At 40.1% G+C, this 241,244-nt stretch overlaps 1 protein-coding gene across 1 annotated transcript; it reads right to left on the bottom strand.

The window, feature by feature from the left end:
* Positions 1-75,815: 75,815 nt before the first annotated feature.
* Positions 75,816-229,147, bottom strand: ROR2 (receptor tyrosine kinase like orphan receptor 2; the record flags this gene model as incomplete). Its single annotated transcript, XM_082012950.1, has 9 exons — positions 228,863-229,147; positions 123,960-124,037; positions 112,079-112,366; positions 111,008-111,038; positions 87,290-87,417; positions 83,552-83,866; positions 81,558-81,803; positions 79,707-79,909; positions 75,816-77,258 (listed from the first exon to the last, which is right to left on the bottom strand). Exons 1-9 carry the CDS (start codon positions 228,951-228,953, stop codon positions 75,816-75,818), a joined length of 2,823 nt encoding a protein of 940 aa, XP_081869076.1. The 5' UTR covers positions 228,954-229,147.
* Between the last annotated feature and the right edge of the window lie 12,097 nt (positions 229,148-241,244).

Here is a 241,244-nt window from a genome sequence, read left to right on the forward strand (position 1 = left end):
TGGGCAAAAAGTCTCCAAGAAGCAGGTTCCTCTTTGTCAAGGACTGGCTCTGTTTTCTAAAATCATATAGGATTCACATTCCAAGCGACTTGCTGGTGTTACAGAGCAGGTATCAGAGCTGCTACCGCACAGAAAAAAACTCAGTGTTCTTCTGGGCACAGTTTTATGGGGATGGCCACGCTGCTTGGCACGTGCAAGGAGAGCTAGACAGAAGCTTTTTATTTTCTGAAGCCTGAGCTTTGTACAGAGCCTGAGTGGTGTGCAGGGCTGGGCCGGGTGGCCTCCTTCCCAGTGCCGTGCTGCGGCTGGGATGTGGCACGACAGGCGCCCAGCGAGATGGGATGCCACCAAGCAGCAGCCTCAGCACAGCTTTGCTTTTTAATAAGGCATGTCCCAGGCGGTATCAAGCACTGCAAAGAGATGCTCAGCCAGGAAAAGCCAGCGCGTGGTCCTTACCACTGGGCTGGAGCTACTGAATCCTGAAGGGTCACTTATGCTGCTGTCTACTTTTTGCTACTTCATCAGCTTGCTCAGCTTCTTCACTCATCCAGTCATCTTTGTTCCTGGCCCTCAGCCAAGTATTTGAAGAATAAGGATCGTTACACTGGTTTCACATTCTAAACTTTACATTGCAATAGTTCTGGGTTTGATAGAAAAATAAAGAGGCTAACTAGATTGGTGAAAAACTGAAGAGCATTGACATGATAAGGGAAAAGGAGGGAAGAAGGTGGAGTCAAAAAACAGCTGGGATGGTGGAAAGAGTTCTCTACATCTGGCTGCACAGGTGACACACCCTGCCCAAAACATGCCTTGCTTAGACCATATATATACTTTTCTACGTGTACAAACTCCGCTGGTTCTATTCACTACTTGGCCTGCAGCAAACTTGCAAAGTAGTGGATATCGCCGCAGAGGAGCTGTGAATGTACACAGCCTGCTTGAGTTGAGTGCATTGCCTGCAAACGTAACCGCCATGCCGGTGAGCAATATTCTGCAGTCAGCTTCAGTGGGAGGAGGCCGATGTAATGGCACGCGTGACTCAGGAACCCCCTGCAGTGATCAGCTGCCATCTTTATACACCCCTGTGGCAACTGTAGTGGGGGGAAGCACCATGAGATGACAGAGGTGAGGCTTGACATTTAAAAAAGGATTGTAGAAAGTCTTGTTTCGTGATAGCACAATATTGCAGCATACCAGACACAGCGTGTTCTCCCGTCTCCACAACAAGGAGCATGTTAGTAATTTTGACCTTCACACCACGAGCTGCTTAATATTTCTAGATGTTTGTGTTTCTTAAACATAGCCATATTGTTGATCGTGAGTTCCTGTGAACCGTGTGTATTGGTGCTGCAGCTAGATTTAGATGCGCAGAACTGTTGAAGCTGTTTACAACAGTGACAGCAAAGCAAGTAACTTGTATTCTCCTCCTTTAGACCAAACAAAAGCTTCAAGCAGTCTTGCAAGTTCTCTGGTTTTAAAGACACACATGAAGTGCAGCCCTTAGAAATATCTTCAAAATAGGGGTAAATTTAAAGAAATATATTGGATTTTCCTTTACCATTTTCTGTGTTCATAAAAATGAAATTGCCATAATATGAACAGCAGGGGGAAAATAAGCAGTGAAAGAAAATCACCATTAAAGCACTAATCGTGAAGCTGACAAATGTATTTTCATAGTATTATTCAAGTTCCAAAGATAGCTCTGAAAAAGGAGGTCAGCCTGGAATTGGGGCATTAAAAAAATGTTGGTTAAAGACAGGAAAGGTCATGACTGTTTGCACAGTGCTCTCCTTTCTCCATTTAAAAAAACACAGTTAAAGAGAGATGATGATTCAGGGCTGCAGGAAAAAAAGCAATGTGTATGATTGGTGAGCACACTCGCCCCATCTATGAAATCATCTACATGCGTGGCTAGAGGAACATCTGCTGCATAAAGTCAGCGCTGGTTTCAGTATGCCACAAAACAATTTGGCTTTTGCTTATTTTCTGAGGAACAGTACAGGAAGAATGTATGCTATACCCGAGTAGCTAATAATGTAGCATTTAATAATGACACCAGTGAGCAAGCAATGCTAATAAAATTCAGTATCTTTGTCTCAAATGTGTTGTTAATCCAACATGATTCAGAAATGGATGAGAGGGGGTGGGAAAGTAATCAAGCATACTTGTTTATGCTATTTCCTCTATTCTTTATCAAGAAAACTAAATGCCAGCATGTGATCAGCTCTGACTCCAGCACACAGTGCATTTGCAATGACTATTTTAATGGACTGCTCGAACTGATGGGAGAATGAGAAAGATCATCCAATAAATTCAGTGTATACATACAATATAAATCTGGCCTGTATTTATCAGTGATTAAGTATGAGAGGGAGTAGTAGCTTTTCCAGGAAATTCCATATGCTACGTGGGCCAGATCCTCAGCTGGTACAAACCAGTTTAACACCAGTGAGGTACTAGCAGTACAGTAGGGACGACTGTAGCTGCCAAGTTTGATGCTGCACCATGTGTGATATTCTATGCCGATTATTTAACAAGCTTATTAGGTATTTGCATATAATTTGCATATAACCAACTTCCTTTTTGAAAGCCCACACTACTGCTGTGGGGGTGGAAAGCAGCCCTGTTGAACAAAACCCTCGGCTTAACTACTGAGCAGTCACCAGTGGAGATTTTCATAGCCACTCACAGTTCTGTAGTCCCTTCCCTGTGACTGACAGACCTAGGGACTAAAATGATGGAAAGGAATTTGTGTCTAGGGGCTGCAACTGAGAGTCCTTGCCTCTTCCATCCTGCTCCCTGTCCGCAGCCCCAAAATCCTGTGCCTTATAGCAGCCACAAAATATCAATTACATGTGAGCAGGTTTAACTCTACAGATCCAGGTGAGATTTATGCTGGTAAATTACAGCCAAAAGATTATAATTAACAATGCTCCCAGGCATTTAGTCTTCTAATAGAGTGCTAGTAACCTTCACAAGAGAGGTATCAGGACTTCTTGGGAAGGTTCCCCTGTACAAGTCATGGCTGAGATTTGGGAGCCACCACTCTGCAGACACCTCCTATTTTGGTTGCCCTACCCTACCCAGTTCCTAAAAAGTCAGCTCTCATCAACCCATATATCAACAGCAGTAGACTGTCTGTGCAAATTCACCTCTCTAACACAATATTTACATCACAGGAGTATATATTAGGATGCTGACATTTACACTTTTTTTTTCTTTGACATGGCTTTGGAATGACCACCTGGGAAGGCATTGCACAGTCCTCCTCTATTCTGCTGGCAGAGGAGGTAGTGGAGAAAGTTATGCTGTTATCTGCTGGAGAGCAGCCTTCTGAGTGCAACACTGCAACACCCTTTGGGAGTGCAAGTGTTGGGTTTCAGGATTTTCTGGGTTCTTTCCTTGTTTCAGGGGTAGATTATAATTTAGCAGCCAGACATTCTTTTGGATTTAGATTGTCTGCAGGAAACTAAATTCAGGAGAATTTTTTTCAATCCATAGATCTTATCATTTGAGGTAAAAGATCCTGCACAGTAAAATGGAGACTTATAAACCACTATGCATTGTCTAACCAGCACAAGGATGAAGACCTATCCTGCATCATGAGCTTGGCTCCTTACTCTGAGATGCAGTAGGCAAAGTAGGGGAGAATGAAGCCTGCAATGCTTGAGAAATAACTCTGTAATTTGACTGTAAAATAGATTAACAGTTGCCGGTTTCCTGATTTGGAGCAGTATCTATTGATTAGCAAGATCATAAAATGGCCAGGAACACAAAAGATTGTCTTTAAAAGCTGTAGTTTCTTGGCTTATGTCTCATTACTCTTTCTCCTTATGTTACAGAAAGTATGGGAAGAACCCTCTGTCAGGAAAAAGTGCACAGCTGAGCACCTTTTGCAGAAGAGCTAAGACACACTAGCAAAATGTGAAGGTCATAGATGGCCCATAACCCCCAACAGGTTTCATTAGAGACCAGGCTTTGATATACTCCTCAGTGAGCAAGGGCATCACAAGCTGAACTACATGGGAAGCTTCTCTTGGAGGGTACCAGAGTGGTGATAACATCCCATTATGAATGGTTACAGCCAGTATGAACTGACTGCCATGCAACTCATTCTCAAGCTGAGCAGTGCAGTTGACACACCTGAGGGATGGGATGCCATCCAGAGGGACCTGGACAAGCTCAAGGAATGGGCCCATGTGAACCTCATGAGGTTCAACAAGGCCAAGTGCAGGGTCATGCAACCCCTAATATCATTACAGGCTGGGGGATGAAGGCATCGAGAGCAGCCCTGCCAAGAAGGACCTGGTGGATGAAAAGCTGGACATGACCTGACAATGTGTGCTCACAGCCCAGAAGACCAAACGTATCCTGGACTGCATCAAAGGAAGAGTGGCCTGCAGTCCAAGAGAGGTGATTCTGCCCATTTACTCCACTCTGGTAAGACCCCACCTGGAGTACTGCGTCCAGCTCTGGAGCCCTCAGAACAGGAAAGACATGGACTTGTTGGAGAGCATCCAGAGGAGGGCCACAAAAATGCTCAGAGGATTGGAACACCTCTCCTATGAGGACAGGCTGGGAGAGTTGGAGTTGTTCAGTGTGCAGAAGAGAAGGCTCTGGGGAGACCTTGTTGCAGCTTTCCAGTACTTAAAGGGGGCTTAGAAGAAAGTTGGGGAGAGACTTGTTAGCAGGGCATGTTGCGATAGGACAAGGGGTAATGGTTTTAAACTAAAAGAGGGCAGATTTTGACTGGATATAAGGGAGAAATTTTTCACAAGGAGGGTGTTGAACCACTGGCAGCAGTTGCCCAGAGGGGTGGTAGATGCCCCATCCCTTGAAGGAATCAAGGTGAGGTTGGATGGGGCTCTGATCAACCTGATGTAGTTGAAGATGTTCCTGCTCATTGGAGGGTGGTTGGACTAGATGACCTCTAAAAGTCCCTTCCACCCAAAAGATTCTATGATCGTATGATTCTATGAATGCAGCAGAGATTTTCTTCATCTGGTGCTGAGACTGTCTGCTGCTTCAGTTTCTCCCTTTGGAGCTCTCTAGAAGTATCCCAACAAAGCCTAGGTCTTGGGCAGTGTTTCTCTTTGTCATCTTGCTTAATCCTTTTCCCTTGGCTGTGTTAATTTTCACTGTGTCCCTTCTTCTGGCTCTTCATTCATTTGAAAGGCCAGTATCAACACATTTTGGCACTTGCTGTGCAAATACATGCCTAAGGTGTGCTCAGCGTGGTACTAGCAATTCCAGCTCCAGTGCTGCCATTAGGTCTCTCAGTGCAGACATCAAATTGCAATACATAATCTTAACGCAAAGCTGTCAGCTGGTTACTTCATTATACCTACTGTATAGTATTCCCAGGCCAAAACTGTATTAACAATAGAGTTAAGACAGAGACCATAGATTAAAACTGTAGACAAAACAAGCATTACAAGAATATTGCAATTATACCCCAAACAAATATTAGAAACCCTTAAGATTCAAAGTTCAATCTATACTAATAGAAATTCACAGTACGGTCATCGAAACAACCTCAACCGCGACAAGTAGTGACAACGCGTAGTAAACAAGCAAGTTAGGCTTATAACACTAACAGTTGCAGTTGTGTGAAATATTTCTACAGGTTTAAAGTAATTTTTTCTTGCTCATATGCTTTCTTTATAGTGAACTTGTATATGAACAGTAAATACATGTAGTTTTGTTTAGCAGTGTATGTGGTATGGCTTCTAAAATAGAGTGGACAATAGGGGAAAAATGTTGTTATGTCGGACATACAAGCAACTTTGAACAACACTCATATGACTTCGTGCTAAGAGACTCCAAAAAGGTTTAGTCTTAGCCATGATATAAATCAAGTCACCTGCTTTTATAACATATATTTTGTCTTGCATTCAGAGTTCATGATCATAAAATAACACACATCCTTAGTATGTAATTACATGTTCAACTGCCTACAGTGTAAATAGTGTGCCCTTTAAAAACAGTTACTGGCATATAACTAATTAATGAAATTATTCAGGGTTATTGCCCACATACCAGCAATATTAGTTACAGAACAGTTTACATTCAGGTTTAACCAGTTTCCAGCCCTGCTGCCTTGCCACATTATTTTTCCATGATAATGCTTTTATCTGGTTTAAGAAAACCGCATTTTAAGGAAAAAAGGCTATGGTACAAAATGAGGCTGGAAATAAACAACACTGAGGGCAAAATCCAGTCTTGGCCTCATGAAGCCGCATGCAGCTACAAGGGAAGAGCCTGTAGCCTGTCAGGCTGCGGGCAGAAAGGGTAGAGCAGCTGCCTGGGGAGGAGGGGGGCACGCATGCTTGGCAACGTGCGTGGAGAAGTTGCGTACGATCTCCCTTCGGGGTCCTGCTGGGAGAGGAAACAGCAGCTGAAAGGAATCAGGAGCTTCCCCCGTAACCTGGCACACAGGGGAGTCCTTGGCTGGAAACGGACCCCATTCTGGTGCATGTTGCTTTGCCCTTTCTCCCTCTTTCCAAGTTCAGACTGGCAATTTTTTATCCCTTGACACCCAAGCCCCAGCAATGTGAGCTGAGGTTATGCCGTTGGCCCTAGAACTGAATTTCCTTTGTTTGCATCGGTTTAAGCAAATTCCTCTTAATCACTTAATGTAATTTAAACATATAGTTGTGGGCCACATGGGTGTAAACAGGTAGGTACAGCACCAGAAGTGTTTGCAGAACTGCCTTTGCTTACACCAAAGGCTGAATTTGGTCCAGTATTTTTGCACAGAAAGGCAATGTGTAATGTTACTGCAACACATTTTCTCTGGCACTGTCTCGCTGCTGTTGGCACAGACACAACTCTTTGATATTGAGTAGGTGAGTGATTTTTCTTGCCAGCTTTCTATCTGTAACTTTGACTCCCAGTAATATTTACTAGCTGCCATCAGTATGGCAGCTTTTAAGTTTCATTTCAGCTGCAGACCAGCCGTTAAAACAAAGCTAGAGGCGGTGCCGGTCCTGACAAGTCATGATATTCTGCGGTGATGCACTTCTGCGTCATCTCACAATGACAGTATGTGCCATGAGGAAGAAAAGGAAGGGGGAGGAGGCTTACGTCTGTATTTAGCAGAAAGCACACACATTTCTGTCTTCATTCCTATGAACAAAATCCATCCACAGCTCTCCAGAAAAGAACAGACTGCAACAGTGAGAAGCAGTCAATAAAATTAGTTGGGGAAGGCTGGTTTTTGGGATGGGAAAGGAAGAAGTTGAACAGTGATGAAATACCGAATTTTACCTCCTACATGTTAAATATTTTAAGATGGTAAAGGAGGATATTTTCATACCGACGACTATCCATAAGCCACAGGAACCAACTTGTACTTTAACTGCAGCCTGTCAACTGCAAGGTATTTTCTATGAAAACATCAACAAATGTGATTCAGCCTGTAGGGCTGACTGTACAAATCCTACGTAATTTATTGCCTCCTTTCTGCTCTATGCTGACGTATTAGTCTACAGATTTACAATAGAGTACTGCAAATACAATGCCTCCCTGGGTGCCTAATAATAGAAATAACATCCTAATAGTATCAGAAACAATATTCTAATGAAAACATGGCAGCTGAATTAGAAAGGTGCAATGTTTCCCACCTATGGGGGAGCGTGTGCCTCACCAACAGGAAAGGGTTGGTGCAGGAGAAACAGGGCGGATATTTGGCTCCCCATGTACACATGCTTTGCTTGATGTTGTGCAGTTTCACACCGCAGCCAGCTGAATGCATCTAGCAGATTTGTTCAAAGGAGCTCCTGCCCCTCGCCCTCCCTCCCCCATTTGCTCGCTTGCTCCTGCTCGTATCCCATCTCACTCCCAGGAGTTGCAGGTCTGGCCAGTGAGCCGTTTGGACAGATGGTGGATTAGCCCCTGCGTTGGTTCAGTGAACTGATCCAATGCACCCTTTGGCAGAAAGATCACTGGATCTGATGTACTTCTCACACCTGCGTGTGTGCCAGAGCGGCAGCCATCTCTGGCTCCACCTCAGGAACCCGACAGATGAAGCGCTTTGCAATCCTGTTCCTCTCCAGGCAGCCGCACGGCTCAGCTGGCTCCTTACAAAGGGCTTTGAAGATACGTGGGGCAACAGAAACACTACTAAGTGTTGTGAGTATGAAATGTAACTTTCACCTTCTCAGAAGAGCACAAAGGGACTTCGGCTCACGCACCAGCCAGACGCTGAAGGAGGACAGTGCCGAGCCTGGGCTGAAAGGCATTGGCAGGGCACGCTGAGGAGCCATGGGACAGCTGCAGTCACCCTGAACCTCACCTAAAGCCAAAGAGCTGACTTGCATCTGTGGGGTTGACAATCAAACAGCTATTCCCAGCCCCTGCTAAATTAAGTTAAACAAAAAGATGGCTAATTTTGTAATTTAAAGTGATGGTGTTGACGTTACACCCAGTGTGGCTTTTCTTTGAATGCTGCCCGTCAGCCTGCCCTACTTTCTGAAGGTTGTGGGGATGCTGTAATGAAAGGGATGCAAATATTTCATAATACTAGCACATCTTCATAAAGGCACTATTTCTTAAAATTGCCAATCATCACTCGGGGCTTGTTATTGTGAGCAGCACTCGGGTCTTGCAGCCTGAGGAATGCCGCTGCTGCTTCTGCTCCTTCGCATGACTTGTTTGTCCTGTATCTTCCACGTCCAGAATGTTCTTCGCAGGTCAGATTGTAATCTCAAGTGAATTGTAAGCAGCACCGTGTACCTGGAAATGTCTGCGGAGATACATGATTATGCATGCTGTGTGCCCAAGATTAGAGCTTGGCCCGGCACCAGGAGTTAGGAAACCAGACCCTACCCAGGAGTTAAGAAACTTGCTTACATTTGTTGTGTACTATTTTAAACATAAGAACAAAGAGGAAAACACTGCACTGATCCTTGCTGATGTGGAAAGTCAGACTAAGACACCTATTTATGTTTCACAACGTTGAGGAATATCTATTACTTCAGGACGACATCACGCTGAGCCTGTTGTGCAATGGGGCTTTACAAGAACTTCTGCAAACTTACCCTCTTAAGTACTAAATGAACTTAAGCCTCCCCGTGTTTACTACACAAAGTTCATTTTAGCACTAAAATAATTTGTGGCACTGTTTGTCCCATACTTGCTTCACACCCTTCAGCAAGCGGCAAGCCACGCCGGGGCTGGAGGCTGATCCCTGTTGACACAAAGGGGACGGTCTTCGAGCCGAGAGCAGGGTCTCTTTCCGCATGATTTTTCCAGAGGGTTGTTTGGGGTTTTTTTTCCCTTCTGTTCCAAAGGGAGCAGAATAAAGCCAATAAAACCTCAGAGTTTCCAGGAATACTGTTTCAATGGGGCAAACACTTTGAAGCGTCCCTTCTCTCATGTCAGAGTCTTAGAGGGGTGGCGGGGGTAGCGTCCCGGAGGTCCCGGGTCTCTCAGAGGCATTTGATGGGATCCAGGGAGGTGGCCTGGGAGCCAGCGGCTCTCAGTGCAGTTGCTGCAGCCCAGCGGAACAACTGCCTCCGAATCACAGAGAGCAGCTGCGGACCCACAGCCCCAGCGCGGGCACATCGGTGGGCCATCTTTAAAAGGTAGATGGGGTGCACCCCCGGCCCACCGGCGGGAGTTTCCCAGGGTGCAAACAGCAGTCAGGGCCGCCGCGCAGGTCGGCAGTGAGCGCAAGCCAGATGCCTGGCTTTGAAAGGTTTCTGGGCAAAGCGACACCAAGCCCTTGTAAAACGAGGTGCCGAAGTTGGGCTCTTACAGCAACAATTAGTTGCTTACATAAGTGACCTGATTTTTCAAACGCGCTGAACATCCGACAGTTCCCATGGACTCCAATTAGGGCTGCTGGCTGCTCAGCAGTTTTCGAAATCAGACCATTTCTTTGGATGCCTAAATATGGGCTTGGGGATGCTGGCTCCAGCCACTCCAACTTACAGATTCTGGTCATGCAGTTTCTGCAGCAGGGACAACCCCAAGTTAAGTGAGAAGAGTTAGAAGTCATTTTAGAAAAAGAACCTGCTGCACTTTGAAAATCTGTCTGGTCTGCTGACATTATTAAGAAATTAAATAGAAATTCATGTATTATTTGTTGTTAATTGTCTAGAAGATAAAACAAGAATGCACACGCACTTCATCCTTTGGTATCTGCCGTCCTGCTTGCACTTGGAGAGAAGCTGCGGAACACCAGAAACTGATTTTGAAAAACCATCCTTTTAGCATACATTCCAGTTGCCGATCACAAAACACAATGTACTTTACCATGGGGAAAGACTTGAACTTCCTTCCATAACAAAGAAAAGAGAACAGTGATAAATAAAAGGACTAGCAGGCAGTGGTCAGTGTTGAAACTTGTTCTCAGATTGTTCTGCAAGACTTCCTTCCCTCTCCCCACTCCTCCTTGCCCTCCACGGGGAGAAATGCTTGGGGTGATGGGGAGCAACAGGCTTCAGAAACATTCTGACAGTTACCAAAAATTTTGCCTTCCCCTTCAAACTTCAGCTGATCCGATGGAAGCTATTGTTTGCCATCAATAACATTTAGTAGTCATCTAATAGTCAGGTTAGCCAGGAGTGAAAGCGTCCAGCACAACCTGAGTTTGCTCAAGGTTCCTTGTAGCACTGGTGTGCGTTAGACAAGGCCTGAGGTTTGTTAGAGATATTCATACATCTGTTCCTTCAGCAAACCTTTTCTAAATACCTCTTGACTTCCCAGCCACTCTGGCAGTTCTCTCACCACTGTCTGTTTAACGTGCCCCCATGCTACGCTGGAGATGTGAAAACAAGGTTGTGAGCCAATGCAAGTTGTCTGAACAGTGACGGAAAAGTGCTCTTGCTAGAGTACTTGGCTTAAACTTCTGTATTTGGGCCCCCAAAATAGGTATGCTTGGCAGGTTCGATGTTAAATGAATTACTAATACTGGCTTTCAGCAAATATCCTGTAAGGCTTTTACACTGATTTATTCTCCTGGCAAGATTTTTCTGAGTTCTGAAAACATATTTAGATATTATCACTAACTTATGTAACACTTACAGAGAGCATGGCAAGTAGCATGGAAAGGGAGCTAATTTTCATTTGTATAGCTGCTGGAATCACGTAACTATATGTTTGCCCATGGCCTGTTTGCATGCTGATTCCTGTCCCCGTAATTTTAATGTAATTATGTAGAATCTTCACCATGACTCACATAGGAACTTCAAAGACAATGAAGTTCATTCATTTGTGTGCTATGTATTTCCCAAATTTAAATAAGAAAGTTATCATCACAGCATCCCCCAAGGGAGCCCAAGTGATAACAGTTGCCTTCCCTTTCCCTGTAAGTACTGCTCAGAGTATTAAGTAACTTTCTCATGGACATTCCAGAGAGGGCAATGTATAACCTACGCCTTCACAGAAGGCAAAGAAATCCCTGCTCACCTCCCATAATGGAACTCTGCTGAATAAAGACAATTCATTCTTAAACATATTTACTTTGAGGTGACAGGGGCATTTCATAGCCTGTAATAGCAGTTTCATATAAATATCCGTTTGCTCAGGAGAGCTTTCCCTGCAGTACTGGAGGTAATACTGCTTGTAATACTATTTCTCTCGCTCTTCTGTTTTTGTTCCCCCTAAATGACTAAACACCAATTCCCCATTTTCTGGCGGGCGTTTCTTCTAAATAAATAGAAGAAGGAATAGTACTCTGGGGTTGGCTGGCATAAAGCTGTGTTCCTTGAGAAAACCCCCATTGTTCACGTTTTTGGTCTTCAGGATGAAGGGGCTTGGGCATACTGCAGAAGAATTAGCCATAAGGGCTGCTCAGGAGCTCCGCTGCAAGAGGTTCAAAGGAAACTCTGGCTGTGTGCTCTGGAAAAAGGAAAGATTTCTGTTGCAGTGCTGAGTGGATCTTACTATTGAGAATAGGAGAATTTTTGTATTTTTTTCTTTTGGCCCCTGTCACGTCAGTTGCACTGGAGAGGTACATTCAGAATTTGATTTATTGGTCTTTACTACTGTTAAGGAAGGGGAATTTTTATTTTTTAATCAGAAAAAAAGAGAGAATGCCCACTTTCACAAGGCATCAAGAAATCGTGTTGCAGATCCAGAAGATCCCAGCGGTGCTGCACGTCTGGCTATAACTCATTGGTGATGTGGTGTTCTCGGACAGGTGGCAAATGTTGGAGACTTCGCTGGTGACACCTGAATTTCAAAGGCACCTTCATTCCCTGAACTACCCTCACCTCTTTCTCACCTGTCCCTGTCTCCACTCTGTACCCCACTGTGGTCTGTTGGTTCAAAGGAGGCCAGAGCTCGTGTAAATTTCCAGCAAGTGAGTAATAGAGAGGCATTGGGGATAAGTATGGGCTGTGCTTGTGTACAAGAAAGATCTTATCTCAGCTTTGATTGAAGGCCTTGAAAATATATTAATGGAAAAATTATTGCTTCTCCAACTCTTGCGCAGATCAATGTACTTTAATAAACATATCAATTAAATATAAATCCTGTTACTGACTGTTTAGAAGTAACAAGGTCGACCAGACTCATCCCAGTAAAATCTTTCTGTCAAACATTTGGCATGTATTTTCTCTGTAGATTATACATGTATTACCCACAGAAAGCCCACCTTAATACTGTTCTTCTAAAAGATGACAAAGTTAAGCATTCAGGATTCAGGAAATCCCAGCATTAAGGCTCCCTGTGCGACCTTAATTCAACCTCTGTCGTACATATGTATTGTGATCATGTATGATGACACAGTCACATGGAGGTTTCTTCTCACAAGACCTCTGCCTCATTCAATTACTTAGGAAGGACAGTGCCCTGTAGGTGTTTAATATTTTATTCTTTCCTTGTTCAATACACTGTTCCTTAATGTGTTATTCATCGAACACCATTCAAGCCTGCTCTGAAAAAAAGAATATAAAATTTCCTCAAGAGCTTTTCTGTGGTGCTTACCATAATAGTTCTGGAGTGATACACAAATGTTAATGAATCACTTCACAGACTGAGAAGAGACGCAGAGATATTCAAAGTTGGTAAGCAATTTCAAATGGCTGCAACCTGTTTCTTATGATTATTTAACATTGTATTTTCAAAGCTCAGCTCTCACTAACTACAGCTGCAGCTGTGAGCATTCAGAATTTCTGCAACATGGTCCTACAACCTCAAGTCAGAAAACCAGGAAATACGGGGAAATCAAATAGTGTCCAGGCCTGGGAAGCCACCTGGAAGTCACCTAGTTAGGGCTCCCTCCTGGAAAAAGCCAGGTTTACAAAACTGGTCTGAACCAGCCTTAAATTGAATCTCTCACCATAAAGATTCTAGTCTGGGCTTGAGAAAAGTTTTCTTAGAACTGGAATGTGTACATGAGTGTCCTGAGTTTGATAGATTGGCATCTTGTGACAAAAACATTGGTAGAAAAATTCCTAAACAGCTTCAGTTGCAGCAAAGACATACCAGGAAACAAAATTAAGGTTGCCCCAGCAACATTCTTTTTTTTTTATTTCTTAGCTTTTTGAGTGCTTTAAAGTGCATCCTTAATAATAATCTTTTACCAGTGTGTGTGTGCAATCTAGTTCCATAATCAGTGAACGCAGACGTGTTCGTATTTACATTTGCGCATAGAAATAGACGTGCTTGGACACGAGGCCACTACATAGACTATCAGTATTCTTACTTTCATTCGTGTACTATGATTAAGCAAGACAGAAATAATACATAAACAAACAGATAATCTGCTACTTCTGACATTATTTTTTTTAAACAATGACATGAAACTGCCTCAAGCTTTAGCTTACACTGGAGGATGTGGCTGATTTTCACAGCTGTAAGAAAGTGTATAAAGACAATAAATAGATTTCCAAAATATTTCTATATTCATTGTTGTTGCTGTATTATTTACATCTCTAGACAGGTTTCTAACTTATTCAGGAAGGATATTTTGTGGGGCGTTAGAAAACGGGGAGGATTTTGTAATGGGAATAGGCTATACTTTTACCATAGTTGTTACTCAGAAAGAATTTTAATAAACCCACCAATTGTGTTACATCAGTGCATCCTCTTAAATCCCATGGAGATTTTCCTAAACAGAGCTAAGCCATTTGCCTAAAACATCTTATCTATTTCTGTCACTACACAAATCCCCTAAATATTTCAGTCACTGCAAGGCCAACTGAAATGGTAAATTACCTCCTATGCTAAAGGGAAAACTGTTGAATAGTGCTAGGTTTGGATCTTGCTGAAAATGAGGCTGCTGGGATTGAAGACAACTGCAGGAAAATCAGAATTATAAGCAGTATCATCCCCATCCAACAATTACACTGCTGCCTATTGGTAACATTCCTTTATGCTTCTCCTTGCTTTTCTTTTGTCTGATGAGACATTCTGCTATTTTCCTAAGCACATGTTGAAAGAAAACTGACAAAGGATGGCCTCACCTATTATTCTTTGTAATGGAAGTGTTTGCAGACAGGTCACCAGAGGCTACTGCAGCTTTTGGAAAAGCTGACGATAATACAATGAAAGCATTTCTGAAAGCTAAGGCTGCCACTACTGTACTTTTACTTCTCCATTTGACAGTGTCAAATGCTTTTCTTAGTGCCCCTTAGCTAATTCTGGAAGCAGGGACTTTTATTAGATGGATGGTTTAACCTGGGAATAAAGCTAGCGGCACCAGGGGACAAACCCAGGTGGCTCAGATAAGGTTCAAATTAACTTACAAACTTATTCATAAAATTCTACAATGAAGGACAAATCCAAAGAACAATTAGCTTCTGCCACTACATGAATTATCTTTATAACAAAACCACCAGAGCGTTAGCCGTGATCCCAGGAACTGACAATTCATAATGATGACATCAGCCTACAAAGGGAAAGCAGAAAGAAATGTATAGAAAGGATTATTATCTTCCCTTATTCTCTAGGATTATTATTTGTGGTCTGCGGTACCATCGTGCTTGTGACACAGACATTCAGCTGTAAGCTTTGCCACTGGCTTGTTTTTAAGATGTCCTTATCAGGGAAAAACATAAGGATTCTGTTTTCAGCAAAAATCATGAGTTTTGTGGCTTTTCCACAACCTTTATAGGAGATTCTGAAGTTTAAGGGTGAAGCAGGAAACAAATGACATCTTTACTAAGGGAGAACAGGCTTCAGAACACGTACCTGTATTTCTCATGTACATTTTAAAGCACTTATGGCTACATGTTATTAAATACAGAAGGGACAATTCAGTCACAAAAGGCTGATTGATCTTTCCAAATTTGCCCTTATTTACAGCAGTAAGCAGCCTGCTAGCAACTCCAGTGTAAAACAGGCTCTGCTTTCAAATCATGTAGGACACCCTCAGGAGAAGGCTAGGCGTACACCTTTCTGTATGCCAGCAGATACACATAGTTAGCACAACCCCATCCCAAGACCTTGGAAGAGGTCCCAATTCTCTGGACCCTTCAGAAATCAAAACCACCTCTATACTACACTAGTTCTGGCCTGGACACCTCTTGCCCCCGACTACCTTCAGGACAACTCCAAGTCACAGCGGCACCTGTATCAAATTAAACACCTCCTGCTCCCCTTCTCATTTCTCTACTCTACCGCTTGCCCGAGCAGGGCTGCGCTGCCCTGCTCCCCAATTACAGAGGGAATTTGGGGTCTTCCCCTCACGTCAGGGCAGCATCTCCTCCCTAACAAACAGCCCTACACCCCGCTTGCTGCAACGCCCCTCCTCGGAACAGATGCGTGCCTCAGGGCTGTTCTGCTTGCTGCTCTTACAACAAAATTGCTCACCGTTTGCCAGGGATTGGCCTCAAGAGCTTGGAGTGTTGCCATCCTGCTGTCAAACACCCCCCACTGCCACCCCATCTTTGTTTTCATTGATGTCTAGCACTTTAAAGCATTAAGTCTGCCCAGATATGGTTGGATGTCAAGTGGGATGGTGGTGTGGCAGTGCTGTCACAGAGGAAAATTAACAGCATATTTCTATTTTGGCAGAACCCTGTTGCTCATCTGGGACTGGAATCTCATTGAATTGAGACTCGTACTGTTTACACCTCAAGAGCAAACAGCATGGACAAGATGCCTGGTTGAACACACGTGTCTGCTTAGCGTCTAGATTTTAAGATACAGCTACAGCTGCACTAGCAGAAATGCATATTTTCCTGTGAACTGGCTGTGGTGCGTGGATTCAGAAAATTCCCTGCTGGGCTTTTTAAAGACGCTGTCATATTTACATGCCTCCAAGAAGGAAGTCCAAAAAATTAAAAATAGTTCTCTCTCATACAATGATGACATGATAATACCAGGTTTTTTCCTGTTTTGGATAGAAACTTGTGCTCGGGAGGAAGGGGAAGGGAGCCTTCATCACTCTTTTTTTGGAACTTTGTTGAAGGCTGACACCAAAATGTAGTTACAGGGGTTGGGCACATTTTTTTCTCAAAGAGGTCAGAGGGGTGGAATCCCAATATCTTTTGCCTTCCCTGTGGAAAGAGGCTGCAGCATATTTCTTCTGAGCAACAATCTGAATGTTTATATTTTTCTTGGGAAATTTCTTTCTTTTTCTTCTTTAAACTATTTATGATATTTTCTGGAAAGCAAGGGCAGCAGCAGTATGTTCAGACCAACTTAAAAAGCCAGAGGTTCACACACACCTCTGGACAAAAGTTTTCCAATCAACAGTTTTGAACCAAAGTCAAAGAGTGAGGTCTAACCCCAACTTTGGTTTTGTTTGGTTTATAATCGTTTGGGAAGCAGTGGCAGCCTCTCCTCAAGTGGAACCTGAGCAAAAGATGAGGATGAGGAAAGGATGCAATTTACATATTATCTGTGTGCACCTGCACGCACGCATGCGCACACCGTGTTTTACAGACGTGTGGCTCCAGGTACAGCACCCAAGGACCGGTCCTGATCTGTGCAGGTCGATAGAAAGAAAAAGGCAGGTTTGGTGTTGCAATGAGCACACGCTCTCCCAGCGGGCGAGTGTTGCCCGGTGATCTCCGTTCTCCTTCTGGCATGACCGAACTCTGCAGCCTTCCTGCCATGGGGCTCTTTCTCAACGCTGTAGCTGAGCCACAAGCCTGGAAAGCAATGCTGGAACTATTAGAAAAGGCAAGAGTGTTGTTGCCAGGTACTTCTCAAAGCCACTTCAATCCACTATAGAAAACGTTGGTGTTTGTTTGAAAGAAAAATCACACGGTACCTGTATATAAAGAGCTAATTGAAGCCAGCAATAAAAGAAGGATTAGCTGATCTGTAAAGTATTTACTGAACTCCCCCACCTACAATATACAGTTTCCTTGAATTTAATATCTTAATTGCATCCACAGTTTCTTTGGGCACAAAATGAGAATGCAAGACTGCCGTATACCCTGGTGTGCAGGCTGCCGTCAGCTCTGAGTCAGTGCCTTCCAACTCTTCACCCAACCCTTGTAGTACAGAACAGTTCTTAGATACAGAAGAAATTAAGACAGACATGATTAATACTTGAAGCTGTTCATTAGTTACCATCCTCTTGGCAGAGGCTGTAGCAGCAATGATCAGATCAGTGCCAGCCTTCCTATATCATGGTTTGCGCAATCTACAAAAATCCTGGAAGGCTGCATTTGGACTATTGATTTCTGATGTTGCCAGTTTCTGATGTTTCCTTTGGCTAATCTGCTTTAAAATTAAAGCATTCAGGTTTGTTTTTATTTTCAATAGGATCATTAGGAGTTAATATAACTGTTCGCACAGTGTGGGCTGTGTAAACACTAGAACCAAAACTCAACCTGAATAGTTTTCATTCTAGTGCCACCTTGTAGTCAAAGATTTCAAACCACTTTGCAAAGCAGTAATGAAATAGCTAAGACTCACAACACTCCTTTGAGCTCAGTAGGATTCACTCTCATTTTTCCTGATGCTTCCTTTCCTCATTAAGAAGATGAGACACCACAGTTATACGTAATTTGCCCAGATCCTGCAGCCCAGGACAGTGGAATGTTGTCTGTGAAAAAAACATTGCCTAAAATGGCAATAGAGCCCTCTGCTCCAGATACCATTACACATGCTCATTTGTCCATGAATTCATTTTAACTGATTCTTGATAAGTATCACTGGCAGACAGGTTCTGTACTACAGACCTATACAACCAGGTGTGACTCCATCTCAGTTTATCCATACTGGGTTCCTCTCTGCTTCAGAATGAAATACATCCTGTTATTTTTAGATGACAAGCAACAACGTACTTCAAGTATTCTATCACCACCAGATGTCATTAAAAATGGCTCCTCAACCATTTGATTAGTAACTGATGAATCTAAAAAGGAAAAAAAAAAGCAGAGCAAAACGTTCAGCAACATCAAAAAATAATGAAAGCAAGTCTCTCATCCAATTCACAGAGAGAGATTTCTCTGGAAAAATAATAAAGCAGACTTGACAGTTTACAAAGAAACAATTGCAGTTAAGAATTCTAAAAGACAACAACAACAACAAAACACAAGAACCAGGTTGGCTAATACTGAGGCCATCAGACTAAACTTACGGATTGCACAAAGACTATATTTTTTCCACTGAGAGAAATACCCCTCTGCATCACTCTTGATGTGGAAAATCCCTCCCAAGTCAGATGCAGCGGCTTAGACAGGAGACAGAAATTCTGCATCAGGAAATTAGCCAGGTAATTAAGTATTTGTCAACAGGAAAAAAAGCTACAGGCACAGATGGATTCCCAACTGAGATTTCTAAGCTTTTGGAAGTAATATCTTCTCCTAAACTGTTTAGAATCTTTAATGATGTTTTTAAGTCAAGGGCAGTTAAAACTGAATGAATCTGATGGAAATACTGTCACCCTTAATGAAGACAAACCAGTAAGTCTGTTGCCATTTGCCATGTCATTTCAATAGCAAAAATACCTTCTAATAATTTGGCAAACAGATTGGAAAACTGCATAAAGCTCCTGATTAGCAGAGATCAGGTTGGTTTCAGTACTGGCAGGTGGATAACATCTGGCAGCTTGTGGATTGAGGCAGTAAAGGAATGAAAGTTACATCATTAAATGCCATAAAGGTTTTTGTTACAGTCAATGGGGATAATTATTATAAGCATGACAGATAATGGAGGAGGAGCAGATCTGAACAGCTAGAGCAGTGAGATCAGGCCAACCGTTTTGCGTGAAGGAAGAATTTGTACACTTTGGAAGGAATGTGTAGGCAACAGTGACCTCTCCCTTCCACCTGTGCTTTTCAACCTATTAGGAAAGGACAAGTATAGCAGATCCAGATAGTGATAAATGAGGAAACAGCAATAATTAGCTAAGCCAGAGGAATGGCTAACTTCACCAATGCAGGCATAAGAGGCATGTTGAATTAAAGTTTGGGAAAATCTACTGACAGATTTCTACTGGTAGGTGACAGGTTAACACTGAGAATAAGCAAGTTACCTTTTTCAGTGTACTAGTAAAGAATATGAATATGTCCATAACCCTAACACCTGACATGGTTAAACTGCTCCAAATTGGTTTAGGCTTATGTTATCTAAGATACAAAACCGCACTGATGATGAACTTACTGTCACATACATCTTGGCTGTTACAGCCAGTATTGTCTCCATGACTTCATTTAAAATTACACTGCATTACATAGAATCATAGAATCAAAGGACAGTTTTGGATGGAAGGCACCTTTAAGGGTCATCTACCGCAACAACCCTCCAATGAGCAGGGACATCTTCAGCTAGACCAGGTTGATCAGAGCCCCATCCAATCTCACCTTGATTCCTTCAAGGGATGGGGCATCTACCATCTCTCTGGGCAGCTGGTGCCAGTGGTTCAGCACCCTCCTTGTGAAAAATTTCTTCTTGAAATCTGCCCTCTTTTAGTGTAAAACCATTACCCCTTGTCCTATCGCAACATGCCCTGCTAACAAGTCTCTCCCCAACTTTCTTCTAAGCCCCCTTTAAGTACTGGAAGGCTGCAACAAGGTCTCCCCAGAGCCTTCTCTTCTGCACACTGAACAACTCCAACTCTCCCAGCCTGTCCTCATAGGAGAGGTGTTCCAATCCTCTGAGCATTTTTGTGGCCCTCCTCTGGATGCTCTCCAACAAATCCATGTCTTTCCTGTTCTGAGGGCTCCAGAGCTTGTCGCAGTACTCCAGGTGGGGTCTTACCAGAGTGGAGTAAATGGGCAGAATCATCTCTCTTGGCCTGTGGGCCACTCTTCCTTTGATGCAGTCCAGGATATGGTTGACCTTCTGCAGTGCGAGCACACATTGCCAGCTCATGTCCAGCTTTTCATCCACTAGTACCCCAAGTCCTTCTTGGCAGGGCTGTTCTTGATTCTTTCATTGCCCAGTCTGTACTGATACTGGGGGTTGCCCCGACCCAGGAGTCTGCACTTGGCCTTGTTGAACCTCATGAGGTTCACATGGGCCCATTCCTTGAGCTTGTCCAGGTCCCTCTGGATGGCACCCTATCCCTCAGGTGTGTCAACTGTAGCACTCAGCTTGGTGTCATCGGTGAACTTGCTGAGGGTGCACTTGGTCCCATTGTCTATGTTGTTGAGGAAGATATTAAAGAGTACTGGTCCCAGTACAGACTGCTGAGGGACACCATTTGTCACCAGTCTCCATCTGGACATTGAGCCATTGAGCACTACCCTCTGGATGTAACCGTGCAACCAATTCCTCATCCACCCAACAGTCCACCCATCAAATCCATATCTCTCCAATTTAGACAGAAGGGTGTTGTGGGGGACTGTGTTAAAGGCCTTACCAAAATCCAGATAGATGACATCAGTAGCTCTTCCCATCCTAGAAGGCCCCTCGGTTTGTCAGGTAGGACTTGCCCTTGGTGAAGCCATGTTGGCTGTCTCGAATCACCTCCCTGCCCTCCATGTGCCTTAGCGTAGCTTCTAGGAGGATCTGTTCCATGATCTTCCCAGGCACAGAGGTGAGGCTGACAGGTTGGTAGTTCCCAGGGTCCTCCTTGCTGCCCTTTTTAAAAATAGTGCAATGTTTCCATTTTTTCAGTCACCAGGGACTTCACCTGACTGCCAGGACTTTTCAAATATCATGGAGAGTGGTTTGGCTACTACAATTTCAAAACCTTCAGTTGAAACTCCCCTCAAAGTTTAAGAACTTTACAGTCATTCTTTCAGCATTTAATTTTCAACAAAATTTAATGTTAAAACACAAACATTGTATTATCTACAGCTCAGTCCTTTCCTAAAGAAAAGTATCGCCACCCATACAATGAGAATATCCAGGAATTTTTATCAAAAACAAGGAAAGAAAAGTCTTAGAGTAAAATATTTTACCCTGGTTTTTTATGTTGTGGTTTGGGGTTTTCTGTTTGTTTGTTTTTTAAATTTTTGTGGATCAAGTTGTCTGAAAGAAACACAGGACTGTAATCCCAACTCTTCCTTTTTACTTTGACCACAGGGTCCAACAACCTCTTCAACAGCTCCCAGTTTCCCAATGATACTAAGCGTTCTTTTTCTCTGTAAGTAAGAAAAAACAAGCCTCCAACGCACAAGAGAATTAACTGAAGGGAGGAAAGTCATTGGACTTTGAGATATTACAAAAGCATTAATATAAATTTAATTTGAAAAACTTGTTATTTCAGACCTCTGAGAAAGGGTAGAATTTGCAGACCGCTTGCAGAGACAAAGAGGTGATAATTAATTCTATGAAAGGTCCAAGGGCATAATTTCAAAACACAGCAGTGAACGTAATAAGCCTGATACAGAAGACAAAAGTTAATTATATGAGTAAGTAAGGGAAAGGCTTCTGATAAGGAAATTCCCATTGTGTTTTGGTCCCCTGAACTGCAGGAGGGTGGCTTTCTCTTCAAGAATATTTCTTAACAGTAAAACAAAATCATTAAATGTTATTATTTCAGAAGTACCACAACACTTTCTTCTTTCAAGATAATTTACAGAGACATATCACTAGCGACTGGAGAAACTGTGGGCTGAAAGGTAACTTCATGGAGATATGGTAGACTCAAGCAGAATATATGGGCATTAATTGGATGTTTAAAATGATGAAATATTGGTTAAAAGGTGAAATTACCGCCTCTTGCATTAGTACTATAACACGACTCATGAATATATGCCATAAAAAGAAATGCCTTTAGCACAAAAATGTGAGTAATAAGCCTAATTTTATTAATCCTGATCAGTTATCGTGCATGTTTAAAACCTGGATACATAGATAGCAGCTTCAAAGTTTTCTATAGAAGAAAAAAGATTAGAGCCATACAGACTTCCTCCAATATTTTGATGAGACAGTATCAAATGGAGTTTTCTTGTGGGCAAATGGAATTAGTTTGCATTAACAGAAAAAATATGTGCAGTATGCCCAGAAGTGACTTACCCTACCACTGGAACAGCAGTGCACAAAAACACATGGAATGCCATGATGACATCCACAGTCACACTACTCAAACCTCTAAGCAAGTATTAAGACATAGATTGAGCTGAGTCAAAAAGAATAGAGCAAAAGTAGTTAACCAGCACTAAGTTTGAGCATCCTAAACTAGATTCAGAATGGTCTGCCAAGATACCAACTACGGAAGCAAAATCCTAGGATTCGACACATGTTGCAAAAAATAAATTTTATTTTAATGGCACAAGCAGTAATATTTTATTCTTTTGCGTCTGTCTTGTGATTTTATTAAAGAAAGTTGAAGATATAGGAAAGATGCAGGAAAAAGAAAAAAGAGGTCAAATATCGAACAGATATCCATTTAAAAAATCCATTGCTCTTGTAAGACAGTTACTGCTTTTTCCTCTGTGATACACAGCTTTGTCTTCCAAATAAGATTATTTGTATTTGTTTCACTTCTGCCTGCCAATTTACAGTGCATTCAAAGAATTCCAGCATATTCATCAGGCATAATGTTTATTTCAGGCATCTCTACAGCTTGTACTTTCTCCACTGAAATATTTTTAAGTGCTCATAACCCTGGTCTTATTCAATGTTTTCACCCTCTTCAGCTCAAAAAATATTTAGAAATGTGGTAGAAGGCAACATGAAAAGCAGAAGCAGATCAGAAGGAATTTTTCTGACAAAGTCATTCTGTCATCCATACAGCCCAGTGTATTACCAGGGGAAGTTCAGAAATGGAGTAAATTGCTAGTAAATGTCCCTGTGATTCACAGACAGAGATTTTCATTTAGCTTTTGGTTAAACCAGGATTCACAAGCCTCCTTTTGCACAGATGACACTTGAGAGTGATCTACAAGATTTTTTACAGCTTTTTCTCATTTGTAGGCTCCATGAGGAAGAGTGGATTGGAAAGACAGTATGACAGGCACAGCTGCACACAGGCAGCAAACACTTCAGCCGTGCCAGTTTGCTGCCTGTGTGCTAGAAATGCTCATGGGCAATCATAAACTTTGTAGACGGCAATACAAACCACACCAGCTACTCCTTAACCATTTTAAATAAACACTGTGCTGCTTTGTCACTGTAGCCCTTGGAGCACAAGGAGAGGCCCTGGAATTATTCACCAAGCACCCTTGTTATCCTAATTCAACCCTCTCCTTAAACTTCCCCCGTTCCATGCTAACAGTGCTCAGCTGGTAACGATAAATACTCTGTCTCATGCTCCTCAGTGCTACCTTGCAACTCCCTGAGCCCTACCCCCAGTCCATTGCACACACCTGCAGGCCCCAGCTGCTTTGGGAGTTTCAGCTTTGGTTTCATAAGGTGATTCCCAGTGGTCAGGACAACTCCTTGGACTTGTGGCTGACTCCACAGACCAAGGCTACTTGGCCCATTTTATCTTCTCTGGCTTGCTACCCGTTTGTCCAAGAAGCTCCAACAAATGTAGGCACATTTGACAGTGGTATTGTTTTATCAAGGAAGCTAGCACACAAAGTCATTTTTCTTCAGCTGATAAATTCTGCCTACAGATAAGCAAATTATTTAGTGAAGCCAGTCTCCTCCCCTCTCCCCTTTCTTTCTGCAGTGGATTCCACCCTGGTGGGCACTGCTTTCTTGCTTTCCATAAGATGTCCAACAGAAACATGTGAAACAGTGTTTTGGTATTCCAAGAGTAAGTTGCTTCTCCTGTCTCTAAGACCACTGCCTGACAAATAAGTCTCTTAATGGCAAAAATCAAGCTGCTGTTCTGTTCAGCAGATCTGTTCTCTAGGCTTCTTGTTGTCTCTTCCCAAGCAGATGAAATCAGTCTTGATAACGGGCACCGGCAACAGGGGATCTGTTTTTTCCAGGCCAGAAACATCCCAAGCAACATCTGATTCATGCAGAGAGGTTTCCAGCAGGTGATTTGAGCTCTGCAGTTTTTCTGCATGATCGTAAGCGTCAGAAGGACCTTGGCTCACATGCTGGAGGTCAACACACCTTTCCTCCCCTTTCCAGCATGTGAAGGACACTGAGGTGTCCACAGCCACAGCGCCCTGCAAAGACTGCCGCCACCCATCCCCAATTCCTGAACTTGAATGGCAGCTGAGCAGGAAGGAGATAGATGTCCAGATGGATGATGAAGTCTCCATAGACTGCAGTCTGCATTTGGGTTCTTTACTAAAAAGAGAGCCTCACATAGAAAAGATGGTGATGAACCCAGAAAAACAATAAAGACTCTAAAAGAAAACCTCACTTCACATGATGGCTATCTTTTTTTCAACTTCTTTTGATTCTTTACAGCCTCTCACACGTAAACACACAGCATCAAGGAGGTGAAAAAGCTTGGACCTAAATTTGAGGTACTTGTATAGTGCCTTCACTATCAAGGCTGTAAAGAAATTCATCGGGGAAACAGACAGTAACTAACCTTGAAGATAAATTCTTCTTAGCCTCTATGCTATTCACCACCTTTCATATTTGCTTGTAGTACCCCAGAATCTATCACTAGTTGTCATAGCTACCAAGAGGGCAGATTTTCAAAGTGCATGCCAACATCCATCTAACAGAAAGATAGAGTAGGTCTTAAATCTGTAGTTCTTTTCACCAGGAGTTAATGATGCAGCCAGTTTGGGCATCACAAGGCACACAAACATTAAAAATATAATGCTTTAAAGAAAATAAGTTATGACAAGGCAATTTAAAAAATGTGCTTACAATCACCAATCCAACCCAAAGCAAACATAACCAATCATTTCACAAAACTGAAGTGTGTGCCACAAGAATGTATTGCTGGCTGGTGTTTCCAAAAGAATTCTATTGTTCAAAGTAGATGACTTTGCCAAAAGATACAATAATTTTATTACGTTGGCTTAATGCACAGTAAACTCTGTGTACCATAAAATGGAGGAAAACCTGCTGGATTTTGAAAAGAAGCAAAATCTGCAAACTGAAACATCTCAGCTGCATGCCTTGGCCATGAATCAGTCCAAAGGAAATATTAAATATAAAATAAATTACCCAAATTTTACCAAAGGCCCAACATCTAGCTCTTTGTTTGTACAATTAATTAGTTATAGGCAGCTATAGCAAGCTATAGCAGCAGAAGCTTGGATGTCTGTGCTAAAGGTAATTGCAAAAGGCATGCAAATTTAGACAGCTAGTCAGTGGAAAAAAGGAAGACATGATTAATCAACAGGATTAGACAGAAAAATTCTTTATATATAATTGTAAGGAGCAACTGTGCTTTAATTGTAGCATTGAGAGAATATGTCTTTCAAATGCTAAATTATTCATCGTGTTAGATACTTGAATGATCTTTTCTTAAATCTTCATGTAGGAGGTAAAAATTCCACAGACAATACTTACGGGAAGATATTGGAGGAAAATTTATATGAAAAATTTAAAAGTCTCTCATCTGCCTAGACTGATAAATAGTAAATATGAAGAGGGGAAAAAATGAAAAGAAGGAGGGGGAAAAAAAACCTTAAGGGAGAGCCATGATTTGAGAAGCCTGTTTCTTAGAACAACAAATAGTGAGTCACCATAATAGAGAAAGAATTAGTCATTCTTTGCAGTGCTATAGTACATCCTCTGCATGAGTTATGCAGCAGATATGCATAATATGGACTAGACTCTAAATCAGGACATAAATGGCTGATTTTTAACAAAGGTTCAGAGAACAATCAACCAAAGTCTGAAATCCCATGCATTTAAGCATTCTGTATACTGCAACATCAAGCCATGAACAGAATACAAACTGGATTCAGGCAGGCAGCTCAGAGACGCAGTTAATCGCTGAGCCTAGTCCTGGCATTTCACACAAGCAAGGTTACCAATATAAGTAATATAAGTAATATTACCAATAATTATACCAATATACTTGGTATAATCTCTTGGATTATACCAAGAGATCTTGCCAGAATGAGGATGATAAGAACAGGATTAGGCATTCCTTGCAGAAACCAGTTGACTAACAGTTGACATCATCTACCAGGATTATACCTGTTATCCAGCTTCCTGACACTATTTTTATAGGCAAATGGGGCAAGGTTGGACCAAATCATCAAATCTTTTTATGTGGGAAGTAGTCCAGACTAAAACATATAAATCAGAACATTTTATTCTACACCACAATATTGTCACATATGAAGTTATGCAAATTTTTTTTATTTTGGGAATAAATACTCCAGATTATGGAAGACCCACCAATGAAAGAAGACTTTTTTTAAATAAACTATTAACAGTGTATTAAATTAAACTTGAATGAGACATTTTTATTATTCTTTTGCATTAATGCTTAGAAGATATTGTATTGAATCTTAAATTCACATTTTACTTGAATCCTAGCTAACATTCAATGTAAATAGAAATGGTGCATTTTTACTTTGTACCTTAACCTGCTTTCAAAGAATACTGAATAAAAAAACCCACAAACCATACTTTTAATGGAGGATAAGTGTGTCTATATAAAGTTATATGGAATAGTTATAAGGCAGTATATCATCACATTAATATATTTCTTAATTTCCACATGAGGACAAGACTTTGGTATCTAGAAACTGGCAATGCTATCTACATTAGTTCTGCAAATAAGGACATTTGTACTCATCTATAATAACAGTTTGCCAACAAAACACAGGATCAAACGAAAACAAAACATATTCAAAAGAAGGAATGAGAGAAGCCATTCCCTGTTCTGTTAGTGAACAAAAACAGGTTTGTCTGGCTGTGAAACACACGTTACATCTTGCATTGCAGGCACGAGGTCAGTAAAATACAGTTAGAGAATTAGAGAACAGCTGTGGATCCATAATGGACAAAGGACACCCCAAGTTGTCTCAGTTGAAGAAAGACGGTTGTCTTGGAGGAAAGTATTGAAAGCCTCTTGCCTTACTGCCCTTTTACTGCCTCTGAAGAAAATACTGATTATTTCTTCTCATCACGCTCTGTTAATGTGCCAGTGTTTTCTGTTTGCTTCCACTAAAACTAACACAGTCAACAAACTAAAATGCAGCTGACTCAGTCTGACCAGGAGTGCTTTTTCTAAATTACGTTTATATTTATAGCATGCTCAGGTTTATGCTGTGCTCAGTATCTGTTCCAAAATATTTCAGTTGTTAAAGAAAAGCCAAGTTAGCCAAAAGAACAGTATATCTACATAAAGAAGTGATACCTAGAAATCCTGCCAAGTGAGAAAAAGGTCAGCTATTTAAGCAAGCAGTGAAGTTAACAGGTAGCCTCTGCTCCCCCAAGCCTGTTCAGATTCGTCATGTGTGAACTCTAAGTCTGAAGAGGGACAAACTAGCATCACCCTTGTCTTGTTTAACCTGACCATTTCACACCTGACTTTTCCTAGTTTTTTAATGAGGGCTCTTTGTATGGTGGGCACATTTTATTCTCATTTCCCGAGGTATTTCATATTCTAACTTAGCTTTTTCTAAGCAAGATGGTTTGAATCTATGGGTGGTGAAGTGCCCTTTCTTTAAAAAATGTGTTTACTTGAATGAATTTATAATCACACAATTTTTAAGAAGAGTAACAACTAGATCTACTGGAAATTCCTACATCAGGATTTAGGCAGAACACCTGAGACACTGCTGTTTAGGGTTGGGGCTTCACCTCTGAACCTCCCAAGCTCAGGCACCAGGAGAGCCTGGAGCTGCCCAGCACCTCATCCAATTCCTACATTCCCAGGTACCTACTGCAGAAATCTGTGGATGGCCAGAACTGCTCATCATTTTGGTGCCAAACTTAGCTGCTAAACGAAGCGACGAGGGTTCAAGGACAAGCTGTGTTTCCACTGGAACCCTCTGGGAGATGCACGTTACAGTAGGCACTCTTAGAGCTCACCTCACCTTTGGCAACAAGTCACATTACAGTATCCTCTTACAGTATTTCTCTTGTTCCTAACGTTTCTTGTATTTCTTGTTCTGCCGGAGAAAAGCTTACACAGGAAGGGTGGGGATTGCTTCCAGCAGGCTTCACAGCTAGCGGGGTGCTGACAGTGCTTTCCTAGGAGAGAGACTAGAGATAAAGGTTTTTGACAGCCTCAGGCTGAGGAGGGCAAGTAACTCCTCTCTCCTGTTTCCTAGGTGAGCACTCCAACCACTCCGCTATTTTTCTTAAGGCAAGCCCAGCTACCATCTTCCTCCTCCTCCAGCACAGTCTTTTCTAAACCGTCACTTGTCTCTTGACTCCAGGGAGAGCCCCGGACAGCGTATCCGAGGGGAACAGAAAAACTAGGTGCTTGAATAGCATACCTTGGCTCCCTGCATGGGCAGGATTTCCAGTATCTCACTTTTTGAGAACTTTCTTCATAGTTCTAGGAAGCAACGTGCTCAGCAGTAAAGGCTGTGATTTTCTCCATGTGGCTCTTCCAGACGCCTGCTTCTCGGCACACACCGTGTGGAGAGCTTATATGCACTATGTAAGGTCATATGGTTTTTTCCCCAGGCCACCAAAGATCCACTGCTAGGTGGATAAGGAGATCAACATCCCATGTCTCTTCCCTCTCCACCCATTTGCCTGGCTGCCACTGTGCATTTTCTAAACTATGCCACGCAATTGCAGTTGTGCATCCTTCTCCATGAGAACTGAGGTTGTCTCAGCCTCTAGGTTGCTCAGCTAAAATGAGAGGTGCTACAGGACCTATCCTCAAGGCATTGAGGTCTTTTTTTATGGTCTTTTTTTGGATCTCATGACTAGGAAAGTTGCGGAGTTCAAAGCCAAAAATGACATTACAGAAAGAATCCTTTACAAGTTAAACTTCTTCTCAGCCTGAATTTGATACTGCATACAACTGAAAACACCACCCCCAAAACAGTTATTAGGCCAAATTGCAGTGATTTGATGGACTTCAGTGGACTTAATACTGGTAAATACTGGTTCAGATTTTCCCCTAGACGGCATGAAAATATTAGTCAGAGCAGTTTGCTGGAAGCCAGCTAAACTTTTTTTGTGTGTGCATGAAATAGGAAACATTAATAAGATTTTGAGATATTGGAGAATTAGATTAAATTAAATCCCTCATATAAATGTTACTGCCTGCTATGGTCAGGGTTGTGTTCCAGATTCAGTATCAAATTCAGTACTATATACTCAATCCCAAAAGAGGGTGGCTGATAACTGAAATCAAAGTAATAATAAAGGAGCTATTCACTTGCTGGCTGATTTGGGCTCCAAATTCTCATCAAATCAGGAGCAAATACAAAAAGTGAATCTGATCACTTCTATTTTAGGGGTATTTTTGATTTGTATTCAGCATGCAGATATGGAAAGATGTTGTTTTCTTTTTCAAAAACATGACTCGATTTTGTTGATTGTTGAAAATTAGCTTCATGAATATTTCAGTAAGGAAAAAGCATTTCATCAAGTATTCACTGACTTCACAGAGCTAATACACAATTGACTTAAAATAACTTATGTTTACAAGGCTGTATTACATTGGAAAAGAGCAACTTGGTTCATCCAAAGCTGGATATTATTCATCCCAGATAACAAAGCAAAAGATCTCCGAGCCTTTTGAAGGCAGTAAGAGCAAAAAATATTGCAAAGGGCATTCCTTACCAGGCTGTATACTAAGAGTAAAGGGTCTGGGTCAGGCCCAGAACTTCTGAACTGTGTGCCTCTACTTTGCCTCCTGAATCCATTTCAGCATTTCAGTGAATAGACTAGACAAATTCAGATAAAATGCTGAGAATTTTTACAGATTTAACAATATTGAAAAGCAAAATCACATTAATATTTCTGATGATGCATAGCTTGTAGCAAGATTTCCTTGGGAAATCACAACTTTGTGACTGAGAACCACAACAAATTTGGCTACCAGCTATGATAAGTGAGTACAAACATTCCTGTTTGACAAACTGGCTGGAAGCCCATTTACTAAAAACTGTCACCATCTTTATGTTGTTTTGCCAAACAAGAGGTTACAAAAATTCTGTTGGGTGAGTTTGAGTTCATAATCAAATCTTGAAGGCATACAGATGTCAAATACAAAGTGCTCCTGTCACGTACTTACTGCTATTTTGAAGACACATTTAATAAAAGTCATCAGTAACATATGTTTGATAGGCTTTTTACAAGAGCAAACCACCATCAGATCTATTGGGGAATTCAGGCTATAATGGGATTGCTTTAAGCCTTGTTATAAAAGGTAAGACTCAAAAAAAGTAACTTAATTCTACATGTGGTTTCTTAATAAAAAATCTAATATTCCTCATTTATAATCTGCATTTTCTGAGTGGTAATAAACAACCCTGTGTCTATGAACATCAATAGTAGTGTTTTTAACTGCTGTGCTTACAAGTTTAACACTTTGGCTTGTTAACTCTTAGATTTCATAGAAGGGAGGATGTCCAACACATTTTGCTTATGTAAAGCACACCATGGAAGGCCAGAGCAAACTCCAGAGATCTGAAGAACTAGTGTAGAGGTAGTATTTAGGCTTGTGTTTTTGGAATTATGCTGCTGAAACTAAATACATAATTACATTTTTATCATATAAATCATATTACCCAAAAGTGTGGCCATCTCATCTCAGGAAACCAGCTGATCTTACAATTTTTGCCATCTTTTAAAAAAAGTCTGTCCAGAAAGATATTCCACTGCCGTAGACAAGCGCAAGTTCTCACCAGAAACTGCGCTAGCTTGAGTGGATAGCAGAAAAAAATCTCCTGTTGGGCATACAACCCAAAGTCTGTGGATAAATGGATTCAACCTAAAGCCAAGAAATATTTTAGTTCTAAGACACTTATTTCTAGGACAATCTTAAGCTACAGATAAATGTTAGTTCTCGAATATAGGATGTTACATTGATATCTATATGATACGTCACATTTGTGTGATACTTTCAAAGAGCACTCACTAAAATGACAGCCAACTGATCAGTTGCTAATGTTTCATATAGTGTATCTGCAGTGCCAGATGCCCAATGGAGTCTGATTCTGCAACTTTTTAAATGGAAAGTATATCCAAAAGACATTTACACACACTTTTAAGCAAACGTTACCCCAGTAGATTTTATCTGATGAAATTTTAAATGCTTTCCATATTATGAAGCCCTGCACAGACCTACTGAGTGATTATCACTGGTGTGGTTGCCAATTAATATATTTAAATATTCATATTGTGTCAAAATTTTTCAATTCTCACCTTTGGCTAAAGCATATGAATTTTTCGTTTTTCTAATTCAGTTTGAGAATGATTTTGGATAAATATCATTATTCCCAGTGCATGTTTGGCAGAATGACAAACATAAACAATGCAGTGCCCAAATATACTTCACAACTGGTATTAAATTATGTAACATGAGCTCAGCTGGACTCAATAGCAGAGATAAATAATTACCTCCCTCCTTCCCCCACTACTTCTCCCAAATGAGGGAAAATTCATGCAGTCAGCAGTGGCAGTATACAGTGGAGTCCCAGGTATATACGCATGCTACCTGAGAAGATCAGACTGCTGCTATGTGTCAGCATATATTTGCAATTAATGCTCACGTGAAGTTTTTTCATACCAAAAGAATGCAATTAAACACTGAAATGGTGCTGATTTGAGATACCATTGACTAGTTTGTGTCACAGAATGCCTGAATGAAAATCAGTTTCTTTCATAGTGAGCCCTAAATGTTATCAATCAAAACCCAATTGTCTATGGATGTGGACACCCTTTGAAATCATATGCTATCAGGATAAATAAGGACACTTCCATTTCTCAGCGTCAATGGAAAAGAGCTCAAAGCTTTTGGCTGCCTATTTATGAATTTTAATGAGGCCTGGATTTGTCTCAGAAGGAGGCAGCCTTAGTTTTCAAAGTGATTCAGACAAGTCAGTACAATATTAGAAAACAGCACAAAAGCACGAGCGATAATATAATAAAGCACTTTGATGAAGCTATGTTGGGGAGGGGAAGCCGGCTTATATAAAATTACCCCCGCTGCTTCTCCTCCTAAACTACAAAATTACCAACTTTGGATTTCAGTTTCCAATGTTATTTTCACCTTTTGTTGCTAAATAGTTTGTGGTATGGAATGAACAGTAAAAATAGAGGCTGATTGTTTTATTTTAGTGTCAGCTGGAGGATGATTTGACACTTTTCAGCCATCAGACAATTACAGGGTGGACTTAAGTTAATTTTGGCTTTAGAAAATGTTTGCTTACTGGAATTACTTTAGCAGGGTATTTAAACCCAGTATATGATTTATCTTTAGCAGAACCTAATCCATTAGTAAGGCCTTCGAGGTTCCCGGTCTAACCTCTACACTTCAGGTCCCCCAGACATGTGCGCACTTCTATGTTCCGCAGTTGCCCTGCCAATGCCTTCGTCCCCACTACGGCCATGAATGGAGGGAAAATCTGCCCTGACTGGGCCCAGGATGCTATTCCAGCCTCTTTCCTTGCTGTATTCCTTACATTTCCTAGCTGTGGGCAGGCCTGTGCATTGTTTTCTTATTGCCCTCTGTTGCAATACTGACATGAGGCTTGTTTCCGCAGCATCCTTGGTTTCTTCCACAAGCCAGACTTCAGGGCTCTGAGAAAACCTGGTCTCTGCTGGCGTGGGCTCAGGAAGAAACAATAGGTGAAAAAAAAGTCAATATTTGCAGAATGGAAAAGGCCAGCTCCCGCATAAGATTTCCATGGCCTGGTGAGTCATGTGGAGTGAGAAAGGTCGTGAACACTGGATTCGTTAAAGTCTGGCTGCTTTAGGCGAACGCCATGGTGGCTACAGGAGACCAATGCTTAGCCCAGAAAGTAGCTCCCAGGTGATCACCCTCTGAGTACTGGATGAACTACCAAAGACCCCGGAGCTGGGAGGAGGCAGGGTATGTCTCCAGACGCTGTAAGAAAAAGCCAGCCCAGGAACCCCACGAGTTGGGAGAACCAACTGATTTCTCCCACCCCCCCAGCTCCATCACTTCATTTCTCAGCATGAGTAGCTCCCCTCCATACTGCCATGTCCCTGCATCTTCTGCTGGAAAAACATGGGATGGGAGGGTGCCTCCCTCATCCTCCCTCTGCAGTTCCTCCTGCTGGAAAGATGGCACTCTTGTAAGATTTAGCAGGTGAGCAGAAATGAAATGTCATGACAATTCCTATCTTGATGATAGAGAGCAGAGTATGAGGTGGTTAAAAATCTCACAGGGAAGACCTTCATTTGCTCCCTCATCTGAGTTACTTAGGGCTTGTTGCACATATCTTCAGGATCTCCACTTTGCTTTCTGAAGACAGACCCTTAAATGCAACAGCAGATGGAAATCCTAGGCTTTTTGGGAGCCTATGTGAATTTTCATGTGTTCAAACAAAACTCTCTCAGTTCCTCCTTTGGCCTTACTGCCAAGAACTTCTAAAAACACTCATCGTTCTGCAGAAATGAGTTAGAATCACATAAACTTGATGTTGCTGTTCTTCCCATCTTCTTTTCATGTAGTTACACTCATTTCCTTCCACCTCCCTGTTTTATTCTCATCTTTACGTGCTGGATTGTTTTCTTCTCCAACCTTATTCCACATTCTCGTATTCCTTGTTCATGCCTCCTTCTTATGCAGCTGTTCAACAACATATCTGTTTTTCTAATTTCTTTTACCTTTCATGTTCATTTTTCTCCCTCTTCCTTCAAACTGCTTACTTATCCTGAGGTCCAGCTTTCAAATTCTTTTTAATTCCCCCCCACTTATTCCTACTGCCACCCCAAGCTGATTTTTTTCACCTTTGTTGCATTTCCCTCATCTCTCCCATACTTCTGCTTGTTATGAAGAAGACCGTATCCTTAGCATAGCAAAGACATAAACAGAACAATTGCGTATGTGAAAAAATCAGTACATTACAGACAGACTCTGAGCCAAGTTAAGTATTGTCATAGCATCCTTCAGAAAAAGTTGGAAATAGGTGGGAAAAATTTGGTTCACTCCTAAACCATCACTGGTTACTACCAGGCGAGGGCACATGATATGTTATATTCATCACACTCAGTTAATGGTATCAGCTGGTAGTATAAAGCACGTTTAGGAAATGGTAAATTCATGCAATATATAAAATGCTTTATTCTGGCATTTAAACACTGCTCACACCCAGAGAAAAATTTTTCTGCCTTGCAATATGTTAACCATTAGCCCAACACCAGAGTAGTTAGCTGACTCTATTTACTGTCTGGGCAAGGTGATAGCCACACCTATGCACGAGAAGAGTCATTAACATTTTCCTGGAAAGGGCATAAAATAGTTTGGAAATCTGAAACTTTTACCTGATTAAGGGCTAGGGCATTGTAACAGGCACATAGCAATCGTTTGGATCATTACCAAAAAAGCGTGATCTCCCAAATCCCTTCTACCATCTACTGTAAACGGAAATTAGATATATAAGGACTGACCCCAGAACCACAGACTAAGTCATGCAGATATGAAGCATCATAACGAGCTATCGGCTGGACAATAGCCAGTAAAAGACACTTTTGGATCTAGTCTAGTACGTAGGTAGATTTTATTTTCTTTTCATTGCTGCTCACTTGCTTCTGTAACCATTGGCATCTCATGACCTATATTTGTATTCTGCCAGAGAAATTACTTATATTCTTTTAACTTAGATTTTCTTAGGGCAGCTATAGGGTAACTGGCAAATGTGAAGGTCTTGGTAGGCTTTGCAACAGTGAGTTTTTAAACACATAGTAGTGTGCCAGTTTTTCACAGTCCACAACGCTAGCACATTGCTTCAAGACATCTGAAGAATAAACCTGAATTTTTTTAAATTGCAGTGTTCAGACTGTAGATAATAGCCACATCTCTTCCACATTCTTAATTCCCATTAGCTTTTGCATTTTCCTGGTGCCTGGGAGTCACAGTCATGGATTTGGCTCCCCTACACGCTGGCTTGGGAAGCACCTTGTAAGATAATCAGAATCGGTGCTTCTGTAAAGCGGGTGCAAGAAAAACTGTCCTGAGCCCAGCCCCTCAGTGACAAGTTTTGTTGTCCAGGAATGTATACTACAAAACCTCATCTGCCAACAAGAATATATATATTAGGTCAGAAGATCCCCTCCATAAATGGGTGAGACTGTGGAACTCATGCAGCTAAGCCACATGAAAAGGCTGCAAGGGGACAATTCAGAGAATTTCTGTTTATATGAGAGCCTTTCGCTCAGGATTACCAATCTCCTGACAAAAGGGCTGCTTAAGAATGCAATAAAGATTATGAAACCAGATAAGAACGTACAAAGACTTTAAACAGGGTTGTAAAGATAGTCTTTTTAAAAAACCACGTCCTCATGCATCTCAGGGTACCCCATCCAAGGAGAGCAATCAAAACATTTAACAAGCGTGTGAATTTGCAGCTCAGGTACTCCCTGAGACTTCTGGTGCTATCTTAACATAAAAGTGACATTTATTAGCCAGTGGATGATTTTATATCCAAAATGGCAAATCGGTCCACTGAAATGCTCATGGGATGCAATGCCTATTTTGCTAGAATGGAAACAGAGGGTGTAGAATTTATGTAATGGTATGACCTTCCATGCTCAAGCCATGGATAGCATTTGTGTCGCACCTGGGATTAAAAGTTAGGCATTCCTGGCTCTCAGTCCCACATGAAGATTTGGAAACTTGTTTCCACTCACTGTGGAGTGAGCAGTGACAATAACGCTTTGCCAGAAAGAAGTGCTTGAATATCAAAACAACTGTCAAGCTTTAACCTCGTCAGGTGGGAATGAACTTCAAAACAGGAAAGCATAAAGCAATACAAGCCCTAAAGCCACATTCAGTGTCTTGAGACGTTATGAACCACAGAAATCTTGTGTCAGCAGATATCAGATCGTGGCAGGCATGCAGGGAATAAAAAGAGTATCAAAACTGGGATGAGCTAAGCCCATGACGTACAACCCTGCAAATGATCTGCTATTCAACAGATGCCAGCACAGAGCTTTCAACACTTGGGACAGATGTTTGTAATACTTAATGGGAGCTAGAAGCCCTGCCTCTGCACGTTGAACCTGCTCCTGGAGCATCTGCAAGCACTTGGCCAGGCAAGTATGGCGGCAGTTTAATTTTCTGCTCCCAGAATTATGACTTCTTTCACAGGCTGTAAGAGACCCTGCTGCTGATCTAGGTGAAATGCTCAGGTTTTATGTTTTGAAATAGGCACGTCTATGGCAACCATATGAGATTTGTTTGTTTTTCATACATACAAACACAGCAATTCTGAACATTGCAGCTGAAAGGGAACATGAATATTTGTTACAGAGGATGTGAATTCCTAGACTACTAGGTACCCATAAATCCAGTCTTATAGTATATTAGAAGAAAATAACGTGTTTAGTCAAGTGATCTATATCACAATAAAACTACAGTTATTCATATTTCCAGCCACTGCAAACAAATAATCTTAAAAACATCCTCTTAGGTATTGGGGAATAGTAGTCTTGTCATCATCCCATTTTACTGATGAGAAAATCAAGACCACAGCTTCTTGCAAGAGGAATTCACCATAATATACATCTGATCTCTGGCACTGAGAGGAACCCTGTGTGACCCCCTTTCCAGCTGTAACTAGAATTAGCTTTACTCCTGCTTTGGGTGTACATGGTTCTTTCAGGACTTTGAACTGGGAGCAGAACCCTTTGAACTAAAGCTCAAATGATCAACTAGTATAAATAAGAATATCTCCCTCTCTTTGACTAGAACACTGAAAATAGAAGCAATTGCATGATCCTGTTTATTTTATGAGAATCTGAAAATATTAAGTACTTCAGGCCCTCCCTTTCTTAATAAATATCATTAGGAGAACTTGTTTAAATGGATAACAACATCAAAACAGTAAACTTTACTGTTTTTTTATATAGCTGTTTTTACTGGCAACTCTTTTGGTTTTCTTTATTATATGCATTGCTGAGACTTTTTTTAAGGATTAATTTTTTCCTTAGATACATATAATTATTCCAGATAAAGTTCTGGGTTGAGGTTTTGTTCTTTGCTTCATAAATTCTGACCACACAGATACATTTTTCTCTTAATTCGGAAGGGCTTACGGCCTAAAATTGGAAATGAAAAGACCATACAAGCATTGCCCTTCTCTCTAGATTAGATATTGAACTCTCTGTTTAGCCACCCTGCGGACACTTTAGTTTACAGTACAGGTGCTTGTAGGAGAACAGAGAAACCAGGAAAAACAGTTCCCTTCTCAGAAGATTTGCACTCTTTACTTATGAAAGTTGAACTCTTCATCAAAGGAATCTTTGGTCACCTCTTTCCCATCATGATGAGTCCCAAATGAAAAGTGCACAGCATGAAAGAAAAATGGACAGATTGATATTCTCCATACCTGTACACTGAACTTCACCTACAGAAAGGCTGCAACAGTGGTTAGGAAAGGAGGACACCATTAGGGTTTTTGGTGGTTTGTCTCTAAAAAAAAGGGCCAGTCAAAAAGCGCTGGACTTTTTCTACAGAACTTTCTGTGGCCTGTCTAGTTTAAAATGTCACTGAAGCTACAAACTACCTTCAATATTCACAAAAAGGTCCAGAAATCCCTCCTCTGGATATTTGAATAGACATGCCTGGGGATCTTGGAATTTATTTAGGAATTATAATATCTGCACAAGGAAAATGTTTTTTCAAGATTTCAAAGGTGTTTTGTAGCTCCCCACATTTCTCCAGACTTGTGATTCCAAACTACAGTTATCATTCTTTCCCCGCCCCTTAAAAATTGATGTATTAGGCTGCTTCATGTTCTTTATTCCCCTTACAGAAAAAATAAATACAATTGTTCCTGCCTGAAACATTCATTTTCTCAGTAAACCACTCCTCCCCCCTTGTCCAACACTGCAATATTTAAATCTGATAAAAACGGTGAAGAAACTTAGATTTTGTGAGATCCCAAGGCATTAGGGAATTAGCAAGTGCTCTTCTTGTATTTGATAGCAGTCTAATAAAATACATAATTGCCAGAAGAGATTTTTTTCTTCTTTCTAATCAAAGGCAATTGAACATTATTTACTGTGTGGTCAGTATGAGCCTGAATAATACAAATTATAATCACAAAAGGGCTTTTAGGTAAGTGGGAAATAACAGCCAGGGGTTTTTTTCCCCTTAAAAAAATAACAACCAAACCCAGGAACACAACAAACATAATGCCATTTTAGTGCATTTCTGGGAATACTTAATTAGAACCACAGAGCACAAGTCAATATTAAAGCTCCATAACAAATGTATACCTTTTAAAAATTCACTGGGATTCAAATCCAAACAAAGGCTGCTAAATGATGGAGGAAAAATAGAATTACTTCTGTATGCTATAATACTGGCTATAACACATAATCACACAATTCTCTGTCATCAGTTCTTCTGAGGTCCCAGTAGAAATGATTCCTCTTGTTCTCCAAAAAATAAAAATAAAAATATTCTCAAACCTATTCCATCTATACAAGTGTTACGTACTTCCTAAATGGAGTGATGGTCAGACAATTAAGAGGAGCACATCCCATACTGCAAAAGATCAGTGCTTAGAACTGATTTCCCAATTTTTTAAACATGAGACTGTCATACGGGATACAAATGGCAAATAACATGCTGAAGTCCACTCTAAAACTGCTAACAAACAAAATTTTTATGAGCTCCATGAGCTTTTCCACCACACAGATTCTTCAGCAGCAATACATGTTCTCCAGACACTTTTCATTTTCTTAATCATTGTTCCATTTCATTTCAGCACAGAAACACACTCAAATTCAGAGAACTTCATGTGGAGACAATCTAACATTTGTATTACAAAGAAAACTGACCTGCAAGAAATTTGGTTCCAATTAACTAGATGTACAGTTTGGCTGCAGGTGTTTTTTCTACATGATAGTATTATTAAGTAGAAGCATTTTTCCCCTTCTGCTTATTCTCACTTTTAAAAATTATGTCCAGACTCAGCCACTGATAGATCTTTCTCTTGGCCCTTGACAAATGTTGCAACACTCATTCCACATTCATTCACAGCCTTTCCTCCTGACCTGCCCATTTTTCTCGTTGACTGCCCTTCACATCTGCTGCAGCTTTCTTTCCTCCCATGCATCAGCCTAAGCTATTCTTGCCTCTTTGGGTCACCCATGATCCATCCTCTCCCCACCCCTTCCTGGTGCTGACTCCTGCCTCCATGCAGCCAGCTACACCACACAGTGCTTTTCCAGCCAGCGCCATCCAGCTTTTCCAGGCACTGCTCTGAGACATGGAAGGAGTACCCGGAGAAGGGGCAGCAGCCACCTCCCTTGTCAGGATGCTTAGTGAAATATTCAGGGTGGTTGTGTCCCTGCCATGCTGGTCAGTATTGTCTCATAGGTACTTTCTTCTCCAGAGACTGCTGACTCTCCAGAAAGACTTAGTGTTTGATGTTTGTGCTGGTTTTGTCTGGGATAGAGTTAATTTTCTTCATGGTAGCTCGTATGGGGCTACATTTTGGGCTTGGGCTGAAAACAGTGTTGATAATACAGGGATGTTTTTGTTGTTGCTGAGCAGTGCTTACACAACACTGAGGCTTTTTCTGCTCCTCACATCGCCCCACCAGTGAGTATGCTGGGGGTGCAGACAAGAAGTTGGGAGGGGGTGCAGCTGGGACATCTGACCCCAACTGACCAAACGGATATTCCATACCACATGATGTCATGCTCAGCATGCTCATGACATCAGCATATAAAGCTGGGGGAAGAAGAAGGAAGAGGGGGACATTCAGAGTGATGGCACTTGCCTTCCAAAGTAACCATTATGTGGTATGGAGCCTATAAACCCTATAACCTGGCCCAAGAGGACAAGGGGTGGACATGGAATGGAAATGTAATGGAAAAATCTTTAAATTGTTGTAGCTCATGATTTGAGTTGCATGTTATAGGAATTACTATAGCAAGAACCACCTGAACCAATGGAGGACAAGCCTTAGAAGAAGTAGTACAAGTGCAGCAGTGACCCCAACGTAAACTGTCTTTGGTGTCCAATAACTCCACCTGTTATGGTGGTCACTCAGGTAGTGTGTTGTGTGGAGTTATTGCAGTACCCTGCAAAATGACCTTTGTGTTGTGTTGATGAAGTGACTTTTGGCTGGTCGCTGTCCCCAGTCCGTTGGGACCTGTGATGTTGGCGTTACTGTATTAACAAAGAACCCAGAGCAGAGGTAGCATCAATCCGCAGAGTTCAGATGTGACATTTTTAAAATTCCAGCTTTTGATTTCCTTTGGTCTTACTAACTGTTTAGCATGAAATAAAGCTATTTTTTAAACCTGACGGCATTACAAGACCATGAGATAGAACTTATGAAAGTCACTATTGGCATGTTACGTGCTGTAGAAAGCACACTAAGGGTGATATTTGCATAGTTTTTCTGCAGTGACTGGATGAGCAAAGACAAGATATAGTCTATAAAATGTCACATAACCAAAAATTTTTTTCAAGGATTTATGTCGTGAAAGCATGAAACAGTTTTAATATAAAACAGAAAACATCACTTTCATTAGCACTTAGAAGTGAAATCTATCCTTAGGGAACTTCTTTGACACGCAGGCATCAGGTGAGCAGACAGCATCTTGTTAGAGGGAGGCCGTTGCCACTAGGCAATGAAGGTGCTAAATGAGAAAAAGCATCTTTACAGACCCTTAGCATCTGGCACTTACTAGAAACCCAGTAAGTGTCTCAACCAGCATACCTCCACAGACAAACAGTATTTCATAGTCCAATGTTAATTATCCCTTCCTTTATATTAAATTCTACCTCAGCGACCTTGCTTCAAAGTAAAGGTGAATAAGAAAAGGGTTTGCATTCCTGTTAGCATTCATATTTCATACACAGACTGAAGTCTGAACACATTTTTAAAAATTCAGGTATAACTAAGATGTGGCAAAGCAGATCATAGATAATAAAGTGCAGTGTGAATTGCATATACTGAAGTACCTGTATCTACCTAGGCATCTAACTAGAAACCAGCAAAGATGCTTTGACTAAGCACATGCATTCTAGGTGTTTTAATATTTTGTGGTGTAGGTTTTCACCCCTTAGGTTTTGGTGTGTAAATTTCATTTTCAAAATATATGTTTGTGGATTAGTTTCAGTCTGCAGACTACAATTTAGCCCATGGATGAAAATGAGACAGACTCAAATCTAATTCACACTATAAAATGCAGCTGGATGTACTGAAGTACAGCTGGGATGCACAGGCATGGAGTTCATTGATGGTTACCAATATTCTGAACTATCTGAGCATTTCAAAAAACACTGAATATAATAGATACTAACTTTTCCTTTATGAAATCACGTTTTATATTTTCAACATTCCATGTTGAAGAATGAAAGCTAGAAAAATCTGTTTTAAAATGCAGTCTGTTTTGCCTTGCCCAGGAAAATATTTCTTCCCGTTTCTAAACAACTCATGTTGAAAAGAAATGATCAGCCTGATTGGATTTAGTTTTTTATATACACCATATATCAAGGCAATCCTGAGTTGAATTTTATGTTCCATAATCCTGTCCAGAAATGTTTTTATCATGAAATAATAATCGCCCCCATGAAATTCAAATCTATAACAGATAATTGACACATTAACTCTAGAATGGTAAGGGGATATGTGGAACTATTTTCAGCTGCTATCAATTGTACATGGCTGTGCTTCTGAAGCACTTAGTGCACATGGATTGCTGATACATTTGCTGAAGAGGATAGGCTTTGTAGAATGATTATTTCTGTAAAGAGATATATTGTAGGTTTTTGCCTTCACTTTCCATAATGCACACAGTAATGTCTGGGGAAGTTAAACACATTGTAAAGAAAGCAGACCATACGAAATAAATTGAAACTGTGTTTTAATCCCATTTTACACCAGCAGTGACATTGCTTTATATATCAAGAATGCAGGATACACAAATATTTTCTCATTTGGCTCCTGAGTTGAAGATGACATGACTGGAAAAAATTGCTTATACAACTAAAATTTCATCTGAACAGTTGTGTGTATGATTCATGCCATTCTATTCGAAGTATAATTTTAGTCTACTTTCACTTGCCCTTGAAAAGATTTTCAAGAGAATCTTGAGAAAGTCTAAAAGGGAAGGAAAAGATAGGAGGTAGAAAAATATGATCATCTCTGTCCTCACAGTATTTAAAGAGGCACCAAAATAGCTTATTGAGGTTACAGGTCATATCTGGTAAGAGATGGGCTACAGTGGAATTTAGTGAGAAATTAGGTACCTAAATTGTGATCTTGAGAGCCTTTGTTGTCCAACTCCATTACGTCTTCCTTAATGACTTTGAGGCTATATCTGCAAAGCACCGAGGTTTTTTGTTACAGTGAGTGACAGTGCCCTGGTGAAGGATGTGACCTGGCCATAGCAGCAGGGACCATGCTTAGGGTGGCACCAGGCTTGGTGGCTCTTCTCACAGCAGTGGACAGCCTTCTGCCACTTGTAGCACCACCAGGCTGCACAGCCCTGATCTGGGCTTCAACTAAGCCTCAAAAGTCCTCCCTGAAAAGGAGATCAAGACTCAATTTTCTCACAGATTGAAATAGTGGATGTACCCCCAGAAGAATATACTAAAACACAGAGAGTCAGCCAGTCCCAGAGCACGGTCACTAAAGGATGAGAGTTTTTATGGTGTGATAAGAGATAGCCCCATCTTTCAGTACAGCTGTGCCATGTCTCCTCTAAGGCACACATGTAACACCACCAGTCAGAAGACCAAGAAGGTGCCTGTCATGTCACTGGCTCATCAAATTCCCTGTACATGTATGCACACCTTTTATCAGTTGAGCCAATGACCATTTCAACATATTTCCTTGTCTTCTTGATTTATTAAGGAAGGAAAAGTTGAGTATTTCCAACTTCCTTTATGTTAAAAACTAAAGCCTAATCCTAGGAAGTGCAAATTTATCACCTGCTTGTCTTTATGCTTAAAGAATCGCTGAGCAGACTATCGTGGTGAGCTGTACCCACACTGTGGGTTAAAGCCTGCCTGCCTTTCACATAACATCAGTCTGCTTTCCAAGGAAAGGTGTCACTGGTGCTTGTACTCATGCTCAGGATGGTGTATCTACATTAAAACAGATCTTTTGCTAGCAAAAGCTGTTTTTAAAGCTATTACTCTGCAAAGTACATATTAGAGATTTCATATACATTCAGCGTATCGTTACAGATCAGTTTTGTGAAATTACATTGTTGAGCAACTGAAATCTGTCTGATGTGGTTTGATGTTTACAAAACACACCTTTGATTTTGTAAAAATACTTATGAAGTCTGTAGCATGTGCACATAGAGCATATGGAACCCAAAACATCCTTGTTATCTTCCCCAAAGCAAGTATTTCTGTTGAGATGCTCCACCAGAACTCCCCTAGAAGCTTTCCTACGTATGTCTTTCTAGCCTTGCCTCCTCCACTGATGCCCCTTAAGCAGAAAGGCAGATATGCTGCTAAAGTTAGTGGCAGATGTGTATGGTGAGCTTTCTTGTGTATAGTAGGGTAGGATTGCCTGCTCTGCTCTAAGCCTGCTCTGTTGATGGCTTTAGCAGAGGATTATCATCTTCGAGCTACCGTTACCTCTTACCTTGTCTCCTTAGCCATGGGATCCCATTCATGAACAGGCTGGAAACAGACTTTTCAAAATATGGCATGTTTTCAGATCCTGGATATTTAAAATATTTACAGCATGGAAAAAAATTATACATCATATATGATGTAAGTCAGCTCTCTCAAAGTCAGTTCTGAATAAACTAAGCTTTACTAGAACATGTGGTCACCAGCCTGTGACCTTGAAATTCCAATTCCTCTCCAGATAGATATAAAGAATGCTCCACAAACCTTAAAAATAAGTATATGAAGTAGAAAGCATCTATTCCAAGCCATTCTATAGATTGAAAGAGGTCCATTTAGAAAGGAAGTATCTTCTCATCCATGCAGAAATTAATGTGCTGTGAATATCCCTATATTAAAAAGACGATAGGCTTGTCATTTTAAGAGATCATTTGAAATCCCACTTCTTAATAGACTCTGAATATTTTTTGCTTTGGTGGTTTGTTTTTTTTTTTTTTACATTTCTCCACATTTCTTCTTCTTTCCATGCCTCACCATGATTTTTAGACCATCAAGCAAGGCCATATGGCCTTTAAGCTCTTGAAGAAGTAGAAGGAATTAAGTCCAGCTTGCTGTGACCAGCTAAACTTTGTACCTGTCACAGACTCTTCTTCCATACAGCTCTCCTGAGTGTCTTCTAACAGGCCAGAGACATATCATTAATGCTTCATCTGGAGCTAAGTGTACACTTATGGTACCAGACAATCTACACATGCATGTTGATTGACTGGATCACTTCTGCCAAACACACTGTAACTTTGCAGAAAAAACTCATCTATTACAGTGACTCGGGTCTCTCTCTCTTCCCACCCTCTTTCTCTCCTGTTTAGACACTGATTTCTACAGGCATTATAAGAAAACATCTTTGAGACTTACTTTCTGCCAAAGCTGGTAAAAATTGGCCAACAGATTCAAAGTTCTTAAGCAAAAAGGAAGACAGACAGACACGTAGAGGTTGCATAATAATAATTTCCTCAGGAAACCATGTTAAAAACAGATTCCTGAGTCCTTAGATGTAATAATTACAGTCATTACCACATAATATACATTTCCATTAGCATTAACTCACTGAATACAGATAACCTTTGGAATTTAAAGTGGAGAACGCCCTTTTTGGTCATTTAAAAAAGAATTAAATCTGAGGCAATTAAGTGTCATTAAAGTAAATGATTCATGGAGACCTAGTTTTCAAATCTGAATGCCTAAGCTAGCAAGATTTCTACATTTAGTTGTTGAACCAATATGCTAAATGATATTTGTCACATACCCAAGTATTCTGCTGGAAATTCCAAATGCCAGATATGGTCTTTTTGTCTCCTTATTTTAAAAAAAAAAAAGTTTGAATGGCAAACTTGTAACATACTTCTATTAGCTTTTCTTACTACTCGAATTCTCAATTTGAGGGCCTTATATTTGTCCAGGTAGGAATAACTATACTGCCTGCTTATGATAAGGCACATAACAGATCAGACAGGGCATATCATAATTTTTATACGATCACAAGCAGTGGACATGTATTGAATAATTACTCCCTGTTCAAAAACTGGTGAACATTGTATGAAGCTAGTATGTGGCCGTTTCAAAGGAAACAGGAGAAGAACTTCTTCGTACAACACGTGTGAGTTCAGCGGTTGAATTTGTTGCCATTTGTTGAAGATGCTATCACACAAACTGACAAAGGGACACAAAACATCAGCGATCTGCAAACCACAAATCACTAAAAGCCAAAGGCGTATTCTGGAAAAGTATCTCTTTATATCTTGGGCAACTGCTGCTGGCCACCGTTTCTTCTGTTTCTTTGTTTTGTGGAGAAACAGGATTTTATTCAGGCAATATCTGTATATATCTGTACAGTATGATATATCTGTCAAGCATCCTAAATCCCAACACACAGCAGCAAAGTCCTCTCTCTGCTCTCATGCCCTATGGTCACAGACCAGGGCATTGCACTCAGGTAGTTGCCTCATTACAGCATGGAAAACATTGAGACCATTGCTGTTGTCCAAATGCCGTATTTTAACAAGCAAGCAGAATGGGGTGGGGGGACACACATGACTTTTAGGCTCAAAACAATTCTTACATTCTTTTAAGCTGAGTTCTCAGCCTGTGAAAGAGAGGCCCCAGTCTTCCTGTCATACTGGGACCTGGTACATAAAATGCTGAGAACAAACCACAGTATATTTCAGCATCCCTTTTAATTAGCTGTTTTATAAGAAAGGAATATTTTATCTTGTTCCTTATTTTCATACTTTTTTTTTTTTATAATTTCTGTTGTTCTTCAGCAGTCTTGCCTCATAAGGTGTTATATATTTCCTTTTAAAAATTAGCATGTTTATAATTGCCAAACAGACAGTGGTCAGAAGGCATCAAAAGCATTTTTTCATCAGAACATATTTTGTTCCTTAAATACGGCTTCACACAGCCCTTTCATACTAATGCTTTATAAATTAATCATTGGGAACGGATGCCAAGTAGGTTATATGTTTTCTTGGTGCAGAGGAAATGCAAAAGGCCAACCTCCTATTTGCTCTAAAACAGAGGCCTCCTTTTTATACCTTGTTGCCTATTTAACAGAAAAAGTTATATTTATGTTTTCAAGAAAGTTCCCATGCTGCTCCTATCTACCTAATACGAGACACTTTCACAAAGACAACACACTTATGCTGTTCTTGTTTTGAAGTATGCTAGTTAAGAGTGCACATTTATAAATGTGAAGAACATCCTATGCGCATTATTTGCACAAAGTAAATTATGTTCAGGGAAATCAAGGTAGCATAATACAGTGCACTTCACAAGAAGAACCAAGGAACTTTTTTTCAGGTGAACTGCACTGAAAAATGCCATTTAAGATTGATGATGAGTGTACAAATAACCTCAAGCATAGGAAATACCAAATACAACAGATTTTGAAAATTTTAAAGTTAATAAAATATTTCACTGTTTTGTCTTGAAACAAAGCTTTTATAGTTTCAATTCATTAAGTTTTAAATGAAATTTCACATCAAAGAGAAGATTTCAGTTGAGTACAAATTAATTTTATTTTATTGTCCAGACACAAAATTGATACATTCATTATCTGCAGAGCTCTGCTTGTAAGTAAAGTCAAAAGGTGACATTTGCATAAAATTACACAGAACTTACCCCATTAAAACCTGAATATTACCAAGATAAACTTCTAAGGCCACACTTACATAAAATTACTTAGATTACTTGCTTAAAAGCCTAAATCTTATCTAATGTTCGCTGATTTACCTAAAAATTGTCCTACGTGATTAAGATGTCGAGGGAAGGTACTTATATTTGTCAAAAAATGTATGCAACTTCATGATTTCCTCAAGTCTCTCTAATTCTGGTGATTCATATATGCATGAAATTCAGAGCATATGAAAAAATTTTTAACTTTATCCAATACAAATGACTCTCAAGTCTACACCAGACCAAACACAATTAATTTCTTGCATCTCTACATTCGGAAAGGCAGCTTTTATATATTGTAAAATCAAAACAGTATCAAGAGAATATCAGAATTGTAAGGAGACTGCACAGAGAATTGCAAATTAAAACACAAAGCCTTTAAGCTTGCTAAATTCCCTTTTTCAAGAAACAAACAATACCTGTTTGCTGACAAAGTTTTAAAAACCAAATTGTAGAACCAGGTAGCTCCCGTATTCAGACTGGGATGGTGAGAAATTCTTCTGCCAACACAGAAAAACCACTTTCTTCAGTTTATTCAACTCATTCATTCCAATGCCTGAAACTACTTATAGCCTGAACAAAATACAAAATAATGCAACACCAAAATCTAGAACTTTTGCTGTTCCTATAAAACTAGACTGAAGAACCTGAGATCTACCAGATGTAGAAAGAGTTGGCATAAGAAGCAATACTTTCATTTCCATTTCTCTAGATAATGTTTTCTTACTTGACTAGATACATTCAGTTAGTGTCTAAAACATACTTTAACTTTAAAAAATGGATAATATATCAAACACATTTATGATAGTACTACTGGTTAATAGAAGTACTTTTAAAATGCAATTTGTGTTCATTTTAATTGAATTCCAGCCCTATTCAAAAGAAATTTGATGTCAACCATAAAGAAGATATTTATCAAGTAAGTTAGAATTGGACCATTGACTATTTTTAACATAATAAGCTCCAAACTGCTTAAATAAACATGCACAGGTATATTACAGGTTTTTTATTAGCCTTACATATAAATGTCAATACTAAGTTTATTAATTTGCTAATCAAAATGTTTTGGTTCTTACCAAACAACAACAATCTAATGTTCTTTAAGAAACTAAAATTACTATTACAAAAAAATAAAACCATTTATATCATTTGCTTCCTTGTTGATGTAAATCAATCTACCTGGGGAAAAAAAAAAAAGCCTTGGACTACCTTAAAGTCTTGTGAGATGATCCTTTTCTTTCTGCAAAGGAAGACACTAATTTTCAGAGAAGCCAGGACCACGCAGATTTGTCATTCTGTAGGTGCAACAAAATTATGCTGCATCTCCTGTGTCAGACTGGTCTAAAATAGTGCTGTTATTTGGTAGGTTTTCCGATAACTGACTCTTTATAGATGAATCATAACATGATGCTGGAAACTTGGCAATTACATCAATGACTCTGCACCATGCATTGTACATGACCTGCATACTAAGGGAGAACAGTACAAGTAGAAAGGAATGACTTTTTGCAGTTACAGAAACTCACCTCTTCTCATTATATCCATTGTGTGCACAGTATGACTCGCTTAGAAGACAGATGTAAAGCCAGCAGCATCCCACAATCCACATATTACTTGGTGTTACTGCTTGAGTTGCCATGAAATGCTAAAATAATGACTAAATATCCTGAGATTTGCAGCTGAAAAAACTTCCAGAAAAAAAATATTCTGAGACAGACTTGGATTTGTAGCAGTGCTCATAAGGTATTTAAAAGATTCAAGCCAAAGTTTCAATTGTGTGAGAAAATGCAAGGGAACCTAAGCAAAATTTCAGAGACAATCAGTAGTTTGAGCTCCCATTAGTTCACCTCTAAGATTACTACAAAACAGTCTGTTTGTACAATCTAGAGCCTTGAAAGAAAGGTCTCCTCTGATCTCTTATGAAAGAGTCTTGGCAGATCAATGTGAGTAACACAAAAGACATTGTCTTTCTCTCCTGAAAGTAAGTGCCATAAGCTCAATAGGTTTTCTGAACACATTGTTGTAAGCACTTTGTTCTAAGAGGATGAAACTATCTACAACAGTTTTAATGTTCTTTTTTCCTTGAAATGTATTTCTATTTGGTGGCTTTCATCCAACTTGTTCCAAATTGCTTTCTGAAGAGGTGAGGAATACTTGATGGAAATAGGAATAGCGAATACTACACAGAAAAGACAACATTGTCTGGGAACAGAAAGAAGAAGTCCAATCTGTTCCAAAATGGAATTTTGTTTTCTGTCTAGCTAAAGAGAGAAATATCCTGTTTCAACATGCCTAAAAAGGACCCAACATTTCCAGGCATGTAATCATCTGCCTGAAACACACACTATAGAAGTAGATATACATATAAACATGCACACACATGTAAGTACATGCAAACACATGCAAGTACATGCAAACAAATGCACACATATATATGTACAGTATATTAGTGTATACATATCTGCTTCTCACTGAATGTAATTTATGGTTTACTGCTGCAAAAATTTTTATTTTCACTCTTACTTCCACATTGTCATTTAAGAAACAGAAGTCACAGTCTTTGCACTGCAGAGTCTATTGCAGACTCTGAAACTCAAGAGTTTGTTTCCTCTTGCCATCAAGAGGATGTCATTAATTAATGGGCTAGGGAATTACGACCATGTCTACTGACTACACAGACCCTAGATACGAGTTCATATTTCCACCTTCAAACAATCTCCTCTTGGACCCTTTCCTCTAAAAGGGAACTGCAGATTGGAAATGGAAGTGGGCAATGTCTCACCAAGGGAGGACTATGTGTAAAAACAAGAGATAGGGCCTGGGAGGGAGAGGCATTACTTTTTGTGCCCCCCTCCTCTGCCATTGCATGATCCCACGGGGCTGGAGGAGCAGAAGAGGAGCTACAGCCCAGACAGCACTCAGGGTGCCAAGGCTGTGGCATGAGTGCCAGAGATTATAGGCTAATGTGCCTATAAAACCTCTTCCCACACAATGCCTGAGGCTATGGGTTTACCTCCATCTTGTGATGTGACATGGAGATTAAAGACAGAGGGTGTTAAAGAGTCATCTGGGCAGAAATCGGGTCAGCCCACAACTTGCCACCACCACAATTAAGTTTCCCTTCTCATAGGGTGGGCCAACACTCAAACCGGAGCTGTTACCAAAGATCTAATCTGCATTTTACCAGCTGATAAAACCAAAAGAGAAGTGTTAAGTGACTTGCCTAACAGATCTTAAATGTGCTTTAACACAAAGAGCCCATGAATATTTAACTACTGATTGGTACCTTTCCTGCAGCAGATGGGAAAAAATTCGGTTCAGAATAGACTTTAGGTTAGAGGTCCCCACTGGTCTGCAGGAGACAGATGTCAATCTCTGGGTCACAACAGCCAGGGGAGGAACTTGATCCTGCGTGGAGCAGGTCTCTGTACTGCTGAGCTTATTAGTGGAAAGTGAAAGAGCACAAGGGAATTTATTTTTGTCGCAACACAGAGGGGAAAGGCCTGTGGAGAGCAAACCCTTGCTTCCCTCCATCCTGCCAAGGACATTCTCATCAGTGCAAGGGCTACCACCCAGTGCTTCCTCTCTGCCAGCTCTGCTCTCAGACCTTGGAACATAATACATGTAACCGATTTCATACTAATCCATATTGGAACACGGTAGAATGTTACAGTCTTACTTACTTTTTATAAACCCTTAATAAGGGCAGATAGAGAGACTGGATGACAGGTTAATGTTCAGAACCGCCTTGAGCCCAGGATATACTGTACCCAGCCAAAACAACACCCAGCTTGCATGATCTACAGCTGTGACATACAGATGGAATCAATACAGCTAGTATGTGCTTATTCATATAGTCACCTCAGAAGAAAACACTTCTAATGGAATGAATCCTGAGTACTAGATAAGACGAATAAGATTTCCCCAATGACTACTTTCAATCTTTGCTTACAACATCAAAAAAAATCTGAGACTCAATTATTTATCTGCCCATTATTTATTCATTCACCTAGTAGTATCTCAGTAAACTAGCATGTGGTTTGGCTGCTCAGTTTTCCCCTAAGGATTCTGGCCAAACGCTCCTGCACAAAGGAAAGCCAGGGAGTATTTTTATTTGAAAACACAAAGAAAGCAGCCATATCTTTTCAAATCTCTTTCATTACAGCTTTAACTGGTGATGGACATATTCCAGACAGTCTGGTTCAAGCTTGGTTAAAGTCTTCAAATGTTTGGAGACTTCTGAAGTACCCTTGCACTTTACTGTGCCCCTGAAAGCGGTTCCCAGAAACCCTCCTTATCTCTGGAATACACTGAGAAGGTGTATTTTATTACACATTCCAAATACAGAGAAGAAACGTGGGCTTACACACACACAACAACCCTGCCTGTAAGCCGAACTAGTTTATTTGAGGATATTGTTATTCTCAGAACATGCAACTCACAACTCCAGCAGGCTTGCTCAGTCTCACTCTGAGTTCCTCTTTCTTGCTTTTTGCTTGAGAGTCACAGCTCCTACCCTAACTATGCAAAACCTGCTGCTTTCACTTCACATCATTTCCCCGAAATTCATTCCTCTCTATCGCTTGTTTCTCTTTAGTGAAGAAAAAAAAAAAAAAAACAGTCAGTTACAACAAAGAAAGTGTCAAGTTTTGTGTCTCATCATTCTCAAAAAAGGCAAAATCTGTGGGGAAGGAAGGATTTGGACAAAATTTGGTCAAGTTCTGGTAAAGAAAAGTATTCAGAATGTGGTAAAATCCTTCCATAAACCCAGGACAATCTTACTCATTAAAGTATCTCACATCTCTAGTCTTAACCACACCAGCTTGTAAACCATTTATAGCTAGAGTTCAGCATGAATGCACCAAAGCTCAGCCACCACAGTGACTACCTATTAAAGTAAACAAAGAGGGGAAAACCAAACAATCCCAAAGTCTTCAAATGAAAAGAGCCAGAAGCCAGTGGCTGGAGGAAACCAGCTCTCAGTGTAATAAATGTACCAGGGAGAGTCTGAGGGGTAGCCACATACCTTCCTTCCTAAAGAAGAGAGATGGTAAGAGGCAAGAAAATCTAAAAGAACCAAGGTAGCATAGCAAAAAACTGTTTGGTGGAAGAATGAGATTTGGGGTGGGACTGAGTTGCACTCAACCACTCAGTATATATTTTAAACACAGTTGCTATATTCTGAGAAGAATGATGGTTCATTAAGACTGTATTATCTGGATATCTAGAAGCTCTGAAGTGCTAGAAAACTACATCAGTTGCTGTAGTCTGTAATAAATTTTATCTATTAAATGGGATACAAAAATCCTGATAAAAAAAGTTATAAATCATGTGTAGAAATGTAAACCTTCACAATACTGAAAAGTAAGACAGCACATTGTATGATAAAGCAGTTTAAGTATGAGTCTGCAGAGTATGGCTTTAAAAAATCGTTTTTTTCAATTCATCACCTTCACAAAAGAAGACAATAAATGTTGTGGGAGGGCACACAGAGGGGGTTGTTTTTATTTATAGGCAGAAGACTTCTCAGTGTGACAAAATGCCTACTGCAGGTAGCAGGTGAGCTTTGAAGAAATTCCAGTTGCTGCTGGAAGAGGCTAAGTTGCATCTTGAAAATATAATAATAAATTATAACCAGTAAGTTTTAATCATGAGCAATTTAAAATAATTTTTTAGCCAAGGTCACATTTGTAATATGTGATGAGAAATGTTAAATGTAGAAGCTCTATACCAACAAGCTTGTACTGTTTCAGAAACGGATATCTTTTCTAAGGCTGGCAAACCTTTCCAAATGGGAAATAATCACCCAGCACTAATTACTACAAAAATTAATCTAATATAAAATCTAAGCTACTAAGACAAATTAATCCACATCCATCTATTGTGGCCACTGTCACTTCACTTCCTGATCCCAAGGATTATTTGTAAAGTTCTTCGGGATCCCAGGAGGCAGGGTAAGGCATCCAAGTCCAAAGTACTACAACACTATAACACTTCATTGATAATTGTATTGGGTTTGCATGGCAAGGTTTTGGAAGTGGGGGGGCTGCAAGAGTGGCTTCTGTGAGAAGCTGCTAGAAGTTTCCCCTGTGTCCTACAGAGCCAATGCCAGCCGGCTCCCAAACAGTCCCATCTGGCCAAGGCTGAGATGATCAGTGACGGTGGTAGCATCTCTGGCATCACATATTTAAGACAGGGGAAAAACAAAAAACAACTGTGCAACTGCAGCCAAAAAGAGGATTGAGAATATGCAAGAGAAATAACTCTGCAGACACCAAGGTTGGTTAGGAAGGAGGGGGAGGATGTGTTCCAGGCACTGGAGCAGAGGCTCCCCTGCAGCCCGTGGTGAAGACCGTGAAGACCATGATGAGGCTGGCTGTCCCCCAGTACCCCATGGAGGTCCACGCTGGAGCAGATATCTACCTGCAGCCCATGGAAGACCCCACACCAGGCTTTGGTGGGCATCTGGCATCTAAGCAAGGGCAATCCAACACAATAATGAAGTGCACTCTGACTATCATTTAAATAAAAATGAAGTACTGAATGCCATTCTTGTGGGAAGAAGTTTTTGCCTTGTTTTTCTGTCCAAGGCTGAAATTTACTTTATTCTGTATTTATCATAACAAAAGGACAATGCTTAAAGAATTCAAATAATTTCAGGTTTTGTAATAAAGGAAAATGAGTCTGTAATTAATGTACTGTAATTCAGGAATCCAAAAGATCTAGAGATTTCAATAAACTTAAACACTTCATTGCATTTGCTTTGGTTCAGGCATGTCCTGCACTTACTTTCTCAGTAATCCCCTTTAACCAGGCAATTTACCTAAAACTAGCATAATTGAGCATATTTGTAATAATGCATGCGGTAATGTGTCTCACTCAAACAGTTGCACATAACCTAAATTTTCTCATGTAAAAAAAAAAATAGGACAATAAATGAATGACAGAATCAGAGAATCATTAAGGTTGGAAAAGACCTTCAAGATCCTCAAGTCCAACCATCAACCCAACACCACCATGGCCACTAAACCATGTCCTGAAGTGCCATGTCCACATGTTTTTTGAACACCTCCAGTGATGGTGACTTTGCCGCCACCCCGGGCAGCCTGTTCCAATGCCTGACCACTCTCTCAGGAAAGAAATTTTTCCTAATATTTAGTCTAAGCCTCCCCTGGCGCAACTTGAGGCCATTTTCTCTTGTTCTATCACTAGTTACTTGGGAGAAGACACCAACACCCACCTCACCACAACCCCCTTTCAGGTAGCGGGGAGCCTGATAAGGTCTCCCCTCAGCCTCCTCTTCTCCAGACTGAGCAACCCCAGTTCCCTCAGCTGCTTCTCATAAGACTTGTGCTCCAGACCCCTCACCAGCTTCGTTGTCCTTCTTTGGACACACTTCAGCAACTTACAATTATGGCACTTCATGACTCTAAGCCTTTATTTCATAATCATCCACCTCACAATATGATATCATAGTGGTCAAACATGAGCCATGACAAAATTAATTTCTAGAGAGACTTCACTGTTGCTGTGGGCTGACTTACTTCTGTAAGAACCTCTATCAGTCCTAGTAGTATCAAGGATGTCAATGACACCTAGACGAGTCAGTATGCAGAACACTTTTAAAACTGGAATACCTGGCTTCTGGAAAAACAAAAAATCTTATTCCTCCACCCCACCTACATTCTTATGCTTGCAGTACACTTAACCCTGCAAAGCAAGCTGAAAAAGGCCTCTGTCGTGCCATTGCCCAGTCTCCCTACAGTTGCTCTTGAGTGAGACAAAACAAACCACCATAAAGCACAAAAACTTTAAACCACAAACCATGAACATCTTAAGGGCTTATGTCCCATTCAGGCTCTGCAATCAGACCAGCAATACCAGCAGGACTGGGAAAGAAGGAAATAACCCACTACTGGGTCTCATCTAGGCATAGGACAAAAGGAATGCTGATTTCCTCCATTGCCAGTGTGGCCATTTTAAATAGGAAGAACAATAGCAATAAAAATATTAATGTTTCAGTGTTTTCTGTAAGAGAAGAAAGTCCTTCTGGAGTCTGGAAAACACAGAGGTCCACACCACCATGCCAGGTACTGATGGCTGGAAATAGCCCAGTGACGATACATCTCTAAAAACAACCTTCAGACTGGCTACTTCACTTCAGAAAGATTGGAGAAAGCTTGATCAAAACCCACTGTTATTTCTCATGGATGCCGCCTAGGCCAGGCTTACATGTTTACCTGCTGTAAACTGTACTCTTATCATATTCACTACTACTTTTTCAGACAATTCCTAATTGACAAAATAGACTGTGACATTTTGTGGTATCTAGTTATGAAGGTATCTTTGAGAGGAACTTGCAAAAAATGTGGATAGACACTGCCACCGCCTATCCTTTTTCTGCTCCCCCTCCCCAAGCTCATTATGCATAATATTTCAGTGGACTCCACCAGGGATTTATTATAAATTTTAGTGTTTTATCCACATGAAGAGGGATTGGGTTGAGAGGGTTTTTTTAGATGTTGTTTTCCAATTGAGCATTAAGTGCCCATTGTAGCACTAAGTCCCTCATGGTGTAACAGATGCCTTTGTAATTTAATTCATGTGAGTTCCATGAATATTTATGTATATTAGTTAAAAACAATTCAGCTACAGTAATACTGTTCTGTGTCCCCTAGTCAACAAATAAGAAGAAGTGCCCCCCTTGCCACATGCTTATCTCTCAGTTATTAATGCACAATAACAAATTCCAAACTCTCAGCTGGGAACATTATATTGTAATTCCTTAGTAGGCTATTAGGGCATACCTGTCTGTCAGAATCAAAATACAGAAAATAACACTGCTGTTATGGGAAGAGAATGATTGATTTCTTATGCCACCTCGTGGAAAAATTTTTAATTGCAAGACCATCTCAAATTATTTCACACGGTTCTGTATAAGCAGAAATGTCAGGAACATGGTTCAAGCCAACTTTGCTTCCTACATGAAAAATCTGTTGCCTATAAAGTAGTAACATGTTTTTTCAACATCTTATAGATCAGTCGACCTAAGCTCGGTGGCTTATCTTTCTGTATGCCTTGTGGATTGTGCAGTCTCTATCATAAAGCTCTGATTCATTTTCCTGGCTACAAATTATTTTTAGATCTTTCTTCATGTTCAGATTTATACAGAAAGCTAATAAGATTCTTTTAAAATTCACTGCACAACAGAGGTATTTATTATCACCTGGACTGCTGGTTGGAACCATTTTTTTTCCCGTACTTTTTTGAAAATCACGAACTAATTGTTCTAACAACAAATATTCACTGATTGCTTAATTAAACTTATTAAAATGCAAATTAAAATCCCAAACCAATGACAATAATTAAAAAAGAACACATTACCAAAATGATGAAAGATCAGATTTAACTTTTTCCATTATCCAATATAATGCCAATTAAGTATAATTGGAAAATGAGCAAGCACAAAAAAAGTCTGAAAACAGATTTTGCCACAGAAATTTGAACAGGATTGTGTTACCTCACACAGTGCTCAGAAGAAGACTACAGAGTACTATTTTGCAAGGAGTTTAGGTCATGTTTGTGTTCTAAGTCTACTTGCAGTCCATCAGAATTTGAAACACAAGCTAAATCTTCTTTTTGTCCTTTCCCCTCCAGCCATATGATATTCCAGCCGTAGGAAACCTAAACACTTACCTAAATCTCATATCTTTAATCTATAGATACTTGTTAAACTACATTTACAGAAGAACATAGATGATAAGCTCTATGAAACCCCAGCGAGAGTGTGGTGGAATAACAGTAATGCTCGAGGATTTAGCCATGCAGCTCTTTTTAGCATTAATGTGAGTCAATAAAGTTAATCTCTATATTCCACTTTGAAACTACGTGTGTGAGGGTTTGAATTATTTCCTTTTATTTATGGTTATACTTTGATAATGCTTCAGCATACGAATACTACGAAACAAGATGACAGCAGAGCTCAGCACCATTTACTCACTGTAAAATTAATTAGAATTGCCTGGGTGCAGCCTAAACCAGCGAACATTTCAGGGACTGCTCCATCCCACTCTCTCCTCTCCATCTCTCACCTTAGGAGTAAAATGCCCTTTTGCCATATTTCTGTTTCTTTCTAGGGCAGATGTTGCTCTCTTACAGTGCTGTGTGACGTATTTCAATTGGTCAAGAATCCTCCACAGACAATGTCAAGACCAACAAAATGAGTGATTATTTAAATAAAGGCCACTTGACATGGCAAACAACTGTGCTAACATATTGCTGCACTGACCTCCTTCAAATTGTACTATTTAAATTCCTCTGACCTATAAAATGTCCTTCCTGCTTCACTGTTGCTGCAATACCTTCCTGCTATAAAGCATGCTGAACCTGTCGGGGGGACATCAGGGCTTCTGGAGGAGAGTGGTTATTCTTTTGTCGTGTCAAGATCTCATGACATGTGGGTCAATCACAACACAAAGAAAAACAGAAGCATCTACTGTTTGTGGAAAAACTATTGCTCCACACAGCTCTTTGCTACAGCTCTGAGCCCTGAATCAGTGGCATTGGGTCCTTGCTTGTCCTTCTTGGCCACTTTTCTTAACCCACCACTGTGAGTGGACTCAGACAAGACACAAGATGCAGCCCCAGCCCTTGTGTTACCCTGGTCTCCAGCACGCGGTACCGTAGGCACAGGCTTTAAGTTCCTGGCCGGCTGCCCTCACCACCTTTGCTGCGTGCCTTTGTTCCCAGAGGCTTTGTGACCTCAATAGCAATGTTGCAAATAGCAAAGTGTTGAATTACCATCTCTGTGTACAGGCCTAGTCCATGTCACGCTGATGCGAGAGCTGCCAGTTCTACTCTGACACAAATATTTTGCTTCTTAATGTGGGACATAGCTTATATAGTGTTCTTCATAACATAAGCCTACGGAAAGATTTGCTCCAGTACCATCTCTCACGTCATTACCAAAACCAGACCTGTTGTAGGTGGTTATTGTTGATGTTTTTTTTAACAGGAGCAGAACTGAAGTCACATTTCAGTCACATACAAATTAACAAGACTATAAAATTAAAGTGCTGACAAAGTACAAACGATTGTGCTCTCTTCCTTTCAGAACGTGTAATGTATGTTCTTTTGTAACAAGAATTCACCTAAGTGCACTTTCCCATTTGTTGTTTGCTGCCACTGTATATCTGCTGCAAATAGCATTGTTTTCTGGTCAAAATCTTCCACTCAGTATTAAATTACAATAGTATAAACTGATGTCAAAATTTTTTCCCTGATACTCCTCAAGTAACTTTCCTGCCTTGCCTCAGGCCCAGTCCCCAGATCTGTACATGCTGAAGATCCCTATGACAGCCCTTCCACTTCAGTATCACTTCTAGATCCCAGATCCATTCTCTTGACCTTGTGGACTTGGACAGCTTATAGATTGGGTACGGCAACTGAATATCTGGAGTTTCTTGTGTTGTCAGCCTTAAGTGTGCAAAAACACTAACCGCTGAAAATTACAAGATTTGAACAATTGAAGCTGAGTCAAAGGAACTTTCATCTTGTTTTTCAGACTTCAAAGTCCTGTTGAATTTTGTTTTCCAGGTTGTCTTTGAAGGATAAAATACTGATACAGTTTCCTGTCTCCAGTTGTGGGGTTTCAGAATTCTGCCAGGTATTATGTATGAGATCTGGTAATGCTGTAGCTCCTGAAATCAATTAAAAATTAAATCTAAGTACACTTGTCATAGAGAAGTCAATAAAGGTTTCTGAGGTCAGCCTGAGTCATAGGACAATTTGGTGGCCATATTGAAGGAAGTGAAGTACATAATCAGCCGTAATAACAATTCTGCAAGACAAATTAGATGGTTAATAACATGTAAGCAGACCCACAGGTTTCAGATTATGTCATTAGTAATATGACATAATCTGGAGTTGTGATGCACAATGGGGTTGTGCAACTCCAATGTCATCAGAGGGAACACACATGCAGACCTAAATGGAAATTGCCAAACTGTCTTGTTGATAGGGATGAATGGGAGCCAAGCTAGGTCATGCCCTCCAAGCTGTGTTGGCTCTGCAAGGTTAACAGGAGTGGAAGGTAGTACGAACTTAATTTTGCCACTGGAAAACTTGCCATTTTTCCATATTCACACTTCACAGTATAGCTAATGCTTAACTTTTCTTCTCTACCCTCTTACTTGCTGTCAAGGCATTTTCTTTTCAATACATTCCCGCACTGCTTCTTGACATGCTTTGTTTCTCCTATTTAATCTCCTTGTACATAAAGCAGCGGTGGTGTGCAAAGTGTCATCGCTCACCTCAGAGAAGACATGGGGGTGACTTTAGTTTCTCTAGTCCTTCTACAATGAACCACAACTCACTTTGGTCCTTTGTATGTAAGCTGTGTGCATAACGCAGAGTGTATGACCATCTAAGACCCCATGGATATAAGATTGGCCACAATGTCCTTATCTGTCGCAGTGGAAATGGTGTCAGCTTCAATGTTAAAGATTCTTGTTATTATAAGTCTATGCAGTGACAGGACAGTAATGCATATTTAAGAAGTGTTTTGGTGATTCTTTCTCAGACAGTTATAAATGATTTCTTAGATGAGAGCTTTTTACACTTGATGAATAGCAGATGATTGTCACTACTGTTTAATTTTTAAATTAATTTGAAGTATAATTCTCCAACTATAAAGTACTCTGAGACTACTAAGAAATGAATCATATCAAATGAACTTCATTATAAATCATCATCTTTACATGACACTCAGAAGTATGCACTGGAAGAAATTAACGCATCAAAGCAGGATTCTCAATGTTTCATTTAAACAGAAAATGCATTTCAGAATTAATTAAAATGAGAAAACACTAGGTGAATATTGAAATTGTTTGTGTGGAACTCCTATACCAGAGTTACATAAATACCAAGTTTATACTTAGTAAGAACATACAAATTTGTACGCCCTGTGAAATTTTACACTTACGCATTAGTTTCAGTTTCATGTTATTAAAAAATGTAAAAGAGGGTTGCAAATCTGAGCAGTGACCTACAATCTTATACCACAGATGAACTTTCACTAATTACACTTAAGAACAAGAAAAGCCAGTAATGCAGGAAGGAGAGCAAACAGCAACTTTGCGTTACACTTTCTACATAAAACCATGACATCTGCATGTTGAAAGGAACAACACCAAACACACAAAACATAAATATTAAACGTACTTCCAAATGGTTATTAAGCTACACTTCTTGGGAAAAAAAAAAAGTGCAAAATTAAAAGAGGCACTGTCAGATAAAATACGAAGTACATGTTGGAAATGGCATTTTGTAACCACACTTTGGTCTCCTGGCAAAATCCAACCCTTTGGAATGGGAAAGGAAAAGAAACAACCTACCTCTGAACTAATATGGAAGCTGCCAATCTTCTATAAACATATGGATATTTGCAAGTCTTTAGTGCAATGACACTAACCAAAGGCAACCAGCTGAATAGCCAAGCTATTCGTCTGAGGCAGCCATGCAGAATATTTCTAGTGAAACAGAAAACTACAAATTAAGAAAATGAAACTTTTTAGGCTGGCATTTAAATTATGTTTTAAGTTATTTCAAAACAAAATACAGAGTTTGAACTCCGGTAGGAAGCTTCTTGTGTCAGTCTTTCTGCTAAATGCTCAGCCATTTAGAGGTACCATCTATTTACCTCAGTGTCCTACATTAAACTGTGGCAACCACTGTTATAATTAGTTTAGGAACTTGTCTCTGCTCTACTCATCCATTTTTCCTAGCACCTGCTACTTTTTTACAGTAGAGAATAAAAGTGGAAAATATAAGTCTGAAAGGTTAAGTTTGTAAACATTTTTCAAAAATTTGTCAAAACTACAAAAAAGTATTGAGAACAAAATGCTAACAGCAAAATATTGGAACCAACACAACTTAAATTTTAGGCATCACTCACCCCTTCAAAATTATTATACGGAAATAGATACACAATATGGAGATTGGAATCTGTAACTGCAAATATAGTATTAGAACATTTTTCACATGGAGCTTCAGTGTTTCATTAATAAAAAGGTTTGCTAAGGTTAGCCATGTGGAAGGGAACGCTACTTTCTGCACAGCTACTGGACAAACAGAAAAGAGAATGCAAAGTAAAAATGACCTAGAGCAATATTAACTAGATTTAAACTTAATACGCCAGTTAATTCTTAGACTTCAGTAAGGTTTTGGCAAAGAGTTTAAAATTTTCATCCAGTTCATTTTTGAAATTTCAGGGAAGTTTTAGCATTATTGACAACGACTTTCTATAACAAAACCAATTAGCTTTCTCGGTTGGAGTGGACTCACCAATGCATCCTCACTGTAAAGAGGTTTAGGGAAGAGGAGAGTTCATTCTTCTATGCACTTATTTTGCTACACATGAGCAGACATTTCATGGTCAACAACTGACAGCACAAAATACCAATGTACAGAGTCCAAATATCACGGTCTTAAATGGTTTGTTTTTCTTAGCTGGTTTACGTTTACTTGATGAGGCAAAGGTCTACAAAATGAGTATTTTACGACCCCAGACCAAAAACGAAAGAAGGCAACATAGCCGCTCCTGACCTGACATACCAGGGGAAAAAAAAAAAGGGGGAAAAAAAAAAAGTGTGGTAGAGGAACTGCCTTTATTTTGCTCCAAAATAAATATTTACTTGCTTTTTCAAAGGAAAGAGGGAGGAGAGAAGGAAAACATTGACTTAATAGAGCCTAAAAGAAAAGCAAGTTTGTTAAGTTCCTACATTTGTCCTTCCCTAGAGAATTATCTCATTTAAATGCAAGACCCAGTCATGGAAAAAGGGAAAAATAAAATCTTTGAGAATGTAGGCATGCAAAATACTTATACTTGCAGTAAACAGTGATGAGTCAATATCTACTTATTTGGAAGATTGGTTTGGTATAATACATAAACACAGGCACTTATTAAAGCCTGAATCAGTGGAAGCTGACAGGTACCACAACTTTACTGTTTCTGTCCATAATGATCCTGAAGGGGAATGTTTCTGTGCAACAGTTAGGTGTCACTAAGGTCATTATATAGTATTTAATTATTATGTACGGAAAAATGGAGCATCACACACTTATCTTTGATGTAAATATAGTTCAATAACGTGAGTTATGAATTACCTTTTCTAAAAATAAAATGGATGTGAATATGTAAGAAGAAGCTGCGTGTTCCATGTATTCCAAGCATTTCAGCAACAAGGCAGATCTAAAGTAAGATGTGCAAGTGAATCTGACAATGCTGTAAGTGCACTACAATTTAGAAATAATAAAAACTACAGATATAAGCTGTGTAGGCATATAGCTATTGTTTTCTCTGTATATTCCTTTGGATTACATTTTCATTGTTTTCTAGTTAAACTTGCCATCTGTACTGAAACTGCATAACAGAATGGTCCTTTGTCATTAAAGAAAAAATGTATCATCAAGACACAGAAACACAAATTCTTCACCTCAGCAAAGTAAATGATAAAAACAATGCCTTATAAGTAAATCTACTGGATATACAAGAAAAACTGCAGAAGAAACATCAAGTGTAATGGATTATATGTAGATTACAAAATACATGCATAGCTAAAAATTAAAATTATGGGAGTAGGAATAAAGGCAAACATATGCCAAAGTTCCATCTGCAATAACAGGAGCACTGTCACTAGCATGAGAGACAAGGTGCAAAGGTGGAAGTGTGGAAGACTGGTGTCTTGGCAAATCAAAGCAACTGCTGAAATAAATGTATTATCCAAGTACAGAGCTTCATTTTACAGAAGATGAACTAGGCGGTAAACAATCAACTCAATTACCTAGTTTTCCATAGGGTTGTCAACACAAGACATTTTGTTGCATAACAAAGGATTCTAAATAAACTCATAGCTACAGTGCCATCACGGGTAACACATCTTAATACTCTGCTATTGGCAATGCTATGCTTGTACAACGCTTTAACCAAATCAATAAAAACCTTTGAGAAAGTGTGAAATGAAGCATATGGGTAAATCTGTCTGACTATCACAAGTCTCTGGGATATTCCAAAAAGCATCTGCCTCATTCAGTCCCCTTCATTTTACTAAACCCTAGAGGTTTTGTGAGGCCTTTTTTTAAGATTGTGAAATTAACTGACAACATATAATTTTTTTTTTTTTTTTAACAATGGTACCTAGTTTCAGGATGACTGGTAGTAGACGTGCTTCTTTGACCTATTAGAAAATTTATTGAGGGTCTAATGGTAAAACAAAGCATACTGATGCACAACTGTATTCGTGGTTTTATCCTCTTATTGAACACAGCACAGCGCAAGTTTATAAGTTCTCAATAACATGAAAGCATATACGCAGACTGAATTTCAGAAGTACAACAATGAAAAACCTCATTATGTATCTCTCCTGTCCCATCTCATATTCGCGAAAAGAGCTGGCATATTTCTTAGAAGTCTTTCTGTGAGTTATTATTTCTATAATCACTTTTTCATTGTTTCTACAGTAACTTAATACTGTCCTATTGCAAGTACATTGCAAAAATCTGCCTACTGCAGACATATAACATTATTCAAAACATCTCTGTATTTCCATGGAAAATAGTTTCAGTGAAACTTTTCCCTTGTTCCCTCAGCTACTTCTCCATGTTTCAGAAGTAATTATTTAAAGACACCCACACACCTGCTTCATTTGATAGGCAAAATGCCTACCCTCTCCACCTAGAAACCTATCCTCTCCACCTAGAAATCACAGGTCAAAGTTACACTTATGGTTGAAGTACATCTTGTTCACATCCTCTAGTGATTCCATCAAAAAAATAAAATGTTAAAGAGGCTGTCGTTGTTAAGACAGCTCTTCTCTGACCTTGGTCTCTTTGTCTTGACTTTCATTTTCTCAGTAAACAAACAAACAAAAATTTTAAAAAAGTATTTGAACAGTAGTACTTCAAAAAACATCTTTTCTAAGGGCCCACAGTTGTTAAGACCTCCTACATTTCAGGCCTACGGATGTCCAGGTTGTATAAAAGTGTTGTCAGGTAACTGCACATCTCTCTTGCCCCCAGTATGCTTATGTGACCAATGGTCCGTGCTGCCACCTCTGGCACGATAAGCAGGGAAATCCAAGAGACCATGGCTGTTACCTTTAATGAGATATAGTTTCTGCACTGGCAGCAATATTCAATAATACATATTCAGTAATACATATTCAATAATACTCCAAGGTAATGGAGAAAATGAAATTTTTAAATACAACTCTCAGGACATCGTACTCTCTCATTACAGCGCTCATTTTTGAGGTCTATGTTCAGCACAAGTCACAATAGCCCCAAGAATTATTTTGGTGCCTTGTGTTAAACATATACTTACAAGTCTTACCAGATCTGGGCTTATGCAGAAAAGAATAGCAAAGAGTAAATGTCAAGCATAAAAAGGAATCTCCTTCTTCTATATCCTTCTTCTTGTAAAGTGAGCCCTACACATGGGTGGTACAGTAAGGTTAACTCATTAAATAGAAAACCACACTCTCTTGAAAGAGTCTTTTATCACATCTTTTAGTGTTATTTTATTTCTGATATGCCAATTTTTTTCCTTAGCATAAACTGAAAATCTCACTTCTGTTACCTAACAAGACTTTTATACAACCTGGACATCCGTAGGCCTGAAATGTAGGAGGTCTTAACAACTGTGGGCCTTCAGAAAAGATGTATTTTAAAGTACTGTTGTTCAAATCCCGCACTTTTTTTTTTTTTTTTTTGGCAATGAGAAGTGGAAGTCAAGACAAAGAGACCAAGGTCAGAGACCAAGAGCAAGCCAGTTTTACACTGGCTTTTTTATTTGATTTTCACTACTAGCTGGAACTTGAATTGCAATAAAGTGAATCAGCCTAGTTTCTCTCTACTATGTTCTGTTCTAAAAAAAAGTCAGTTTTCAAAAGTGGAAAATTTTCAAATCATATCTAGATTGACCAGAAATGCCAAAACTTGTAACAATCAGGATTCGTTCCGAAGAACTGGTGATGCGGCATCTCTCCCTGAGTTCAGCGAAACCAGCACAGGTATGGCACAGCTTATCAGATCACTTCACTGCTGCTTCTCACTTGTGTTTTCAAATGGGGCTGGGATCTCCTTGCAGGGGTGGGATGATGGCATAAGCAAAATAGTGTAATAGAAAATAAAAATATCCTTGAAGTTGGTTCTTAAATAAGCGGGGTAAATTTGTACCTTTTAATGAACATCAGTGCAGAAAACTACACTGGAAAGAGAGGTTATGATATATAAAAGCAAAAGACCAAGTTCATCATTTACAATTTCCTTCATTTATAAAAATATATAATCCCAGGTGAAATGTCAGCCTGCTTCCCAAAACACAAGAAATTATTTTCCAGTAGTTTGCTGGATTCTATCCCTGAAACAGTGGGACTTACTGCTCACTCTCTTTTCCTTGAACCCCTTACTGTGACATCGCTTTATTTTTAAAATAAATTTAAAAGCATTATTTTTAAAACCCATTTTTAAAAGTGCTGAAAGTGCACCCTTTGCCAAAACAGCATTGTATTTGACTGTGTTATGTGAGAAGGAGGTTCAATTTGTTTATACAGCTTCTAAAACACTGGGAAATATTGGACAGTTTTGCAAGTATGCATTCATTCAATTGTACTCTCACAGAGGCTGAGCAGGCTAAGGTCTGCACATGCATATGTGTACAGCAGGAATCTAAACAAATAAGAATTTAAAGTATATGCAATTCACTTCAAGGACAAGTTTAAAATTATTCTGGCTTTAGTGGAAATTCTGTGAAAAACCCTTGAAGAATCAGATCTAGCATTTCCTCAGAACAATGCAAACTAAGGACTTTCTTAGGAAAATATTACACCTTAATTATTTTGACATGACCTTGCAATGTTTAGCAGAAATAGAAAATCTTGACTAGCACGTACACAACAACACACATGGATAACAGTGTCTTGAAAAACTGCAAGTGAAAGCAAAGCAACTAGATAAATGTGGAAGTTACATTATTACCAAATTGCTACATTAAGGACTAGTATAATAAACCTGGTGTATTAAACCCACATAAAGAATATATAAATTGATTTTTATAAAAAATAAATTTTTATTAAAAATCAGTTAATCTAAAACCTGCACTGGACTTGCACAAAATGCCTTCTGGGACTCCAGAAAGATGCTTCTCCCCTCACTGTGGCATGCCTCCCTGTTTTCAGGAGCCAACCAGAAGCAGAAAAGCTGGAGCAGTGGGAGGAGGTCTGTGGGGCTGCGCTTCCGTCCTGGGGAGAGGAAGCACCAAGAGCCCTTCCTGAAAGCCCGTTTTCATTACCTTGCTGACAGAGCAGATCCCTGACAAGATGAAGACGAGTGCCTTCTTTCTGGAGAGGGCCGGGTGAAATCTTGCCGGCCTTCAAGCTGGGGGCTTTACCCGCCATGATGTCTCGCTGTGGTCCTTGGCAGCTTGTTAGCGTCCACCACCACCTTCCCTACAACCACGTGGAGTTGCCGCAGTGGCCTTGATGTGCTCAGTGGCCTGGGACAGACCCCAAGTATCAACCTCTTGGAAGAAGAGAAGAAAGACCCCAGAGCTGGGGGCCATCAGGAAAGGGACCAGGCTGGCCAGGGGGGACTCAACTGGGTTGTGGCCCCAGCCTTGCCCCCAAGCTCCCTGGCCCTCATATCCCACTGAGATGTTGGCTGTTCTCAACAAATGCTGCCATGGGGCAGAGCAAAATCTTGCTCTGACCTCACTCTCTCCCTTGCTCAGGCATACTGTGTCAGATCTGCACCTCGGGCTGGAGGTGGACCTTTCCAAAGCAGCATGCTCCCAGCTCTCCATCCTCCTCCCCTCAAAAGCCCCTCATATGTTAGCACGCTTAAAAATGCATGACCAAAGTAGGTATATTAACTCCCACTTATTAAAAGCAGATTATTGCAAATATGTATGCTGATTTCCAAACAAATCCACAAAGAAAAAAAAAAAAAAAGAGGTTTTCATGCATGTTATTTTGGCAAATATTTTTCCCAAGGGCATAGGCTAGCAAGAAAACTATTACAAGAAATTACAGTATGTACCATGAATACTTTTTGGTATGCACAGAATAATTTAAGGTGTTATAATGTCACACTGCCACATTAAAAAAAAAGAAAAAAACCACAGGCTTTTTAAGTTATTCAGAAAAGAATACAATGTTCGCTTTGTGTTATAGAAGCTATTAAAGAAAAAAAAGATTTTTAAACCATGCTTTAATAACACTGTGATTACAAGTTGGAGAGTGTTTATCTAAAAGAACAAGGTGAACGTTTCTTATGGCCTTAATCCAAACCCCTTTGAAGCTGAAGAGTTTTTCCCAATGACTTCAACAGACTTTGGTTCAGGCCTCAAGACAATTTGTCATTATAAGACGCACCTACTCTTTTCAGACCTATGTCCCCCACAGAAGGACTACATCTGCATGCAGTGTCTACAGCAGATCGCCTGCACCAAGCCCAAGAGCCCCACAGCCAGTTAATACAATAAGAAGATGTCTTCTTGTAATGCCTTCGTGCCATATCTAGCATGAAGCATAATCTACCATCAGGCTGCTAAACGTGTCTGCAGTACGAATTCCCTGGTACCTCATGAGCTTCCCCTCACAACATCTGTACGAAGCACCAGAAATTTTGTTGTTTGCAGGAGAAACAACAACAGAAACGTAAGCAACGTACACAGGGTCCCAGTGACAGAAGTGGGTACTCAGTCCAGAATTAACCCCCCTCCTCAGACAAACACAGTTAGGAAAAACACTCAGCCTAACTAGGCCTGCAGTTTTGAGTCTACTTAGGGCAGTTTAGAAGACTCCCGCTTTCAGCAGTTCAGCACCATCTTCCAGCATGAGGGCCCTGTCTGGTAAGGGATCCCAATCCCCTGGCCTCCTCCAGCGCCAAGCCAGTGGCTGAGCACCTCCAACATGGAGTCAGCCAAAATGACTGCCTTGTGGTTGAGGTGGGTAAGGAAGACTCACGCCGTTCCTGGCTGTGGCTTTTGTTGGGTGCCCCAGAGCTGGGAGGAGGCCCGAGCTTAGAGCAGCCCGCCCGTTTCAGAAGTGGATTCTGAATTTGTTTGGGTGGATTCGCTGCTTTTAATGCGGGGTAGCTTTTTCTGCAAAAGCAGCCCTAACAGACACCGACAGCGGAGGACTGTTAGGAGTTGAACTGCTTACATCAGACACCTGGATAACAGCATGCGTAACGAAATTACAAAAACATTCACTAATTATAAGCAAAGCCATTGCAAAATGTCAATGAAAAGCCAGTGCTTCTGTTTTATAGGATGCAAAAGTGCAGGCCACAGCAAAGTCAGCAGCACGCTTGCGCTCAGAACCAAAGGCCTTGCTCCCACACACCCGTTCGCTTGGCAATGTTTGGGTTTGCAAGTCAGCGAACAACAAAATCCTCACACTTCCACCACGGCATGCTTTTCAACACCTCAAGACTGAGTTAATTTGTAAACATATCTATTTATAAATATATAAACCGTGTCTTTTGGTCTGCCTTTAGAGACCAGTATTTCAAGTAGAGGAAATGCATTAGTGAATGCTGTGGTTGTCCTCTGAGAAATACCTAACGGAGGGTGAGGGCGAGGAGTATATTAAAGGAACAAGGAACAGAGGAAGCAAAGACAGCATGAAACACCCTCTCTTCATAAAGAAACAAATTCTTTATTCCCAGCTCTCTCAGTATTAACAGTGTATAATTTTAAATGTTTCCTCAGTAGTTTGTACCGAAATGGTCACCCAATTGAGGTGGGAACAGCTGGTACACTGGAGAGACGTGTTTGGTGTGGAAACAAGACAGTGGGAAAAACTGGAACACAACATCCCCTCCTCAGTATGAAAAGCACATGGCTATCAGCTCTTTTACAATGTATTTCTCCCAACAGTTCAGGTTACCTCTCAGATAGATATTTAATTTAAATCTGATATGAAAGTCATTAAATTGTAAACCACATCAAGTTATGAAAAAACGTATTCATAGGATTAACAACAGAACAAGACAAAGATCTTTACCATAGCTATAAAACATCAGACTACATTTGGGAATAATCAGCCTCAGCTGAAACCATATTACATCTATATTAAATTAATGCTATGCACCTGAAATGTTTCTGGTTTTAAATGACTTGGAGACAGTCCCTATGTGGTCAATTACTTCTTTAGTTTTCTGCCTGTTTTCTTACCCACCATCCCATCTGTTAATTACAATGTCTTTTGTGGTTCTGAAAGGTGATTCCTTTCATTTGTTAATGGTGGTGTATATCAAATAGTTACCTCTACAGCAGGCTAAGAATTAGGGTTGGATTTCTTTGTAAGATCGTTAAAACTTATTGTTATGAATAAAAATTACAACAGGTCCCAACATCTCCAGTGACTAGTAGTTTGGAAAGAAATTTTCAAGAAGTCCATGTGGAGGGTGACTCCTACAAAAAAAATCTTCTTCAGTAACAAATGTAAAATATGTGGCAACAAAAGCACTTTTTGTAAGCCTCCATAGCTATTATTTATTATTTGGTGTATAGAAACAAACATTCAATTAAATGAATGTGGTAATTTTAATATGATTTTTCCCCTCTGATTCCGCCACTTTTAGAGTTAACAAAAGAACCTACTGAACAGATGGGTTATTTTCAGCTTTAGACACAGGTCTTAAAAAGGACAGTTAAACCATCAGGTACGTTGTAATTGAGATAAAGTAAACTTCCTCTTTCAGATCAATAGAAATGAGAAGTAGCTACATCAGATTCTGCGTTCTCTCAGCATCTTATTATTTTAAATTCCTACTCTCCTGGAGATTTACAGCCCTGTGAACCCCATACTATTTCCAGCTCCTGCCATAACCTCAGTTATAGTACTTCCCCTTGCCTGTGCAATCTTGCAGTATTCAGCTAAGATTTAGAGCCATGTTCTTCCATTTAAAGCAACTGGACAGGGCCTGGGTCGGGGAGAGTGCCGAGACTCTCGGGATGGGTGTCAGAGGGAAAGCGGGAGCATAACTGTGACAGTGACAACCCCTCTGCAAGTCCTACACGGACGCTGCACCCCACGGCTCGCCCTGTCTTCTGGCACAGCCCCACATACTGTGACTGACTGGAAGCAGTGCCAGGGAAGGACTTCACTTCGCGCTGGGAGGAACTGGGTTTGGATTCAGAGCTGCAAAAGACCTCAGGCAGCCCTGGAGCATCTGCACACCACAGAAAGGGCAAAGGGAAAAGCACCCCCTAATGAACTGCAATTCTCTGAATATGCATTGCCCTTTGCTGTTTTGTGACTGTATGCACGTCTGTGTACGTACACGTGCATGTGCACGCACACACGCACACGTTTCATTTGACCCTCAAGACAGAGCTATTGCCTTATATTCCAGGATATTTTTCCTTCCAAAACCAGGCATGCGTGCACACATGCACACAGAGGGCTTGCCTTCTACTTGAGGTCATAAAGCAAGCCAGGGCGCCCAGCCTTCTGCAGTGGGAACCCAGCGTTAGGAGCCACCACCATGTATCTATCAAGGAGAAGCAGTGGCTATAGAGTCCAGACGCTACAACTCTTCAACATCAAACACAGGGCAAGACAGGAATATTAGGTGCACAATGTTTTTATAGCATTTTTCTGGAAAGGAAACCCTGCCATTCCAACTCTCCCACATTTTATCACAGTAGATACAGTACGTTTTGGTCTAGAGAAAGATTTGCCTGACCAGGATATCATGGGCTTGGTTTTTCTTGCCAACTGTGCACATTTAGTATTGCTTGATAGTCCCTAGATTGCTCATACCTCATATGGCTGATTGAAGGAGCCAACAACTTGTCGTACCTGCAAGGTGGGCAGAACTGAAAGATTATACACAAGGTCACTTTTGAAAAAGTGAGAACAAAAATCAGCTTTCCAGTAAGGCAGAACTAAACTTTGCTCACCGAGCCATGTCATTGTTCATCCCGTATACCACTACTCTTCTGATCTTCTAATACCCCTTTCCCAGTGTCTGAGAAAAACCCCAAAACTTGATTCCTGCCATTCCACTAAGATTTCATAGATTTCTTTCTAGAAGAGTAACATACATTGTTCCTTACAATATGAATTTAGTCCCTTTCCTCAAATAGAGGATGGCTTTGCTACTGGATTTTTTCTTCGAATTTTGGGTAACTGAAATGCTGTTTTGGAGAACAGTTTGTGGTACAGTTTGCCTGTCTAGAAACAGAGAGTTACTGTCTATGCAGAGACAAACTATGACTTAAAAACAGTACATCTGGCTTTATTTGAAGATAAAGCTCTGACTGTAGCTGGGTGTTTCATCCTTACATTTGTACTGGCAAACACCTGAATGTCTGACATCTTTTGGGAGTGCTCCAACTCAACAAGTGTCCCTGAGGTCTCCCCCAGAAAGCATCAGACCTCTTCCCTTTATTCCCACACAGCCGAAAGCGAGATGATTTCTCTGAACACAGAAGCAGTGACATCTAATGAACTCCTTAAATAATAAGTGAGAAACAAATTCAAATTCACATCCCTAATAAAAGTTTGAGGTACTGTTACTGTGAAGTAATTTCCCTTTGACTTACTACGATGTTCGTAGCCATGGCAGACACAGGAAGAAAAAGATACATATCTCCACAGGGAACACGTCCTTCTGGATGAGCCTTTAGGGAAATCATTAGATGAAACAGAGAGTAGTGACATTTAGATGAAGGTGAAAGAATGAAGCTGCTTATCAAAGCTTGTAAGACCTATTCGTACTTAGCAGTTTGCACTGTGGGCGAATCCTCTGTTCTTACACAGCTGTTTATACTGCATCGTTTATAGTTTTGTCTTCCCTATAGCCCCAATGGGCAAAACAGATGAAAACACCTTGCAATAACCCCGATCTCAGACAGTTAGCAGAATGGGATTCAGATTGGTGTACTTGCCAGGCTGCACTAGCATGCTGGAGGACATGTGCACATCTACACTTAGTTTCCCCACCCATACTCTGAACCATCACTGATCTTCCCTGTCCTGTGATTGCAAATCCATTCCCCATCTACCCCTGATGCTTTTGCAAACAGGGACCTACACTTATTTTCAGGCACTGGCAGATGCCCAGTTGACCAAGGCACTGTTGGATCCTATAGACCTTTGTCTCTTTATGCTCTGGGACATACAAACCCTAAGAAAGTCCTGTCATGGGTTAAGACTTTGACTTGACACTTGTGACTGTGTTCTATCCAAAACCCTCCTGCCTCATGTTTCAGCTTCTCCCTCCTCATCTCTTCCTCACCAGGACTCATGAGTAGAGGCAGTGCAGACCTTCAGGATTACTGATGGTGGGCTATCTCCAGCCTTGCCAGGGACCTGTTCAGCACAGGGGTGCTTTGCCCTGCCCTGAGGTGAATCCCAGGAGCATTTCTGTGCTCTGCAGGCATAAGCTGCACATAAGAGAAGGGGCTGATGCCACCAGGGCTCCCTCCACCACTTTCTCCAAGGGCTCATCACAACAGTCTGAGCCAAGATCAGACACTTGCACCATATCAGAGAGCTGGGCTTGAGTGAGGACAGCTAAACCAGCTGGGATGGGCAGGGGGAGAACATGCACCACGTGCAGTGTCGTATATCATTGGAGATGGGGAAGAGGCAGTCTCTGTCAGCCACGGCCTCCTGCCTCATCAGTGGGCTGCTGTGGACATTACCAATGCGCTATCCACTTCTCCCAAGATCAGTTCCTGTCTTCTTTGGAAGATCATATTGGCTGAAACAGAGTAGAGAACTAGCAAGAGGTAAGAGAAAACTTTTGAAACGTCCCCCAGTCTTCTCAAAAACACCTTGCCCTCTCCTGGCCATCCAGACATATATTTGTTGCCTAGAAAACTTGTTCTGCCACCAGGACAAACTCCATCTTTGCTAGCCCTGTCAGGAAGAAGTAACTGCATGACCCGGTGACCAGCATTGTGCTGGCTTTGCTGGGCCCCAGCCCCAACCCTTCCCTCCCCTATTCCCACCTTGCCGGTTTGTCCCATCCACTTACCACCACGTACCTTCCCTGCTCTTGCTTGGCCTTGCTTCCAAATCTTGAAGAGGAAAGGCAGACCCTGACTCTGGCTGGGTCTTTGCAGCACAGATCACAGCAAGAGTAGCCTGGGGAGTTGCAAAGCGACAAGTTATGACCACTCCATATGACTTACATCATTCACTAATGTGTTGGTAATGGTAACCACTTGTGCAGAGGTGCTCACCTGAGCCGCAGACAAGGTGTTTGCATGCCGTCATGGCTCTGATCATGGCAGCTCAGGGAAGTGGCTCCACATCAACAGAGGGGAGAAAATCCCTCTGCAGTACTGTCTGTATCACTAAGAATTGTATACTGCTCCTGTACCATCACTTTGAGAGCACATCCACATCAATACAGGATTCTGTCCTATTTTTTCTGACTATAGTGATTTATTAGGTTTAATTTTATGAGGCTTGAAGGAGGGAGTTTAGGAGTTTCCCAAACTGCACCCAAAGCACCCGAAGTTGCTGTTACAACTATTACAACTGGGCTGAACTTCAGCCAGTGCTGTACAGAAGCTTCCATTGACTGCCACTTATTTGTTTATTATATCTCTTCTCTCACTGATGTGGTGTAACTAACTGGACTACTTACTCTCCATTTCTGAGGCAGTAAGTTAGCAAAGGAAGCCAATGTAGTTGATTAAGGAAGTTCATTAATCTGAGAACATGAAACCTAGAAGAAACAAAGAACTTGAAGTAAATAAACATCACAGGGTTTTTATTTATTTATCCTTTATTTAGTAATAGCACCCAAAGCGGCATTATATTAACACAAGTAATAAAGCTTTCATATTTATTCCTACCAGTGCATTTCCAAATCCAGGTGAAATGCTGGAAATATGTAATGCTGCCATACCATGACCACAGGGTGTAGATCACAATGACACATGACTTACAAGTGAATCCCGATGTAATAAAATAAAATATTGTAGTTTAGGTATGAAACCTGTAACCTAAGGAACTGTGGCCATTTCTATTTCCACAAAAAGTACCATAACAAAACAGCAGCTGTAGGAACTATAAAGATAACATACTTAATCATACTTTTTGCATCACTTTATTTAATACTCCATGTTGGATGTACAACTTATAGCTATAGTGTGTGTTGGCTACAATGCTACAATGAGAATGTGTATTGCTTGTATTACAGAAAGGGTCATGAAATGTTTGGACCTGTCTGCATGTTCAACAAAATGAAACAGCAATACAATAAAACTGCACCACGTGAATATTGTAAATGGTTAAGTTATAAAGTCATTCATTCAAAAATCCAAATATTTCAATGAAAAAAGTATATAAAATGTAGTAAAACATAAATTACATTTAAAGGTCTGTACATGATTCATCCTGCAAATAGAAGCACAAAACCAGCACTTTGTACAGTATTGCTTATTTTGGTCTTCTAAAGTTCAAAGATTCATTTTCACTAAAGAAGCAGGAAAAAAACATGGTTTCACATGCAATCCAGCAGTAATTGCGGTAAATCAAGTAAGTCTATAACCCCCCCCACAAAACCCAACACTTTTACAATGTAGGAAGATATATGTGGAGCCCTTTTCTATACTTGATAACCAATATGCAATTAAAGTTGGATTGTTAAGTTAGTGCACACCTACAATATCCCCTACAATATCCCCATTTTTGGTTAACAGTGTATTAAGGCTGCTTGCTGCTGAAAATACACAGCAGAGAAGAAATACTTTCATCCACAAATGCAGTCAGACGATCTCATTTGGAAGCTTCTGTCACAGTCATTCATCGGGAATGATGAGATAAAGCCATCCTCTCTCCTCTCATGTTATTCCACAGGATGTTGTGGATGCTCTAAGTTTATGTGGGCTCAAATCATTTCAACAAATTCATGGTAGAAAATTCCATCGAGGGCTATTAAACAGAAAAAAAATTCCACTTCTGGCTTGGGAAGTCCCTAAGGCACAAATTGCTGGAGGCTGGGGAAATACCCTGGGGAAATTCTACAAGGGAAATTGCCCTTGCAGTCTTCCCTGGCCAGACATTATCAATGGCCTTTCGAGACATGCTACTGGGCTGGACAGACCCACGGTCTGACTCAACACAGCCAATTTCAGTTTCCCTACTTTTCTGGTTATCATAATACAAACACAGATCAGTATTCTCAATTTGTTATTTTTTCAGACTCAAAAAGCAAACAACAATCTCATGTCCATTATGTCAAAGAGATAAATACTATAAACTAAGCTGTCCACCACATCCAGGGCACTTCTTTATACTCAGAACAATTCTGCAACCATAGTTGGATTCCTTTTTGTGTTATTGGTTTAAGCATAATTCACTAACATTACACTCACATATCATGATATACATGATGTGCAATGCTACTCTGCAATACGTTGCACAGCAACAGTACATAACTGAAAAGCAGCTTCCCTCAAGAACTGTAGGACAGTAAAAAAGATTAAACCCAGCAATTCTATACCATCGTATTTGCAAAATCTGATGGTGGCAATGGTCAATAAACCTGGTATATCATTACTGCTGCACTTTACATGGGTGTAGGTTTTTAGTTTTGGTTCTTTTAGTCAGATCAAAATCACTGCTATTAAGTCTAAGGATCTACAGTCTCCATGCATGGAAGTGATGTGAAATTCTTAGTAACGAGGCCAAATTCCTTAGGCTTCTGATTGAATTTCTGCTTCATCCATCTGGAGTGTGTCATTATCGCCCAGCAATTCTGTTTCAGGCACAGAGCCCTCCTCTTCCTCCTCCTCCTGGACAGGATTCTGGGCGATGTCTTCTGTTCCGTTGTGCGTGTCATCCGTGGCCTCTGAAAGCAGAGCAGCCCTATCAGCTACTGATGTGTTGGAAGGCGCTGTTGTTACATAGCCTGTGCTGGTGGATCCACTCCCACTGTGGTGGGAACCTGGCTTGGGTATGATCTGGGGAGGCATCTGCTGAGGAGCCATTTGCATTGGAATTTGGACGGGGTAAAAATTTGGCAAGTAAGCTCCATAGGCAGGCATTGGCTGGTAACCATTGACTGGAATGTAGAGCTGAGGAGCTGGGACCATAGGTCTCATCTGCCCTTTCATTTGTATGAACTGCGGTTGAGGGAAAGCTGGAGTTTTCTGCTTTGGTCCAATGTACCTAGCATTGCTGACGTTGCTAACAGGGCTTGTACTGAGAGAACTTGTTTGCGTGGTGTTGCTTGCCCCAGAGGTTTGTGCTGAGCTGTTGTAATTAGAAAGGTTTCCCCATGTTCTTAGTCTGTTGTGTATATCTTTAAATCTTGGTCTTCTGTTGGGAAATTCATTCCAACACTCCAACATCAAAGTGTATATCCATGTGGGGCAGTCATCAGGACATGGCAACACCTGTCGGTTCCTGATCATCTCAATGACATCCTGGTTAGAATAACCACAGTAAGGCTGCAGGCCATAGCTGAAAACTTCCCACAACACAACTCCATATGACCATATATCCGAATCAATAGAAAACTTGCCATACATAATAGCCTCAGGGGACATCCACCGGATAGGAAGAAGAGAATTTCCCATCAGTTTGTAGTAATCAGCAGCGTAAACTTCCCTGAAAAGGCCTAAATCAGATATTTTCACATTCAGTTTATCGAACACCAGTATATTTCTAGTGGCCAAGTCCTTGTGGACAACATGGTGGCTTGAAAGATATTCCATTCCTGCAGCTATCTGAGTCACAATGTGGAAAAAGTCTGCTGGTTCCAGAGTGGATTTTACTGTCTTGTCATCATCAGTGCTGCCAACATCCGAATGGGGAGATCTCATCACCAAGAACTCATGGAGGTCACTGTGGGAACAATAACTAAAAATCATGCTTATGGGTTGTTCCTTCGTCACTATTCCCAGCAAACAAACAATGTTTGGGTGCTGTAATCGTGATCTCATCATTGCCTCATGTTTGAATTCTTCCCGAAGAGCCAGTTCTGCTTTGTCTTTAAGTGTCTTGATAGCAACAGCTTGTGTTTGTTCACCTGGTGCTGTACCAAAAAGATGCCCCTTGTAGACTTTACCAAATCTCTCCTCTCCTAGTTCCTCCATGAACCGCACAGTGGACAGATTGATTTCTTTAAGTTTAGCCTGAAATGAAGTAAAGTAACTAAGTCAGTAAAAAATCCCAATGTTTTCTAAACAACAGAATCTCTTATTAAAGAAAAGTTCCCAGTGGTTAGGTGCTCCAAATGGAAGATAAATTGAGCCAAAAAGACTTTACAGCTTTTTGTATATTCACATCAGTATATTGATTTTACAGTTAACCTTGAAATGAGTTATACTATTATCAGAAGTGTAAACTGAATTATGCTGCAAGATGATGAGTATAATTATTTTTACAAAGGAGCAACCATATTTCCTGCAAGCTAAATGTGTAATCGGTTCAGAGTAAATCTGGCAAACAATGATGTCTATTAACTGCAGCTGCACTTGACCTATAGATCTGTGCAGCGGTGCCCAGTGGAGATCTGTCCAAAAAGCTGTGGGCACTGGCTGAGGAGGTGGCAGTCTCAGGGTGAACTGAAACATCCCTTCCAGCTGAAGGAGGAACAAAACCTCTGTCTTTTGGTTCTGCAGTAGCAGATATGCCCTTTGTTCCCCATTGCACTACTACTGTGGGTAGCACTACACTCTCAGTTTCCCCTGAGAAACCTCGCGCTAGCTCTGATGAAGAGGGAGGTGCAAGAGGAGCAGAAGGAAGAAGAAATTTCTCTCGGGTACATGAAGGAGAAGGTGGCAAAGCCAAGAGTGAGAAATCTCCAGAGCCTCCCCCCTGCAGCTGGCAGGGAAAGCAAGGGAGTTTGTGATGATGATCTAATGGGTCCATCCTGACCAGCATGGGCTGGAGGAGTCTCCAACCAAGCCAGATGCAGCTGGCACAGCTTCACACACAGAGCATGGCAGCAGGAATGAGCAGGGCAGGCTGGAAAGAGGCTTTAACAGGTAATTTGGGAACAAGCTCTGATTTTAGTGGCCAACAGACTGTGGACTGGACGAGACAGTTTCCAGCAGAGCCCAGACTCAGCTGTTAAACCTCCCCTTTATCACATAAAATCAATACAATTTGTTCACAGAATCACAGAATCACTAAGGTTGGAAAGGACCTTCAAGATCATCAAGTCCAACCATCAACCCAATACCACCATGCCCCCTAAACCATGTCCTGAAGTGCCACATCCACACGTTTTTTGAATATTTCCAGACATGGTGACTCCACCACCTCCCTGGGCAGCCTCTTCCAATGCTCAACCACTCTCTTGGTGAAGAAATTTTTCCTAGTATCCAATCTAAACCTCCCCTGGCACAACTGGAGGCCATTTCCTCTTGTCCTATGACTAGTTACTTGGGAGAAGAGACCAACACCCTCCTCACCACAACCCCCTTTCAGGTAGCTGTAGAGAGTGATAAGGTCTCCCCTCAGCCTCCTCTTCTCCAAACTGAACAACCCCAGTTCCCTCAGATGCTCCTCATAAGACTTGTGCTCCAGACCCCTCACCAGCTTCGTTGCCCTTCTTTGGACACGCTCGAGCGCCTCAGCATCCTTCTTGTAGTGAGGGGCCCAAAAGTGAACACAGGATTCAAGGTGCGGCCTCACCAGTGCTGAGTACAGGGGCACGATCACTTCCCTACTCCTGCTGGCCACACTATTCCTGATACAGGCCAGAACGCTGTTGGCCTTCTTGGCCACCTGGGCACACTGCCGGCTCATTTTCAGCCGGCTGTCAACCAGCATCCCCAGGTCCCTTTCTGGTGGGCAACTCTCCAGCCACTCTGCCCCAAGCCTGTAGCGTTACATGGGGTTGTTGTGACCAAAGTGCAGGACTCAAAGTGCAATTGTTGCAATTGGTGAGATCCCACAAATATTCTACAGTTTCCTGAACAGATGTTGCCAATTGTTCCAAATTGAGCATTGTTTTTTAGAGCTTGCATCTTGTAATTGTTGTGATTAAAAATTCAACATTAGCTCTGAAGAGAATTTTAGCGTGGAGATCAGTTAGTTGACCCAGCAAATCATATGCAGGAGCTGAGGTCTGTAGACAGAAGTTCAAAGCCATTTTCTTATCCTTTGGGATATGCAGCCTTAGAAATACGTTGCACCCCAGCTCAGCTCCCTGCTCAGTGGTGGTGCAGAATACCAGCAGACCGAGCTGACAGATTAGACAAGAAACCCCATTGTGCGTCCTGCTTTAAACAAGCAAACTGGCAGCACCGTTACCAGGAGAGAAAACAAGCTGCAGGCTGAAGACTGGACCAGAAATAACATTTCCAGGCACTGAGACAAGAGGCAGAATGGATACTGACAGGTAAGGGCAAATGTCATAAAATACTTGGTCCTGAAAGCTGTTCCCCGAGGCCAGGATTTCTAGAAACCGCTAGTGAGTGAAAGACCTGGTTTTCACTGAAGTAGATGGCCAGCACAGTATGAAAATTAGGTCCCTTACAACACGGCTCAATTCGAACATTGACAATCTGAGACAGTGAAAAATCATGATACTTTGGAAATAGGTGGCCTAAGCAAATTCTGTAAAAAAATACCTGTTTGTGTTGATTAATGAGTGGCATCTCCATGTCCTGGCTAGGAGATGCCATCAGCTGGCGGCGCTGTGGTGTAGCAGCAGATGCCTTCTGCTTGTTTCTGCACATACAGACCAGGAAGAAAAGGCAGGCAATAACCAGAGGGATGGCTATGCTGGGAACCAGGATGTAGAGGATTCCCATTTTACTGTTGTCACGTGGACCTGTTAGGCACAGAAATGTTCATTGTTTACAATAAGTATTTTTAATGTATTTGATAGTAAAGGGGGAACAAAAAATTACAGTATGATTATTAATACTGTATTTTAAACAAAAAGTAAACTCCTATAGCTTGAAAACAGAAGTCACACTATCCCTCCCCCCCCCCCCCCAATTTTCCATTAAATATTTCAAGGAAGCTTGAATGGACATAGCAACTAGCAGCATGAACATAAACTAGGACTCCCACATTCAATGTGTTGACTGTAACAGCATGTGGTTTATTTCACTTTATTTTTGAGGTATCTGCTTGTGGAAACTGCAGAACATTGAACAGAGAGTACCACTGCATTACCTGGTTCAGGGGATAAAAAATGAGTAGTCTTCATCACAGTATATAAAGCAGTGAACTCAATGTGATAAACCACAGCACAACATTGCAGTCTGGTCTTCTTGCCCAACTTCAGCCATTTCATCAGCACTTTGCCCACTTTTTACCTCCACTAGTACTACTTCTGCCCAGAATAAAATAAATCTCACTTCTCACCAGCAGAGATACGTTCTGTGCGTAATAGAATTAAAGTGCTTTTTGTGAGACAGTCATGAAAAAGCCAGCAATACATTTAGTAAGACTGTTCTGGAACCTTCCTGAAATGCTTTTTTCGTGATACCATGAGACTCTGGAAAGCATAGTGATGTTCAAAACGCTCATCGGAACTGCCTGGGATGTTTTTCTGCAATCTGTGGTTTTGCTATTTCTGGCTACTGCTTTCACCACAACCACATCCCAGTGTTATCTTTTCACCATGTTACATGCAATGTAGAAATTTATTATAAATGTCAAATCATGTTACTGTAAAAAAGTGAACTAACTGAGAAACTTCATATCAATTTTGCATGCTCTTAAAGTACCGAGGAAATCTTTAACAAAACCACTTTTATGGCTTCCACGATACATCGGTTGCCGTAGGAAACATGTTTTTCTTCCTAATGAAGCACAGTATTAAGTTGCTTTGCAGTGTTCACAGACTGTTACCACTGTAACAGCTCTAGAGTGAAGGCTGTACTAATACAGGGAAGTAAGTGGGACAGTATTAAGCTGCGAGAACTGTGCTTTTTATTTTTAGTATCAATTGTGCAGTACAGAGCCACTAGCAGATAGTGTAGGACTCTTCTGATACCATCATCTGTTTTATGACATCTCTGCTTCTGCACTTCACAGGGTTTCCTTCCAACCAAGCATGGTGCTATATCTCCCTCTACAGGATCTGAAAATCCTTGCTGCCTGCAAGATGCCATACAGAGGGAAAGCAATATACCAGAGTAGTGTGAGCAAACCAAAGACGTACAGGTGATAAGTATGTCAAGCCTGGCATTTGACAAGTTAGAATACAAACTGCAGCAGTATCATTAATTATTACCTCAGCTTAAGCACCCAATACGTAATAAAAAAGTGTCACAATATCTCAGTTACAAGCTCTGATCGCCAGAAAATATTAAACACCTCCAACACAAAACAATGGTGCTGCATTACAGCAGTAAAATGCTTGAAAGCATAACCCTTCTAAGTGAATTGCACTTGAATAGGGAGCATTCAAAATTACATAGGATTACAAGGACAGTAGTAGGGGAAAAAAGAAAGAGAATACATACTACAAGAAGGTATGTCACACAGTTCCATGCGTACGTTTTTATTCTTTGTAAAACACCAGGGCCCATCCATCTGACCTCCAGGATTTCGGCAATACGCATGCCCTCCACCTAGCTCTGGAAACTGTGTGCTTGTCAGATCATGGCTATGGGGACTCTGGGAGTCCCAGAGTTGGCAAGTGTGTCCAGACTTGGTAACGCTGACCATCCCTCTGTAGTCTGCTCCAGAACCGTTGTAGCACTGATGATCTGCAACACAGGGTTTGACAAAACGTTGCAAATAAGAAAACAATAAGGAGCCAGCAAGACCAAAAGGGTTGAAGTGCATAGACCATGGATGCAAAAAGGACTTGAATTTATGTACTTCAGGATTTAAATAAAAGCTGTGGGTTTTGAAATTTCAGTTCTATGAGTACCTGTACTCTTACACCCAGTTATTTTGGGATTCTGCCCTGGAGTGTCTCAACTCTATGGCTATACACACCAATATTTGGTAACTCTGAATGCAAGCTGATACTAAGGAGCAAGTATGGACCTTTGGACACAGGACAAGAAAAGTTAAACTAAATTAGAGATACGAGTTTCACTTCAGGAAAAGTGTAAACTTCCTGCCACTTTTATTTCCCATAATCGTCCTGTTTTCCTCACACTGCTCACTTTCTAGAGAAATTAGTGCTGCATTTTCTAATGTCTCTTGCCAATTTTGCCTTCTTTTCTTCTTTGGAAAGGAGGGATTCGGGCTTTTCTTCTCTTTAGATACACCACTTTCATATCTGCTGAACTCCTACCTTTATTCTCTCTCTGTTTTGCTGCTATCCTCTCCTCATACTTTTTGAGTGCTTGTCTCCCATGTGTATCCCCTGAACTGAATCATGCATTTTCTGTATGTTTGCAACATTACTGTCCCCATTTTTCTGAGCCACCCTCTCCAGCCCTCAGCAATCCAGCTCTCTCAAAGCCCTTCCTTCAGACCCCCAGAGTACTGTTCCACCAGAGGGGAGCACCACTGGCTCTGCGGATCACAGATGGCTTTTGCCAGACTTTTTGTTGTTTTTATTCTCATTCCTTTTGCTTGATACCTCTTCCCTGGCTGATTTGTCTCTGTCATCATTTTCTCAGTTATTTCTGCTTCTAAGCTACACTAGATTATTGCCTTACTAGCACACAGCTAGTCTTCCATGCTCACCTTTATGAATCCTGCTCCTAACTGTGAGTTCAGACAATGGATATTCAGAACAACCTTATCACACTTTGAGCTTTAAACATCTTTAGTGTCTTGGAGCTTGTTGAACATTGAAGGGGGTGGCGATTAATCGCTAGGAAACGGAGTAGGCAAAAAAATTGTCAGCAAATAATTACTGACAACAGAACAGCCCTTCTACTCCTGGATGCAAATATAAATTCGCAGAAGCAAGATCAATGTTTTCACCTATCCTGTGTGGGTGAAGAAAGACAATTACACTCCATGCTTGATTTACAGGATTAATATTCTTGTGGATTTCCATATAGCAAAAATGAACATTAAATGTTTGATTTCTCAACAGATTTTTCCAGTGAAGCTTATACAGCCTGTCTGAGGCTTATTGATAGGTAAACAGAACTCATGAATAACTGTATGGGGGGACTCATCCAGAAAGGCAGGAACTCAGCCAGAGATGGGGGCAGGCATGTGGGAAGGGAAGCCTGCAACCTACTGCCTGCTGCCTCTCACAAATCTGAGTCAAATCAGTTGTGTGAACACAGAGCTTCACAGCCCAGGGTGGTTGATACAACCCTTTTCTGTACTAAGCTGCATTCTTTAAACTTCCACACCGCCCTAACTATACCTTACAACACTGCAAGATTATGGTCAGTATCAACATGATAAAAAGTAGTAGCATCCAGTACAGCAGTACGTTCTTTATAAAAAGAATAACTGATAAAATACTGTCTCTCAGACCCAACCTGAGGAAGCAGCAAAACCTGCTTTTTCCCAGTGATGAAACATTCAGACTTACATCGGCTGAGTCTCTCCACGGGGATCCCTATCCTTATGCAGTTGGCAGCTTCCAATGTGTCAGGTCGTGGAAGATCCTCACACTTCGGCAACTGTAGTTGCATCAAGATGAGCGGGTTTGACCTAGCGATGTTGTACTCCTGCCTACAGAGATCATTCTCCAGAACTTCACATTCATCCCGGCACAGCTCCCGTGGCTTAGGGGTCCGAGAGCGCTCGTCACACAGGGGAAAGACAAAGTGGCAGAAGGATGGTATAGCAAACTGTGAGCACTGATCAGACAAATGCGTGGAAGTGCCAATCATGGTAAATGCAGCTGGAAAGGAACAAAAACACTGCTTAAGTATTAATTCACAAAAAGCATGAAAAACAACATAATTTTCATATCATTTGCCTTTTACAACTTTCATCTTTTCTGGAGTGTCTGAAAGCCTACTGAGCAGCAGGGAAATGGGGTAATTTCTTCTGTAAAGGTGAGTTGACAAATGCAGAAAGCAAACCCAGCATCCCAGTGTCCCTCTGACATCTGCACAGAGCTTGTAGGACCTCAGTTCTTAGGAATTTACCCAAGTAAAGAGCACTGAGCAAACTGTTGGCGCTTGACTAATTTTAACTTGAAAGAATAAAAAGTGAAGGCAAGATACACCTGCCAAGATGTTGACATGTATTTCCAAAGTTCCTAATTAGGTAAAAGCTGAACAAGGATCACCTACCTTCTTCCTCCTGTAGACATTTTGATCAATAAACAAGACAAGCGTTTTTCAAGTCTTGACGGGCAAAAGGAAGTGCACCATTGGTATTTGGGGACATATTGTTATTAATAGACATGAACAGGCATCAGTTCTGGGAAAAATGACTGTAATCAATCTCAGCATACTGATCACATTAAGATGAATGTCTTAATGAATTTGGAACTTAATCCTCCCCTTCAGCTCTCAGCATCTACACACTAACATCTATCTGAGAGCTTTCTTGCACACTGCAAAGAAAAGACAAACATGTGTTTGTAACACATATCTGGGGATGAATCAAGCTTTAAATGTAGGATTGCTCATTGTTCCCACACTGGCATCATTTGTGAGTGAGGCTTGCTAGACTGCACATTCCACCAACACACACTGTGCAAAGAGAGGACATGAGCAGTTTAAGTCATTCAGCAGTCTATTTACAACCTACAAATCAACTCTTTCCCTCTTGTCCAGCTCTCTCTCCTTTCAGCCATCTACTTCCTGCTGCCACATGCTATCAGACTGACTCTTCCTGAACACCACATGTACAGCTGGCAGCCCCAACTCCAGCCTTGCACTGTTTACACCTTTGCTTACTTTAATACAGGAATATTAACAATGGAATACAACTGTTTATCAGTCATGTAAGGAACACTGCATGCAAGCATGATATCAGGCCTCAAACAACAGCTGTGACATGTGCTTATACCAAAGACTAACAGAGAAAAAATAAACCTGGAGGAGTGAAGCGCTCACTGTTGGCTATTTGAAACACCACACTGATTTTTGTGAAGGTGTTACAGAATTTAGATTGGCATGTGCAAAGACTGCACAATTCACAATCCTGTCCTTAATTTTATGGGGGGCGCAAAAGCCAGCACGTCTGTATTGTGGCATCTAATGGGTTTATTTTTTTAGTTATTAGAAAGATGTTAAGCAGCACAGCAAAGACATTGCTTAGCCACACATATCCACAAGTCAGGGGTCAGGTCCATGCACTCTTGTTGGCCTTCCAGTCATTCAAATCATGTCTCAAGTTTTTCTCCAGAAACGTCTTTTTTCAACAGAAGGCTGCAATTCTCACCTAACCACATGGCCAGTGCTGAATGGCACCAGGGGCCGTAGAGACAAAGGGAAAGTATTTCACACATCAGCACAGCAGGGAAATGAAAATCCAGAAAGAAAATTCCCCATAGATGTTCCCTGTAACCTTGTTAAATGTTCTGGGTGTCAGGCGGTAGGTGTCACCGTTGCCCACCCACAGTCTCCTCCGAACTCCGAACATCCTATGGCACGGAGCTCAAAAACCTTCTACCAAAAACTGCTCTTAGGAAGCACGGGCAAAAGTACAAGCAAAATCTCAGCAGCAGTTATACAACAGAGACTTTTTCTTTATCTAGCAAGTTACCGCAATTTCAAAAATATGCTGTCATTTGGACAGAGAACACCCAGTCTTGCAATACTGCTTTTATGTATTAAAAGACTGGTAAGAACAAAGTATGCTCTGAAATCCTCAGGGTTATTTTGCATAAAGTATTTGGTATGTCCTTCAGATGTATATAGTTTGAAAATGCCATATTATTAATGGATTATCATTACTGCCTAGCAAGCCACTGGGCAGCTCTACACGGTGGTTCACAGAGATTTCCTAAAAAAGAACAGTTCCATCAGAAATTCTCCTCAACTCCAGGACAGAGAATCCCAGCCTCAGCCTCCAAAATCTAACCAATTAATCAGTGGTATTAGGGATCCAGCAGCCAGGTCATGAATGTCCATGTTGTATATTCCAGAAACAAGTATAACTTGATCAATAAACATTTTCTGAAAGGCATCACGGTTTTTTGGCTGTTTTTTTTTAAAAAGGACATTATGAACCTAATTCATGGAGTTACAAATGTAATAATTTCAGATAGCTGGACATTTCCATATTGCTGAAAAACATCTAAACAGGATAGGGATTATGTATGTCATAGAAAAAAATGGTATCAATAGTGTGTAATAATTAACGACATAATGGCAAAAGAGGCTGGAATTACAACGGAGTACAAGAGAAAGAAGGAAGGGGAATGAGTCGTAACAGCACAAAGAAAGGTCAGCACCTGGATTTTGCCAGTCCCAGAATCTGATTACCGTCTCAAGAACAGAAAAAAACTGACCTGGATTTCTGGCTTGACAATGAGCCTTTAAGGTAGTATCTTTAAGGAGACAGAGCTGACAAATGAAGTCAAACTCTTTTTGGCAACTAGTTACGTCAAAATTGGAGCTTCAATTAGTTAACCATATTTGGCCAGATGCAAAAAACTCCTGCTGGACTGAGTTAATTGACCATATATTATGATAAACAGTTTGATGTATTCCACGGATTCATTGTTTGCTCTATTTGTGTACAGCAGAGTCACAGCTGCTAATGTCAGCTAACTGAGGTCCAGTGAAGAAAACCCGTGTTGATGTACAGCCCATCAGAAATCATTAAGGTTTTGGATGCATGTTTGTGACTCTGTACCAAAATGGTGATCAGAGAAAGAATCAGCAGGGGCAGAGCACAGGAAGGTCAACTCTTGTTTTATATACACCAGTGTGAAATCCAGACTCTGCCAGGATTATGCAATAGGGGAGGAAACCCAAGGGAAAAGCCACCAGACATTTTTCAAGAAAATAGAAAAACAGTGATTTTTTTATTACATCACATACTGTTTTTTTAAAAAAAATTCTATTTGAATCCATCACACAAAAAGCTCCATTACAAACTACAAGCTGTTAAAAAGTCAATGCTCTGACATTTTACTTAAGAACATGGAAAAATTTTCTACACATGACAGCAGATTTTCATCTTTCTTGCTTCAAATTTTGCTAGGTGCACAAGTGGGAAGATGGCTCCCTCCTCTGAACCTTCTTGTAAGGATGTCTTAGTCATTGACTGATAAAACTGAAAAGGATGATAGCACTATTTATACCTGAATTGGATACTTTCACAAATGTTTTTGCCTTGCTACAGAGATGTATAAGCTTACCAGTAATGCGGTTTTCAATTTCCCCTTGCATCTGTAGGGAATCCACATAAATGGTCCTGTTTCCAATGATCCGTGCACACGCAATTCCCCTGTATGGCTGACAGAACCCGTCTTCATGGTAATCTTCTCTGCAAAAGACAGGTTAGGATTTTATAAGCACAAGTGTAGCTGTTCCCCAAGAATTTTTAAAAAATATATTCTTATAAAAGGAGAAAACCCCAAAAGACTAAATCTGGAATTGTTCCATTCCCCAGGTGCGGCTTTCTCCTCCAATTCTCTATACTACCTTGGAAGTATTAATGAGGCACCCTGTAAATAGTTCATTAGAGAAAGAAGTAAACCAAACCCCAAGATTAATTTTTAAATCATACGGTAATAGTAATAGGATTTGACAGATGAATCTATTAAAAAGCTGTTAGACTGAGACAGCAACATAGATCTTGTTATATGTCCCCATGCATTTTTGGCATCTAGCTGCACCCAGTACAATTAGGCAAACAGTTGGTTCTCTTCTCCCACCTCTCTCTCCCTTTCTTCATTTCCCGTAGTGAACAGCAGAAGAGACCTTGCCAAGCTTTAATTAAAACACAGAATAATTTTGAACTCTGGATTAGGTAAACAGAACAAAAAGTAATCAAGGTTTTAACATCTTTTCCTCTTTTCTCTAGTCAGAGTCAATGCCAAATTCCCCTTTCAACATGTATTTTAATACATTTTTCAATTCAATGAGGTTTGAGGCCAAATTTTACTCCCTTAAATTAATATAAATATTTTGGCATAAAAGCACTAGCTTAAAGGCTCAGTGGTTCAACACATCATCCCAAAGCCCCAGTAAATAATACAAAACTGTTCTGTAGAGCGTAACTGTCTGAGCACTGAAAAGGGGCTTCAGAGTGAGAGAGCTCTCAGAGTTATATCCCGTATGCCATGTGTTTCCCCTGGCATGGCACAGCCTCTTTGCTAGGATTCACTAGCCTGATGGATTCACATTATGTCACTCACTGCATTAAAAAAAAGTATAAAACATACTCTAGAAAACCATGACTCTAGAGTAACCCTAGAACACCCAAAAGCTTAATCAGCTTTTGTAACTAAACAGTCAGTTCGAAAGTCTGAAGTACCCCTCCTGTATCAGCTATTTTTGCAGTATTACTTCAATATTCTTCTGCACTTTGTACTTTATTATCATTGGATATCAGTACCTGTTTTGGTCACCCATGTTTCCACTTCCCGTACAAATACCTTCATGCTTCCTTAGCCTGCCCACATGAGCAGGACAAAACCATCAGTGAATACATGTAAAACCACGTAACTTCATCTGGGCCAGATCAGCACCAAAACCTGCTGCCTGACAACAGCTAGCCATGACGAACTCATCAGCCGACACCTACGCAGAGCCAAGCGCAGCCCATTGTTTCCAATATCTTATTCTGCCTTGGGAACCTCTTTTAATTTTCCTCTGCTGTGTCTCCCTGATAAAGCTCATCTCTTCAGGCAAACGTTACCACTATTTCTTAAAGTATAAACTCTTTGGTAGTGAAAGGTTGGGCAGGACTGTCTGTACCGTGTAGCCAAAAGCTGGAACCAACTATCACCACTCGAGCAGCATCTCTCCCTTTCCTCCCAGAAAGACAATGACTTAACAGGACCCAACCCATCACACAGCTGCTAGATAAACCATGGTGACATGAAGCGTCTCACGCAGTTCTTGTCCAGATGTGGCCTTTATTTCCTATCACAGTATCACTGTTAAATATTCATAAAGCAACATTAGACATTCATAAAGAAACAAGTTCTGCTTCCACAAAGATTTGTAAGTTTTTGATTATGGTGGATGAAGTAAAGGAGGAGTCTTTCAGGACCAATTAATTCCTGCAGTGAAATTCTTTCACTCTCCTAACAAAACCACTAATTTTGCAACAATTGCATCATGTCTGAAGGGACAAAAATATCAAAGCATTTTGTCTGTGCCTGTTTTATGATCCTTGACCACCTCAGTAGGAAGTGAGCAATTCCCATAAGGAGCTAAATGAATAAGAAACCCCTATTTGACCTCCTTCTCAAGAGTAAATTCATACCCCTATCCTGCAGAGCAAGTCTGCAATGTATCTAACTGAAACAGTACCTCACACTTCAACTCTCAGTGCAGGGCTCTCTTGCCAGCATGAAAAAAAAAAAAAGATCTATAAAAAACAGCACTCCAAACAACATGGGTTTGGTGACAAAAGCAGTGTGATCTCTTACTTAGCTCGGTTTATTTATTTCTGTCAAGAACTTCTAAATACAGCCTAGATAATATATATACACCCATATGCTCCCCCCTCCCATGTTACAGTCAACTGCTGATTAAACTAAACTGGATATGACCATTACCATGGATGCAAGCAAAAGTAAACAGTAACCTGATGTCAGATACTCTGACAGAGGCTGGGCTGTTATTCTACATGCATCTTTGTCAGGTCAGGCATATACAGTTTGACTAGAACTAGTGATCGAAGGGACAGAATCACCTTAGTCTTCTCAGGAAAATAGTTGATTTCAACAAAGCTGCCGAATTGGCAGCACTTAAGAGTCTCCTTACAGATTAGTCTTTCCCCCAGCTACACGCAGGCTTAGCACATGGCAAAACATCCGCAGCAAAAAGCAAGTTGGGGGGAATCTGATAAACCAGCGCAGGAGCGGCATCACGCTCAGTTCAAACAGAAGTCTTTGGAACCACGTGTGGCTTTGATTCGTGCTCCAAACCATATGCCAGCAATTCATCTGCTGATCAGAGAAAGAGTTAAAAGCTGCTGAAAATAGGCAGAAATACAGACTCTTCAATTTCCTGCTGCTTGAGCTGTAAAGTCTCCTCTGATCAAGAACCCTGGTAAAAGCAGAAATCTGACTCCACAAGAGGAATCCAGAAGAGTTCAATTTGTTCTACTTGCAAAAATCTTCCAAGCTAACCACCATAGGTACTTTTTCTTATTATTTCTTTCTGACTGTTTCAAGATGGCATTACCTTTTCTTACTAGTGATTTTCTTACATTTTTATATAACTTTTTTTTTTCCAAAACAGAGTCAGGAACATCCTAAATGTTGGCCTTCTTTCTTCACCTTGCTGTAGGGCAGTCTCAAAGACAGCGCCCCTGGATCATTAATTTTCTCAGCACTCAATTAGAGTGGTGGTAAGGTATATTCTCCTACCGAGAGAATGCTCCTCCCAACTACTTGTCAGATGGTTGACCAGCGTTTGGATTTAAAAATAAAATTATAAAGACTCTGACTAAACAGACTCTCTATTCCTAAAACTCCAACTTCCATTTCTTAGGATGAATGTCATTAGTTTTCCAGGCCCATAAGGTGATCTTCTGCCAGAACAATAAAGTTAAGAACTAGCCTTTCTAACTTAAAGCTAAAGCAGGAGAACCTTTTATTTTGGGCATGCACAAACAAAACCAAAACATTGATACTACTTTTATGTATAACGTGGGGTATGTCTAAGATTGACCAGGCTTACCAGGTGTGGAAACATCTTGAAGAACCAAGTATTGATAAGACATTTACAAATTCCTTGACATTTACAAATTCCTTATCACACATGCACTGCACCACCTGATTAAACACAGTCGGCCTTCAGGGTTGTGGGCAGAAGAAGTCTGTATGAAATGGGGAATTAACCAAACAAGCAATGTAGAAGAAAGATGCAGGTTCAGTGGTACAGTGCCAGTTGAATCTCCTCCCACTGACAGAAACCATAACTCCCAGGGACATCTGGGTCTATAAAGGAAGCACTGGAAGAATCGGGTGCCTCTGAATAACAATAAAACCCAGCATGCATGAATAGGAATCTCTCTAGATGGAGGTCATGCAAGATTTCCATAAGGTGGCTATCTCCTCTAGTATATGGAGAAATTTCTAGGTGTACTGCATGCGATGCAAAAACGTACTGAACATTGCCACTCCCACCCTCACATTAAGCATTACTTTAATTTCACATGTGACACAGAAAGAACACTGAACAAAAGACTACAAAAGAAAATACCTAGGAAGCAAAGAAGCTTTTCTTAACAGAAAATATGAAATACTGAAAGAACACATCTGGGCACAATACACTATATGATATCTATGTAACACAATCTATTGTATGCAACTGTCACAGCTGAAGAGTCCGGAGGGCACAGGAAACAAAAAAGACCCAGCAGATAAAAGGCAACCGTGGAAACTCTGTTCAATACTAAAATCACCTTGTGAAGCACCTAAGTCTGTGAGTATGTCTCATCTATGAAAGTCTATGAAGAGCTTTCAGTATGTATTTGGTGCCCTTGAAAACACAATGAGTGCAGACTTAGTGGTTTTGCTGAAAAATAGAAAAAACACATGAAGACCCTTTAGGAAGGGTTCATAAAGGGAATTCTGAAACCAGAGTTGAGAGGTACTAGATATTTATCTGCTAGTAAGATACCTTTTTTCTGATTGCATCCCGTAAACTTAACTTACAAAGACAACAGAGACTTGTAAGTTAAATCCATTTTTCTGAAAATAGAAGAGATGCAACACTGTGCATCAGCCGTAAAAAGAAACTCGGAAATCCTCCAGAAAACTCAGAAAGAAAAACTTTTTTGACTGAATACATTAAAAAACCCAATTAATTTAATAATAACCTACCAACCTACCCTTGTAATAAAATGAACAAAAATGTTACTTAAAACTATAATTTGAGAACAATTTATTTTAACATAATCAAATAATAAATTTAGAAGTTATTTGGAGGAATACATCCTCAGCTTATACTTCACCAAAGTAAACAATACTAAGCCAATTCATAGAACATAACAGGATATCCCAGAGGTTAGTTTTTACAAAGATAGTAGAAACTCTGTTACAGCAGTTTCGCACAAGAAAACAGTGTCATTAAAATTTCCTATAATTTTTCCCACAACAATCCTAAAGTTTGACCCTCTTTCATACTGTCCAGGAACTAAACAACTTTTAATTATAAACTGTTAAATACTAAGAGATGCTATTAGGGCTTTCCCTCATATTCCATTACAAGTGGAGTGGCAAAGCAAGAGAAAATGCACAGAAAAATACAGTTAGTTGGTGACAGGCGATGGGAAGGACAAATTATTTATGTCATCCTATTTGCTATGGGTACAGAAATAAACCATTTGGTATATGGTCATTATTTTGTGGGAAAGTCTCAGAGTTTTTCATAGCGACAGCTTGAAAACTGATGGCAGAAGCCATGTAAAAAGGACAATTATAATCAACAGTAAGATCAGAAGGAAAAGGACAGGCATCATATTTCAGATTATGAGTTTACTTAGTCCGTGTATGGCTACTTCATAAACACAAAGCACACAAGCTAAATGACCTGCAAAACAAAGAATTAAAGGAATAAACGATTTCTGTTTAATCAAAAAGAGGCAGATCACTAACTTGTGGGAAGGGCATTATAAAGGGCTGCAGTAAAAAAGTAATTTCTGTTTTTAATATACATATGTATTTATGGTTTGTTTATACTGCATCTCAAAATCAGGACCTCTTATACCCGGCACTACAGCCCTTGTAATTTGTCACCCTTACTCTTGACATGTATCATATCATAGTGCAGAGGAGCAAACTCAGCTCACAAGGGGATCACTTTTCGATGGCTAAAATGAGCCCACATCTCCAAATATCCACTCCCTCCCACCGGAACAGGTCACAGAGAAGATCTGAGAGAAGCATACTGCCCTTTTCGTATGCCTTATCACATCTATAAAATTTGCCTCCTGTCAAAAACATAGTGAATTTATATTGATGTTACTGTAGAAAAATACTTGGTACTTTCCAGTCAGGTTTATATATTTACGTTTCAGGGAAAATACCAAATAAAAGACTCAATTTCTTGTTTTGCCATGAACTAAAATTTTTCAAGAGTGTTGGCTTTTAAATAGTTACAATAGGCTATAAAATTGCTCCTTGTAGGCCTCCTGTTGTGCACAGATCAATGGAAGTTTTACTACTGACATTCAAGACAACAGGACTAGGGTATAAACATTTGATGGAGGAGAAGAATGTGATTTTTCAAAACCAGCATTGCCTGAACTATTATTATTCATCCATTGAGAAGGGCTGGGCTAATGCCAGGTGCTCCTGACATCTCCTGTAACTTCTGCCCATACAGAGCAGAAATTCAGTAACACGCACAAATGGGTTGGAGGTTTTAGCAAAGTTTTGAAAACCCGGGTGTACAGGGAAACCTAAAAAAAAAAACAAACCACCACAAACAAACAAAACCAACACAAACCATAAAACACCAAAAAACCCACACCTGCACATCTGTGTCCTGCCTGCTGAAGCCAAGAAGGATGGCAGGGACAACTTCACTGCTGCATCAGGGCCCTGCCTGGTTGGAGGCACCCTGTGTCCATGTCATGGGAGAAGGGCACGGGTTTCCGGCCCTACCTGTTTCCATGCTCTGAACAAACAGTTTCCTTCTCTGACCAAAGGTTTATGTGTAAATAACCCACCTTTCCGGCACATAAAATCATTTGTTTGCACATCTTCACCTGCGTCTAAAGATCAACACTCCTGGGATATCAGAAAATACCCATCAAAGTAGTTAACACCTCAAAGACATACTTCATTATAATACAAGAGGGATGCAAAAACTTTTCCCATACACTAAAGGAATGTAACAAATAGTATAAAGAAGGGGAGTCTAGTGTTAAAAAGTCAAAAACTAACAGGCAGAGGAATTTGTGTAAATAGTCATAGCTCAGTTGAAGTCAATGGACCTATGACAATTTACACTCACCAGGGATATGGCCCATAAATTTTGCTACCAGATGCTCACTGAGTGTAACAACAGACCCCAAAAGCAAGATTCCCTTACATCTGGCATACAACTTTGATAAACATAAACAAACTGCATTTATTTTTGTGCTTTTTATCTGAAAAGTAGCACAGAACAGAATTCCTAAAAAATGTACTTAAAATCACACGTACTGAACAGAGCAGTTGTACTGTGTTTGATTTGCATGTTTATCTGCTAGTTCCTTAAAAAGTACATTGTGAACTGAAACTCCAGATTCAATGTCCAAGATCAATGAAAAACAACAGTTGATCTTTATTCTACTGATTCTACCAAATGATGAATTTGTTAATGTTAACCATAGGATTTGAGACGCCATTTTAAGGCAGGTAATAGATAAAGCAATTCATCGAAATGTCACTAGTAAAAACACAGCTGCAAATGGTTGTGACAAACTAGAGAAAAGTAAGTTATTTGTCAAACAGCAACTTGTGAACAACCACCTTATTTTTAGCCCACTGCAATTATTTCCACAATGGATTATAAATTCTGTATCTTTAAAGATACAGATACAGAAAACTCAGGCTCCAAAATCTGTCTCTAAAACATAGTCAAAGTTTTAAACATATATTCCAATGTTACCATGAACGGAGGATGTTTTTAATGCAAGGTATTTAAAAAGCATTTAAATGCAGGAAAGAGGGAGGACATAATAGTGTTTAAGCATATGCCTTCATTGAATCATGAACTAAATTGTCCTCCCCAGTAGGCATTGCCTTAAGTCAGTGTCAGGACTCCTAGCTGAGCTATGTCCTTGCTAAAAGATACCACTTTCAATTATTTAGGTGGATAAAATCAATGGAAAATGGTATTGCTTTCCTTGCTTTCACAGAATCATCCTCCATCACTCCTATGACAAGAAAAACACACAGCCCTCACTAGCAAAGACTTAGGAAAGAACTGAACATACAAAACTCTGGCAGGATGCTCATTAGGTAACACTACATGCTGCTGTGGTTTGTCGGTATCACAGGCATTCACATACTTATTATTGCTTTACATATCTAGGGAAGTGTACCAAAAGCTGTTGCTGTTCCCAAGTACAGTAATCACACACAGAAATATAGACATGGGTGGCAGCACAGCTCTTACTACAGTAACCTGGGTCAAGCAGTCAAAGAGACAAAGCTAAACAAGGACATCTACATCGTGAATTTCTGCAAGGAACAGAGGATTGTCTCTGGAGGTATAACCAGCCATAATCCTCCGATTAACACATGTAACTTCAAACAGATGATCTAATATTACTTCAACCTACAAACTCTCTCTTTCAATCTACTCAAACGACATTTTTGTCAATTCTCCCTCTGCTTTCATAGGTGCCAGCATGTTGGGATGAATCTTGAAATCAGAGGAGTCAGCTGGCAATCCCAGGAAGGCTGCAGGTCTGTTTTGCTGAGTGTCAGATACTTTTAACAGAAACATCTCTGTTACAACCAGGCTTACTGAAGAATTGGGAAAAAAAAAAAAAACCCACTTCAGAAAACTGATTTCAACATATGGGAACACAGACCTGGCCACGCAGCATTCCAGCTTCTCGCTCAGCAAAGAAATTATGATCCGTCTCCCTCCCCACCCCTTTTTTTTAAGGCAAGTTCTCCCACTCTGTGTTACAACCATCTGATTAATTGTCTCCCTCTGACATCTCCAAGGAAAAACAGCAGGGCCAACAAGCCCTCTGAAGAGCCTCTAACAAGCAGCTCCCTATTCCCCCCACTGCTGGAGGAAAACAAAATTCTTTTTCGCTTTTATCCTTCCTCCTCCTGCCATGCCAACCTGAGTGAGGACACACAGGTCAGCTCCAAAAAGGTCTTGGAAGAGTCCCCCAGCTGCAAATGTCATTATAATTGCTGCCATATCCAGGTAGCAATAAAATGGGTAGGGGGCATGCCGGGCAACCCAGGGAGGGCTTTCAGCAGTGGGGCTGCCAGTGCCTTGGGGTCAGTGCCGGGCACGGCGGTCTCCACCTGGGCTGCTGTGCTATGACAAGGGAGGGGTGCGACAGAGAAGGCAGAGCTAAGAGGTCATGTTGGCCGTCCAGGGGGATGGAGGGGAGAAAGAAGGAGTGAAGGGCAGCTTTGATGGCTGTGGTGCCATAGGAGGGAGGGAGGGAGGAATACGTGGCCTCACCAAGGGCCAGTTTGGGGATAGGTGTCCCCTCTCACACCTCCCAACTGGGCTGCTCCAGCCTTGCCCAGCACAACCCTCACCCCACTCCATAGAGACACCAGGGATAAGCATGACATAGTATTTATTTTTTTTTTTAAAAAAAGCCTTTACATTTTCAGGTAGATATTCAAGCATTGTGATTTACCTACATAGGCAGATTTTATGCAGAAAGAGAAATTCTCTATTATTGTTCATTTCATTAAAATCTGTTGATGGAATTTTTTATGTGTGCAGGAGGACAGGTAGGAGGTAGAAAGTCTTGAGAGAAAGGAAGACTAAGAAAGTATGCTCAAAAATAGCCAGTTATATAAATCCAAAGAGAAGGGGGTTACAAGAAAGTCAAAGGAATAATTTAAAACAAAAAACAAAATCCCATGGAAGTGCCTTAAGCTTTCCATTTTGGATTTTTTCTTGATGGGATGTCAATGATGGGGAACATAAGTATTCTGCAAAGTGCTTCCTAGCTTTACTACTATAAAGGTTAAAAAGTTAAGACATTTTTGTAAAAAAAAAAGGTTAAAAACCATTATTAATTAAAAATTGTCTCAGAATTAAAAATGTTTTAACTGCCCATGCCACTAAAAATGTGATCATTTATGAAAGTATCTGAGCAAATAAAAAAGTAAAAATAATTGCACTGGTATCATTTTTTAATTCTTTCTTCTTTTTTTTTTTAACATAACAAAGGTAGCTTTTCCATTTCAGCTCACACAGAGATTATACATCTAATAGCAGAGAGCTTTGTAAAACAGCCAGAAATTACCATAGTACTACCTGTAAATTGGTTACACAATTCTATGTCCATGCAAGTGTTTATATTCAAAGTCTTTCCAGAATATTTTTATTAAAACTACAGAAACATCAACAATTTATAACCATATACTACTGAAGTGTCAGTGCCACAGTAATTTTTCCAGTCTTAAGGAAAAATTAGCATATTCCATTTATCAGAAAACCCCTGCATCAACTAAATTACTTCTTTAAAAATATCTAAGCAAAAATATCTAAGCTTTGCTGCTACTTTCTATGGATACAATTTGAACTACTTATTCAAGGCAAGGTTGCAGAAAGTTACAGTTTGTGAATACTTCCCAATGTCATAGGCTGTCTTCATAGCTGCTCTTAACTTTGTAGAGTTTACTTGAGCTGAAATTTTCCACAATCCAAAGCAAATTTTTTTTGTTTGTTTGTTTGTTTTCTTCAGAAGAAATGGTTCAGGTGTTTTAAAAAATTAGGACAGAGAAAATCACCATTTTTCTCTTTAGGGAAAAAAAAAATTAGAACCCAAAACAAAACCACTACCAGGAAAAGGAGCTGCCATTTGATTATGATGCTATCGTGTTCCCTTGCTATTAAGCAGACACCTGAGACTTGCTGGAACATAACTTTTGCTGTTCCCATGAAACAATATCCAAATTTGTACAGCCTTTACGTCATTTCCATCTTCATGTTCTCAGCCCAGCCTGCTAGAATGTAGCTGATACATTCTCCAAATACCCCATCTACAGCAAGCTTTGCAGAAGTGTGCGAGAAAATAAAACTGCCTGGCACCCTTGTCAGGGCTAGTGCCAAAGGTTAATTGAGGCAATGGTATGAGGAGTTTGCTGAGAGCCCAGGAGGACAGGGGCTATCAAAGTGGGACAAAGAGGCAGGTCAGGCATGCATAAAGGGGCTACGACCAGGAGAGCACATGGTCCTCCAAACTCTGGAGAAAAACATAGTATTTTTTGTGTCTCACCATTTCTTTCTGTCAATAGGTAAGTAATGTGTCTCCTCTTCTGGCCTGGTCTGTACTGAAGACAGTCTATAATTAGCCCTATCCACTTGCTGGCTGGCTCGGTCAGCGACCGAGGTCTGGGTGGTATGGCTAAGGAATCCACAACTCATGAAATCATTCTGGTGTGTCATCATAATTCCACATAATAGCATTGTTGATTTTTTCCGAATTAGGAAAATTAGCTTCTTCTGCACAGGAAATTCTATGCCAGTTTCAATCAAAGCCTCTGGAGTTCTCAAGGATTAAAAATAAACAGACACTCTTCTACTTCAGCCACTGGAAGAACCTTTGGCTCTGTAGCTACCCTTTGTTGGGACTGGGGGCACTGCACCTCGAATCACCTAAACCTGCTGGTAGGCCTGGGTATCCATCCAGCCCTCATGTGATCACAGCTGATAATTTCCCCTTACTTTTCTTCCTTTGGACTTAAAACCACTTACTGAATATTTATCAGACCTCATTTCCAAAGGCGCCTCACTTCTTATTTTTCCATATGTATAACCAATTAATGGCTGAACGTCACATTTTTTCATTTAAATCTTCCCACAATATAACAGTGGCCACTGCATTGTACCTCAGGCAAAGCAAAATAGCTCACATTCCAAAGTTGGAGTTATAATTTATTTTCAGGCGCCACACACATGATGCTAGGCAAACGTTATTAGCTTGATAGGCTGTGAGTAGCAATTGTAGCAGCACCAACAGCTCCATAAATTAATTTAATTTGGCTTAACATTCATAAACTCTTCATGAATCAAAACATGTGAAAACACAATTAGGAAATCAAATGCTTCTCAAAGTTTAGCATTTCAGCATTTAGTTTTTAATGCTGCAAAAAAAATTGAAAAATGTTTATACTAAGATCCTGTATATACCGATATATCTGTTAGTCTGAATGATGGAAAATTTAAAAGTACAGTGATCACCCATTGCACATTCTTGCTGGAGTGCCTGAGTCTTGGTACTATTGATTTTGTAATACATTTTTGCTTTTCTCTCTTCCCAATCTAATGCTGAAATTAAAAAATATGCAGCTAAACTTCATTATCCACTGAGGTGGTCTTTTCCACATTAATTACCAAAAACAGTATGAACATGCTACCTTGCAGCTACCATCAATAAATGCAGAATATCACCACAGCAGCTCAGAGTCAAAAAGCAGCTACAGTTTTAGCTTTGTTAACACAGTGCACTCACAAGCATGCCTTTGTTCTAAGTTTCATACTCCTGTGTAATTTAGCAGGTCTTACAGTTAAGAATATGTTTTTGTGTAGCAAGTAACATTTTACAGTTGTACCTGATGATCTTAAGGGTCTTTTTCTACCTAATGATTCTCTGATTTTATGTAATAAACTGTAACATATTACAGAAAAAAGTAGACATTCTGCGCTCCTGTTGAAAGCACAGAAGATTTGTTCCTGTGTGAAACAGTATTTTCTTATACTGCTTACTGCTGAGACAGGCTCTTCCTACTTCGGAGCAAAGGCAGACTTTCTATTTTGGAGATTGAGGTAACATTGCATGTGTTCCTTGGGGAGGTATACAAGGCACTGGCTGCAGAACCGGCGGAACAAGCAGGGTTCAAGGGGATGTAGTCAATGGGGTTACATCTGGCTGGCAGCCAGGCACCAGCATGTTCCTCAGGAGTCAAGTCCAGGGCCAATTCTGTTCAGTATTTTTATCAATGATCTGGAAGCAGGAGTTGAATGCACACTTGGTAAGTTTGCTGATGATACTAAACTGGGAGGTGCTGCTGACTCTGTCGAGAAGAGGCCCTACAGAGGGATGTAGATAGACTGGAGCATTGCACAATCATCGATGGCACAAAATTTAACAAAAACAAATGATAGCTTCTGCACCTGGGATGGAGGAAAGCCAGACACAAGTATAATTTGGGAGAGGAGGGCCTGGAAAGCAGCCCTGCAGAAAGGGATCTGGGGGTGACGGTTGATGCCAAGCACACTGTCATACAGCAGTGTGCCCTGGCAGCCAAGAGGTCAAACTGCATCCTGGGGTGCATCAAACACAGTATCACCAGCCAGTCAAGATTGTCCTGTTGTATTCAGCACTGGTGCAGCCTCACCTTGAGTACTCCTTTCAGTTATGGGCCCCACGATTTAAAAAGGATGTTAAGGTACTTTAATGCATCCAAAGGAGGGCAACAAAGATGGTGGAAGGGCTGGAAGTCAGGTCCTATGAGGAGCGGCTGAGGACTATGTGTTTGTCTAGTTTGGAGAGAAGGAGCCTGAGGGGTGACTGCATTGCTCTCTGCAGCCTCCTGCAGAGGGCAGGCGGGGAGGGAGGTGCTGATCTCTTCTCCCTGGGATACCGTGACAGGATGTATGGAAATGTCTCAAAGCAGTATCAGGGGAGGTTCAGACTATACATTAGGAACCACATCTTTACCAAGAGGGTGCTCAAGCACTGGAACAGGCTCCCTAAGAGAGGTGGTCAATGCCCCATGTCTGTCAGTGCTTAAAATGAGGCATTTGGACAACGCCCTTAATAATGGGCTTTAACCCTTGGTCAACCATAGAATAATCAGGCAGTTGGACTAGATGATCACTGTAGGTCCCTTCCAACTGCAACTATTCTACTCTACCCTAAATAAAACTTTATGAAAGCTCCTGAACCAAATTAAACCAGAAAGGCGAAACCTTGTGGAAGCTTTCCCTTCCAGGCCTTCAGCGAGCACCCCTTCACAGGCTTGCGACAGTTGTGCTCTGGGTGGTGGCTGCTCCGGTCTTGAAGACCTTCAGGCTCAGGGATGCCACCAGCTCTCTGGGCCAACCACTCCAGTGCTTCATGATCCTCACAGGGATTTTGGTTTTTCTTCCTTATGTCCACCCTTATCTAGTTTCAGGAGATGCCACTGTCTCTCACCTTCCCACAGCTGGGAAGAGCCTGTCCCCATCCCCTTGATGCCTTCCCCACAGGCACCTGGGTGTGCTGTGAGGTGCCTCGATGCCTTCTCTGCTCCATGCTGAACCAGCCCCAGCCTCAGCCCCACAGAGCCACCTTGCCTCCCCTGAGCCCCTCTGGTTTGTCAGCCTGTCTCTGGGACCCCACAGAGTATGGTGCCCGGATGAGGTGCTGAGCACAGGAGATCATCCTTGTGCTTTCTGGCTAGGGGAGAAAGATGGGAGAAGATCCGCCAGAGCGAGCCAAGTGCTGCCGCTCATGCCCCATGGGAGGAAACGGGGGAGCCCAGAGGGCTGGCGAGCAGGGCTGGGGTGTGGGGAGAGCCTGTGGGACTTTGTCCTGCAGCCTCCCAGGGAGGCACGAAGTGTTACCGAGTGAACCCTCTCGCTGTATGTGCCTGGAGACACCTGCCCCGGCCAGAGCGACCTGACGGGGCCTGGGGAAGACACGGACAAGGCCTGCGGGACTGGCGTGAAAGAGCGATGCCGAGCACAGGACAAGAGCTGGGGCATGGAGAGGGCAGTCGTGCTGCGGTAACCCCAGGCGCTGTGTGCTGGGGATGTAGCGCTGCCAGGGCAAGTGCCATGGGTGAGGGTGGCCCATAGTAACATCACCAAGCAACGGATTGTGGCATCCCTGAGCGATGGGTTCTGCTGTCACCGAGTCCCCAGGCGATGGGTTCCGTTGTCACCATGGCATGGACTGGGACGTCTCCAAGCGACGGACTGTGATGTCACCTAGCGATGGACTGTGATGTCCCTGAGCGATGGATTGTGACCCGGTGTCCCTCGCTCCTTATAACCGCACCCCTTGTCTCACGCAGCCGGCTCGTGCCCAGACTCCATCCGAGCGAGTTCGTGCGGTTTGGAGTGTTGAGCGAGGCCTTTGGTGCTGGTGTCGTGCTCGCGGAGTTGTGTGTTGCAGCTCTCCGTGCCCGACCCCAGAGCCCTCAGAGGATTTTCCCCGGCCCTGGCAGGTTCAGGCAGCCGGGGCAGCCAGGCGGCACGCTCGCAGCAGCAGAGGTGAGCTGGGAGGGGACGCGTCACCCTGCGGGTGGTGGGCTGGGAGGCTTTCCTTCTTCAGGGCTCCGGCCATGTCTTCAAGCCCTCCCCAGGCAGCCAGCGACTGTGGCCTCTTTTCCTTTTCTAGCGCGACACCCGCTGCTGCAGCGCCGGGGAGAGGGAGCCGCTCGACATCCCCAGCTCCCCGCAGCCCACCGCAGCACCTGCAGAGCATGGCCAGGGAGCTGGAGGACCGCTGCCCCATCTGCCTGGACAGCTGGGAGGAGGCCAGCTTTGTCATGCCGTGCCTGCACCGCTTCTGCTACCCGTGCATCCTGCGGTGGGCTGAGACCAAGGCCGAGTGCCCCCTCTGCAAGAGGGAGATCCTCTCCATCTTGCACTCGGTGCGGGCGGACGACGACTACGTGGAGCATGTCATCTCACCACCCGAGACACCACCAGTCGTCGTCCGCCAGGCAGAAGCAGCTCCCAGACACCCAGCTGCCCACGACCTCCATCGTCCTGGAGCACCCGACCCATGGGATGCTGAAGAGGCTCCCAGCCGTCTTGTGGGCGGTCTCCGGCCCGAGAGCTGGGCGATACTTTTCCAAAACTACCCAACACTCCTCCAGAGCCTGCAGCCCTGGGTCCAACAGAGGCTGAGGCAGATATTTGGCAACGGGGCCTTTCAGGTAACCATGACGGAGGACGCCATCATGGACATCCTGATGAACTATGGGACGGATCCAGAGCTGCTGGTCTTGCTGCTGAGCCCCTACCTCGATAACAGCACGGTGACATTTGTGGAACAGCTTATCCGTGTCGCCGTGCGAAGGTGCAGCAGAGAGGCCCAACGTCTGCTGGGCCGGCAGGATGCCCGTGCTGCGGCGGGGCGGGAGGGCGGCCCTGCTGGTGCCCCTGGCCCTGCTGCCTCCCGAGGAGGGTCTCCCGCCCCCGGCCCAGCCCCCTCCGGCAGCCCTGAGAGACCCAGCGCCGATGAGATCCCCAGCACCTCATCCGCTGCTGTTGGAGCGGGTCCTGGCAGTCACCCCTCTGCGCCCATTGCCGTCCCCATGGAGCAAGAAGAGCCTCAGGCAGAGCCAGGGGAGGCTGTGCCTGGGCCCTCCACTTCCAGCCGGGGCACTGATCGCTCCCCTGGGGGGCCACGGCGACCCCCAAAGAGAAGGACCGGCAGCTCCGAGGACTCGCCAGCCAACAAGAGGCCAGCACCGCAGCGGTGACCCTGCACGGTGCTTCGGGGGATGGCCAAGCCAGGACTGGGCCATCAGCTGGGGGAATCACCGGCCCACCAGGGCTCCCAGCCCTCAACATCCAATTAACCAAATAAAAGAAACACATGAAAACAACGGAACGAGTCTCAGTGTTACTAAGAGTGCAGGTGGCGTTGCTATCCTCGCCCTGTTTTGCTTTCTTGCCGGGAGGGGTGGGATGTTAACACTGAGGGGTCCTGATTGAAACGTTGATTGAAAAAAAAAATAGAAATGGGACACTTATGATTGTCCTTTTTGAGCAGCATGAGAGAGACTGCTGCTGAGACATGCTTCTGCAACTTTTATCTCAAATACTTAAGAATTTAGACTTAACAGAGCTATACCAATTTAAAGGAGCAGATTTGCTTAGTACATTTTTTCTTCTTTTTTTTTTGAAACAATGCCTTCTATGACTTTTAATGTTATTTAATTTTGAATAGAAATGTTCAAATTTTATAGGTTTGTACCATCTGTTTCACCTTTTCTCAAGTACACTAAATTAGTTACATCTATAGTTTGTTCGGTTCTTTCAAAGTGAGATGGAGAACAAAATAATGCAAAAGTAGGGAAAAATTAACCATAAAGCTATAAAAATTGAAAGAAGGATTTATGGTGTGTTGTTACAACATTATCTCATTTTGTTAAATTACCTACTTTTCATTAGAATAGTGTTCCTTTATCTTTGCGTGTAACTACAGCATTCATCCTTTCCTTGTATGCACTTAGAGGCTATTCAGCATCCTAAGGAACTCTAATTAAACTCTATGTGGCATCAAATGCTGACAGGAAGTCTCAGGGACATATAATTGTCTTTTGTAGGACATACAGTAAATACTTTGAAAGCCATTTAAGCTACTGAACGAAGGAGAGAAGGGGAGGAAGGGAGAGAGGGAGGAAGTGAAGTCAAAACAAACTAAAGATCACTGGTTATATCAGGGATGTCCAACAGCTGCAGTAGCTACTTGCCAAAAGCCCAAGGGCCGTTACTACTTTGAATAGCAATTTACATATATCCTTAAATGGATTAACAAATGTCTTATTCTGCTTGCAACTTCTTTGGTAGTTTAATACAAACTGTTTCTCTGCACTGCCCAAACCTAAGCACCTGCTGCTGATTGAAAATTGCTGGAAGAGGGTATATTGGAGTCACGTATTTATGAAGTCAGAGCTATATTTGACTCTTTGCCATACATTACACATCTCAGAGTTGCACCTTACAGCTTGTCTGATATAATAGTCTGCTGGCTATCAAAAACCTAACCAGCACTCTGCAGAGTAAGAAGCAGGCTCTCCCAGCACACAGGCTGTGGGTAAATTCTCCCCTACAGAAACCATCAACTTCCTTTAATTTTCACCTACAAGCTAAATTTCTTGGTTTTGGAAAGCAGAACTCTTAGGAAATAAAGTGTTTGTGTGCTTTGGTGTACTGCATGCTGTAGCCCCAGATATAAATGCAAAGTGGTAAGCATTACATTCTTTATGCTCCTTCATCCATTCCGTTTGCAAGTATCTTGACAGTACTACTAATCACGAGTGTGAAGGTGCTCCCTCACATTTAACCTTAAGTTAGCTTAACTCTAAGAGTAGACAGAAATGTAACTAATTGCTTCTTCTTCCTAAGGTATTTGGAAAGCTTGCCCAAGTCCTATATGGCTGCTTTCTTGTTTTTGCAACCAGGCGCTCTCAGTAAACCAAGTAGCTGCATTACCCCATAAATCTCAGGGGCATTTTATTTAGACCGTAGCACAAAGAAGGTAAAGCTTTCCTTAAGGTCTAGTTTTAATAACCTTTGCATATGCTTGGCTACCCTTTGGGTTTTGGGGTTTTCTGAACAACATGTATTAGTGAGCATAACAGATTGAAACAAACTATTATCTTTTTTCTATACTCCCTGTCAGCTTTTTTCCTGTGTTCCTACCTTCCTTTGAAGGAAAGAAAATAACTACTGCTTGCAAGAGTTTCCCCACATAACAAGCTGCAGGAATACAGACACTTGTGTTTACTCCAAGATGCTATGCACATTAGTTTCAATATACACCTGGCTTTTAAAATTAGTCAATTTTGTAAGCATATATTGAATTTCTAGTTCTATCACTAAATAATATCGAATGCATGAGCTCATTGATCATTTATTTACCAGTGAGTACAAAAGACTGAAGTTGAAGATTAAAGCTTAAGAAATAACAGTGTGTGGGAAGAATCTGGGATCTGTTGTAGTGCAAAGCAACCCAAACCAGTACCTCCACTGCTCTTTCACTCTGCGTTGAATTACACATATTCTGGGGTTCTAATGAAAAAAATTCTATTTCTTGAAACACAAAAGTAAGATTAAGATTAAAAGTTTGCAGTTTCCATGAAAAGACAGAGTCAGCTTCTTCTGAGTGTACTCCACAGCTCTGGACAGATCAGAGCATAATTTTTAGTTATATATTATTTGTGATATGGCATACTTATAAGCCGTACTACGCTGTATCCTACATAGCTATAATAAAAACAATCTAAAACAGGTAAGAGAGAAAAGAGTACGTAAAATGGTTTAGTGCAGCCTTGCCTTCAGTTCCCTCCTTCTTCTACAAACTTCCTGTCTCAGCCTGAGTGGCTGTCAAAGGACATTTAAACTGATGGACCCAGAAGCAGATCTGAGACTGTGGATCAAAATTCCCTGAAAGGAGCCCCAACCCTGCACCAGGGTGAAATACAGCCTCCCCCCCAACCTTGAAAGAAAAAAGGAAACCGACGCACAGGGGCTAGAAGGGAATTGCAGCATGTTCCAGACAGATCCCCAAATTGGATTGTCAGGGAGCCAGGAAATCCGCCAAGGCAAACACATGCTGTTTAATATAGACCAGCCTGAGATAATCTATGCCTCAGTTCCTCATTCGTAAAACAGGAATAGCAGTCCATGCTTTATGGGGAGAGAATGTACCCTAAACCTTTTGAAGCGATCTGATCCCATAATGGAGGAAGGCAAAAAATCCCCAAGATAGGCCATCCCCATTTGATGTGCAAAACTTGGAGAGACAAAGGTTAAACAACTTGCTGCAATCACACATGGAGACAGGAGCACAGCCAGAAATTGAATCCAGACCTCTAAAATTACAATCCAGTTGTTTTAATCACAAAATTCATCCTCTTCCTCAATTAAAATGGGAAACCAGAACACAGAGTATGCGCTTATTCTGTAACTTCAACATGTTACCACAAATACCTTAGAAAAATATATATACTTCAAATACGGTCATCTCAACCAACAAAAGGCATGCACATCACTCTGGAGGAGGCCCATTGATGAACACCTGGTCCCCATGGGCCTGAATAAACACTGTAACATCTGAGTTCAGACAACGTTGTATTGGTTATAGAAACATCTGTTTATGTGAATTTTAAGACAATCTTGTATAATTTACAAGATTAAAACGTTGTTGTCAGTGGCTGAACTGCACTGAGACTAAAGAGTATTTGCCACGCCACCTGAGGAAAGGAGGAAGATACGAGTGGTGTTGCTGTGTGACAGTAACAAAAGTATTCTCCCTTTTTGTTTGCCAGACAGATCCAAAACTATTTGCTCCCACAGCTACTGTCTTTTACCTGGAAGACCCCAGCCATGGACCGGGAGGTGGCCTCGGGGTAAACTGCTCTGATGACCCAGTCCTTTCCACCCTCTTTCCCAAGGCCCCATATTGCCTTTTCCCCCTTATAATTATGTGGAGATTTGTCACATGATGAGAACATACTTGGCCCCATCATAAAGCTGTATGAGTGCCCATGACATCATGCAGAAGGTCTCCTTTGGGATCACAGCAGAGATACGCTTTGGCTATATGATAAAAGCCATGGGATATGCAGACCCACAGAGAATAAATTGCCCACCCCAGACTCAGGGTTCTTCACCAGAGTTTTAACTCAGATGCATTACTAGTTTTTAAAGTCATTCTGTTTTCCATTGTTTGAAAGAACTGTTTTTTTCTCAACTACAACTGCTTCATCACTTTTCTTCAATGGACTGAATCTTAAAATTTTTACTGTTGTCCTAAACTACCTGAAGAAAATAAGGCATGAGAGCATCCAAATTTATTCTGAATTATTAATATCTCAAAAACTCCTCCCCAAAGTAACGATAATTTCTACCTGATGACAGTGTTTCTTCCCACCTATTTCTTCTTTTGAGGGTCTAGCATACAGGCATCAGTGACTGCAAACTCAGAACTGATCTTAGAGTTCAATAAAACAGGGACTTCTCAAGGTTTCTTAGAAAGCCTAGTTCCCCTGCACAGGGCTCTGGAAGGAAACATTCACCTCCTGGCACCCTGAGCAGACTGCAGAAAGGTCATGTGGGGAAATGTGCAGCACTGGCAACAGAGCCAGTTCTGTTCACCTACACTTGGCAAAGCCTGAGTTTATAGCTACTTCTTTCTTCCCGTATTCTGTTATGCCTTCCTCACTTCTGCTAAAGCCTCGTCAGATTTTCCAGAAGCCCTAGAGCCAACAAACTATCAGATATCTTCCATCCCAAGTTTCCTTCAAGGTGGCATCACTAGACTCACAGCCTTAATGAGAAATCTAAACAGCTTCAAAACAGGAATTTGGAATTCAAAACAATCCAACTGTTCAATTCAAGAGAAAAATACATTAGACTAGAAAATACGTAGTCTTTTAGAATGACGTTATCCCTCTAGAAGGGAAGGCAACTGCTTCTGCCCTTCTACTCTTAGACTCTGAGAGGTTAACATCCATTGCTTAATTTTCAATCATGCTATAAAAACATTCTCCACTATTTGCTACCCATTTATTCTATTTCCACATACTCTTACCTTTCTGAGTGGACAGGATGTCTCTCTTTAGAAGGGCAAAAGCCAATAATGTTAATGATACAAAAGGTAATAGCATTATGCATGGAGAGAAAGGATTCAACCTGCTGGCTTGTCCTCTAGAAGAACAATCCTCTAGTAGCACAGCCTTTTGGACAGCAAAGCTTACTTACTGTGTTTTGATTTTTTTCCTTGGGAAGTAATTTGTACTAGCTATTAATACTTTCAATAATTTTAATAGTTTTGACGAATAAGTAGTTTGGATAGATTGTATTTTTCCATTTCTACAGAAAACACCCTAGAAAATTTTATAGATACGAACCTTCACAGAAAATAAAGACTGCTCCACGCTCTCAAAAAAATCCACATGAGGTTAAGACTATGTACTTGGCTGAAAAATTTTTACTTTGAGATTTTCATGGAGATGTCTCAGCCTCAATACTTGATGGTCAGGGCCCTTTTTTGCACTGGCAAGTCTGACTGCATAATGCACATTTGATCTCTGGCAATCTTTAATTGTACATAATTTGTAGAAATCTACAGCAGAACACATGGACTGCATAAAAATACCTTGCTAGATGTTATCTACATAGGTAATGTTTTTTATCCCTTAATAATTCATTAGGTATAGTCTTAAACCAAGTTACAATGGTTTTAGATTTCACTGCTTCCACTGAAGCACTTCTCTTTGGAAGCATTAATGCCAGGAGAAACAGTTCTCAGGTGGCTCAACACGAGACTGTGCTCTGCAGCCAGCAAACAGAAAGAGTCCTTTGTTCCACGCGGGCTCCTTCCAAGCAGTTGGGTATTTCTTTCGCCTTTTTCCCCTTTCCTCTTTTCTGGCTTACAAATTAACCTGCATGATTTTATACAAAATATTCTGTAAAAAAAATCATAATCAGTTCCTGAAAAGAAAAAGATAATACTGCCAAATTATGGCTTTTTACTTGAAGGACTAGGTAGGAAGCATGGAGCAAAGGAACATGGGAAAAATTGTGAGGCATAAGAAGAGAAAAAAAAAAGAAAGACAGCACCAAAAGGAAGGATAGGAACTTTGGAAAGGTAGTCAAAACCTGGTTAAGTAAGAAAGAGGAAAAAAACTGAACAGGAGCAGGCATGCAAGAAGGCAAAGATCTGTAATTCCTAAAAGCTCCTGGACCTCATATGAGAAGTCCCTCACAACTTCTCACTAGGCCTTTGACCTGAGCATTTTTTTCCTCAAGTTTCAGCTTTCTCTTCAATCTACTGAATATTAAAAAAAAAAAAATCCACCAGCAGCATACTCTTCACTTCACCTTTTAATGGCAGGTCCAAAAAAATGATGGCACACTACTGCTTCCAGGTCCACCACCAATACCTTTAGTCCAAGACTGATTTAGAGGCGTCATAATCCAAATGACAGGATTTTTTTGTGTGTCTTATCTCTTTCTTTATTTTAACTTAGAGTTCAAAACCAGCAAAGGTTGAATAGTCAAGCATTCAAACCCTAGGCAAAACAAGAAAGAAAGATGGCTCGGGAACCTTAATTTACTTCTATTTGCAGGGGGGATATGATTAAGAAATATGTGGCACATGGTAATTGTTTTTCACTTTATCAGTTGATTTTTTTTTATTTTTGTTGATACTTATAAAATATTAATAAGTTAATGCTCAGTACAGGAGAAGAGTTTCGGAAATACTAGGGAAATCAAAAGATATAAGATTAATTATTTGCTCAATAACAAAAAGTGAATCAATGTAAAACTTGGTTCCCAGCTTTCCATCTTGTGCTCTGAGATTGCTACTCTTCAGCTGCAGTTGAGAACTGTTCTTTGAACTTCAGTTCAGTGCTTTATTATGCATAGTTCAGTTTGCTGTCTCTTGTACCAGTCTTTGCCTTCTGATCCCATAAAAGATCAGACAGCTTCCTGGTATCTCACTATTTCTCTCCTTCACAGAACAGGTGCACAACAGTTTTCTAAAGTGCTGTAAGATCTCAATTAGGATTTCAGTGGTTATAAAAATGATTACATGTTTTTGCACTCTGTCATCAACAGCTGTTTTTAATCTTCAATAGTTAGCAATCAATTGTAAGAAAAATATGAACATGGATGGGTTAGTGGACAACCCACTATAGTTATCTGAAGTGTTTCCACTCAAGCCATTGGGAGTTCAGAGATCACAAACACTGAACAATAATGTACTTCTGAAAAGCGTCCGTGTGTCTTTACAAATTTGCTTTTACTCTTTATTTTTAATTCATCCATCACCAACACTAATTTTATGCCACTAACACATAAAAAGGCCTCAGATTGCACTCCTCACTCCATTAGTTGATCAACTGCAGTATCTATTTCAAGAAATTATACAATATAGAGTATTAAATTAAAACTAACACATGAAGTAACGATGATGAAACAGAACTGATCTATTTTCGTCCTCATGACTGGCAGCTAACAAAAATCACCAAATCACCACCAAAGTCAAAATGACACTAACAAACACAGGTTTTTTACCTAGCTACCCAAAGACAGGATTCTAGTCTTGTTTTATCTGACTTTTCAAGTTATAATAATATAATGTGGGTAAATTTACAACCGCAGCAACCTAAGCATTTTACCCATTCATTTTTAACCACTCTTCCAGCCCATACTTGCCCTGTAAACAATTACTGTTCAAACGTCATGACTCTGTGGTATTTTGCTTGTCCAAAATATGAAATAAGCAAGCAGACGTTGCTTAAGAAAATTTGATCAAACCAAAACCCACTGTAACACAATGCTGTCCCTGTCTGAAAAAATTTCATCCGTTCTGAGTTTTTGATCAAATTAGGTATTTTTAGCAAGCACACTGTGGTTGCAAGCAGTGCTTACTGTGTTTATGAACTAAATTCTTACAGAACAAAATTGGTCAGACTGCATTAAGTAATTTTCCAAAAAATACTTACTGAAGGTTGTGATTTGGGCTGTTTGTTGGACCTGTAAACATAAAACAAACAAACATTGCTGGCAAGTTTGGCTCAAGGACAACAGCATTAAAAAAGTCAACAGCAATCTAAAGGCAACTCTCTTTATGGAAGGTTTGTCTCAAGACTCAAACAAAACCCTCTGCATTCCTGCACATAATTATGCATTGCTATTTTCAAAGCCACAAATAAAAATCACATGAATTTACTGTCTGCTCAGGCAGCAACTTGAGTGGACTTAATTTTTGTTAGAAAATACCTCCTGCCATAAAAACGCAGGCTGTTAAAAAGACAATGTGTTATCTTGACACAACACTTACCTCTTAATAAGCCCCACTTGAGCCGTACTATCAGAGTTTATGGTATTAGCAGGGCATGCTCTTAACCTTTGTCACAGTGGGAACAAGGTCCAATACCCAACATTTAATGAATCACTACAGCTAAACCGTGGAGTTAGCTATTTTCATTACAAAATCAGAAATTTTAGGAAAATATCTCTGGAGTTTTTTTCCCATTCCTTCAGAAGCAAATTAAATAAAAGCTTGCCTTCCAGGCTGGATGATTAAGTCTCCAAAATGCAGTGTAAGTACCTCTTGAAAGGTGTGGTGTTACCTTCAGCTGTCAGAGGGCAGAATTTGAGGCCAGGCTTCACACAGCAGTACAGATGCGGTATTTCACAAGGATGGGCCCAGCACTTTGAACATCATGTAGAAAACCGATTCTCATTCTTCTCCTCAGTTTTTTTTACAACTCCAGGCAATGAAATGTTACCTTTTTGCACTTCATACTGGCACTTGTTTAAAACTTTTTCTTCACTATGTATTCACAGACCTTTCCATCTGTATTTACTTTCTTTTATTAGCAGTAAACGGGTATCGAGTTCAACCAAGAAGTTCTGCACTGGGGGAGAGGCCCCAGGCAATGGCTTTATTAATTTCCTTTTGTGTTGAGAATTCTTCTTAAAACATCAAATTCATTTCTCATTATGCTATTGTGAAAACTCATACCTAGTCTATAAAGCAGTCTGAGTAATTATAAAAGCCAGAAACTCACCAAGCCTTACAAACAACACTCCTGTTGCAGTTATCGTCTTCATCCCATTCGAAGCCACGCACTGGTAGTATCCCGTGTCCGTAGTATCCAGATCCTGGATTCTCAGACGCGAACCATAATCTGTTTTTCTGATGATGATCCGTCTTGGCTCCTGAACCACTGGAGCATCGTTTTTTAGCCATCTGACATTTGGAGATGGATTTCCTGCTACCTTGCAGTGGAGGATTGCTGTTTGTCCCTGGACTACAGTGATATTGTTTACTGGTTCCAAAAAGGTCAGAAAGTAACCTAAGAGGGTAAAAGGCCAGAAAAGATCAAACTTCACTTGGGTTAAAATAAAAGACTGCCCAAGGGCACATTTTTAAGACATGCTCTTGGAAACAGTCTCAAGTTTTCTTTCAAGCATACACTAAAAAAAAAAATGCAATTCACTGTCCTAGGCACACCATAGTATCACACTCCAATTTGTCTTTCATGATTGACTTCATGTCTGTCTGCAGGTAAGTATGCAGATTAGAAGCATGAATTAATACCATTACAATCCTAACTCCCTCTCTGGTCACCTATTCTGAAGCAATACTGACATTTTGTGGTTAGTTTCTATGTTTCCTGGGAAATGGTTAGTGCTATAACAGAAAAATACACCCTTAATCCATAAGAGAGTAATCACAGTTGTAACCATGTTAGAATATCATTATAATTTTACCACATAATGTTCTTACATGGTCATATGTTTGTCTTAAAAATAACTAAAACTGGAAAAGTTACTTTTAGATATTACTTTGACTTGCCAGATACTCATCTGACAAGAAAATCTTAAGATGTGCCCGATCTTCACAGGCTTATCTTACAATTTAATTTTAAAGATGGTACTTCTCACAGTCAATTTAAAGAAAGGATGTTGTAATTGCAGAAGTTGTGATACAAAGGGCACTTTTAAATTGATTATAGACTGCCATTTTTCACATCAAGTCCTAAAACAGTGCTAAATTGGACAACAAAAGGTCTGTACAGATATTGACTAATTAGGATTCATAGGTTTAGTTTTATAAATGGAAACTAAAAGCACTAATTTGTAGTTTGTTGAAAGCAAAGGGCTCGTCAAGAAGCACGTATGCTGTATTGATGATCTCAAGTGATAAAAAAAAAGAAATAATTGATGGAAGAACACTGTAAAAACTTGACAATCAAAACTTCTGTAGGTTATTATTTTTTTACTTAATTTGGTGTTAGTAGTCCTGCAACTGACACACATCACACTTTGAAAGCTTGTAAGCATGTAATTCCACTGAAATAATAATGATTGTCAAAACAAGTAAGAAAAGTATCTAGCTGTCATGCTCATATGTTTGTTTTGATAAATTTATACCATCTAGACATAGAACATCAGGAACACTTATTATTATATTACATTTTTATGTCAGCTGGATCCAAATATCAAATAACTTTGATGGTTGTCCACATGTGACATTTCTTATCGGTTAAATTATTTTGTAGTTGTTTAATTAGGAAATAGCATATTACTGTGCAGGAATCTAACACCAGTAATGCAGTGGTCAACATTTGCAGTCTAATTGCTAAAATACCTTAAGAAAATTGATGCTCTGCTTTGATTTATGTTTGACATGACCATGAAAATCAGTTCCTCTGTAATGGCTAGGTATAGAAACATCAGAATATAATGAATTTGCAAACCCAGATTTTGCTGGGAAACTTGTTTTTTCCAAGTTTTACGTTATTCCTTACCACCAGCCTTTCAAAAGAAAACCTGCTTTAATGAATAATAAGAAAATACAATGTAGGCAAGTGTGAATTTAGAAAATTAAGTAAACCCAAATATATGTAATTTCCACATGACATTGCAAACTTATAGGAAAATTATTTTGTCATCCCTTTTCCTCATAAAATAATATATTATTCTATGTGCAATTTTATATTCGTTTTCCCTATTGTTAGCCTACAAATCTTTAGTGGACTTTAAAATATTTTAACAGAACACAGAAAAACAGGCGTTCTTTTCAAATGCCTGATAAAGAAGTGAAGAAAAAGTAAATGAATGCTTTCTTCAATGCCATGCCACAACATTATCATCTCTTGTAGTTTCCAGTTACATTTCATAGCTGCAGAACTAGAATTACTAGGATGATGTTCTGGCAGGGAACAGAAAAACAGCAAATTACCTTGTTGACACAGTGAATAGAAGCAATTGATTAAAACTATTACTTAAGCCAATATTTTACATATATACAAGCATCTCTAGCAGGAAGAAAGAAAGCACAATCAATCCTACAACAAGTTAGAAAAGGAATTTCCATGGGTAATTCACTCTTAGCTCATTATTTAGGGAGTACCACAATTTATTTTGCCATTTTTTCATAATCTGTATGTAGTTTATTCTCATCAGCACTGTTGAGGCAGAGGATATAGTCAGAAGGAGAAGTAGCAAGTTTGTGTTTATCTGAAATATGTTCAAAAAAAGTTGTCATACTCAATAGTACCGCTCGATTCAGAAGAATCAATTTATGAAAAGAAGTGAAAAAGTGGAAAAGCTGAAAAATTCTTCCAATCCTAGCAAAACAGCTGGGGCATTTGAGGAAGTGCAAGGACATCCGATCATGGTAATGGTGTTGAGCTGCTGGGTGGAAGAGGAATGGAGCCACAATATGGGGCCATGAAAGCACCAACTGAAAGAAGAGTTCTGGCAAGACACAGATTGGGTGTGCTGTCTGCAAGACAAGTAGGAAATTGTCTCACAGGCCTCACTCAGAGGGTGGCGATCAATGGTTCTTACTCAGGCTGGCAGCCTACCACAAGTAGGGTGCCCCAGGGATTGATACTGGGCCCTGAGCTGTTCAACATCTTCATAAATGATCTGGATCATAAGATTGAAAGCACCCTCACCAAATTTGCTGATGAGACTAAAGTGGGTGGTGATGTGGGCAGAAGGGAGAGTCAACTTAGAGAGAGACCTGGACAGGCTGAAAAAGGAGGCAAGCAAGAGTTTTATGGAGTTTAACGCGAACATGTCCAAAGTCCTACACCTGAGTCAGAATAACCAAAGAGCCCAGTACAAGCTAGGATCTGTGTGGCTGAGGAGCTGAGGCGAAGCCTTGCTGAAAGGGAGCCTGGGGTCCTGGTGAACAACGAGCTCGACATGAGTCAGCAGAGCACCGCTGCAGCAACGAAGGCAAATCAGATCCTGGGCTGTGCCCACAAGGGCTTTACCAGCAAAGATAGAGTCGCGATCATCACAATCTACTCAGTGCTTGTCAGGCCACGCCTGGAATATTGTGTCCAGTTCTGGTCCCCAAAATTCAAAAATGACACAGAAAGACTGGAGAGTGTCCAAAGGAGGGTCATGAAGATGACCAAAAGGCTGGAGAATCTGCCCTGTGAGGAAAGACTTGAAGAAGTTAGGTCTCTTCTACCTGGAGAAGAGAAGGCTCGGGGGGGACATCATCACAGTTTTCCAGGACTTCAAAGGCATCTATGAAGAGCACGGAGACTCGCCCTTCTACAAGGAGCTGCATGGAGAAGACATAGGGCAATGGGTGCAAGTTGCATCAGGAAAGGTGATGCATTCCAACTGATGATTCTCAATAGAATAAATAATTTTTTTGCAGTGAGAACAATCCTTCACTGGAAAAGGACCTCCCCAGAGATATGGTGGAGTCCTCATCACTGGAGGTTTTCCAGATGGATTGGACAGGGTGCTAGATGATCTTGTCTAGGCTCCCTTTCCCAAAAAAGGTTGGAACAGATGATCTTCTGAGGTCTATCCCAACCTGGGCTTTTCTGTGTTTTTATGGGTTTATGTTTCAGCAATTTATGGGGGCAGCTGGAGTATGCTCACACAAGGGAGACAAAGAAGACAGTTTAAGGTCTTTTTTGAGAAGAAGTTGGGCTACTTCCAGCATGGAGCCAGCACAGAGGTACAATCATCTGGCTCAGAGATGCTCCTGATTCCTAAGAAGTGAAAGAGGTGGAGAAGATGCTTTCTATAAAGGTGGGGCCAATGCAAGCACTGTAAGTTGACAGCCAGGGAATGTGGTTCTTATACCTCTTTGATTTACTTTTTGTTCTTAACACAGAAGTATATGAAAGGTCTACATTGTTCTTGTGCCATTGGTTAGCTTATAGCCTGCTCAAACACTCACCACTATTTCACTTTTCCTTATTTAAAATAAGCAAGATTAAGTCTTCACTTCCGGTTAGTCATGGATATTACATTCAAATAAATCTGGATGAAAACAGATACTAAATTTACTTACTGGGACCAACAAATGTTATTAACTCAAGATTAAATCCATGTTAGACCTTTCTGTTTTACCAATTAAACCAGAGTTACTGTAGGAAGTAATTTGGTCCATAGCTTTTAAGCAATCCAAAATATTTCATACGAATTTATGAATCAAATCCTATTAATAACTAGAACAAAACTATTACCACCAAAAGCAATGCCAAAGATTTATGGATTAATTCAGACCCAGTGTGATTAGATACACTTCCCCTGAAGTCAGTGTAACGGAATCCATTTCCTGCAGGCCAGAATTTGGCTTTAGGTCATTATTTCTCCTGCCAATTTTACAGGCATTTTCTGCACTGTTTTATATTACTCTCTATTAGAAACCAAGTAATACATATTTTAACCTACTGAACTTTGAAGCACTTGTGTTTTCTTCAAAGTTCTGCAGAGCAGCTTAGGAGCAGTAGGGCCACTCACTGCCTATCCACTGTCTCTGTACCCTGAAGTGCACACTCTCTATCTGCTAGTTTCATTTCCTCTTTGAGAAATTATGCTGAAGTCTGGTGTTTATATACTTACTGAATCTGAAGAAATTGCATGACAGAGTGGGCAGCCATTTGTTGTGCTGGTCTGTTATTTGGTGTCCACTTTAGATAACCCATAATTGCAAATCTTTCAAACAAAATGGAAAATTTAACCAACCATGTTCTTAAGAATGTTTTCCTTATTTAATTCCTGTGGTGATAATCAGCAGTTACTTTTTGTAACACTGTGTTACAAACAGTGTGTGGATGCCAGTTTGATGCAATGGTCTTGGGAAAAAACAAACTGTTTCTCAAGGCAAATTGGGACCTCAACAATGTGCAAAGCAAATTTTTTCAACTGTAGTTCTCTTTCTCTCTTAATAAATATTCATTTGGACAGGTTTGGAGGAAAATGAAATGTGAAGGCACTAGAACTTGCATTCAACTTTTGTCCTATATTTTGTGTTATGCATCAGTCAAATAGAATTTTTTAAAACTTGACCAGATTTGTTAATCTGCCTTAATACTGACATTCCTTTGAAACAAAGAATAAATACTTTCTAAAAAATATTTTGGGCTTGCTATGTATAAGCAACATTACTAAAGTTGTAAATGTCATATTATAAACAATTATATTTCATTTGGGATACCGATATCATACAGAATTTTTTAAAAATCTGGTCAGCAATTTTCTACATCTAATATAATGGTCAGCAATTTTCTACGTTACACAAATACTATTGTTATATACTATTTTCTACACTCTTGCTTGGTTCCAACAGCCATTGAAGTGAAGGAAAATGCTGCCTTTGCCTTCAGTGGTCTTCAGCTTTGCTTGAAGTACTTCAAAGGGAAAAGCTATCTGGTGTTTGCTGTAGGCAAAGATGCTCTAAATTGAATTTCTCTTTTACTATGGTTTCTAACAGAGTGTACAACCAATACTAATATTTATTTTGCTTGAACAGAGTAAAAACTGTTCTGTCAAGAAGCTATGACAGGACAATGCAACTTAATCTATATAGTATGTTATACTATCATACTCTATGTACCCTATGAATAAAGTAGCTTAGGGAAATGACTGATGTGAACTCTGGCAAAACTCCTTCATATTTTGAAATGCCTTTGCTAGGTTGCCAGTACTTTGTATTTTTAAATGAAATAATTTTATATAAATATATCAAACAGATCAAAATTAAGATGACAGGTCTATTTTGTATGTTTTGGCAAGAATATAAAAATTAACTTTACCCGCATGTGTCAAATCATTGTCAAGATACACACAAGAATAGATACTAAGCTGAAAACATAAAGGGTGCAACTATCACTGAGACCTCACATATTATTTTTCTTAGTTTTATTTATATTATTCTGGCACTTAGATGTCCAAGCTATTGCCTCAAACCATATGTGCTATGCTTGGCATAAACACAATACAAAATGATTGCTCTGCTTCTGTTATTTTAAGGTCTTAGCTGTGATTTTGAAGTTCATTCTAAAAAAAACATTTTAAACCTTGACAGTTACATTAGATCAAGTTAATTTTGGCTTAGCTGTTTTCAATTCAAGTTTTGGTTTCTATTAATTTTTTGTTGTTGTTGCTCCTTTTTCCCTATATGGTTTTAAAAATAATTATGCATTCATAATTTTCATAACAGCTTTGTGATGGCCTCCATGAATAGCAATTATTAATTTTTTTTTGTCTCAGAACTTCTAATTCAGTTATGAATATTAAAGTCTTATGAGATGGGAAGATATCATCAACCTTATTTTTCAAATGCAGAAACTAAAGCACAGGGAGTTTAAGTGACTTCCAAAATTTACACATAGACTAAGTAGTAATATGTATGATACTATATTGTTTCACATCCTTCTATGTTCCTGATATAATAAGGATATGAGATAATGAGCTCATCATCCACTTTTGCAGTACAGTTGATTCCCTTTTCTTTGTGCATTGCACAAGGGAAACAAACACTGAATGTCCAATTTCTGAGAAAAAGAAAGGAAAATTTGAGTCATAAATGGCTAGATACCTGAAGATACAACAAAGTCTTCAGAACAAGTAGTAATAATTACCTACATGTTTTATGAATTTTAGAATACATATTTCTTGGTAAGACATATATATGTATTCAAATAACTTTAGATCCAGCAGTCAAATAGCCCATAAACCCACCTGTTCGGGTTGAACACATCACAATTTACAGCAGTGTTGGTTTTAGATACTCAAAATTTAAAATCAGCTGTTTCAAAAAAAGCAAATACTCTTTCTCTGCATAACTGCATACAATTTAGAGCATTTTCAGATTCATGGCATAAAAGTTCCCAATATTCAAAACCACTAAAAATGCGTATATCATGATTTGTTTAAAAAGCAGTTTGGGATTTTTTCCCCCTCAGCCCCCTGCTTTTTCGTTTTTTCTGCCTCCCCACCCTTTTTCATTGTTGTCTTCACGTAATTCTTTGTTCATTTTGTTAGGTGTAAACAAAAGAACACGGTTTCTCTCACTACAACTATTTCAAATGACAACCTTCTGTGATGGTGTTTAAGACTAATAGAGTCTTTTATCCAATACAAAAGATTTTTTGGGAAAACATTTTGAGTAAGTAATCTGATGATAATGCATAATTTCCTACAATAAGACATAATTTTTCAGCTAGGAAGGATACTTTAGCTTATGGAATAACTGAGTATTAACAACGAATTACTCCAGGAAGACAACACCGTTCCCAGATTTACTGCGTTATGAATACAGTAATAAGTATAAAGTGTTCACAGAATTGATAGGCAATCTATAAAGAATATTAAAGAGTTTCAGAGTTTTCTGGGCTTATAAAAGAACTGAATACTATTGTAAGAGAAAATAAACATGAATGTTGCTGAAATTTAAAGCATTTCTTTCTAGAGGTGAGTATAGCAACACTGCTGTAAGTACAAGAGTTCAGGCATGTGGATCACACCACCACACTTTAATGGGTGGTGGGAGTCCAGTAAAGTGACTCTTCCCACAGGTAAATCAGGACTGGAAATACACTGAGAAACATCCTAATAAGGGGGGGAGAGAGAAGTCTAAGACTCACGATTTCTTGTGCAGACCATTTTCCTAAATACAAAGCAATCTTCCCAATTCTTCACCCCTTTGCTTTATTTAACCACAATATGAAGATGAGCGATCTACAACATACTGGAACCAGACCAGGAAATGGAAAGGTTGTTGGCAGCTTTCCTAAAACCCACATGAGCAATTAAGGATACTACACTGTTATATACTGCCACATAATGTTTCCAGATTAATCAATACCTTTAAAGCCTACTTTAATCCCATTATTTGCACCCCATCTTTCATACTATTTGTGATCTCCAAGTACAAAAATGCAGCCAGAAGCATGTAAAATAAAGTGATTTGGATCACATGCACTTCAAATGTACTTTGGAACAAATTATAGCCAATTCAGGAATGAAGCGGAAGTAGCATTGAAATACTGCCACAATGTACACAGTCACCCACATTGAAATCAGTGGGCTTAAGTTCTCTTATTAGCAGAAGGAAACCTAATTTTGAGCAGTATTTTCTCATACTTTAAGGACTGAAGATCTTACCTAGCCCATGAATCCAATTCTATGGAGTGGAATGGTTTTGTTTTCTCATTTTCTGAACTCCCAGATGAGAATGTGAAGAATGTGAAGACCACCTGTCCTAGGCTACTGCCCATTTAGGAGTAGATCTTTGGGGAGCATAAAGTCCAGTTACGATGTGGACTGTTCTTTGGGTCACCAACCACATAGATAAAAAGCCATCACTTTTAGTATATATATGAATGATTACTGACAGGTTACCTCATGTCAAGTGAAAGCAATCAGGAGAGTCAGATCGTAACTTGGATTTATCATATAGGTACCTCCTGAGCCGGAATAAGTTCCCACACAGACTTATCTAGAAACCACAGCTAAGGTCAGAGGCTTGAGGCTTAAGGCTCCTTGTCTCCTGGAGCAACTCACTCAATGTCTCAGCTACTGCAGGTTGCCCTTATTCATGCATTTCTTTAACTATTAAAGTGTATTCCTCTAACATTTCCACCACCAGACATTATTTCTGATGTAAGATTTTACTGGCACCTCATCTATGTACAAAGAGTTCATACTTTACCCTTTAACACCTTCCTGAGGTTTGCTTTACGAGTATGAGACTGTAAGCAGTGAGCCTCTCTCTGATGATGCACCAACAGTGCTCACCACATAAGAAAAACTTATTTTCAGCTTGTGTCACAACTCTTCCATTTATTTGTGATTAATAGATAACGTTCTTTTCCTCCTCTGGGCTTAAGAAAGGAAAGCTCCCTGTTGGCCTTGTCCTGGCCAACCCTCTGCTGCAGTGAGAGAGAGAGACGATACTTTGGTGCTTCCCCAGCATCATCCCCTTCCCCAGCACCACCAGCAGGAAAAGTTGGCTGAGTGCAGGAAGGTGGGCAGAGGGTAGCACAAGACCCCGCACGCAGTGAGCCTGGGTGTTTCTGGAAAGGAGCATGGATCTGACATGGTTCTGCCTCTTGAGCAGGGGAAAGAGACTTTTTAGGAACCAAGAAGAGTTTTTGAGAGTGTTTGTTGCAAAACAGAAAGCCACCAAGAGATGCTTCATTGAAATAGAGATTGGGGAAAGGATTATCTTTGCAAAGACTCACTGGCCTGGGAAGAGATTTGTGTTCAAATCCTTTTATTTTCATTCCAAAGCTGATCTAAGTTCTTCTGCAGCAAATGTTCACTGTTCTGCTCTGGTTTTCAGTGAAACATTGCTCAGAGGCAGCGCTCTTCTGGTGGTTCAGGTGCTCACTTTAAAGGAAACAGGGGAATATAAATTCTCCTCAAAGCCCTAGCCGAGTCATGGTCCTATCCTATCAACTATCGGAAGGCTAGCTTCACTTGTAAGAAGAGACCTTCAACTTTTTTAAAGTACACATTATTAATAATACCTTGCTTAACCTGGTTACTTCTTTGGAGACAGATACATTTTTCAGGACTTCTGGAGAATTTAGATGAGATGGTGACATATATGCTTAGTATTTATAAAGTGGCTTTAACTTTGGGCATTGTTAAAGCCTATTTACTATTATTTTCATGTCTGTTTTGGGTCTATTCTGCAATCAGAAGAAAATAGAGATCATAAACAAATCAGAATAAATAAACATTTCTCAAGGAAGGGAAGAACATCAATGTGATGGAAGAAGCTGAGTGACTCTTTCTAATGGTATCAATGCTCTGCACAAACTCTGAAGTAAAACTGCCCAATGATTTTTTTAAACAAAAATTGCTACCTCACTATGATATAGAAACACATGGGTTAACACTCCCACCAAAGAAATAAAAAATTTCAAGCAAGAGATTTTTGCTGCTTTGGAGAATTTTGAGGCCACAAAAATAAAAGGGGAACAAAATGAGGCCATTTCCAGACCAGGCATGCTGGTAACTAACAACTGATCCTATACCAATGAGTCATATAAGAACAAGGGTTTCTTTTTTTTCTGAAGGAAGTACAAAATCTTTATGATGTAGAAATGTTTGAGAAGTGATTAATTACTTCCTTAGACAGGTATTGCCTGTGGCCTTGCAAAAAAAGGAAATAACTACAACTCCTTTCTCAGCAAGAATTTAACCAAATAATGTCACATGAAAAAACATTTTCTTTTATGTCTGTACCCGTTAAATGCTCAGACATAACAAAAGAGTAAACTGGGACTACCTTGCCAAGTAAACAAGCCTGTCAGATGCAGTTAAAGGTTAAACATGGACCTTTTCCCATCAAAAGTAGTGGGTATGTGAGTGTGGAGTAGTTAAAACAACTGCACTATACAGTGCTGCTGACAGGAATGACTGTTCCTGAAATTTATTCCAATAATGGAGAACAAAGTTTAATCCTCTAAAATAATTTGGGAGCTTCAGGAAGTGGAAAAGGCTTGAGAAGAGGAGTACACCAAGTCTTCCTCCTAAATGAGAGGGACACAGTCCCACACTGATGATAGGCAGGAACACAGTTACAGATATGCAAATACAGACATGTCTTCTTTTATCCAATTAAGGATAGAAATTAATGGAAGATTCTGAAAAGAAGCTTCTAATAGGCATAGTCAAGGTAAGAAATCTAACTAGGATTCAGGTGAAGTGCAATAAGGGTTACGTGACATTGGATATCTATGAAACAGACACTATATTCCAAGGTACCCTCAAAATTTATCTTCCTCTGAAATTTCGAGAAGATCCAAGAACACCTGCCTACAAAGCTCAGAGCTTTGTAGGCTTCAACATGTGCTCATCTTGCTGAGAATGCTAATGATAAGAAAGCAGCCTGAACTCTTCATGCTAACAAGATTATCTGACACTTTTTCTAAGCATAAGGGTTGACTTTTCTACAGCAGTGCATCCATACAAAGAAATAAATAGTACTATAAGTGAGAAAAAATGTTTCTTTAGGTAGAAGATGTCCTGCTTTAGGAAGCTGCACCAAATTATAAATGGAATCTTAGTCTACAGTAAATATGTGCATTTTCAGAGACAAGAAGAGCATCTGGATCTATAGTTTAGGTGTTTAAGTATCATAAAAAAGTACGTTAACTAACAAGTTACTAGAAATTCTGCTATTACAGGCTGTTTAAAAAAAAAAGTCACTAATGCTCAGAGCTACTGAAAAAGTAAGTATTCTCGTGTTGCCATGGGCTAGATTTAATTATCTGAAACCAAAGACATTTAGAGATACCAATACTTAAGATTTACCTAAAGATGCCAAGTGTGGCACTGTACAAAATTAAATCATTTTCATGGCACCAACATGACAGAAAATATGCTAGGAAGGTAATAATAGACCTCTGTGTTTGGGTCAAACATCTAATCCCTCAGTGGCGGGTGACTTAACATGCTTAAAAATTAATTTTTATAGACTCTTGTAACCTTGCTATCCCTGCTTAGAATCAGAAGTATTAAGTTACACAAGGCTGCCTTTCTTACAGACTTGTATTCACAGGTAAATCAAGTGAACATATAATAACAGGATTTTGCTGGTCCTTTCTAAAGTATGCTTACATTTGGGCAGGGGGAAGAAAAAGTAACTACAATTAATTTTACCTTTAGGTGTTGGAATTGGTCTCTCAAGTCCATCTGCATGACCTAAGGGGTCATTTGAATCTGGAATCTCCATTTCACCTAGGGGGAAAAAAAAAAAAAGATTTTGTTGAATTAGAGGTTCCGAGTTAATCTTTCTCTTAAACAGCATTACAAAGGTGCGTTCAGTAAACTCATTCAGTTCAGATCCTGGTTCCAGAGTAGCATACAGGAAACACCTACTAACAAGGTCAGGATTTATCCATCGCAGATTAGAAAACTTTACCATAATTTACCTTGTGGACTTACCTTGCGTTTGGAAAATATGGGTAGCATTAAAAACTACTTTCCAGTTCTTACCAGAATAAAATTCACACAGTTTCACAAAGAACACAAACATTTCCTGAAAGTACTGCAAATTAAGCAGTACTTGAGCTTTTTTGACAATCATCTCAGTTACAAAATGTCATAAATCTGCTTTTGAAGTTACATCACAGTAATTCAGATTCTATTTCTAGAGGTCAGATTCATGATCTCTGCTGACTTTCTTATCCTATTTTCAGCTATGTCCCTAAAAGATAACTCCCAGAAATGAAAATACAATATCCATTAACTGAGTATTCCAAAGGGTGATGAAATGGGCAGACAACTTTATGTGAGAGCTCCTTGTTTGTATCTAACATATACCAGAACAAGCTAGAAACAACGTTTAGCCAGCAGTTGCTGCAGACAATACTTCCACGTTTCTTTGCTTTTGCAGGTCTTACAAAAACCTAACCATTACAATGCAGGGGTTCACCTGCCTGCCATCCCTTTTGAAAATATGATGCTGTGAGGAACAGAGCTGAACTTACAAACCAAATAAAGCTACAGTACTAAAAAAACTTCTCAAATAACATCCCTTATATTTTTGCATTTGCTAATTTACGTTCAGTCATCCAAATTCCCTATCACCTTGCCATATCACCAAGAGAGCATGCAATTCTACGGTCATCAGAATCTGAAGGGAAAGATCTAGGTTTTGTTGCAGATTTCTTAGGGGTGTAGATGGCGATGTTTTGTGTAAAATGAAACTAGGGAAAAGGCGCTCTCGCTTCCTTTTGTCCCCATTCCCTTTCCTGCAGACTAAACTCTACAACAACACTCAGCCTGCAAGTCACAGTGATGAAACACAAGTAACCCCATCCCTATCTTCCATTACATTATGAAAGAAGAAAATAATTGAGACTGTCAATATTTTTCATCTTTCCTTAACACTTTTACCCATTACTTGAGAACAGAAGATTTAGCTAACTTGCCTTTAAGTTGACCAGGTGAAACACAGAAATCTGAGACCTCAGGCTGGGTCTGAAAGCATTTGTTTTGTCACAGTACTGCCACCTTGTCACTACTTCATCTCTCCCCCCATGTCCTACTGCTTGAGGCTCCTAGCCTGGCAGTACTAGATTCTACTTGAGTTGTGTGTTCATACCGACACGCCCCAATTAGAGTGATGGTGAAGAGAGTGCTGCACCCCTGGCAAAACACCCTCTTCCAAATTGTAACAGCTAAGGCTTGGGCAGACATAGTATTCTGCCACTCCCATCACTGGCCAACAGAAATGATAGACAGTCTTCACCTGCAGACCGGGAGGAGAAATGGAAATGGATGGCCAAGGTGGTGCCATCTTAAATTGCCGTTGTAACCCCTGCTCCAATGTGTCTCCACACCCCTGAGGGCATGGTGCAGACTCAGTGCCTGACTTTTTACTGTACAGAAGTTTTGTTGATTTGCTTGATTCAGCATGAACTGATGAATGCATGATAGGGATATTTCTGTCAAATTTCAACAGAGATACATCAGGTCTCATTTTTACCAAGGGACAACAAGGCAAGTTCACCTCTATTTCCTTGTTTCTGTTTGACCTTCTCTATGTTGCACTAGGAGTTTAGAACAGGAGAGCAACACTTGCTAGCCACAAGGACGGTAAGATGAGACATTTGAGTAAAAAGAAGAGTAGGAAAAGCAACTGTTCTTTTAGTCCACAAGCACCTGCACTTGGTTTGTTCTGATGATCATAATCCATCAGTATTCACAGGATGAAACATTATTTGTAGAAGCCCATTCTAAGGGACACATGGTTGCTTACACTCAGATCACCAGACTCCAAACTGTCCAAGATCTGAGTGTCAATTTTCATTTAATACCACTTGTTCAACTTCAAAATAGTTGTTTCCATTTCTTCAGTCATTTGGAGGGATTCACAACAGGAAAAAACTTTGGGAGCTCAGGTAAATGAGCACAGAAATGTCTTCCTCTCTCTTCCCTCCCTCCCAGACCTGTATCTCTTAATTTTTCAAAGTTTTTCAAACCAAAGATTGAAAGAAACGAAAGCATTTGCTGATTTGAAAATGCTTCAGTAGTTTTGTGTGATTCACTCTTGTGCTTGATATGTTTATGCCCGGAAAAAAAATAAGTCTCCAGATGTGCTTTCTCAGAGAACAATTACAAACCATAGACACCACCTACCAGCAAAGTCTCCATAACTAAGAAAAGTTAAATTTGAAAATGCTTTGTGTACTTTGTAAATTATAAATGCAAAAGAGATCTGTCACTTAAACTTATGTTTATGAAAGATATCTTCTGTAAACTGCAAAATTTCACTTTGACTACATTTATTATGAATTTAAGTTCTAATGCTAAATTTTCTGTACCACAGCTTAAAACACCAAAAAGTTATTATCAATATGAAATATTACATTTTTTACACCATAGATGCTTCTGGATCAGATGACCAACAAGTAAGTACAACCAAATAAAACCTTTTCCTCTTGAGTTAAACAGAACTAAAAAATACTGCAGTAGAGAACTTCAAGGAAAAAGCTGTGTGTTCCTGTTGGATATTATTCTCATTGCTTTCCAGTTCTGCATTAATAACTTAATACATTTCTCCTGCTAGGAGTAAATCCATGGTGTTTTCCTCAACAGGTAATAATTCTTGTTGTAATTTTTTCTTTAATTCCCCTCACTGTAGTGCAGATGCACCCCTGATCATGTGCTATCTCACCAACTCTTGTTTGAAGACTCCTACACTGTGGGGTGTCTCCTGTCCTGTACTCCTGCCCACATCTGATTTTTAACTTATGTCCCTTTTCCCACTTTTTTTATTCAGTATTTCAGTGAGGGTATGCCATTTTGCTTTTCCTCTTCCTATTTTCTGTAACTTTTCCTGGCAGCATTTTTATGTGTTGTTCCACTGCCTGAAGGGGAGAAAAATCCACAAAGTAATTTTAGTTGTCCAACTTTCACTGTTAGTCTTGATCAGTAAGCAGCTACTGCTAGAAAAGATGTAACTATTCATTAAATTGATTTTGGATGCAACAAATATATTAGATAGTCACATCTTTTTTTGTATCTATCTATTACAAATACAGCATCATCATAAAATGCTAACAAAAAAAGGTTAGACTTGCAAAACACAAAACGGGCACAACAACAGTAACCCACAAAACAGTTGCTATTAAAAACTGCTAAGAAGGTAAATGTTCAATATTTGAACCTTACATGTGGTATTATCAACTCTCACTGGCAAGTATGCTAACTAGCATGCTACTACATAAATATGTAGCTATTGAAGACAAATCAATCACCATGGTCTCTGGAAAGTGTCTCAATGAACACATCCACGCTGGCGTATAAGGAACCCCCACAGCAGGCTGGACAACTGTGCAGGTATGTACAGAAAACAGCTGCACAGACTTGTACAGTCCAAGCTTGAAAGAGTTTCTGGCAGAGGGCTTTGGGTGGCCCAGATATTCCTGGAATGGAGAAGACAAAAAAGAAAAGGCTAAATGGTATACAGGCTATTAGACTCTCCTATTTAAGGCTGTTAAAGAAAGTGAAGCAGCCAGGGAATGGGAGTAAAGGCCAACTTGACCAAGAATAATGGAGACACATGGAAAGAGGTGCACATGGGGAAAGCTTATTCTTAATACAAGATTTGTTCAGAACTGACCATGACTACTGAGGACCAAGATCTCGGGCTCAGAATAGTTAGTTCCATCAAAATTGAGCTCAGTTCTCAGAAGCAGTACGAAAAGCAAATCCAGCCAGTGTTGGGTATTCCTATGAAAGGAATAAAGAGTAAAACTGAAAGCACCATTGTGCTACTGTGTAAATCCACAGCTTGCTCTCCTACATTGAACATTGTGTGCTGCTGAGGTCCTCTCATCTCAAAAAGGGCAGAGTTTCAAAGAAGAGCAGTGAGAAGAACCGAACTTATAAAGCAGGTTTTGTACAGCTGCTAGGATTTGTCGCTCTTGGGAAGGAGATGGCTGAGGTCAATGACAGGAAAAGTCTACGGAGTCATGAGAATCTTGGAGAGGATAGACCAATCTCACCAATCTCTCAGTGAAAGAAATAGCAGTATGAGGGAAAACAGCAAAAAGCAATTTCAAAACAAAGCTAAAACAAGGTAAAGTTTTCTCAAACAAGATGCAGTTAGGCTGTGGGTAGAGTTCACATGCGCCACAGGTGAGAGTGGGCAAGTTCAGGGAGAGAAGCCCATTCAGACCTAACTAATTCATAAAAATCCTATGCAGGCAAGGAAGTCCCTGAGCTCAGAATAGTTAAAGGCTAAGTAAATACCCAGCACAACGTCATACTACGTATGCCAGACCTCTTCTTACCCTTTTACTTCATTATCTCCTTTTTGCTGCCATCAGAGCCAAGACACAGGGTTGCATGTTATCTCTCATCTGCTCCAGTATGGTTACTCGCACATTTTTCACTTGCGTATGTTCTCTGCTCAGACGTTAAATGTATCACAGCTTATTTCTGAACACCCACTTCTTCAGTTTACATGTGCAGTGATAGTGTCAGGTAGAAATGATGACCAGTGTCTGTCCTCCTTGCACACTGCATGACCAGACAAGACCAATGTAGCCAGAACTCAGCCTGAATGCCAATTGCTAGTATGAGACAATGAACGTGCCGGAAGTGCCACATGTCAGATCCCCAGGAATACCCCTCTTTTCAGGGATCACACAGTCAAGTAAAATGTAGATGCTGTAAATAGTACCTCTTTTAAACTGCTCACCCACACAAGAAGGATTTTTTAACTTTTCAGGGCAATAAAGGAAGCTATTTCAATTTAAGAAAAATCCCAACTCCAAAAAAGAAACCATATTTGAAGTCAGTGTTCCATATTTCTGAGGTACAAAATATGTTCCATTCCTCTGACTTACTATAGCAAACTGCAGCAAGAAAACAAGCAGTATACAAACTTCTTTTCCAAACCGAATATAAATATTGCTTCTTTTGTCAATTCCCTCCTCCTCAAAATATGAGGAAGATTTGCTTACTGACAAGGTCCAGCACAGGTAGCCTCACTGCTCCGTTTCAGGCACCAATGACTGACAAAATACACAAGCAAACATCCTATATTATTGAGACAGGAATGCCCTTGTATACTTTTAAAAACTAAACTGCCCAACTGACCACAATGACAACTCACAGGGCATACACCATTCATCATAAAGAGCTAAATTTTTCCTTCTGAAATGGTTATGAGTTCACAGATCATTCACTTCCTGAGAGGTAATTGCAATAAAAAGATTTCAGAATGCTCATGGCTATAAGCAGACATCAAAACAATACATTAATCTTCATCAAAAAGCCAGTCACAAGGAGGCAGTTATCATAATTGATACCAGGGACAAACCAAGGCCTCAGCCTCACACAGGAAGAGAATAACGAAGTCAGGTATTTTCAACCAGAGTAGGCCTGATTAATTTATAGCAGTGAGGGGCTGGCTGATGCAATGCCATGCAATGTTAGTAACTGTGCGAGTTCTTGCAGAGCACAGATGAGATCTTAAATGATGGGAAATTGCACAAATAGTTCCTATTATTTATTAAAAAGGGTAAAAAGGAGTGCCAGAGAATTATAGACCCATCAGCTTAGCTTCAATTCCTGGAAAAATAATGGAACAAAGAGGTTATTTTTAAGCATTTACAATGAAGCAAAGAGATGAGTAATAACCAATAGAAGCCAACACTGAATTGGCTTACATGGGTTAGAAATGAACGTAAGTCAACAACCTCAAGCTATTGCAAACAAGGCAAACATCATACTGGGACACATAAACAGTAGTAATCCTTCCAGTCTACTTAAAGTTAGTAGGGCCCTGGCGTGCTTTCTACAGTTTTTTATATTGCATTTCAAGATGCATGTGGGTCAAACTGAAATACTACAACTAGTGCCATGAGGATGGTCCACAAAACATGACCCACAAAAAGGAAAAATTAATGACTACTATGCCTGCTTACTCTGAAGGAGAGTAGGCATGGACTGAGAGCTAGCATTCTTCAAACACGCAGGTCTCAGTGAATGAAATTTTCCAGGGTGGCAGATTAGGCAACCATTGATTGCATATGATACTGCACAGATACAGCTAATGCTTCTTCTCCCAGGGTGAAACAGGACTTCTTAAGATCTTTTTATGTCTCATGATTCTATGAAGAAAAGAACCATCCTTCTACCATTGTATGATAAATCCCAAATCTTACAAATAAATCATTCAACATTAACAATTAGGGGAACTGCAGATTTTGGTTCAGCTATTCCTTCCACTGATCAATAATCCTCTTTCTGGAGCTGCAACTATTTTCAGATTTAAACAGCAATATGCAACCTTTGCTTCCCGTGGCTGTAACCTTTGACTCAGGTTCTAACTTTCTTCCACTAACATAAAACTCCCAAACTCCCTCTCTTCAGCCTAATACCTGGTAATATTCTGTTCTTTTCTTCATAAAACTTTGTTGACCTTCTGTCAATTACTAACCTCTGGAGCTCCCAAACAAAGGGCCCACTGTACCCTTTGATTCAGCTGCCAATCTGATTACTTTGGCTGGGGGAGGCAGGCTGCTTGAGTTGCTGAATCAGGGCCTTTCATTGAAATTTCTCTTTTCCAACATCTGCAGCCCCTGGCAACCAATTGCAGAGTGGGCTTGGCAGACCTGTAAAGGCTGGTGAATAGTCTACAAAAGATGCAGTTTGTAGCATAAAATCAGTGCACCCCTTTCATAGTGATGGCAGATTAGAACCTCCACGCACACGTTGCTTAACTGGTGCAATTTCACACAAAAATAGCTGAAGGTGGGGGAAACAACCTGCACTTGTTGTTGTAGTTGCTCTACTCACACAACTGTGAAGTCTGAAAAACAGGCACTTCTTAGCTTGCTATCAGCTCACAAAGCATACTGTTCACAGGGTAGTATGTTAACTAGTTAATTTAAATTCATTCTTTAGCCATCCAAAATTTTTTAAAATTACTCTCAGCTAAATTCGTAGTAATAAAAAGCTCTCACTATGAGACCATTAGAAAGAGAGTAAGTGTTTCTAAGCCTGCTCTGTTACAACATCAAAATAACATTAAATAAGTACATTTAAAGTAAAACCAACACCAGCCTGCAAGTCACAGAACCTTCAGAAACCTGGTAGAAAACACAGACAAGAAAGCTTTTACAAGAGCCAGGGTTGAGTTGTACAGAATAAATTCCTACAATTTATAAGCATTCTTTATTGAAACAAATCTCTTGTTCCATTAGTGTAAATTTTCATCCCTTTAGATTTTTTTTTTTTCTCCTGATAGCTATATTGAAATGGTTTCACTTCAGTAAGTATCAGGAAAAACACTCTTGCAAAATGTCCCCCCTACACCAGGGGACAAAGACACATCTGAGGTTTATGATCTGTAGCAATGAAAAGGGCTTCATTATTTGTTTTTGACATAAATGTTATCATTTATTTAAAGTAAAATTCCAAACACACACAAATGTTAAACCACCTTCATTCTGCACAGTGAGACCTCATTTCTCAAACACATCTTAACAGAGATGCTAAATCCTACACCTAGGCACCCTTTCGTCAGTTCAATGCATAAAGAGTGAATCTGCATATTGCATTAATCTCTGTTCCTGTGAATGTTTGTGTTCACACACTGATCCAAGATAGACTAGTTGTCTGTTTTGAAAACTGGTAGTCAAGTGCATGATGAAAAAGCTGCTTTACAAATTTCACAAGGTTCCTGTAGGAACTTCCTCAATTAATAAAACAATCCTTATTAACCTACCATCAAACCACTCCAAAACACAGTAAAAGAAATCAGCGGGCCATCAGCAGAAAACTGCAGGGAGGGAATGTTTCTTGATTTCCACACAGAGCTACAATGAACCTCCAAAACAGAAAAAAAGTATACTGAAGATGCAGATTATCTTCTTAGTCATCAGCCAGGCGCCTCACCAAGTACTATGAAGTCAGTGTGAAAAGAACGAAATCAGATAAGTCATTTAAAATATTATTACCAGGGATTCAAACACAGACTTCAATGAATACTTTGATTTATTTTAATGCCTCATACTGTTAATGCATATTTTACATTAACCACACAGCTGCATTTTCAATTGCACTGTCAATCTTTACCCTTTCATTATACAACCCTCATCACTGAGCTTAGCAATAGCTAAATAACTTAGATTCTTCTTCCTGCAACTCATATTTGCCACTTAAAATAAGAGTTCAGAAATGTTGCTAAGGCAAACCAAAGGTACAGGTTTATTCAGATTTCATTCACAGAGGAACCTTCATTAACAGCTGTCGCAACATTACAATAAAACAAATACCACCCATGGAAAAGATGAGATGCATTTCAAGTAGCCATTTTTAGAGCACAACCAAATACTGAAGACGATAAACTTTGGATTACAAATTATTCTATTAATTTACAACCCAAACACACTTTTGATAAAGATACAACAAAGTCCAGCTCCTCTTATTTTACAACACAGAGTGGCAATCATTAAACAGGAACCCAGCCCTGGTTGGGTTGGAATATCCAAATCTTACTTTAAATTCTTAGGACTTCCTGCCAAGTCCTGGACAAGTCACCTTAGGCCAGATTGCTGGAAGCATCTGATGCCAAAAGATGCAGCAGATGTCGACCAGGATTTTCAAAAGCATGTGGGCACACAAATCTCATGTCCGCAGTAAATATCCCTTAATCTCTTGCACTTCAGTTGCTCAGGGGCCGAGAGGGTGAGAGGTTACCTCCCCGACCTCGCTCCCAGCGCAGCTGCACGAGTGTTTCAGTCAGCACAAGGAAGGGACCAGCATGGAAGCAAGAAGCTGGGGCAGAGAGAAGAGGGGTGGAAGGGGGGGCGGGGGGGGGGGGGGGGGGCGCGCGCGCGCACGGAGTTTTTTGATGACTCCGATGATTTATGCCACCTTCAACTGATCACAGAATCCCAGACTCAAATCTTATTCCTGCACACTGCGGCAGAGAAACCTGACGGTCACTGCAGAGCGCTATCTTTGCTCCTAGGAAAGAAAGGCAAAAATTAAAGCACTCTTTGGAAACAAAGAAAGATGTAATTATGCCAATAAAACTGTTCTGAGTGTTTAATAAATAAGAATGAACTCCACAGTATTTACTGCGTACAATTTTTGAGGCTTTTTAAACCACAAATGCATTTCAGTGTAATTTCTAACTTAGCAACAATGGAACTAAGTCTACTAGCTATTGCAAGCATAGCTTTTCTGTACAACTATATGTTGAGCAGTCCCAGTCAATACAGCGAGGAGCATACAAAAGCCTTGAACCATGGAAAAAAACACAAGTCATTCTGGATTTCATTACAAATAGTCTTTGTTGTTAATGCACTACGCTAAAAAAAAAATTAAGGCAATTGTGGGTACATTCCAAAGCTCTTCACCACCTCAGCTGTAAAGTCACAGTTTAAATACAACCAATAGAGGCTCTGAACACACCTGCAGTAGCTCAAAGAACACCAAGCAACATGATAATTATCCACGGCATTATTACATGATTGATTATTTTACTGCTTCTGGCTGTGAAAACAAAATAGTCTCACCCAAAATGTTGAAAATAATAATGATTTATGAGTATAACACTCCATCAACTGGGATAAACAACGATTTTCACAGTGCTCTTCTTTTCTGAAAAATAATTTAGAATCCAAAAATGCCACTCCTGTTTGCACCCTTAGGCTGAAATCTTTAAGGCTCCAATTCAGAAAAACACTCCTAGTCAGACAGACACTGGAAAATGGCCTTATTTCTAAAGAACACTCTTAAATGCTTCTCTATGTTTGAAACAAAAACCAGCATCAATCTCCCTCAGTCTAGGTGCTAATATAAAAACAGCACTGATCACAACTGAGTGTAACAGTATATAGTAGAAGCTGCTATTACTTATCCTAAACGGTTATTCTGACTGGGTTGACTATTACAGGCAGTGAAACTACTGTAAGTGTAAAAAAACATTCTAACAGTTTGTTTAGTTTTCACTCTCTAATTGCATTTCAAAAGCAGGAATTGCAGCACTAGTCTTGGAAAGTAGGGTGGTTATAGCCAGCCATTCTGCTCTCCGGAAAATCGTGAGATCAGATAGCACACATTCGTATTAATCGGAGTATTTTTCAAATGATAAAAGTACTTTATGGCTAAGTATTATAACCATCTTCCTCACAGAAAGGGTACAGTGGAGATCAATGAATAATTAATTCTCAGACCACAGTGCCTGATTTTGAGAAATTTGAGAAACCTGGGCACCCAGGCAGGAGGCCTGGGGTTATCAATGTTCTAAGAAACCAAATGAGCTGGCAAATGAGCCAATGATAAGGCAATATTCATCCTTAAATAAAATTGCTAAATAGATGATCATGTTCTTTCCTATCACCCAGCATCGCAATTTCTTAAAAGACCCAAGCAGATAGAAGAGTATGCTTCTCCTGTCTGGAGCTCTACCTGTGCACTTGGGATTTGTCTCCACTAAGTCATATTAGAACATGATTTTACAAAGTTATGCTGCTAATATGTAACACTGAATACTGTGTTCAAAGAGAAGCAGCTGCTCATTAGTCAAAATTATTTCTTGCTCAAGGTTTTGCTCATGACCAGTTGGCATAAAGTTAAGTACACCAGATTCAATTCTTAGAGAGGGCAAATTTCTTTTTAACACAAAGTACCTTGGTTTCGAGATCAAGAACTTAAAAGTCTTAATTTTCTGCTGAAAGTCCTGTTTAAAATGAGTAGTTAGTTACGGTCTATATACACAAAAAAAGAGTAATTCCTCTCGCCCACTAACAGTTCAGCTTGTACTGATGGCCACGGAGCAAGTATGGAGTCAATGTGCAGCTGGTGTGGCCAGGCTTGCCTCGCGAGGGAGCACTCCCAGCACTTGCGACCAGCTCAAATATTGTTGGTGGCTAAACATCACTGCGTGAGTGTGTCTGTGGGCATCCGCACATGCACATTTGCCTCTGTGTGTAGAAGATGGAGGACAAAGACAAAAAAGGATACCAGGATGTAAAGGAAACTATATTTTAGTTTAATCCAAAAATCTAAAAACTAAAATCTCTATTTTAGCCATTGAAAAATGCAAACCAGATATGTTATCGATTTGTTTTAGTAGTTTTTTCTACATTTGCACAGTTATTTATATGGAGTTATTTATTTAAATAACATTAATAATAAAGTTTAAATAATGTTTAACTTTCCTGATTTGATAGTACGTGTCTAAACCACACAATATTTCTGCTAATGAGCCGCTTGTCCAGCCCAGATAGGAAAGATCTTTTTCTTCCTGCTGCAGAATCTGTCTGACTTCTTGACAACTGAATGCGTACAGTGCAGTCATAATGGTTGTCTGCTCTGAAGGAAACTCCCATTTCTGTTTCTCCTGTTTTTAAACCACCTTTGCTGCTATGGGGGAAAAATTACAGCTCAGATGCCTAAGTGGGCTTTGATACAGTTGCTCTTTCTTGGTGGTCTTTAATTAACAGAGTCAAGCAACGCTCTTCTATGTGAAAAGAGATAGGATATTATTTGCTTATACTCTTCTCAACAACAATAAAAAAAAAAAAGTGTTAGAGCCCTGAGGTGGAAAACAGAGTGAGCAGAGCGCTTCTATACATGCCGTCCCCCATGGGTGGACAGTGAAAGAACGAAACGAAAACCTGGTCGCCATCCCACCGACACCAGCCAACGCGGCCGTTTCAAAAAGCGACGCAAGGATGCACACGACGCCCCTTCCGCCGCGCCTGCCTGCACGCCAGCGAGGAGCGGCTGCCCCAGCCCAGCGGCGCGGGGGGGGCCTGCCATGCCCTCGCCCGCAGGCAGCCTCCGAGCGCTTGCCCGTTTCCACCTACCCGCTCCGCAATTCTCCAAGCCAGGCAGGGATTTCCCGAGCTCCCACTGCCGTTCCTCGTTATCTAGCTTCGTGATTGTAACTGATGCTAATCGGAAGATCAGACTCAACTATTTTATTGCACTTTCATCTCAGCAGCAACATTCAAGGCTGCCACACCGCCGTTTTAAGGAGACCCGGCAGCAACGCTTGTGCACAGTGCAGTGCACTTTCCCCCGTGCCTCTTCCCACTGAAGAACTCTGAATCTTCCATACATAAACTCCTATTTTGCAAACCACAAACTTTCCCACCTTGTTTGTTACTGTGACGGCAGGGCTGACACAGTTTTTTGATCATCACCTGCGTCAGTTTTACTTATGCATCATCAAAAATATCGTGGCTGTACAACAGCCTGTTTTCATGACATGTAAGCAATAAACAACACACACAACCTAATTTTAGATCGCAAGGTTAACTCATGGCACTGAGCCATGACCTCAAATTCTTACTTATACATTGAACAAATCTTGTTTGAATGTCACATACAACCACAGCTGAGATTTCATAGACCTGTTTTCAGAAAAGCACTCACTTGAAGCAATGGTCCCTTTTTTTTTTTTAACAAATGCAACAAAAACCTCACATCTGTGAGTAAACTATTGCAGTCACAATCATAGGTGGGAGTGGAACAAGCTGTGTGGAACCAGCAGCATTTGCTGCTGTAAAATTGGTTGGTTCCACCCTTGAAGTGTGAAGCACACAGAAGCCAACAGCTACATGAAGCAACTGCCAAATACGCTGGTCTTCATCCCTAACACTTCTGAGCCATAATGCAGATCCCTCAGCTTTGGGTAGAAAAAGACTGGTTTTAAAGAAGAAGAGCGTTCTGCACAGTGAGAATTAAAATTGGGACATACTTGTGTTCTGTTTTCACGCGTTTTATTATGTTTCAACATTTCAAAATATACGTAGCAGGTATTCTGCTCAAATCCAAATGTTACTTTTATATTTGATACGATCCCTTGCTACCACTGTTTACTTAATCAAAGTGGACAGCTGTGGTTTCCATTATCCTTAAGCAAATATTTGCACAGGTATTACTTACTGCTGTTGTACATTACCATGAAGTTTTGCAAGCAAAAGCCAACTATGCCAATCTAAATGTCCTCACATATGAACTTTTTGTAACGACTGTGAGCAATTGCCAAATAAATTGTTTCAAGTGTATAAGCAGTTGCCTGCCTTCATGTTAGTTACAGACAGCTTTAAAATGCATTAGCTCCAAAGTATAGAAAAAGACTTAACTCCAGTAAGCAGGAGAGGATGCTAACCAGAATACATCTGTACACACAACAATCAAAGACGCCATTATAGCAGAGAATAACATCAAGAAATTACATTATTTTAGGTACTTGCAGGAGCCGAAGACTTCTGTTGATAATGAAGCTTCAGTGGAAGTGTCCCATGTTGTGTGAGGTGCATGGAAGCAAGGTATGCATACTGGGCACTTACTGTGCAATCAAGAGGCAGTAAACTGATGAGCTTAATGGGCAACTTTTTAACTGCAAAGGCTCTTGTTTTTATTCTCAGTACTGGGTATATTCTAAAATACTAACTGGGTTTCCTCTGCTATTAAAATAGCAGTAGAACCAAATTTGTCCATCCTTGCTTGCACGTGTAGTCAAACCACTTTCCCTGCACCATGTGCATTTCCCAGGTCTGGCTGGTACAGAGCCCCTCAGATAATTGCCAGCTCGTTCTGCACTACGGCACAGGCTGTGATCGGTGGTATTTGGCACAGCGGCTGATTCAGAGAGGGAACTGCCAGAAAAGGAGAAGACAGCAGTTTGAGCTCAGCAGGCACAGAGCAGGGGCTCAATTGAGATCAAAAGGAGCCAAGCTGTAGGAGTGACAGTGGCATGCCCAGTCAAGCAGGGTAGAAGAGGGAAACTCACAACAGTACAAGACAGTTGGCTGGCAAGACGACTTCAAAGCAGAGTGCATTTCTTCTCACTACTCTGACCATTTTGCTGCACGCACCAATCAATACTAATACTAGGCCAACAGTTTGTTTCCCATCAAAAGCATAGATTTCCGGCTATGAAATAAGCCCAGTTGCTTGAGTTTGACCTGATAAACCTCCACTGCAATAGAAATAGTTATCTGATGGTTGCCTGGGGGCTCAGCCTCATTTATAGTAAATAACATTTACGTGACAAAAGACTACCATAAAAATTAGCAACCACTAGCTATCTTTGCTAGCAGTCACAGAGATGCCATCATTAAAGTGGTCAGAGGTGATCTATCGTGGTACTGAAGACGAGGAAAGTTTATTACATCTGCCACCAGTTTAATGAAAACCGAGTTTTTTCTTCTCTAGTGCTACCAGGCATTAATTTCTCAGCATTTACCTTTTTAAAATGTTTGTTATTTACAACATATTTTTTTGTAAGCATCCAGCTGTTTCCTCCTCACTCTTCGGGGGTATGTGAGAATCTACATCTTCCTATAACAAAACTCAGCTACAGCCAAATTTTTAAATCTTAACAGAGTACCTGCATTAGGTAGCAGTTACTGTGTTACTAAATTTAAGGGAGGTTATTTTTCCTGGTATGTATGCGTGTTCCCATGCTTTGGGAAAATACTTACAGAATCCTGTTCAAAGCACCAAGTGAGATGGTGACCACAACCTAACCATTAGCTGTCTGCTGTGCCACTGAAGAAACGCATCTTTGAAAAGATTGGAGTGGTCATTTGCATGTGCTGCGCCTTCTATCACTAGACATGAAATTAAGAATGCACTGGGAAAAAGCATCTCTGGATCTTCCACTATGTCTACTACTTACTGGCTCTTAGGTTTTCTACAAAGCAGACAACATGAAAGAGACTTAGTGATTTACAGTCCAGCTCTATGAGTGTAGATAAGATCTGGTCAAAGATCTAAAACAAAACAAAGAACTCTGTTTAACTCTTGGAATGGCTTCTCAAATATTTAAAACTACTATGACCCAGAAAGCCAACCGATTGATATATTGCCCTTGACCTTGTCATTCTTGGCTAGTTTGTTTTTCTCTGCTCTGTCTCTGTATTTTGTCTTGTATATATTAATCTGAAATACCTCACTCATTTGATAAAGTAAGTGCTGTACAGATAACAGATTATTAAGTGCTGTGCTCAGTTACTTGGCTGCCTGTGAGTATCTCCTAATGACAGAATACAGCAGAAACATCATTTTTGCTAGTATGACTCTTCTTCAGAAAAATATCATTAGAAAAGCCTATTAAGATGGCTCCTTGGATAAAGAAAGTCATACCTGAAACATACTCTAAGAATATTTATTTTCATTTTGTTTATTAATTAAATGAAATTATATATTATTTGCATTTTGTCCTATTTGGAAAAAAATTAACAGTAAATTACCCCTCAAAAAAGCAAATTCTCTGTATATTTATAAACATATATATCTCCAATAAAACTAAAAGCCAGAAAAACTGCTAATGCAGGAAATCATAAGAAAAGATAAATGAACTCCATTTTTTCCTTATACTTGCCTCACTAACACAACATATACCAGTTTTAGTAACCGAGAGAAGCAGTGGTAAACTTGAACAAAACATGACATGTCACTCTAAATATAATAAATTAAGAGGAAAAAGAATTTATTTTGCATATAGAGGAAGCAAAACAGGCTGCACTACATATACATATTTCTCCCTCTCATTTTTCTCCTTCTGCACAGAAGTATACAAAAAATCCAAGCCCTCCCTCCAAAGCCTGTAAAAGAACCTAAATTTTACAGCTCATGCAGAAATTGAAAGGTAAGTCCGAACTGAGTATCTGTCATTGCAATTCTTGCATGCTTACAACTGTTACTAGGAGTTTGAGAAAAGAACACTAACATATGAACTCCTTAACTGGCATAAAGCCTTTTCCAGGAAAAGTTCTACAAAATGGCAAAGGTAAAATCAAACTGTAATGACAAGGAAGGAGATTCATACACTGCAAAAGTCAGAGGAACACATATCCATGCCACAGCACAGCAACTCAACTTTGAGTAGTCACAGAAGGATTGAATTCCCTTTCCATAATCCACTCTTCTACCCATGACTTTCCATGAGACAAAGACTACTGCAAATTTTCAGTCACTTGGTTTGGCAGGAATTTGTCAAACTACTTCATAAACAAAAGAGGCAACATATATACCATATTATGTTACTGTAACAAGGCTCTTAAGGAGATCTGAATTGACCTCACTGGCCTGAGTCATAAAATGGTAATTCTTAGTAGACTTGCAATTTACGGTAAAATTTGACTTGAGCAACACCCTTGCTGCTTTAGTTAGTACAAAAGGCTATATCACATTTTGATTTATTGCATGATTGATATATTTTTAATTTATTTTTTAAAAGAGATTTATAACAATGCTATAAATAGAGCTCCCGTACAATGACAAGAAGTCAGTAACCAAACACTTTCATATACATTTTGCTTTTCAAATGAAGAATCTAACACTCAACACCAACCTCAGAGTGCTAGCATATCAACTACATCTATTATATCAGCTAGGTTAGTACAAGATCTAATTAAGTCAGTTCACTGCAAAAGTGTGCCTAATGAGGTATATCGAGCAAAATCATTTATACAGGACACAAGTATGATTGAATTTCTGTAGTTTTCCCACATTCCAGTGACTCAGCATTCAAAAGAAACTTCTTGGGTGCAGTGGTGCTTAACATAGACTAATAAAGTAAAGTGATGCCTTTACATTAAGTTGACATTTTCCTCCACAGACTTTCTAGCTAAGGTTTGAGAGAGAAAGAGCTCAGAGAGACAGCACAGGCTGGCAAACAGCAGTGGGAACAAAGGCTGTAATGACTACTCATTCCACTTCAGTCAACCCAAATATAAAAAAGGCTGATCAAAATTTAGAGTTGCCTGGAGAACATATGGAGACTAAATTACAATTCAGTACCAACAGGAATGAAATTATTCAATTCATCATTACCTCAGCATTTTTTGTACTATTAGACACTGCAATTTTCTGAGAGTTTTTGATATTTCAGTTGTAGGAAATCTTTTCAAGAGTAAAAGTTATACATAACCTATTTGAAGATGATTACAGGACTCAAGGATAGAAACAAATAGGCTTGTGTCAAAAATTCGTATGTTAATTCTTTGCTATACCCTGTGTAACAGGCCTACAGAAGCATGTCTTTAGGATGGGAGAATAAAGTGTTGCGTTAGTTGTACAAGTGAGAAACGCTTTGAAATTCAAAGTAGTTTGAAAAATTCACATCCACTTAGAAAAAGCTGTATTAGGGAAAAAAAAAAAATCAGATTTCAAAGTTTTCAGAAATAAGACAATTTAAGAAAAGCACTTATATTTATATTCTTTCAAAAACTGTAGGACAGAAGTGATTAAGACATACATGTTTACAAATCCCAAGCGTTTGAAAATGTGTTTTTTGTTAGATTAGCAGAAAGCAATTGCTACACCTGAAAGAGTGTTCAGGTTTTTGTTAGGAAATGTTTTTTTCTTTTCTTCATGGGGAGAATAGGGGCATTAATCAGAGCCCATACATTCACCTCAAGCTGCAGCTTGTCAGAAAACCTGGTGTAGTAATTCTCGTCTCTGCCATTCTTTCACCTTTAAATCTTGATTTTAATCCAGATAAATAGAGACAAAAACGCTTCACCTCTGGTTTGTACCTGTTGGAAATGAAGAATCAAAGGGGGTACCACCATCACAGTGACCACTGCTTCTGCAAACGACCTCTAACGTTGCTACTTACGGTTCAGGAGCACCTTCAAAATCCCCGATACCACTAGATATAATAGACCCATTAATAAAATCACTGTTTTTTTTCCCCACTCGCATTTCCCATTAGCTGTTCCTTTCCTAGAGGGGTGAAGGCTTAGCTGGCAATCCTCACCCCAACCAACAGGGGTGGGCACTCTGTTCAGAAACAGTAGGGTTGCTTGCTGTGAGACATGTTGCTGTTGTATTGCAAGAAATAAAGTGATGGTTCATCAGTCTATCAAAGCAGGTAGTTTAAAAAAAACCAGAACATTTATGGAGGTAAAAAACCCACTTCTGAACTAACAGAGATTCTTACTGTGAGTGTTTCAAAACAGGCAGCTGAGTGCCCTGCTTTAATTCTGTACCTTCACTCAGTAACGTAGCACAGCACCTGGGTAGCTTATGATTACTTGTGTAGTCATATTCTCAGACTAACTGACAGTATGGACTACAGTGTTTCTGTAAATATTTTGGACAAGAGCCGTAAAATATGAACCATTCTCTGTTTATTTAAAAAATTCCCTGGACCAAGGATACATTTCACCTTGGTGGGCTCATGGTCAATCTGCCCTCTCTTTCTTCCCATCCTACTTTCCCTCTCTTCCTCACCCCCCCTCTCTCCCCTTCTCCCCCACACCAAGGAAAGCTCTTAACTTTCCTCATGTTTTCACTTTACCAATTTAAGCCAAAGGACTTGCACTAAGCCCAGTGAAAATATTTAAATTTGCTGGTTTAAAGTTAGGTCTTAAGAAGTTATGTTGTCACCAAAATTGACAAAATTTTTGAGGTGTTGGTTGGTTAAGCCATTTTCCACTGTGGTTCACTGAAGTTACATGTGTGTGGTTACTTTAGGGTAGAGGGGAGAACGGAGCCACTTCCATTTACATCCTTAGAGATGGGGCCTTAAAAGGTCAAATCTGAAGATCTCACATCTCTTCAACTAGCTAAGCATAAGAAAGAACAAAATTATTAGACTACAATCTAATTAGAAGCACAGTTCTGACTCAACTAGCTTTTACTATTAAATTAACTTTAAATCTTAATATGTGAAGACATAAATTTCAATTAATATCTTTTGCTCTCCTGTTCTTCTTCTTTCTTAGTTTTATCCAGGGAAAAGATGTTTATGACCAGACTTCTCTAAAATGTTGACTCATCACTCATCATGCAGTAGAGCACTGTGCTCTGTTTACAGCACTGCAAGGCTTAATGCACTTTGTGGAATTTTTTCTGCCAGATGTTGCCTTATTCAAAATTTGTACACAGCAAAAGAAACATAACAGTGAAGCCCTGCCTTTTGGCAAAATGACAAAATAGACATACATTAAATGTCGGCTTTCCAGAGTTTACATCACTCACACCCCTCAGTCTACAAGGACCTACAAATTACAGCTGTCGAAGTTTTTGCATAACCTAAACTTTCCGCTCTAGAGAACCCTTACTTGTCTACATTTATTTATATTCTTGGTAATGGAGTGGTTCATTATTTATACTAGCTGTTTAAACAGTAACTGGGTTGTTTTAGGAATTGTGCATTTGTGCAGAGATGGGCTGTGCATTTTATGTATCTGAAGAAAATCAAGATTCATCAACCAAAGTAAGTTGACTTAACTTTGTATAATCATAAAATCTGTCCCTAAAATCTTTTGCAGTAGTTTTTGCAAGCAAACAATGGAGATTAAGTTACTTCTCACATCTACTACTCATGTTGCTTGTCTGTTAGGATTTAACATTGTTAAATCTATAAACAGACATTGGTACATTTTCAAGTCTCCTTTCATTTTTAAAAATGTGTAACTTTGCTCATGTGTAAACGACCGCTCTGGAGGCATGTGTTATAAAGGAGTTATTACCTACATACTAAATAATCTCCTAACTGAACTTAAAACTGAGACTGGCCCGCTGCAGACCTTCAAAATAGAAACGGGTGAACGTTTTCAAACGAGGAGCCTTTTGATCTTGGAGATTCACAGCGTCTACAGAAGTAGCAGGAACTCTTGCATCTCTTATCTCCAGCATTTTGAATGCATGTTTCCTTTCAAAATTCACTGCTTCAACAGAACTGAGCATTATTTGCAGGCAACTGGAAACCTGGACTGTGTATGAATGACAGATAGTCTGTATTATACTGCAAAAAGAGTGTTAACATAGGTAGGAGTATGCTGTATGTGCATAAATATGCACACAGTTAATATTAATTTGGATTTTTCCTCTCACCGGTCCAATTCCTCCAGTATCTTTTAAGCATGTACCTTTTAAGATATTCAACAATATAGAAAGTGAAGTAATTTTCTGAAAACTAGTTCAAAAAGTTCATATAAGAGCATTCTGGATGCCACATTTCAGACCTTAAAAGACACTTAAGAAAGAAGTTAGGGGTTGTATGCTAAAACACTGGTAGTGACCATGTACCCAGCACAAAGGTGAGTGTTTATGACCTCAGTGAGATGGGATTTCCATTTCCTTTAATGAGCCAAGACATCAGACCCGCACTCTTAACTAACGCTTACACAGAAGTCACCCCTGGGACAACACGTCTGTTTCTGCGGAAGCAAAGGAAAGTAGGTGTGGAGAAGGGGTGGGGGAGATGAGGATGGAGACTTGGAGAAAGGTCTGCATAAATAGACCAAGACAATGATGGTAGTTGTGGTGTGGCTGATCTTTGGGACAGAAAGGAGAGGAAGAAAGCACAACTGTGAAGTTTTGCACTGGGAGTTGCTGGTGACTCCTGTATTCCCCAGCTCTGGGTAGCAATGCGTGCATTTTTGTTCCAAAGACTGAGCCCGTCAACAGTCCTGGTCACCGCAAAATACTGATTTCCCATTTGCTGTCTCCAGAACAATGGCTCTTGTTCACAGATCACTGTTGTTTTTTCAGAGACGTTTGGATTTTGAGTTTGATGGGATGGCACAAACATGTGTTAACCCCAGCTTCCCTGTCAAAACATTTAATACTGGCAAAGACAGTAAAAGCGAGGTGCCAACTATACCAGAAATCATACGCAGTATTTAAAGGCATCTTGTTTACTACTATCATGCACTGTTCCTTCATTAAGTAAATGGACACACCTCAGACCTACAACACATGTGGGCCACAGAGTTCAAACTTTGCTTTAACACAACTGAGAGTGGGCTGTGGTGTTTAGCCCAAGGCTCTCAAAGCATGCAGGTCTCCTGACTGGAGAGCAGAGATTGGCTGGTGAGTGAGGAAGGGCGTATTTGCCAGCTGTAAGGTCCACATCTGGCTGATCAACCATGCCCCTTGCCAAGCAGCATGTGCTGCAACTTCACTCTGGCAAACCAAACAACAAAGGGGAAAACTTCCACATAGAAATGAATAAAAAGAAAGGCAGAAGGGGAAAGGAGAGGCCGGGGATCTGGGGAAGGCTGGAGAAGTCTTCAGGAGGGAGTGATGACCTTGGATATGGGGGAACTGCGGGACTCTAGGAGAAAAGCTTAGATGTAGTGGTATATGTATATAGGGAAAAGAGGTTCCAGTGGGGAAAAAATTCATTTAGCCAGCCGCTAAATGAACTTCTCAGCAGAACACCTACCCACTTGTCTAGTATAAACATAACCTCCTTGAACCACATTACCTAACCATCCACTGGCCTATCCAGGCCAGTTTTGGCCTGCATAGCCTCAACTACTCTAATCTCACTCTCACAGGTCAGAAAAGAGAAGGTTAAAAGTAAGACAAGTCTTCAGAAGATCTATGAAAAAAGAGTTAAAGAGGAAAATAATCCATGGCATTTGAAATGTAATTTGGTAGTCCCTATTAGAAAGCCCTTGATGGATAAGACATACAACATCAAGTGCACAAGTACTTTGCTCAAGGATATTCATAATTTGAAGTGGTACAATTGTTTTATTTTTAATCCCAGGCGGAAATGATGGAGTCTGCATGAGCACTAGCACTGAGTTTATTTTTAGAAGAATACACTAATAGCCTAATTTACAGGCAAGAATGAGAGATGTTTGGGTAAAATACTTCTTAACTACAAGAATAATTAAATGTTGGATGGCTAATCCTCTTCCTGGTGCTTTTCAATTTCTTAATTAATATCTGGGAAAAGCTATTTAGCTGCAGCTCATTTGTTGCAGATGTAAAGTACTGTAAAGTGCCAGACTAAGTCATTTCATTAGCTACTGATTTTGAAAGAACAGCTTGCTATCTAATTCTATAAAGTCATTCAACCTTCTGGTAGCACATATGAGGAAACATAAGTCAACCCAAAGCTTCCCCAGTCACTGTTTCTGAGACCTGCAACAGAACCAAAAACAGGGACGGGGAAAAGTGCACATGGTTTATATCTGATCCCTTAGCCTTTGTCATACCAAAATATAATCTGCACATACAGCACATTATGCTCTAGTCAAAATGCTTGTGTAGGCATCTGCCTCAATTTCAAGCATGGTTTTAGCCATAATCTACAAATTCATAAGACCTATGCAATGCAGTTGTTTCACAATCAGAATAATGGAGCTTCTGCTGTATGGAAAATGAAAACATAACTGTGGATAAAACAGCCATACAGGTAGCCATAATCCTTTACCGTCTTGCTTATACCATGCAACCGAAGTGCCAGCAGAGAGGAAGGAGAGACAAAACGATTTTAAGGAAGCAGAAATTTTAAATGCCTTTGATTCTTAGCAGCCTATACTTACCACTTTTAACGTGCTTAGGTATCAAGTAGATGGAAGTGTTGTGGCTGATGTAAGAAACAGGATATTAAATGCAGCCATTTACTCTTCTTAAATCAACCAGTCCAGATCTCTAATGCTACACATGCTAGTCTATACGTGAAAAAGTACTACATTCATTTTAATAACGATAGTCGAAACAGTTATTTTCTTTTGAAAAACAGCTTTATAATAATAAGTAAGCAGTACATTTTAACCTCGTAGCAACATGCCTCAAAGCATCTTCTTTCATTAATATGGTTTGTCATTTTACAAAAATATATACTAAGGCTATTTGTATTCTACACAAAGCTAGAATGTAGGACTTGAAACAGAACACTCAACATTTAAGGTAAAATATGTGCATTTCAATTCTGAATGAGGCACTAAATCAGCCAAAACTTGCTTCTGACAGACTAGTGATGAATTATAGGATTTTCAGTAATCCTCCAATAAACAAAGTGAACACTGTTCTTCATGCAGAAACTGCTGGTTAAATCACACGCTACATAGATCTGGTATTCTTGCTGGAAAATATGACATTACCTTGATTGTCAGGCAGCCTTCTAGAAACACTCAATTTTCCAGCTTGCCTCTATGTAAGCACACCGTTTAAAAGAAAAATTATGTGATAGAAGTCATAAACATACAAAAATCCTACCTAGCAATGTAGATCTTGAAAGAGTTTTCTATGCTCTGGATCAAGGGAGTAAAATACTTTCAAAAATATACTGTGAAGGAAGGAAGAAGGATTACATGAAGCTGGGAATTATTTTGCAAAAGAAAATGAAGCCTGTCATCCCTCTCCAACAGGCTGTAAAGATGCCTAACATTAAAGCTGGTCTGTCACCTGTAAGAAGTAGAGTTCTGCATGGTATTTGGAAAAAGACCTGCCTTGCAATGGTGAGCTCCATCTATGTTTGGCAAGGAAACAGTACCATCTGCACTATATGGCAAAAATTATTTATTTGTGTACAAGGCCGAGATCACATACTCCTGGATGAAACACATCAGTTTCAAACAAGCTTACGGGGCAAAAATGCAGTGTATGTACCGCCCTGTGCTCTAAAGTGAAGGTTTGCCACAGCAGAAATCGTTCACAGAATAATTTCAACTAAAACATCTATTCTAACTCTTGGACAAAGCAGTGAACTTGTATAAATGGCAGATTAACAGAATGAAATTACATCACCCCCCATCTGTCTGCTTTTTGAAGTGACGAGCAAAACTATGTTTAGTGAAATGGGAAAACTTATCAACTCTTTCTATCAAATTTCCTTTCTTCAGAGAGCCAGCTTCTCAGATCTCTGTAGGGATCTAGGCAGGGTGGATAAAAATGAAATAATTTTTTTAATAACTGGCTTTCAGATCTTGCTTTATTTAAAGGCATTTTTAGTTTCACATTCCCCATTTATATTTAAATGTGTCTGGGTTTCAGCTGGGGTAAAGTTAATTTTCTTCCATAGCGCTGTGTTTTGGATTTAGGTTGAGAATAATGTTGATAACACACTGATGTTTTAGTTGTTGCTAAGTAGTGCTTAGGTTAGTCAAGGACTTTTTGGCTTCTTATGCCCTGGCAGTGAGAAGCTGGGAGGGGGCACAGCCAGGAGAGCTGACCCAGACTGGCCAAAGGGACATTCCCCACTACAGACATCATGCTCAATATATAAAATGGGGGGAGTTGGCCACAGGCACCACGGCTCGGGAACTGGCTGGGCATCGGTCAGCAGGTGGTGAGCAATTGCATTGTGCATCACTTATTTTGTATTCTATTATTATTATCATCGTTATTATTATATTATTATCATTATTATTAGTGGTGGTGGTGTTGTTCTAAGCAATCATATTGTCCATCACTTATTTTGTATATTCTGTTGTTGTTATTTTCTTTTCCACTGCCGTCCTATTAAACTGTCTGTATCTCAACCCACGAGTTTTACCTTTTTTTCCAGTTTTCCTCCCCATCCCCCTGGAGGGCAGGGGGAGGAGTGAGCGAGGGGCTGCGTGGTGCTTAGCTGCCAGCTGGGTTAAGCCACGACAATATGATATGATTATATCCTGTGCAAAGCAGTAATCTCGTAAACACAATTAATTTAAGCTACAAAAATATTCAGTAGTATTTAAAGTCTTTAAGAAAAATAAAATCCCTGAAGAAACAGAAGACAAAGACAAAGCAACCGAAGCTAGAATTAACTGAAATGTTAAACCAGCTTTTGACAGAAACAGACTATTCTGCAGGTGCACAGTGAATATTTCAACTACTTCATTCAAAGCTGAAAAACCAACTGGGATTTTAAAAGCCAGAAAACCTTATTTTCCTCTTACAATCCATGAATAAAAATGAGGTGAGAGGCTGAGATCCAGTTTTTAAATCTTGAAGCCCATAGTAATGAGAAACAATCAGTTCAATTCACTACTATAGATAAAATAGTATTTACTAAGTCAGTATGTTTCAAATTAAAAACGTATTTTTGGAAAGTTATTTTCTCTTCCATATGCGTATTAAAGAGATTTTATTTTACTATTTTTTTCCAAGGCTTGTTTTATGCACAAACAACACAACCACAGGTAATAAACGCTTACACTAACATTGTTTAAATTTTGTGAAAATGAGAAAACAAAAGTGTATATTAAACTACTCCTGAAGTGCATTGCCCTGTTAGAAAAAAGGCTTACCAGTAACATACTTATGAATTTTTAAACTGTTCTCATTATCAGACAACCAATCTTTCCCTAACAAAAACAAAAAAACAACAAACCTAGAAATTAAAAGAAGATTAAAAGCCACAGTTTTCCTATTTTCCAATTTGAATTATAGCCAGAAGCACTTAAATCACTTTAATTTTTTCTACCCTACTTTTCTTTGCCTAGAACCTGGAGGAAATGGGAGATCAGTTACAGTCCTTGGAAACAACTTAGCCCCTCTGCTAAACACATTTCAGATTTCTTTCATAGCAGCAGAGAAGAGTCATGATGCAGAGCTGAGATTACTTCTGTTGAGAAAACGGAAAATTTTGTTTTCTTTTTTTGATAAAATCAAAGTGGTGAAAATATAAGCTCTAAAAATACGGTGGTACGGACCTAACAGTAGAATTTGCTGGCTGGCACCACCCCTCTCCATTATTTGAACTTTAAAAAAAAATAAAAAGTGCTCATTTCTGTTTTAAGACAAATCTCTTCCCTTTCTTATGGCATAGGAGCAGTATTTTCCCTTCACCTTTAAACAGCAAAGCATGGTTTCTGGGGGAGAGGATAGAAGGAAGTCTCCCAAAATTAAAATACGTCAGTAAAAAGGACAAGGGAGGCACTGGCCTGCCCCATCTGAGGCCACAGAGTGCCACTGCTTTAAAGTCTGGGGGTGGGACCATAACAACTGCTTTGATACAGAACAACACCTCCATAATTACCGAGATCGCACAGTGAAAAGACTTCATCAAGTCGCTTTCAACTAAGTCATTCGATGTTATAAATTCATCCAGTTTCCTGTCAGAGAGGAACGAGCAGGGAGTGGAAAGGACCCGTTCAGGCTACAAGGAGATGTTTTCTGCAGCAGCCAAGTTGCACAGATGACGTCAGACCACGTCAGATCTCTACTGTGGGCTAGACGCCTGGTACGGGCTAGGTGCCTAGTACAGCTGGCACTCAGATTCAAAGAGTTTGACATTAAACAACGTTAATAAACATGCTGAAGACAACTTCGTACCAAATAAAGACAAAAATTAACGTGGTGTTCTGTTCTGGTTTGGTTTTTTGCCATTCAAACACCTAGCAAACTGCTACACTTGCGTTTACCAACAGAAGGAGAACTAGCTTAGCCAGCTTCATAGTTACCTAAAAAATCGTACCAGGGGATCAGTCAAGCTGTTGCATCCCTGATCCCAGTCTGAAGGTCTGTATTTTAACCAGGCAGTTGCATCACTTAAGCAAAATATAAATTGTTTAAGAATGGAAATGGCAGGTTGTGATACAGCATAGGTGTTCTGGAGCAAAACCACAATTGTAAGGCAATACTTTTTTCCCTGTTACTTTGCCAATTTAATCAAGGTTTTCTTCCCCATGACTGATTTCCTTGCTAATATCGCTTGGCATTAAATTCAAACGTACTTTTCTGTTGTACTGTTTATTGGCATATATTTAACAAGTGGTTTTCCTCACACTTTCGATCTCAGCACTGCAACTAACGTGCTACTATAGAGTTTATTTAAAGTCTCACCAGTTCCACAGAACATCTTCAATACCTTCTAAAGGCAAAGTTATTGCTATTCAAATGAAGAAAATCCATTCAGACCACTACCTGGTACTGTAGAAGAATAAACACTAATTTTTTTATTGCACATGTACCATATAGCTATATTGTTGCGCCATGTATATAGATATATACCATATACAATTGCTATGACAATCATGTATGCATAAGTTTTAACAACTCTTTTATATATCAGAGAAAAGCAAACAACTTATCTTATAAAATTTATTTGCTCACAAACCAAAATGAGTTACCTGGAAGGTATGAAGCTGATCCAGTTTAGCTATGCTGAATATAACTCTTAAATTGCCAGAGCTCTGATACCAGTTTAGGCAGTAAAAATGCTACAAAATGAATAAACTGTACTGTTATAAAGATGTTTGTATCCATGACCTCCTCAGGCCCTGGTTGTCAGTGGGCAGTCACACCTGTCCTCCAGCTATTTGTTCACAGGATCAGTAAAAGAGAAAACTGAGGACATAGGAGACCATATTGAAGATCAATGCACTATGACAACAGTAAAAATTCATTATTTAGCGCAGCATTTCAGCTTTCCAAGCCACTTCCTCCCAGCACTACCACAAGGCCCAAGCACATACCCAAAGCATCTCTGACTGCTCCCAGCATCAGGCATTCTGGAGACACTGCATGACATCAGGCATTAACCTCCACTATGGCAGGAGATGGGTCAGTGGTAGAATTTGCACTTGGGACATAGGATGAAGGAACTGAAGAACACAGCAAAGACCTGAGTGATGCTGTCTGTGGACTCTGCCTTCTCACCTGCTCTCCCTGAGCTTGCTTTCCACTCAGAATCATTTTTCCCTTTGTCTTCCTTTACAAGGTGGTCTATGCATTGGCCCTCCACAGGCTCAAGGCTGAGCAGACAGAACATCTAAGTCAGAAAACTCTGGCTTTCTAGAGTTCATACAGCAAGAACTTCAGGCAATGTTAAGAGCCTCACTCTTCCAGAAACCATGCATGGTGGCTACCTGCACCATGGATTTCAGAGGTTGGCAGGAATGTGTTAGAGTGAAATGGAAACCTAGTCAGCTTGCTGAAGAAACAGGTTGTCCAGTCTTTCCTGGGAACACCTCAAAATGAGGAGTCCATGGTAGGTGAAATGACATCTGACCTAAAACCATACAACTGAACATGGCTACACCTGGCTGAAGTACTGGCATGTGCAAGGGAACAAGCAACAGTCTGCTTTCCTGGTACCCAGAGAGAGATTCTTTTTCTCCAGTATCCAGCAGAGAACAATAGAAATAGTTTTCAGTTAGACCATAAAAAGGAGACAAAGGAGCAGAAATACCTGGGAGCATGGATCCTGCAACATCTGAAAGCAGATGGGAAGGGCAAAGTCACCTCCAGCTGGGGACAAGTGAAATGAGCCCTACACACTCAGCTCAGAAATACAGCTAAACATCTGTTAAACCCAGACCAGAAGTAATAGCAATATTGGCTTGATCCCTGAACCTACGTAGCTCATACACAGCAGCTGAAGTCAGCTCATTGTGGTTACATGGCCTGCATCTGAGGCAATAAGCGTTCTTCCACCATCCCCAGATAAAACAAATCAGGCCACTCTTGAGCTGAAATAAAAACATCTGTGACATATTCTACCAATCAATGTGTTTAATCATCTCTTTTTTAAAATGTGTTACTTTCTTGCACAGTCATCACTACCCATGGCTTAAATTGATAGTTGTGGACAGTGTCCACAACTGATGTCACACCAGTGGTAACAGTCAGTGAACCATCACACTTCAATTTTCAGTTTTTTCCCAAGCATGTAAGTACTGAGAATATAAACCCTGCAGCATTGTAATTATGCAGTAGCAACAATATAATTATAATTGTATTGACCAAACAGGGACAGTTCTGAGGAAAAAAAGGAATGTCAAAGAAACATCAGTAAGTAACAAAATAGGAAATACAGGATTCAGCAACTTAAGTGCAACACACAGTAACCTGTCTTCTTCTGTCATTCAAGCAGAACATGCAATAGCAGTCCAGAAGACCTCACTAGAATTGATTTTAAATACCCTCAGTTCAACATCTTTAATATGTATTTAAGAGTATCTGGTTAAGCAGAAATATCTTCTCTTTCACTACATAAAAAAGAACAAACTTAAGAGACAAAAATGAAAACTTGACCCTTGGTAAATACTGCAAAAGCTAAAGGCTAGATTTTCAAAAGAAGTCAGCACCCTTAAACTCTCTTTCACAGAACGTTCCTTTCACAGCTGCCGAGCATTGGGTATATGGGAATCTTACCATAAGGCCTTTATTTCCAACTGTAAAATTATGTGTGTAGGGGGATGTGTGTCTGTGTATAATGGAACAATTATATAAAAGCAAAGCAAAAGCTTTAGGGAATTAGTTCAATCAAACTCTTACAAGAGATTATCTACTAAGGGTACAGTTTAAGTTCATAGTGCCCACATGTAATGAATCGACTGTGAAATAATTAATTTTCTAAAACAAATACAAATTTATACTGCCTATGTCTGAGACCCGCTGGAGAGAAGTAGGTTAGATAGTCCAGGTTAAGAATTCATGCACTGCCTCTGCTTCTACATTCATAGATGAGGGCTGAATGATCTAATGATGCTAATAGGGATTTATTGGTTCAGACTGATGCTAGACCAAGTTTCTTAGAGGTTTTGGAGTCAGCAATGCCGCTGGTCTCTCTCTCTTTTATACTTTCAATTTATGTTTCTACAATTTGAATAAAGCTTTGTCAAATTACTGAACCCTCTCTCTTTAATATAGGTATCCAGTAGTTACAACCTTTGTAACCTTAAACACTTACGACCTCAAGAAATATCCATCAACAGAGAAAAGAATCCTGGTGGTTAAAATGTGTTTTCACTGATATTCAACAATGTTAGAAGATACATTAGAAATCTTTTGAAAAGATCTCATAGTTTAATAGATAAATATATTCTAAAAAGTATCAATCTAGCTAAACAAGAGCATCATTATTAAATGTTTATTCTGTTATTTTATATTTTTAATTAGTTTTCAGCACATTTTTGCTCATCTGTTTTCTAAAGACCTACCAAAACATTATGAATCTTGCACTGCACTACCTCTGTGAGCTGAAGGCAAACAAATCAGCCAGCTCTCATGCTCCTAAGCAAACATTTCCAGAGAACCTCTCTCAAACATATATTAGAACGTTCTTCAGAAGCCAAAGGCAAGTCCCTAGAGCCACATGAGGAAAGACAGACTTGTCATGCTATTAATCCAGCTCTTTCTCCTTACCTCATTAGTTATGTCTCAGAAACAGTAATTTAATTAAATTTGCAGTGCCCATCAACAATAGTTATAGAGTTGGGTGGAAAAGGGAACTTGAGTTAAAGAAAAATTAAAGCATGTATCTTCATACTGAGGACTTTCAGTTCTGTTCCACAACCCTGTTAGCAGAATTACCTGAAACAAACAAAATCTAGGCACTACACAGGCAAGTAGGTGAGGACTTCGGCTCAGTCAAGTGAATAAAGAGAGAGTGCTTTAAGGAAAGTCTTCTGGGAAAGAGAAGTTTTTAGCTCAGCTGGTGACCCAGGCATCCCAGAGACACCTACTGGTCCCCTGCATTCAGGTGGGGGTTATTTGGTCAAAAAGAAATCCTTCTGGATGAACCATGTGAGCCCATGGCCAGCTCAGGCTTCCCTCCTCCTCAGCAGCAGGAGACATAGTATGGCCTCCCGGCAAAAGGTAGCCAGGTCCCAGGCATCAGAAATAAGAGATACCAGACCCAGCTCTTGGACAAAGAACCGTAAAGACCCATTGTGCAACTTGGAAACACTTGTGCAAGGGCTGGGAAGACACTGGGGTTAGGAAAACAGAGGTAGAAATTACAGATCTAGAAGATACGCCTCTTATTTGTGAAAGCCCAGCTGGTAGGTTACCCGGATGCCTCATGCTTATCCACTGGATATGTTTTGCTCTTAAAATATGTCTATACAGAAGGTTGCAGCCTCGTTTTTCAGTCCCCTGTCAAATGTCTCTGCCCTTAAGCAATTACGGAAATCCAGAACCTGTTTGTAACGCAGGCACAAGGCACCTCTTCACAAAAAGTCACTCAGAGATGCAGAAAAGTTCTTTCAGACCTTTATTACACCCAAAATTTAAGATAGTAAGGGAGAGGATAGTTATCTAATGCATCTATTTATGACTAGCTTTATGGTTTGCTCTGTTTTCCCTCAAGCAGTGAAAAACCATGCAATGCATGCTTTTCTTCTCTCATTTCTCTTGTTTCCCTTATTAAATAAAAATAAAAAATAAAGGTGGTGAAAGGCAGAAAAAGGTAAAAGTAGTAGAAGGTACCCAAAACACAGTAGTACCCCAAGAAAACAACCATTTCACAATAAACCTGGACATCCACCAGCTGAAGGGTTAACAAATTTGTTTCTAGCTTTACTTTTCTTGAACAGATGTTCCACACAACATTAAATAGGAGCTAGAAAGATGGGGAGGCAGAGAATGAACTTTGGTGCAATATGGAATTTTTAAAGGCATTTCCTTCTCCCTAAGAACCAAAAGCTGTGATCACTTAAGTCTTTGCTTTTTTAAATACATATTCATTTTGTAGCTTTTGCCAAACTAAATGAATCCAGTCTTTGAAAACCTTTTTTTAAAAAAAAAAAAAGGTAATTTTCCAGTCATACTTGAAGTCTGACTTTTTTCCAAGAATGTCAACAAAAATGTATATGAATTTCTCCCTTTACAATGAATTCTTCTTAACTGTTCAGATGTGTGCAACAACAGTAAGTTAGTGTTACAGGTCTTAAACTTCCACATCTAAATAAATTCATTTTACTCAATCATTAGGAAAACAAGGACTCATTTCTTCTGGAGTGGTGTCTCTGTATTCTTTATTTTGTTGTGTGTTTTGGTTTGCTTTGTTGGGTTTTTTTTTTCATGTGCCAAAGATAATGTCAAGCAATGATAATACAGCTGCTGACCCTGAATACTGCTTAGCAGTGTAGAATAATATTATCAAATTTTATAAAAGACTTTCTAAAACTGCATTTGGGAATGTTTTCTTTAATGAATAGCTAACTTAAAGTCAATCATACTTCCAAAGAATGTTCCACTTTTCTGACTACACAGATGTTTGATATACTTTACTCTTCCTTTATGTGATGTCCTTAATGGAAGCATAAATGATTCAGTAACATGGACTCCCAAATAAAATATTTCTTTCACTCCTCTGAAGAGCTAAAAAATATTTTTAAAAATCAGAATGTGTTAAAAATGTTTTTTAAAGTTTTAAACTATGAAAATATATTAATAAATATATTTAAAATGTTACAAAATCAGAATGTTGCTACTTCCCAAATGACACTGCAGCTCAGAAGGCCTTGCTGTACGAAAGGGAGAAATTTCTCATCCATTGCAATAAAGTTATACATTTGCTGAACTACGTGAACTACAAAAGTTAGAAGGAAAAAGAAAAATTCATTTCAAAAATTTTTGAAAGTTGTTTTTGTTTCTAAAGGTACAGACTAATCTATTTCTGATTTTTCTGTATTCTACATATGTACATTGCACACTGATAGCAAATTTCCCACTCCGCTTTCTCATAGCCAACTTCGTGCCTCCTGCATTTAAGAAAAACAATCTTGAAAAACATTAGCCAGCTTTAGCAGGCATAAAGGAAAGCAGGTGGTAAAAGAGAAGAACAGAAGAATACTGATAAATTATGGATGATGTGGTAAAAAAGACTTGCTGGGTAGGGCCCCATGTTTATGTGCGTGTTGACAGTGTTCACTGTAGAAACGACCTCTAGTAAACCATCAACAGTAGTCAACTGGACCGCAATGTGGAAAAAAACAGCTAAATCAGTTAAATACTCTGAAGAAAAAGACAACCTTAGATGTTCAAAACCACCAAAATTAAAGTAGTTTTAGATGGTTCCCATTCAGTATTGGTGAGGATCCTCACGTAGCTAAAGACTCCCGATGCAGACGCCACTTACGCGAAGAGGAGGAAACCAGTGCATCACTTCGTGGTTCTAACACAGGACAGGTATCCATCCTGGAGGACGAATGGGAATTTCTCTTTTGCAATGTGTAATACAATGCCCAATCTTTTTCAGAGAGTTTTTTTTTCGTTCACTTCAATTCCAAAAGATTAATGGAATGAAAACTATTGTTTATTATTTTCTCTTATTCATCTGCCTAGAAATTATGCTTTCATCTGCTTTAACCAATGTTTGCTGTGTGTTGAGAAATTCATTTGTGTCCCAAGCTCCCGTTCCAACAAATGCAGTATTTTTTCTCTTTTACAAGCTCAAATAGTAAAGATCATTTATTTCTCTTTCTCTGCTGTATGCCTGATTTGTTTAGTCACTGTATAATCAATAGTAAAAGTAAAAATAAACAGAAAGAAAATTTATCAGATTCTCAGTAAATTGAGAGTAAATTGTGTCTTTTTGAAGGCCTAGCACACCAGTAAAAGCTCTGAAGGTTTGTTACGCCAGAACGTTCAGCATTCTTTTAATGCAAACTTTTATCGGAAACAAAGGCATTGAAGTCAGTGAGGAACTTCCTGGTAATAAATAGTAAATAATTATAATAATAAATAATATTAGTAATTAACTAATAATAAATTAACTAAAAAATAAAATAAAATAAAATAAAATAAAATATAAAATAAACCATTACTGACTTAGCAATATATGGGACATTAAAGTTCCTTGGTACTATAGTGCTATTTCAAACACTACAACAAAAATAAGTACCACACACAGATTAGGCATATAGTGAATTAATTAACTACTCAATTGCAAGATATTTATATGCATTAAAAAGATGTACTTTCCAGAGCTTTTGAAATGTAAGCAGTAATTCAGAGCATACTCTGCCAACAGAGGCCATTGGACTACAGTAGAAGTACCAATCCTGAAATAATGACAGAATTCGACCCATACACGCGACAGGGAAACGTTAACGTCCAGCTCTTAGGAAAGCTGGCAGTACGAAGCCAGAACTTCTGGGAGCTGTCAGAAGAGCCACAGAGGCAGTTGTGTCCTCTTCTTTTCAAGATCTTGCGTGCCATTTTTCTTTCCGTACCTCAGACCTGCAGGAAATGTGGCCTCGGCTGCACCATGTGTATCACACACATGATCAAAAATAACAGCGAGAAGAGAAGGAAGAAGCAAAACACAAGCTGATTCATAACCGCTCATGTTTGTGACTGAAAGCATACACTCACATCATCAGCAAAACAGGAGACACACTACTTGCCTTTTAACTGTAATAGTTAATTCAGGAATAGCCCAAATAGTCCAGATTTTTCAGTAGAGATAAAATAAAACGTCCCTCACTGAAACAACAGCTTGAATCTCTCTCTCAAAACCCTTCTTGCTGTTAAGCATGTGAAAGTAACTCTGTACTTTCTGGTGATGACAGAGGTAGCTGAACAAATGCCAAATACCATTAAGAGTTGTTTCAAAATCTCCAGTCCTCCTGAGATTTCAGAAGTAGTTCTGTAGACACCAAATGACTTTATGAAGCTGGAGTGCTGTTCATGACAGCACCTCAAATTCTGGGCACTTGGTTAAAAAAATCCTCATTGCTAATAATCTATTATATTAAAAAAAAAAAAATTAAAATAGTCCTCCGAACATATTGAACATCATTAAAAATGGCAGTTGCGTTCATTTTTCAACAGTGATGTTGCGAAGGAATCGTAATTATACATCTTTATTGTACTCGCCACTTAAAAAAAAAATAAAGAAATATGAAAAAAACCAGCCCTTGCACAGTGAATAAACTATTGTTTACATGAAAACAACTAGAAACTTGACAGTCTTTTTTTATTCTTTGTCTTCTTCTTTCCATGTTCTGTTTATACTAAACATGACCCTTCTGGAGGAGAACGGTTCACAGGGGAAGAGAAAATGAACTGTGTGTTCAATGCTTTAAGGCTATGATGTCAGGGCCCTGCTGTGCAGAGGCCAACATTTATATTACAACCATTACTTGTTCCTGCTAAGTACCAAGTCACACTGGAAAGATAAGAGAAATACAGAAGATTTTCAAATTCTCTTCAAGTTTCCAAATGCAGACAATGAACTGATAGATGATAGAAACTAAAAGTAAACTGTCCTTTTTAATTCTCAGCAAGGTAACTGGTTTTTTTCAAAAGATGTGTCCCTTCGCATAAACTATTTTAATTGAAATATTTTGGGGTGCTCACTGCCTGGTGAGCAGCTGTACTTTGTCACAGTTGGATGAAGCAGACCCGCTTTGACAGGGAACAGGTTTACTAAGGGTTGTCATTCATATATGCTGAACCAGAGCAGGAGATCAGTCACTTTCTGAGCCCATGCCCTGCTCTTTATAAATATTCCCATGTGTTTGCAATTAGTTAGCGGGCTAACTATTCTGGCAGCAAAGGTTATTGAAGGCTGTTTTCCAGATGTGGGTTGTTGTGGGGTTTTTTTTCCCTCTCTGCACAACTAAGACTCGATCTTAGCATGTTTAATAACACCACAGCCAAACAGTAGGCTCCCATAGATACATATCAAAAACCACCTTAAGTAGAAGAGTTTATCTGCCTTAGGTTGAAAAAATTGGATGTGCTTTAGGTCTAGACGGCTGCAGAATGCAATTGTGACAAGCAAGAGAAGCCTTGCAAAGCCGAGATTTCTGAAATTTGGGTTTTAGCTTCTGTAGTGTTTGGAGTACACTGAATATGTGGAAGGATTGGACCCCTGCTGATCTGAAATTTAATTGTGCTAATTCTTTAATTAAGGAATTTAGTTAAGTATTCCCCTCAAAGATGTGTAAGTATTTGCCCAATTTATGCACTATCAGTTGCACCTCAAGCAATACATTCATTTGTGCGTGACAGAGCTGCAACCTACATCTTGCTGGAGTAAATCATCACAGCCTTCAGGAACATATGGCATGACATACCACACATATATCAAAATGCCACATTTCTGTTTGTTCTTTTACATCAGATGGTAACTTAGGTATCAACCTAACTGCCTTTGTCTAATAATTACAAGTAGCTGGTTTTATGAACAATAATGGAATAATCGTACATAGCAAATATCCTCAACCAGGTACAGCATTCAGGACTACTCATAATATACCGCTACATTACTGGAGAATATGCTGGATTCAGGACTAGCACTAAATAAATAAATATAACATGATTAACTAAGTTTGTAAAGAATGCTTACATTTCAGTAGGCTGTCTCTGTTGCTTAGTGAAATTAAAATTGTAGTGCTTACTTTAAAATCCTTGGATACAAAAGGTAAAAATAAACAAAGTGCAGAGTAAAGTGCTAGAGTCTAAGAGAAAGGTCTTCTGGGCTTACAAATTTACTAACCAAACTGCCCTTTATGGTTTATGTATGTGGCTCATGGGCTTAAAGTAAAGTAAGCATTGGAGTTATAGCATAAAATGTGGGTTCTGCCATCTAATCTGACTAGGTGACTGCGATACCCTTGTACTACTGTCCTGCGATGGCCAAGAGCATCCGAAGACAGCAAGAATAAACCTAACTTCTACTGCTTACATAAACCACTACTTCTTGTCCAAGGAATCCTATTGTTACGGTCTGCCTGTTCACTGCATTACAGGGAAAGGCAACTCAGTTAATACTAAGCATCAGATGCACAGTCAATAGTAGCAGCAGTTAACTCATGCAATCTTCTTTGTTACCAGAACAGTTTAAATACACAATAAAACCTGCCATTGTAATTTGTTATGGAAATTGTAAGGAATTTATAATATATCAGCCTAGGAAGCCTGTGCTTGTGGAGCTATCGAAGTCAGAACAAGTCCAACATATTTCACCTTTCATCCTTCCACATATGAGTTAGACCAGCAACATGTAATCACAAAGAGGGTAAAATGGATTGTTCTTGTACAGCACAGAAGAAGATCAGGAGAGAATACATTCAAAAAGATTGACTCTGCAAAGGGCTTTTCACACTGCGTTGGAATCCGTAGGATTAGTCACGTGACTAAATGCAACTTATGTTATGAATTAGGCTTTAAATTAAGAAAATGTCAGGATTAGCTAACACACAAAAAGGATGAGAAAAAGGCTGGATGAATGTGAGGAATCTAAAATTATGCAGTCTTCCAGGAAAGCAGCATACCATGTTGGTACTTTAAAAAGTCTGTTTAAAGGGAAAATTATTAGATGATTCTCAAATTCCATAGCTACACATAAACCATAACCAATTACATTCAAACCATATCTCCATATTATATATTTAATACAGATGGGTTAAAAAGCAAGCCTAACATCTAGTCCTCTTCAGTGCCTGGAAGGAAATAAGAGTTTGATCCAAAAACCAAATGCAATCTAATTTTTCCAGCACTGAGTCAAATACAGACGTAACCTTACAAGGTAATTTGATTTCATGATACTTTTAGCATTTGGGAATGAAACGGTCTGATAGCAGCTTCCAGGAATTCAGCATAATTAAAGCCAGGCACAATCAGAACCGGGATTTGGGCATGAGCCCAAATTATAGGTGAAATTTCATTCTGATTTGCCCTTCAAGTTCATCTCCAATATCTGTGCTATTAAACACACAAGGAGCAGACCTGAATAGAAATATAAGGACATTAAATTAAATTGTATTTTTTAATGAGTATTTACTGTTGCAAATGAAAAACAAAATAAATGGTTTGACTGCATAATGAAGGGAAACAAAAGAGAACCAAAATGAGATCCTCATGCACACTGCTTGAAAAGATCAGTCAGTCTATCAGTTCTTTACAGTCCTAGAGTACCAAGACTGACAAGTATCTATACTCTACTAGAGTACAAATAGTATAGATCTATACTATAGGTAGATAGGATAGATCTAGAGGGGTGAAAATCTGTATTGCTGGTTCAGTACAGGATTATACTTTGCTGTGTCCACTCCTATTATGAACAACAGAAACGCTACAAATCATTTCACCATTGTCCAGGAAACTAGTTGGAAATTCCTGTCTCAACATTTTCTGATCACCAGCATCTCTGTTTACACACGGAGGTTCCCTTTATAAGCAGATGGTGTAGCTTAACATTGTTATAACGCACTGACTCCCATCTCAGTTGCTTTCCAGAGCCTGTAAGCCTCAAGCCTCGCTGGAATCCAGCACAGTATCTCATTCACAGTTGACCGTAGGGAAGGAATGCTTGCAATATGAAGGAACAAAATGTAGTAGGCATGGCAAATAATATGATTGCACAGCATACTCTGCATTTATTTTAAATTTCTCATCCAAAATTCAGTTGTGGTCTTCAACAGTATTTACCACCTACAATTCACAGTTGCTAAGAGATGTAAATATGTAACAGATCAGTCATTCATCTCTCTGGCAATGGAGAATTACTGCATACAGTACGTTTTCTAGTATTTATCCAGCTCGGTTTTATGATTTCCAAGAAATGGAACCTCCCTTGAGAAACTATTCCTAACAGCAACAGAAAACTTCTGATGGTACAATGCGTTACACTGACAGTAAAAAAAAAAAAAAAAAATCTTGCTTAAGTTTACTGTTGTTCTTCATTGTTTTACCATACCCCTTACTTTTGGTGATGCTTGTACCATGTAAGTATTTCTGTGCTTCTGCCTTCCTATGCCATCATCACTTCCTCAAAATGCTCGTACCTAGCCAATCCTCTTTATGCATTTGTACATAGGGTGTGATATGTTTTTGTTGTTTTTCACAGAACTATAGAATGGTTTGGATTGGAAGGGACCTTTAAAGGTCATCTAGTCCAACCGCCCTGCAATGAGCAGGGACATATTCAACTAGATCAGGTTGCTCAGAGCCCCATCCAACCTGACCTTGAAGGTTCCCAGGGATGACGCATCTACCACCTCTCTGAGCAATCTGTGCCAGAGTTTGAAAAATTTCTTCCTTATATCTAGTCAAAATCTAGCCTCTTTTAGTTTAAAACCATTACCCCTTGTCTTACCACAACAGGCCCTGCTAAAAAGTCTGCCCCCACCTTTCTTATAAGACCCTTTAAGTACTGGAAGGCTGCAATAAGGTCCCCCCGGAGCCTCCTCTTCTCCAAGCTGAACAACCTCAACTCTCCCTACCTTTCTTCAAAGGAGAGGTGTTCCAACCCTTTGATCATTTTTGTGGTCGTCCTCCTCTCTGAGCATCTTTCAGTTGATTAGTATCTCTCTAGTAATAGCAAATTCACACCTGCAACATCCTAGCAAAATATTTTCCCACCTCACAGAGAAGATGGTTTTACACAAAACTGTTTCTATGCAGTCTGCTTGCCAGACAAGCATGTTCAGAGACCTTTCCTTCAGAAGTCATGCTGTCTTAACAGTCTTTACCTCCCCTGTCCTGACCCCTTTTTCTCAGTATGTCTATGGCCACAGTGTATGTTTACCCCGCCATGCTGTGATTTGGGTCAAGCAACTAACCAGGCTAAAAATAACCCAGCAAAAGAGAAAAAGAAAAGTTTATTTTTAATCCAAATCAGTTTTCCAATCCAGTTCACTACACAGGTGCACACCCTGTTGTACCAGTTCACTGACGGGATCTCTGGACATTGGAATAAACAGCAGAAAGCAATGGCTGCAGTGCAAAATACCACTGCCAGAAAAGGAGATGGTCGTGGAACTGTACGTCTTCCCATGAAGAACATCTTGCCAGAGAGTGCCTGGAACTGCACTTCATCGCCTGCCCAGTGAGTCGTGCGCCGTGATGAAGTGCAAAGAAACACTCACTGGTGTAAGTGAGATACAGGAGAAATCAGGTGAGAGGGTCTATTTTTAATCTGTATTCCAAATAAAGCAATGTATATCTTTAAAATTAGAACAAAGCAGTATATTTTCTCCACCAGTGAAGTCAGCATAAGGATCTCTACCCTTCCTCTCAACAGAACGTTTTTTGTCACTTCAGCTATGCTTATACAAGCAGGATCACTGATACAACAGCTGAGAAACATTCCAGCCTTTAGAAAAGAGGTTCTTACTTTAAAATCTCATCTTTTAATAGCTATGGACTTCAAAATGTAACAAAAACCTTGGGAAAAAAAAGAAAATATTTCCCATGGATTCACTGAAATAGGTATAAATTTATGTTAATTGGGATCCAGGCGTCTATGGATTGTGTTGGATACACCAAACCTCCAACAGAGATGATCTTTCCCAGTGACAAGACACCAAAACCATAATAAATCACACTATTTTTATTAACTTTTTGTTGATAAAACCGAACCTGGGCTGAGAAAGGCCTGTGAACCTAAAGCTCTTAGCTTTTCTCTCATCACTGTGAGTTTAAAAATGTAACTTGAAGAAACACAAAATGCAAATTTACTGCCAGAACAAAATGTCACTTACATATGTTCTCCTTTGGGACGTGACTGGTTGCCATTACCCTCTCTGCCACACGCTCTCCTCCGATGGGAGGGCAGCTACCCCATCCACACTGCCCGCCCCAGCTTCTCGTTCCTTATGCTGGACTTCTTTCTTCCCTTTCACAGCTCTCTAGCCACTATGTTCTCCCTTTATGCTGCCCTTTTTTGGTCTCTTTCTGCTTTGCTATCACTTTTTGCAGTACATTGTTCTGGATTCTCATAGACCCTCAGCTACAGTCACCTAATGCAAATTCCTTCTCATCATCTGTAGCCCTTTCTCCACATCCTTCCAAAGAAAGGTCGATGCTCAGAGGCTACTTAACCATCCTAATTCACATGGTAATTGAACACAGAACATCCTTCACACTTCTCCCCAGAAAACAGAACCAAAATGTTAAGTATCACCTTTATGTAGAAATCTAAACACTTTTTAACTCCATAATATGCAAGTTAGCCGTTTTATTCGTAAGAGAATTTTATTGGTGAGCATTCTTTCACTTAGCGACAATTTCCTCTCTCCACTTCAGAGCCTCAAAAGGTAGTGACTGATTTTTACTTTTGCTGCAATAAGTATTTATATTAATTCCATTGCTGTGACACCTCATTTCACTTTCTGCAAATGAGAACAGCACCAAACTTCCACTGTGATTCAGGGAACTTTATTACATACTCACACGAGAAGACCTAACCTCCTTTACAGGATCTTTGAAAATATATATTACTCAGGAGAAGAATTTCAACAGCTACAAAGTATAACATTAAAAGTAAATTTGAACAAATACTGATTTTAAATCTTGCAGTGGGATCAAAAGCCTTGCTTTGGTCAAACATCCAGTCCAGTGATATCTAAAGCAGAACATCCAGTGATGTTCAAAGATCAATGACAATTGTCAGACTGTAGGAAAAATAGATGATCAACTTCATGAAATACATTCAAAGTATTGATAAAAACTCCATGAACTAAAGAACTACATTTTGTACCAACTGAAATAATCTTCAGTTTTGATCCAAGCACAGCACATAGCAGTAACTTACCCTCCAGGTAGTGAAGGCATGAAATATATCCTCACCCACCTGAAGACGGAAGAATATTACGAAAAGAGCTTTGTGATTATTCAGTACAAAGTAGACTATATCATAAAAATATGCCTGTGCTTGTTCCAAACCCTCTTCTGTATTGTATGGAAGGCAAACACTATGAACTTAATGCTGTGCAGATGAATCATCCAGTAAAGATCTAGTATATCGTAGCGCTGACAATTTTGGATAAGAAAGGCTGAAAAGGCTTCATTGCTGGTCCTGCAGAATGTGGTCCTTCACCACTTGCTTTTGTGCTCCTTGTTCTATGTTTTGACAATGCTTTTAAGAAAACCTTAAAGAAGCCATTTTATGTGGCTCCTTACCTGTGCATCACAGTTCTGCCTCCTCTAGCATAGTATTTGCCTTAAAACAGCAAGTGAAAATTCACTTTGCCATTTTGGCAGGGTTACCTACACTCCAGGCACCTTCCTTCCTTTCTCTAAAGGACAAGGGGAAAGGAAAAACAGCAATTCAAGAAAGACTGAGTCATTGAAGCACTACCTCAAAAGACAAAACAAAGGCGGTGCCACATAGCAACAAAACCTTTACTACAATCAAATTCATTTTGGCAATCCTTACTGCTCCCCTTCCTTTTCTTCTAGCTTAGCTTAATTAAAGTATTTGATATATGGAAATTTATACACAGTGTCAGATGAATGATTAGGTACTACAAGAGCAAGCCGAAAAAGAGATGGTAATAAGTACTGACAGAATGAGTTTAACACTGGCAGGAGATCATTAGGGAAATCCTACAGAGACTGGTGCTTGAACCAATCTTGCTTAATATTTTTACTGATAATGCTGGGACAAATATCAGAAGTTTGATGCTGAAATCACTCAATCACAATGCACAATGATGGCACTGTCAAATGCCTAAGAAGAATGACCTTGAGGTTTGGGTCAGAAAAGTCGAATGAATCAATATCAAAATCATGAGATCGTAGAGTTAGGGACTAACATAAAATTCCATTCTATCATCTGAGGTGAAGATAGGTCTGAACGCACTAGTAAAACACAGATGTGAAACAGGAAAATAAAATTCTTAAAACATATCAGGTGAGACATTGCAACACTGCAGAACAACTAGTACTGTTTTATGTCTTATATAGAACCTTGAATTAATATCACATACATTAAATAATTAAACAGAAAATAGAATAGATGCAGAACTGGGAATTGAGAGACAGTAGTTAGAGGATACATGGAAACAAAATTTGCTTGTTTCCCATAGCAAACTGAAATCAAAGAGAATTCATGTCTCTTGAATTACCTTCCTTGAATGGGAAGTTCAAGGAAAGTAAGCCCGTGATGAAAAATAACTGCTTGCACAAAAATAGATAGATATAAATGAGCAATGGATAAAATTATGCTCAAAATTGAAGATTTCTACCTGTTAAAGCAATCAAGTCCTGGAACAGCCTTGCCAATGGGAGTAGCAGAGGCAAGAAAACATTAGCTGTTTTTCATACAGACTTTGATAAGTTTAAGAAAGGGTCTCTATGGCACAGTGCCTTCAAGAGCAGTAAACTGCTCAGTGATGCAGGAGGTTTGCTATAGTCCTAGGAAACCTGCTTTTTTCCCCTTGGGTTCAACAGCTCATAAAGAATTTGGACTTCCACTCTTTCAGTTCCAGCTGATCCCTGTTACAACTTATTGGCTGTGAAAAAGGAGTGCCTGAGACAGTACAGAATATGACCACCAAGACCCACAGTGATTAACGCCAGAATGAGGAGGAAATAAGAAGCCAGCAATGTGCTTCGCACTTCATCCTGCAAATGTCAACTGACCCAAGCAGGACATACCCCAGAAGGGTCTTGCCTGATCAAGAAAGTGCCAGGTATGTCACCCCAGCCCCAGCGTTCTGGTTTGACTAAATTTCACATGAGACTCTGGAAAAAATGCTGGTCCAAAAGCAGGACCAGAAGAAAACAGCTGGGGACAGATGGGAATGTGATTGCCCCTTTTAGCACCAGCAACGTTACATCAGCTTAACTGCAACATCAAATCTAAGCATGTGCTGAGCGTGGGCTAGACCAGCTCGGGTGGCTCTGCTCGGTGCTTACAGCACTGGAGCTCTGGGGAGCGGTATCTGGAGACACCCAAACACTGCTCTGAAAAGTCAGTCCAGCTGAGTTTATTCGCTGATCCCAGCACTCCTGGTGCAGATCTAGCTGCAGTGAAGACACACCTGAAAATGAAAATCCTTGGCACAGTGTGACAGCTTTTGGGCATGGGGGTGAAGAGGCTAAAGATGAAGAGCTAGACCCTGTGAATCTCCAACACCACTTTTTTTCTCAGCTAGGCCACAGCAACGTAACACCACTGCTCTAGAGCCCATAGATCATAGCTTTTACTGTTGTAATAAAAGCTGTATAGAGCCCCTTTTCCTTTCAAAAAGCATGCACCTTAACTTTCAGATACATGCATCGTGTAATTCTTAAGACCATCTAAAAAAGCAGCAGTATGCTTCTGAAATGGAATTACTCTTTTCCTACTTGTTTAACACATTGTTTTGACAAGAGGCAATTTCTGAATGATTTCAAAATTAACTAAAACTTTTTCCCCCAGTCTCATGCTTCATAAAGGCAGGAACTTTTACATGCAGCACAAGGGTTTACCTAAAATTTACATTTCTCCTTACTCCCACAAGGTCCAAGATAAACAGCACCCTAATAAAAGTTGATAGCATGGGCTCTGTTCAAGTGAAACCACTTTATAACTTGACCAAGTGTGTTCTCTGCCAGGAAATGATTGCTTTTGCAGTTCAACCCAAGAATGCTGCTCTGCCTTATGTCTGCTGGCAACAACTTCTCTGTTTATGGTTGGGCTAAAAAAGGAGGATGGAAAGGCTAAGTTTAGGCTTCAGATAACGGTGCTAGGATTAAGAGTTGGTCCTAGATTTTACCATACCTGTCATACTGGTTTGAGAGGATGAGCAGACAAACAAGGAAGGTACTGTAACATATTACATAGTTTACTAAGTTTCTGGTTTTTGCCCGTTATACTTATTCACTACATCTCCATTCAAATTTCCCAGGCTTGAGGAATTATGAAGAAAATGTAGTATACGTCAGAGTGGTAAAAGATAAAGAGTTACACTTCACTGCCTGAAACTTTCTGTAATCATAGAATCATAGCATAGTTTGGGTTGGAAGGGACCTTTAAAGGCCATCTAGTCCAAGCCCCTGCCAGGAGCAGGGACATCTTCAACTAGGTCAGGTTGAAGATGTCCCTGCTCTTCACTAGCTCAGAGCCCCGTGCAACCTGACCTGGAATGTTTCTAGCGATGGGGCATCTACCACCTCTCTGAGCAACCTGGGCCAGTGTTTCACCACCCTCATTGTGAAAAATTTCTTCCTTATATCACATCTAAATCTACCCTTCTTTAGTTTAAAACCATTACCCCATTTAGCAGGCCCTGCTAAAAAGTCTGTCCCCATCTTTCTTATAAGCCCCCTTATACTGGAAGTGTAAGTACTGGAAGGCTGCAACATGAATTGTGCTCCACAGTCACACTCCATTTATTGTTCTACCCATACATTAACTTCTTCACTTGGAGAAAAGTAGGGGTTTTTTCAGAATAAAATCCTGTTGCAAGCAAAACCATCTCAAGTTGGGGACTATTACTTCAATTAATTTATTGCCATCAACACAAACCTCTGATCACTGATTTGAGCATTAAGAAAAAGGACACAAACTATTAAGCAAACATTTACATAAAGGAATATCCTCTTCCTTACACAGTCTCAACTTAGCTAATTTTTACCACAGATTAAACTCAATCCATTCACGTGACTCTGGCATTATAGGAGGTTGAAAGGGTGCATGTAATAGATTTTGTCTGCCACCCTGTGCTTAAGATTTCTGCTGACATATACTTAATAGTTGCAGCTTCACATGATGGTTTCTACCCTTCTGTTCCTTGGTGCCCCTGCCCCAGCATGGGCCACCTGTAGGCTGCAGTTCTTCAGGGGTGTTCCTGGCCTGGCCTGTGTTGCCCATGGGCTGGGGTCTTTTGAGGGTGTCCTGCCCCAGTGTGGTCCACCCATGGGCCCCCCAGGAGTGGTTCTGCACCACTGCTGCCTCCTCCTGCTTACAACCTCTAACATGTGTGTGTTCAACCTACTACCCCTGCTTCTGCAAAGCACATCTTTAACACTAGGTTATAGGAGTTAACATCGTAACAGTCTGGACATATTTGCGTTAGAGACCTTTCGGAGCAGAATCATCTTGGGAGGAAATGCCAGAAATGCCAGTTGTAAAAACAGTGATGGATGAATGAACGTCATCAACAATGCAGCTACGGAAAATTTAGATGAATATATCTAAGCAAGAAGGGCAGAGGAGGGGCAAAACAGCTTAAATGAACTTCTACAAAGAAAAGTAAGATGTGAACACCTAAATTGAAATGTCCCTATTACTAGGCTATCAGAAAAACAATTTTATCATGGAGCCTCTTACATACGAGGCTCAGTTGTTAACATAATTCCATGGTAACAAGGCTTACCACCATCACAGCCTGAGCAAAAAAGCCAAGCATAATTACAGACCTTTCAACTGTTTCCAATAGCTTCAGTGGTGAAAGCAGAAGAGAGTGAGCTTTCCATCCCCACAGCTCTTCAGGTCACACTTTTGACTACTCACAGATGAAGCAGATGTGCAAGCCTATCCCTGGAAAGAAACACTTCCTACAATTTGATACAGCTGCAGAAAGACATGTGAAACCATGTCTCATTAACAATTTATCCAGAACTGATAACACTATTAGAAGTAGTCGAGAGCTGTATTAAATCAAAAAGGACTGGAATACCGTTATGCCCAATCTGTATCAAGTTATAGAATTGACCTGGTTTATAACAACTGTGTTTACAATGACATAGCACTAGAACAAAACAACTAGATTCTTGAGGTGGTAACACGAAGAACGTAACAGACACTGAGGAGATGAATGTCTGACACACAACTCAAACACCAGCCTTCTTCAACTGGTACTTGGAGGCCTTCATTTAGCTTAAACAGTTTACTTCAGAGTCCTTCTGCATTACTCAACTTGGTCATGCAGGCTGCCCCTGGCAAGCCACCTCATACAGGTTTAGGAGAGGGACTTTTTTTGAATCAAGCTCTTTTTTGACACACTTCTGCCTGTATGTTGTCTCAGTGGTACTAGAATTTTTTAATTGTTTGCAACATAAAGCTTTTCATTGCAAATGAAGGACAGGGGAAAATTAACTTGGGGTAAAAAGATTATTTGTAGAATGAAGAAGTGTTACAGTCTTAACCTAAGCACCTCAGGGCTTAATACCAGACAATAGGCAGACTACACAAATACCTTCAGAGAAAGGAAGATGTAAAGACCTAAAGGAAGCACAACTGCCAGAGGAATTAATACATTAGTTGTATTTTTTCTAGAGGGCTTTACGTACAGAATAACTGGGAAAAATGAAATGAGAAATGAGACTCTCCTGAGCACAGGGACAAAAATATAGGAAAAAGCATACTTGTGGGGGAGAGAAAAACAGCAGAGTAGTAATATAATCCTGACATTTTAGAGATGTGAAGATAAAGGCAGAAAAAATAATATCTCTGGTGTATAAAGGACTTTTAAGGTAAACAATATTCAATCTAATTTTTTTTTTTAAAAAGCCACTTAATAGACTCAGGAAAAGGTGGAAACTATATAATCTTAAAATTCAACAACTTATAAGAAGAGAATGTAGCAATATCTCTGGAATGTGATGCAGAGGAGGACCAGGAAAGACTTAAAACCAAAACTGAAGACAGGGGGAAGAGAAAGAGGGCTGTGAAGAGAAATTACAAGGATTTAAGAAGGAAAAATAAATCTCATTTAGACAGTTGAAAAAGGCAGCAGGATAGCTGTAAGAGATGTCAGAAACTTTGTTCTGGAAAGAGAAGTGATCTGATCTGATGAACATACTAACAGTACTAGCAAATAGAAATATTTAGAGAACAGGTACATTTCTTAACCATGAAAATAAGTGAAAGTTTTAAGAGTATTTAAACAGAGCCTTGGGAGACATGAGCATTTTTAGTTTAATTTTTCTTTTAAGGCTATTGATATTAATGTGACTAGGTTAGTTGTTAAAAAAGTAGACATTGTTGCTCCAGATCTACTCACACTTGCATCACGGACAACTTTAGTAACTAAAGTCAGAGGCAGTACAAAAACCTGTGGTTACAGACAGCTACATTTTTAATCTCAACTTCTTACTGATACACTGTTAGAGCCTGCTGGTTGTTGCAGTCAAGCACTGCGTGTCCATCCATACTGCTCTGATTCCTGCAGCTAACAACCATGTAAGAATTTTGCTGCCTGTACACCTAAAAGACTTCTCAAAAGTGGATGGAACAACAATTTCTCTAAGAAAACGAATTCCTGTAACAGCACAGATATACCGTATTAACGCCTGTATAGCACATGGGAGTCATCACATTCACGTACTTCTCACAGTTGAAGGATGCTCAGCTTCCTCAGGTTTATCATTTTATGAAAATAGATTATTATTTCCCTGATTAATGGGTATAGAAATATTCCCAAAGTAAGATGATGCTCAGGTTTGTATTTCAGCCACCAACACAGTATCTGCTAAGAACAGTCTATGTCACAAAGGCCATAAATATTGGCCTAAGAGCAGCTACTCAAAGCCTGGGCAGGAAGGCAGAAGAAAACTGCTTGGAAGAAAAAAACATCTGATAAATTTGCCAATGTGACGCCTATCTACAAGGAAGGCCGGAAGGAGGATTCCAGGAACTACAGGCCTGTCAGCCTGACCTCGGTACCAGGGAAGATCATGGAGCGGCTCATCTTGAGAGTACTCATGGGGCATGGGAAGGACAACCAAGGGATCAGGCCCAGCCAGCATGGGTTCATGAAAGGCAGGTCCTGCTTGACCAACCTGATCCCCTTCTATGACCAGGGGACCCGCCTAGTGGATGAGGGAAAGGCTGTGGATATTGTCTACCTGGACTTTAGTAAAGCCTTTGACAGCATCTCCCACAGCATTCTGCTGGAGAAACTGGCAGCTCGTGGCTTGGACGAGTATACTCTTTGCTGGGTAAAGAACTGGCTGGACAGTTGAGCCCAGAGAGTTGTGGTGAATGGCGTTAAATCCAGTTCATGGCTGGTCACAAGTGGTGTTCCCCAGGGCTCGGTTCTGGGGCCGGTCTTGCTCAATATCTTTATCGATGATCTGGAGGAGGGGATGGAGTGCTCCCTCAGTAAGTTTTCAGACAACACCAAGTTGCGTGGGAGTGTTGGTCTGCTGGAGGGTAGGAGGGCTCTGCAGAGGGATGTGGACAGGCTGGATCGATGGACAGAGGTCAACTATACGAGGTTTAATAAGGCCAAGTGCAGGGTCCTGCACTTTGGTCACAACCACCCCATGCAACGCTACAGGCTTGGGGAGGAGTGGCTGGAGAGCTGCCTGGCAGAAAAGGACCTGGGGGTGCTGGTTGACAGCTGCCTGAACATGAGCCAGCAGTGTGCCCAGTGCCCAAGAAGGCCAACAGCATCCTGGCCTGTATGAGAAATAGTGTGGCCAGCAGGAGTAGGGAAGTGATCGTGCCCCTGTACTCGGCACTGGTGAGGCCACACCTTGAACTCTGTGTTCAGTTTTGGGCCCCTCACTACAAGAAGGATGCTGAGGTGCTCGAGCGTGTCCAAAGAAGGGCAATGAAGCTGGTGAGGGGTCTGGAGCACAAGTCTTATGAGGAGCAGCTGAGGGAACTGGGGTTGTTCAGTCTGGAGAAGAGGAGGCTGAGGAGAGACCTTATCACTCTCTACAACTACCTGAAAGGGCGTTGTGGCAACATGGGTGTTGGCCTCTTCTCCCAAGTAACTAGTGATAGGACGAGAGGAAATGGCCTCAAGCTGCACCAGGGGAGGTTTAGATTGGATATTAGGAAAAATTTCTTCACCAAGAGAGTGGGCAAGCATCAGAACAGGCTGCCCAGGGAGGTGGTGCAGTCACCATGTCTGGAAGTATTCAAAAAACATGTGGATGTTGGTCTTCAGGACATGGTTTAGGGGGCATGGTGGCATTGGGTTAACAGTTGGACTTGATGATCTTGAAGGTCTTTTCCAACCTTAATGACTCTGTGATTCTGTGAAATTTGTTACGGTATTGCTTGTGTATTTGAGAGCTGCTGGAACATGTCCAAAGAAGAGCAACAAAGCTGGTGAAGGGTCTAGAGAACAAGTCCTGTGAGAAGCAGCTGAGGGAACTGGCGTTGTTCAGTCTGGAGAAAAGGAGGCTGAGGGGAGACCTTATTGCTCTCTACAACTACCTGAACAGAGGTTGTAGCGAGGTGGGTGTCAGTCTCTTCTCGCAACTAATGAGTGACAGGAAAAGAAGAAATGACCTCAAGTTGTGCCTGGGGAGGTTTAGACTGAGGATTAGCAAAAAATTCTTCACCAGAAGGATTGTCAAGCATTGGAACAGGCTGCCCAGGGAAGTGGTTGAGTCACCATCCCTGGCAGTATTTAAAAGACTTGTGGAGGTGGCACTTAGGGACATAGTTTAGTGGTAGACTGGGCAGTGTTAGGTTTATGGTGGGATTCAATGACCTTAAGGGTCTTTTCTAACCTAAATGATTCTATGATTCTATGACTAAGCTCTTGTTAAGTCTTTCTATACAAGACATACAGATTTCACAGAGGACAAAGGTACATTTTCTATTCCTTTTCTGCTAGAAAATAAAAAATATCCTTTGTTCTAAAATGAGGAAACTGCCCCTGAAATCAAGGTATTTTTCATTTCTAGAATGGATTATTTAATTCTGCTTACCTGAGGATAAATGCCAGTTCCACCAGGGATCTGAAACTCATGAGCCACACTCACAAACCAGCAAAGATGGTTATGAACACGTAAGACTACCATTCCTTGACCTTCATGTGCTGCTTATTCATTTCAGGATGAATTTAAAGTTCTGACTTACACTGCTCTCAATAGCTGAGTGAAAGTTTAACACAAAGAAAAATCATAAATCCATTTATCAAATATTAAATACTACTTCTAAAACTCTATGTCACAGAACATCATGCAGTTATATTGTATTCAGGTCTAAACAAAAGAGCCATCTCTTTGATAAAAACTTCACTTATAATGGCATCTTACCCTAAGCAAGAAAAGTCAACTGAAAACAGTAAGGAGGAAGGAGACAGCAAAGAAGTATGAAGGAAGGACCATACACACCACTTGACATGATTCATAGTAACTTTATCTGTGGGACTACAGTTAGATACAAAGACGTTGGGTACCTTTTGGGCACATAATACATCGACGATACCCATTGACTCTTTTGAGGGTGAAGTGCAATTGTATCAGTGAACTTATTTGGGAGGCATAAAATAGAGAGATGCATCCCATGTTTTCCAGTTAGTGTATACTGACACATGTCTATTGACTTCAGCAAGTCTTTATGCCAAACTCATACAACCTGAGGATCTCTTCAGGATACAGATCCTCCCCACTAATCTCTCCAGTCATAGAGTCCCATTGTTAAGCTGTGACACGGCAAGATGTCCAAGACAAGTTAATAGCAGACAGAATCACAAGTAAAGCTTCTGAACACACACCATAAAGCAGCACTGAAAGAAAAGATGACCTTTGCTTTTCTTATAGAACCAGATTTCTTAAATCCTGGGTAACATAACAGATGAGCAACTTCTTCATGTAAAAGAACGCAGGAAAAAAAACAGACAAGGATTCCCATTCCACCGAGACCTCTGCAGTTTATCTTCCTACACAAGAGTATTGTTTGTATTACAGTAGCTGAATTCTTTCTGCAGAGTTTTGCAGTAATGCTAACTCTTTACATGCTGATGCCTAGAAAAGGAAACGTAAAACTCTCTGTGGGACTAATGTTTGTATGGGATATAATTTCACATTAGTAGTACTACATTAGACAACTTCACACTCACATACTTCTTGTTTTTAAGTGCCTCTTCAGTTCTGCCTCTTCTCACTAACTAAAGCAGGAAAACACAATACCTGAAATAAGATGGAAGTTGCTACCTCTTTTCTGCCATCTTCTTGTCATCAGTCTGTGACTCCCAGGTTTTGCACAGGTTCAGCAACAGACCATGCTTCGTACCCAGCCTACAGTGAGCTAAGGGCTTCTCTCCTTTAAGAGGCACTTATGTGCAAATCACCACAAAAAACTGAAGAAACACTCTAATTCCTCTTTCTCATCTAAAACAGATTGCTGCACTACACAGAACTGGGGGAACGAAGCAACAGTATTCAGGATCTTCAGGATACAAGGACTTATTCTTCTGCGTAGCTTGCAAAGAAGGTAAGAAAAGGTAAGTCTCGCTACTCTTCACTCTTCATTTGTGCCTGTGAAGGAAGCAGGAAACAGTTTTGGACTTGCATTCAAGATATATTTAACTTTTAAATTGCACAGTCCTCTGGAAAAGTAAAATACCTTTTGCACAAGAAAAATTACATTATTTAATTATAACTGTTAAAATTTTTACAGTGGAATCCCTTGGTTGACACAGCTAATTTCACTGTACTCTGTTCTTTTTTCTCAGTGTAAATTGTAAAGCCATTGTCTGAATTTTTCTATATGGTGATGAACAGTCTTGATTATAGTCTGTCATCAGCAAGGATTTAAGCATGGCTCTATTCTAAACCTTAACAGAAAAGTGCTTGTGATTTTCCCCACAGCTCAGGGGACATTTTAATTCAATGGTTTAGTTCTTAGGGTGACCAAAAATACACCTACGGAACAACACAGCACAGTGACCAGTATAAAATCACAGAAGCCAGTATGGCATCGCTCACGCTGGTGGCGGGGGAAAGCAGCTGGAAGACTTCCACTGCCTGCGGCTGTCAGGGCTGTTTCTCTATGGCACCGCGGGAGGTTGTGCTTTGCAGGCGTGTAATCACAGCCTTGTCTCCTCACACTGGTGGAGAACACAAAAACTCTTATTCTGAGCTCAAGCTATCCCCAAAAGCCAAGCCGGAAGATGGATTCTCTTCCTTAGTGTGCACCAAACAGTTATTGACTACCTGGTAATAAGTAAAGGCTGGATCAAACATTAAAGACAGCAGGGTTCTACACATGTAGTTGTAGCACAATGCACCATTCTCAACAGCACATAAAATTTCAAGCCTATGCTTCAATCTAAATCCAGACCTAACTTACAGAGCTGGTAGATGTGCATGTGTCTGTGTACGTGTGCATGGTGGGGTACACACGTGTTTGGGGGGGTGTTTCTGAATGGATGCAGGCGTGCATGTAGAGTGGGTTTGTGTGTAGGAGCGAATGTATAGATGAGTGCGTATTTGCAGATACGCGTGTGCAAGCATATGTGGGTTTGTATAGGGGCAGATGGCTATAGGGGTGTACATGTCTGTAACTGTGTGCAGGTGCATGTGTGTGGAGGGATGTCTGGGTGCATCTCTGTGTAGGTGCCTAAATGTCAAAGCATATGTGGGTTTGTATGAGTGTGTAATGGGCTTTGTGTACAGTTCTGCACATATACGTAGGAGTATGTGTAGGTGCACGTGTATGGGGAGGGGGGGTGTGTGCAGAGGTCTGTGTTTCTGTGCCTGACTAGAGGTGTGTAGTGCAGTACGTAGGAAACATATGGGGGGGGGGGGGGGGGCGTGTCAAAGGGAGGTGTAAAGACATGTGTGCAGGTGGGGAATATAAGGGTGTGTGTTTGAGCAGGGGCGTGTTTGTGCTGATGGGTGTCCATAGGCAAAAGTGCAGGGATGTGTACATGTGTGTGCACGTATGTGCACACAACATAATCCAAGCATATGTGACATAGTATTTAACAGAATATATATTTTCATTACAGAAGTCCATTTTCAAATAAGTACTTTTAAGAGAATTTAATATTGACTTATCCTTAAAGCTAATTTTAGAGTTTGCTGTGACTTCTGTGACATTTACTTTACCATAATCTGAAGAATTAAATATGCATTTGGAGAAGCAATGAGTATACAGGTATTCACAGATTATCCATTGACATTGATTTATTTAATTTCACATGGAAACTGTGAGCAGCCAATTTCTTTGAGAGACTTCATAGCCCTGATGTCTCTAGTTTAGTGTCTTGCATTAGGCTTAGATTTATCCAGAAAGGGTATCCTTTACATTTTCTAGCACCAATATAATTTCATCATTCAGCATTTTATAATACATTACCAGGTTCAAGGAAGAACTGTCGTCCGAAAAGCTATTAATGTTGTGCTTTCTAGTTCAATTTATTAGACTGTCATCTACCATGTAACTGACAACTTACTAGAAAATACAATAAATTAAGCCAAAGTTTTCACAAGTATTCTCTTTGATACATAGTAAAAGAAATATCTGAATTTTAATTCACTTGATATTACAATTAAACCTCATTTTTAGGTTTTAAACATAGCATATTTTAAAAAATCACCCACCCAAAGCCTTCTCTGTCCAGGAAGAAGCTACAGTATTTCAGTACAGAAGGGAAACAAGAGTATGGAAGCAGGATTTTTAGCAAAAGAGGTTATCTGTGTACTAAAGAAAACGAGACAGACAACACTGATGGCACCACTGCTCCCAAGGCAAATATTTTTCAAGGGGAAGAAAATCAGAGCATCTGAAATGGGACACGTGTTTCTAAAAATATGGCTGTAAGTCCCTCAGCATGGTACGAGAGGTGAGCATGGGAACTATGCTGCAGCTCTCAGCAGCTAGTTCTACTTGCATCACATTGAGAGCTCTCAAAACTTAGACGCATCTTAACCAAATAGCGCAAGGAATTATCGACCTGAGTGACAAGGCAGGAAATTTACCCTATCTTGCCTTATCCCCTAAATGTTTTCAGTTGTCAGGCAAGTCCTGTTAAGTAATTAGGACAAGGACAGGATGTTTACCACAGACCAACGGTAGCCACTTCAAGTAGGGCTACTTCATAGCATTACCTCAAGGAGCTCCAGGTGCAGTAAGAGCTACTCTGCCAGAAGTACGATGCTGTGAAACCTCCACACTATACAAACTACAACAGCTCTCTAATAAAGACACAGGAATGTGACACCTTTATAAATGCGTCCCATCCAGGCCCAAGAGTCGGTCTTCTCTTCCTGTGTCGCTGATTTTCTCACTACTGAACAGTGACAAGTATTGCAAAGTAAATACTGCTCACATATTCTATTTTGCCTTATATTGAGGATCCTGGATCTACGTGCAGACGTAGATGTACAACTTTTTCCATTTAACATATTTGAGAGAAAATTGATAACAAAGACGTGAAAATGTACAACTGGCCACATTGCATCACATCAAAGGACCATTTAGCCCAGTGTCCTGCCTCTAAGAATAGCCAAAACCAGATTCATATACGACACTTCCACTCAATAGTCTTCCAGCCTCAAACTGTTTTCAGGCTACGGAGGTTCCTGAGGTGGATGTATACTCAGTAACCCTCTATAGATTTCTCTTCCATGACCTTGACCAAAGCTCCCCTTGAAACTACATTTTGGCAACCAACATCCCCAACATCCTTTGGCAACTGGTTTCACATATCTATTGCCAGATGCATGAAGACTTGGCTCCTGCTCGGTAGGAGCTAGTCCCTAGCAGCTTTATTTGATGCCTCTTAGATATTCTGAGCCTGGAATGAACTATACTACTTCATAGGTTTCTTTAAAAAGTGAAATGTGGACATGAAGAATAACTTTTCAGGCAAAAATATTAAAATTAACAAAGCGGATACATGGCCAATGTCATTTTGATACTATAATTGAAGAAACCATACCTGTAAGTTGTTTTTGCAAATGAAATATTCACAAATATCATGTTCTCAAACAAAAGAGCTGTATAAAAGAACAAGACACGCCACTTTTGCTACATGCTCTACAACAGCACTTCACTAAAAGTAGAGAGAAGGTGAGGTGTCTTTGTGTGCTCTGAATTGAAAACTAGATTAAATTTTGTTTCAGTAGAGAGGAAAACCTAAGAACTAAATCCTGGGCAAAGAGTCAAAAAATACATTAAAATACAGATACAGAAAACACACACTGTACAGAATCTTGATGATATCCATACTTCTCAAGAGCAAGGCATACCTCAAAGCCCATAATGATTCAAATATGGAACAATAGTACTTAAAACTTTAATGTAATAAAATATCACGTAGTTTTTAGGAAAAAAAAAAAGAAACAAAACTCTTTCTCCCCCACCCCCTTTGGACTGATTCCTGGCGCCACTGGTTGAACAAGGAACCACAAGCATAGCATATTTACAGCAAGCTTTCCAGATTGCACTGCAAGAGCCAAGAACCTTTTCTGTAAACTGAGGCCTCAATCCACCCCACACACTTCACATTGCAGCTATGAGCATTTAATAAAGCTTCACATTCACATTTTTGTTTTTCTCGTTACTTTGTTTATACTACTCTGCATTAATTTCCTCTTTGTAAAATCCCCTAAACTGCTCATAAAACTGCCTTAAAAAGAAGTAAAATGATCCAGCTTGGAGATCAAGGAAGAGAAATGGGGCCATTTTTCACTAGACATGTAAAGAACAGGAAAGAAAAATAATGCATCACTGATTGCTGTACAAGGCCTACTGGCAGATACAAATTCTGGACTCTTGCATCCCAGGATTTGTCCAAAAATGGTGCAGGATTGTGTTTGAGAGAAGGCACCTATAGTAATATTTTAAAAGGTATTTCTGAGCATAGAAATACCGGTATGCACGATCCTCATTAAAATTTAGCAGGAACAGGGAAACCATATACAAAAAAATTGTGATAAACCTCACAGGCTTGAAAATGAAGTCAGACATCCAGAGTTGGCTTGGTAGCTATGAAGATGTATCCCTGTGCAACCTAACACAAAGACAGAATCACTCACATGAAAAATTAGGTAAGGTATAAATAAGTAACATGTTGAAAAATAACTGCCACACTCCAAAGTCAAGAGGAAAAATCTTAGAACTTAGATTGTTAGAACATAAAGGAATATACAGGCAACAGAGATGACTTAGTTCAAACAGCTATTCCCTATAGAGATTTATCCTTAAATCCCTATTTTCATAAATCTTCTCCAGTTATAAAAAGAAAAAAAAAGCTTAGGCTGATGACAAGCCCACTTGGCATGAGCTACTATAAATATTGCAAAGTTTCCATTTCTTTCTCTTTAAAAAAAGCACAAATATAGTCCTTTTATGTTCCCATTTAAGTAATCACTTCCAGGTTCCATACAGACCCATCCCCATGAGTAAGACCTGAAGTCTGCTATTACGAGCAGAAAGGATAAAACTGCCCTTTGGCAGAAGAATTATTTTTGTGCAGTTAGACTTCTGGATTTCTACCACTTCCCTTCTTGGCTTCCTTTCTACCACCCATCCCTACTCGCATACATACCGGACCTTTAACTTGTGCTGCCAAACAACCTCCCTGCAAAGAGTACATCAGGCAAGAGAAAAAAAGAGTGGTTAAAAAATTCAGCTTTGCTTTCCAACGTTATGTAACAAACAAGCCACAAAAGGACTTTGAGTCAGCAGAAAACAGTAGGCAAATTACTGTTTATCCCCTAGAAATGTTCTGTCTTCTGCCCAGAAGGGAAGCTAGGATACCCACTGGAGTTCTACCTATGTTGCTCTGGATTTGCTGGTTCTCCTTGGCTGGCAAGTCACCATATGCATTTGATGGGAACATTTTAAAATCATACACCAGAAAGCTGTTAATCAGAATATGGTTATTGAAAACTTGTCATAGAACACAAATCGTTCAATCTGAACCACAGCAGATATTCAAAACCCAACGATCAGCAAAATAAATTACTACTAAAGCTCTAGCTTTTGCCTCCATGCTGACTCACAATAAACTATGCCATTGGATCCTTAAACCATCATTGTTTTTCAGGAAACTATGGTAACATTAAAAAAAAATTGACTGGAGTTCACTCTAGATTTGTAGCTGGTAATTTCAAACCTAATGATGTTACACACCTCCACTTCTGAACAATCAATGGGACACAGTCTAAACAGGCCTGCATTTTGGCAGGGTACTTAGCAACTTCATGAAACTGGGTTCCTTTGAAGTGCCCCTAGCCAAGTCTTGAAAGTAACAAGATTTTTCAGTCAAAAAACTTTCTGAGGGTCACAGGAGAGGCATAGGAGAGACAACAGGGAGAATAATATGGCAACACACCAAACATCTGAGATGTCTACACAGAAATGTCAGAAGTAGGGAAAATAAACAGGAAGAACTTACAAGCCTTTATAATCAACGAAAATTACCACTGAATCCACATCAAAAAGACTGGGGCTGGAAACGCAGGGCTGGAATTGGTGTGGAGGGGTGCAAAGAACTTGCTGATGAAATAGAGCAGGGTGAAAAAAAAGAGAGGTGGTCTTACATTGTAAATCAAGAATGCATTCACTTGCTCTGAAATTCAGGAAGAGTGGAGAAGCAGACTTTTAAATATCTCCGAGCAAAAAATGTGGAAAGAGTGAGGACAACTACGTCTTGTTCCAGACCTACTATAGGTTACTTGATCTATAGATCAAGGCGGGAGAAATTCACAATGTTTTCCCTTAGGTAACTAGTGGAAGCATCCAGAATAAAAGAGCTGATAATAATGGGGACTTCGCTGAGATATCCATGGGCGAGGAGGAGAAAAGACAAAAATGAATATAGACAATCCAACAAAATTTTTGAAAGGATTTCTTAGGTGAGGTTAATTTATCTGTAACTCTAAGTAAAGGAGAGGTAAGTCAAGAAACAGAAGCCAAATTAGTGGTCACAAAATTACAAATCCTTTATTCTGTGGAAAAAAATAAACAAGATTGACAGATCAAAAAGCCCCTGATACAATAAGGAAAGTTGTATTCAGAAAGGGGTACAGTAACATGCAAAGGATACTAGTAAGCAGAGTGCCTGGGGATGAAAATTTTGAGTAAAAAAAGTGAAGAGAGAATTTGTCCCAGCACAGAAGAAATAAACAGCACAGCAAGGGACCAATACAGCTGTCTAAGGGTCTCTTTATAATCGGAAAAGATAAAAGGATTTATTTTTTTTTTAAATCTAGAAATAAGGACCTGTGATGAATGATTAGTCATAGTATAAAGGAATTACAGAAACACATATGGGTAAAATCAGAAAGGCCAAAGTATGCAATGAGTTATAGTCAGCATGGATACAAAAGACAGTAAAAACATGTTCTCTATAAACCACATGTTTAAAGAAAATATCAAAAGTAAGGTCCATACTCAGCTGGGAAAGAAAACACACAAAAGAAGAAAGAGGTGGAAGTTGTTTTCTCAAATTTTTTTTAAAAAACTGATTAATTGTGATGTGTTTTTTAGTAAAGGAATATGATCATAAGCTTGAATAGAGGTAGAACAAGCAAATGCTATATAAATTGGAGTTATTATTCAGGTCATCATCAGCATCTGATCTGTCATCGTCTGGCCCACCAAATTCCTCCCACCAGACTCTTTCTCAAGGGCCCATCAGATGTGGGCAGTGTCCCCAGGTTCCCACCTCAGATGATGGGTATGTCATCTCAAGGCAGGACCACATGTGTACATGCAAGGTTAGATGAGCAGCAGCTGTGTGTCTGCAGGGTTATGCAACTGTCAGGACTGGGAAGACATGTCTGAACAGCAGTCATGCAATATATCTTGACTAGCTACCGCTTCTGACCTTCTGTTCAAAACAGGGAACTGGAACATAGGCAAAAAGATCGGTTAGACAGACTCACAACTCACTGAAAAACTGTCTGCTTGCAAAGTAGTTCTCCACCGTCAAACCAGAAGAGAAGCTCCAGTAGGATTTCACAGGTCTACTGTCTTGGGTTTTATTCTATAAAATATTTTAATTAGTCACCTGAATGGTAGACTGGAGTCTGGGTATCAAACCTCTGAGTAACTCCCATGAAGGAGGTACCGTAAGCATCCCAAGGAATGGGCTCAGAGTCCAAAATGACACTCACAAACAAGAGGAAAGGTCTAACATCAAAAAAGTTTAACTTTAAAAATGTCTTGACATATGCAAAGTTTAGTAACATTTAAAAACTACAACAGTACAAAATGAGGAAAAACCACTCAGGTTACAATACTGCAGAAAAACTTCTGGCTCCTGTAGAAAATAAAAAAGTAGACTGTGGATGCTTAAGACTTAAAACCCAAAGAAATCTTACTGGAGCTATCATACTGAGATACCAAAGAGGATTATTTTGCTCTACTAGATGTTGATAAAGATTGGAAATAACTATTCTGCTGATTAAGTGCCAAGGTCCTTGTCCAACTTTGGGCACCACTGAAAAAACTGTAATCAACCAACAGCTCCAAAACAACAGGAAACAATGAGTCATAAAGAAAAATTACACAACCAGGTTTAAGCGTAAAAAGATGTAGATAAGCATTTGTCCAATGTATAAAAGGTTGTTATAAAAAGGACAGAGGACTTCTGTTTTAATTTCTACTACATGAAGGAGAAGGAGAAATCAGCTTAATTTGCAGATTTGGGTTAGAAACCAGGAGAGCCTATTTTATTTTGAGGATAGGTAAGCAAAGGAACACACAATATATTCACTGGAGATTTTAAGGAGCAGGATAAACGTCTGTCAGGGCTGCTCTGGTGTACACATAGCCTGCTTTACTGCATGAGCTTGGGCAGCATCACCTTTTGTTTGTTTTAAACTTAAATTTTTCCCTAAACCTTTAAATTACTTCATTGTGGTTTTTATGCTACACCTGAAATATCTACAAGGAGCTGACACTTTTTCATTTTAGATGAAGGTGTTTAAGCTCCTAATATTTTAAAAGTTCCTTCCTAGAAAAATCCTAAATAATTATTATACCAACCTCCTCTTCCCAGGTACAAGCTTGACAGAAATGAAATAGTCTTGAAATTAGTGGAAGAGGAAGGACAAAAGATGCAGGTAAAACTTGCTAGTGACAAAGTAGCCACCTCAAGGGCAAAGGAAAAGCAAAACAAAGATAACTGACGGAACGGGGGTGAGCTATGGCCAATTCCAGGGACCCATGGTACTGGCAGGTCTGAGGTACCACTCCCCAGGCCGTGGAGGAAAGCACTCGCATAGATTAAACTTTCATTCAAAGGACACAAGCAAAGCAATGAGCAAAAGCTTCTTTGTGCAGCCTAAGCAGACATGAAGCACTTCAAAACAAACAGAACAAGTAAGAAGAACCTGGAATTCATCCTTTTCATGTTTGATGCCAATAACCTTCTTCTAAATCCCCTCCTGATTTAACATGCTTGAATTTGGCTTTAATAGGTGTTAAAGAGGTAGCGTCAAGAGGTGTCTTTTTCAATAAGCAATACTCTGTTGTCTCTCCCACTCCCTCTCCCTACCTAAAAGAGCAAAACTAATATGCAATTGTCGCCTCTAGACACCCACTGAGCCTAGATTAGGCCTGAAGTCATACTGGCAGGAGATGAAAGTCAATTCTGATCACAGTCCAGAGGCTGATTTAATCTGGGAGAAGGGCGAGGAGGTAAGTGGGCGTGTTAATTCCTGAACTGAGATTTTTCCGTTCATCTTTGCACTGGAGAAGACGTGAAACTGGAAATCTTTTAAAGATGGGTGAATATACTGAAAAACAAGTTTAAGCACATGAGACTACTTTAAGAAAAAACATTCAGTCTTAAACTGCAGGCTTGCATACACTGGAGAAAAGTGAAAACACCACTAAGTCTCTCCTTATCCAAAAATGCAGAGGTGGAATATCAGTGTCTCTAATATTTTCCTGAGAATTTTTCCACGAGCAAATACAAATGATTGACCAAGATCATGCAACTAAGAGTAGTAAAACAGAAATATAATAAGCTTGTTTTTCTCCTGTATAAGTGGTTATAAATTTGCAACTTTAAATTAGTTATATAATTAAATAACGAAATATGAACATCTAAAGATACTAACCTGCATTTACATCAGTTAGATTCATGTTGGTGTTTTGGTTCCCTTCCCAAAAAATGTTAAGTAACTTGGATAAATTAACTTTGACTACAGCAAAAATTCTGTAGTCACTGCACAGCCATTATCCCCCCAAAAAACCTAGACCTGAGTCTGTTTCAATTCTGTCCTACATACCATTAAGAGAAGTACCCTTTCCCCAGTACTATTCTATCAAAACTATCTGTTTTGTAGACCAGATTCCTCCACAATCTAGTATAATACTTTGATATTTTCCATACTAACAACAAAACACATCACCAATTGCCAAAAAACAAACAAAAAAACCCAGAAGGTAAATCAATTCACTTCAGCGTTTCTGCACTGAAACCAGCTTTAGGTGATTTTCAGCTAAAATTATTAATCTCATCTAAACCTCCATTAAATTTGCTATGGTGCTACTTAACCTTAGGAAGCTGCTTCTAACTGATCCAAACATAAAGAAATCCATACTCTCTTTGTGCTCCCACAGCACAAAGATTCTGCAGATCTCATTGATCGTTGGGTGGTCCAGCTACACGATAGCGTATTCCACAGCTGTCTGAAAGGTGAACAGCCAGAACAGGGGGGACATGACCTGACCCCTACCATTCACTATTTTTTATACAATTTATTTCTCTCCGTTGCTGACATACATTTTGTAATGTTTTCCAATAGCTTCCTTTGGAAACAACTGAGATTTCTAAAGAGGGCATAGATCTCAATCTGAAATCACTTCATGGACACGTATCTATTTCTAAGAAATCCATACTGAAACACAAACTTTCCATGAATCTGAGGATAGGAAATTTCCCCCCCTCCAAAACTTTTTATTATTATCATATGATGAGCTACCCACCTTCATTCACTTTAAATTTAATACCAGGAGGAGAATTTCAGTACAGATCTCATTCATCATGAAGAAAAAGTTCAGTAGGAAAATCATACTATTCACCAGAGGGGTGAGGATGGGAGGTGTGTGTGCATGTGTGTGTGCGTGTTATATGGAAATAATCATTATGTTTTTCTTTGTTTCAAGTTTCTGGCTTTTAGCCCAAATTTTCTCCCCACATAATTTGTCAAAGTGGGTAGCTATCTCACTGCCATAAGCACTTAATAAACATTAGAATAATCACTTTCTGCAGTGTGGGTAACCCTGAAATGATGACAAACTCTCTTCCCTCCCTCAACATGAATCCATTACTTATCTGATCATTTTGTCTGCTTACAGCTGATAGCATCATGTAGTTCCAGTTCCAAACCACAGAGTCCCTGCTAGACAGTGTGTAAGTGTAATCCCCTTCTCAATAAAGAAATTAACTCTGCAGACAGAGTTAATGCATTGCAAAAAAAGCAGAACAACTTGGGTATTTTTGAAGTTGTCTCTACATTTACCACCCATACATTTTTAGCTTTCTCATCTTCTATTGGTGTGAAGATAGAAAACGTTACTAAGCATTTCCACGACAGTAGTTATGCTATAAAAGAATGATGCAAATGTAAGAACATAAACACGCAATCCAACCTTGAAAACCCATATTCTTCAGCCAAACTCTACCTAATCCTAAAACCGGGTACAGTCACGTTACCACTGTTGTTAGGCAGCAGTGCTGCAGCCCACTCTCCTCCATGCTGAAGTTGTGCCTCACCTCTACCACTCAGGCTTGGCTTGCCTTGTATTCTTGTAGCCCCTCCAAGACGGCCGGGGGCTGAAGCCACCTATGTCTCACCAGAAGTGATCCTCCTCTCTGCAGCAAGGAGCCGGAAAAGTGAAGACGACACTGGACAGGTTTTCCACTCCTGGCAGTAAGCTGCTGAAACGTGGGTTTATGCTGAACTATGGAATCCCACAGCCCATGGGAGAGAAAGCACATCCCAAAGACCCTAGCAGAACATCTTGGGAAAGAAGACCACTCCTTCCCCTTTGTTCACAGGGGAATCAGCCTACTTGAGAATGGGAGCCAGGGAACCAAGGGAGACGGGAAAAGATATTTTCCTATCAATCTCCTTCCAGAAACTCATTCATCTCTGGGCAAAAGGTTTAATAGGATGGTGACTTTTTTCATGCATATTTTGAAAAGTTCAAATGGTATTTCCAATTACTAATTTTGTCATCATTTCCATATCAGATAATCCTGAACTGGAAGGGAAAGAAGCCAGTTATCTTCCCACACTCCCCAGAACAGAACGAAGCTCCCTCTTTTGTTTGGGTTTTGTTGGTTTTTTTTTTTTAATTAGATTTCTGTGCTTACATAGACAGATGAGCCAAAGATAAGCCAGAAGAAGTTTCTTCTTATTTTGTTGTCTCTGACCATGACAGTGACTGAGAAAACATGTTCAAAAAGAAACCCCAAACCCTTAATTTGAACTGAAAGACAAATATCACCAGCAGGATATTACCTTTCCTTGCTGAGGAACTATATTCCAATATGACCAGAGCAACCCTGTATGGGTCAGAGTTCCTTTCATGTTGATGGAAACGTGCTTTTCAATTAATTCATAAGAAGGGAAGCACACGTATTTCCATTGCAACTCCCAAGCTAAAATCTCACAATAGTATATAAACCCTCTACTAAATGCAGAACAGATGAGCTTTAAAAGAAAATTATTTATATCATGGAATCTTTCCATCAAATTGGTAATTAATGTTGACTTATCACCTACCACTCTCCATTAATGATACTTGAGTATGGATATTAAAATTGTGCATATGCTGGGAGAAAAAAAACAAACCAAATAAAAGAAAGTATTCTTTAATGATAGAACTCCTGTGAAAAACCTAGTGACACTTCTGATCTGTAAATTTTGAAAGAGCAAGTTAACAAGAACAGCAACAAATCGACGGACCAACTTTAAAAAAAAAGTTGGAACTTAAGAACAGGTTTTCTTAAGTCTTCCCATTTTTACAGTATCATGGTTCCACTCTGAGCAGCATCTTAAGAGACATCACTGCATTCCAGGGTTATTTCCACAATGATTTCCAAAGCAATGTGCTCAGTTTACATTCCAGCTCTGCAAATTTGACCTGGAACCCAATCGTCAAGCTGAGATACTTCCACCTCATACGAAAATAAAAAATAAACATGAGCGAAATTCTGCCATTTGTGACACTTCAGAAAATCTATCACCTCCAACAGTATAGCAGAGATTGCATTGCTGCCTTGCCAGTAAACCAGGTGAAAGATGAATCAAAAGGAAGGAAGATAAAATCAGCTCAGATGGATGACAGAATTACAAGTTAAGCAAGTTATTGCTATAATTGTGTGTGTTCTAGTGTGGTAGATATCTTCTAGCTTTAGCTGAAACATCACCATCTCCATCCAACTCTTCACTGAAGCTCACCGGTCTAAGTCTCCTATTTCATAGCTCAACAGGAACCACTGGTATGATTACAGACTGCTTGTAGGACACTGTGCAAAGCCCGACAGGCAGGTTTGCTCAAACTGATTTCACTAGCAATACATGCTCAACTGGCTGACTTCAGGCAAAACAGGTAGGCGATGTTGACGTGTTCAGTTCCCTGAACTTCCCTGGCAGAAGGGTGACTGCAGATACAGTATATGGTGCAAATGTTAATATGGAGGAGATACATAAATATTTCTTAATGTGAAATACATAGCAAACACTGTGCTTAATAAACAAAATTTCCGTCTCCCCTGCTGCCATATACAATTTTGAAAACATAGGTCTTGACATTGGCAAAAAGTCTGCATTTTATACTATCCCAGGTTGATGCTTGGAAACTGATGTGCAACATCTTCAGCATAAATACCGAATAAACTGGGCCCACTGAAAAAAAATGTTGCTCTTTGTCAATTGCCATCTTCCTGTCCTGGTAACATTTCTGTGTTAGTGAGTACAAGAAGAAATACTAAATAAAATAGCCCACTTTTTTTTTTTATTATTAGCCAGCAGATTCTTCCTCATCCAAAAACAGTATGGTAGCACTGGCCAATATTGCACTTTCTTTCCTCTAGCTACCTAGCTAACCAGATGGCTAAACAGAGAGTTCTCTACCTAAGTGGAAACACCGTTAAAGAGCTTTCCTAACACATGAAAGACAAGAAGATGGGACTGTCCCCTCCCATGGTCAGAAGAGATGGTTGTCTCTCCCTCGAGCATATGAGACTTAAGAGAGACGAGATGGCAGCTGAGCAACAGCAGTTAATCCTTGCATGTACAACCAGATCGGTCCATCCTACCTCCAAACAAGACAGCCATATAAGTTCTTAGGAACAATTTGAATTTAAAATAGTAATCACTTGCTACTATCGTTACATGAAGAAAAGACCCAATGTATCAAAAGCCTTTCCTCTGAAGCTTCACCCTTCAGAAATATTGAGAAAATATTATATAATATGTCTCACCTGTGTTTTTTGGACAAATTTTTCTGATCTGGCCATGGATTATGAACTGGAATGTCCCTCTGTTATAGGTGTACCAAACACCTATGACAGAGTACAAAGGGGAACAACCAAGAGAAAAGTTCCAATAGTGTACTACTTGTACTTCAAATGCTTAAAAATGAAAGCCCACATCACAACCCAGACTAGCACACTCAAGAGTACAAACATAGTTTATTATTTCTTAAAGTAATTTTAAAGTAATGCCTACACTACGCTCTCAGACTCAATCTGTAATTTCTGATGATAAATTAGCTTGTATTATGTTGAGAAACATTGTGTAATCGTCATCACGGCATTAGGAGTTGATAAATCCCTGATATAGACTAATAATCCTCTGTGGCCTGGGCCAGAATACTTCTCTAACACTGGATGTAAATATATATAAAGACAGAAAATTTATATCAGATGTATTTATTTGTATTTATATTTCCATGTACTATAAGTACAAATAATGTAGCCAAAGCTGCACACAAAAAGACCGTACAATCTGTAATTTATTCAGATCTTCTCTGATTTGATACTTGGAAACAGTTCTTCTTGAGTAGAATTAGAAACTTATTCCAAACAGCAGGACACAAGATTTTTTTAAGTTACCGTAACAAATTATGATCAACCACAAAAGCTCTATTATAGTTTGTCAGATTAAAAGTGAATATACTCTTTTGCCAGAAAGACTGAATAATCCACCAGTGATTGGCTTGCATTTTCTTTTCACCTTTTAATGTTCTCTTATAAATTTCTATCCGGTGTGTTACTGCCTGAAAGTAACTTCAAATAGGTGAAACATGACAGCAACAGTGGAGTTTTCTCTGCCAGAAGTATACATTTCAAAAAAACTAATTTTGCAAGCACGTTATGCGATTTAAAATGAGACTCTAAGGCACCACAAAAAGAAACCCTTTATAAATCAAGGGCACACTGCATACAGTAATTCACTTACAGTACTGAAGAGAGATGTTGTTAAAATCTACTAATCCATTTTTGGCATGAACTGCAAACAGGCGAGATAGTTTACAAATACCAGTTACAAGCACTGTTGCTAGAGCTGCCATTCCTGTGAACTCAGGCAAACTTTGAAGCACGTTGCTTCCTTTCTGAAAAGCTTAAATATGTGGCCTCCCCACACACACCCTTACTCTGGACAGCTGAATCATTCTCACAGCAGATAAATCTTTCTGACTGCTGATTATTCTGACGGGGGGGAAAAAAGGCACTGTTTGTGACAGGGTCCCTTTTGTTTCATTACAGGCACAACAATCTGTTTTCCATTGAACAGAGTTTTCAGTTCTCCCTCCACAACATTTTTCTTTAATTATGATAAAAGACAGTAACTTAATCAGGCATAAATCCTGTTCAAGTGAACATAAGAAAATAAAGGGGTTAACTCTGGAGGCAGAAAGTTAGACATGGGACCTCTCAATTACAACTCCAGATAATTTACCACTAAAGCACTGGCAAGTGAAAAATTGTTCCTTCCTTAGACTTGCACTAGTATCACTAAAAAAATTAATTAAACAAACCCACAGTCATGTTTACTTTGATTAACATGCTTTGCCTGGAATATAACTATTCAGTTATAAAATAATCTTTACTTTTACTCCAATAGCATAGCCAAATGCACAGCTGCTCCCAGTGAAAAACACTTCCTTTGTAATATGCTATTTATTTCAGAAACTCTGGAGACCAGCACCTTAATCTGCCAAATAAACTGGGAAAAAATTAAGAGATTGGGACTGATACCAGGAGGGAATGATACTGCCTTCATAGTTGGGCTAGGTGACACATGTAATAGAGGCAAGACGTATTATGAAGGCTAGGATCAGCATCCTCAGAGTAACAGTCAGTATTTTCACTCATTGACAAGTCTGAGAACTGGCACAGTAAGTTGCAGTTTTAACTCGGTTTAGTTGTTGGAACTAAAACTCACCTTGACCAGCTGAACTGCAGCAGAACTGGTTGCTATTCACACAGAAACAACCATCAGTTACTTTTTAAGCTCTGAATAGGTTGCCTGTATTTTAACCCACTGCAATGAAGCCCTTTCAAGCAGGACACCACCTCCACGCGTCTTCTCAATGAGCTGAATATGCCAATATCCCAAATGACTCACCTCTTAGAAAACGGGAAGTGGTGGGAGAAGAGGGAGAACACGGTCTCGGCAGAGCAAAGTGAGAGGATGCACCTCTCACTTGTGTGTGAGGGAGCCTCGAAGTAGAGATAGGTGAGCAGGAGTTACGAGAAAGGTGCAGAGAGATCCCAGTATGACAGACTAGAGAGTTAAGGTATCTTTGGGATGGAGGCGTAAGGTGGTGTTAGACATGGTGGGGAGACAGCAAGGGAAAGAAATCTGAGGGTTGAAATTTGGGAGCCACTGGAAACATGGATAGGGCATGCAGAATGTATTCTAACCAAGGAGGCATTGAATCTTACTGGTCAGAAAAGTCCAGAGGCGTTTTGTTGGCCCTGAGGACAAGTGAAACTGCATGGGTCATACCCATGTACCAGCAATCTCTCCTCTCACCCCCAAAAGAGCCTGGCCATACCAAAGCTCACCCTGGGAACATGCCTTGTCACATGCTCCCCCACATTATACTCCTGCACTGCTGCAGTTAGACCTACAGGCTACAACTACGGCAGAAAGCATGCTCCTCAGCAAACTACAGCCAACTGCAGGCTGGTGTCCAAGCTTCAACCTAGATCCTCTTTTGTTTATGGTAAGGCTGTAGCCCAAACTACTGGAGTGAGAAGATGATGGACATTGGGGAAAGACAACAGGGACAAGAGTTCAGGTTTAATGACAACCTAGGGGAGTCATAGGGAGTCCCCTAAATACGGAGGAATGGGAGGATCACACACAAAGACCCTGGTGGGCAGAATAGGTGAGTTGCATAGGTTTATGCATCAAGGACAGTGTGCAGGCCCTGCAAAGTATGCAAGTGCTCCATTCCTCCCCTAAGTAGAAGCAGCTGCCGCTACCAATGACAAGGTCCATCAACCATCACCCTAAGCTTCCCCACTGAGTCTCTCCAGTCATGTCTGGTTTGTAGTTAATACCTTCTTTGCATAACTAGCACCAAGATAGTAATTTTTAAGACGATGATGTGACTATATGAAAAATATAGGTTTGGTTAATTGGTTAAAGACGTTCCTTTGGTTGCTTAAGTTAAAGACATTTCTTAAAGCTGAGTAAAATGTTGAATGTTCAAACTACAGATGTCAAAAGGAAAAGAAATCCCTTAGGGTTTGTTTTTTGGTTTTGTTTTTTTGCCAGTCTGGAGTGCATTATTTCAGGCAGTGTGGAACTGCCTCTGGCTATAGTTACAGAGTAGGCTTTAAATGAAAACTGGTGTTGGTCTGCATAATATTTGGTGCACCTGGGGAAAATATTTATCCAAGCAACAGCCAAATCTGTGGCCACCAAACATGTTGAGGACTCACTTGCATGATGTTCAATGGAATCTTTGAAAGTACCAGCAGACACTTAGTGTATTTAAGCCAACTTCTTCTCTTTAAAATTTATGAACAAAACTTAGCAAAAGAAATATCATATTGAATCAGAAACCAGGATATTCACACAGTATGGTTCAAATTTGCTACACAGATACTCTCACAGTTTTTCAATATGATTTTTACAATGACAATTTACATTTACATGCATCACGCTTGTAATTAGTTTTCCCCATTAGGCATTTAATAACTTTTAAATGTAAACATATAGTTAGGGTTTTAATATCTTTAATATAAATCTACCTTTTCAAAAAGTCATATACAAATTTACTCATGCACACCAGTGTTTTTTCCAGAAGCATTCATGATATGCCATACCAGCTTTGCCGTAATTCAACATCCAAATGCTGGACTTTTAGGGTGTGTGATGCTGTACAGAATCAAGAGTGGAACCAGCAATGCTTCCTTATCAGGAAAGCAGACATTTTAAAGTACCAACATTCTTTGTTTATATGGAAAGTTTAATATATAAACAAACATACATTCCTATGCTGCCATGCAGTCCCAACATCTCCCTGTTCCCATTAGTGTGCTCCTGCATCTAACTACTAGATTATTTGAGACACTGGGGAAGTTTTAGTTAACGCAAACTAAATCTGAACCATTGAAAGTATAGATCACTGTCCATTTTTCTTTCCTGGAATAAAATAAAATCAGACAGCCACTTCAGATACATCCAGAGCTAAATTACAGTTCACACTGTCCCTTCCCCCACATGTTAGAAGAGCTTTCTTTGTAAAAGAACTCTACTATAAAGAAAGTATCTGTTACAGAAGTGTATTTAGGTACCTTCCTAATCCTGAGATAATTAAAATCTGCTAAGGTAGCAAGGTACTAAGTCTGTAAAGAGTTCATTGAAGAAATGCTCTCTGTATTCTGAATGGCATCTACAAAGTTTCCACTGACATTCACAGCCGTTACGCCTAACCATGTAGAAGTATTCCTCCTCAACAAGAGTAAAAGCGGAATTGTTGATGGAACCGCAATTTACACGCTGCAGCACAGCTGCCTCAAGCCATGTCAAAAAGCACCCTCAGCACATCATCAGTGCTGCCCTGCTCTTTAGCCACACGATCCTTGGAGTAATTGCTTTTTGAAAGAGCTCAGACTATAAATTATCTCTGACAAATTGACTTTCATTTTGTCTTCTAATGTAAGAAGACCAGAGATGCCACTTAAAATTACATCAAAGAGATTATTTCTTGTCCCCCAGTGACCACATTGCCCAGACTATGCCAAATCCAGTATACAAGCCATCCTTTACTACTTCTGACCTGCAATTTTTTTTACATCCACAGGTAACCCAAGCTGAGGCAGAGAAAAATTACAATGGCCACCTGGAAAGGTGGGCTAACAATGACTTTGCTGCAAAAACCATCACAGAAGTCCATGAAAAATACGCTAAAGTTGCAGGGGACAAATCTGAAAATAAAAAGCCTAATTATTTCTGAGGAAACTTGTTGCAGATGCAGGTGTATTCTGACATCATCTTAATGGGAGTATAATTTTCCAGAACATGTAATGTTAGGACTGAAAAAAAACTTTATAGCTTTACTACACCTAAAATCTTTTTACAACCTTATACAATGTTAACTGAAACACATCTTTAGACCCAGAAATTACATTGCATAATGAGAATATAAAATTCTAAGCGAGCACATTTCTTGCAAATTTCAGTTCTAACTTAGAAAAATTTGTAAGCGCTATTAAATTTATAAAATCTTTTCAAATCAATGCATCTCAGAGTATTTTATCCATTTATATATTGCCACAGCTGGCTTTAGAAACCCAAACTAAGCGAAGTGAGGAGCACTAAATCTTGGTTTATTTTTTTAAGGTGACTTTGTTTGACAATGCTTCACCAATTAGTATACTTCAAGGTAAGGGAGGTGCAGGGCTAGACATCACAGTTGGAAATAAAATTTTTTTACACCTGCGTTCAGTGAGTTTGCATTACTGAATCACAAGCATAGCAGATGAAGTAAAATCTGATAGACAAAAGAGATATTAGTTGACTCCACACTTGATTTTCCAAATAGTGGGATGAAAATCACATAATTACTTTTACTGGTGATCAGGATTCCTTGGGTCTTTTTTGTAATTTATTATGTGATAGAATACGCTGTATTCAGGACATGCTCTGTCCAAAATAAAAAGCACCAACTCTTAGAGATAACTCCTGCTCTTTAACATCTCTTTAATTTCAGAGTCTGTCAATAGGGAAAAAAAAAAGTTGACTACTTATATAAAAGTGATATTACACAGTCCAAAAGGGCAAAGTTAGAAGTGAGAAGGAGATGCTAGTGAACAATCTTTGATAACTCACTAGGCTAAAAAAGTATTAGCAGACTAACACAGCAGAGTCATGGAAAACTCAGACTCCATCCTCTCCTACCACCACCCATGGAGTAGAAGCTACTGTATTCATATGATTTGATTATGTCTTTTATGGGAATTCTGTAGAAAACATTTACTAGAAACACTGCAGAAAGAGTAAGAATCGCAAAGTGAGAGTGACCAGGATCTTCACTTCTTCACCACCTTAAAGGCGGTGGTGCTTAAAGGCTAGACTCCAGACAGGCAGCTAAGTCAGTGGCATAACAGCCAACAAGTTTATTCAGCCACTTTCTGAGACTTATCAGCAATCAGATTTATCAGATGTTTGTACCTGAAACATCACTACACCAGAGCCAGATGCATAGGAAACATCGTTTACAATAGACAGATGAAATAGTGGATTTAAAGCAAAAAGGAGCAATGGCTAGAACTGGCAAGTCTGAATCCTCAGCAGCTAGGGGTTCGTTCTCAAGAATAGCCAGGAAGAAAATGCTCTTGGACATCCCTAGTGTTTTTAATTATCCCAATCTACTTCATACATATTACTGTAACAGTTTCTGAAAGATCAGCTAAGAACTGTCCAATATTATCAGACTGTTTAGTTATTTCTTAATATAAATTCCTGTCTGCGACCTTTTCAATTCCTTGCTTAATTGGGGAAGAAATAATAAAGATTACAGTAACATTTAAATCTGGTACTACCCTTGCTTGTTGAGAAATTGTTGGATTAGAAGCAAGCAAGGATTGCTTTTTTTTTTTACTGCCTTAATAATCCATTTGGCAGAAGAAAGAAGCCTTGGCTGTTGGCAGTGAGGAACACACTCAGAAATCTGTGGTCGGACCAAAAAAGTTACTTCTAGTGCAATAATGGAAAACATACACCCATCATTCAAAAAAGCAACCGAAAAAGAAAAACGGGCCCCACTTTCTTAAAACAGTGAATCACACATATCTTCTGCCCTGGAAATTCTTTACATCAATTAAAAATCAAAGGCATCCAAGCCTGGAAAATGTGGTGTTTTGTTTAGTTTTTTCTTAAAGTTATATGCCTTAATGTTAAAATGCATTGCCTTTTCCTTCTCCCTCCATTTTGTTCTTGGAAAATTACACCCTTATGGTTGCAAAGGTAAATAAAAAAAAACCCCAAATGCAATGTTTTCATCCCAAATTCATAACTAGCATAATACAGTATTAGGACCCTGAGTAAGTTTACAACTGCTCTCTGCACCCCCATAGGCAAGGTAAAACTACCAAGAACCAAGTCTTACAAAAGCTGCAAAGAAGGGTGAAATTAGGAGCTCAAGTTATTGTCTAAGGAGAAACACCCAAAAGATACGGGCTGGGAGCAGCACGTCCTTTTCTGTGTGATCTCATCAAGATCCTACATGAGCCAGCTACATGTGGGGAGCTGCACAACCTCCTGCTCACCCAGATGGATACACAATTTCTCCCCCATAACCTGCAGCCAGAAGTAGTATTTACAATTTTACTAGGAAGCCAACATCCAAGAGAAGCACCCACAATCATGGAATAGACAGTGATGAGGCTGATGGGAGAAAGGGAAAGGCACCATCCCTTACAACCAGCCTCCAAAAATGTTTTCTATACCTTCAGAAACATAAGGGTAATCCCTGATCAAATGCAACCCATTCAGCTTTTCACAACTGCAATTCATGGTTTCTCTGTAACTCCACATAAATAAAATGGGTTTGAAGTATATGCTGTATGTTCCAGCTCTTCAGAGCCCTTAGCACTTCAAGACTGAGCTAAATATGAACACCACAGAGGTAAAAATGTGTTTATGATCTTCATGTGTTCATGGAATACTGTGGCAGGTACACGTGGTTAGAAGAAAACAGTTTGCTATGTTGAAAACTAGAATATGCAAAATGAAGGAAAATAAAAATATTCTAAAACTGCAAGTACTCTCTCTGCAGAACCTTACTGAAGCTCTTACAATGACCGAATTTCTACTTCCCCCCTCCCCAAAAGTTAGGACTTCATGAAAATAAGCAATTTTTGTCAAGTACTTAAAGCCAACACATCTAGCTAGTCTCACACCACTGCAAATAAAATTCTTGCACAAGCAAAGACTCTGTGAAAAAAACAACACACATTGTTCTCCTAAAATGTGTTCAAAATCAGGTTGGTAGTTTTATTCTAGAAAAGACTTTACTATATCACAATTTTTCCATCACGACTTTTGTCAGTTCATAGGATCTCAGTTTAAAGAAACGTTTATGGCTGTCATAAACAACATAACATAACATAACATGTCATAAACATGTTAAAGAAACGTCCTGGCCTGTATCAGGAAGAGTGTGGCCAGCAGGAGTAGGGAAGTGATTGTCCCCCTGTACTCGGCACTGGTGAGGCCACACCTTGAACACTGTGTTCAGTTTTGGGCCCCTCACTACAAGAAGGATGTTGAGGTGCTGGAGCGTGTCCAGAGAAGGGCAACGAAGATGGTGAGGGGTCTGGAGCACAAGTCTTATGAGGAGCGGCTGAGGGAACTGGGGTTGTTTAGTCTGAAGAAGAGGAGGCTGAGAGGAGACCTTATCGCTCTCTGCAACTACCTGAAAGAAACGTGTGGATGTGGCACTTCAGGACATGGTTTAGGGGACATGGTGGCGCTGGATTAATGGTTGGACTTGATGATCTTGAAGGTCCTTTCCAACCTAGTGATTCTGTGATTCTGTGATTCTGTTTTCAACATCTTTTAAAAATATTTACCCTCCCGGCAAATGAGGACCTCACCCAGTCCTCAGTGGAGGCAACAGGCAGCTCTGCCATTGACCTGAGCAGGAACAGAGCCCTGGGCTGGCCTCCTCCCGGTCCAACACCCAGCACACAGTCACCTTGCAAGCTGTACTTTTTGGCTGGCCCTGGAACCCACTTCCCACGGTGCACGGTAGCAACGGCACTGCAGGTGCGTCAGTCTGCCTCGTGCATCAGTCTGCCTCGCGCGTCAGGTCCGCTAGATGCGCGACTCAAGAAAGCAAATAAAAACTCTGTATTTCAGTGGCATCGCTTGGCAAATAATCTGAATCAGACATCTGAGGAGGCTACCCGGTGTTTGCAAGGGAGAACGTGTTAGCAGTTCCCCTCCAACAGCAGTCGCCATCCTTGGGAACGCCGTGATCGCTCTCCGCGAGGAGAGAAGCAACGCTTTCGGCCACGCAGCACCGGTGAGCAGGAACCACGCGCAGGTCACAGCAGCAGCTGCTGACAGCGACAGCATCTTCTCTCCATGTGCCAACATAGGTGCAGAGGCTCAAAATGATGGACACCGCGATCTTGCGACATGCCAGAGACCCCCTCCCTCATAAAACGAATCAACATGAACATTTATCCAGCTAGTAAAGTAAAATACTGCCTCCACCCTCACTTTACCAACACCATTTCTTTCTGAAACCGGCAAACTTGCAGTGTGAAGCAACGTAAATGGGTTGTATTTGGAAAACTTTCACTTTCAGAGTGGTTGTGAGTGGAAAGTTGCGCTTGGATCATTGATTCACTGAGCAACTTCTGGAAGGAAATGCCAGTATGCAAGGAAGAGTGAGTACAAGAAGCTGTTCTGCTACGTAGGCATGGACACAGAGCAAGCAGTTTTCAAAGTACACAAAAATACAAGGAAAAAATGACACGGGCTGACATCAACATGACTGACTTTTGCAAGCACCAAACTTGACAGAACTGAGTACGTAGGCTATCCTAGCTACCAAGATAATGTCCAAAACGCATTTAAGAGGTACTGATCTCTTTTTTTTCTTCCCTGTTTTGACATTTTCCATAGTATTCTTATTTACTCAGAAATACATGCTTTTCCTAGGCCTTCCAGCTATGCTTCCCTATTTGGCAAAGACGACCTGTAGAGACTTAAAGATCTGATTCTGGACTTAGAGTTTTGCTGCAACCCTTCTGAATGACTGTCACCAAATGTGGGTTTTTTTGTGTTGTGGGTTTGCTGTTTGGTTTGTTGGGTTTAAGTTAGCCATTACCTGTATTTAAGGGACAAATTTTAAAAGGAGGACAAATTCTCTGGGAAAAAAATCTCCAGGATGCTTAAAGAATTGAATGCAGATGTCAAATCAGAGGTAACACCTCTACTCTAATCACAGGTCAGTGCTAGTTCTCCTAATTTTCCTAGGAACAGTATGTTTTGAATAATGCTACTCATGACTCATTTTAAAGAGATACTTATTTCTGACAGCTGCTTTCATTTTACATACAGAAATATTAACGTCTGATTTTTACTAAGAACACATAATTACAAAAAATTTAACACTTACTTTCAGATGGTCCCCAGATTTCCCCCACTCATACCCATCATCTCCACTACCATGCTATTTTCATGTAAGAAGCAAAGAAATACTACACCATATTATTTTAAGGTAGTTTGTGTTTAAATTATACTAGTTTGAAAGCCTATCTCTTTTTTTAAAAAAAATATTTTAATCCCTCTGCAATTCTATTTTTCTTTAGACTTAGAATTGACTAAAACAAAACAATGCTGTCCAAACCTGCATTCTTTTCACAATTTTCCCATCCTTCCATTATCATCCTAATATACTGTACTCTTACAATATGGAATTCTTTAATCAGTCCTGACATGCATCTACTTTATACTCGGCCCAGCGCCAGCAAACACAGTCGTGCTCTATTACACATCATTTCTCTCCATAACCTCTCTTTTCCTTTGGGTAACATACTTCATTTCAAAACATACCTTCCGCTAGAAAGCGAGACTCCAGGCTTCTGTAAGAGTTAAATTAGAGGTTGAATAACTGATGCACAAGCAGAATTCTGGTTTAGTTCACAAATACTGCTCTCATTCAACCTGAATTCTGGCCAAACCAGCTGCAAGCTTTAAGCTTCAGTCTGCCTAATCAATTGCCATAGCCTGTTATTGAAATCTTCATTGTTTTTTAAAAGACCTAAACTTGAAAGTATGTTCCAGAATCAATGATTCTTCAGGTTCATCAACTTCTACGTGGTATTTAATAAAAATTATTTCAAAATAGATAGGTAAAACATCAATTCTAAATATTACTTCTGCTACAACTGTCACCATTCAGGAACTCAGCCCAACACCACTAGTATGATGGTAGAGAACACAGAGATAATTTTCCAGCACCACACCACTGGCAAAGCAAAAGATACACATATGTTTTTCTAATAACGTTAATAATAATGTGCAGAGGCACATCCTTCCAGAAAGCAAACCATCTGCCACCAAAAAAAAGAGTCCCCATTTTAGAGAATACACTTAAAACTATATATAGCTTTCCTAGGCTGATGATCTAAAATCCACTAAAAAGTTACTTTGCCTCTTACTTTAGATGAGGTGCCAGTAGCCTTAGCAACATATCAGATTATGTGCAATTTTGGGGCTCTGTTATTTATCCACCATGGTGAAACCCTAAAGATGAAACTTCATGTTACAGCTCTCTCTTCTTGAGGAGAATATTGACTATACATCTGGTTTGTATAGAGTTCTCATAAGTAACAGAAATGTCTCCTTCAGCCATCTCCTCTTCTCTTTCCTGTCCCACTGCAGGACACAGCATCCACTATTTCTAATTTAATCATATTGTGCCATTTCATACTCAGTTTAGACACAGTCATGTTGGTGAACATACATCATGGTAGCTACACAAATCAGAGGCAGACCTGAAGGAAGAGATTTTGAAAATACCTCATCAAAGTCAGAACAGCTTGAGACAACTGACTTGGTGGCAGGAGCAGCAGGGATAAAAAAAAAAACAACCAAACCCAAACAAAAACAACCAGCCACAATGGGATTAAGCTCATGACTTCTTTATGAACTTGTACAGGAACAGAATACAACATGATCCTCGGCATTATTCCACAAAAGCACTCCAGTTTCGAGCACATAAACAACCGATACCTTCAGCAGGTCACATGCTGGCAGCTCAAGAAGAAAAGAACCAGTTGCAGAGTTGGTTGGGACTGAAGAGTTTTACAAAGCATTGTAAAATGCAATGGTCGCTCTCAGACATGAATACAAAATGTGCTATTAGTCCTTTCATCCTCTACACCAGAATGTCTTTATGGTTATACTGGGCATCAAATTTACACAGGAGGTCTGATTTTTTACAAACAATGCATCCATTATTCTCTTTCTGCATAACAATAATTTATACATATATATATATTTATTTGAAATATTCATAAGGTCTTAATCCACCTGGGATGTGATGCTCATGAAGCAGTTTTGTGTTTACAGAAAAGTGGCATCAAAGAATCTACTCATGTTAACACATATACAACACATTCCTCCAGTGATATAAAGCTGGGGGAAGAAATTTAATAATCCCCTTAAGAATTTGTAGAAATCAATAAATTAGATGTCTTTTATACAACTGTATTTTGAGTTGTGTTTTTCCAACAAAAAACATGTGAATCACAAAAGGAAACTAAATCCTTTTTCCAAGGCTCCAGAGTCTCGAGTCCTTAAAACATGTGGCTAGTATGCTTACGTCTGTATGGTGTTACTGCAAAAGATAACGTGTGTTAGGCACAGGAACGAGCGTGCACATTTTATGAATAATGCAACAAACAGACAGGTAAAACTGACACCACAAGCTGTTGACAGGTGAGGCAGAAACCCCCTGCGGGCAAGAGGGACTGAAATGAGGAACTCCTATTTTTGAGCTGCACGTATCCTTCTCCTCGAGACAGGCTGGCAGCCATACGCATCTTGTAAAGCTGGTGCTTCGTTGCACATCAGGTACAGCAGCTAGCTGGACAAAGCAAGCAATGTTGAGCCAGCACCTCAGACAGCCTGGTCTGACTAGGACACACGCTTTACCTCGGGAATGGGTTTTTTTTAACCAAGTAAGATTTGCACAAGACTAGAAGGCAGGCCTTGCCATTCTTTACAAGGGCAGCATTATGGGAGGGCTCTCCTATGAGGACAGGCTGAGAGAGTTGTGGTTCTTCAACCTGGAGAAGAGAAGGCGCCGGGGAGACCTTACAGCAGCCTTCCAGTACCTGATGGGGGCCTACAAGAAAGCTGGAGAGGGTCTTTTTACAAGGGCATGTAGTGATAGGACAAGCAGTAAGGGCTATAAAATAAAGGAGGGTAAATTTAGACTAGATGTAAGGAAGAAATTCTTCACCATGAGGGTGGTGAGGCACTGGAACAGGTTGCCCAGAGAAGCAGTGGATGCCCCATCCCTGGAAGTGTTCAAGGCCAGGCTGGATGGCACGTTGAGCAACCTGGTCTAGTGGCAGGTGTCCCTGCCCATTGCAGGGGGTTGGAACTAGGTGATCTTTAAGGTCCCTTTGAACCCAAACCATTTTATGACACTACTTGTAACATTTTCCATGATAAAGTAACTTCGGTATTTGTCAAGCCAAACTTTAGTCTGCTGCCTAATAGAAATCTCTTTTGATCACAGCCTTTCCACCAGTAACTGCCACATTATGGGTTTGCATTAAGAAAATTAAAAGAATGGTAAGTGCTTTTTGCCTTGAGAAGTCAATAACAACAATCTTATTGTCAATATTGTTAAAATATTCTTAGGGTCTCTAGGAACCTAAGAAAAAAGGGATCCCTTTTTTTCATTCAATTATATAAACAGATCAAGGCTCACTTCAATTCTTTTGTTTAGGAAAATCTTTAATACTTTGTTTGCTTTGTTGTCAAAGATAACATTTTTTCACTCAAGTTAAAAATAAACCTTATGGTTCTCGTTCAGATAAATTATCAAAATTCCAAGCCTGATGTTTGACCTTAATCAGTAGGACCAGCCAAAGGACCTAGATGCATAATTTTCTTGCGCCAATTTACGATAACGTTTGCTACAGGATTTATATGAAAGCAAATGTCAGTAAAGGCAAGAATAAAAACTCCATTATATTTATTCTGAACTATACAAAATTCACTAAGAAGTCTTATTAAAACACTCTTACATAGAACAAAAAAACTTCTACTGCACCAAAATGTAAAATATAAAAAAAATTTGAGATTACAATATAGTAGATTGTTATTATGGATAAAAACACAGAAAAGCTACCTACATTAAGTAAAAAATTGTTTTGCTGTTCTGTTAAATACCTTTTGCACTACGGTCAGTAATGCAATAAGTAGGTTATGAACCTAAGAAGGTCTTCCCGGTAACATATTTAAATCCCAGGAGGAGACTCAGTGTGAATTGACTCAGTCAATGTGAATCACCAACAATTCCAAACATCTCTGGCAAAAATAAAACTTTGCTTCCATATTTTGACAGCAAGCTTTTTCCTTGTTTTGTAGCCACCACAACTGAAATTAAAAGAAAACTGAAACGAGCTCATACTGTGCTGAAATGAGTATGCACCTGAGAAGTCAATGATGCTAGTTACTCTAGACAGGATGGTGCAATGACTGCCACAAATACTTTGCACAGTTCAAGACTTCCTTTCTTCTTAAGGAAGAAAATGCATTAATATTTGGGTATTATTTTCAAGCACTACCAAGTAACGCTGTGGGGACTGGGGTTTTTTTTTTTAAATTTTGGAATATGAAGTGTCAAATTTATCATTAAAATGTCAGCAAAATGTGTTGGGCTGTGTTTGAAAACGGAAATGGTTAGCAAGCTCACAAACTGTCAGTAGTCCATCACCTACACAAATACACACACGTTTGTCACAACAAAAACATCCACTTTTCTATGTTTTGACCCTAAGCCCATTTATACTTCTATTGCAGAATGGTGAAAGCTGAATATGCCTTTCAGATAGCTCCCATGCGCCACGCGTTATCATCGACTTTAGTGTTACCAAGTAACACAGGAAATCCTCAACATGGCTGTTGCCACACACACTCTTTCGGGCAAGATATTTCCCTCCGAGGTGGTCACAGACACTGCGTCAAGTACTCAGATCTTGCAGTACCTAATGCAGTACACAACTGCATCACAGTACACAACTGCAAGGGCAAACCATGAGGTGCTCAGCTTCAAGTGTGAAGGTTTTGAAAGCAAGGTGATGCTCAAGGTTTAGGCAGATCTTCAGAAGACCCCAGAGGAGCCCCATGACACACCCACGCATTAAGTTCACTTGATAAATGGTCACGTACATTCTCTTTTTCCATTTCCAAGCGATCCTCAGGAAAAAAACAGGCTTCATTTAGACGTGATCTAAGACAAACACTAATACATTTCATTCCCTCATGACCATGTCAGCACATATGCTGCCTCATTAACCTCATCAACAACATTCTAACCAAGAGATGGCGGAATCTCATGCTTCAAAAGCATCTAGCTCAGTATATGTATTACTCAAACCAAAATAACACTTATGGAAACAGTAAAAGAGAAGTCTGATAAACTTCTGATAGCTGAGCTCCCAGAAGGCAAGCCATGCTCAGTGTTTTTCTCTGAGGCTCTCTTTAGAAGATAAGATACTGAGCTGTCACATCTACACCTAAACACTCCCATGTTCCCAAATCTTCAATAGCAAACCTAATAACTGATCAGTAACAATTAAACAAAAAACCAAACAAAAACAAAATAAAACAAAAAAAAAAAAACACCCCAAAAAACCCCCATGAAAGACAATCTCCAGATCACAGGTGAGCTCTCAGCAGAGCAAGCAATACAACTAGTTCAATAAAATGCAGCCTAAGAAACCAGTCAGATGGTGTCACAGTAATCTGAGAATCCCAGGAAATGCCAGAGTTGTCAAGCCGCCACCATCTCAGTAACGTTTCCCCCAAATTAGAAACTGGATACACTAGGTCACACTAGTTGGCAAAACTCCCAGCCTCCAGCGATGGCCTGTCAAACAAGAAAGAAGGGCACTCTTCCATTTCCTGCACTAGTAACAGGAGGGCCTGACAGCGTCTGGAGAGCAGAATTAGTGCTTCACTACAGAAGAATGACAGGGATATACTTTTATTTTCTGTAGAGTGCTGCATTCCCCACCAAACCAGCTTCTTCAGAATTCAGTAAATGAGTCTTTTCTTCAAAACGCTCCACTTTAAGGTGGTTGGTGACTTGATCTATTGCGATGTAATGTATTTCACTGAAATTGTAAATTGCAGCTGGGAGTTCATTAGGAGCGGAGCAACATGATGATCAAGGTGATAAACACCTCACAGTAACTCTGTTACTAAATACCTTTTAAGTGTTGATCCCTTCGTAATAATTATGATGGGGGAAGGTGGCAGAAGATGAAGCATTAATAAATGATCAATAAAGCTTTTTCTAATAGACTTTCATGGAAGAAGAAAAACAGCTGTCCCTAAATCAGGTTACAATGTCAAGAATTCCTTTGCTCACTTACTTCCCTTTCCTTCCCAACCTTGAAGATGGCCCACTGCTACAAGATCTCCATCCACACAATGATGATAAACATAGTGCCACCACCAAACATGATGGACACCCCGTATGCCTTTATTTTAACCAGTCCTTTATTTTAGGCATATCCTAAAATATTCATGTGGCTCCCAGTGGCAATGTAAGAAGCTGATCCAAAGGAGGGAGATCTGATCTCTCCTCTGCGTCATGGGGAATGAACCCTCTGCAGAACAAGTACCTTTTGGCTGTGAGCACTCTCAGCCTCCACAGCACAGGACTTGATGTACGTTTTAATTTCTTCCTTGCCCAAGAGCCTAAGTGTCATTCCAAAGGGAAACAAAGTACGTAGGATCAGTGCATACCCTGAGGTGGGATCAAAACACCCTGGGATGCACGTGGGGAGACCAGAATGAGCAGGCACGTCCTGAAACGCACCTGCGATGTACAACGGGTCATCACTGAAGACATCAATGCAAAAGAAGGCGGCATCCAAGTAATCAACACTGCTGAAAATTCAGATAACCTTAACTAGGCTACAGTCCATTTTTACTTACAGAAACTGGGATGTCAAACTTAACCTAAGGTGAGGCTATAAAGCCTTTTGGAAGGGAGATTCTCCTGAAATTTTTACAGAGGGACAATGTGCCAGTATACTTCAAGTTAAACATTTACTAGACACTTGAGAGAAACAAAACACTAATATAACTAGGGGAAAAGCATCTCTTAAGAGTCTCTACAAAGATCACATATATGGAATAAAAGTCAATCAAACCATTTTCTGAGAAGCAGAACAAAAATCATACGAAGAAAAAAAGAGAGAAAAGAGCAAGATCTTAACTCACTTTTTCCAAAATGAAACAAAACACAAAAAAAAACAAAACCCACCCCATTCCTATTCTTAAAGAAGGACTGCTTGTTGAAATAGATCAGGATGAATCAACTTTAAAACCTCTTTTTTGAAAGATTTACTAGGAATTTTTTTCCCAACCGAGCTGAAATTATCGTCCTCAGTACAGCAGAAAATGGTAGGAAATAACATGTAGTACAAATAACATTTAAAAAATTCCAGTAGCTACGTAGGGGTTGGTTTTGCTTTTGGATAAAAGCATGGTAGCTACTAGAGACTGCACATAAAAGAGAACTCAGAAAATTACAGTATAGATTTATGTGGAAGCATGCATGCTTAATTCTTTTTAATATTACTAACATGCCAAAACCTCATGCCTTACACAAAAGCTAAAATAAAATACTTACTTATTCAAACGGCAAAATAATTTGTACTAAGTCCCAATGAAATTTACCGGAATGGCACACACTGAGGTGTAGTTTTTGGCATTGGTAGTTTTTGTACTTTTTAGATCTGTGTTTTTGGATAAACTAACTTCAGCGAAGCAGAACTGGAAGCCAAGCACAAGCTGATTCAGGAGACAGAAGCACTAGTCTGGCAAACTTGGGAGCTGGCTTTTGATGAGGGAAGCCAGACTGCTGGAGGAGGGAGGGGGCGGAAAAGAGATGGGACTACATCAAAATGTCACCAGACCCACCAATTCTGATAGGCAAAATGGAGACGGTACGTACACAATGAATTTCTGCCTTAAGATCACTTATTTGCCGTCAAAGGGACGGCAGTGGGGCAAGGAAATGCGTTTTCTGATCCAAATTGGAAACAGGTACAGCACCGAGAATTGTTATCAGGGAGGAAAACATTAAGCCACACTTGAGAATTTAGCTCATGAATATCAGCACGTCCGAGGAGGGGGTGAGGGGCGTCTTACTGCAAAACAGCCAGGTCTTCCTCCCAGAAGAGGGGAGCAAGACTTGCCAGTACAAATTCACGGCTTGCGTCACGGTGTTGAAACACAGACCTGAAGATGAGGTAAGGGGGTGCCCAGAAGGCACCCGCTAGGACAACCAGGCCAAGAGGTTGGTGAAACCCTTGAGGCAGCAGGAGCCAGTGCCGCACAGGCCACCCGGACCCAGCACAGCTCACTTCCCCCACAGGGGAATTAGGCGTGGACCAAGCCGGCACGGCCAGCCGCCAGGCTGCGCGTGCCACCCACGCCCCTCAACGCACAGGAGCCAGAGGCCACCATCGCCGTTTCGAGGAAGGGTACAATCTGGACGGGAGGAGTTGAAGCACTGCTGCGAGGACAGCAGGCCTGAACGCAGACAAAGCTGGGCCGGACGCCTTCACCACCCCCTTCCCTTTGCACGGCAGTTCGATGGTGCCGGTGCAGGGCCACCCACTACCAGGCCAGATGTGGCTCACCCGCTGCTTCCCCAGCAGCTACTCCCAGGCAACACCGCAGCGGGGAGCAGAACAAAATCACCTCACCACCTGCCTCTTCAACCTTTTCGCAGACATCAGCACGGCAAAAACCGGGCGCGAATCAGAAATAACCTGAGTGCCAACTAATGCAAAGTATTTAAAACATACAGAAAGATGGAAGGACAGGTGTCCAGGTTATGCAGGCAAACATTCCTCCAAAATTTAAAGCAACATTGTCAAGAATTTGCACCTTCACACAACAGGAACAAACTTTTCACCCAGTATCTCCCAAACATATGACAAACAGAGCTAAACTCAAGCAGCATCGCTCTAGGTCATCAGCACTAAATCAAGTATAAATAAGGCCAGTGAATAGACCACAAGCTTCATGGCAGCACTTAACTTCCATCTCAGTAAAGGCTGAGAAGTTTTGGATTTCTAAAACATCTCTTGCCAACTCTCCAATAATTCAATATGTTGTGGAGGCCAGGAGAGAAACAGAGAGCCATCCAGAAGACCTCAGAGCCATGAAATAATTTTAGTTTTGCAATGTGCTTAAATAATATTTCAGTGTGAAGAAACAGACATCTTTACTGTGCGCTACATTCCTGCCATTCCAACCTGTCCACAGGTTCCTGTTCATGTTCTTTTTCCTCTGTATACAGAAAGCCTTCTTTCTCGAAGGACACATTGCACAAGGAAATTTCAGACCAAGCTACATTTTCACATGCCATGATTGAAAGTTTAAATTATTGAAAAAATACTATCCTTTAAGAAAGGGAAAAAAGAGCAGGAGAGAGACGTAGACCAGATGGTGTGGGAGGCAAATCAAAACAGCACAAGGGTTATTAAATTGCATCCCACTGGAACTCTTAACTGGCCAAGAATCAGCAAGACAGGTTTCCAAGTCAGTCTGAGTACTCAGGGCTAAAATCCTGGGCCTAAAACTATCTGCAAAATCAATATCAAAAAAGTGGCACTGTAAACGTACCAGGAAAAAAAAATAGGTAATTTATTTAGTGTTTAATTTATATGCTTGCCACAGTTACAACAGTATATTGGAACTGATGGGAGAATAGGAATGATGACTTCTCTGCAGAGTAGGCTCCTCTATCAAAAATATTCTTCTTGTACATGTGTCACTATGCAAGAGAAAGTCATAAAGAATACTTAAAAATTTCAAAAGCATATGCGTTTTCCAATGAAAGCTGCAAATTCTCTGTAATTAGGAAAATGGAGCCACTTAAATTTAACAAGTGATTTTAAACATCCAAGTTAGAAAATTTTGGCCAAACTGCACAGCATACAGGCATAAACGTTTCTCAAAGGTGCAAAATGCAACGTGAATTACAACAGCCCATATCTACTGGAATGCAAAGAACCAGTTTTTCCCTTTTGTTTTACACTCTGAATTGCACAACTTTTAAACACTGTCTGCTGATAACAGAAAAAGGGTAGAAAAATTCTCTTGTGAAAGGTTGAGGACTAGACTACGATACCTGAAACCATTATCAAATTTGTCAGCCTTTCAAATAAATAAATGGGCTAGGAGGACATTCGCCTAAATTATACTAGGCAGCTCAGATCCTGCAGGTCTAGGGCAATTAGGAAGACAAGTGTTTACACAGAATAAGAGTTCTTGAGGCTAGACAACTCTTTAACAACTCTTTCTGAAATGTAGTTAAAGTATACAATGCAAATAAAAGAAATCACAAAAGGATACATTGCCTGTTAAAGGGAAAGGGCTTAGGTCAGGTATTATCAGTAATTACAGCTATATAACCGCATCTTCAAAGCATTATTTAATGACAATGCTCAACTCCCCACTGAGTCAGAGTATCATTCCTATTATGCACAGAGAGAAATTAAAGTGTTGATGGCAACCTCAGGCTGTCAAGTCAGTCCACATGAAAACCAGCATTACAGGCAGACGTTTGACTCATACTTTTTTGAATTCAAAATTATGATTCTTGAAAGGTCAGAGAAAAGGAAAGATTAAAGACACTGTAAAGCAGAACTGCCGAAAGAAACGAACAATGATTTAGTGAAATCTGTTTTTAATTTGGGTGTTTAACATAAAAGGCAGAGTGGTCATACGGGAAGATCTCCAAGGCCAAGAGGAAAGCTGTAAATATCCCAGGGCCCTAAAAAGAAAAAAGGGGTGAGAAAAAAATGTGTATTTTCAGTATTTCAGTTATTTTCACATAACAACCCAAGAAGCTGCAGGAAAGGCAAGGTTAAGAGACTGGCTTAGAATTCAGGCTTTCTTTAAGACTCCAGAAATCAAAGTTACTTCTGCAGTCAGTCATAACTGGATGGGTACTTCCTAAGAAAGGGTGTCTAGGAAAGGTGTTGTCCCTAATTACCCCAGATTGCACATATTTCCACTTCAGTTGTCTCTTCTGTGTCTAGCCTAATTTCTGCTCTATTGTTTTAACTTTTAACTAACTTTTTTTGCCATTCCTTTCACTATTAGTGAAAGGTCATCAGTTCATCTCACAATTGAACATCTGCGTCTTCAGGTTGACCACAGCTGTAAATCCAGCCCATCAAGAACCACCCCACCATGTGGCTGTTGGCTGGGCTCCGTATTCGAGTGCTCCAGCACTCTCAGAAAGACTTCCCCCAGTGAAAACGCAGAGATAAACCTGAATATAATCAAACTGCTGTAAATTAAAGCAGACTCAAAACCGAAATTTCCTGTGATACTTGCTCCAGTAAGATAAAAAGCAAAACCAAGATCTACCTTTAAATTCTCTCTCCACAAGCCTCATACTGATGAGTGAACCTGAGAGCAAGAGTTACAGGACAACACACTACTAAACTAAGACGGAAAAATAGCCATTTAGGCTCAGAGCAGCTTGCACTTCATTCTACACATGTGAAAATCTACACATTCATTAGCATATCTACCGGGATAGCACAAATTAGAGGCACAAAGCCAAATTTTAAAATTATCTTTCATTTTAACCAATCTGCCTTTAATGTCAAAAAGAATCTCTATCCTGTTAGCAATCTAAAATACCCCACCTTTCTGATTTACACTTAGGAAAAAAACAAAGCAAATAATGAATGGTTATAAACTGTAATCAAGTAATTCAAACAATAGCATTCAGGCATCTCTTAGCTAAATGTTAATAGAAAGACAAAAAACAGGTATTTTGAAATCCAATAATAAGCAATTGCAAAAACATACAAAAGTCCAAGATTAAATCAGTTCCTGTATCTTGAGATGTAGCCAAAGGAATGTTGTTATTTACAACATCTATATTGCTTCAAGGGGAGGCCAGTTGGCTTGAACATAGCCTTTCTAATCTAAAACATCTTCAGGAACTAGAAACATCATCTGTCAAGTCTAAGAGACCCTGTATATTAATCTTTGTTTGAATGTTTATTAACATCCTCAGTGTGACTTCACTGACTATAACAGAGTCACGCCAACTTACAACAGCTGAAGACAGGCATTACACTTTTTTTAGTAATACCCTCTAGCCAACTTCAGCCTCTACATTCTGCAATCATATAAACAGAATAAAGGATGAGAAGAAAAAAAGAACTGCCGACAAGATGCCCTGGCAGTGTATGGCACTCCTGTAGTCAGCAGTATGCAAAATCCCACTTGGAGAAAAGAAACTCTCCTGCCACTTCCTTTAAAGATGTGCATGTTCCTTGGCATGCACTTCCTCCTGTACATAAAAAAAAAGTACATGCGTTTATTGTGAGCAAGCTCCTTCTTCAAGGCAAGCCAGTATCTTCACAGTTACCCTACACATCTACGAAAGCTACTTCTCTCAACTCCTGGTGCAGTTGCTGCTTCCTTTTGACAGCAGCAGGATGAGTGCCTGGATCACATTTTAGCATTCTAGTCCCAAGAAAGCTCTCCACCACTCAGTCTCCTCTTTCAGACCAAATCCCTGCCACTATGCTCATAAAAATTTCAGCTTCTTCCCAAGCCTGAAAGTCTGTCCTCCACAGAAGAACTTTAAAAGCTTGCTAGTTACTGAGTAAATGATGGCATATGGAAATAATGACCAATGGGAATCAAGTAGGTCAAATACTTTAACTTCATCTTTGTGAGGATGGAAGCTGCAATTGCCTTTAAAAAAAAAAAAAGTAGCCTTGTCAAATTTGCTTTTCATGTTCCCCAAATTATATCAAGCAACTGTCTCAGGAACTTTCTAATCACTAGTTATATCAATTTGAAAAGTACTAATTTTCTCCAAACATATACTACAACTGTAAGTTTCAATGGTTCCGTGATTCGACTGTTCTCCAACTGTACATGTATATTTTCCTATTTCCTAATAAATCTATTTTAACAAGAGAAGAGCTTACACTCAGACATTTTAGAACTACTGTTAAGTTTCCTTCCAGTTATGACATGCCTATTTTTCTCCTATGCTTTCTGTTTTAACCTGAAAACAGACTTTTATACATCTCTCTACAATTCTGGTTGGTATTATCTTTTTCATGACATTGCTCTAGAAATGCTCTAAGTTTTTTCCCGTTTATGCTGTGTTGTCTGTCCCCTTTTTTTCCACCAGCAATCATTAAGAATGAACCACAGCAATATACCAAAGCTGCTTATATGCCAAGATATTTAAGTGCAGTAAGAAGAGCTTAAATTCCGTATTTCCTTGGATAAAAATGTAAGCAAGCCAGTTGCTTTACTTCTACTTGAATCCAAATCAGCAATAGGAATTTCTGATATAAAGTTTTTATCTTAGCATTTTGATGTGCTATTTTTTCTTCTTAGAATTTTACCAAGTTCTCCATTAAACATCACATGTATACGCACAATCATGCCCAGTGCCACATGTTCATGGCCACACCATACAGAAACTCTCACACAAAAACCTCCCTGCTCTCAGTATACATCAGTGACCTTCCTTCTGCTTCAGTTTCCTCATTTATAAGACAAACAAGACCATCTCACTTTCTTGTGCAATTTGAAAAACAATTAGCATTTATAAAGTTCTCTTACTTTGCAATAGAAGTTTCCGGAGTTGTTACTGACTCCACAAAACAAGATACCACGAACACCTACAACCGTGTCAGTGAACTGCAACTCCCTGCTCTGTTTTAGATGTTGAACACTAGTGGTTGCAGAAGTAACACAGAAATTCGTATCTGGCAAGTGAAACTGCCTTATAAAACAGTTCCAGTGTTATAAAGTTATACTATAATCAGGTAGGTGTGACTTTTTTTTTTTTTAAATACATCTTCTATTCAGGTGAAAAAAAAATTGTATGTTCACTGAGAGAATCTGGTTTCTTACAAAGTTAAAAACTCATTATTACCTTCATCAAAGAGGTATAAATGCTAAAACTTTCACTGTCTGTCTTATGCAGGAGGTAGAGACTGCCTCCATAACAGCACTGCTCCTCATGCGGTTCAAAATGCCATTTACATTAGACAGATGAATGTCTGTCCCCACCTATTCCAGTCTTACACAGTATTGCTTTATTAATTGATAGACTCCTATACAAAGGCCTCTAATTTGTCATACAATCTGTATGTGTGCATGAACTCTGCCAGCCACTGGCAAAACGGTTTTATTTGTGGCACTAATTATGAGATACACATTTAGGAGAGTGTTAACCATATAAAATAACTGGTTTACCAGCAAAATACATGCAAAATGTGTTTATGAAACCAGGTCTTTTAAAAATTCATCTCAGCAGATGGCTGCTGGGCGGGGGCGGGCGGGAATGGCAGAATAGTCTACAGATTTTTACAAAAACAGTTTTGTAGGATCTTAGTTCTGAACAACTCATGGTTCATGTACCTCCTTCACTGTCCAGTCCCGTGGAGACACTGGCAAGCGTGGCTTCAGATGGGTTAGGATTCACACATACTGTTTGCCAGATCAATAACTGTACAGCAAACCAGAAACCATCTTAGTGGAACAACACACTACAGTCAGGAAAACAGATCTTCCTGAAGATTCCTTGTCAGCCAGAGCTACAATTCTAACAGTGAAAAGTATAAAATAAGAGTGGTGACTAAAGCAACTATTCTACACTACCCAAAGGTCTGCCTGCCTAGACCAAGACAGAAACAGGGACTCCACAGAAATGGATGTTCAGGTCACTGACGCTCAAGTAAAATGAAGCCTCTGAGAATAAAGTAAAAATTATTTCTGCAAAGCTGAGCTGGCATTCTAGAGCTAATTAAACATGTTCAATGATTTAGTCATGTAGTTCACTAATTACTTACCATGTAATTGCTAGTCTATTTATCGCAACAATTCAGTACGTCACAAATCATGCCTGATAAAGTCTGCTGATACACAACTGGGGAGAGAAAGGGCTCACATACCATTTTTTTAGTACACATGAGAGACACAGAGACAAACCAATACTGGTTCATAGATGCAATGTAAATCCCAAACAATGTTCTTCACAAAACTTTTGATGGTGAAGCAATGGTTCATACAGAATTCCTTTAAAAAAACCTGTATTTGCATTGCACATCTGGGGAACACCTAGAACATGAAGGATTCTATTGCTTGGATCTTAACTACCACAGCTGTAATCACATTAAACACCAATAAAAGCCATGCAAAAATGAGGGAAACATCTGCTGATAACACTGCTGTTATATGACAGACAACACACTCCAAAGCAAGTATCACAAATGTCAGCTTCAAATACTTACAAGGGTTTAGCCCAGTACTTGATAAGTCACTCAAATGAGTCTTGAGTACTGAAAAACATGCACTCAGGGATAGGTTCTTAGTCTTTGGCTATATTTTATAGTTTGCATGTAGAATAAAAGTATGAATTCCAAATGCAAAATTTTCCTCCCTTGCATAGCTACTTGCAATATTAATCTATCTGAAATGCTTTTCCTATAGTAGAGGTCAAATTACATAACTTTTGAGCAGTTCCAGATACTCTGCTTATTTAGGAGGTTATTAAAAGATTAAAATTGTTGCATTTAGCTTCAACATATAATTTGAAGCTGAACTACTTTATTTGCTAGTTAAATAGCATTTTGCCCCACTCTAGAGACTAAATTCACCACCACTTCATAAATATCTTGTTAACAGCTAAACTGTGACCTAGGTAAGACACTTCATCACAAAACAGAACATTAAATCAACTAAACTCATTTTTGTTAAAGCAGCAAAATAAACTGTAGCCTTTTCAGAAGGGAGGGGAACCATGATGGTGGAGAGAATGATGACTAACAGTATAAATGAAAGTATTGGCTTTTTTCTCTTGGGATTCAGGAAGGATCCTTTCCAAATTGTGGTTTTAAAATAAAGACATTTGGAGGTCTCAAGTCTTGGTCCCTTTTGGACATTCATCCAAATCCCTAAACCATCACATATTTTAGAAAAACTTGGCAGTTTCTGTACAGAAAAGCCCAGGACTGACCTTACTGACTCAGAATTACCAAAGAGAGTGGTTTCATCAGTTCCAAGGAGGGAAGGAAAAAAAAGAAAAAAAAAGAACAAAAAAAGGAACCAAAAAACCAAACCACCACACACACACTAGGAAAAACAGCACAGAGAAAAATAAATAAATAAACCCCACAAATGGGTTGCATACATCAGACATGTGCAAAGATAAAGGAGGTCATAGTTTTCAGTATTTCATAACTATGGTTTTGACCTGAAGAAAAAAGCATGTGTATTTTCCTAAATGAGAGGAGTCCACTATTGTTTCTACACTCCTAATGGCTGTCTCAAGTGACAGGACCTGTAGATGGTAAAATTGTCTCTATTTGTGTCTCTATCCACTCTGAGCGCTTCAAACTGGGCAAGGTATTTGAAATATCCAGCCACCACTGCAGACACAACTTCACCTCCCTTCTTCTTCTTAAGTAACACTCGCTATACAACCCGTGGTGAAAGACACAGCCACTGCTTACATTAAATGTCTTGAGGAAAGAAGTAACCACAGCATGAGGCAGGACTTTCCCGAGCACAGCGTGGTGCTGTGTTCCGTGCCTGCACCACCAGCCCTGTGGCGTGGCAGCAGTAGAAGTTTCTAATTCTCTGCCAGTCCGTGCTCATGAGCACGTTAACCTCCCCTATACTTGCTACCATACATTTTCACAACCCTAACCATACTTCCACAGCCTACAGACATTTATTTTCCTCATAAACCGGATCACAGCCCAGCTCCCCTGCTCAGACAAGCCCATCCATCCCAGCCCGCTCCCACCTTATTGGAGCTGTGCTCCCCTTCTCCCCCCTTCCTGGCTTGACTCTTCCAGCCCATGCAAAAAATGTACAGATGCTGATACCAGCAGTTTCTCAAGCAACATCAGGTATGAAGGAGCATACTAATGGCTCAGTCACAGAAAACCATCTGTTTAGAGGTATTTTTCCTACCTGCTGTTCAGGCATTTTTTCTTTCCCAGAGAGCTAGAAACAGCCACTGTAGATCACTTTGAAGTACTTCCAACCATTGGTAGGTAACCACAGCATATTTGTGAATTCCTAAGATATAACATGCTACATAATGGGCAAAGAATTAGTTGAGGAGAGGGGGGAAAAAAAGGGAAAAAAGAAAGTCAGAACAAAAGATGCTGTAGGGTAAAAAATAAAATCATAGGAACAGAAAAGTAAAATGAAGGAAGAAGATGGGGTGATGGGAGTTAAAGGAACGGAGGAAAACCCTGTAGAGACAATGACAAGTGCACATATTTATTCTTATATTATTTCTATAACTCTAAGCCCATAACTTATTTCAGATAAATATTAATGCTTAAATTTGAAATTATATCATATGCTCCCAAATATGTGAAGTATTTTTAGTTAATTGCCTTGGTCTCACAACATGCAACTACTCACACAATATGAGATATTAAAGAGCAAAAGAAGCAGGAAAACATTAACCAGTATGCAATTAAAGGACACAGTTTTAATCCATTAAATTGATGCATATGTGATACTAAGAAAGAAACTCTCATTTGCAAAGTTTTCTGTGAGCTTTGTCTGAACTTCTGAATCTTTGCAAATAGTCAGGTCTGAACTCTGTCTTTCAAACTCATGAATCTCGTTCTCTGGTACAGTTTGACAACACACCTTACCACAGTTACAGAAAGTTGTATTACAGAAAGGCAATTTATTTAAGAAGAAACCACAGAAGCAGAGACTTAGACATGTCACAAGAGTTTCTGCCGAGGGAAGCTTAGCTCCCAAGGACTGTAACATGACAGCTCCTACCCTGCACAAATGATAGCATGAAGATGAGGTGTCAGTGGGAAATGAAGGTCACAATTAGTTTGGGGGGGAACTGTCCCACACGATGTTATCACAGATGAAATATGAAAAAACGATATCGGCGCAAATGCCAACTCCTTGGAAAACCAAAATGAGAGTTAACTGATGCTTAACTGATATGACGGAGTTTCATCAGCGCTATGGATATCTCCCTTACTGAACTCCACAGGCAATAGCGAGGTGTTAGGTGTTGCCAATATTCTGATCTTGGCAAATGAAATGTCAGCAAAAAATGGTATGGAGCGGGTGAGAATAGAGATGCACAACTGAGTGAAGACAAGCAGAAGGTTTTGTGCTTAAACCCATTGCACTGGTACCAAACAGGGACTTGGCAACAATTCTGCATGGAAGATCTGGAGCAGATCAGAACATGAGCAATGCCATCCTGCCACAAAACAGTAAGACATCACTCTGGAAAAGGAAAAACAACGTCATCTGGTAAATATAGGAAATAATCCTCTTCCTTTAGCCAGTGCTGGTGCAGCCTGAGCTGGAATATGCCAGTTTTGGTTAGCACACTTCAAGAAAGATGTTCTGGAGCAAGTCCAGATAGGAGGAACGAGCACAACCATGAGATTCAGAAAACATGATGTAAGAGGAAAGGCTAAGAAAACAGGACAGGCAAGGGAGTGTCCAAGCAGAGTTGTTAGGGGGTGTCCAAGCAGAGTTGTTTCAAAGTTTGAGGAACTGTTTCAGAAGTCACCAAAAAAAAAAAAAAAAAAAATTAACAATTACAAGGGATAGAGGAATAAACTGTAAGAGGAAGTAATGCACTTAAATTACAACCAAGTGTAAGCAAAAAACGTGTAGACGTGGCAGTTCAGGACATGGTTTAGTGGGCATGGTGGCGTTGGGTTAACAGTTGGACTTGATCTTAAAGGTCTTTTCCAACCTTAACGATTCTGTGATTCTGTGTAAGCACAAGGCCTGTGTGCTTGCCTGGGGAAGTCACTGAACCTCTGTTCCTGTCACCTCTTGAGAGCAGGTTATGCCAGCTACAGGTGATTCTGCCTTGACGAACAGAGAACCTGACCTCTCAGGGTCCTTTCTGATCCCTTTTTCCCCAATCATACTGTGGTTACAGAAGATCTTGAGCTTCCTAGAAAACATAACAGACGTAAAGACACTTGAAGAATTTCTACGGAGTCGTAACACCACAGTACTGAGGTTTGATTATCTTCTATTTCCAGAAACAATAAATCACGTGCCAATGGCCAGCACAAAGAAAGATGACATTTCAAGTATTTCACTGATCACTAAAGACTTGTCTGCAGAAGAAGTTACTACATCTAGTTTACTCTGTGGTTTCACACTGAACTAGTACTTTCTAATAACTACCCCTGCGGGCACAGTAAGTGTTCAGTAAATGTGAGGTAACATTTTCCACTTTTTGTAATTTTGAAAATGAGCTGTAAATCAACACCTTTGCTTTTTGCAGCTCTTTCCTGTGTAAACACATCCTTCCCGAGTTCCAGAATCAAAACTGCTCCTAGCTTTAAATTTGGCCTTTGGATTACAACTCAGAATGACTTCTGAAATCTGCCTTTCCAAACTCTACGTGCTCTTGTCCTGGACTGACATGATCCTCTTCAAAGCGTTTTCTACACTTGGTATGTTCACATTTCAGTGTGCACATTGACAAAAGCAAGTGTCTTTTCTCAAGACCAACATTATCCAGAAGTTTGCTAGACATAAACTTTCAAAGAAGCGTGGCTTGTTTCTTGTTTTTTTCTTGTTACTTGGAAAACCACAGTATCATGAACTTTGTAACAGATTCTCTGTTACCTCTGTTAGGGAGCAGATTTCTGAATCCTATTTCTACATTAACACAGAGAGAACAAGATAAATGTGACATTAGCGTTAGAAAAACAGGTTGAATTACCACCTATAATTTCAGATATTAATATCCAAATTCACTGAGTTTGCAAAACCAAGCATAAAGAACAGACTCACCCTCTCAAGATATTTATTAACTCCTGCTTCTGGTCTGGCTGGAAATACTTTTCAAAAAAAAAATCAATTTGTTGCATTAAATTGCTTCCAGGCAGAGCTAGGAAGCACAGTTATTTTTAAAATTAAAACAACAGCAGATATATTTTCCTCATGTAGGTTTAGTTCAGATCCTGTTCAAGCTTGTAATTTTATCTACATAATACCACTTTCCCGTTTGTAAGGGATTCTGGTCTATCATGAAAGAAGTCATCGTTAACCACCACTATAACTACAATTTTAAAAATAATTTTTAATGTTTAAGCTCACCCTTCAGCTACTGAGTTCCTGGGGTACCACAAACGATTCTTATTTCCCATTCCCCAGTAAAGGAATTTCTTATATGAACATTATTCTCTGGTTTCTATATCATAGACTGCTCCCCTTTTTTCTTTTCAACTTTATGAAAAAAATGTTTAATGTCTGTTCTAAAGCATGATTTGTATTTCTCAACAGAAAGCTGTAAGCTTTAAAAGAGTCACTTAGGTGCTACAAGGTCCTTGTTATTTTCAACTTAAAATATTCCAAGAGCACACTGAAAGCTTTGATAGATCTTTAGAACCTTCATAAAACTCTCCTTTTGTCCATTTCCTTGTTTATTGTACCAAAAAATCTCCCTTGCTGTATTAGCACATTTAATTTCAACAGATCATTCATTCTTACCTAGTACAATGCAATACAAAACTCACATAAGATTCAGATTAAGCCACAACTTGCTGGAGATTCAACTGCTCAAACACGAAGGGAAATGACAAAGAGTATCTGTGGTGAGAATAACTACCTGACAACGAATTAAACACTTGTTTGCAGACTAGACTTTCAAGGCAGGTGAGATTTTTCTTATTTAAACCACACAGGTTCGGCTCAGCTCTGCAGAATCCAAATCTCAGTCAGCCATCAGTTGCAACAACATTGTGAAAGTGTCTTCCAAGATTTCTAGCCCACACAATTATGTTAATATTTCTGCGTATCACATTTTCTATCTCCGAGAGTATAGTCCCACGGCCATTTAAACTACTCTGTGCTAGGGCTGCCATGTGCTCCCCCTCCCAGCCCTCCAGCCACCCAGTCTGGCCCCTTCCCCGCGCCAGCGCCGGGGCTCCTGGGGGCAGGGGGTAAGCCAAGGAGGCTGATTTTTGTAAGGTTAGTTTTTGTCCAGCCAGCTCTCTGATACACAGTTTGAGTAGGTTTGCACCACTTGACGATTACACCTCGGGGTAGGCGCACGTCAAGGCAGCTTTTTATGAAGAAAAATGCTTCTCTAATATATCAGCAAAATGTGAAAACCAACACACATTTAGAACCAGAACAGAATTGTTACTGCCTGAACAAAAGAGTATACAATATTATATATGGGTTACCCATCTAAAATCCATTGGCATAGCCTTCATTTGGCTTTTTATGCTTTTGCTGTTTTAAGAAGAGATAAAGCAGAAACACTGCTGCTACATGATTAGTTCTAGTATTTTTTCCTGTAACAAAGTTCTGCAATGTCACTTTTCTAAACTAAAAACAACCACAGTAAAACCATTTGTTAATTTATCTCCCAGAATATGCAATCTCTTATTTTAAACACTACGAAATCTCGGCATTCTCTTTACATTGTGTAACTTTTTGCTAAAACCTTACTATGATCAAGTATGCAGAAAATTTTACGCATTGCTGGGGCCTCTCAAGCTTTCAAGCAGTCGTGTTTATTATTGGTTCATACAAGAGAGTCACAGAACCTATTTTGAAGTCACTCAACTGCTATAGTCCCGAGCTGTCAAGTAATACTGGGGTTTTTTTTTAATCTTTTCTCATTTTCTGATCTTGCTCTATCCAGCAAAACTGTAAATTCTCATGCAAATCCAGACGAATCTTGATGAATGCTTCCAGAACTGTCCTTCTTGGCTTTTTCCTTTCAGAAATGTCTTATTCTCCTCCTATAAGACCTTCGTTTGTTCTACATACAGAAGAACAAGCCAGCAGGGTCCCATAACACATCCACCTGATCTAAGGCGGCACTGCTGAGACTCGGACCTCGCGTGCCTCAGAGTGCAGCCCCTTCAGCACAGACAACGAGCTTTACCGTAGCGCTCTCACATGGACTTACTGTACCAGTAACAGATTATTATTTCTTAATATATCCCTGTACTTTACTGGAAACCCAGGCATTGACCAGGGTTAGTCAATGATGTGTTAAGCTGTATCAAACAGCTTGCAGTACGAGACAAACTTAAGATAGAGAATGCAGAGGAACAGACAGCAGTGACCAGAATGATAGCACACAATTAGCCTAAACTTTAAATGAAGGATTTTTAGAGACATCACAACAAGGGAGGATAATGATTAGTTTTGCAGGTGTTTCTGGGAAGCTCCTATGAAGCATGAAAGAACTAGGGAAGTGTGTGACAGAGACTGATGCTGTGAGCGAAATGGGAGATTCATTAATTCTGCGGTTGGAAGATGCTACTATTGCTACAATTCCCATCCTCCTCCCACCTGCTCAGCAAAACTCCCTTGCCAAAGGCCATCAGCTCTAAGTGAGCTAGTGAAATAGGTGACCTCCCTGCCAAATCCCTGCTTGGTAACAGCACTGCAGAAGTTAGAGCCACCTCTGGCCTAATTGGCAGAGCTGCTCATGTAAGAGACCTCTGATGCATCGAACTCGAAGTCAGCTGGGTTAGCTTAGAGCAAGTGAACTGCAGGACTTTGCTGGTGTTGCCTGAAACGTGTTGCTGAATGTCCACCCACTGCTCTGACAGGAAAGTTGGAAGGTGGTAACATCCCACAGGAAAGAAACATTGAAGAGCTGGGAAGAGGGAGAGAGGTAACATCTTTTAACAGTACTTTCAGATATGGATGATGCCTGGCTATGTGCAAGGAAAAAAGTACAACAGTTACAGCTTGTTAACGGCCTTAGAAGTGAAAGATTAATGTCTTACAAATAGAAATGTACATAAGGAGTAATTTTAAGATCTTGCCGTGAAACACACAGCTTTTCAGATTTTTCTGTGCTAGTTAACTCCGCTGTTGAACTTTGCTCATCAAAAAAAAAAAAAAAATCTTTTGTGCCTCCTCCTCTCCAAGGTAGAGGTATGAGATCTATCTTTTCTGTTGTAGACAAGGAGGAAAGAAAGCTCTTCCACTTGCGCAGGAGCCTGCCAGTCTTATTAGTTTGCATTGGGTAGAGTTCTGTGATTCCTCTTTCAGACTTACACACTACCAAGTTATTTTGTTTACAGTTCATATGACATAGAAGAAGAGCATGTTTCCAACTTGTAGAAATCAAATTTATTATTTACAACCATAGTTTTTATACCCACCCCCAAGGAAACAGGGATAAAATTCTTCCTGTCTTTTGCTGTATATCATCTGTCCTCTATCCAGTCTGCAACTGAGTATGTGACTACATTATTACTTTGATAAGGAATTAGTCCTTTGATAGTCTGATTTATGATTCAACTATATAGTTGTGTATGTTGTTTCGAAAAGTAAGATTTCACAATTTTAGGAGAACTCTAGCAGAATTTACCCTCTCTTTATACAAACACTCAGGTCATTCTACTTACATACACGATATCATGGAAAAAATAATGTTAAGGCACTAAACTACCAAAAGCAAGGGAAATCATTTATAGAAGCCACTTCATCTTGAAATAATACTTACCAGATGAGCTGTTAAATGAACAGCCTAAAGCAGTGTTGATGAGGACAAGGGGCAATAACCTGGAGTTACAGAATTAAATGTTTATGCTGCTTATATAAAAGGAAGTGTCCAAACAGAGCAATTAGAAGACAGAAATCTATGTTCAGCAGAGGTTTCGTAGACATGACAATATACACATGGGGATTTTTCTTTCAAGAAAGAATAACAAACATACGTTTGTTGTTTCTCTTTACAAGTTCACATCACCTGAAGTCGAAGTGTCAAATCTAAAAGGTACTTATATGTATGTCTCCCATGTGACATCGATGGAGAGCTCAGTGACAAAACACCTATGGGGACCCAATCTAATTTCCTGATTGGACTACTCACACTTTAAAACTAGACACTGGCCAAACTGGGGTCTGGAACAGTTCCCCACTGGTCTCACTTTGCTGTTCCTGGAACATACCCTCACAAAACACCTTCCTGTTGCTCCCCCAAAATCCATACAGTGGCAGAAGAAAAGGTCTTTTATGTTTTCATCATGATAATTCTCTGTTCACCTCTGCCCACATAGTCTTTCAGTCCTGCAGAATCCTTTTTCCCTGATGATTACCTTCCAGCAGAGTCAGCTTGCCGATTGAACTAAATAAACAAAGAGCTTCAGGTGCCCTCGCAACCGCACCCTCACAACCACACAACCTTTAGGGGACGCCAGTCGGCTCTGCTCTGGACTCGGGGCAAACAGGTACATAAGACCGTGCTCATTCTTCAAGTACCTTCTACTGAATCAGTAATACCGTGATACCCTTCCTCTTCCATCAGCTACTGTGTACCACGCTGCTTCACCATCACAGACAGGCATGCCTCGGGACAGTTTATATAGCAAAACGAGAAAGCATCAACATAAATTAAGACTAATTCAATCAGCACACAGCAGTATAGCCCCTTGGTTTTATGAAGCAGTGCACGCTCTCGATACAATCCACGTGCACAACAGCTCCTGTAGATACACACAAGGTGATTTTAAAACCAGCTCAGAAACAGGGAACTGTCTATAGGACACCCACATTGCTTCTTCAACGGGCTCTGCAAACTGCTCAAGACCAGTGCTACCACCCTGTGAGCTGGCTGAGCCTAAGGTAAGTGGAATAGATCTCCTTACCCCCTTCACAATAACAGTGTACTTTTAGTGACATGCATTTCTACTGTGATTTCCTGTCTTCACTGAAATCACAACGCAGGTTTGCTTGTGTTCTTAAATGCTTTTGTCCACTGCCAGTTAGAGGACAAAGTCATACTCTATAGCTAAGGGATCACCCTGACTTTTTGAAAAGCATCCTTTACTGCCACCAGAAAAATACAGCTATTTTTAGTTTCAAAAGATCACGGGCCGGCATCACTTGCAAAAGAAAGTGGAAATCCTTTCCCAAACTATCTGAGGACGACAAACAGATGTAAAGGGAAAAAGGCTGGTTGTGAGTCAAGTCTATGGAGAACATCAGAAAAACTATCTAGCAAGATGTTTGCAAATGAGTACTGGTGCATGGCAAAGGCTTGGAAAAAGTAAATGCAAAAAGCTGGTAAGGGACATTTCACTTCAGACTGCTTACACGTTTAGACAAAACCAAGAGGAAAGACAATCATTTACATTAAATTGTTTGTGCCGAATGATTACTAGCACCGCTGCATCAGCCTGCAGTATGAGTAACAATTAAAAGCAGCATTAACAAACAATGCATCCTCTTTAAGAGCAGCAAAATCCTGTCGTTCCTTTTCTTTGAAGGTTTAACTACTTTGTAGTCACTGGATTAGAAGACTTGAGGACTTGCATACTTTCCAGACATGCTGAGCCTAATGACAACTTCCTTTACAAACCAACAGCCTCACAATGAATAAACAAACTTAAATAGCAAGCCATCCTTTGCACAGAGAACATAGTGACAGATGCTATAAATTAGACAGAATACTGTAAGTAGCATTTCTTCCCTCTGAGCAACCACACAACGCAACACAGAACATCTATAGAAAGATTTATGTATAAAAAACAAAGGAAGTTTGCCTAATATTTTTTCTTTGCCTGCAATGTTCAAAATAATACAAAGAGGCTCTTTAGAATACCTTCTCTCCATCAAAAGTATGATTAAAAACTTCAGATGCTGGCTGCCTCTAGCTGACATTTTTATTGAATATAAAATGTGAAATTAAGTCTCTGAAGATAAGCCATGAAGAGGACTCTACAAGCCTTCTATATAGAAGATTCTCGTAGTTATCAAACAAAACTCAGTATTTATTACCCTTCTTTCTTTTTACATTTCATTCTCATTAGCTAGTGGGCTAAGACTGACAGTTTTCCAATTAGGGGTCAAATATATTTCCATGCCAATGACAGTTCTGAAAGCTATTCACACCTTACATAAAGTGCAGTGAGTTTAGAAGAAAGATCAGCTTTCCTGCAAACAACTGGAACAGGATTAATTTGCCCCGTCTGTCAACCGGTCCTTTTCTTCCTGCATCTTGCATTTCTATGCTGTTTACAGCAGAAAAGAGATTAAGGAAAAAACTGCAATTCTATTACAAACGCTTAACATAATCAAGACACTCAAGGGGAAAAAAAACATTCAGCGGCAACCCTTGACCCGAGGATAAACTTCACCACTAAACTACTTAACGATTTAATTAACGCTAGAAAAGGTTTGATTGAGGTTTGACCTAAAAATAATGTACTCAATGTCATTTATTAAAAGCTATGTGAAGACTTCTTGTATTCAAAGCTGTATCGACTTTTACCAGGTGACCTACGTACAATTTCCAGAGCTGAATCTCATTTGTTAAAGTCAGGAGGGAGCTATAGCTAAATCTCATGCAACTTTAAAGATTCAAGCATTTTACAACTTTTTTTAGTTAGGCATTTAAGAGCATTCAGAAGTAATCCGTACTTGTATTCATTTCTCCACTATACTGCATTCTAACTAGCATTTTTTCTTTATAGAATTAGGTAGAAGTTTACAAACTTCAGGGCTTGCAAAATCATAGCAGCGACTTACCATTATGTTTTCATTCCCAGACATTCTGTTGACACAATTTTTTTTTAGACAATGGTCTGCATACTTCGCAAATCATAATAAATCATAACTTCAGGTTGATGAAACGTTCTTTCCTATATCATGGTAAGGAGGCAAAAGGCTATAAACCGAGTACAATATGCCTCACCAGTTTCAACAAACGAACATCCTAGTTTCTATTGCCTCTCACTTGGTCATATGGTAAAGAGAACGCTGAGAAGGCCGAAATTACATTTTCAAAAATAAACGTTTAGATGAAATGTAGATGAACAAAGACTCTGTTTACCATTAAGCAAATCTAATTAAACAGAAGAATGCCGCTTAACAATAGAAGCACACAAGTATTTATTGCTGTGATTATGGGCTCTGAACCACTGTGCTGCACATTCAGTGAAGAAAATGGAGTCTCAAACTTCGTGTCTGTTAAGCACAGCGAATCCACACTTTCCACAGGTGGCCGAGACGATTATCACAAGCCTGTTTATGGGGTTAGCATTAAAAAAAAAAAAAACTAAAAAATCCCCAAATCCGCTTTTAATGGTAGTTCGTGATTTTACACTGCCTCCCAGAAGGCTGAAACGCTCTCACCAAATCCGAAATGTCCCCTGATGACATTATGCAGGCAGAGAGAGCAGAACTACGGCCCACAGAAGACGACGGCCATGCGTCGCCACCCGAGAGCTTTTTTGGCCCATTTTGCCCCGCTCCCGGCTCTGGGAGGACAGAGAGGCTGGCAGTGCCAGATGCACAAGCGTCGGTGCTCACCGGCGGCAGGGAAGGAGCGAGGGAGGGAGGGAGCGAGGGAGGCAAGGAAGGAAAGCAGCTCCCCGGACACCCTGCACACCTCCCTCCCGCTGAGTCAAAAAAAAAACCTACAAAAAAAAAAAAAAAAACCACCACCAACAACAAACCACAACACAAAACCAATCAACCAAACAAACAAAAAGAAACAAAAACCAAAGAAACAGATTCAGTTGCTTGGGGAAGAAAGCGGGGACGGGAACATAAAGCCCAACATCTCCTTTCGCATCCCGCGGAGGAGGCACTGCCGTCGGCCACAGGTCCCCCGGAGCCCGGGACCTCGCAGGAGGGGCAGGCCGCGCAATTTGTTAGCGGGCCCCCCTTCAAAGGGAGCAATAAAGGCGCTAGGAAAAATAAACGCGAGGGGAGCTGACCCCGAACGGGCGGGCTGGAGCACGCACGCCTGCCGCGCTCCCCCCGGAAAACCCACAGACCTCTAGCTTTCTGCCGACCCTCTCCCTTCACCCTAATGCAACAAATGGTAAGACCCCGGAGCTGAATAACAGGAAATATAGGCATCTGTCACCTCCCGGGGAGAGGTAAATGGATTAGCGAGAGCAACAAAGGGAAGAAAAGCCCTTTCAAACGTGCAATTGATTAACAAGTCCCCTCTAATCTGCAGCATCGCTGTTTTTCCTTAAAGACATCATCGATCTCCTCCTGCACTTCGGTGCAATTAAACTCAAAGCCAGGAAAGGCGGAGGGGGAGGCGGGAGGAAGGCTCTGCTGGCCCGGGGCGGGGACGGGGGGGCACAGCACGGGAAGGGTTACAAACCTGGCATGGAAATGGTGACGCCTGTCATCTCCTCCCTCGGTCCCTGGGCAAAGCGCCCCGGGAAGGCGTTTGTGAGCAAGGTTTATCTGGTGCAGAGGGGGAGAAGGCAATTTTCCAGAGAATGGTTTCACGAAAGATCAAAGGGCTGAATCCGACAGCTCCTACCTCCCCGGTGCATTTCACATCCCAGGGGAAACGAAAATGTTACAACCTCCCCTTTTCTGTTCTGAAAGCACCACGTATCTGAGACGCGCGTGAAAGGGGGGAGGGGGGAAAAGACGTTTATGCGGCTTTTTTTACAGGAACTGCAACTCTTACACCATCGCGGCTCCCCAGCCCCACACGCTCCCTAAGGTCCCTATAAATCACGGCGCTCGCTTCGGAGATGCCGGACAAACTGGCAATCGCTCAGCAGCGTCCGATGGAAATACGGGCGGTTTATTCAGCCCTAAAAACAATTCGCGGAGTTCCCTGAACCGAGTCCTAGTGCCCTCCCGAGTCCAAAGGCTGACCTCCTCAGTTCCCGAGGGTCAACCAGGTACACAGAAGAAATGGGACCCTCTAAAGCTCAAAAACACAGAGAAAACAGGCCCCGCCGAGCCTCCATCAGCTGCAAGCGCGGCGGCTGCCCCCTCGCCCGCTCAACTTTAATCCCCCTCCGCCCCCCGGCTTCCTTCTGGTTCCCGCTGAGATTCTGGCAACACTCAACGGCCCAAATAATAACACGTTATTATAACCACTCCGAGGGGAGGGCTGGAGGGCGGGCAGAGTGAAGGAGGAGGCTCCACTCATTGCTATCCACCCTCGGCAGCAACAAAACTCCGAACTTTTCCTTTGTTTTCTCCTCCTTTTTCCTCTGCCCCGACTCGCCGCTAGCCAGCCCCGGTGAGCTGAACCGACCGAGGAGAAGCACGAAGCGCCCGCCGCCCGAGCGGGGCAGCAGCGCCGGGATGCGGTCGGAGGGGATAAAAAAAAAGTTTTGGCGAGCCCTCCTCAGTGCAGCCACCGCTGCCCGCGCCTCCTGCCAACCCCCGCCCCCTCGTAAAAAGAAAAAAAAAAAAAAAAGAAAAAAACTGCAACATCAGGTTTCTATTTTGCCAAGAAGAACCAAAAAAAAAAAAAGAAAGGAGGGAAGAGGGAAGAAGTAGCCACATCAACCACCAACTGGGGATGCTGGCGGCTCCGCCGGTCCCAAATAGATAGGCGCCGCTCCCCTAAAAACACGCACAGCTTCCCCTGCCCCCTCTCTCCCCGCATGCCCCTTCCCGAAAAGCAGTCGCACACCCCCCGCCCCGCCGGAGGTCCCGCTGCCTACCTGCCGCGCGGAGGCGGAGGAGCCAGGCGGCCGCCAGCAAGGCCAGGAGGCGGCCCGCCGCCGCCCGCCGCCCCGCCGCCGCCGGGACCATGCTGCCCGCCCGGCCGCCGCGGCAGAGAGCCCGCGGGCGAGCAGCGCCTGCGGGCGGAGCGGGCTGCCGCTGCCGCTAACTTCTCCTCGGCACCGCCGCCCTGGCCCTGCGCTCCCGCTAGCGGACTGTCCCCGACTGGGGGCGGAGGAAGCCGCGCTCCTTTCCCCTCCTCCTCCTCCTCCTTCATCCCAACGTCACCCGGGACAAATCCGGCACGGCGGGGGGGGGGGGGGGGGGCGGACGGGGCAAGGACCGTCCCTGCGCTTCGGCACCCTCTGCCGGGGGCAGCCCCCGCCTTTCCCTCCGCACAGTGGTGGTGGGGGGTGACGACCTCCAGGACTCAGCAGGGCTTGGGCCCCCTCCGAAGGGCGAGTCCTGCCCCCAAAAGCCTCGGGAGCTTTCAAGCTTCCTCAGAAAAATCCTCAATAAAACACAAATAAGCGGGCGGGGGCACAGCGGGCAAAACCGCTGCTTGCTTCTCTCCTTTGCCTCTTTCCTCCTCGCTGCACAGTCGACGCCTTTCTGCACCCACACAGAACTACGTGATTGAAAACAGTCACTCCTGCCCCCAAAACGTCCAGGGGCCGTCAACCCCGCGGCACGTACTCCAGACGGGTAAGGGCCACCACCACTGGCGTCTTCCTCTATGCGCTCTACCGGTACTCTCTCGTTGGGGCGTCTTTCTGTCTTTAACAGGCAGAAAGTTACTCCCCTCCCAGTAAACCTTCAAAACGTTTTCAAGTTCTTTACTACCAGAAACAACGGCATTCTGAGCACAGCTGAAATATGCTTTTCAAAATCCTTAGTTTTTATTTTTTTGCAGTTCAGAGAAATCAGTACTCTAAGATGATGCAGAACTGTGGGCAGGCATCTGTTAACTATGTCATATAAACTCCAGGCACACGCTAACACCTGAATATTTGCCACATTTTAAAAGTTATACTTTCACAGCAGATTTAATCAGATGTCTTCTATAAATACAACATTCCTATTGTTTTAGACTTCATTTCTAAAGTTTGGATGTCGAGTAGTGCTGAATACATACAAATCCTTTTAAGTTCTTCCCCAAATCAAGCTCAAAATTCACAATTGTTTCAGTGAAATTAATTTTCCATTACATTTACTTCTTACTGCAAACAAAGGCAAACTCTACAACATACTCCACTTTCCTGCTTTTGCACCCGCTTTCTTTCCTCTCAGGTCTCCAGTTCCATCTCAGACATTCTTCTGGCACCTAAGGGTGACAAAGAGAGGTCCTGATCCCTCTTTGGCAGGAATGTAGGACTGGTTGAATTCAGTCCCTTGCCATTACAACAATACATTTTATAATCCCTTTCATAAACATATGAAACCTAATGTAAAAGTAGTGAGGATTTTTTCATAAGCTCCACTCTTTAGATTAAAGGCTGCTCCAGACCTTGCCTCTTTGATGGTTAGAAACCTACCCCTAATTTCCAGCCTATATGTATTCATGACCAGATAAGTGGCCTTATCTCTTGTGCCACTATTATTCTTTCACATAAATAGCTTCCCACTTCCCTTCTCTATGGTATGAAGTGACCAGAATCACACCTCAACCTTTATTTTGTTACACAAAAAAAAAAAAAGCCTAAATTTTTAAATTTCCACTGAAATGATCAGGTCTGCATGCCCTGATCACCCTAATTCTTTTTCCTGCCACCCTGCCTACCACCCATCCCCCTGTATTTTTGTCAGTCTGATTTAATCTTTCTCATGATGGGTAGCTGTAGCTCAGCATAGTATTGGAGATGCTTTCTCTGCCAGAACACTTCTAATTTCCTTTCTGTGCTGAAAAGACTGATACATCCTGATGATTACAGCACTTTTCCAGTGACAGATACTCTATGATGTGTTAGAAAATCTACACCCTCTCTTTCTTTCTTGTTTCCAGTGTATACCTAACAGCAGAGAACTGCATTGAAATTCTATGTGTCTGGCCTCACGAATCCCCACCCACACACCTTTTTTGTATCTCAAGTCATCAAGACCAGTTCTTTCTGTAAGGTACCCTGCTCCATATTTTATCAAGAATACCTCTTGGCTCTGCATCAGCAAAAAATTTTGGCTGCACATTGATAATGTGTTCTTTGGCTTTTGTGAATATGTTAGATCTATATTAAATACCAGAGATCAATAGTGAAGAGCATCCCTCCACTTAACAGTTTGCAATTCAAAATTTCTCATTTTCCTCTCTTCTGCCAGCTAATCATGCACCTTACAGTCTGTTAAGGAATCCCCATAAGCTCCAACTTAACCCATAACTTTCCCTATGGAGGCATATCAAATGTTGAACACAAGTCCAGATGAATGAGATCTAGTATGTCCTTTGTTTTGAAAAATCACTGAAAGAAAGCTATTAAGGTCACCTGACATGATATCGCTTTAGTAAATAAGTTTTATTCTATTAAATTCCATTATGTTATTTTTTCTTCCAAACTCTGTCCCAGAGTTTTGTAAATTCCTGAAGCCAAATCTGGATGACTTTTTCTCACTCTTCATAAATATCATCCACAGAGCTGAACAAAGCCTTGATCTCTGGGGAAATGAGCAAGATCACATAGCCACATAACATGATACAGGAAGCATATGCAGCACATGAGCTGAGGATAAGAAAAAGACTATATACTCTTCTGCTCCTCCCCAACAGCAAGCTGTTACTTGCCACTGGCTATAAGTAGCCAGTGTGTGTGTTACTTCCCAGTTTCATGGTAGTGCACGTCCGTCAGTAAATTACATGGGAGCAGTGGGGAAAGGAAAGAAAAAAAAATTCTACTAGGCCTGCAGTTGGGTGTATTTGTTCTCCTTTCCTCCATTTTTATTTTATTCCACAATTCTGGCAATATCTGCTGTTTGGTTGTGATGATAAGCACACTTCTTTTTAGATGATAGGATTAGTTTCTAATTCAGGGCAATAGCTGAACTCAGTGCCAAGAAGTGTGCCCAAGAAAATAAAGCAAGAGGCAGTGCCATGACTTTTAAAAAAAAGTTTAATTGGTTAAAACCTGTAGCAGTTACCCACTGAAAACCTTAAAAACTCTGGGTCTACGTTCCTCTGGAGTTTATGATTGTTCAGCTGAGTTTCCAAACATAATAGGGGATAAAACTGTGTGCATAAATTAATCTACATTTTGCATAATCCTCCCAAGAAATCATATTTTGCTTTTTTCTTTGATGCTCTCAAAAAATCTCCCAAAATAACTAGGCTATGGATCCAGCTAATTTTTGCATTTGATAGAAACTTCAGTTGTGAATTATTTTTCTGACTTAGCAGGGCAAACCAGTTACATTATGAAGGCTAAATGACTAGACCAAGTTAGCTATTGAGAATTTGAGGCTCCTTCATAGCCACAAATTCTTTTGTCACTGACCACAAAAAATTGCCATTTCATATTTCACATTTTCAAGGAGAATCAGTTGGCAAGACCGAGGTGAAGTCACTACAGTGAAGAAACCACAGTGCAAATTCTTGCTCTGTATTGTAGAAAAATATGTACAGCAGGCAAAGAAGCGTGGACAACTGCACATTTCTTCCAAGTTGGTTCACCATACTTGTGTAAGCCCCTAGAGCACTCACTTGTGTTCTGCAGCATATGGTCACAAACTGTTTTGTCACTATTTGACAAAGAAAAAGCTGTGCGTGTATTTGTTTGCATGGCCATATGATACGTGCCTGATAGGAGTAGTTGAGAGCAATGGGCAAAGCTGGAATTCAGCCTGAACTTGCTTGGAAATCCCTGACAGAATTTGGATGGATTCCCTTTGCCATGTGAGTCTGCTTTCATAATAAATATAACAAAAGTAACTTTAAAGAAAATATAAGATCAGATGTGGTTCAAACTTCAAGGTCTTAGTGTTCCTAATCATGCTACAAGCTCAGATAAGTTTTGATTGGTGCACTGTCTTTATTCAAAAAACATTCATTCCACACCTGATCTTTCTATTCCTATGGTGAAAGCAGCGCAGAAAACATTATTGCAAACTTAGCCTACATGCTTCACATTTGCAGGATCAACTCCTGGGCTTTCTTCTACAATGGTAAAGTACGTGCCACAGAATTCTGCTGTGGGCCAAAACTGAAAAAAGGAGTTAGGCATCTAAAATAGGATTCAGACAGGCTTCAGACACCCAAGTCCAAATTTGTAACCCAAAACTGTACTTGTTTAATCTTGAACGTCTCATTAGCTCTCTCCTGTTTGGTGTAAACATTCCTTGCACACCTGGACATTTATACATTACCAGAACTGCCCTAGCCATAGCAACCGAATGCCTAGTTCCAGTGAGATCCAGAAACTTTCCCACCACAATGCTTCAGGCTCTTGACAACCCGTGCGTGATTCTGACCACCTGAACGGTTTTAGTCGCTGTCTCCTGAAAAGCACAGCTTGGAAGGAAATTGTGGTGATGATACTCAGTGTTATGCATTGGTCCAGCAAATACCCGCCTAATGTATGAAGAGCTGGGCTCTTACCTTTCTCAATATCTAGGCCCTCAGGGAGTGACTTGGCCACAAGACACTATGCAGAAAAGTGGGACACACTCTACCCCTCTTCTTGAAGCTGTGCCATTTTATGTAAACAAACATGAGAGTCTTGGGATGGAGGTGAGAAGGCACAAGGGGAAGCCCAGCTCTGTCTCAGGCGCTGAGCAAGGTGTAGGAAGTCCATGAAACTGGTCATCCCAAATGTTACAGTTAGCAAATCACTGAATAAAGCCAAAAAGAGTTTTGGAGCAGCCATAAAGAATTGCATGTTCACAGTCTACCTGCACATTTCTGATTTTTTTTTAAATTAAACTTGTAACTATCAAAAAAAAAAAAAAGTTAAAAATACTCATCAGAAAACCTTTTCCTCTACTGGAACCAAAATAGTATCAGGTTTTGATGCATAAGTTTGGACCATTATTTATTATGCTTTAAATATACATTATATTGAGATACATATATGTATATTAAAATAGCCACAACAGATATTTTGCAGGAAATATTTTACATCTGGTAGGTAAAGCTTATTTCTAAACGGGCTCAGGATTAATTTCCCTTCTTTCTCTGTTTCAAGCTCTACACATAGAAACATAATAAGCAGTATTGCCACAGAAGCTGGCCCACCACAGAATGAACAGATCTGTCAAGTATTCACATCATCAACACTCTTTAAAAGAAGATCACCAAGGGTGTTTCTCATGCCTAGAACCACAGGAAACAATAAACACAGCTTTTCATTTATTTCTTAAGTTACAATGCAGACAACACTCACAAAAATAGAGCTGATTCCCCTAACTTGTAAGATCATACTCACCTGCTGGTCTGAACAACATGCAGCATCTTCAGACTGATGCCTTCTCAATCCTCTCAGTCATAAAAACTGAAAGGAGAAGAAAGCTGCAGCTCTCTTCTCTATCCATTATTCCTACAGGTAAAACAATTAGAGAATGACTTATTGAAGAGCAGAATCTGAATAGAGAATGGGATTTAGGTTTCCATTACACAAGTTAAACAAGAGCATGAATGTCTGAATTAATTTAATTTAGAGCTCAACTAATCCTTGAAATTGTTGTGATTACACTAAAGAGAAATCTTGGCATTTAGTCTCTCATACTTCAAAAAATAAAACTACTTCTTTCATGCAATTTTCATTATCATTGATTGTTAGTTGCACTGAAATACTTATGTGCATTTGTTTTCATTGTTTATGTCAGCCATCGCCATGGCACTAAAATGCTATAGTTTTGTAAATAACATGAATAAATAAAATTGTAACTATGTAAACTCCAAAAGAAGTTCTAGTTGTCAATCTGGAGCAGCAACATTCAGACATTTGAAGGATTTCAAAGTAAAAAAAGCATTTCTATGTGCCCTTAATATCCTAAGTTACTTGCTGAGTTCATACAGAACTATAAATCCATTACCCAAGCACTCAGTACAAGGATACTGTGTTAAGTATTGCAGTTTACAAGACAACACCAAAAATACAACATTCCCTCAGTGAGGCAGATACAACAATGTCAGTGGATCTAGACAACAGAGAGTAGAACATGAGGCAGGATAAAAATACTGTTCAATTTCCAAATGCATCAGATCACCACAAAATTTTATATTGTTTTATTTTCAAAGATCGTCATCGACAAACACTGAGCTGAAACAGGAGTTGCAAAGTCAGCACTCAGGGGGTATTGACTATGGAGAACACTCTTTTGAGAGCCTTGATATGCATGGTAGTGTCTAAAGGACAGTTGTAGTGGAAGTTGGGAGAGGGCAAAGTAGAGAAGGTGAGAATCTTTTTGGTTTGGTGTGGTTTATGTATTTTTGTCTCGTTTTGGACTGGGGGTTTTTGTGTGGGTTTTTTGTTGTTGTTGTTGTTTTATTTTATAAAGCTAACTGTAGCTAGAGAACAGGCAATCTTCAACATTAGCACACAAGGTTTCAGGACCACAAACAGTAATCAGAAGTTGTATGCTCTGTTCCCAAGAGCACTTAAGAGTACACCAGATGGGAGACACCTCATTACTAGCTTGTGAAAAGTGCATCAAAGATGGATTGGATTTGGTGAAAAAAAAAAAAAAGATGGATATACTTGAGAAAGAGGTAAAATCTGGGAGAAAACTAGAAGCGGTCAGCACAAGCTATTATTTCTTATGCCACAGACATGAAGTTTCTTGCAACTCCTCTGCCTTTGCAGTCATAAAGCAGCCCCCAAATGGACAAACCCCCAGATGGAGTCTAGCAGAGGCAAGATAAATACATTGTAATCCTGCACTAGGGATCAGTCATGTGATAAAATAAAATTACTCTCCTTCCCTCTTCTCCCCCCAAACTTGGGGGTACATATGACATACACATGTAAGGGAGCAAGAGAAGAACTTCAAGCCATGGGAAGAACTTCAAAGACAACAGAGAAACAGTAATGGGAACATGAATACAACTAAAATCCATTCCATGCTGCTGTGTTCTGTGGCGTGGGGCAGATGAACGCTGTTGGCTCTCCGTTAACATTCGCCTGTGTTTTCCCTTTGAGGGAAGACAGTTTGCCACATTTTTCCTTTCTCTCACCCACAGCCTGAACTTTAAGACTTATGAAAAGAAAATTCAGCATACTGATGAATATTAAAATATGCAGGATACCATAAGCTAGTAATCTATTCTACAGCATTCACAGACCATTGTGCCTAAAGAACGGGAACCTGAGAGTGTGACATGGACTCGAATAGATGTACAAGCATGAATAAAACCGCTTAACACAAAACTAGTCAACAGTATAGATAACAGACCTCACACTGAAGTACACCAAATGAGATGTGATTACATTGGATTCTACTTTTGAAACATTTTAAAGACTACATAAAACCTTTCCTCCCCAGAGAGATTTGCAAAGTCAATCAGCTGGAAAGAAAACAACTGGATCCCCAACTCCCACATGGGTCATTGAGGTTCTCTTCTATTAAAAGCAGCATAATGCTAACAAGTAAAATTATTTTAAAATAGACTGTTATATACAATTACAAGGTTGCACTGTGTCTGAATTGGCTATCAAATGGTTTTGATCTTGCAGTGTTACTACCTATTATATAGTATTTTTTCCTTCATTTCATCCTTTGTCTGCGCATCAGTCCCACAAATACATTCCTTACAAAAAAAAAATAGAAATGTGAGATACTTCCATTCACTTAAAGATGCTCTCTACCTTTCTTGTCTTTCCTAGAATTGGAACAATTTGAACAGTTATTTGCTACACAACTATGAAAAAGGAGTCTGCGCCTTTTTTGTCCCTCTTCTACAACTCCTTTGTTTTTAGTGAAGTGGAATTTTAATTATCTAATTATCCCATTTCTTCTGTGCAGTTATGTTCTTTAAATTCTATGAGTAGAAAAAAACTTATCTAAGTATATTTTCCCCTTGAAGATCTTATTATCATCCCTTTTACATTCCATGTCTTTCATCCACAGAAGAGACACAACAAGATTGGAGGCTAGCAATAATTAGAAAAGTGATTCATGTTTTGTCTTAGGTTTAAATTGCAGGCTCAATGCCAAATGAGATAGGTAACTGCCTCAACCTAGGGGCAAATTAGATAACTCTCCTGAATGAGAAGGTCCATACGTAATACAGGGAGAAGAAAATGGACTGAAGGCAAGTAAGTTGTTTCACCTTTTATTAGGGAATCAACGTTTTTGTACCTGGTCAGCTACTTTGGTGGCAACATGTCCTGTATTCCCTTCAGGAATTGTGAGAATATATTTCCTGGTTTGAGTCTTGTGCAACTGAATTTCTGCCTAATCGGAGGCTCTGCTTACAGGGATCAGTACCGCTTGTCTGGCACCAGTCAGCATTCCCCATTTTGAGCAAACAGGCAAGGATGGATTATCAGATCGGTCACTACTGTTGTCCCCTAACAGCTGTAATTTGACCAACATCAAGCGGGGGAGAAAACTTACTTTGGTTCCTATGTTGTTCAGAAATTACTGAGCTACAGGTTTTGATGGAGGTTTATCTCACTTGCATAACATCAGCTGATGCGCTGCACAAGTGTATACCTGCCTCTCGTGAAATCCTCTTAAATGAACATTTCTTCCTGTCTTTCCCAACCAACAACAGCAGCAGCAACAAGCAGCAGCAGTCAACTTCTTACAACAAATCTGTAATTTAATTAAATAGCTCAGTTAAGTTAGACTCAGATGCTCTGAGCTATTGCGTAGACTTGATGATATCTCTGAGACATCAGTGTCATTTTTGTGGAGAAGAGTTCATCTAAAAGCCCCAGCATGTGCTAGTTGCTGCCTTGTGCAACAACTTAACGTTATGCAATGCTGGCCGGGTGAAACTCAGACCCTGAGCATAACTATCCTCTGTCAGGTTCTCAGCAACTTCCAGGCAGCACAGGAATCAACCCAGCTAAGAAAAACAGGAAGTGGAGAAACGGGACAACTGGTTTCCAACTCTGAGCCGAAGCCTGCTGGGAACGTCAAGGATTAAAAGGGAAAGTCTGAACAGCACTTCTTCTCTTGCCTGTAAGTTGCTGATAACAGGGAAAGCAAAGACAATGGAAAATAATATTATTGCTCTGTGTGGTTGCTTCTGAAATACTCAATATTCAATAGCAGTTAAGTCAGACAAGAAGGCAGAAAAGCTGCTGTTTAGTCTGTAACATAAAACATACACAGGTAGTCTATTTAAACTTTGCATTTCCACACTTGCATATCTTTTAATTCAATAGAAAGGAGGGAAAGACAGCACAGATAGTTGTACTTTTGAAAGGGTAGGGAAGGAATCAGGAGACTTTTTGTATATAGTGATTTAAGTGTTCAGGGCTACTCACACTGAAACGAACCTGAATGGAGCAGCCTGCTTCTGAGCCACACGTGGCACTAGAAATAAAAACAACTAAATAAGTACATCTGGGTGGAAGGAACTGTGAGAAATAATTTTTTCCCCACTGTAAAATGGGGGGGGATTTTTTAGTAGAACTGTTGCCAGTAGGGCTGAACGTGAAACGTACAGCTTGCCATGGATGCTAACCTCATTGAGGAAGTTTCTTTGTGAACAAGAGCTTGAATTCTTAGAACATGGAGATTGCATAGTAGGTATATACTTATTTTATTAATGATGTACAACAGACATTGTTTTATATTGATGCGTACATATTATTCAAATAAAGAAACTTATAAGATCTTCTAATGCAACCAGCCAACCACCAGTATCCCAAACCCACAACTTTTTTCCTTTTTGTTTAAATTCTTTAGAAATAATGCCATTAAAGCAAAATGAAGACAACAGAATTAACAGTGCAATAAGGAAAAGATAACTTAAAACAGAGTTAGGCGTATATTTATCACAATTACCATTTCTGTTTACATTTGCAATTTCATAAAATTATCGGTTATTGTATTCTCAGGCAATAAAATTCTAACAAGAATTTACCCAAAACACAAATATAGTCCTCATATAGAACATGACTGAGTTAATGCTAATTCTACTTTTGGAAATTTAGTTTTTTCTGTTTACTTTTAGTTTACACCTTCAACATTTTAAATAGTAGAAAAGCAGAAACTGTTTCTAAGAATTCCAGGTCAAAGCCTAGTCAAAAAAAATCTTGCCTTTAGCATTGACAATAATGCTAAGGACTGTGATATTTAAGACCTTAAAGTCAGCCTTCTTGTTACCTACTATAAACTCCATGGGGTTAATTTTGTTTATTTAGTGGTATATAAGGTTGAGGTGACTTCTAGGACTACTTGAAGCCATAGCTTTTTCAACTTTCATTAGCATTAATGGAAATCACATACATACATCAGTGGCAGGATAAACACTAAAAGAATCCATTTTTAAATCAAAAAGCAGATTTAAAGACAGATTTCTATCAGTGCATTTTACATGACTATGCAAGGATTTTGATTTGATCCACACTCAGCAGGGGTGCCTGTTATTCAAACCATGTGGTATCCACTTGGTATGCAGGGTATAATACTGCTGCTGTCAGCATTTGCTTTAAAATCTGATGCAATATATTACAAAGAAGATTTGAACAATCATAACTAAAATTTGTTGGGAAGACTTGAAACAAAGGATTGAATGAAGCCAAAAACTTATGGAAACAATAAAAACTGAAATGTTATAAAAAGAAACCTAGTATCCACATGGGAACTATTCTACAACCTTCTTGGCAAATTTTAATCAGACATGCCTAATAAAAGTAATATAACTAACTTCTATATAAACAAAAACATGCATACCTTCCAACAAAGGAATTAAACATTACTGTTAACATTTTTTAGGACTACCATAAATAGGAATACTTGGTGCAATCTGATGGCACTGAACTTATAGAAAAATGCATTGCCAATTATCAAAATAATTTCCAATAACTATGTGTTTATCGGGTCATCTTTCACTATTTTCCACTGTGAAGACTATATTTACATTAACATATATACAACATAATTCTACCAGTTTTATTCCATCTAGCTTTATTTGTTCTTATTAAACCTTAGGAGAGACTTTTCTGTCCAAAACACATACACTGATAACCATAACCTTCACAACCCGCCATATTTAGACTTATTTAAAGTTTTACTATCAACGTTGCTATGATTTGGTATTTAGACAGGTCTGTCAGAAATTATGAAGGAGTTCAGATCAAACAGCTGTTTCCCAAAGAATTCTAAAGCTTTACTGTATATTACGCAGCACAGAGGCAGAAGACACAAGATTGAAAAATAGAGATTTGCCTCATAATAAGTCCTTTGTACTACACAACTTACTGGTTCAGAGGTTTTCAAAGTCTTACGGAAGCATGAATATATGCAACCCAAAGTTAAAGAAGCTGTGTTAACAACTTTTTAGAGATGAAGAAACTAAAATCACAGGGAGATTGACCAGAATTTTGTAAAAATTGCGACAGCATAGAAATAAAAACTGCATCTCAGATCAGGATATGAAAACTCATATCACTTTGACTTTCAGTCTATGCTTCAGAAGACTGACCTTCATCTACATTAAAAGTCCTTCTTTCTCTACTCAAGCAATGAAGTCTTCTCTGCCAGACTTCACTTGCATTACTTGTAACATCTTGAGAGCTAAAAAGTGATGTGGAAGCATAAAAGCACACCTTAATATAAAACATACAATGATTCCAAACATGGAAAGAGCTACAAGAATGGTATTTCAGATGGTAAAGTGTATTTTGCATTTTCATAGTGACATTACATAAAGGAAATGAGACCAGCACTACAGGATTTGACTATTAAAGTTGTCTGGTGTCAAGTCTTTTTGCACGTTTAAGATCAACAAGATCTTAAGAAACAGAACGGATACTCTTAACTGAAGTAAAGCCATCTTTCTTACAGGTGTTCTCCAGTCTTCTGTAGACAGCAGTCTGATAACAAGTTCCTGGGCAGACGGATTTTGATCCAGTATGGTTAGCCTTTTATGAACTGTATTCAGTGGAAGTTTTCTAGTATCAGCAAGATTAGACTCTACCACCAATTATTGATATGTACTTGATTCTGCTTCGGAATAGATTACAGAGCCTTTTGAGATCCTTTCCAAGATAATTTTTTTAAAAACAGCAAGATGAGTGTTATTGTTAATACATAAAGTATTAAAAAAACCCCTGTGACCACAATTAAATGTTAAATTCTACCATGATAGACAAGTGTTTTTCACTGACAAAACATGAACAAAAATATTGAAATTTGTTTATGAAAATGAATACAAAGTTGAGACTGAACTGAAGACTTACAAAATACAGACATAATTTTTTGCTGTTACAAATTATAGTC

Source organism: Phaethon aethereus, assembly GCF_964289735.1.
Source record: "Phaethon aethereus genome assembly, chromosome: Z".
Lineage (NCBI taxonomy): Eukaryota > Metazoa > Chordata > Aves > Phaethontiformes > Phaethontidae > Phaethon > Phaethon aethereus.